At 43.4% G+C, this 275,957-nt stretch overlaps 33 protein-coding genes, 3 long non-coding RNA genes and 4 pseudogenes across 85 annotated transcripts; 16 read left to right on the top strand and 24 right to left on the bottom strand.

Annotated features, from left to right (window-relative positions):
• Window positions 9,092–13,716, bottom strand: LOC8074737 (zinc finger protein 346). 3 transcript variants are annotated; one of them, XR_002453941.1, is made up of 4 exons: window positions 13,567–13,716; window positions 13,116–13,447; window positions 9,492–11,206; window positions 9,092–9,400 (listed from the first exon to the last, which is right to left on the bottom strand). XR_002453941.1 is itself a non-coding variant. In XM_002447096.2 (3 exons), exons 1-3 carry the CDS (start codon window positions 13,655–13,657, stop codon window positions 9,971–9,973), a joined length of 1,659 nt encoding a protein of 552 aa, XP_002447141.2. In that variant the 5' UTR covers window positions 13,658–13,716; the 3' UTR covers window positions 9,424–9,970. The 3 variants fall into 3 exon arrangements, 1 of the variants encoding a protein (XP_002447141.2); XR_002453942.1 differs by having other exon boundaries at window positions 9,496–11,206; XM_002447096.2 differs by lacking the exon at window positions 9,092–9,400 and having other exon boundaries at window positions 9,424–11,206.
• On the top strand, window positions 15,230–16,590 carry LOC8074736 (annotated as a pseudogene).
• Window positions 16,723–19,286, top strand: LOC8074735 (putative disease resistance protein At1g50180). The gene is made up of 2 exons (XM_002448520.2): window positions 16,723–18,383; window positions 18,511–19,286. Exons 1-2 carry the CDS (start codon window positions 16,811–16,813, stop codon window positions 19,284–19,286), a joined length of 2,349 nt encoding a protein of 782 aa, XP_002448565.1. The 5' UTR covers window positions 16,723–16,810.
• LOC110436276 lies at window positions 19,513–24,464 on the bottom strand. 17 transcript variants are annotated; one of them, XR_002454108.1, is made up of 10 exons: window positions 24,083–24,438; window positions 23,861–23,969; window positions 23,308–23,389; window positions 22,877–22,970; window positions 22,410–22,506; window positions 21,272–21,396; window positions 20,644–20,691; window positions 20,458–20,551; window positions 20,210–20,294; window positions 19,513–20,133 (listed from the first exon to the last, which is right to left on the bottom strand). It is a non-coding gene; the product is annotated as an uncharacterized LOC110436276 (long non-coding RNA). The 17 variants fall into 17 exon arrangements; XR_002454109.1 differs by having other exon boundaries at window positions 21,272–21,386; window positions 24,083–24,436; XR_002454101.1 differs by having other exon boundaries at window positions 21,272–22,550; window positions 24,083–24,459.
• LOC8074734 (ABC transporter I family member 1) lies at window positions 29,511–30,688 on the top strand. Its single transcript, XM_002448519.2, has one exon. It carries the CDS (start codon window positions 29,690–29,692, stop codon window positions 30,365–30,367), a length of 678 nt encoding a protein of 225 aa, XP_002448564.1. The 5' UTR covers window positions 29,511–29,689; the 3' UTR covers window positions 30,368–30,688.
• On the top strand, window positions 31,240–37,444 carry LOC110436202. 8 transcript variants are annotated; one of them, XR_002453963.1, is made up of 4 exons: window positions 31,240–32,375; window positions 32,465–32,558; window positions 33,044–36,396; window positions 36,727–37,444. It is a non-coding gene; the product is annotated as an uncharacterized LOC110436202 (long non-coding RNA). The 8 variants fall into 8 exon arrangements; XR_002453965.1 differs by having other exon boundaries at window positions 31,240–32,558; window positions 33,044–33,149; window positions 36,049–36,396; XR_002453960.1 differs by having other exon boundaries at window positions 32,465–36,396.
• On the top strand, window positions 44,451–50,803 carry LOC8066825 (homeobox-leucine zipper protein ROC2). The gene is made up of 11 exons (XM_002448518.2): window positions 44,451–45,055; window positions 46,105–46,391; window positions 46,930–47,047; window positions 47,618–48,268; window positions 48,403–48,504; window positions 48,600–48,800; window positions 48,961–49,135; window positions 49,269–49,540; window positions 49,630–49,725; window positions 49,822–50,240; window positions 50,337–50,803. The coding sequence occupies exons 1-10, from the start codon at window positions 44,966–44,968 to the stop codon at window positions 50,197–50,199; spliced, it is 2,370 nt and encodes a 789-aa protein (XP_002448563.2). The 5' UTR covers window positions 44,451–44,965; the 3' UTR covers window positions 50,200–50,240; window positions 50,337–50,803.
• On the bottom strand, window positions 50,996–56,321 carry LOC8066824. Of its 3 annotated transcripts, none has more exons than XM_021463415.1 (16): window positions 55,987–56,308; window positions 55,720–55,869; window positions 55,292–55,383; window positions 55,096–55,192; window positions 54,663–54,706; window positions 54,500–54,588; window positions 53,915–54,006; window positions 53,673–53,819; window positions 53,442–53,589; window positions 53,280–53,356; window positions 52,715–52,786; window positions 52,491–52,538; window positions 52,220–52,347; window positions 51,981–52,140; window positions 51,676–51,880; window positions 50,996–51,400 (listed from the first exon to the last, which is right to left on the bottom strand). In XM_021463415.1, exons 1-16 carry the CDS (start codon window positions 56,110–56,112, stop codon window positions 51,351–51,353), a joined length of 1,725 nt encoding a protein of 574 aa, XP_021319090.1. In that variant the 5' UTR covers window positions 56,113–56,308; the 3' UTR covers window positions 50,996–51,350. The 3 variants fall into 3 exon arrangements, 2 of the variants coding, with proteins under 2 accessions (XP_021319090.1, XP_002447140.1); XR_002454285.1 differs by having other exon boundaries at window positions 51,029–51,400; window positions 51,986–52,140; window positions 55,987–56,321; XM_002447095.2 differs by having other exon boundaries at window positions 51,029–51,400; window positions 55,720–55,866; window positions 55,987–56,306.
• LOC110436388 lies at window positions 56,950–59,911 on the bottom strand. Of its 4 annotated transcripts, XR_002454288.1 has the most exons (7): window positions 59,673–59,911; window positions 59,431–59,556; window positions 58,618–58,957; window positions 57,896–57,976; window positions 57,717–57,801; window positions 57,338–57,628; window positions 56,950–57,219 (listed from the first exon to the last, which is right to left on the bottom strand). It is a non-coding gene; the product is annotated as an uncharacterized LOC110436388 (long non-coding RNA). The 4 variants fall into 4 exon arrangements; XR_002454289.1 differs by lacking the exon at window positions 59,431–59,556; XR_002454287.1 differs by lacking the exons at window positions 59,431–59,556; window positions 59,673–59,911 and having other exon boundaries at window positions 58,618–58,713; window positions 58,797–59,204.
• Window positions 60,147–67,867, bottom strand: LOC8066823 (annotated as a pseudogene).
• On the bottom strand, window positions 71,239–79,154 carry LOC8066821. Its single transcript, XM_021463753.1, has 6 exons — window positions 74,222–79,154; window positions 73,961–74,079; window positions 72,866–73,562; window positions 72,641–72,755; window positions 72,043–72,223; window positions 71,239–71,946 (listed from the first exon to the last, which is right to left on the bottom strand). The coding sequence occupies exon 1, from the start codon at window positions 79,152–79,154 to the stop codon at window positions 78,237–78,239; it is 918 nt and encodes a 305-aa protein (XP_021319428.1). The 3' UTR covers window positions 71,239–71,946; window positions 72,043–72,223; window positions 72,641–72,755; window positions 72,866–73,562; window positions 73,961–74,079; window positions 74,222–78,236.
• Window positions 86,590–94,607, bottom strand: LOC8066820 (putative disease resistance protein RGA1). Of its 6 annotated transcripts, none has more exons than XM_021463741.1 (10): window positions 94,491–94,607; window positions 94,118–94,261; window positions 93,324–93,947; window positions 89,045–93,243; window positions 88,815–88,913; window positions 88,619–88,689; window positions 88,202–88,499; window positions 87,535–87,638; window positions 87,105–87,425; window positions 86,590–86,988 (listed from the first exon to the last, which is right to left on the bottom strand). In XM_021463741.1, exons 3-4 carry the CDS (start codon window positions 93,919–93,921, stop codon window positions 89,066–89,068), a joined length of 4,776 nt encoding a protein of 1,591 aa, XP_021319416.1. In that variant the 5' UTR covers window positions 93,922–93,947; window positions 94,118–94,261; window positions 94,491–94,607; the 3' UTR covers window positions 86,590–86,988; window positions 87,105–87,425; window positions 87,535–87,638; window positions 88,202–88,499; window positions 88,619–88,689; window positions 88,815–88,913; window positions 89,045–89,065. The 6 variants fall into 6 exon arrangements, with proteins under 6 accessions (XP_021319416.1, XP_021319418.1, XP_021319419.1 ...); XM_021463743.1 differs by having other exon boundaries at window positions 88,202–88,328; window positions 88,404–88,499; window positions 94,118–94,501; XM_021463744.1 differs by having other exon boundaries at window positions 88,202–88,328; window positions 88,423–88,499; window positions 94,118–94,501.
• LOC110436533 (chloroplastic lipocalin) lies at window positions 94,624–97,251 on the top strand. 2 transcript variants are annotated; one of them, XM_021463751.1, is made up of 5 exons: window positions 94,624–94,931; window positions 95,322–95,463; window positions 95,818–96,063; window positions 96,267–96,557; window positions 96,881–97,251. In XM_021463751.1, the coding sequence occupies exons 1-5, from the start codon at window positions 94,867–94,869 to the stop codon at window positions 97,157–97,159; spliced, it is 1,023 nt and encodes a 340-aa protein (XP_021319426.1). In that variant the 5' UTR covers window positions 94,624–94,866; the 3' UTR covers window positions 97,160–97,251. The 2 variants fall into 2 exon arrangements, with proteins under 2 accessions (XP_021319426.1, XP_021319427.1); XM_021463752.1 differs by having other exon boundaries at window positions 94,690–94,931; window positions 95,328–95,463.
• LOC110436532 lies at window positions 98,394–101,863 on the top strand. 3 transcript variants are annotated; one of them, XM_021463748.1, is made up of 8 exons: window positions 98,394–98,554; window positions 99,100–100,056; window positions 100,213–100,269; window positions 100,393–100,446; window positions 100,521–100,574; window positions 100,663–100,722; window positions 100,797–100,877; window positions 101,375–101,863. In XM_021463748.1, the coding sequence occupies exons 2-8, from the start codon at window positions 99,180–99,182 to the stop codon at window positions 101,425–101,427; spliced, it is 1,236 nt and encodes a 411-aa protein (XP_021319423.1). In that variant the 5' UTR covers window positions 98,394–98,554; window positions 99,100–99,179; the 3' UTR covers window positions 101,428–101,863. The 3 variants fall into 3 exon arrangements, with proteins under 3 accessions (XP_021319423.1, XP_021319424.1, XP_021319425.1); XM_021463749.1 differs by having other exon boundaries at window positions 99,151–100,056; window positions 101,375–101,823; XM_021463750.1 differs by having other exon boundaries at window positions 99,131–100,056; window positions 101,375–101,823.
• LOC8066819 lies at window positions 102,400–106,758 on the bottom strand. Of its 2 annotated transcripts, none has more exons than XM_021463747.1 (10): window positions 106,436–106,758; window positions 105,667–105,788; window positions 105,455–105,591; window positions 105,249–105,313; window positions 104,956–105,170; window positions 104,564–104,749; window positions 103,782–103,883; window positions 103,644–103,694; window positions 103,132–103,222; window positions 102,400–102,991 (listed from the first exon to the last, which is right to left on the bottom strand). In XM_021463747.1, the coding sequence occupies exons 1-10, from the start codon at window positions 106,620–106,622 to the stop codon at window positions 102,837–102,839; spliced, it is 1,311 nt and encodes a 436-aa protein (XP_021319422.1). In that variant the 5' UTR covers window positions 106,623–106,758; the 3' UTR covers window positions 102,400–102,836. The 2 variants fall into 2 exon arrangements, with proteins under 2 accessions (XP_021319422.1, XP_002447135.1); XM_002447090.2 differs by having other exon boundaries at window positions 104,504–104,749; window positions 106,436–106,756.
• On the bottom strand, window positions 107,584–111,511 carry LOC8066818 (polyadenylate-binding protein RBP45). The gene is made up of 7 exons (XM_002447089.2): window positions 111,075–111,511; window positions 110,094–110,559; window positions 108,793–108,842; window positions 108,581–108,711; window positions 108,393–108,495; window positions 108,110–108,310; window positions 107,584–107,909 (listed from the first exon to the last, which is right to left on the bottom strand). The coding sequence occupies exons 1-7, from the start codon at window positions 111,423–111,425 to the stop codon at window positions 107,907–107,909; spliced, it is 1,305 nt and encodes a 434-aa protein (XP_002447134.2). The 5' UTR covers window positions 111,426–111,511; the 3' UTR covers window positions 107,584–107,906.
• LOC8066817 (BTB/POZ and MATH domain-containing protein 2) lies at window positions 115,622–124,260 on the bottom strand. Of its 6 annotated transcripts, none has more exons than XR_002454124.1 (7): window positions 122,791–124,260; window positions 118,848–119,073; window positions 118,308–118,402; window positions 117,160–117,451; window positions 116,897–117,047; window positions 116,659–116,803; window positions 115,622–116,174 (listed from the first exon to the last, which is right to left on the bottom strand). XR_002454124.1 is itself a non-coding variant. In XM_021462953.1 (2 exons), exons 1-2 carry the CDS (start codon window positions 123,911–123,913, stop codon window positions 119,070–119,072), a joined length of 1,131 nt encoding a protein of 376 aa, XP_021318628.1. In that variant the 5' UTR covers window positions 123,914–124,260; the 3' UTR covers window positions 118,943–119,069. The 6 variants fall into 6 exon arrangements, 3 of the variants coding, with proteins under 3 accessions (XP_021318628.1, XP_021318627.1, XP_002447132.2); XR_002454122.1 differs by having other exon boundaries at window positions 116,897–117,027; XR_002454123.1 differs by having other exon boundaries at window positions 116,897–117,027; window positions 117,160–117,381.
• LOC8074733 (BTB/POZ and MATH domain-containing protein 2) lies at window positions 126,033–127,178 on the bottom strand. Its single transcript, XM_002447086.1, has one exon. The coding sequence runs from the start codon at window positions 127,176–127,178 to the stop codon at window positions 126,033–126,035; it is 1,146 nt and encodes a 381-aa protein (XP_002447131.1).
• Window positions 129,498–134,818, top strand: LOC8066815 (quinone oxidoreductase-like protein 2 homolog). The gene is made up of 6 exons (XM_002448517.2): window positions 129,498–129,921; window positions 130,913–131,021; window positions 131,793–131,884; window positions 131,968–132,226; window positions 132,746–132,889; window positions 134,472–134,818. Exons 1-6 carry the CDS (start codon window positions 129,575–129,577, stop codon window positions 134,559–134,561), a joined length of 1,041 nt encoding a protein of 346 aa, XP_002448562.1. The 5' UTR covers window positions 129,498–129,574; the 3' UTR covers window positions 134,562–134,818.
• Window positions 134,813–136,600, bottom strand: LOC110436505 (BTB/POZ and MATH domain-containing protein 2-like). Its single transcript, XM_021463651.1, has 2 exons — window positions 136,292–136,600; window positions 134,813–134,977 (listed from the first exon to the last, which is right to left on the bottom strand). Exons 1-2 carry the CDS (start codon window positions 136,598–136,600, stop codon window positions 134,813–134,815), a joined length of 474 nt encoding a protein of 157 aa, XP_021319326.1.
• LOC8066814 (BTB/POZ and MATH domain-containing protein 2) lies at window positions 136,901–137,982 on the bottom strand. The gene has a single exon (XM_021464178.1). It carries the CDS (start codon window positions 137,980–137,982, stop codon window positions 136,921–136,923), a length of 1,062 nt encoding a protein of 353 aa, XP_021319853.1. The 3' UTR covers window positions 136,901–136,920.
• LOC8066813 lies at window positions 141,222–142,320 on the bottom strand (annotated as a pseudogene).
• On the bottom strand, window positions 146,566–154,787 carry LOC8066812. The gene is made up of 2 exons (XM_002447083.2): window positions 153,354–154,787; window positions 146,566–147,167 (listed from the first exon to the last, which is right to left on the bottom strand). The coding sequence occupies exon 1, from the start codon at window positions 154,569–154,571 to the stop codon at window positions 153,363–153,365; it is 1,209 nt and encodes a 402-aa protein (XP_002447128.1). The 5' UTR covers window positions 154,572–154,787; the 3' UTR covers window positions 146,566–147,167; window positions 153,354–153,362.
• Window positions 158,095–159,086, bottom strand: LOC8074732 (BTB/POZ and MATH domain-containing protein 2). The gene has a single exon (XM_002447082.2). It carries the CDS (start codon window positions 159,084–159,086, stop codon window positions 158,112–158,114), a length of 975 nt encoding a protein of 324 aa, XP_002447127.1. The 3' UTR covers window positions 158,095–158,111.
• Window positions 159,520–170,829, top strand: LOC8066811. Of its 2 annotated transcripts, none has more exons than XM_021462694.1 (14): window positions 159,520–159,697; window positions 159,788–161,063; window positions 161,139–161,952; window positions 162,103–162,598; window positions 163,124–163,275; window positions 163,358–166,714; window positions 166,835–167,047; window positions 167,509–167,712; window positions 167,813–168,016; window positions 168,125–168,280; window positions 169,027–169,380; window positions 169,508–169,919; window positions 170,104–170,194; window positions 170,299–170,829. In XM_021462694.1, exons 2-14 carry the CDS (start codon window positions 159,892–159,894, stop codon window positions 170,510–170,512), a joined length of 7,839 nt encoding a protein of 2,612 aa, XP_021318369.1. In that variant the 5' UTR covers window positions 159,520–159,697; window positions 159,788–159,891; the 3' UTR covers window positions 170,513–170,829. The 2 variants fall into 2 exon arrangements, with proteins under 2 accessions (XP_021318369.1, XP_021318370.1); XM_021462695.1 differs by having other exon boundaries at window positions 159,769–161,063.
• LOC8066810 (1-acyl-sn-glycerol-3-phosphate acyltransferase) lies at window positions 170,782–173,107 on the bottom strand. The gene is made up of 4 exons (XM_002447081.2): window positions 172,700–173,107; window positions 172,003–172,152; window positions 171,793–171,891; window positions 170,782–171,363 (listed from the first exon to the last, which is right to left on the bottom strand). The coding sequence occupies exons 1-4, from the start codon at window positions 172,964–172,966 to the stop codon at window positions 171,010–171,012; spliced, it is 870 nt and encodes a 289-aa protein (XP_002447126.1). The 5' UTR covers window positions 172,967–173,107; the 3' UTR covers window positions 170,782–171,009.
• On the bottom strand, window positions 177,176–183,759 carry LOC8074731. 2 transcript variants are annotated; one of them, XM_021462328.1, is made up of 5 exons: window positions 182,220–183,759; window positions 178,600–179,251; window positions 178,362–178,512; window positions 178,101–178,163; window positions 177,176–177,663 (listed from the first exon to the last, which is right to left on the bottom strand). In XM_021462328.1, exons 1-5 carry the CDS (start codon window positions 183,487–183,489, stop codon window positions 177,538–177,540), a joined length of 2,262 nt encoding a protein of 753 aa, XP_021318003.1. In that variant the 5' UTR covers window positions 183,490–183,759; the 3' UTR covers window positions 177,176–177,537. The 2 variants fall into 2 exon arrangements, with proteins under 2 accessions (XP_021318003.1, XP_002447125.1); XM_002447080.2 differs by having other exon boundaries at window positions 182,235–183,758.
• On the top strand, window positions 186,805–191,009 carry LOC8066809. The gene is made up of 3 exons (XM_002448513.2): window positions 186,805–187,406; window positions 188,873–188,998; window positions 189,083–191,009. Exons 1-3 carry the CDS (start codon window positions 187,044–187,046, stop codon window positions 190,670–190,672), a joined length of 2,079 nt encoding a protein of 692 aa, XP_002448558.1. The 5' UTR covers window positions 186,805–187,043; the 3' UTR covers window positions 190,673–191,009.
• LOC8066808 (60S ribosomal protein L27-3) lies at window positions 193,114–193,826 on the bottom strand. Its single transcript, XM_002447079.2, has one exon. The coding sequence runs from the start codon at window positions 193,744–193,746 to the stop codon at window positions 193,333–193,335; it is 414 nt and encodes a 137-aa protein (XP_002447124.1). The 5' UTR covers window positions 193,747–193,826; the 3' UTR covers window positions 193,114–193,332.
• LOC110436239 (vegetative cell wall protein gp1-like) lies at window positions 197,498–198,178 on the top strand. The gene has a single exon (XM_021462737.1). The coding sequence runs from the start codon at window positions 197,571–197,573 to the stop codon at window positions 197,961–197,963; it is 393 nt and encodes a 130-aa protein (XP_021318412.1). The 5' UTR covers window positions 197,498–197,570; the 3' UTR covers window positions 197,964–198,178.
• LOC8066807 (starch synthase 3, chloroplastic/amyloplastic) lies at window positions 202,526–210,557 on the top strand. Its single transcript, XM_021462791.1, has 16 exons — window positions 202,526–202,906; window positions 203,184–203,247; window positions 203,340–204,788; window positions 205,227–205,441; window positions 205,597–205,867; window positions 206,667–206,842; window positions 206,911–207,018; window positions 207,318–207,427; window positions 207,855–207,957; window positions 208,291–208,461; window positions 208,566–208,694; window positions 209,047–209,229; window positions 209,327–209,458; window positions 209,541–209,652; window positions 209,737–209,860; window positions 209,949–210,557. Exons 1-16 carry the CDS (start codon window positions 202,811–202,813, stop codon window positions 210,079–210,081), a joined length of 3,576 nt encoding a protein of 1,191 aa, XP_021318466.1. The 5' UTR covers window positions 202,526–202,810; the 3' UTR covers window positions 210,082–210,557.
• Window positions 214,415–217,635, bottom strand: LOC110436504 (annotated as a pseudogene).
• On the top strand, window positions 220,927–224,339 carry LOC110436610 (autophagy-related protein 8C-like). The gene is made up of 7 exons (XM_021464010.1): window positions 220,927–221,128; window positions 221,253–221,318; window positions 221,422–221,472; window positions 222,868–222,923; window positions 223,036–223,088; window positions 223,690–223,808; window positions 223,945–224,339. Exons 3-7 carry the CDS (start codon window positions 221,433–221,435, stop codon window positions 224,037–224,039), a joined length of 363 nt encoding a protein of 120 aa, XP_021319685.1. The 5' UTR covers window positions 220,927–221,128; window positions 221,253–221,318; window positions 221,422–221,432; the 3' UTR covers window positions 224,040–224,339.
• On the bottom strand, window positions 232,561–235,817 carry LOC8066805 (aminomethyltransferase, mitochondrial). Its single transcript, XM_002447076.2, has 3 exons — window positions 235,071–235,817; window positions 233,700–233,818; window positions 232,561–233,235 (listed from the first exon to the last, which is right to left on the bottom strand). The coding sequence occupies exons 1-3, from the start codon at window positions 235,626–235,628 to the stop codon at window positions 232,689–232,691; spliced, it is 1,224 nt and encodes a 407-aa protein (XP_002447121.1). The 5' UTR covers window positions 235,629–235,817; the 3' UTR covers window positions 232,561–232,688.
• LOC8066804 (signal recognition particle 14 kDa protein) lies at window positions 237,926–240,744 on the bottom strand. Its single transcript, XM_002447075.2, has 4 exons — window positions 240,523–240,744; window positions 240,236–240,329; window positions 240,026–240,135; window positions 237,926–238,408 (listed from the first exon to the last, which is right to left on the bottom strand). The coding sequence occupies exons 1-4, from the start codon at window positions 240,727–240,729 to the stop codon at window positions 238,217–238,219; spliced, it is 603 nt and encodes a 200-aa protein (XP_002447120.2). The 5' UTR covers window positions 240,730–240,744; the 3' UTR covers window positions 237,926–238,216.
• On the bottom strand, window positions 241,236–245,019 carry LOC8066803 (peroxisomal (S)-2-hydroxy-acid oxidase GLO2). Its single transcript, XM_021463298.1, has 12 exons — window positions 244,221–245,019; window positions 243,726–243,869; window positions 243,168–243,292; window positions 243,035–243,081; window positions 242,883–242,960; window positions 242,662–242,786; window positions 242,496–242,562; window positions 242,318–242,380; window positions 242,132–242,201; window positions 241,946–242,046; window positions 241,747–241,851; window positions 241,236–241,658 (listed from the first exon to the last, which is right to left on the bottom strand). Exons 2-12 carry the CDS (start codon window positions 243,863–243,865, stop codon window positions 241,476–241,478), a joined length of 1,104 nt encoding a protein of 367 aa, XP_021318973.1. The 5' UTR covers window positions 243,866–243,869; window positions 244,221–245,019; the 3' UTR covers window positions 241,236–241,475.
• LOC8074729 (peroxisomal (S)-2-hydroxy-acid oxidase GLO3) lies at window positions 245,714–250,070 on the bottom strand. Of its 3 annotated transcripts, none has more exons than XM_021463296.1 (12): window positions 249,913–250,044; window positions 249,159–249,360; window positions 248,113–248,237; window positions 247,987–248,033; window positions 247,814–247,891; window positions 247,363–247,487; window positions 247,193–247,259; window positions 247,042–247,104; window positions 246,798–246,867; window positions 246,616–246,716; window positions 246,334–246,438; window positions 245,714–246,251 (listed from the first exon to the last, which is right to left on the bottom strand). In XM_021463296.1, exons 2-12 carry the CDS (start codon window positions 249,296–249,298, stop codon window positions 246,069–246,071), a joined length of 1,104 nt encoding a protein of 367 aa, XP_021318971.1. In that variant the 5' UTR covers window positions 249,299–249,360; window positions 249,913–250,044; the 3' UTR covers window positions 245,714–246,068. The 3 variants fall into 3 exon arrangements, with proteins under 3 accessions (XP_021318971.1, XP_021318972.1, XP_002447118.2); XM_021463297.1 differs by having other exon boundaries at window positions 249,159–249,363; window positions 249,913–249,984; XM_002447073.2 differs by having other exon boundaries at window positions 245,863–246,251; window positions 249,159–249,302; window positions 249,913–250,070.
• LOC8074728 (exonuclease DPD1, chloroplastic/mitochondrial) lies at window positions 252,736–256,478 on the top strand. Its single transcript, XM_002448511.2, has 4 exons — window positions 252,736–252,909; window positions 253,851–254,373; window positions 255,421–255,626; window positions 255,973–256,478. The coding sequence occupies exons 2-4, from the start codon at window positions 253,925–253,927 to the stop codon at window positions 256,167–256,169; spliced, it is 852 nt and encodes a 283-aa protein (XP_002448556.1). The 5' UTR covers window positions 252,736–252,909; window positions 253,851–253,924; the 3' UTR covers window positions 256,170–256,478.
• On the top strand, window positions 265,337–270,731 carry LOC8074727 (probable polyamine oxidase 2). 2 transcript variants are annotated; one of them, XM_002448510.2, is made up of 11 exons: window positions 265,337–265,540; window positions 265,888–266,221; window positions 268,212–268,324; window positions 268,420–268,508; window positions 268,594–268,707; window positions 268,791–268,878; window positions 268,971–269,056; window positions 269,146–269,248; window positions 269,337–269,434; window positions 269,535–269,964; window positions 270,069–270,731. In XM_002448510.2, exons 2-11 carry the CDS (start codon window positions 266,209–266,211, stop codon window positions 270,384–270,386), a joined length of 1,452 nt encoding a protein of 483 aa, XP_002448555.1. In that variant the 5' UTR covers window positions 265,337–265,540; window positions 265,888–266,208; the 3' UTR covers window positions 270,387–270,731. The 2 variants fall into 2 exon arrangements, with proteins under 2 accessions (XP_002448555.1, XP_021318526.1); XM_021462851.1 differs by lacking the exons at window positions 265,337–265,540; window positions 265,888–266,221 and adding an exon at window positions 267,539–267,761.
• Window positions 272,640–274,753, top strand: LOC8066802 (transcription factor GTE7). Its single transcript, XM_002448509.2, has 3 exons — window positions 272,640–273,896; window positions 273,993–274,161; window positions 274,255–274,753. Exons 1-3 carry the CDS (start codon window positions 272,754–272,756, stop codon window positions 274,317–274,319), a joined length of 1,377 nt encoding a protein of 458 aa, XP_002448554.1. The 5' UTR covers window positions 272,640–272,753; the 3' UTR covers window positions 274,320–274,753.

The following is a 275,957-nucleotide window of genomic DNA, read 5'->3' as shown; positions in this document are numbered from 1 at the left end:
TGTAGCTCACAAAATTTTGCACAACTTTTGTTTTGGTGAAAATTTGGCTTTAGTTCAAACTTTGGCCGGTTTTTGCAAAGGGACAAAATGGGGAGGATATGGACGGTTAGAGTAACCGATATGCTTCTCGGCGCTCTGTCCAAGCGCGGCCACCGCCCGTGCAGCGCCGCCTGCGAGCGTGAGGGCACGCAGCTGCTTGGCTGCCAGAGTCGCCAGGCGACGTGGACGCCCTGGGCTCGCTCTCTTCTCCTTTTTGCGCACCGACGTGGACGCCGCCGTTTGTTTGCTGTCCATGACCGAAAGAAACCCGACGCCCTTCCCCTTCAAATTCATCGTGCTCGTTTCCTCTCACATCAAATTGAGTTATCCGCGATGTTCGCCACCTCTTTGCGAATCCAGAGCACCCCCAGGCTCACTCCATAACCTTCTCAATCGCCGGGACACCTCCATCCTCTCCAACTCCGGCCAGAACTGCCGCCGTGGGTCTTTTCCCGTGGCCACGGTATTCTAATCGGTATCATGCTTCTCCGGCAGCTGTTTCAAGTTCTACTTGTGTTCTAGTAGCTCATGCGCTCGCTCTTTCGCTTTGGGCACGAACAGAATCGCCGGAACGAGCTCACCGGAGCAGGAGCGCCCGCCCGACCGCACGGCCACCGTCGCCAGAGCTTTCTACTGCTTCTCCCGCCGTGGTGACGTGAGCATCGTGTTCCCTAAACCTCCTTGAACCTCCCTACACCTTTCGTTTGCTCTCTACCGGGCCCAAGTGGCCGGCCGACAGTCGGCCATGGCGGCCGTCCGCCAGTGATGTAGTTGAGATGGAGATGAGGCAGTAGAGCGTTAGCAGGTCGTAGCAATCGGTTCGCAAGGTTGAGGCGGAGCCGATGCGCGCGCGCAGGGGCCAAGAGCCTCGCTATCGGTCGCCGGAGTCGCGGCCGAGCCGCCGTGCCTGTGGGAGAGGAAGCTGACGGGTGGGGCTACCCCGTCAGCGGCTGTGTGAGAGAGAGAGGGCGCGGGCGCGCGCAGCGTGGATGCGGGCCGAGTTGGAATGGGCCGGCCTGCGGCCCAGTTTCCGGGTCGTCCACTGTGCAGTGCTGTTTTCTTTTTCTTTTATGCAATTTATGATGTATATGTTTGATTTTGTATAATAAATCTTTTGCTGGTCCAAAAATGATGAAAATTTTTGTGTAAGTTACATAAATATGTTAGAACACAGGAAAAATGTTAGACTTTATTTTATGATAGTTTGCATGTATGTAAATATTGTCTCTTTTAGTCAATAAATAAATCTTCCATGAATTTTAATAATTTATAGGTATATCCAAAAATCATGAAATTTAATATATAAACTTGTGTTACTGTTATTTATCTCCATGAATAATTTCAGCTCTTTTTGATAAAGTATGATCTGTTTAATAATAAAGCTATTTAAAATGCTTATAAAAGAAATAGAAATAATTAATTTCTTTAGGCTTTGTGTGATATTTTGGATTGATTGACAACCAGTGGTCACTTAGCATGATATGCTCCCTGGTTATGATTTATTTTATATATATGATCTTTATTGTTTGATAGATACCCAATATTGTTTAATAAAGATGATAAAATTGGTTTAGTAATAATCCATGCTTTGATAGCTAGATTAGTTTATTTCTTTACCATGAAGATAAATTGTACTCGAGTTAGTCATGTTTGTTGTTCTCATCCAAGAACATGTAACCTGTCTTTATCATGTCATGAGTATATCATAATCATGCATATGCACTTTTACGTATAGAATACGCTCCGGAAGAATCTGATCCTCAGTGGGTTGCTTCCGAGTTTGTGGATCCTTCGGGCTTTGCTGAGTTGTCGAACTTCCCTTCCGGTCAAGGCAAGCCCCGGACATTAAACCCTATCCTTGTATTTTCATAAAGTTATTTATATCACTTGAGTTAATATGATGCATTAGGTGAATAGGAGTTGAGTGAATCCTATTTGCTGCATTATCTACCTTGATGATTTCCATATTAACCTTGATACTTATTTTATGAAAATACTTAGTATGCTTAGCCTTGCTTATTAGATAGGTTTTCAAATGAGAAAGTTTGAAGGGTTGTTGTGGAATACTTTTATGGTTAATAATGTTTAAACTTGAGACCGGTCGGTGGACTTACTTTAAGAATGGAGTCTTAAAGTAGTGTCTCCAACTGTGTCGATTAAGGACCGTACCGTTGTTGGCCTGTTGTGATTGAGACCTTTGAGTACAGCCCACATGCGGTGGTAAGCCTTACCTATAGCTATTCCGATACTTGAGAACGGCTAACCGCGTACTGGGAGTGGAGAGATGGCGAGAGTAGCGTGTACCCTCCTTACGGATCTGAGATGACCGGGAAACATCTAGATTGGCTGTAGGATGGTGGTGTACTGTACTCTCGGGTGACGTTGGACCCGTTCTTGTATGGGAGGATCTATAGAAAAGGTTGACATATGCAAGATTAAGTTCTACATATGTCGTGTGGTACTGAATCCCCAGCTGGGTTTAATCGATTCGAATCGCCGTGTTTCCTCGGATATGGAGCCTCAATCCTCACCCCATCATCGTAGTAACAAGTGAATCTTTGGCATAAGAAAGATATGGTTTGCTTATGAAAGTTTGATAATAACTTGGTTAGTCATAAATGATAACCTTGAGTTAAAACTTGAAAGTAGGTTTTACTCTTAGTAAGCTTTTATGCGAAAGAAATGCTTTGATCTTGCTAAAGCTATACCTTGAATCCCTATAGCCTGCATACCTGAGTCTTCATCTCTTTTATAGTCGGTTAAGTCTTGTTGAGTACTTTTGTACTCAGGGTTTATTAACCCATGTTGCAGGTGAACCTTTTGATCAACCTTTTGATGGTCGTTGTTTCTTTACTCTCATGGAGGAGAGTGATGATGAGGAATCTGATGTGTGACCTTGGGCAAGTAAAACTAGTTGTGTGGCTTATGGTTTATGTAATAATAAGTTCCGAATCTTTTATGTACTAAATACTTATGGTTTGTAACCGTTGAACTTAAGTTTCAATCTATGTTATGTAACCTTTCCGCTTTTACTCTGATTTCTCTTATCTATGAAATGTTGTAATACTGTGACGCTTGATGAGGGAATTCCTGAAAAGAATGTAATGTGGATGATTCGGGTTTCCCGAGGACACCCGACAGACTTCTTGAGTCATTTGGAACTCGTACACGCCGATCGAAAGTCTTTGAGACAACGATGGGTGTATGTGGGCCACTTAATTCAGGAGGTTCTGCCACAACTAATTGCACAGTTTACCTGTAAATCGCGAGACGAATCTTTTGATCCTAGTTAGTCTATAATTGGACAATATTCTCCCTCTGCCCTAAAAAACTGCAACTTTTAGAGTTGTCCTAAATCAAACTTTTAAAACTTTGACCAAATTTATAGAAAAAACGCTAAGATTTATAGTACTAAATTAATACCATTAGATTTATTAGAATATATTTTCATAAAATACTTATTTTATATCATAGATATTGATGCTCTTTTGTATAAAGTTAGTCAAAGTTAAAAAAGGTTTGACTGACATGGATTCTAGAAGTTGAAGCTTTCAGGAACGGACGGAGTAATTGACAACTCCAAAAGGATAAGTTGCATTGGAATCGAGAAAGTTTTGTTCATAATTGCATAACTCTCCAGGTTGTATGTGACTGTTGAAACAAATAAAACAAGGAAAACTGAAGACCTAGCGATGCATACTCGTTGCACCTATAGACACACTGCACGACAGAATAATTAAGCAGCATACTGATGATGACCAACTAAAAGAGCAACAACAAATCAAAATGCATGCATTGACAGAAGAGAGAAAGCATGCACATTCTTGCTATCGAGGACTAGTAATCAATCCTCACTCGTCTTGTGCTAAAAAGTTTATTTTGCCTTTGAGGGTATGTGCCCTCACTTTCTTATCCATTGGATTTGCATTGTGAAGTATTCAAACACACATCTCAATGTGAATCCAATGGGTGAGAGAGTGAGGGCATATGCCCCTACAGGAAAAAAAAACTACCTTCAGTGAGGATGCAGCTCCGCCGGCCGCGTCTACTGGCTACATGCTGCTGATGTTGATGCTGCTGGGCCGTAGCCCTCCGCAGGTAGGACAGATTGTCCATGTGGCACACTGGCGTAGAAGGTGTGATGTACTGTTCATGCTGCTTCTGTAGGACAGATTGTCCATGTGGCACACTGGCGTAGAAGGTGTGATGTACTGTTCATGCTGCTTCTGTAGGCCAGCTTATTCCACACACAGGTTGTGCGACTCTCCCCACACCGGCCGGCGGGGGAGATGGAAGAGCCGCGATCACCCCACACCGGCTATGAGCCACTCTTAGCTTGATGGGTGTGCACAGGCTTGCCATCAAACTAATTAATAAGCAGTGTCAATATGTCTGCGGGTGTGGTAATAAGATGCGGCCGGTATGGTGGTGGGGTTTAGCTTGAGCGCGTGATGTACCATGCCGGAGGCTGCAGGTTACTACTCCTAGCGATCGAGAAGGGTGTGCGACTGTGCGGACCGCGAAGTAACCCGCACCAATAACAAGAAGAGGTGAGACTGTGAGAGAGAGCTAGCGATGCCGCCCAACACGCATGCATGTGCCAATCACACGGCGTGAATAACACACAGGCCGCTGGCCATATCATAAATGTTATTAGTCTATCATATTAATTTAGTCAAAATTAAGATGTTTTGACTACTTAAGATTCTTAAAATAACTTACAATTTGGGATGGAGGGAGTACCTCCTTTCCTCAGTTGAATGCATGTACTGTAGCATACGTCTTGTAGCTACAGAGAAGGATTTTCGAAATGTGTAAACAAAGTATTTTCGAAATGCCTTGTTGTGAAGAACTAGATAACAAGTGCTTCGTTAGTGTCACTATACGTGAGTATATATGTTTAGAGAAAACTGAATGCATGCATGGGCATGGCGCTGCTCTCTTTTCATTGGTATATCACGCTTGCATAGAGGAACATATATAGACTCGATCATATAGACATATATAGTCTGACACAACAAGTTGTAGACAGGTTGGAACACATTATTACATCCCCGATTAAGACCTTGTTTAGTAGATGTCAGAAGGGGTGCTCGGATACTAATTAAAAGACTAATTACATAACTCGCCTAGAAAACCGTGAGACGAATTTATTAAGTCTAATTTATCTATCATTATCACATTTGTGTTATTGTAGTAATTATGGGTAGTCATAACTAATTAGGTTTAAAAGATTCGTCTCGCGGTTTCTATAAAAATTGTGTAATTAGTTATTTTTCATCTACATTTAATGTTTCATGGTTGTGTTTCAAACATTCGATGGGACGAGATAAAAAGTTTTTAGGTGGGAATTAAACAGGGTCTAATGAAAAACAAATCAAACGTCATAGAGCATCTATAGTAATTATAAAAACAATACCATTATATATCCTTCACACGATGATTGGAATATATATCACACAGGACCATAAGAATTGAAGTTCACTTTCATAAAGAATAAGCATGGCTGGTCCAGATCCATCCTTCATGGTCAACCGTGGAATGAGAAATGTCGATGTGATCTATTCTAACAGGCACTTTCCTTCCTTTTGCCATCTCTTGTAGCTTCACTTCGATAGTGGTGGCGGATAATCTATGATAGGACGTAAAAGCAAGCTCGAAAGCTATGAAACCTATACCACTGCACGTGTACACGAAACCCTCTGCAAGTAAACACCTCCCACATAGCACGCCTTCGACTCTCTGCCACATGCCTGGCGGAGGCTTTACAACAAACCACTCCTTCCTCCTTAGGTCAAGTAAGAAGCATCCCGCCACGTCAGCATCCGACACCACAAGGATGTCGTCGTGGACAAGGTCCACAAATCCAGTAATGTTGACTTTCCGAGCCAAATCCACGGAGCCCGGAAACGACGATGTCACCGGCACTGGAAGCCACTTGAGCGCCGGTTCGTCGAGCACGTAGACATCCTGCAGAGTGTCACCCAGGGCGACAATGTGGTGACCAGCTCGAGAGACCACAGAGAAGCACGCGCCGCCATCGTGAGGGCGTTCCAGCTCGATAACGCTGCAAAGCATGGTGCTGACGTCGACCTCGTAGTGGTTTTGCGCTGGGTCAGATGGGATGACGTAGAGCTTGTTGTTGGGCCCTGCTTGCTGCTGCACGAAATGCCATGCCGGCGGATCGTCCACTGCACACTCTCCAGGTGTAACAGTTTCGAAAGACAAGAGTGGCTGCAGCATCTGTTTGTGGCACGTTGTTAACTTGCCTCTTGCAACACTTATGTGATACACGTGGGATGAGGGCGTGCCGCTGAGCGCAGCCGCAGGGCAGGTACACGTTCATCCAGACGGCGCACAGCATGCGGCCAGCAAGGTGGACGACCTTCCCGTACCCTTCGTAGTGGTACGGCCACAGAGCCTCAACCTCCACGGGCGGCGCGATGAACAGCTTCCCCTCCTCGTCCTCCGATAACCTGTACTCGAACAGCATGGTGCGCTGGATGAAGTAGACCACCATGTCGTCTCCGACTCCGGCGAGATGCACCGCCTTGCCGCAGATGGGGATGTACTTGGAGGAGGATTTGCCGCCGGCAGTCTTGACCGGGGTCAAGGTGCCGCCGCCGGTGGTGGCGCAGTCGAAGCAGAAGAAAGTGGAGTCGCTGAGGGACAGCAGGATGAACCTGTCGCCGATCACGGCGTAGCCCTCGAGATACGGACGGGGGTGCACTGGAGGCATGTCCACGCTGGCAGCCTCGCCCCAGCTGGCGTCATCATCGTCCAGCTCCAGCCGGTGCATGACGACGCGCACGCTGAGGCTTTGCTCGAAGCTGACGACCGATGGCGCCCAGAGCTTACCATGCGCCGAGACAGTTCCGTATGTCCCGTACAAGAAAGGGAGGGGAGGCGGCGGAGGGGACAGCAGGCTCTCGGTGTCCAGGTCCACGGCGAACGCTCTGTATGGAAGCTGCGGCTGGGCGTCGGCGGGCGGCAGGTCGGCGGCGCTGCGGATGATGGCCCCGTCGAATCCCGGCTCCTGCGTGTAGCATCCGTACAGCCGGCCGAGGCCGCCGGCGCCGGGGGCCAAGGCGACCGAGGCGCTGGCGATGAACGTCTTGCCGTCGTCGTCGTCGTCCCCGCCCGGAGACACCGCGAGCACGGGCTCCAGCGCGTCGTCGGTGCGGCCGATGACCCGGCCGGAGGCGGCGACGCGGAAGCGGTGGAGGCGAAGGTTGTGGAACGGCTCCTTGGCGGAGATGCAGCCGACGAGGACCGACCACGTGTGGTGGTCGTCGCCGGCGTCGGATGGGAGGTCCCTGCCGGCAGGTAAGCGCGGGACGTGGGGCCTGCAGTACTTGCCCCAGCAGCAGAAGCAGCGGAACAGGTTGCACTTCTTGTCCCCGTCCCCCTCCTCCTCTGCTTCCGCAACAATAGCTAGGTGATAATCTGATGCCACGAAGTCGTTCGTCGCCATGGATCCGGCGGGACGGCTGTCGATTGACACAGGCAGATGACCAAGTTTCCGCGCGCCGCGTCTCGTCTCGTCTCGTCGTGCAAACACGAGGCTCTCGTACGTCTCAGATTTGATTCCACGATGATCATCGCGACTTCTCTCTCTATATATAGTCAAGTGTACGGATACGAATCGACATCACAAAGGTAGGCAATCACCCTATACATGGAACAATGATTTATATTTTGGATTGGTGCAATCCTCACATGCAAATGCTCTTGTCATCTTTAGAACACCTATTCATTGTCAGTTCGCCCTTAAACATGGTCAGATCCCTGTCTCTTGGGAAGGACAGAGGAATACACTGTTAATCTAATATAGCTCCTCATGATATGACTGATAATAGGATTGTTCTAGATAAGGGCTACCTTTTGAACCTAGAAATACTAGATTTCCCATCTGAATATTGGCACAAGTGTTTCATTGAAGCTGCTTTAATTTCTATCCTTATGGAGCAGTAGTTTTAATAGAGCCAGTTAGTATTTCTGGTACTAATTTTCCAATATCTCACTAGTCCTTCACATCAGAAAGAATAGAATCCCTAGAAGAATCATGATCGATGATTCTGGCCTTATTGGCACGATCTTTGAAGTTAATCTCAAAGGTTTCATAGACCTGTCTGTCCCATCCCCACCCTCGTCCACTTAGACAAACAGCTTCCTAAATCCACAAAATGATCTGATCGCCGCTGATGGCAATAGCTCTGATCAATCCACATATCAGCCACCCACATAGGTTCCTCCTTCCTTGAGTGCATCTCATATCCTTCCTATCATGATGGCCACCTCTTCAGATGAAAACACCACAAATACCACAGATACAGCGAGTACCTATTTTGCAGCTTACACCACTGAGAGCTCTCCGATGGATTGGATGATAGCGTCATAGATAACTCTCTAGTTTCACCAGATTTCCTGCGTCTTGTTCCAAGGAAACTGGTGATCTCATCTCCACACTCGCCAGCTCAGGCATGCACATCATCTTCTCAGTTCATAAATAGTATCACGAACAAATCTAACTCTAATATTTCTTCTCAGACTACCCTGCCAGCACCAGGAAGCAATCTGTTCCATTTTCATGAGGATGAGATACAGCCACTGGACCTTGTTTAGTTGGTGAAAAATTTTGGGTTTGGCTGCTGTAGCACTTTCATTTGTATTTGATAATTATTGTCCAATTATAGACTAACTAGGCTCAAAAGATTCGTCTCGCAAATTACATGCATAGTATGTAATTAGTTAATTTTTTATCTATATTTAATACTCCATGCATGTGTCTAAAGATTCGATGTCCCAGATTTGAGAGTTCTCAAATATTTTTCAAGATTTTCCCAAATATATTTAGTTCCCAAAAGCACATGATAAAAAATATACTGTTATCCAACTTTCAAGCAAGATATATGATATACGAACAGCAGTCGTGCAATTAATAAAATCTGGGACATATGCAGAATGTTTGTATATGATATGTATATGGACATGAGGGAAGAAAAAAATTCTGAAAACATGCAGAAACTACTGACAGGAAGGACCAACAGCATGCATAATCCTGTAGCCGTGCTCATAGAAGTTGAGTTATTACAGATTACAAAGATGGCTTCTTTTGGATACTGACAACTTACTACAGACATGAATAACCACAGCTTTATCAACTGAGTGCAGCAATTAGTGATGTCTATCTATGTACCTGTAAATTGCAGGTAAGCAGTAACAACAAAGCAAGGGCTCAATCGCTGGAAGCTGAAGAAGTGGCAGTAGGTGCTAACCCAGATTCAACTTTGCCAAAACAATTCAATCACTCTGCAGTATGCAGGCCATCCCCAACCATGCCAATTCGCCAAACTATATCCTAACAATAATAGTGCCAGCATGTATCACAGAAAAGAAATGAACCATAGTCATATATCCTTATAAAAGAACATATATAGTCATGGGAGTACCTACAGACTCAAGAAGTAGTAATAGTCAATATGCTACATTCAAGCTATTTATGATCACACACCCCGACTGCCACTTCTCAGTCCACCAGAAGTCCAGAACCCTCGCTTGCCATGCTGAGTGTGTGCTAGTGTAGAGGTGCAGAATCATGCTTTCTTTGTCGCATCCATGTATGCCACACACCTCGCACGAGAGACTGCCACTCTCCTGCTGCGTCACGGTAAAAACCTTGCCCTCCACCTGGATCTTGATTGGCTTGCCAGGCACAGCAGTGGTGTCATTTGTTCTCACAGATTCCTTGGTTTGAGTCACAGAGCCATTGGAGCCGGCAGCTGCTTGCTCTCCTTCAACTTCCTCAGTAATCTCGCAATCCTCAGCTGGTTCAACAATGCAGGTATCAACTTGAGCTTCTGCTGGTTGATCTACTGCCATGAGTGCCATTGCAGCAGTTTTTGCCTGTGGCACTGATCCAGCCTCCATATTAATTGGCTTTCGTGGACTTTGAGCTGCTGTCTTGCACCTCATCAGCCTCGGTGGCAAGGACAGACAAGTCATTGTTTCCTTGTGCACCGAGTGTCATCTTGCGCTTGTGCTTTTTTCCAGCTAGGTGAGACTGCATGATGGTCTCAGTTGGTGCCTTTGCGTTGCAGCTCAGGCAGACGAGGAAGCCATCCACTCGGGAGAGAGGGTGCATCAGACCGTCTACTTCCATGGTCACCGAGTCAGAATTAGAGACATTATTAAGCTGAGCCCCAACAGAAGTTGCACTGTTTTTCATCATTTCCATTCCAGCGGTCTTAGCATTGTCCCCAGTGGGGGCGTCTTCTTTTGGTGGTGCCACGGTCATTTCTTGCACCTCACTGTCATCACTAAGCTTTGGTTGCAAGGACTTCTCCAATGGAGCTTCCACCTTTGCTGCCGTGTCAGAGATGACAGTCATGTCCGTGTCTACCGGCTGTGCTTTGGCTGCTTCCTCTTCACCTGTGGACACGTCGACAGAGGCATCAGAGCTGGCATTCTCCTTATTCTTGTGCTGCTTCCCTGACAAGTGTTGACGCATGCCATTCATCGATGGGGCCTTCACATCACACAGCTCGCAGAGCAGAAAGCCATCCAAGCGCCGCACCATGTGTGGCAGCGGCACACTGAAATCCTCTAGAACCAGCTTTTTAGGATCAGCACTGCCAATAGCTGAAGTGGCAGCACTAACTATACCCTTCGCCTTACTCAATGGCTTGCTGGAGGGTTGACGCTTCTTCTGGCCATTGGAGATGTGTTTGCTCCCTTGAAGGTGGCACATCATGGTAACACGGTCTGATGTCCGCACATTGCACAACTCACAGAGTAGGTACCCATCCATCTGTGTCACTTCGTTCTGCTCTCCTGCAGTCGTCGCCATCATGAACTTCGTCGGTTTGTAATCTCCCAATGACTCCATTGCCATTGCCTCTTTCTCCCCTGCCTCGAGCCCTCTCTCTTGCACTGTCTCTGGCACTAGCTTCTGCAGCTCCGGAAGTGCTACCACCTTCCTCTTGTGCACCTTCCCATTGAGGTGGTCTTGCATGGCCTTCTCGCTGTTTGCGGTGATGCCACACACCATGCAGGTTAATGCACTCTTCTGCTTCTTGCTGCTTGGAACCAACAATGCTCCAGTGGCACGATCAGGGCTCTTCCGTTTGGTTGGCGCGGTTGCTAGTGCGTTTGCTTTTGAGTGGGCCTGCACAACCAGCAAGAGAGTTTCTTCTAGATGAGCAAACAAAAGTAGCCGCAACTTCAAATAATAATGACAGAAACATCATAATTAACAACACACATCAAAACAGAACTCTTAAAAAATGTTCAAAACGCCAGTACATCATTAGATTTGTCTACTTCTTTTACTATAATGAACTACAACTTAGCTTTTTCAGGCAAAAACAACAGAATTGCATGGATATTGTGAGAGCAACTAGTCATGTTTTTTCTGTACTCCTTATCACATAGCTATTCATGTTTAGGGTATTTTTTTGGGTGATATTGCATATGACAATTTTGTTAGACGTCTTAAGGTTTTACAATTTTACATCCAACAGCGTCAAAACTGAAAAAAATCTGAAGCTTGTATTGCAAAGTCTGCAATCTGACAACAAAGCTTTGAATTTATTATCCAAAATTTGTGTTTAAATCATGGTGGCAGTTTGCAAATACTCCCGCAAGATAGAATGGCAGGTCTTCTAGATTGCACTTTGACCATACATTTGATTTATATTATATTATTTATGCTTATAAACTTATAATTAGTGGATAGTATAATCCTTACAAATCTAATCATATAAAATTTGTATTATAATAGTTAAAAAAATATTAGCCTAATTATTGGTCAAAGTTTTTAAAGTTTGAATTTTGATATAAATGTGCACCAGATAAAATGGACCGGAGGGAGTATTAGGGAAGAAAAAACACAATTTAAATATCAGAAAGAATTCCTTCAGCCCAAGGTGTTTGAGTAGAAATAAATTCTGAAGTATCAACAATGAGGGCACAAACTTCGTATACGATACACTATTTTCTTCAGTTTCTGATCATTCCATATAATAAAAAGCTGAAAAATAGTTCCACTATAGTGCAACACCACACCCTCGTGCTCAAAACTGTGCCTATGAGCAAAATGATTCAACATCGATCATTTTAGGCCATACCAAGAATGAAATGGCATCAATAATGCATATGATTTTCACCTACACGAATTTTCTTTTACTACATTTATGCTAATGTAGTTCCCCACAACGCATGCATATTTATCTTAACTTTTGAAGATGAACAAAGTAAAAAAAATCCCAATTAGGTCTGCTCTATCGATGACTCCGTGACATTCTAGCGACGAGAAACAAAAACTGTGGCATACTGTTGCAAGCAGTTATAAGCATCACTAACCAATAAACCACACCAAATATATCTATCCATGGCTCCATGACATACTCTAGCAAACAGAAATAAACATTATGGCATACTGTTGCAAGCGGTTATAAGCATCACTAACCAATAAACCACACCAAATATATCTATCCATGGCTCCATGACAATCTCTAGCAAACAGAAATAAACATTATGGCACCAGCGGTTATAATCATCGCTAACCAATAAACCACACCAAATGGAACAACAAAATTCTGCAGAACTTAACAAGAAAGGCACACTTTTGACAAACAGCTAAACATGACCATTGTTTATGATTATACTATTTACACTCGACACTTCTATGGAAAATTTTACCATTCAAATTAGTTTAAGAAACAACAAATTTTATATGTTATATAGAAGCTTCACTTAAGGTTTATGCTTTAAACATTCAAATGGCCTACCTAAGTGAATTTTAATATTTTAGGCATAAATATGTGCTTCAACCGGGAAGGACCATGTTTTAAGCAATTCAAATCAAAGCAACAAAAGACTGAATGATGCATCGAATTGTGCCCATCCCTCGGGGATGAAAAATCTATCGCATCAGTAACTATGGCTGAGATTTAATCTGACGTAGATTCCATTCGATCAGAAAGATACCATGATGCAACATAGAAAATATGAGGCAAGAAGCTAGGGAGAAACAAAAACTGTGATCAAACACAAAAGGCCAAAAGACAACAGACCTCAAGTGCAACAACAGGCAGTATTGAGTTGGCGGCGGCAACAGTTCCCATCGACAGAGCCGCCGGCATGTCAGATCCCTTCGCCGATCGCCCAAGCACAGGCCACGACAGACGCAGCATCTGCTCCCTTAACTCGCTGCGCACCTCCAGCTCGAGCTCCCAGTGCGCCGCTTCCTCCCTGAGGATCCGCTCCCTGATCCTCGCTTTCTCCGCTTGCCGCCGCAGCTCGTCGGCGTCGGCCGCCGCCGTCTCCGGTGGCGGCAGATCAGGCTGCCATAGCGTCACGGCTGAATTTCCCGCGCGCTCTGTTGGACCATCGCCGTGATGGCTGTCTGGTGGAATCGCACAGGATATGGATGCAAAAGCAGTAAGCAGGTGAGACAGGGAGATCGATCAATCGACTGAACATTAACTGAGAGAGCGATCGGGATAGGAGTCTAGGGTATCTCACCTGCCGATCCGGAGCCAGGAGTACTTGGCGCGGCTGGTGGCGGCGGGGATCGGCGGCCACGCTCGTCGATGGAGCGGTACAGGAACTCCATATCGGTTTTGTAGGTTTTGAGTTTTGGAGAGGTATATAGACGGATCCTAGAACGTGGAAAGCAGTGGGGTTTGGGTTTTTTTTTCGGCAATGCCACTTCAGGTGCCCTCAAACTGCCACAAGGACACGCTGCACAACCCACAGGCCACAGTTGGAATCCTAAACGACGACTCCTAAGTCATATTTAAATCTAAAATATAATAATCTATCTATCTATACATTAATTCATATTGTTTATTATTATTTGATTTGATTTTACTTTGTTTTCTTCTTTCTCTCTTTTTTTTAAGAGCCAACAATTTTTTATCGATTTTTACCCAAAGATCTCTACCCGCCGTAATAATCACCGTTGGATATGTTTGATGAACCGGAGATCTCACTTTGGTCTACAAAAAATCTCACCGACGCGTAAGAAAACCTCATCCCCGCGTAACACGGATCTATTTATAAAATTCCTACAGTGGATTAACGTTATAAACTCCGCCGACGCGTTTTTTTTCTCTCCGATGATTTCCTTAATTACCCACCACGCCCTTCCCCGTGCGCAAATTACTAGCCCAAAAAAAAAATCCCAAATCAGAAGGTATAAAGGGCGGTGGCGGCGGAGGCCTACCATCAGCCACACCGACTCGGCGTGGGTCCTCCTCGCTTATGTAGAATCGGCCGAGTGACGCCTTGGCGCGGCGTGTGCGCGGCCGCCGAGTGCCGCTCGAAGGAGCCGCGTGCAAAACCAAAGCCGCACGCGTGCTCCGGCTAAATCTTCCATAATTTATGGATATTTTACTCATTTCCTAAAGCTAAATCTAAAATTTGAAAGTTTCTAGTATTGTAATGATTTCTAAATAATTCTTTTGGTTTCTCATGTTCCATTCTATGTCTAAATCTTTTCTCAAAACTTTTATAAGCTTAAAGATATTTGTGGTTTAGAAACATTATTAAGTGTTTAGCAAAATTTTTAATCCATCCCAAGTAGGAAGGAAACTTAAATACTTTTTTTGAGAGATAATAGAGGTGGTTTTGTCTTGTGTTGAAGTTCGAGAAGGAATCCTAGAACATGGCCATAGTTTAGACCATATCCAAAAGTTTTCTAAAATAATTCACTAATTTAATTATTTGGCGAAAATACAAAAAATCCCCTTCAAAAAAATTAAATTTAAACATTTTAAATATAATCATTTGGTAAATCTCCTCAACTCATAAATATGTGCATGTGTTTCGCTTTTGCTATAGTCTAGGTGCCCCCTTTGCCATGGTTTTCCTACCCTTCTGCATGTTTTTTGAGTTTAAAGAAAGCTAACCATTGCAATCTATTGTATAAGTTAAAAATAGCTCCCTTTCATTTTGTTGGATTGGCATAATCATTATTATACCAAGTAATTTTTAAGTAGCTTTTGGTGATGCTCGCAGAGGGGGAAAAATGTTTTTTCCCAATGAATTTCCCCAGTCCAACTATCTCCCCTTCCCTCTCGGCCCAGGCCCAACTGCCTCACACCCTCTTGAGCCCAACCAACACCTCAGTAGTCCGTACGTCCCAACACCCGCCCTCCTCAGATCTTCTCCCCCACTTCGGCCTCTCCGCGCGCCGCACCCGCCGGCCGCCGCACTCCTCTAGCCATCGGTTATCGCCGCCGCATCCACCGACGAGCCCACCAAACGACCTCGCTCCGCCCACCCGTCCGCCTCCATCTGGCTCAGCGGCCCCCGAGCCACCGACCACACGGCAACATGCCGCCGCGGCTCCTGCTCAACAACGTCTCGTGCATGCGGAACGCGCAGACGGTGCTCCACGACATCAACCTCAGCGTCCACGACGGCACGGCCCTCGTCCTGGCCGGCGCCAACGGCTCCGGAAAGACCACCCTCCTCCGCATGCTGGCGGGCTTCTCGCGCCCCTCGGCGGGGCCGCGGGGGGATCCTCTGGAACGGCCACGACGTCACCTCCCCGGGCATCTTCCAGCAGTACAAGCTGCAGCTCACCTGGATGTCCCCGGTCGTCTTCCAGCAGTACAAGCTCACGGTTCTCGAGAACGTCCAGTGGTTCGAGCTCCTCGAGGGGAACGACGGCAGCTGGTCGGGCCTGGCCATCGAGCTCATTGGCCTCGGCAGGCTCATGAACGAGAAGGCCATGCTCTCCATGGGGCAGAGGAAGCGGCTGCAGCTCGCTAGGCTGCTCGCCATCGACCGACCCATCTGGCTGCTGGACGAGCCCTCCGTCGCGCTGGATGCAGAGGATACCGCACTGCTAGAATACATCATCGCCGAGCACCGGAAGAAGGGTGGCATCTTGTTCGTGGCCACACAACTGCCTATTCAGATTGACGATTCAGAGAGTTCAGAGTCCTCGCTTTAACGTCAGTCAGATCAGATGGGTCGGTCGATGGTATTTTCTGCTGAAGCTATTCACGGCGCCCCCTCTTCGCGCTGCTTCTCCTGTCCGGCGCTTTCAAGGCAGGCGTGAGCATCAACACCTCGTCTGACGGCGCAACCTACATGCGCAGCTCTGGTGCCAGCAGACCCGCCGCCGCGGCCAGGAGCTGGTCGCCGTCGTCGCAAAGCGTGTTCAGCCTCGACCGCTACGGCACCAGCGGCAATGGGAGGCACGACGACACCCAGTGACCCAGGCGCTAGAAAAGGCATGGAAGGCGGCGTGCGCCTCGGCCTGGCGTGCCGTCTTGCTCGTCCCAAACAAAGAGCAGGCGCTACCGAAGGACATACCTGCTCAGTGCTCACTCAACCGAAACTGAGTCTCAACCCATGGGTTAGTTTGGATTGGTTTAGGAGAGGAGAGAATCGGAGTGGAGGCCAAATGGAACATGCATTAATTAAATGGTGGGTACTGTGATGTGGGTAGTTCTCAGCCCATTGGCATACGGATGCAGACCTCTGTCATGGGACGCGCCGGCGAATCCTCCTTGCTTGAGCTTTTCCTTTGGCATCTCCTTGCCGTGATATCCATGGTTATTCAGGTACCCTTTTCTACTTTAGCATATGTGCTTTGGTTTTCTCTACCATCACGTCAAGAAGAACAATAAACTCCATAGAAGAAGTTTGCATTCAAAACAAAACCATTCCTGCCAGAACATCAACTGCATTCTATCCCCCCAGTTCCATTTACAACCAAACATTCAGACTCTGAGAACAGAGAGAAGGCGTAATGGTTGAGCCTGCTGTTTCCTCCGTGGTTGGGAGCATCACCAACCTAGCTGTCCAGGAAACCACATTGCTGTGTGGAGTCACACTTGAAGCCGGGTTCTTGAAAGATGAACTGCAGCGGCTGCAGGGCTTCCTCCAAGATGCTAACACCAGGCGGAGATCGGGGAATTCAAGTGCCAGTATATTGGTCAGCCAGATCAGGGATGCTGTGTATGAAGCTGAGAATGCCATCCAAGTTGTGGACTACATGGAGAAGAGAAACAGGCTCAAGAAGGGCTTCATGGGGGCAGTTTCAAGGTATGCTCACTTACCAACTGACCTGATTACTCTGCATAAAGCTGGTAATGAAATTCAACGCATAAGAAGGAAGGTTAGAGAGATATTTGAAAGTGCAAGGGGTTTGGGAATCAATTTGCGAAACACTGAGTTAGGGAAGAGTCATGTTGAGGATGAGTTTCCACAAGATTACGGTCTCGTGCCTCAACATGATGAGGATGTTACTGTTGTTGGTTTTGAGGATGAGAAAAAAGAAATAGTTGAGAAACTAGTTGAAAAGGATAATATGCTTAGTGTTGTCTCCATAGTTGGTATGGGTGGAGCAGGAAAAACTACACTTGCTAGAAAAATCATCACTTTAGATACAATCAAACAGCATTTCGACACAATTGCTTGGGTGACAGTGTCTCAAAAGTTTAAGGGTGTTGATTTATTGAAGGATATTATGAAACAAATCATGCGGGGTAGAGACGAAGGCAGAGAAACTGATCAAATGCAAGAGTATGATTTGGGAAAGAAAATACAAGAATTCCTTCGAGACAAAAGATATTTAGTTGTGCTTGATGATGTGTGGACAACAAGTACATGGAACCAAATAAATAGAATGGTCAAAGTATTTCCAGATGTAAATAATGGCAGTAGAGTAATGTTAACCACCCGAAAGATTGATGTTGCTAATCATATTGAAATGCCAACCTATGTTCACAAATTGAAGCTCTTGGATGCTGAGAAAAGTTGGGAACTTTTTAGTAGCAAAGCTTTGCCATCATATAAAAGGTCTTTGATACATAACATTCATGAGTTTGAAGAATTGGGGAGAAAGCTTGCAAGGAAATGTAATGGATTACCACTTGCACTTGCTGTTTTGGGGGGATATCTATCAAAGAATTTGACTGTAGGAGCATGGTCGGATTTATTAGGTGGTTGGGCATCAACTGAAAATGGACAGGTGATGAGAGATATACTAGCTCGAAGTTACAATGACCTACCAGATAGTAGTATAAAATCTTGCTTCCTCTATCTTGCGGTCTTCCCAGAGGATTTCTCCATATTTGCATCGGAGCTTATTGAGTTATGGATCGCTGAAGGCTTCATTCAGCGTACATCCAAGCACACAGAGGAAGAAATAGCACGCAAGTACATATATGAGCTGTCTCAAAGAAGCTTGGTACAAGTTGTTAGCGAAAGCAAGGCACATGGATGGATTGAAGTAATAAAGATTCATGATATTTTACATGACTGGTGCATAGAAGAAGCGAGATATGTTGGTTTCGTTGATGTCATTGACAACACTGCAGGTCAGGCTTCCTCTCTTCTTCTTTGTGTATATAGATAATATAGATAGTTCTTTCATTCTAAAAATGTACCTGAAAAATAACTTTTGGCTACTTACTGACCTGTTGTCATGTACTGGAAAAATTGCAGGCCATGTCGGTGAATCATCTTCGACGACCACCATGGTATCCTATCGTTCATCTTTTCAAAGCTACCATGATGGTAACATGTCCCCAGCAACACCTAACCTCCGAACTTTGGTTGGCTTTGAACTTTCATCATGCTCCCTACCTAAGTTGAGATTCCTAAGAGTTCTCCATGTAGAAAAATCGAACCTACTGAATTTCAGTAGGGCGATCAGTGGGTGCATTTACATAAGATATCTCAGGTTAAAAGATTGTAATGATGTCACGCTCCCTTCTTCAATTGGACAATTCCTTTACCTGCAAACTATAGACCTAACAAACATCAGATTCTCTACGGAACCAGCAGTGCCAGTACCAAACTCTATATGGGACATTCCTACTCTAAGGCATGTTTACCTCGAAAGGAGATTTCCTGCACCGAAGAACTGTCGTAAAAAGGAGCTCCATACCTTACATTATTATGGCCCACCTTTAGCTGATGAGGATATTGAATATTTTCAGAGCGAGCACATGGTGTCCTTTTTGGGTCAAATGTCCCAATTAAAAGCTCTCTACTTGTACATGGTACCCTTGCCCGCGGAGATGATGCATTTACTGGCAAACATGACTTTTCTGGTTGACGTTCACCTTGCTTGGTTCACAGTGCTAGATAAGTTGATCGAGAGCCATCTTTTCCCGCAAGGCCTACGAAAGCTTTATTTAAGGGCCGAAGCCATTAAAGAAGACCCGATGCCGATTCTGGAGAAGCTTCCCTGCCTGGTGGTGCTTAAATTACACTAGTGGGAAACGCGCGCCCCTGCGCGCGATCAGCAAGGTTCATTCTCACATTTGCTTGGACAAGATACATATGTTTTGGGTATGGATGGATATGTGAACTGATCGGACCAGATAACAGTGGATATATCATAGCATTTTTTGACGGTGCAGTAGCACGGTTGGAAACTCTAGTGAGGTAACACAACTATGTAGTTGTTGCAGATGAGGGCTCACATCTATGGAAGTCATATGGAGTGAATCGTATTGAAAGCAAGTACACTGATGTGGAGCTTCTTAAACCATACATAGGTGGCATGGTATTTACATAGAGTTTAAGATGCACAACTGGTGCATATGTACAGGCTGTATAACAACAGATAGGCAACACAGAGCGAAGGTGCTGTGTATAGTGCTCCAAAGTTCACAAAACTTTGAGGTAGTACTAAAGATATGGTGTTGTACTATGCATCTAAAATAGACCTCGATATATACAATTTGGTCTGAGTGTCTCTTGCGTGGACGCAGGAAGAATAAAGGCTAAATCAAAGTGTTCCGAAGAGAATGAACCTGGAATCTATCTTCTGGTTCCCTTGAGCTTTTTTTTTCCAGGGTGGTTTGACCATCTTCAGGTTCCTTGCTTTTTTTCAAGGTGGTTTGAGCAGTGCTTCCACTTTTAGCGATGACAGGTTGTCAATGCATTTCAGAAAACAAATACGATGAGTTCAGGCAACCAACTTGATTCAAAAATACGATACGACAGATCCCTGCTAATATGCATTCACTTTTGTAGCTGCATCTGGGGCAACAGATTTCATGTTCCCCCGCTATTCTGGGTCTTGTTGTGCCCGTCGTCTTCTACATCCTTCTCATCCTGCTTATGGTGTACAACAATTAGTTGGCATGGGTATACTGCTGAATCGGTAAATGATAGGAGAGTAGCTAGAAACCTGGCTCTCAGATGTTATGTTGCCGTATAAGCGCTTCCGAATACTATGGTGACTTAAAGTAGGACGTTCATCGGCTCCAGTGGATCTGTGTGATGTAAGGACAAAGGATAAATTAGCAAGAAAAAAATGAGGTGTTAGTAGTACATAGCTATCTTAAAAAATGCAACTACTAAAGTGAGGAAGGCTAGCTAGATACGGCATCTTAAAGGTACAAACACAACCATTGTGAAGGTGGACATGGATCTTACAGATTTGATGTTTCGCTTGGAGGTGTTTCCTAGGTGTTCAACTCTGGTGGAGGCGTCTGATAATAGAGCCACCTCATGTGTATGTAGCAAGTGTCTATGTAAATGGGAGCATAAATTTGGTAAATAAAAGTAAAAAACCTGGCATGCAGAAGCGGGAATAAAATGACTAATCTGTATGTCAAGTACCCGAAGATCATCCTGTTGTGCTCCTGGCTGAGAATGTTGTGTGGATACCTACAATTTAGGACGCCATAAGGTTTAGAGGGTTTGTTCATGGTTATCTGTGCAAATTTCATGGTCAAAGATAGACATCAAGTGACCTGTAAATAGGATATGACTTATAGCAGCATGACCATGTTTGCTAGAGCTAGGACGTTGGACCTGATAAGGGTAACACTGATGGTTCCTAACTTAAAAGAATATGATAGGATATGTTCGGACTCGATTTGATGTGGGACAGTTTTAAGATTTTTCAGACTGACTTATAGCAGCATGACCATGTTTGCTAGAGCTAGGACGTTGAACCTGATAATGGTAACATCGATGGTTCCAAACTTAAAAGAATATGACAGGATATGTTCGAACTCGATTTGAAGTGGGACAGTTTCAAGATTCTGCAATGCCTTATGTCTCTGAGGTAGCAAATGGTCACTAAATTTGCAAAAATAATAATTTCATCAGGCCTAGCATATAATAATATAGTCACTAAGTTTAAGAATGATGTGAGACTGAATTTTCTGAACCTAGGAATTTGTACATTATGCATCATAAAAAAAATCTTTACTACAAACGAGGCATGAAGGAAGTTACTAACCTGTAAACCAAGTACCTTGTGCTTCTTACTATTCACCTAATACATAGGAACAAAGGCATGGCGATGATATTCGGCATCACATAGGCTAATGTAAATGCTTCTCTTTGTCAGTTTCCTAGAGATGTCTGAATCTGGTCAGAATTAGACTTTGGTCCCAAAAAAGTCAACAATTGATCTTCTAGGAAAATAAAAAAGAACACCGATCAATTAGCCTTGGTGACTTATACGAAGACTATATGCATGGAACCGTCTAAAAAACCAAGGCATCGAATCCTGTACAGATCTTGTAGAGAAAACAAAGCAGGCAACCACATGTCGATTTAATCGAGGTAAAAACAATGCAATAAGAATATGCAGGTACATTCCCAAAAAAACCCACCATAAGCAACAAATCGCTATGATTGTTAGACAGCAAGAATCTGTTGTTATGACATATGAATCTGTAGACAATGCTTTTTCTTCTATTTATCTTTTTTTTACCAAAGATGAAGTCAGAATGATTGCCTCTTGTTTACCGATCATCACTTGATAACCAGTTTGAGATCTGCAGTGCAGCCATCTCCAACAAAAAGAAAGTAACATCCATAATGGATCCATATGAGTTGAAGGAGCTCAAATTGCAAGATAGCATCTAACCGATGTCAGGATTATTATGTAAGTATCAACAAAGCATTTGTAGGAAAAAATTGCAAGATAGCATGTAACCGAGTAGTTAGCATCAAGTAATAGGAAAACACGTATAAGGAAAATAACCTGATAAAGTATAGCAATACATTGAGGATTTCATACATATCATGCATAGATAATCTGGCACACTAACCTATGGCAGGGTTAGTATTTCTAAATTGCATCAATACAAAAGTTGTGTAGTACAATGTGTTGCAATCTCCACTATGGATATTCTTTAACCTTTGGGTTGGAGCATTAGTGAAGAGTAATATTAATCCCTACAATCTAGGAGCTATACCAGGTAGGTAGAACCAAACATATAACAGCTGACGAATCACACAACACAAATATGTGATTTTAGATACCTATGGCAATATTTGAAATTGTTAATTAGGAAATATATGACATGCAAATTTTGAGCCAATGGTTTTATGTCTTGTCAAAGATGAATGGTTGATTTTTTATTTACCTTCCATTGCTTGATGTGTGCAGCCAGCTGCACAATCTGAGATCTGTAGCCATTTGAGTATTGCAGAGTTCCTTATGAGTCTATCATCATGAGCATTCTGGTCGCAGACATGAAGAAATAAAAATAAGCATGCAAAACTTCCTGTACGAAATTTTAGTTAGACCATTGGACCATTGTGCCAAGGATGAATTAGTATTGAATATATCTTTTCAATTCAGATGAATCACATCTAGGAGAAAGTTTCTCATATTATCTCATAGCTTGCAGAACCAAAACAAAAGCAAATAGTTGAAATTAGCAGTTACCTAATGTGTCCAGAAGCAAAGAAAGGTAACTCTTAGTTCAAGATAGTTTGAACAACAGAAGCTGGTGGTAGCAAAAGCATATCTATATGTGCACTTAGAATGTAGAAATGGAACAGTAGCTAAAAGAACAGTGAACATATTGCTGGCCTAACAAAGAACAACCTTTTCAGTCAAGTTTAACCCAACCTATCAGAGGGACCTTGATTTCTTATGACTCCGCTAACTCCCAGTTTATATTATGGAGTCTAGAGTGTACCTGCATTTGAATCCAAAACTATCACACGATTAAAAAATATAATGAGATCCAACATTTAGGAAAATTGGATTGTGTAACCATAAAAAATGTATGTCTTAAAATATGATCACCAACAATTGGACCACCAAATTGAAACTATAGTTTTCGAACTATTTACCTAGCTATAACTTCGAAAAATGTTTTGCAGAGCTATGGATAAAATGACTGAAGAGGCAAAATACAAAGATAGACAAAGAAAGGAAGCATCTTGTATGTCACCTCTCCGGTAACGACTTGTGCATAAAGTACGACAATAATTAGATGGTGTATCCACAAACGTACGACATATAGAACCTACCTATAGAGTGTTCATCGGACCAATGTTTCTCATGCCTTAAGCCTTGTTATCCATCTATATAGGGCCGATGCAATACAAAGGCCTGCAAATCTAACGCAGAATTAAATATTGGAAAAGAAGTATATGTCCTAGCTCGTTAATATGGGACTATTTGGATAGTAAAAAAGAAAAGTACTTCTTATGCTGTCAAATTATTCATGCATCAGCCACCAAAATGCAACACAAATATATGTTGAAGACAGAACATGGGCTAATAGAAATTTCAATATTGAGTAAAAATATTTCAAAACATAGCAACAACACAGACACAATACTGAGTACAAATATTTCAAAACATAGGAACAACACAAACGCAATACTAAGTAAAAATATTTCAAAACATAGCAACAACACAAATCGACCATAATATGCAGTCATCAGCAGGCTCGAAGAGTAAATTTAATTGATATTTTGATTCAATACTTGCTGGGAGGTGGAAAATTTTTGTTAGCCCCAAATACATCAGACCCAGAACCTAAACAAAATGTAGAGGACAAAAAAAAATGGAGCATACCACATTTCATCTGTTCCTTCAAGAGGGGGCATCGATCGTCTTGCTCGATGGTCCGTGTGGTAGCCACGGCTGCCTGTTCCTCCTCCTCGTGCCATTGACCTTGTGGGCTCTGTAGGAGATAACTGAGCCAGCTAGGGTTTCATCGAGCACAGGCATACACTTCATCCGCATATGAATCGACGTTCAAAGGAAGCAAGAGATCCTAGAGATGAGGAGACGCACCAGCAGGGAATAGTGGTCGCCGGCCCATGGCTACGGCCAGGCGGAGGGGAGGAGGCCGCTGCTACACCGCTCGTCGGGGGAAGCGTTGCTTTGCCCCAGGGGTGCCATTGACCACCCAGGCGGAGGAGGGAGGAGGCCGCTGCTGCACCGCACCATCGCCTGACGCCCTGCCACTGCCGCAGGAGGAAGGGGAGGGAGGCGGAGGAGGGCCGCCGCCGCCATGGCTGTGCCGAGAGAGAGGGAAAGAACGTGAGGAGGAGAGAGGAGGGGAAAGGCCGTGTTTTTTTTCCCGATGGATGGGTTTGGGAGAAATCTAGAGAGCCACGGTACATGGATGGGAGGGTGAAACAACAGCCGTAAATACAGGATCAAACGGTTGAAATTTTTTTACTAACGTGGCCATCGTGAACGCTCGGCAACGCGTTGCGAATTAAAGAGGTGAATGGGTATGCAGGCCAGACCATGTTCTGCTCCGCCAAAGGGTTCCCTCGTCTTCAAGAGTTGACACTACGGCCTTGTTTAGTTGCCAAAAATTTTCAAGATTCCCCATCACATCGAATCTTGCGGTGAATGTATGGAGTATTAAATATACATGAAAACAAAAACTATTTGCACAGTTTATCTGTAAACCGCGAGATGAATCTTTTGAGCCTAGTTACTCTATAATTGGACAATGTTTATCAAATAAAAACGAAAGTGCTACAGTGCCTTTTTCACAAGTTTTTGCGAACTGAACAAGGCCTACATGGTTTTTCCATCGAGGAGTGGAGATTAGAGGGTGACGCAATGCCAAGGCTCTCACACCTGTACCTTTCTGAGTTCGAAAACATGAAGAAACTCCCGGAGTGGCTTCTGCACCTGCCGTGTCTCAGTGAGCTTGTTCTCGACTTCAGCAATGACGTCACTATTGAAAGGCTGAGGAGGAAAGGATGCAAGGTACGTGATTGATTTTACTTAGCTCGTGCCCTTAATTATCTTTGTCTTATTATAGAGTTCATTAAACAGCAATAATGGATACTGCCCTTAAACTTTATCTCTGTTTCTAGTGCACCAGTTTGGAATAAAGTACTAATAGCAGAATCAATTGACCGGGCAAATGTTTTTTTAAGGCTCGTAGCAAATTGTCCTTATTGGATTGATGAGTACGTAATAACTCGATAACTGGAAGATACTAATTCATAATTTATTGTTTGCATTTTGTAGGTGACACTCTGGTAGCCGGCGTGGCGGTTGACTTGAAAATGTTTGGCAAAAGTAAAAATTGTGAGCATAGTGTACCGAAATACACAGAAAAATAAATACAAAGAAAAAAATGTTCATTGGTTAATTGCTTTTTTTTTACAAGTTCAGTTTGTGTATTTGGGCACCGTATATAGCGTTTGTATAACATGAATACATGTTGTCTTCTTAGGCCATTCTTAATGGGAGTTTTATGACCTAGTTTTCAAAGTATTCATATTTTAAAAACAACGCAGAAGAGTTTTATCCCCATGAAACTCTCTCTAATCTCATAAAACTCTTATCACCTCTCTCTTCATTAATACAGTACCACATCAATAAATTTAATGCTTATGAAACTCTAATGAAATACCATTGAGACTGGCTTAAAGTTATTAACAAGTCTGTGGTTTTGTCCTAATCGCCTATTCTTGTGTTAGCGAGTTGTTGCGGACCTAGCTAATGTAGCGTGTATGTATGTTATTGTAAACAAAGTATTGTTGTTTGAATGGATCAGTACGTTCGGCTGCAATCACTTGCGCATACTTGAGATGTAATATAAGCCACACCAAGAACTCTACTTGGTTCATATAAATATTATTAATATACTCGTTCAGCCTTTCAACCTTACAAGGGAGGTGAGAGCGCTTTTCATGGTATCAACATCATCAAACTCCTAAAGCGTATCGTCTCCCCATCTTCCATCCCATATATGAGCCCTCCCACAACCAAAAATTTTAACTTCTTCTATTGATGTGAGTTTCTCCTAGTGTTTTAGCATTTAAAATCTAGTATAATTTTGTTTCTAGTAAATTTCTTCCAGTGAGAATTCTCTAGTGGTTACTAATTAAAAATATTAGGAGAACTCCACCAATTTAGTAATGTCGGTTTTCATGTTACCAGCAGAAAACTTGCCAATAACGACTACGCCTTGTGGATGGTGTGTGTTGTGGACACAGCTTGAGCCAACTCAAGACATCGACGTGAAGGGGCCAACAAAAGCAACGTAATCCTGACTTTCGGAGAATGCCCGCTGGGTAGTCTCGGATCATCAGGTCTATCAACGTTCCTCTCTCTTGACTCAAGGTGCAAAGTCAGGTGGCCATATGGTAAAGATGACGAAACAAGCTTGGACGGCACTAAAGGAGAGATTTTTGCTTCCCAAACCAAGGCACCCATAATTAACTGGTAACCGAGGACCAAAGCGAACTACCTTAACCAAACCTGAAAAATTCAGCCATGAGTATAGTTCAGTCTCACATTCTAAATAACTAAATTTATCTTCATTGGTTTGCTGAAATTTGGCTAATACTGGTTTTGTTGTGAGAGAGTGAACAAGATTCCTTGAAATTGCAGAAAATTGTTCAGACTTGGGAGAAGGTTGATCCCAGCCATCAGCCTAGTGGTAGAGTAGTGTCTCCGGTATCAAATCAATTTGGGAAAAGGTCATCTTTTTCCTCCTAAAATTATCGTTGTAGTTGAGATTTCCTCCTCATATTATAGAAACGGATAAACTATATGTCTCAACTCTTAAAAACATTTTATTTTAGAACAAATTCAAGAAAACACCTCATAATTTTTTTTAAACCGTGAAACATATCTCTAAGATCATAAATTTCAGGAAAAAATTCTAGAGATAGATTAAAATATGATAAACATGATCAAATATTTAGAGCTCTTGAAGATATATTAGAAGAATCAATAAATTATGTTTATCTCTAGGAAAATGGGAAAAGTATCCCAAAAATACATCAAAAATTTCCTAAATACTTTAAACAATTTTCTAAAGATGTTTACAAACTTTTCAATAAAATACGGGATGTAATCATCATAATATAACATACTATGTTGAATCCAGTCATGTTAAATGTCATGTAAGTTTGATAGCTACTTATCGCTTGCACCTTGGGATGAAGCAATGGAGAAGCTTCGCAGTTCAATAGGGAATGCAGAACCGAAGGTCCATTGCTAAACATTAAAGAAGCTGAAACACAAGTGGAAGTAAAGGAAATTACAATGCCATTACCTTGAATGACATTATATTACATGGTATTAAAAATATTTGGCATAACATTATTACAACCTATATATCATGTAAAGTCTCTGTTGGGAGTATTTATATTTATAAGAAGGTAATGTAGGGATAGAAAAACAATTACAAATTGTTCCTGCTCTACCTACCATATTGGTAGAATATTTATGGGTATTCAAGTGATATTCCCCAACGTGGACTAGAATTGTCAATCATATGATTGTCTTCTTGTGCTATAATTATCTCATCTCCTCCTTTTGACATGCTCGCGCTAGCCACCTTCGGATGGTTTTCGAGTGTGCATTCATGCTTAAAGTGTTTCTAATCCAACATCCGCTACCCTCAGATTGCTTAGAGCACCTCTACGCGTAACATACTTCTGGTCTAATCTCCGTCGTACTATCATCCACTTTTGGTGACAACATCTATTTCTTGCAAAACCGAAGAAGTAATGAACCTTCGACCAACTTAAATATTACCCTAAGTTTGGTGAGAATTGGTGTTCGGAGGGTCTCACCCCAACCAAATGCATCTTTCTTTTTTGTCGTGGAAAGTTTTTAAATAGTGTTTAGACAATGGTTGGAATATGTAAAAAATCTTCTATATCTTTTATTGATATTATGAGGATTCCCCGCGCGTTGCTGTCGTTATAAAGAAGGAATATAAATAGATCAAAGTGTTAATCCCTAAAAATCAGAGATGTATATGGTGTTAATAAATGATGTGGTTTGCTAATGTGAATAGCTTGAATAAAGACATAAGGCATGTGTGTAGTTTGATGTGTTAGCGGATGTTGATGTGGACACTTTGTATAGCGAGATAGTTCAATGTGCTATGTGCAAGTGGGATGTTCTAGTGATGCTAACATGAACACTTTGCATGACAAGAGAAATAGCTGATGTGGTTTATCTTTAGAAGAGATATAAATTTATCTTATTTCCCTAAAGCTAAATCTAATTTCTAAAAGTTTCTAGTATTTTTAATGATTTCTAGATATTTTATTTTAGTTTCTCATGTTTCAATCTATCTGTAATAGTTTGCCAAAACTTTTATAAGCTTAAAGATATTTTTTGGTTTAGAAATATTATTAATTGTTTAATGAATTTTTTAATTGAAAATAACAAAACCACTTCTATCTGATGCATAAACATGTTTTAAAAAAAATTACCCAATTCATAAACATGTTTTAAAATTTTTCACAATAAAAAATGTGATGCAATGAGCATGAATATAACATATGAATATAACATATGTTAATATTGAATGCATTTTTTAATATTAAATGTGCGGCAATGGAGAAGCTTAGTAGTCCAATAGAAAAGAGAGAATTGAAAGTCAGTTGCTAAACACTAAGGCCTTTATTAGATGTGATTTTTTTTTGGATTTCGCTACTGTAGCACTTTCGTTTGTTTATGGTAAATATTGTCCAATTATAGACTAATTTGAGTCAAAAGATTCGTCTCGATCTACAGTAAAACTATGTGATTAGTTTTTGTTTTCGTCTATTTAATGCTTTATGCATGTGCCGCAAGATTCGATATGACAGGGAATTTTGAAAACTTTTTGGATTTCGAGGTGAACTAAACAAGGCTGAGCACCTCCAAAGGCTTTGGCAAATTGACTTGGCATTTGTTGTTATTTGCAAACTCCCATAACAAAATGCAAAGGATAAAAATAGGTCATCTCCAAGGGAATTGGCATTTGGACTTGGCAAATGATAAAAATAGAAGGTCTCCAAACGCGCACGCTTTCCTCGTGCGTGACTTTGCTCGTGCGATTGGGTTTGCAAAGCCATCCACAATTTGGCATTTTTGTCAAGTTTGCTCCCTCATTTGCCAAGTCGCCCAAATTGCAAAATCCAAATGCAAAACCGTTAGATACCTCTTTTAGAGCTTTTTGACAAATTACTCAAATACAAACCTCAAATGCAAAACCTTTTCAAGATGCGTGGTGTAACTCGAGTACCGACTTTTCCTCCAGGTCTACGAGAGGAACCGCACCAAATGGTCTTGTGTGGAGGAGTCCTTGTAGCCGACAAAGCACGGAGACGGTGCCGTTTTCCAATGCATTTCCCACTCGGTCCAACAACTTCCCCTTCCCTCTCGGCCCATGCCCAACTGACTCACACCTTCTTGAGCCCAACCAACACCTCGGCAGTCTGCACGGCCCAACACCCGCCCTCCTCAGTCCGCCCACTTCGGCCTCCCCGCGCGCCGCACCCGCCCGCCGCCGCACTCCCCCTAGCCACCGGCCATCGCCGCCGCATCCACCCACGGGCCCACGCAACGACCTCGCTGTGCCCACCCGTCCGCCTCCGTCCAGCTCAGCGGCCCCCGAGCCACCGACCACTCGGCGACATGCCGCCGCTTCGGCCCCCGCCGCCGCGGCTCCTGCTCAACAGCGTCTCGTGCATGCGGAACGCGCAGACGGTGCTCCGCGACATCAACCTCAGCGTCCACGACGGCACGGCCCTCGTCCTGACCGGCGCCAACGGCTCCGGCAAGACCACCCTCCTCCGCATGCTGGCGGGATTCTCGCGCCCCTCGGCGGGGGAGATCCTCTGGAACGGCCACGACGTCACCTCGCCGGGCGTCTTCCAGCAGTACAAGCTGCAGCTCAACTGGATGTCGCTCAAGGACGCCGTCAAGGAGAAGCTCACGGTGCTCGAGAACGTCCAGTGGTTCGAGCTCCTCGAGGGGAAGGACGGCAGCAGGTCGGGCCCGGCCATCGAGCTCATGGGTCTCGGCAGGCTCATGAACGAGAAGGCCAGGATGCTATCCATGGGGCAGAGGAAGCGGCTGCAGCTCGCCAGGCTGCTCGCCATCGACCGACCCATCTGGCTGCTGGACGAGCCCTCTGTCGCGCTGGATGCAGAGGGTACCAGGCTGCTTGAATACATCATCGCGGAGCACCGGAAGAAGGGTGGTATCGTGTTCGTGGCCACACATCTGCCGATTCAGATTGAGGACTCTATGTCGCTTCGGCTTCCACAGAGGTTTCCCCGGAGGAAGACGCTGGTTGATCTTGTCCATTGATGTCAATGTGAGCACAGGAATTTAGCTGTATCTCTCAAATTCCTCTCCAGCTATCTATCTGAATGCTGTTGGAGCAATATTTTTATTGGTGCTGCATTTGTCATCCTATTTTTGACAACATGACAATACATTCTCTATGTTGATAATATGTGCGGTTGTTCTTTGTGATCACCGTTTTGATACATTGGCCCATGTATTTGGGAACAATATGAAACACTTTCTATGTCTGATATATGTACGGCTGTTCTTTGTAATCATGATTTTGATGCATTGATCCCCTTATATATGGTACTGCTGGTGGAAACTCTGTTGGCTGTTCAATGTCTAGCAGGTTTACTCATGATTTGCATGTCCATGTGAAGCTTCAAGTATTGTAGACTCACACACTTGACCAAATATGGGGAGACCTTTGGACAGGATCAGGTATAGATGTCTTGAGTAGAGTGTCTGTTTTCTCACATTCTTGTGCATTGACTAAGGTTGATTTCCTCCCTAACAATCTTGTTTTGGTCTGAATATGTTTGTAATTTTACAAATTACATATATTTTTTTTAGCTATTGCTGTTATCAGAATATATTCAGCAGAAGTGGCTGATTTTGCATTTCTAGCATGTGCTGTTGTGTTTAACTCATATATACAATGTTTATTGCTCAAAAAAATATATATATATACAATGTTTATTTTACTACATTCAATAACTACTAATAACTACTCCCTCCATTCCAAATTGTAAGTCATTCCAAGAATCTTGGAGAGTCAAAACATTTTTAAGTTTGACCAAAATTATATAGAGAAATACTAAGATTTGTAACATAAAGTGAGTATACTATGAAAATATAATTAAGGACGAATCTAATGCTACTTAGTTGGTATCATAATAATTATTATTTTATTATATAAATTTGGTCAAACTTAGGATAGTTTGACTCTCTAAGATTCTTGGAATGACTTATAATTTGGGATGGAGGAAGTACTATCAAATTGGTTTAGGCCATGTCGACAAAATTTGTAGCCCACTGGACAGAATCAGGTAACTGATTTCTGGTTTAGGAACATCTGTTTTCTCACATTCTTGTGCATAGGTTAAGATTGATTTGTGCCCCAAGAGTCATGTTTAGTCTGAATATCTTTTTAATTTTTACAACATATAAATCTTTGTGCAGCTATTGTTGTCATTGCAGTATATTCAGTAGAACTGGTGGATATAAATAATGTTTATCTATATTTAATAGCTATCCAAGACTGCCTCAGTTTACTTATCCTTTGAAGTCATCATGGGAATCCTCTGCACAATCAGAAAGTACTGTTACTTCTCAGAAATTTGGCAGATATTAAAATTTTGTCGTTATTGAATTTACGCTAATCACTAATCAGTTGAAAAGCACAAAGGAAACTCAATTGCTGATTGTTCCAAAGAAGAACTGGGAAAATAATTATTTTTTAAGTCAGTATAAGTCAGCATAGGCAGTACCTTGCAGGTTTATCTAAAGGTTATTGATCAGATATTTAAAAAGGTATCAAAATCAGCCAACTGGAATTTTGTTGTATTGAGAACTACATCTAGTACTTTGCAATGTGCATGTCAGAGCGGAATAAAGAATAGGTAGATATCGTCTCCATATCAATTTGGTCATGCAAACTATTTTTTCAGTGACTGACTCGCAGATTGTCATGCATATTTTGTGCACCTGTACAAAATGAAGCCACAATAGCATTGTTTCATTGGTGCAATGTCTACTTGGTTATTCCGTGCTCCCACTCATTCATGTCTGCTGGAAAAAGATTCTAATTTATTGTATTCATAAGTAGAGGCCACAGATGTTCTTGAGGAAGTAGCTTGCTTTGTCAAGTAGGCGAACAGTTCGGACCCCCCTCCCCACTACGTACCATGTATTGGCGTTAAATTTCCGTGTTTTGTACTATTTACTAAACTGTTTGTCTGTTTCAGGTGTCGATCTATAGCATGTTGTTCAGTACACTGCATTCATTTACATTTTTCTGCCAAAAGTATGTTTTCTGTTTCTTGAATATAATATTCTTACATATATGTATCTGTTTTTATTAAGCTAAACTTTTCACCAATAATTGAAATATAGTGACTCTGGATGGAAGCAAATGCTGATATAGAAGCAGGGTGAGTTATTCCTAGGAAGTTGGAATGAGAAAGCAAAGGCTGATATGGAGAGCAGAGTGAGTTATTCCTAGGAAGTTGGAATGAGAAATTGATGTTGCAAACAAGTGTCAACCATGGAGTTAGATCAGTATATGTATGCAAATCTGTGTTCATGCTATGGACTTAATATATGGTTTTACCTGCTTACTTCCAGCTGTTCCTACTTAAGCTGAACATTGTCTTTTATTATCATTCTGGACATATTATCCTTGTATAATATGTACAGCAGCTCGAGACAATGTGATTCCTTATTCTAATCATTTGCTTCTTTCTAAATATTAAGGAAAAATATCTGCTGAAATGTAGAGATACATTACACAAAAGAAAAGAAAGCCAAAGAACAAGATAAATCCTACAGAACATTGTATATTCATTGCTGACATGTTCCTGTGATTTCCATCTGAAATTCTTTCTTTTCGTGGTTACTGGTGATTGTAAGTCAAATGATTTGATGTATGCATTCGGTCTGTCCTGTGTTAACTTTCAGTACTACACTGTGCAGGCTGTAAGAAAAGAGCAGTGAATGCAGCAGAAATAAGTCTCTAGGGACCATTGGAGGTGCTCTCTGACCCCATTCTGGAGGTAGCTGGTCCACTATTCAAGACAAGGTATAAATCCACTTCCCAGGCCAGCATGGAGCCACCAATGCTACATAAATGCATGCGTTATTATGCTGTATTTTGTTTGGTTGTCACCGCTTCTCTATAGGCCCCAATCTAGAGTTTTCTAGGGTCGAATCTTTGTACAATCTTTGTACAATGCAGAAGTGTTTGAACAAATCATTACGTTGCAAATGATCAGGTTTTGCCTGGATCCTGGTTAGGTTGACTGTTGCTCATTCTATATTCAAAGTGAAGATGATCCTTTCGTGGATGAATTAGATAAGAATTTTGGTGCATCTGGCCCAGTTGGAAAGCTTCTGCATGTTTACTGACTTAATATTAGAGTGTTTTGTAGTGCCCCTACCTTGTTATTGTCTCTTCAGCGAACATTTTCTATTCTATCATCTTTTATTATTCTGTATCAGTGCAAGACACCAGAGTTAAGATGAGTGATGAAATTACTGAAGTTGAATTTAGACTGCCTTGGCATATGAAAAATCATTATTGTAGACATATTGTCACAATTAGTTATTACTTATTAGGGGTTTGTGGATGTGGAAAGAGTGTGATGTGAAAGGGTAGGATATAATCTCCAAAAGTAGAATGCTAGAATCACTTATAGCAATATGAAAGGGATACTTCAGAAGAGATGCCTTTCGTTTCTTGAAAAATTGCAGTGATTGTTTCTGTACTCTTGGAAGTCATGAATATAGTTTGGAGTAATCTTCATTCTAGTAAATCTTCTTTTAAATTTCCTTCATATCTTACGAGGTAGATTTATTTTAATTATGTTTTTTGTGGAATAAAGAGAAAGAGAACTCGTTTGAATGGAAAGGGAAATTCCAAGATCCAAGGATATACAAGTTTTAGATAGCAGGTTAGCACCTGAACAAGTGAACAAGTGAACATTGGTTTTCCTTTCCAGCCTAACTTCTGCAACCCCAAATGCTGATTGGTTTAGTTTCATATAAACTCAATATTTGTCTTTGCTATTGCTAATGCTGATAAACTTTTTGATTAATTGGCAAGGGTGTTGATTTGGATAGTTGAAACAGTGTTGGAGTTATGTGGTTGTTTAATTCACAATGGATTAGAAGGGAATACGACAATGATGCCTAGAGTATATTTATGGCACTAAACAAATGTTTTCTGGCATTCAAGTGTCATGTTGATTTTGCTTTAAAGGATGATGATCAAAAGGGGGGAAATTTCTGTTTGTGCTTGTGCTTAAGAAAACAAACATGGGCCCAACCCCTATAAATACTGTCAAGTGAAATTAATCATCATTCCAGCCTTTTGTTAGGACTCTCTTTAAGACTGCTGCCTTTGACTATTACATCAAACATTTAAGCACAGGCTTGGAATCCTATATCATTCCTTAAAGGGAGGCAAAGAGTGCGCGCCCAGAGAGGGCCTTATTAATACCTATACTAATGTGAAAAGGTGCAGTAAAGTGGTTGATCCCCCAAAACTCTTGGAGTGAGACACGGGGCATAAGTCATAATGTATTGCTGCTAGAACCTTCTCTCTAGGGCATACTGTAATAACTGCAAGGACTCTAATATCAATACCATTCTGTTTCTGGAAGAAATTATAATTGACATTTCTACTTCAGCCAGAACAATAATACAATCAAGTGAGTCCCACATGTCTACGTCAATGTGACATTATTGATAGCACACTGTTCAAGTTTAATTTTTGTTTGGCTTGGGAAGCAATGCTTGTACCCTTTTCATCTAATCAGATTGATCAGTCATGGTAAGATGATATCATGGAAAGGATGTTTCAATGCCACAAAACTTCTAAAAAATGTTTGTTCGATAAACCTATCTTAGCTTTACGCAATGGTGGTTTCTGAAGTGTACATCAACCGTTGTGTAGTATTTATTTATTTATTGTAATGGTGACACATAGCAGTAAATATAGTTTGCAAGCAAAGAGAGAATTGTTAAACTGGATTTAGGATTGACAATTCCTGGTTATGGGTCTCACAACAGTTCCTGCAGTAGTATGTATACATTTTCGTATTTCGATGAAGGAATGAAGAATACATGCGCGATAATTAGAAGTTACTTGTCATGCACTACATCCTTGGGTTAACCATGTGGGAAGGAAGAAGCCATGGTGTGCTGGTGGGATGGAGAAAGGTGCAAGTTTCACTTTCTATATTTATTGTTCTCCTTCATCATTGAATATTTCAATTCTTGATAGGAAATACTTATCGTTTGGAGCAAGTTGCGTTCATGAGCGGTAGGTATCACCATCATCATGGCGTAAAGCTAGGATTGGTTAGAGGTTTCTCTATCTGAGAGACTGGTGTGCCTAGCCTACCTCACACTTAGCGATCTCTCCTGGAAATTTCCATCACTGTTTGCAGAAATTGAAGAACCAGCTGCATGAGTTTTCATGCAATAAAAAGAGGGAAATATAGAGAAAAATAGTTGTATTGCAAATGCCTGCCTTTCTAGGATTATGCATAGTAGACATTTGTGATATTCATAAGTGGTATGATTTTCTTGTTGATGAGTGTTGCTTGTTGATTTACATACGTTCCATCGATGCGCCTCACATGATATCTAAAAAGTATCTGTTATCTACAGTTGTATGGTTGTATTATGCTTGCTAAGTGCGAATATCTTTCTGCATACACTAAAACTGTACATATACATAGATGCTACCGCATAGATTAGAGCCACAAGTGTAAATTGAATCATAACTTCATAAGATTGTATTATTGAGTTGTAAGTAATTGCATTATGTCAAGTTTATGAATATAAGTATTGTGATCAGCAAAGATGGCCAAGAAAGAATGTTGTGTGGGCTACACCGAATCAGTACCTGTAATGCTGCTTGTAATAAATCTTGGTCCATTTTATTCTAAACCATTGATGGGTTTCCCTTGTAGGAACTTTGTACTCAGGTCTATTGATTAGCCATCACTTTCCAATCAGGTGCTTTAAGTTTGTGTACCTCCCACATCAGTTTAATTCTGATGTTATCTGTACAATGGCAATCTGCGAGGCAGTCCTTTTAACTCTCGTAAGACGTTATGCAGTTAAGAAGTCCAATAAATTATGCAACTGATGTCAGCTATTATGGCTCGTGAAGGAGTTTTGTTTGTGTTTACAGGACTGGTAGAAAATATTTGCTCAGGGAGCTTGAATCCAAGGAAAGGCATGGGAAGCATGGCCCCTGCTGCACTGAACAAGAAACCAACAAGCTCTCATAACAACACTCCACCAGAAACCAACAAGTAAGCACTTGTGATTCTGTTCTTGACAAAATAAAATCCTCAGTTCCTTCCAAACGAAGCCTAAAGATGATATCATCAGTCAGATCATAGTCCCCTCTAGCTCTCCGGCGCTCATTTCTTTGTTTGACATCGAGTGCACACATTTGACCCTGATAGCGAAACCTTGGTTATCAGGCGGCAGTAGTGTATTAATTGTTGAAACTGAAACCCGATTGCTAGGTACAGTAAGCACCTAACCCAGCTTAGTTGAGAAGCTAGCAGTTGACTCTCATAAATGAGAGGAGATTGGAATGATCAACACTCATCCTTGCTCCCAATCTTCTTGTGCAGCAGAGAGAAGGAAGGAACCCTCGCACAAGCACTCTCTGGTCCGACTCCGACGGGTGCAGCTGGACGGGACCCTACATTGTAAATGTGCGCTTGTCTCGGTGCTCTCAGTATGGGTCCATGCACACTTGCCCGAAGATTGATGCAATGTTGACGGTGACCAGTGACAGTGAGCCCCCCAGCGCACGCAGGCAAGCAAAGCAAGCAAGCAGGGCAGGCGGGCGCGCAGCGTCCTTGAACTGAATTGAGACGGGGAGTTGAGGAGAAGCCGGGTGTCACTGGCACTGGGCATGCAGGCGATCCTGTGAGTGAAGCACGTTCGGGTGGGCTGATGAGGCTCTAGATGGCGCGTGTGCGTGTGCGTGTGTACTGGAGATCTGGAGAGGGGGGCGAGGGAAGCTACTGATGAACTGATGAATTTGCGGACAAATCTGGAGGCCGAAAGGCGTCATTGGGGGTCCCGATTGGTTGGAAGAAGGCAGCTTTCTGCAGATGCCCGGTGTGTTCCTTCTTGACCAGGGGTGTTTGTTGGTTGTTACAGGCGGCATGGTGCGTGACCGAGTCTGGTCTGATCTGGCGTGCAGGAGGGTGTGAGCCTGTGACGTGACCGTCCGGAATCTTTGTGGCGATCACTTGGAGTTTAAAAATGTTTGACTACTGAAAAAAATAAGAATTGTGTCTTTGGGAAAGAGGGCAGTGCAATGCTTCTTTTTTCCACTCATTTATGTGCTCGCTTGACACTACCAGAAGGCACTAGTCCAGGATAACCGGACTATGGGAGATCGATGGATCATCATCATGCTCATGCAGCCAATGATGATGCGAGGTCGTTTGACCCTTTCCGAGCTTATTCGGTTGAAGTCCATGGAAGTCTTTGCACAGATGACAGATGCGTCATGCATGGCACGAACGTTTCAAAGCTTTGGGGAACGTTTCAAAACACGCCATCCTCGAAATTTTGGGGAACCTCGTAAATCCTGACGAAGATTTTTGGCTTGTTCCTGTCATCCTGTGGTATGCATTGTTTGACGTTTACCATTGCAGCTAGTTTTGCAGCTTGCCAGGTCGGGTGGTACAGTGGTTGGCACGTTTCAGGTCGATCTATATATATATTGGCTCGTCTCAGGGACGAAGCCAGAAACAATCGTAGGAGGGGCTGAACAAAATTGCTACATCGATTTAACTTTACTATAACCTCTCACAATAAAAAAAATATATTAGCTTGAAGTAGTCTTATATTAATTCACAAAATATATTAAAAAATAAAGGTCTCAGCCTACCCTACCTTATAAATTTGTGTCTAAAATTAGAAGAAAAATACTAGGAGCTCCACTGAATGAGCAGCTGTAGGGGCTAGAGCCCCCTAGCCCCACCGCTAACTTCGTCCATGGCTCGTCTCGTATCGTATACAGGAGTACGACATCAGGACCTTGTGGCGATCACACGAGTGAATCTGTACCGACAAAATATGTTTCGCAAATTCCACATGCTTTCATAAAAGTCAGTCTTAAATCGCACACGTTTAGTTTTAATTTTCGAGTCGAAGTGGCCGTTCTCTTGATGCTACCAAAAGCCTAGGCGTAGCCAGCAATATAGCATGGCTCCCTCTCCCTGCGTACCCATAGGCGCATAGCCCGTACCGTAACCGTACGAACGCCGTCGGAGGTGGAGATGGAGAGGCCGCGGCGGCGATCCGTACTGGCACCGCCGGATCCCGTGGGCCGTGGCCAGACCGGTCCGGCGGTAGTGGGCGCGGGGCCGGGCTGCCGGCCGGCCGCGGTGGTGTGGTGGCGCCGTTGGGCGACGCGAGGGAGACATGAACGCAGTTAATGCTGGCCGGGCGGGCCGGGCCGCCTAGCCCTGGCAGCTAGGTTGGCAGCCCGCGCTCTCCTGTGCTCTGCGCTGCGCTGCGCTGCCATCGAGGGTCGTCCGGTGGGGTGGGTGCCCACTTTCACGCGGTGTTGCTCAGAGGCCATTCAATGTGGGCTGCGCCTGCGCTGTGGAGAGAGGCTCCAGCCTCCAGCTCACTTGGGGTACTCTAGGCCTTGTTTAGTTCGTAAATTTTTTTTTTTTTGGGCCTTGTTTAGTTCCCTGAAAATTTTATAAAATTTTTCACATTTTCCATCACATCAAATCTTTAGACGCATACATGGAGTATTAAATATAGACGAAAATAAAAACTAATTACACAGTTTACTCGGAATTGACGAGATGAATCTTTTGAATATAGTTAGTACATGATTGATAATATTTGTCAAATACAAACGAAAGTGCTACAGTGTCCATTTCCCAAAAATTTTCGGAACTAAACAAGGCCTTGGGTACTGTAGCATTTCGTTTTTATTTGACAAACATTGTCCAATCACGGAGTAACTAGACTTAAAAGATTCATCTCACAAATTACAGGTAAACTGTGCAGTTAGTTTTTATTTTCGTCTATATTTAATGCTCCATGCATAGGACCAAAGATTCGATGTGACGGAGAATCTTGAAAATTTTTACGAACTAAACAGAGTCTAGTTCCAAAAAAATTTGCAAAATAAAAATAGTGTCACTTTCGTTTGTATTTGACAAATATTATCTAATTATGTACTAACTAGACTCAAAAAATTCGTTTCGTCAATTCCGACCAAACTGTGCAATTAGTTTTTATTTTCGTCTATATTTAATACTTTATGCATGTGTCTAAAGATTTAATGTGACGAAAAATCTGAAAAATTTTGCAAAATTTTTTGGGAAGTAAACAAGGCCCTACTCTCCGGCTCACCCGCATCTACCCTTGGCTTCCACTCTCCACTGCCGCCCCGCCGTACCGTATTACCTTCCTTCTTTTTTTTTTTACAGAAATGCATACCTATCCATAAAAAAAATTCAAAATTTCTTGTCACATCGAATCTTACGGTGAAACATTAAATATAGATAAAAACTAAAACTAATTGTACAGTTTATCTATAAATCGTGAGATGAACCTTTTGAGCCTAGTTAGTCCATGGTTGAACAATATTTGCCAAATAAAAACAAAATACTACAGTACCCAAAACTTAAAAAAAAAATCAAATTTTGACGACAAAAGTCCATCTACATATTTTTCACCATAATATTGAACTATAATATTCTATCCATTTGAAATACAGTTTATTTTGACTTTATTTCGATTCAAACCTGGTTAGAGAAGAAGTGTAAGCACATATTTGTGTGGTCGTCTATGTATATGCTATACAATTTTAAAAACATTTGACAAAGTCTACAAAACACAGGTCAAAATTTACAAAATCTAATAAAATTCACCACGTTTCATGTTTCAGTAGCGTATTATTTGAGCTTGCACACGTCAATATACTCTCTTCTTTCCAAATTGTAAGATGTTTTTGGCTTTTTAAGATATATTACTTTTATTATGTATCTCAACAGAGAGTATATTTATGTGCATAACAAAAACTACGTATTTGGAAAAGTCAAAAAAATATTTTATAATCTAAAATGGAGGGAGTTGTTTTTGTAAAGAAAAGGTCCAAATTAATACCTCCAAAATTGACATATGTCTAGATAACCTCTAAACTAATGTTTGCTTCGATTTAGTCCCCCACCATTTTCAAATGGTTTAATTTGTTCTTTAAAAATAAATACTTTTTTCTCCATATTTAGATTGAGTTTTCATTTCAATTTTTGTGTGCTGATATAGGATATCATACTTTATGTTAAAAATACATCTTAAAATGTTTCTCGTTATTTTTATAGCTTAGGTGATTTAATAAGAAATTACATTATGGCTACAAATTTGAAGAAAACATAATGACATTGGGATTTGTTCACACACGGTTTGCAGGTTGCACGACAGTTCGTTGGAAAAAGACAAGCCAGTTGAGGGTGGGCCAGAGGAGGAAGGATGGATTGCTACTGGTGACAAAATGAAATTATTAGGCTACTTTTATTTGTATTCGATAATTACTGTCCAATCATGGACTAACTAAATTCAAAACATTCGTCTCATAAATTACAGACAAACTGTATAATTAATTATTTTTTATTCTATATGTAATGTTCTATACATGTGTCACAAGATTTTAATGTGACGAGAAATTTTATTTTTTCTTTTGAAATCTTGAAATTTTTTTAAATTAAACCAGGCCTTACTCCAAATGAACACATTGATGATGGACGTGCATGCCCACCGTACCTTTGTCAATTTGGTATAGGTTTGCTCCTGATTATACATGGTTAATTAGTTCTTCTGCACTTGAATGACGGTACGTGCTAATATAACAGACATCTCTGTGTGTCCTGGAGTGTACGTGTGGGTTCACTGAACAATAGAATTTGGTAAAAAAAGATATATATACTCCTACATATATATGGCACATTTTTTTCTTTTTTAAAAAAATTGGGTCTCTCGTGATGAGGCATTACGTGACAAAATATGTGTATTTGAGAAATTACTCCAGCTACACCGCCATTTATACTATTTGACTTTGCCAAGTGGTCATCATGTTGTTCATCCCAAATTATAAAGACGTTTGACTTTTTTGATCTTGATCACTTGTTTTATTCAAAAAAAATTGTGCAAACTGAGTCAAATTTAAGTTATTCTTGTAGAATTTTTATTAATAAATCAAGCCACGACAAAAAAGTGAAAATTGTGCACAAATTTTTGAATAAGACGAATGGTCAAACTTGGTTTTAAAAAGTCAAACGTCTTATAATTTGGGATGGATTGAGTAGGATATATGGAAATGCAAAATACATCTCTAAAGTTCATTTTTTATTTGCTTTTATTTTAGTTTTTTTTTTGGAACGTCAAGTTGCGCGGACATTGTCACATTGAACGCATGCAAGTTTATATCACATTGGTTTCAAAAAAGTCAAGTTTACATCACATTATCACAAAGAAGATTGCCGATTATTGCACTATAGATTTTGATTATCACTTCCTCCTTTTATTAAAAAAAATCACTTCCTCTACGTCATACATAGATGCTCACATTTCCTCTAGGCTTTGTTAGTTCACCAAAAAAACTAAAAAATTTTCAAGATTCTCCGTCACATCGAATCTTGCGGCACATGCATGGAGTATTAAATATAGACGAAAACAAAAACTAATTACACAATTTGCCTATAAATCATAAGATAAATCTTTTGAGCCTAATTAGTCCATAATTATACAATAATTATCAAATAAAAACGAAAATACTATAGTATCAAAAATCAAAAAAAATTTAAAACTAAACAAGACCTAGTAATCTTCTTTCACTACTTTATTATTTTCTGAGCAGGAAAAAGTTATGTTTCCTTTGCAAAAAATGGGACCCACACGCACGGCAAGAAGCCGTGCCGTGCCGTGCCGCGGCATGGAAACAGTACTACACTCCAGGACTGCATGCACTCCGTTGCAGTGAACCATGCATCGATCTCTTCGCCCGTTCCTCTGGAAACTCATAACTTTTTTTTTTAAAGAGAGAAACCCCTCAAACAAATTAAATTGGATCATTTGCACGGATTTCATCTTGCCGGTCGTCTGTTGTGTATACTGCAAATGAGAATTACGTATTTTGTGGAAGTCCTTCGTCTTGTTTTTTTATCCTTGGCCTTGTTTAGTTTCGAAAAATTTCGGATTTCGCTATTATAACACTTTAGTTTTTATTTGACAAATATTGTCTAATCATGAACTAACTATGATCAAAAGATTTATCTCGCGATTTACAAACAAATTGTGTAATTAGTTTTTATTTTTGTTTATATTTAATGATTTATGCATTTGCCGCAAGATTCGATGTGACGGAGAATCTTGAAAACTTTTTGGATCTCTGAGGGAACTAAACAACGCCCTTGTCTAACACATGTATCCCCAATTTCATCTTGACGGAGGGATATAACGATCGAGTCAAACCTCTGCATGGATGGGTGCACTATTGGCGTGTAGCAGTATATGGCGCCAGGAAAAAGTTAAAACTAAAGAAATGGATCTTTTAACAAGTACTCCCTCCGTCAGCAACATGCCGGAGCTGTGTTTAAAGTTAGTTTTAATGAAGTTTTATTAAAGTTTTATACATATTAAATATGCTGATGTAACATTGTATTGATGAAGAGAGATGATAAAAATTTTATGAGATAAAGTTTTATTCTAATAAAACTCTTCTGCACTATTTCTAAATATGACTGCGTTAAAAATTGAGTCATGAAATCCGCCGTCGAGGATGGCCTAAAGGGCACTCACAATGCAGACTCTATCATAGAGTCTAAGGTTATTTATTACCTCGAACAATGTGGACTTAGAGTCTAAATAAGACTTGGAGTCTTATTTTTTCTATCTTTTTCTTCAATAAATATAATGACATATCAACAAAATATCATAAATAATATGTAATTAATTGTCTTAGACTCTATGATAGAGTTTTGCATTGTGAGGCTAGTCTCAATGCATGTTTCATGAGAGTGTCATGCACATTAAATAGGGTGTCACATAAGCAAAATTGCTGACTTGGCAGGGTCATTAAATGAAGGAGTTTCATCAGATGAGAGAGAAGTTTCATCCTCATGAAACTCATATGGCTCGATTATCTAGTTTATAGTCTTGGTAACTGTACCATGAAACTATACATTGACACTGGCTGAGTGTCCTAGCATGGCTCTTATCCTTTGGCCAGAACTGAAGAGACGCTATGTATATCCATGGCTATCTGGAACTTTCCTCTCTCCATCACTCAGTAATTACGCCGGTTATCTAATCTGAAACATTTGTCAATGTACTGAGTATTCAGCAGAAAACGTACCACCTGCCGAAGTACTATATCGTAGCCGCGATTAATTGACTAATAAGACAATTGAAAAATAGACTGATATTACCCTCTTAGCCTATAAAAGAATGTAACTATGAAACCGGTCAAACTAATTTAAATTTAATTAGATTTATAGTAAATAATATTAGTATTTATATCTTTAAATAAATTTATAATAAAACTGTATTCTATAACAAACATATATTCTATAACTAATTTAATAATATTTATTTTATATAATAATAGATAACATTTTTTATATAAATTTAGTCAAAGTTTAAACGATCGATCTCGTTACTTAAAAAATAAGGAGTAGTTAGTATTTTTTTATTCGAGTTACAGTACTAAATGATATATAAGTCTATCTCTACATGGAAATGCATGATCATCGACTTGCCAGCCTTTATTTTCTCCTCTCCTTCATGATGACTATACATAGCTCGAAAATAAATTAATATATATGTCATGCAGATACATGAACGTTCATTTTCACATTCATTTGCCAAAAAAACTACATATGACGACGTCCAATAAATCCAAAACACATGACATATCGTGCATGTTTCTCCTTATATACAAGTACTATACCAGGCCTTGTTTAGTTCCAATTTTTTTTGCAAAATAGAAATAGTAGCACTTTCGTTTGTATTTGATAAATATTGTCTAATCATGAACTAACTAGTCTCAAAATATTCGTCTCGTCAATTTCGTCCAAACTGTGCAATTAGTTTTTATTTTCGTCTATATTTAATACTTCATGCATGCGTCTAAAGATTTGATGTGATGGAGAATCTGAAAAATTTTGCAAAATTTTTTGGGAACTAAACAAGGCCCCAATATACTTGTAGAAATAGAAATATATAATAATAAAAAATCATGCATCCGTCTCTCTCTCGCTCTGCTAGCAATTACGATACGGCCTCTCAATAAATGCGGATTGCACCACCTCAACACTCGTCCGCAATAACTCCTTCCTCCCTTCTCCACATTCTCTTCCACCTCCGTCCGTTCCCCTCCCCTTCCTCTTCCTCTCCTCCCCCTTCCATGGCCGCCGCTTAGCTTCGTTCTCAAGGCCTCCTCCCTCTCGCCACACACCTCCTGCTAGCTACCCTTCTGAGCTTGCAAAGTTTTGCCGCATCACATCGATCTTGAGAGCTGCAGCAGGCAGAGATCGATCAGAGTTCTATTTTTGCAGAGGCACACAAACATATATAGTTCCTGTATCTGCTAGATCTCACTGCCAGCCAGCTCGCAGTGAAGCTTCTCTGGGCTACCTTGTCGCTAGATCTGTTGCTGGTCGTGCTGTTACTTGGCAGGCAAGGTATACATCTCCATATAGGAATAGGATTGGCGCCGCCTGTTTTCTTGGGTTGTGAGGGAGATATACTACGCATGTGCCAGTGAATAAATGGGAAGCAGCTAGTGAGGAGGCAATAAGAATCAGGGTTTGAGAGGTCGCGAGAGGAGAAATGATGATCCCGGCGAGGCACATGCCGCCGATGATCGTCCGGAACAGCGCCGCCGCGTACGGCTCCTCGTCGGCACTCTCGCTCAGCCAGGTAATCTCAGTTTTCTGTCTTTCTTTGGGATTGCTGAGATCGAAAGGGTGTGCTTTTATTAGCTTCTTCGATTCTCTCTTTTTCTTTGGGAAAATTCGAAGTTTTCGAACTCGTTGTTCTCTTGTATTTTTTTGTGCTCTCTTTTTTTTTTCTCTGGGTAAATTTTTCTTCGTTTGATTTGAGGACTCAGTCTCATCAGTACTAGGATTAGAGGAGTACAATATGCATGTACTGATCCTGCAAGGATTACCTTTTTCCTTGGAAACTGAGAAGTCTCTCTGGAGAGAGAGAGAGAGAGAGAGAGAGAGAGAGAGAGAGAGAGAGAGAGAGAGAGAGAGAGGTGTATCTATGTCTAGTACTTAGTTGGCTGCTGTTGTTCACACATAGATTAGGTCATCAGAGTGCATGAGCCCCATTGCTCGATCCTCCTATATAAAGGGGCAGATGAATGGGCCATCAGCTTGGGCAAGAGTGAAGACTTGGATCCCCTGCTCATCACAATTCACACACACACACACACACACAAATCAACGGGTAGGTTGTTAGTAGTTGCGTTGCTAGCTTCTTCCAGCTCTTCACTTGTGGGCTGTGGCCCTTGGGACAAGAAACCTACCTTTTCTTCTTCTTCCTAGCTTTGCTTTCACACATCTCTTCCAGTCCTACATGTGTACCAAACGAACCCCCCAAAAAAATTGATTTCCTTCCCGATTTATACCTTGGAGAGGGACCCTTCCATTTCATCCCTAAATTACTATTGGATCCGTCAGTACATTCTCTTGAAAATTTTTCCTTTTGCTCTTGCACGAAATATTTTCGATTCTGCTGTCTTGTCGTCCCTTGAAAACTTTTCCCCCATGTCCTCCAGTCCAGCTACAAATTAATGGCGACGAGCGATGAAACGCACGGAACATATATGCCTCAACAGGCAAACGTCCCAGTCGCCGATCTCTGCCACTTAATTGCTTATATTAATTCCAACTCGTTTGTGCAAACGGTACAAAGAAAACAAGCTGATGTTGAGCTGTTTCCCCTTCCTTAATTGCTTGCAGCCGAACCTGCTGGACAGCCAGCAGCAGCTCCAGCTCCAGCAGGCGCTGCAGCAGCAGCACCTGCTGGACCAGATCCCGGCGACGACGGCAGAGAGCGGCGACAACATGGGCCGCAGCGGCGGCGGCCGGGGGTCCGATCCGTTGATGGGGGGCGACGAGTTTGAGAGCAAGTCCGGCAGTGAGAACGTGGACGGCGTCTCCGTTGACGACCAGGACCCCAACCAGCGACCCAGCAAGAAGAAACGCTACCACCGCCACACCCAGCACCAGATCCAGGAGATGGAAGCGTACGTAACGACACTGATCTACTTGCTTTTCTTCATTAATTTTGCATAGATTGTTCTCGGATATATATGTCTTGGTGATTAATTTTGCATTGACTTTTGCCTGTCAATGTTTAGTTAAAAAAAAGATACGCATAAAATGTTGTTGGTTTACTGAATTTAATAAGGAGAGAGAGAGGACAAGCTGGTCATCAAGTTCGGTTACTAGCATTCACTGAGCTGAGACTACTGATGTAAGCTTACGCACAAGTCAAATTGAGTTCTTGCTCGTCGATCCATATCCTTCTCCTTCACAAAAGTATTGTATTCGTTGACCCATGCAAACGGTTTTTGTTCTTTAGCTCTCCTTCTCGAAGCAAAACCAAAAAAAGAAACATATATAATAGCATTCGAGAAGAGAAGGCTTTGGCGTTCACACTGAACTTTCCATGCTCTTGCTCGTTTATTCCATATTTTCTAGAAACATGAATTAATTCGTCGTCACTCACAAAAATACTCATCTTTTATTACTTGGAAATTGATCGATTCAATGGATAACCAGTTTCTTCAAGGAATGCCCGCACCCGGACGACAAGCAGCGCAAGGAGCTGAGCCGGGAGCTGGGGCTGGAGCCCCTCCAGGTCAAGTTCTGGTTCCAGAACAAGCGCACGCAAATGAAGGTGATCATCTTGACTAATCTCTCTCTCTGATCCTTTCTCTGGATCAGTAATAAAGGGACTGCATTTTGATGGGGAAATTTTGGGGCTGTGCTCAACTGCAAGAGGTAGGCGCGCCGGCCGGCCGGCCGTGCGCGCGCGAGCGTCGTCACAACCACTTCATTTAAGCTTCTGACCTAGCGTCTGGCAAGCAGCATTCATGGCCTATTACTATAACTGGACAAAAGCTAGGCCACACACCCATGTCCTCTTCTGCATGCGCCCTGCCAAATGTGCTGCCGCAGCCCTGCCAGGCCGTGGCTGGCACCAGCCATGGTCAAACCCCACCCCATGCATCATGCATGTCTTCCTGGCTGCTGCTGCTGCTGCTGACTCCTACCTGGCAAGGCAGACGTTTACAGCACTGCTCACCTGACTCGATCAGCAAAAGCTGCCGATTACCAAGCATTATGAATGGTTTATATATTAGTTAGTGTAGTGGACAACAAACAGCTAATCCGTGCAGTAGTAGAGAGACGCTCCATCATGGATCGCAAGCTTACCGTGATCCATGGCGTGTGGATCGATTTGCAGAACCAGCACGAGCGGCATGAGAACTCGCAGCTGAGGGCGGAGAACGAGAAGCTGCGCGCCGAGAACATGAGGTACAAGGAGGCCCTCAGCAGCGCGTCCTGCCCCAACTGCGGCGGGCCGGCGGCGCTCGGCGAGATGTCCTTCGACGAGCACCACCTCCGCGTCGAGAACGCGCGGCTCCGGGAGGAGATCGACAGGATCTCCGCCATCGCCGCCAAGTACGTGGGCAAGCCCATGGTGTCCTTCCCCGTGCTGTCCAGCCCGCTCGCCGGGGCACGCCCGTCGCCGCTGGACATCGGTGGCGGCGTGGGGGGTGCCGCTGCGTATGGCGCTGTCGACATGTTCGGCGGCGGTGTCGCTGTGGACCTGCTGAGGGGTGCCGTGCCGCAGTCGGATGCCGACAAGCCTATGATCGTGGAGCTGGCCGTCACGGCCATGGAGGAGCTGGTCCGGATGGCGCAGCTGGACGAGCCGCTGTGGAACGCGCCGGGCCTTGATGGATCTGCTGAAACGCTGAACGAGGAGGAGTACGCGCACATGTTCCCCGGCGGGCTCGGCCCAAAGCAGTACGGGTTCAAGTCAGAGGCATCGCGCGACAGCTCCGTCGTCATCATGACCCATGCCAACCTCGTCGAGATCCTCATGGACGTGGTATGTACATGTGATCAATGTGCAATGAGTACAATTGTTTTGCTTGCACAGTTCTTTTCAATAAAACATCAGGATATTTGATCTGATTGCTGGCTCTAAACTTCTGAATTTTAATTCAATTTCTCTATGTGCAGAATCAGTATGCGACGGTGTTCTCGAGCATCGTGTCGAGAGCTGTGACGCTGGAGGTGCTGTCCACTGGCGTGGCGGGGAACTACAATGGTGCATTGCAAGTGGTGCGTGTTCTGAAATTTGGGATGCATAGCTAGTTTGATGTCATCTGTTGATTGCTGAAGCTAGACATGTCCCATGCATGTTGCGCATTTTGCAGATGTCAGTTGAGTTTCAGGTACCTTCCCCACTGGTGCCGACCAGGGAAAGCTATTTCGTGAGATACTGCAAGCAGAATGCTGATGGATCATGGGCCGTCGTCGACGTCTCGCTGGACAGCCTGCGCCCCAACTCAGTCCTCAAGTGCCGGCGCCGGCCTTCAGGATGTCTGATCCAGGAAATGCCTAATGGCTACTCAAAGGTTTGTAGTCTTTCTATGATTGAAATTTTCAGTTTTCACAATTCACACATTCTCAGTAGCTGATGGTTCAGAGGCTAATCGTGAGTGTGTACTGTATTACCTGAAAAACTGATACTTGTAGTACATTGTACTGTGTCCATAATTCCATATGTATGATCAGGTGACCTGGGTGGAGCACGTCGAGGTGGACGACAGGTCAGTGCACAACATCTACAAACTGCTGGTTAACTCAGGGCTTGCCTTTGGAGCACGCCGGTGGGTTGGAACGCTAGATCGCCAGTGCGAGCGCCTTGCCAGTGTCATGGCCAGCAACATTCCGACTAGTGATATTGGTGGTAAGCTCTTTGTAGTCTGTACAATGCATTGCAGTGTATCATATATACAAATACTGATCTATTTATCTAATTGAATCCCCCCCCCCCCCACAAAAAAAGTTTAGATCCTTATGAGAAAAATCATTTGCTGCAGTGATCACGAGCACGGAGGGGAGAAAGAGCATGCTGAAGCTGGCTGAGAGGATGGTGATGAGCTTCTGCGGTGGAGTGACGGCCTCAGCTGCACACCAGTGGACTACGCTCTCAGGCAGTGGTGCTGAGGACGTCCGTGTCATGACCAGGAAGAGCGTCGACGACCCTGGCAGGCCACCGGGCATAGTCCTCAACGCTGCCACCTCTTTCTGGCTCCCCGTCCCGCCCAAGCGTGTCTTCGACTTCCTTCGTGATGAAAGCTCTCGCAGCGAGGCACGCACACACCCATACCTAACAATCTCGTTCATCTTGAATACATTCCAGAACACTGTGTGAACCGCATTTCTTTTTCTTTTTTGCAGTGGGACATCCTCTCCAATGGCGGTGTTGTTCAAGAAATGGCTCACATCGCCAATGGCCGCGATCATGGCAACTGCGTCTCGCTTCTTCGTGTCAATGTAAGCATGATGAGTTTGGCCTTGTCATTCATCGATGCATGTGATAACGCTTGCCTTCTAACATGTTGACTGTTTGCTTCTGCGTTATCGTCACAGAGCACCAACTCGAACCAAAGCAACATGCTGATCCTGCAAGAGAGCTGCACTGACGCATCAGGCTCGTACGTCATCTATGCGCCAGTGGATGTGGTCGCGATGAACGTGGTCCTCAATGGCGGCGACCCTGACTATGTGGCACTCCTACCCTCTGGCTTTGCCATCCTTCCTGACGGTCCGGCAGGCAGCAACATGCAAGGCGATGGTGGTGTTGGCTCAGGTGGATCGCTCCTGACGGTGGCGTTCCAGATACTGGTCGACTCCGTCCCCACAGCCAAGCTCTCCCTGGGGTCGGTGGCGACAGTGAACAGCCTCATCGCCTGCACCGTGGAGCGCATCAAGGCGGCGGTCTCTGGCGAGAGCAATCCCCAGCAGTAACTTTGTTGAATCAAACAGTGTTCTTATCCTTTGCATTGAAGGTATGCACAAAACCAAATCACATTAAGGTCGTGCCAGATTTCATCTTATTGTTTAGTCTGAATACTGATGAAATCTGATCATCAATGCCTTTGCAGGAGCAGCAAATTTTAGAGCTTTCATCAGTGGGAAGTCAAGAACGCACCTCAGACTCTCCTTGCCATGTGGTGCTCATAGTTTGGGTTATTTTTCGCCTAGTTTTCCCAGAATTTCTGGGTATTATTCCATTTCAGTCACCGAAGAAAATGAGTCACCACTACGCAAGGGTAGTTGGTTCGGGTATTGACTTCCTCTTCATGTTGGCCTCTCGGATGCTGCTACCTCTGAATTTAGGCTTCTTTTTCTTCTCTTGTGGAGTACAAAACCGTTATTTAGCATGTAATTTGTGCTGTTGCTGCAGTTGTTCAGACTTTCAGTATCCTGGATTCCCCAAATAGAGATTTGTTTCCCTTAGGTTTTATACTTCTGCAGTGCTTCTTAATGTCTAGCCATCATTTCAGTACCAAACGTGTCTGTAACGTGGTTGCATGCATACTTGCGTTATTGTTGAATGTCTTCGATGCTATTTTGCAGCTTTAGGTTCTGAATTAATTTAGTGATATGGCCATGGAATGCCAGCTCTCAATATCATTCCTGCTTTCGGCCTTTTGTTCCTTGCCAGAGTTTTTCTGTCAGTCAGTTCTGTTTTTCTCTCACAATAGATCACCTACATTACTTGTAGCTATGATTTTTTAGACCAGCAAACAGGCTCTCCTCATGCCAGTTCAATGTCTGAGATTTCGTCACCAGGTATCACATCTTAGCATGTATTTCATGCAAAACAGCTCCTTAGAACGCACTTACAAAGTCAGAGATGTACATTTAAGACACTACTCCGATCATTCATTCCATGTACAAACTCGAGTGCATCTGAGAGTGCCTCTGAAACAGGCAACCATGTGAAGTACAAGACTCTTACAAGCATTCTGCTAGAGAAACAAAATTGGATGTTCAGACCAGCTCTTTTTCTTGAAAAGGACCTTGGATCTTCAGCATGCTATGATCACAAAATAAGGTCGCTATATATGGACAGAAATCATGCCTGAACTGATGCACTCGTGAAGATATTTTCTTCATTCTGTTGGGAGGAGGTCGGTAAATGAAAAATCATGAAACGGTGGACCTGCAATACATGTTGAAGTTCAGGTGTAACTTTGGCATTTTCTCTATAAGATAATATTACGAAAAGCATACCATGAAAATATTTACATAAGCAGACAGCAAGTTTGTTTACAGTGTCTTCCCTTGATGCTATGACACTTTAGTTTTAGTACCTCAGTTAAAATGCACAAGTTTCATATCGCTGTGCTCAGATTGTAAGCATGTATAGTTCTCTTAAAGAACATGAAAGGATGCTTATTCTACATTTAACTAAAGAAGTGCTTGCAGAATTTTTACCTTTTTGCTCAGCTAAAAGGTAAAAAGGAACGTGAGCCACCATCTTTGTTCCTCCTTCACTCCAATTCACAATACCAGGACCATTTCCTTGGGCAGTGGACGGTCCCAGTACAGATAAACAGATGGCTGGTTCATTCATGAGCCCTAAATAGTCACAGGCCCGTTGCCAGACTCTCCTGTCTAAAGTTTGGGAACGAGCGACGACCTGCAGGAAATGAAGCAATTAAGATGCTCTGTGAGAAGTAACATACTTAATGATGGACGCATTGATCATTTATCTTACACAGCAAGGATCAAGTCAGTACCTTACCCAATGACACACGTGCTCTCGGAAGCAACTCACTGTGGCATGTTGCTAGTTTTGCAATGGCAGTCACCACAAAGCAGAGAAGCCTGGCTTGAGATGATTTTCTAGATGATGCACCCATGGAATCAGATCCTGGCTCCTGGCTTAATGCCAAACGGCTTGACAACAAATATACGAAAGAAGTCAATTATGTGTAATGCCATGGAAATCCAGACAGAAGAATAATAGACGCCTCACCTAGTTGCCAGGTTTTCATACAATAATAACTCCAAATTTTCAAATAGTTCACGAGCTACATCTTTGCGATCTATCCCTCCAGCTCCATGCTCACCAATGGCCCAGCACAAGTGCAATGCTAACTCTGTCTGCACTGGCCACATTCCATCAGTAACTTTCAGTTGCAATGAGAAAGATAATTAGTCATTTAAGATAATCAGCAGAAGGATAAGAAGAGCAGGTGATGATATAGCAATTTCAGTGGCAATATGGACTTGAAAGATATACTTGCCTTTGCAGGATTATCATGAGCCTCACCAAGTCTGTCAGTTATAGGTTTCTGCAGAATGGTTCAAAATCATCACGCAGAACTATTTATAAAATCCTAATATAGAAAGAAAACATTCAAATAACGTTGTTATTGCCGCAAAGTGCTATATGACATGGGCTTTTAGCTCAGAGTTTTGACTTAAATGTCTAGTAAGAAATAAATCACTAAAAATTTACACATATTACCTTCAGTACTGCAATGATATCAGGAGACCGCTGGAATGCAGCCAAAATGAAGTCTGAAAGCCGTTTCCTCACCTGCAACAATGTATAATATAATGGAAACTATAATATGCCATTGGAAGCTGAACTTACACAGGATATGTTAGGCAAATAACCAAGTCTATAGCCAGACAAGCCATATGGCATACCGTCATTTGAGATAAAGATACTATGGTAAAAATTTAAGTTTCCACTTCTTTCATTATGTTCCATTCAATGTATTCTCTATTCTGAAATAAAGTAGTATTGCTGCTCCATCAGTTAGATATTCAAAGCATCGTCTAGGGTGGCTTTCAGAATTATTCAGCTTAGTAAAAACTATAGCTCCAATAGTTCAACATATATGGTTTGAATCCTTCAATTCAGCTTGAGAAGTTGTTTATCAATTGCTTATAAACTGTGGTACTATGCAATTAATCAGTTATGTCAGATTAAGCAAATAGAGATATAGTAATATATCCTTGGTTCCAAAACATTTAAAAGGATCAGTAGTAGACAAGGAAATTTAGAATAAACTAAGTTTGCCTACCTTGAAAGAGAAAACCTTGTCTGGGAACATCGCAGCATATCTTGACATAACTACTGGAATAAGAGCACACAACAGTGCTGAACCAACAAACATAGATCGTCAGATTAACAATATGTTGGTCACTTATCATCTGTAGCAAAAATAATAATAAATGCAACCTACAGTCATTAACATCCCGCAATGCTGTTGCAAAATACAAAGTAAGAAAGCGAGGTGCCATTTCCAGTGACTGTTTCAATCTATCCGACTGTGGGCTGTTAAATGCTGCTTGTAATGTTGAAGATATCGTGGGGGATATCCAATGTTTTGCCTGAAGGGGAAAACAGAAGAAGATATCACGAGAACTAAGAATTCGAAAGGGATATACACTATTGTATAAGAGAAACTACTTACAGCAATGCCATCATTCTCATCTTTTAGAAGGTCTAAGAACATTGGGTCAGCAAGGTCTAGGGCACCACTATCATCAGAGCCTGAATTACCACTAGGTTCTTCTATTGCAGAACCAGTATATGCCTCGTCCATCAGTGCAAGAAGCATCTGTACCATAGAAAAGGATAATGCTCTTAAGTCTTAACAGTTTTGGACTAGATAATTCACTCATAGCTTCTAGGCCAATTCATTCCGAAGATTACCTCAGGAGCAGCGCTCTTCTGGATTGTAGCTATACTACTGCCAATAAGAGTTCCAGAACTTCTTTCCACCTTTTCCAATGCCACCACCAACACTGGATAAAATTCAGAGTGATGAGGAACAAAGTTGTTGAAATCAATATATTATAGTTGAACAAAAAACCAATAATGCATGGTGAATGTTAAATACATTAAGACAAAACACAATTATCTAAATGAAGCGATAAAATCTGGTAGTCTCCAATTAACATCTATCACAACTGATTCATATTATGTGGCAGTATTGGAACTCAATTACCAAAGGAATCTGAATAGTGTGGCAACTGTCTACTCCATGTTCACAAATAAAAATTGAGTACAGGATATACGATCAAGGCCAACAGGGACTCCAACAGGGACTAGGTCATGTATGTATGCTATATATTACAGAAATCTCACATATGGTAAGGAATGCACATCAAATGAAAGCAGAAACAATAAGTTAATAATGCCATAGTGCACCTAACTCATCAGCTAATTAGCAGTCAAAATTGTTTGGGTTGTATAAAAATGAATTAAGTCCTGAAGGCAAAATATCAACAGGCTTACTTGGCAAATCCATAAGGGATAGGAAGAGAGGAAGAAAAGATCCTGCTGACATCATTAATGGAAGTACTTGCGAAAACTTACTCTCCAGTCTAGAATGTTAGCAAACAAATTAGGTAGTTCAACAGGATTCCTATGTGAAGTTCATGACAATAAGAGCACATACCTCTCACCATTTGATGCAACAAGCTTTAACAGCAAAGGATAGAACTGTATATAAACAAGAGTACATAAGCATTGGCATGTGCTAACATGATTAAGTTGAATTTGGAAAATAGGAAGAGACAAGATATTCTATAAAGGATCTTACAAAAGATTGGTTGAGTAGCTTATCATACAAATATGTTTTTTTCCTGTTTTTTCCTACCTTTTTGGCCTACAGCCTCCTGTATTGTCAATATTTCTTTTCTTATGTTAATGAAGAAATACATGTAGGCGCCTCCCCTGACGTTCTCATAAAAAATGATAAATAAGCTATAAAACAAACAAGGAAGTTCGATTTATATCTTTCAAAGCAATGATCTGCAACAAAATGAATAATAGGAGCTACATGTGGAATTTGCCAGTTCCAAGTAAGTAAATATTTGAAGTGTTGGCACCTGTGGAATCAAATTGGGGAAGGAGCTAAGGATCTTTGTCTTGTTTGTTACAAGGAATTCAACCGTGCACTCTGCAACAATAGGATCTGCAAACTCCCTATTTACAAGAAAAAAAGTCGAGTATCTTAGATGCTTGTGGTAGCAATCCAACAATGGTATACAGATCAAGAGACAAACATATAGAAAACAACATTACCTACTTAAGCAAGAGCGGAAGAAGGTTTTCAAGCTACCATCAGCATCGTGCAAGACCGCCTCCCCAAAATCCAAGAAGAATTGCAGAATGGTCTGGTAGTAAAAAAAATACAGAAACTAAGTTACTCGTGTTATAAGTTTGGCAAACTCTTTACAACAAATCAACAATAAGGAAAGAGTAAAAGTAATTTGCCACCAACAGCTATGCAAGTAATCCATTGTTCAGTTAATCAGGGAGTAAGGACATTATAATCATACAGGTAACACTAGATTACATAGTCGCGTCGAGTGAATTTTTTTGATAAAACTGAAAATGGAGAAGCACATTTGTACGCTGAAGGACACTATTTTCACATATCTGAGCCTTTATCCATCAAAATGTTAAGGCTAACATCTCTGCAGCGCGAGATTGAGAAAAAGTCGGCTTACTAGAAGCAGCACGCCGGTGGAGGCCACGGCCTGCGTCGGAGCGGCGGCGCATCGCTGAAATAGCTTGCCCATCACCGGGAACGCCCGCGCCACCATCTCGTCCTTCGCCTCCTTCGCCGTCCGGCACATCTCGCACACCCTCCTCACCTTCTCACGAACACAAAAAAAAAATGGTGCACACGAAACAGCACACCTAAGAATCCTCGTCGACATCCACGAAACCGGACATGGGGATTTGGAGAAGGGACCGAAGGGAGATGCGGTTACAGATTGGAGGAGGTTGGGGTCGGAGGCGGGGTCGAAGGCCGCAGCGGAGTCCCGTGAGGCCGCGGAGAGCGAGCGGAGGTGGAAGTCGTAGCTGCCGTCGCCGGCGGCGAGCTCCGGCGAAGCCATGGCCGTCGCCGTCGTGTCGCGTCTTCTCGCTGGGGTTAGAGAAGAAGGCCTCCTTTCTCTGTGGACGGCCTTATTAGCTGCGCCCGGCCCATGTACTAGACTTTTTTTTTCTTTTTAATTTAACAAAGCTTTTTCTTTTCTTTTTCCCATCTCGCACGCCCTCGCCTTCTAGAGCAATCCTAGGAATGCTCGTGTACAGCAGGAGATTTGTAGAGGGGATGGAAGGGAGATGCTGTTACGGATCTGAGGAGGTTGGGTTCGGCGGCTGCAGCAGAGTCCCGTGAGGCCGCAGAGAGCGAGCGGAGAAGGGAATCGAAGCTGCCATCGCCGGCGGCGAGGTCCTGCGAAGCCTGGGCCCACAAGACGACTTGACGGATTGGGTTTGAGAAGAAGAGGGCCTCCTTTCTCTAGGTATTCCTTCTTTTTTCCTTCACTATTTTTCTTTTTGTTATGTTATAAATCGTGGAGAGACCTTTTTTTTTTTCATTTGTATGCACGTAGTAAAGTTTCTAAAACAGTTGACAAAATATTTTGAAAATATTATAGTTTGAAATTTTAAACACCGTATCCAGCCTTATTAGCAAAGAGGTGGGGAAAAAAATGTCAAAATTTACCCAGCAATTTGATTGGATGATATGTTTCACCTGATGGTTAATTTTTAAAATGTACTGTAAGAAACAATATCGTTTAAACATTTTTTTTGTTTTCTTTTTGCCAAAATCATCACAAAGTACATAAACGGTGGTCTTTCCATTTTCAGAGCGATTGCCAAAATACTCTCGGCAACATATCAGTGCACAACCATAAGTATTACTGAAAACAATCCAGCTAATAACATTAGAGGTCTCAAACAGCAGTAGATCGTTAGACCCCCTTCCCTAATCTCTAAAGCATGCTCTGAGTTTTTGAGGATGTTGGATGTCCACAAGTACAATAATGCCCTGGTCGATTTTGCCAGAATCTTCAACTTAGCTTCGTCCTGCCATCCTTGCGTTGGCAAGAACCTGACGAATGCTGCAAACCTTGCTCAACATCAAACCAAATGATGTACAGTAGCGATTGATTCTGAAGATAACTGTAATCTTGGCAAGATTTGGGACATAATTCCTGCAAAAGAGATCAACAAGGAAAAAAAGCTTGATCAATATTTCTCCCCAGAAAAAAACACGGCATTTATAATGTCTACTGACATCACAAAAGGGCCTGAGAAAAGTGTATCTCTCACCTCATACGGAATGAGTGCTTGCGGGTGTGAGCACCATCGATTTCATGCAGCTATTCTGTTGAACTAGATGAGTGCATTGTGAAGGAGCACTTGGTTCACAGCTGCTTAAGACGGCACTGGCCGGACCTGCCAATCAACAGGTAGATCATAGAACGAGTAGGACCCAAGCAGGAATATCTGAAATTGCTCCGATGAATAGAGTAGTAGTTTCTTGTTGACTTCTTAAGTGCCAGAACCCCCGTTGATTCAACCAAACCTTCATGCCAATACTGCTGCCATGCAATGTTTGATCTAGAAACCAGAGGAACATTAGGAGACTTTTCACAGTAGCTGCCTTTTGTAAATGAATTCCGAAGATCGACAAAAGTGAAGCTCTTACACTGTTGTCAGCAATAGTTAGGCAAGCTTGCATTTCACACTTGAGCAGGATAGCTTGTGGTCCAGCAGAAAAAGAAGTTGTGCTCCTGAGCCATGGAAAGCATGACAAGTAAAAACATAATTCATGGTAAAAAGAAAAACATAACTATGATATCTAACTATCTGTAATGCTAACTAAACTGATTGAGAATGGCGCTTGTATTTTTTCAAAAAAGAATGGCACTTGTAGATCTTCTTATTTATCTTTTCCATCAATGTTTGCTGCATGAAGAAAGAAAAGAAGAAATCTGTGAAGAAAATTTCCATTACACTATAATAAATGAAACAAAGTATAAGGAAACAAGTTCTTATAGCATAATAATGAGAATTAAAATTACTTGTGCACTAGAGCTTGCCAATTAACAGAATAACAGTTTATTATCTGCAAAAACCATGTCAGATATGTACATCTCCTTTATAATCTAATAAATAAAAAAGAGTGTCCAAAGGTAGCATTTCATTTTTCACCAGGATAGCAAATTTACTAAAGGGAACAAGTTACACACAATTAGAAAATACTGAAGTGATGCATGCTATTATCATGGACATTTCATAGCGGCTCGGTAATTTACTAAGCAACAGCATGAATTGAATGATATCTGCATCATTTGGGATGGCCTCACATGAAAACATTTATAATTCGATTGTGTCTCAACATCTTGAACTGATTTAACATGTTTTCAGAATACCAAACACTGCACATTTCTGCCACTACCTTTCTCATTACATCTTGTGGCAAAAATATCAATAAAGATGTAATGTAAGTGTTCACCACTTCACCGAAGTAAACATTTCAGAATAGTCCATAACAAAAAGGAAAAAGAAGGAACTAAAGCATAATTTAGTATACTCGAGGGACTTACCAAATTCTATTTTTCATATGAAGGCCCCACGAGCTCAAGAAGCTGAACTTTGAGGTATTTTTAGTTTACCAGATCATCCATGTAAAAGGCCGTAGCCTGTAGGCAAGAGTCCAGAACATTAGGTCTGTTGACAGCAGGCTTAGGAAATAATATGCAACATGTAGTTGAAGACTTCATACTTGAGGACTTAGCAGATAAAGTTGCATGCACTTAACAATAATCATTTTGGCTGTTGCAGTAACAGAATATTGCCTTCATTACCATAACTTTTGCACACATATATGTTCCATGGCCGCATTTGGGGTTCAACCTTCAAAGGATATGCTCATGCTCTACAAAACTGATGTAAACAATAACTTCATGAAACAGCCAAGCACTTATAGTTATATCACAAGATACCCATATTTGCACGTGCAGTTGAGCAGCATAGATGTTACTTTCTGATCTTTAGTTGGCTGATCAGGACTATACAATGCATCCTAGTTAGCAATCTGCTACCAGGACATAGTGCATACGTATCCTTGTTATTGTTGCTGTGATTTGTAGAAATATGGACGATGATTTTCTTTAAAACGGATGGAAGAACATTCAGTTTTTCCTTTAGAAAAAAGCTCAGTTCAACATCTTCAGCTATTGCCCTCAAAATCATCCTCATCCTTTGAGAAGAAATATCTTGTTATGTTGCATCATTTATATAGTCTCAAACGTGGGCACACAACAATCTTCTGAACAGCCAAAATAGCACAAATAATTCCAACCTCACTATTTTTTGCCCACGGGTAACATTAAAACTAGCATGCATAGTATAATTACCTTTGGCAAAAGCATTTTCTAACAAACAGAACACACATTCAATTCCCTAGAGTGCAACAGTGTTTTCAGAAAGATCCAACAAGATTATACGATGTACAGCTCAAAGAATTGATGAACCCTTGTGCACTGCAGGTTAAAATAAGCAGGGTTCGTGTCAAGGAGCACTTGTAGAACATAGGCACATAGTATTTGTAAAAATGGCTTAATGCTCACGTGATTAGGAAACAACAAAGAGCAATTACCTTGCACTACTATAATCTGATCTCAGAGTTATATTATATCAGTTAGGAGGATCCGATGGAGATGATCTACAAAAGGTAGTGGCATTATGGTAGTATTCGAGGTTAGCCCCATTCACCACTATGTAATCAGAATAAGAATCCTGCATATACTGAGAAAGTGAGAATACATTTTGTTTTTGAAGGAATGGCAGGAGCTCTGCCTCTCAATTAAGGAAGGAGTGAGAAAGTGAGAATACATACAGACATTAAGTTCATCAAACCCCAACAGTTACACTAACTTGGAATACAACAAAGCAAATGGTAAATTATTTTGATGGTACAACAAATCAGCCCAGTATTGCGCAACGAAATTAGGACATCAGATTTCAGAAGTAATTACTGTTGTAGTTAACATAAGGATGCAAAAGGCAAGTAGTAAAACAAGGTTCGACAATCTAAGAAACTATTCTAGTGAACTGTCAAAACAAATAAATAGATCGAGAGTGAACAAATAAACTAACAGGTACTTATTTCTGTAGCAGTGACCCCAAGACAACTTGAAATTAGGTGTAGCATGTTTTGCAAGCTGTGAGGCATTCCAAAACAGCTAAACTAACACTTCAGTATGTTGTGTTTTCTCAACTCTAATACAAATGTTCCGAAGTTCGAACTACATGATGATTATAAACAAAAGGCAACCAAATAGCAAAAGCAACAGGCAGTAGATTAACAAAATATGGATTGAACTTGTAAATATTGTATGGGACTAACCAATTTTGCATATAGGATACTAACCAGTTTTCTGTACAGGGTGTTAGGTACTTCCTGAGATGATAATGCTTGACAACTCAGAATCATGTGTAGATAAAGTGAGAATCCTCAGGTTAGAAGAATGTACAATTTGAGAAAGAGCCCTGCTGTTAGAGTATATGAGTATTTGGCCCATGAGGCCCATGTATCCCTAACTATATGGCCACCCTGGTTAGGGTTAGCCCAATCAAGAAAATTATCTAACATGGTATCAGCTTAGAGTTTCTTCCTCCCCTGCTCCCCTGCCCACCCCAGCCGCCGCCACCTTTGGCCGGCCGGCCTGATCCTCCTCCTCCTCCTTTCTACTTCAACCACTTCCCTCCTCTCCCAACCTCTTCCTGGGCGCAAATCGCGCAGCAGATGCAGCTACCTCTCCACCAACCCGGTCCAACACCAGAGGACCAAGCATGTGGAGATCGATCTACACTTCGTCCGGGACCGGGTCGCTGTCGGCGATGTTCGGGTCCTCCACGTCCCGACCACCTCCCGGTTCGCCGACATCTTCACCAAGGGTCTCCCGTTCTCGACCTTCACCGAGTTCCGCACCAGCCTCAACATTACCAGTGGCTAGTTGTGTCTGTGGGGGGGGGGGGGGCTCGTGTGTTGTACCTCTTTTCTTTCGTGTCCAGTCTGCAAACTCCGCTGCGACGGTAGTTCAGACTGCGGGGGGATGTTAGAGTATATGAGTATTTGGCCCATGAGGCTAGGCCCATGAGGCTAGGCCTATGAGCCTATCCCTAACTATATGGCCACCCTGGTTAGGGTTAGCCCAATCAAGGAAATTAGACATTCTAACACCTGCACAGTAGGTGAAAACAAATGGGTTATTTGGAAGGAAACCATTATTGCAGTTCAAATAAACAAAAGGAGAACGACTTACTTTTATATGGGATTAAAGAATGCAAGCGAAATTGGTGGGCAGGAAGTTCCACCTCTTTGTTACCTTGGCTTAGTCAGGCGTAGACAACTGGAATGATTCCAATCAACTTGCGGCACTGCCTTCTTAGCTCCTCGCTTTTGCTACGTTGGACATTCAATTCTCGCAATGAACTTGGAAGGTCATTCACCTTGGGCAGTGATCGAATGTTTGGGCAGTCATCGATCTCCAATTTTTGCAGTGAAATTGGGAGGCCATCCTTGGGCAGAGACCGGATGGCTGGGCAGCTATGGATCTCTAATTTTTGCAGTGAAGTTGGGAGGCAGTCCTTAGGTAGAGACTGGATGGCTGGACAGTCGTCTATCACTAACACTTGCAGTGAACTTGGGAGGCCATCCTTGGGCAGCGATCGGATGGTTGGACAACTATATATGTTTAATTTCTTGAGGTTGGGGAGTCCATGAAGCCCAGCAGGGAGGCACTGGAGCTTGTCGCAGTCCCAAAATGTGATCTCGAGAGAGGTGAGGAGCTGAAGGGCGTCCTCTTGCTCCTTTGTGAAGCGCTCCACCTCTTTGTCGTCGTGAAATGTCAATTCGGTGAGCGAGGAAGAGAGCAAGGTACAGATGGGCGCAGCAAGGACGCCCGCCACGTCATCTGTCTCAAGCTTCTGCAGTTTGGAGGAAGAGGATGAGAACTCTTGTTCATGGGGCAGCGGGGGTTCGGGACCAGCCCAGAAATTGGGGGTTCCACGGACGGATAATATGGTGAGACGACCTTGGGCGAGGAGATGCCGCAGTCCCTCACCTCTTAAATCCCCACATTCCCATATGGTTAAATCTGTGAGAGAGGCGAGGTTTGAGAGAGGCAACGGGGTTGCTGTGCCCACCGCGCCCAAAAGACAGAGGCGTTCCAGGGAGGTTGGGAAGGGGAACCACGAAGAAGAGGAGGATGACGAATAGGAGCAGAGAAACCTGGGGCAATAGATTATCTGCAAGGATCGGAGGAAGCATAGACCTTGGAGCCCTTGTCCTCCACCAGGTCGTCCTGATTCTCTGTTGTGGTCGATTGAATTGGAGCAGAGGCTTAGCTTTCGGCAGTATAGGATCCGCAGTGTCTGTAGTTGGGAAGGCAAGAGCAGCAGCCCTTCCGCTGATGATGTGGCTATTTCCTCCTCCCCTCTTGTGCCATCCTGCTGCTGGTCGTCCACTTTATTATTATCTGAAGATTCTGGTGCGGGTGTTTCTGCTGTCCGCTTCTCCACTACAGCTAGCCCTGTAATCTGATCACATGACCGCATGTTCAGTTCAGATAGCTCAGGAAAATAAGTCAGTAGCTGCGTCAATTCCTTTGCACTAGCATTCCACCTGCCAATGGTTACGCATTCAACTGGGAATTCATATTCGGCATGGCTCACACCTTCGACCGACGGGAGGACAATACTTGAACCACCATATAGCTCGAGGGTCTTTAGGGACGATAGCACTTGGAGTGATGCAGTGGGAGAGGAGGGCATGTGTCCATCTCCAACCGTTTTAGTTCCATTAGATTATCAAAGGCTAACACGTTCCAGAATGTGCCATCATCTAAAGCAACAGTTGCTTTAATGTTCAAGCAATATCCCCACTTTTTGTTTGCTTTACAAACTAAATTCTCAAAACCCAAAGCAACTCCTTTTATCTTAGTAGAGCACAAAGTACTGGTCCAAGGAACAGGAGGAACGGACAACAGTTTTGGACAACTTTCAATGTCAAGCTCTTGTAGACCACGAGGAAACCAATTCATGTTGGCCTCTTCCTCTCTCTCTCGTTGACAGCAAGTAGAATGTGAAAATGAGATATCGGTTAGTTCAAAGCAATCCCTAATGATAAGCACTTCCAAGTGAGCAAACAAATGACAAGGTGCACTGACGACCCAGTTTTTCAACCTTGGTAGATTAACTAGCTCCAACCTCCTCAAATTGTGAAACTTTTCATGGTGGATATTACTTGAAATTTCTTGGTGAGGTCCATTAACTAGCCACAACTCTCCTATGGGTGGAAATGTATTCCAAGCTACGCCATCTAGATGAAGGGATTCCAGATTTTTGACAGAGAGGTCCTCACCTAGCCATTTTGGGCATTTGGTGCCTCCATGGCCTCTAATGCAAAGGTCTTTAAGATTGCTACATGGTGTAAGAATCTCCAGTATATTTTCTTCATGTGTAGTATTTTTTTCAGATCGATTGGCATCCCATTCTAGTGTTAGCTTGTGCAAATGTTTTATTTGTGTCAATCTGGCCTCATGTGCATCCTCTATCGCTCGTATCCTTTCAAGACTACAAATGGAAAGTGAGCCTCCAAGTTCTGACAATTTCCCAAGCTGACTTAGTTCAAAACCCTTAGTTTCTCTTCCAACTTCAAAGCTCCTTAACTCTTGCAATAGTTTTAGTTTCCCCACCTCAACTATGTTGGAATGAAGTTGAAGTTCATCTTGTGGCACCAGAAAGTGTCGCAACTTTGCAAGGTTGCTAATATGTCTTGTGAAACCATAGCGACCTTTGCATTTTTGCATATCTAGGATCTCTAAATGATAAAGTCTAGTTAGGGCACTAAGATCAAAGTCTATGTCTTCCGTGTCATCAGCCAATTTAATCCTTAGGTAGCAAAGATGAATATGCTTTGGGAACTCATGCAACATATCCTCCATAGTATATGACGATACTCCAGATAAATAAATAGCACGAAGGGCTCTAGGTTTCTCAAATAAATCACAAAACATCTTGGCAAAGCTTTCTTGGTGTCCTCCAAACACCATCAAGGTACGTAGGTTTTCAACATTTAATCTTTTATCAAGTGTACTCAAGTCATTTTTATAGTACTTGAAAGTCTTGATGTCCTCAACATCCTTGTCATCTATGATGATAGACAAGTGACGTATATCTTGGCGAATATGTATTGACTTCACGTTGGAGCTACATATGCTGAGACATTCAAATGACGAAATATTCACAGCCAAATTATGTAGTAGGTCATGGACAACATAATAATCACAACCATCATTTCCTAAAGATTTTTTGAAAAAACCATGATTAACCAAGTCATCTAAATATCTCTGTCCAGTTTCTTCAACTGTTTGGTTTACATCATCACATGGATGAACAATATCTAGTCCTATCCACAAGAGAACTAATTCTTTACTGTCAAATTCATAGTCTTCAGGAAACAAAGCACAATAGTAAAAGCATTGTTGCAGATGGAAAGGAAGATAATCATAGCTAAGTTTTAATGCAGGCATAATGTCATTATCATCATTGGTTTGGAATTCCCATTCTTTGCTATCTAGAACTTTAGTCTAGTGTTCGAAAGTAAGTTGGTTTCTTAGTAATCTTCCTACAGTTTTTGCTGCAAGAGGAAAGCCTTTCAATTTGCTCACTATATTTTCCCCAACCTCACGTAATAAGGCTGTGGGACCTTCCCATGGCTGCTGACCACCAAATATGCAAGCTTCAAAAAAGTGCATAAAATCTTCACCCTCTAAGCGCTCCATTTCTATTATTGGACAGTGAACTGTCTTAGTAACCATTTCTGCCACCTTAGGAATCCGAGTGGTCACTATTACCATACTACCTTTTCCTCCCCCTCTTCGAAATGGCGCTAACAATTTTTTCCATTCATCCTCATGGCATGCCCACATATCATCTAGTACAAGCAAAAACCGCTTAGCTTTCAATCTTTGTTCGATTAGCTCTTCCACACTGCTATTTTCCTTTTCATTGCCAACTTTAGGAATTTTTTTCACGGCTTCTTGCGCCAACCTACCAGCACTAAAATTGAGGGAGACACATACCCAAATTGTGACCTCAAAATTGCACTTCACTTCTTCATATACATGCTGTGTAAAAGTTGTCTTTCCAATGCCTCCAGGACCAAGAATCGGAAGCACAACTAGATCATTATCAGCAGAAGAGTTACCACGGTCAATAATGTCATATATTATTTTCTTTTGTTGTTCTCTCCCATATAATTGAGGTTCTGTAATTTCTGGGGTGGTTATAGGCCGTTTGTTAGCAAGGTCTTTTCTAGTGATACGACTAGTGCCCATGAACTCTAGGTTAAGAACGTTGGAGACCTTAGCACATACATACTTGAGGTGCTCTGTGATCTCCTCCATTTTTGCAGAGACCCCCACCCTATTAAACTTCAATTTTGGTGCTTGTTCAGTGTCTTTTCTCTGTTGTGCCTTGGACGCCGTCCAGGCACCACATAGAAACCGCTTCTCTTTTCCTAGCATGTCTGGATTGTCCGACATGCTGTTGTGAACATTTCCATCAACAGATTGAAAAGAGAAGCACGGAAGGCATTTACCGACAGACTTGGAAGTGTCACAAGCAGTAGGTGTGAGCTTCAGCAGGCATCCACACCCAGTCTTCTTCTCGCACTGGTTAGTGTTGGGTGATGCCGGCGACGAGCTCGTCATCTCCCGCTTGCCACACAGGCATCCCTTTACCTTTGAAGGCAAGGCAGCACAGGAGAAGAATCCTCGCCCATTTCCTGTTGTGTTGGAAACCACATATATGTCAGACTGTGCACACAATTATCAACATACATATATGGGGAGCCGGCACGGGAAGAACTAAAAGCACTTACCACCAGGACATGCAGCGGTGCTAGCATTGGAAGCCAACTTCTGCATGCATCCGCCATGGACCTTATTATTCTGCTCATCCTGGCTGGTGGGAGAGCTGCCACACGAGCAGCAGACGATGCTAGAAAGGCATCCCTGTTTTGGATCGTCAAGTTCGCGGATATCGTGTGACCGTGACGTGAACCGCAGGACGAAGGCTTGAGCATAGCAGCGACAGCTCCAGCGACATGGCGGGCGTTCAGGATGAGGTCGCGGAAGCAACCGCCGGCGTGCGCATCGGCGGCATGGTAGGTGCCGTCGAGCTCGTCCTGGATACGGAAGTACTCGATCTCGTCGAGCACGTCGTCGGCGCTATACGCCAGCTGCTGCAGCCTAAGCAGCAGCTCCTTGAGCGCGGGGCTGTGGATCTCCCTTCCCTGCGTGTTGTCCAGCATGGCCTGCGCGTACAGCAGCTCCACCTTGAGGGCATCGACGTTCGGGCCGAGCCCTTTGCTGGACGCCCATGCCTCCAGCAAGGTGCCCGTGACGGCGCCCAGCGCTTTTCCCACCACCGAACCTGCAGCCTTGACGGCAACAGTCTCCATCCTGACCAGGCGAGCGCGACACGAAGGTGCAGGTGGATCTCGGACGACGACTCTGAGGATGCTGCATGGAAGAAGAAGAGCAAGTCATACAATTGTTATTCACTAGTCAGTAGTCACACGGAACAAATGTTGCTGCCGATGCTACATTACAACCTGTACTTTCTCCTTTTTCTTTGTCATGCAAAATAGAAGAAAAGACAGAGCACATTATTATAGTTACTAGTGTAGTACTCCTTACGTCTCATGATATAATACTCACACATATTTTAAATTTCAACTTTAGTATCTTTGACTAACGATTAGCCAATAATATGAAACTTCTATGGTATAATACGGGTGACATTAGATTTGTGTTTACATATACATTCTAATGATCCTTTTGTCGTTACATTTTTTTTTTGGAAACGAGAGGAGCTTGCCCCTACTGGATATATATAAATTGATTATAAAACAAGAAATTCTAAAGAAAAAATAATAAATTATATATATTAAGAGAAATTATATATATTAGTTAGCTACATTTACTACTTGTACTTTCTCTTTCTTTTTCAGGCAAAAAAAGAAGTGTAGTACCCTCCTCCGTCTCAAAATATAAGACATGCACATATTTCAAAGTTTAAAACTTTGATATCTTGAATTAAGGACTTGCTAAAATTCAGATGTCTAAATTTTAGTTTCCTTTCAGGCAACGGTTATTGCACATATCTTATACTAAAATTACAGATTTCGTTAGAGCAATTTGTATAGACACAATCTACAATTTTTGATACCAAGAATAGAAAACCAGTTAGAAAAAACCACCAAGCTCAACAAAATCTGATTTGTGTTGGCACAAATACAATTAACAATTAACAATTATTTTTATAGAAAGACAAGGACGGAATTTTAATATGCTATACACAAAGACAAATAATAAATTACAAAAGCAACAATTTACGTGTGCAAGTTGGTGGCATATATAAAAGTGTTGCTTGAAATCATCTTAAAATTCAAGTACCTAAAATATAGGAGAATCTCTTTAACTAACAATTAGCCTAAATAACATAAAACACTTGTAGTACAATAGTGGTGACATATAGATATGTGTTTAGAAGTACTTTGTAATGTAATGATACTTTGTTACTTGTATAGATTTTTTAGGAAAACAGGAAGGGCTTGTGTCTACTGGATTTATATGAATAGATATAAAACGAGAAGAAGAAACAAGCAGTCTAAAAGAAAAACTAATAAATTGTATATAATTAGAAAAATTAATGGTCAATCTTGAAGATCATACCAAGTTAAATAACACAATCTATTTTAAGACAGAGAGAGTTATAATAATAAAGTTACATATAAAGACTAGATTAGGATGAGCTCCTACCGGAAATGGCACTGGCACGTAGTTGGAGAGCGCGGCACAGACTGGAGTCGAAATCAGAGGTGGACACAGTGAGAAGAATAAGGCGTCGAGATATGTGCAAGATCAGAGCGGATGAATGCAGAAGGGATGGGACGTTGTGCGCGGGGCGCGAGTGGAGACGGCAAAGAGCACAAGTCAACCCACAGCCTTGACGGCAACAATCTCCATCTTGAGGCGGTAGAGTCAAGGACTTGAGGTAGACCTAGCTACGTACTCAGAGGACGCTGCAGCATGGAAGAAGAGCAAGTCATATATACAATAACAATCGTAATTATTCATACTTTCTCCTTTTTACATGCAAAAAAATACAGAACATACTAGTATATATAGTGATACCAATAAAGAGCACAGGTGAGGAGGAGATGAGGCGCCGCATGGGAAAGTTATATATATAGGAGATATGTGAGCAGATCGTCAATGGCTCTCCACCAACGGATATATAGGAGGCACTAATTAATAATGAACTAATCAAGACTTTGAAACCCATTGCCTGTTCTATAATCTATACTACTCTCTCAAGATCCCAGCCCAACGGCCGGATCTGATCATCATACGACGAGCTAAACTAATCACTGCCAACGTAACGCAGCACATGCCGAGGGCGCCAGATTAAATATAAATAAAAGGATGCATGACATATTGACATGTATCCAGAGGTTCTTCCTCCTGACACGACTTGGGAAAAGTCTGCTTCGCATCAATAATACGTCAATTGTCTAGCGTCGAGGCGTATCTGGTCGATGGGGTATTGGTTATGCATTGCATGTGAAGGAGGCAGGAGTTGAACGATAGGATAGCTCCGTATCTGATGCGCGTGGGGCATTACACTCGTGGTCAGCGCTAGCGATCGACGGCAGACTGCGAGTTTACCGTTGGGAGAGAGCCGGGCTTTCCTCCATAACAATCAGGTTCCAATCCGAGAATCGGCATGCATGGCAGACGTGCGTGCAGACCTCGATCTCCTCCCATCGGATGGCGCAGCATGAGCCTTCCATGTCCATCTCCGAGGAGTTGCCAGCATAATGCCACACCACACACGACACACATATCTAGCTAGGACGCTGCCGGATGCCGGGAGGCCGGAGCTGCTTTATTCTATAACTACGTACTCTCGAGGTAGCAGACGACGACCGTTGTGAGTTGTGACAAGGCAGGCAGCAACTGGGGTTTACCGTTGGGAGATAGGCTCGAGAGCCTGGCTTTCTTTAATTTACGGGCTCCATAGCGTTAATTAGCAGGACTGCTTCCCCGCGGGCTCCGATCGACAACATGCTCGCCCCCCTCCGCTGTCGGTAATGCTTACGCGTCCGTCCATCCGGACGGATCCGTCCGCACTGCATGCTGTGTGTTGCTGTGTGTTGCTTGCAAGTGTTTGTTCTAAATGTTTCACATGTTTTAGATACATGTTTGGCTATACGCGTATCTTACAAGCGTTTGTTCCAAATATTTTTATCTGTTTTAGACGTATGTTACAAGTGTTTTATCTGAATATTACATATGTTGCAGTGACTATATGCGTATATTGTAATTATTTGTTCCAAATGTTTCACCTCTTCAGAGTATGTTGCAGTGGCTATGCATACTCTGGATGTTACATGCATCTAATTTTAATTTATTTCAGCATGTTGCAATAACAAGTACTACTCTCTCTAAGGCGTTCGCGAAAAATTGTGGGTTTCGCTACTATATCACTTTCGGCTTTATTTGACAATTATTATTCAATTATAGACTTACTAGGTTCAAAAGATTTATTTCATAAATTACAGGTAAACTATGTAATTAGTTACCTTTTTTTTATCTATATTTAATGGTTCATGCATGTGCCGTAAGATTTGTTGTGACGGGAAATCTTAAAAAATTAAGAACTAAACAAGGCCTAAATGCTATAACTCGCGGGCAAGCACAGGCTATAGCTAGTACTACCTATCTCTATCATGGGAGTCAGCTCCAACATACTTAGATATGCGTGCAAGGGACACAGAACCAAATGATGTCCTCTATCAGATCAATACATGGATATGCGCGCGACGCTTCTTTTTCTTTCACATGCAGTTGGTGCAGTGTCTCAGTTCTATGGCCCTATGAGGCAGCATCGTAAAGCACCCAGTGCTTCCTCCCTTTCTCTCGCATGCAGTTGAATGGGCCCTACGCATGTGCTAGTGCAGATGTAACCAGAGGAGTAGTAAGCGCATAGGTCAGTAAAGATGCGAGGCGGCGTCGTAGGCACAGTAGTAGACGAGCGTCCGGATGCGCGTATCAGTCCGGACGTCCGGGCGCTAGTATAACCGCTCCGCTGTTGTCGGATGGGCTACAGGACAGGCATCCAAACGATATTGGCGTTGAGCCGCGGCCAACAACACCAACCAGATGGATCGAAGGAAGCCCGTGCTCGTCGGCCCGCGGTCTAGAGTTTCCCGCGGCTTCAGGCCCAACTAGGTGAACAAGCAGGAGGTTACGTTGCGTGTCTGAGTTGGGGAAGCTAATTTCTTCATTCAGTGCATGAAGAAATTAGTTACGTTAAATTTAGTTACGTGACCTGAGTACGTACTTTGCTAATTTGATGCCATCCACCATCCTGGTTTATTTACAAAGTTCCACTTCCACATAACAATTCCGCGCCATATGGGCCGTGTTTACTTTCTCACCCATTTTGTAAAATGGCCAACATTCTCCGTCACATCGAATCTTACGACACATGAATGATATCAAATATAGATAAAAAATAACTAATTATATAGTTCGTATGTAATTTGCGAGACGAATCTTTTGAGTCTAGTTAATCTATAGTTGAACAATAATTGTCAAATACAAACGAAAATGCTGCAATAGCATTTTGTAAAAAAAAAATAAGCCATGATCTGGGCTTGGGCGACGCTGCATTTGAACCCACGTTGTTGTTGGCTTGTTTTGTTTGAGCTGCAACACGACAAATAATACCCGCGCGCGCTTCCTCGGCTTTGGCGAGTCAACAGCGTGGTGGAGTTGAATAGTCCAAGTGGAACCATACCGTCACCCTCAGTCCTAGATAAACAAACAGTACTCCCTCCATTCTAATTTATAAATCATTTTAAAAATCTTAGAGAGTCAAAATATCTCAAATTTAATTAATATTATAGAAAAAATTAGAAAAGTTTGTGATATCAAACAAATATTACTATAAAAATATAATTAAACCCAATGATACTTAGATGATATCATAAATTTATTATATAAATTTAGTAAAACTTAAGATACTTTGATTCTCTAAGATTTTTAGATTAACTTATAGTTTAGAATACGTTCGAGAATGTATATATTGGAGTAATTCCTTCCTTTCGCTCAGGCGATATCCATGGCCAATACATTCGGAAACATACCAGATGAAATCCACTCAACTATCGAATTTAACAGGACATGTCCTACTTAACATAACAAAAAAAATTATTGTGCTCTGAACTGGAGGGAAATTCGAATGACGTGATCACGATGCATCTCAAATAGTATACGACAGTACGTAGATCGTAACGTGCTGCCTTCGATTGGGTTCCATCCTGCCATTCAGCCAAGAACAACCTTGTTCGGTACTCCTTAATTTCTGGTGCTGAGGGGCTGACAAGCAAGGATGAAGGATGCATGCATGCATCACGGCCCGGAACCAGAATAGAGGTGATCCGAAAGCTTGGGCTCAGGGATAGCCTGCAGCGGCTCCCTGCGGCACACATCCTTGATCCATCCCATACTTCTCCTCCATGCTCAGGTCCTGTAGCTCCACGCCCCGGCAGAGCACATCCTGCGACCCGACCCAAAAAGGCAGCAGCTCTCGGTCTTGGCCCTTGACATCCACGTTGTTGCTCAACATCCCGTTGGCATTCACGATGAAGAAGCGCTCCGGCCTAAATTCGCCGGCGTCTCGTCCCCCCACACTGCCAGCATCCCGGCCGATGGCCCAGGCACTGACGAGAACGCGCATGCCTGCTGGGATGTTGTAGCCGGCCACGGATGTGTCCTCTCGAGATTCTCCTGCAGGTGTGGTGGTGTGGCAAGCAAGTTAGTACTGACGACGAGACGTCTCGTCGGACACAAGCCAAAAAGATGAAAAGAATCCCTCCGATGTACCTTACATCAGCAAAGTTCAAAAGATTCAATTTATCTCAAATTGCCCTTTGATGAACTAGTGCCACACTTGGCTAAATACCCGTGTCATCAGTTGAACTCTTACTGTCGCCAGTTGTCACTTGCAACTGTTAGAAAAAGCTCGTGCTAGCTTATTAACATTATATTAGAATAAACTGCAGTCCTGTGATATGGAGATTATAACAAGTAAAAACACAATTCACATTTAAAATTTTTTTAAAAAAAACATTATGATTTCAGAGTAATGCTACTTGAGTTTGGTAATGTATATAAAAGTCTTCTTATTTATTTTCCCCATCAGTGTTTACTGCATCAAATAAAGGCAATAACGAAATTGTAAAGGAAATTCCACAACACTATAAAAAAAACGAACACAAATTAAGTATCAGAGAACAAGTCTTATTAATAAGTCTTATAAAAAACTGCATTAAATATCTTCTTCTGCACATAATTACTAGAGCCTCAAAAGGTCGGCCTCAGCAACTATCGTTCTGAATGTCCAAAAAAGCATAAACAAATCTGACAACATTATTTTTTCTCACATGGAGAACATAAAAAATAACAAATATAGTAAACTTACCTTCGTTGAAGGATTTTGTAACAGCACTAATTCCCTAGTGCGCAAAAATTGTGTTTTCAGAAAAAGTCACCAGGACTAGGATATACAGCTCAAAGGCTTGACCTTCCCTTGTGCACTGAAGATTAAAATATGCAGTAAGTCAAGAAGAACTTAGTATAATCTGATCAATTACATCAAAATAGTAAAAATTACACACTTCATTACAAAAAATAAAAGATCAATTACCTTGCACTAGTATAGTATGATCACAGAGTTGTGCCATTATATTAGTAAGAAGGCTCCAATGGCAATGATTTACAGATAGAAGTGACAGAATGGAATTATTTGAGGTTAGCTCGTCTCTATGGATGCTGCAGATACTAAGAATACATATAGACATAAGGTTCATCAAAGTCCACTAGTTATGCTAACTTGAAATACAAATAAGCAGATGGCAAATTACCATGTTGGTAAAACAAATCAACCCACCATTGTGAAAACTAGGATAACAGAGTTCAGAACTAGTAAGTACTCTCAGAGATAAAAACATAAGGATGCAATATTTTCTGCAGCAACACATCAGGAAAAACGAAAGGCAAGTAGTTAAACAAGGTTCTACAATCTGAGGAGTAACGTTCTTGTAAACTAACAAAACCAATGTTCGACAGAACAAATAAATAAAACAAGATTTTATATAGTATTTCTTTAAACAAATGAATTAACATACTGTTGATGCATCTTATTTTTGTACCAGTGCACTATGACAACTGAAAGTAGTTGAAGCATGTTTTGCACTATATATAGGGTGACTCTGCATATAGGATACTAACCAGCAGTTTTATGTGCAAGGTGCTAGGCACATCCTGAGATATTCATACTTCAACACAGAATCATGTGTATATAAAGTCCGGAGGTTAGAAGAATGTAAATTTAAACAAGAGCCCTGCACAGTAGGTGAAAACAAAGTGCGTTATTCAAAGGGAAACCATAAATATCGTCAAATGAATGAATATTATAATATGATTTCAGAGTTCTTCCATTATAGTAATGCAAAGGCATCTGTAGAACCAATAAATAAATCCAGAAATTATATATCTAGATGCATCTTATTTCTGTAGAAGTGCTCCAAGACAACTTGAAAAAGTACATGAGCATATTTTGCAAGCTGCGAGGTTTCTAAAACAGCTGAACACATTATTCGGTGTTCCGTATGTGAGAAATTTCTCAGCTAATAGTTTCCAAATAACCAAAACAGCTGGCAGTGGATTAACAAAAATGTGGATCAAACCAGTAAACATTTTTTATGGGACTATGGTGTGATTTTGCATATAGGATACTAACCAGTTTTGCGTACAGGGTGTTAGTTAATCCTGAGATGTTCATGCTTGACAAACCAGAACCGTGTATAGATACAGTGAGAATCCAGAGGTTAGAAGAATGTACAATTTGAACACGAGACCCTGCACAGTAGGTGAAAACAAATGGGTTATTTGGAAGGAAACCATGATTGGAGAGAAATAAACAAAAGGAGAATGACTGACTTCTATGAGCTTAAAAAAAGCAAGCGAAGTTGGTGGGTAGGAAGTTCCACCTCTTTGTTACCTTGGCTTAGTCAGGCGTAGACAACTGGAATGATTCCAATCAACTTGCGGCACTGCCTTCTTAGCTCCTCGCTTTCGCTACCCCAGACACTCAATTCTCGCAGTGAACTTGGAAGGTCATTCACCTTGGGCAGTGATCGAATGGCTGGGCAGCTATGGATCTCTAATTTCTGCAGTGAAATAGGGAGGCAGTCCTTGGGCAGAGACTGGATGGCTGGACAGTAGTATATCTCCAACTCTTGCAGTGAACTTGGGAGGCCATCCTTGGGCAGTGACCGGATGGCTGGACAATTGTATATGCTTAATCTCTTGAGGTTGGGAAGTCCATTAAGCCCTGCAGGAAGGCACTGGAGCTTGTCGCGGTCCGAAAATGTGATGTCCTCGAGAGAGGTGAGGAGCTGAAGGGCGTCCTCTTGCTCCTTTGTGAAGCGCTCCACCTCTTCGTCCTTGTAAAAGCTCAATTCGGTGAGCGAGGAAGAGAGCAAGGTACAGATGGGCGCAGCAAGGACGCCCGCGACGTCATCTGTCTCAAGCTCCTGCAGTTTGGAGGAAGAGGATGAGAACTCTTGTTCGTGGGGCTGCGGGGGCTCGGGACCAGCGAAGAAATTGGGGGTTCCACGGACGGTTAATTTGGTGAGACGACCTTGGGCTCTTAAATCCTCACATCCCCATATGGTTAAATCTGTGAGAGAGGCGAGGTTTGAGAGAGGCAACGGGGTTGCTGTGCCCACCGCGCCGAAAAGATAGAGTCGTTCCAGAGAGGTTGGGAAGGGGGGACACGAAGAAGAGGAGGATAGCGAATATTAGGAGAGGAACCTAGGGCAATCATTTATCACCAACGATCGGAGGGAGCGCAGACCTTGGAGCCCCCCTCCTTGACTTCCAGTTTGTTCGTCATCTTTATCGTAGTTGAGTGAATTAGTGCAGAGGACCAGATTTGGACACTTCGAGATCTGCAAATTATGTAGTTGGGGTGGCAACAGCAGTAGTCCTTCTGATGATGATGATGCTCCTCCTGCTGCGATGTCCTCCTCTCCGCTTGTGTCATATTGCTGCTGCTCCAGCGGTACAATCTGTGCCTCCTTTTCTAATTCGATGACTGAAGATGTCACCAGCCGTTCTAGTGCTCCCGTCTTCTTCTGTTGGTTCACAGCTCTTAACCCTGTCAACATTTCACAACCTTCGATCTCCAGGTCATGGAGCTTTGGGAAGTAAGATAACAGACGGGTCAGTGCCTCTCCTGTAGTACCACTTTGGTTGATGCTGAGGCTTTCAACTGGAAATTGGTATCCGACTTGGCCATCACCTTCCGGCACCAGAAATGCATTACTCATATCACTTATCTTGATGGTCTTAAGAGATGATAGCATTTGGAGGTTATCCAGGGATAGAGGAGGGCATCTCGTGATCGTGACCTCCAACACTTTTAGTTTGGAAAGGTTATGAAAGGATAATACCCTCCAAAATGAATTATCCAAATCATCCTTCCCCTTGATTCGCAAACGATATTCAGACATATAGTTTCTCACTAAATTCAAACACTCCAAAGTTGAACCAACATGTTCAATCGTGACCAAGCACATGGCACTAGACCAAGGAATACAAGGCAATGATGACAGATTTGGACAACATGCAATCTCAATTAGCTCAAGTTTAGGAAACCAAGTCATGTGATCCTCATGCTCTGCCTCACATCCAGTATGATGTGTGAACGGCAACTCTGTGAGTTCAGGACAGTCTCTAATGATTAGCACTTTTAAGTGAGAGAACAACTCGCAAGGGCCATTTCCAATCCATTTTTTCAATTTTGGTATCTTAATTAGGTCAAGCCGCTTCAGGTTATTGAAGCTTTGGCTTGTTATACAACTCTGGTACTCTTTACCTTGTTCATCGGTCAGCCACATCTCTCCTAGAGGTGGAAGGGATTTCCAAGAAACATCATAAAGTTGGAAACTTTCCAAATTTGGAACTGAGAGGTTTGCGCCAAGCCATGAGGGGCAGGTCATGCCACACTGCCCACTAATACAAAGCTTTAAAATATTGCCACTTGGCTTAAGGCTTTCGAGAACATGTTCTTCTAGTGTAGGGTTCTTGTTGGAATGACCACTATCCCAATGTAATATTAACTCACGTAAGTGGGTTTTTTTAATTAATTTTGCATCATCTACTTCTTCCATTAGTTCAATCTTCTCAAGACCTCTAATTGCCAATAGTCCACAAAGCTCTGTCAAATGTCCTAGCTGTTTCAATTCAAAACCTTGACTTTCCTTTTTTACAACAAATGTTTTTAACTCTTGTAGTGATGTTAATTTTCCCACCTCACAAATACTAGAGTGCATTTTACTATCATCAACAAGAAAATGACGTAGCTTTACAAGGTTGCACATATCATTAGTTGAATAAGCTGCATGGAAGCATTGTCGTAGATCTAGGACCCTTAGGTGATAAAATCTTGAGATAATGTTGGGTAATATTATTGTTCCGAAAGGACTCTGGATTCGAAGGTAGCGAAGGTGGACATAATATGACAAGTTGTGCAATAAAACTTCTGAATGGTAACTTGCATTGGATAGGAAAATAACACGAAGTGCTTTTGCCTCCTTGAGAAAACCATCAACAGTATTCACAAAACTATCTTGACATTTACCAAATAGCATAAAAGACCGTAGGCTTCCAACTTTCAATCTTTTAATTAGTGTACTAAGATCCTTCTGACATGTATCAAAAGTTATTTTATCTTTAACACTTGTATCATCTATATTGATGGATAAGTAACGAATCGATGGTGGAATTTGTGTGGATCCCACATTAGCACTGTTTATGCTAAGGCATTCGTGTGATGAGATTTTTAGCACTAATTCATGTAGTAGATCATGAATAACATAACAAGTGATTTTACCATCACCGTCTTCTTCTTTTCTAAAAAATCCAGAATTAATCAATTCTATCAAATGGTTTAGCCCAATATCTTCAATCCTTCTATTTTCCCCATGTGAATGCAAAATATCAAGACCTATCCATAAGTGAATTAGCTCTTCTGCCTTAAATTTGTAATCCTCAGGAAACAAAGCACAATAGCTAAAACAATGTTGCAGATGGAAGGGGAGATAGTCATAGCTTAGCTTCAAGGCTGGCATAATGTCATTTTCACCAGTTTCTAATTCCCATTCCTTACTTTCAAGGACTCTGTTCCAGTGATCCAGATCAAGGTTTTTTTTCAATAGTCTTCCAACAGTTTTTGCTGCAAGAGGGGAGCCCTTTAGTTTTTCCACTATCTTAAAACCAACGTTAAGTAATCCACTATGATCATTACTTGAGTTTTTATCACCAAAGACATAGGCTAGGAATAAATCTTTAAATGCTTCACTATCTATAGATTTCAGATCTATCCATCTGTTAGTTGTTTTAACCATTTGTGCTACTACCGGAAACCGAGTTGTGACTAGAACTATGCTCCCTTTTGTTTGTCCTTTTCTGAAGGGCACTAAAAACCTTCTCCAGTCATCACCACTACAACTCCACATATCATCCAATACAAGCAAAAACTTCTTGGACTTCAACTTTTCTTCAATCAGCTTCTCTGGACTATCATTTTTTCCTAGATTCATATTATCCACAATCTCTTGTGTGAGTCTGTACACACTAAATGTGGTAGACACACATACCCAAACCTTTTCCTCAAAGTGGTGTTGAAGTTCTTTATATATGACTTGTATTAGAGTTGTCTTTCCAATGCCCCCTGGACCAACTATCGGAAGCACTGTGAGGTCCTTATCACAATAATCACCCTTAGTGATGTCATATATAATCTTATTTATCTCATCCTCTCTGCCATAAATTTTAGGCTCTATAAGCTCTGCTGTGGTCATGGGTCGACTTTTAGCAGCACTATGTGTGGGCACAGGTATCCGACCTTGCTTATTAGAAAGCATTGTGTCGAGGCTTGTAGCAATGCATTGGGCAATGCTGCGGTTGGAGTCCAATAACTCAAGATTAAGAATTGTGGATACCTTGGCTCACACAGGCTTTAACTGTTCTGTGATCTCTTTTATCTTTTTGGACATCTCAACCCTATCAAACTTGAGCTTTGGTGTTTTTATGGCGAGTTCTCTTTGTGGTGCCCTGTTATTAGGACGAACACAGCAGAGGAATCTCCGTCCATTTGATGCCATGTTGGAGTTGGGCGAAGAAACAGAGTTGCAAGGAAGGTGTTTACCGACGATGTTGACGGTGTTGCAAGCTCCAGAAGCAAGCTTTTGCAAGCATCCTTTTTGAACCTCCTCCTCCCGGTTGCCCTGGTTGGTCGACTGCAGCCGTGGCTGCGTGGGCTGCGGCCTTGAAGCCCTCCCACACGGCCAAGCTCTACATGTGACTCCTCGGCTTGCCTCGTCTTCTTGCTCGTCGTCGTCGTCAGGTGATCCATGGCCACGGCATGGCCAAGCTCCACAGGAGACACCTCTCGTGCCTTCACTTGGCTCGTCACGGTTGCCGCGGCCAGCAGAGCGTGGGGATGAGGACATCCTCCCAAGCATCTTAGCTATACCTTTGGCAGCATGGCGAGCATTGAGGGCGTGGTTGCGGAGGCAGCCCCCATCATGCTCGTCGGCGGCATGGTAGGTGCCGTCGAGCTCGTCCTGGATGCGGAAGTAGTCGACCTCGTCCAGCGCGTCGTCGGCGTTGTACGCTAGGCCCCGGAGCTCCTGCAGCAGCTCCTCCAGTCCCGGGTTGTGGAAGTCCTCCAGGCCGCAGCCGTGGCCGTGGCCATGGCCACGGGCATTGTTGAGCATGCCCTGCGCGTACAGCAGCTCCATCCTGAGGGCGCGGATGTTGGTGCCGAGCTCGGAGCTCGCCGCCCACGCCTCCAGCACCCCGCCGGCCGCAGAGCCCAGCGCCTTGCCGACCACCCAGCGCGCCGCCTCGATGCCGACCTCCATGGCTGGGGGAGCCTGGAGCGTCGTGCTTGCTGCTTAATTAGCGCTCGAATGAAAAAGGCTATTTCTTACTGGATTCCTGAAAAAAAACAAAAGTTTCAGTCTGGAAACAGAGAGATTAGGGCCTTGTTTAGTTTCTAAAAAATTTTGCAAAATTTTTCAGATTTCCCGTCACATCGAATCTTTAGACGCATGCATAGAGTATTAAATATAGATAAAAATAAAAACTAATTGTATAGTTTGGTCGGAATTGACGAGACGAATCTTTTGAGCCTAGTTAGTCTATGATTGGACAATATTTATCAAATACAAACGAAAGTGCTACAGTGCCTGTTTTGCAAAATTTTTTGGAACTTATTGAGGAAATTGGAGAAGGTTCTGGCTGGCTCATCCCAGCACAGTGTCATTCTATTCTTATCCTCTAAATATTACATAAAGGCCCTCTTACAAACTACTATTTACACCAACACTCCCCCTCAAAATGGGCTAAAGATATCTAACATGCCCATCTTGTTACAACTCAACTCATTCTCACTAGGTCCTAATCCTTTTGTGAAACAATCCGCTAACTGACTACGTGATTTTACATACCCTAGCTTTAGGATCCCACTATCCAGTTTCTCCTTAATGAAGAATCTATCAATCTCAATATGCTTAGTGCGATCAAACTGGACCGGATTATTTACAATATTGATTGCAGCAACATTGTCACAGTGAAGCATCATGGTCTCATTCCTCAACACCCGCAACTCTTTCAACAAGCCTTTTAACCATAACATCTCGCACAAGCTCAAAGCCATTGTCCTATATTCAGCCTCTGCAGTGGACCGAGCCACAACTGCTTGCTTCTTACTTCTCCATGAGACAAGATTGCCTCCCACAAATACACAATACCCAGAGGTAGACCTCCTATCATCTTTGCTACTTGCCCAATCTGCATTACAGTAGCCCTCCAAATCTAGGTGTCCATTCTTTCTAAACCATAATCCTCTCCCAGGGGTTCCCTTTAGATACCTCAAAATCCTGTAAACAACCTCCATATGTCATGTTCTTGGATCATGCATATACCTGCTCACCACACTCACTGCATAGGAAATGTCAGGTCTTGTATGACACAGGTATATCAGCCTTCCCACCAATCTTTGATATGTTTCTTTGTTCACAGAATCTCCACACTGGGCACTGATTTGATGATTTTTATCAATCGGGGTACTACATGGCCGACACCCAAGCATGCCAGTTTCAGTCAACAAATCAAGGACATATTTTCTTTGAGAGAGAACTATCCCCTTAGGTGACCTAGCAATCTCAATCCCAAGAAAATACCTTAGTGGTCCAAGATCTTTTACTTCGAAAAGCCTTTCCCAGATTCTCCTTCAAGCATCTGATTTCCTCTGCATCATCTCCTGTAATCAAAATATCATCCACATATACCGCCATAATGGTGATAAATGTCCCTCTATGCTTATAGAAGACAGTATGATCACCATTACATTGAGTGTAGCCCATACCACAAATTGCTCTCCTAAACCTGTCGAACCACGCCCGAGGTGATTGCTTTAGTCCATAGAGTGACTTTTTAAGTCTACACACCTTCCCAACCGTTTGACTATTTGCAAACCCCGGTGGGATCTCCATATAAACTTCTTCTTGCAGGTCACCATGAAGAAATGCATTCTTCACATCCATCTGATGTAGAGGCCAACCAAAGTTTACAGCACAGGAGATTAAGGTCCTCACAGTACCCATCTTAGCCACAGGAGCAAAGGTCTCATCATAGTCAATGCCATATGTTTGACTATATCCTTTTGCAACCAATCTTGCCTTGTACCTATCCACCTCTCCTTTGGGGTTTTGCTTCACAGTGAAGACCCACTTACACCCCACTGCTCTCTTCCCTTTTGGAAGTGGGACCAATTCCCATGTCTTGTTCTTTTGAAGAGCATGCATCTCTTCTTCCATTGCAGCCTTCCACTTAGGGTCCTGTTTTGCACACTTCCAGTCCCTTGGAATAGGCACTATTTGTAAAGATGCAATAAATGCTCTATATGCAGGTGAAAGACAAGAGTATGAGAGGAAATTAGCAATGTCATGATCTGTAGTAGGATGCTCAAATCCATAGCGAACGGGAGGTTTTCCAAAATTAGATCTAGTATCTCTACGTTGTGCCAGAGGTAACTCTACATGCTCAAGAGTAGGAGATACATTACCACTTGACCCAGATTGGGTCGAGGAGCTCAATGGAGAAAGGTCCGAGGAGAGATTTGGGACTGGTAAAACAGGCTGTTGTGGCTGTGGTGTACCAACTTGCTCCCCCTGACTCCTGAATCGCCTCCTTTGGTACACTATTGGCTCCTTCTCAATTGTTTGCTCCCCCTGACTCCTGAACCGCCTCCTTTGGTACACAATTGGCTTCTTTGAAATTGTTTCCCTATTCTCCACTAAACATGGGTCCGTCCCATCAATCATCTCTTCACCCCCTTCAACCATCACCTCCTCACTCTCACCATCAATCATCTCTCCATTCTCATGGCTACCACTCCTCATATCCACAACATTATCCTGATCCACCACCTCCTCTTGAACTTTAGACACATCCATTGGACATGGGATAGCACCACCAACAATTACTTTCTTTTGAGCAGCAGCTCCTTCATTCTCCCCCTCTCTACTGTCACTCTCAGTGACTGAAGAAAATTCTTCCAACAACGGATCAAGATCCCATGGTTTTGTGTAGTATGGCTCAAACTCACGAAATGTCACATCCATACTCACAAACAATTTCTTTCCAATAGGGTCCCAACACTTGTAACCCTTCTGTGTAGATGAATATCCAACAAAAACACACTTTACCGCCCGTGGATCTAACTTGCCAACTGAAGGTCTATGGTCCCTAACAAAGCAAACACAACCAAATATCTTGGGTGGTACCTTGAATTCTCTTTGTCCTAATAAAAGTTCAGCTGGAGATTTCATGCCAAGAATCCTAGATGGCATACGATTAATTAAATATGCTGCTGTCAGCACCGCCTCACTCCAGAGATACTTCGGCACATTCATTTGAAACATCAGTGACCTTGCTACCTCCAACAAATGTCTATTCTTCCTTTCAGCCACACCATTTTGTGATGGAGTATTAGGACACGTGGTTTGATGAATAATGCCATGACTCGATAGGTATGCCACAAAATCATTATTCATATACTCCTTTCCATTATCAGTGCGGATAATTCTAATCTTGGCATTAAATTGATTGACAACCAGGTTATGGAAGTCTTGGAAACATCGGAGAACTTCATGCTTACCCCTAAGCATGTAGATCCACGTCATATGAGTATGGCAGTCAATAAAAGTGACAAACCACTTAAACCCACTCAAAGATGTAACCGAGCAGGGACCCCAAACATCAGAGTGTATCATCATAAAAGGTTCACAACTACGAAGACCAATACTAGGATAGGTTGACCTTGTATGCTTCCCAAGTACACATGCATCACACACAAGTTTGTTTCTATCCACATCCTCAAACGCAGCAGGATATAATTTATTCAAGCTTTCAAAAGGCATGTGTCCTAACCGACAATGAAGCAAGTAGATATCCCTCTCCTGTGCTCCAACAGCTACCGCCAATGCTGATTCCTCCTGGTTGATAACCCACAACCCATTATGCCTAACTCCAGTCCCAATCACTCTCCCCGTCCTCTTCTCCTGAAAAATACAAAGGTTTTCGTCAAATATAACAATGCACTTGAATTGATCAACTAGTGAACTAACAGAGATGAGGTTGACTGGGAAGGAAGGAACACGCAAGACAGATGATAAGTAAAGGGATGGAGTACACTCTACAGATCCTACACCATGAATGGGTTGAGATGTACCATCACCAGTTTGAATAGTTTCAGAGTAGGAGTGTGGAGTATAAGTTTTAAAAGAACTAGATATGCCTGTGACATGCTTGGAAGCTCCTGAATCAATAACCCATTCTATGTTATGCCTATATGTGGATGCAAGTGCCTGTGCCTGAGTACCTTTGCCCAAGTGGGCATAGTTGGCAAAGTTACCAAAGTGACTGGTAGTGGCAATCATAGGACCATCTGAAGTAGTTTTGGAACATTCAGATCCTTTCATCTTCTGCCATTGTTCCCACTGCTTGACCTGCTCCCCGGTCAACGTGACAGATGGAACATCACCTGTGGTAATAGTAGTGACCTGAGAAGCACTCTCCGAGGTAGCGACATTGGCTTGAGGACCACCACGGCCCCTGCCACGACTCCCTGCACGACCTCCTCCACGGCCACCACGACCACCTCCTTGATCGCCACGTCCACCACTACGACCTCCACGAGTACCACTTCTTCCACCATAGTTTTTAGGAAGAGGACAATTATAACTCAAGTGCCCCTTTTCTCCACAGTTGAAGCACTCCCTCTCAGCCATTGTGGTGTAAGCCAACTTCACAGGATTGCTACTACTCATCATCCGAAGCCTACTCTCTTCGATAACCATGGCTGACACAGCCTCCTCCATGGTAGGTAGGCTATCCTGATGACAAAAAGCAGCCCTCCTGCTCTCAAACTCAGGATCCAAGTTTCTCAGGAAATGAGTCACCTTTCTGTCCTCTACCCACTTTTGAACGTCTTGGATATCCTGTGGATCCCTCATACTAAGTGGAGCATAGTGGTCCAACTCCCCCCATAAATACTGCAACTCACTGGCATATTGCTCCACTGATCGTCCTGCTTGTTTCACTGCATCCGCCTTATCTGAATCTCCATCATCACCATCACATTCCCTCGCCTAGAGTACATATTACTCAGCGTCTTCCATATCTGTGCTGCAGTGGGCATCGCTTCCACCATCTTACTCACAGATGGTGACATAGATGCCAATAGCCATGCCACTATGGTAGAGTTTGTTGTATGCCAAACTCTCCACTCAGAGCTAAGCTTGTTAGCCGGCTCAACACATTCCTCCGCCAAATAGTGCTCTACTCCTTTTCCACCTAGGAGCACTTGCACTCTTCTAGACCAGCTCAAATAATTCTTGCTTCCCTCTAATTTCACATCATTTGGCACTAGTTCCAGCTTCAACTCAGGTGGTCTGGAACCAATTATGCCCATCTCCAGAAGCTCCAGAATCATAGACCTCATCTCACTTTTCATCTCACCCTTAGTAATTAGGGGGTCACTTCCACTCTTGTCACCACTCTGAGCCTTATTCGCCTCATCCTCTGCTTTCTTCTTTGCTTCCCCATCTGGATCCATCTTCCTCACCTCAAGTGCAGCACTTCACCAAATTTCTACCCAATTACAACTCCAAATCAGTAGCCCGCACAGCTGGTACAAGGGAGTAACACAGCAGCAGCAGGAAGCAAATCAATTTCTTCTCCCTCACTCATGCACAGCAGCAGGGCGTCAGCACTACAGCAGCCGAGCAGCACACACACCACTGCAGCACACGCACCAGCACCTCCTTCCTCTGCTGAGCAGCACACGCACCAGCACCTCCTTCCTCTGCTGAGCAGCAGTACACGCACGCACCAGCACCTCCTTCCTCTGCTGAGCAGCACACGCACCAGCACCTAATTCCTCTCTCACCTCCTTCCTCTCTGCCCCTCCTTTCCCTCTCCTCACCAAGAGAAGCAGCACTCAGGCACGAGACCAGCAGGCAGCAAATCCACTTGGCTAGCAACACAGGCACGCAGCACGCCTGCTCCTCGAGCCACAGCACTCGCGCAACCACCCCTGGGCCCCCGCGAGCCAAACCCTGGACCAGCGCAGCCGCTCGCCTCATGCTCCGTCTGCCTGCACCAGCACTCGCGCGGAGTCGGGCCACCGCCCGTGCTTGCGCTCGCCGCACAGCCTCGCGCCCGCTGTGCCCACACACACGAGCCTTGCGCCTGCTCGCGCGTCTCTCCGCGACACCAGTGGCTCGCAGGCTCTCGCCTTTGCCGGTGCTCACCATGACGCGTCGCCGCCGCCGCCGCCGCCGAAGGTAACCCTAACCAAGGCTCTGGATACCATATTGAGGAAATTGGAGAAGGTTCTGACTGGCTCATCCCAGCACAGTGTCATTCTATTCTTATCCTCTAAATATTACATAAAGGCCCTCTTACAAACTACTATTTACACCAACAGAACTAAACAAGGCCTAGGCGATCGAATTTTACCTGAGGACGATCTCGACCGCGTGCACAAGGAGAACCTGACTGAGATGGTGCCGGTGCGTTGTGACTTAGCAGTGTGTGAGAGCGAAGAAGCCAAAGAGCAGATGTGTGGACGCCGGGCGAGCCGGAAGCTATTATATATAGAGCTTTGAGCAGCACTACACTTAGGTCGCTAATCTCGCGCCCCAAGTTCCCAACGGATCATCAAACCAAACCGATTAATCTAGACATTAATTTAGTGGTGCCGATCGAGGTCATGGAGCATCCCATCCAAACCGGCGCAAGTCCGTGCGGCAGCGGCCACTACAGCTAGATCGATGCACAGCAAGTGAACGTGTGACAGATGCCATGGCGCGAAATAACGGACGCCCCGCGTAGCATATGAGCGCCAACTTTAAAGCACCGGCCGCTTGCTTATTTTACAGGCAGCGTGCGCCTTTAATTTGGGATTGGAGCCAGTCAAGGTCAGCGATTGCAGAGGAGTGCACAGCACTCTGCAACGAGACAGGCAGCAAGCAGCGAGTTACCGTTGGGAAGGGAACGAGCCCGCAACGTGAACAACAAGCTTTCCTTCCTTCTCTGCTCTCCTGCATCGTGGCGCCCAGCTCTTTCTCTCCCAATTCCAGGAACAGAGGGCCAGCGTTACAACTGCCCTGACTCATTTCCTATCCGTGGCACAAATAAATTACCAGTGGATCTGAACCTATTCAAAGTTCATCAGTCTGTCCATGTCCTTCTGCACTTTATGTGTGTGTGTATGTGTTTTCTTTTTCTGTATTTCCTTTATCACAGGAAATCCATCTGCACAACATGAATAACGGATACTCCTACTCCTTAGTCCGGCCAGACGAAGTTTGGCGTAGCACTAGCACTGATGATGCCTTGGACTCTTGTCTGATGTTGCCCAGGATGAATGAACAAAGGCCTGACGAGTTGGTTCCAATTCTAATCTGTGAATGAGACACAAGCTTACTATTGGAAACTGAATCTAACATGTGCATTCTTTTCTCTTCTCTTCTGTTTTTTTTTAAATGAGGGAATAATTTACAAAAAATATAGTTCAAAAACCTCAAGCAGGTCGGGGAAAATTTGTATAAGTATAAAATTTGTCAAAAGTAACCACCGGTTTTCAAAGGTACCCAACATGTGCATTTGCTTTGGTTGATAAACCTTTGTCTGTGCTGATTAATATGTAAATCGCAAGAAATTGCATCGTTCAAACATATTTTAAGATAGATAAACAGTTTGAGAATATTAGATAGTTGTAGTTTCTTGCCTTCCTTTCGCCAAAATCAGCAACATCGAACATGAATAGTAGATATTATTATCTGAAGAATTCCAAAAATGCATTCAAAATATCAGCATGAAACCAATGAAATGTCAAGTTCTACTGAGAATCTTCATAGCTGATACTAGCGGATCTGATATCTGCGGTCTGACGGAAAAGTAGAGATGCAATTTATCTCAAACGACAGTAGATCAGGAGATGCCCCCTTCCGTAACTCTACATCATGCTCGAATTTTCGAGGATGAACAAAATTTAAATATTATCGTCTCCAAGTTTCCCTGGATACTCCAACATAGTTTCAGCCTGCCATCCAGCAAAGAAATTTCAGAAGCCATATCTGCTGAAGATGATTGTGGTCTTGACAAGACTTCTGGGCTTAATTCCTGTTATAATTTTTACCAACAAGAAAGAGCTTGATAAATATTTCTGCAAGGAAGAATGAAATTTACAGTGTACTACTGCATCACAAAAGAGGACTTGAGCAAAGCACAACATTCACCTCATAAGCAACCAGGATGAGTGTCTACAAGTGCCTGTGAGAGCATGCAGCTTCTCTCTTGAATTAGATGAGAGCAATTGAAGGAGCACTTGGTCGACTACTGCTTGATATGGCACTGACCGGACCAGCCAGTTAACAGGTAGATCATAGAGAGAGGACCCACTTTGGAGCATCTGAAGAAGTTGCTCCAGGCAATGTAGCAGCAGTTTAGTTTCATGTCGGCTACTGCAATGCTAGAAAATTCCATGAATAAAGAAAATCTTTGTGCCAAGTGGCAATATATCCTCTGTTGCTGCAATGCCATGATTCCAAGGAGATGATCTGGAGAACCAAGTGTTTATTAGCAGACTGCAGACTTCAACATTACCAGCCTTCAATATTTGTAACTGAATATGGAAGATTGACAAAATGACAATAGAGAAGCTCGTACTTTTGTTGCTTGTTGGTTGTCGCAAGCAACAGTTGGGCAAATCTTGCACTTGCGCAGTTTAGTAGCTTAGGGTTCATGATAGCTTATCCAAAAAGGAAATATTCCTGTGATATGGAAAACTTAACGAGTTAAAACAGTTACTCACTGTAAAAGTCAGAAAAAAAATACTTGGCATCAAGATTCACTGCACTGAAGAAGAAAATAACAAACTCATGAAGGGGGAACGCAAAATATATGGAAACAAGTATTATTATAGCTCAAAACCCAAAATCTAAATGACATATCTAGTGGAAGAACCAAACAGTTCAAAAATCATGTGGCAGCGCTGTTTGGGCTGCTGCTGAAACAAAGTCTTCTCATCTACAGTACTTGGAAAGAAGGAAGTAGCAGCAAGCAGCTGCAGCGGCTGCACAAATAGCATGGAGCACATGTATGTAGTACACATAAATTTAAGTATAGCTGCAATAATTCAGTTTGAAATTCATCCTAGATTTCAAGATTTCAAACTGAATTTTTGCGGCTACACTTAACTTTAAGTGTACTACATACATGATTTTTTGAAATATTGCACATTGATATTTTAGTTAAAGAGGGCGCCATATAATCTTCCTTTGGTTTATTGCAGATCTTGTGTGTAGAGAGCAGTTGGTGAGAGAGCAAGACATACTTGGTGGTAGGCAGATCCTGTGGTTGTTTGGTCACGCTATGTAAACTCAGTAGCGGTAGGTTGGCAGTTTGGTCGGTGGCTGTCTCTAGCTTGCCTCACCTGCTCCCTGGCGTTGCACCTATCAAGTCTGTCTTCGAACTTCTAACCCACTTAATGAAATACATGCTGTCAAGCATGTTTGCGAAAAAAGAGGAAAACATACTTCAAGAATAATTATATACTTGGGCACTTGGAATAGATGAAGTCGCATGTACTGAACAATACTTTACTTGGTGGGTGTTGCAATAACAGAATTATCCTGAATTACAACAATGTTTGTTAACATATATAATCTGGCCGCATGAAGCTTCAAACTAAAATAATCTACAATAAGTGAAGCAAATAATAACTTATGAGACAGCTGCCAGTAGTGTTTACCTGACATAAAGATAAAGAAGATAACTAACAGTGATAAAAGGACTTGCGAATCCACCACAACTACTGAATATCTGCAGATGTGCACTCATTTTTAGTAATCTGTTACCAAGACAGTGTATATGTAACCTTATTGTTTCTGTTAGTTTATAGAAGTACGAAATAAATATTTTAATGAAAACTGAAAGAGCAACCTTGCCTTTTTTGAGAAGGAAAGCACTTAAGTCAGCACTTAGAATCATGTATAGATACAGTGAGAATCCGGAGGTTAGAAGAATGTACAAATTGAGAAAGAACCCTGCACAATAGGTGAAAACAAGTGGGTTATTTTGAAGGAAACCATGATTTCAGTCAAATAAACAAAAGGAGAATGACTGAATTTTATGGGATTAACGAATGCAAGTGAAAGTGGTGGGTAGGAAGTTCCACCTCTTTGTTGCCTTGGCTTAGTCAGGCGTAGACAACTGGAATGATTCCAATCAACTTGCGGCACTGCCTTCTTAGCTCCTCGCTGTGGCTATAGCGGACATTCAATTCTCGCAGTGAACTTAGAAGGTCATTCACCTTGGGCAGTGATCGAATGGCTGGGCAGTTGCTTATCACTAATTTTTGCAGTGAACTTGGGAGGCAGTCCTTGGGCAGAGACCGGATGGCTGGGCATCTCTTCATCTCTAATTTTTGCAGTGAAGTTGGGAGGCAGTCCTTATGTAGAATCTGGATGGCTGGACAATCGTCTATCTCCAACTCTTGCAGTGAACTTGGGAGGCCATCCTTGGGCAGCGATCGGATGGCTGGACATTTGTATATGTTTAATCTCTTGAGGTTGGGGAGTCCATGAAGCCCAGCAGGGAGGCACTGCAGCTTGTCACAGTCCCAAAATCTGATTTCCTCGAGAGAGGTGAGGAGCTGAAGGGCGTCCTCTTGCTCTTTTGTGAAGCGCTCTACCTTTTTGTCTGACCAAAATCTCAAATCGGCGAGAGTGGAAGAGAGCAAGGTACAGACGGACGCAGCAAGGACGCCTGCGACGTCATCCGTCACAAGCTCCTGCAGTTTGGAGGAAGAGGATGGGAAGAACTCTTGTTCGTAGGGACCAGCCCAGAAATTGGGGGTTTCACGGACGATTAATTTGGTGAGACGACCTTGGGCGAGGAGATGCCGCAGTCCCTCGCCTCTTAAATCCCCACATCCCCATATGGTTAAATCTGTGAGAGAGGCGAGGTTTGAGAGAGGCAACAGCGTCGCCATGCCCCCCGCGCCGAAAAGAGAGAGGCGTTCCAGGGAGGTTGGGAATGGGGGACACGAAGAAGAAGAGGAGGGTGACGAATAGGAGGATAGGAACTTGGGGCAATAGCCTATCGACAACGATCGAAGGGATCGCAGAGATTGGAGCCCTTGTCCTCCACTAGTTGGTCCTGATTCTCTGTTGTGGTCGATTGAATTGGAGCAGAGGCTCAGCTCTTGGCAGTAGGTGATATCGAGCTGCTGTAGTTGGGAAGGCAAGAGCAGCAGCCCTTCTTCTGCTGATGATGCTCCTATTTCCTCCTCTCCTCCTGTGCCATTCTGCTGCTCGATTTCCACATTGCCGTCCACTCTGTTATCTGGAGAAGTTGGCGTGGGTGTTTCTATTGCCTGCTTCTCCACTACAGCTAGCCCTGTAATCTTCTTACATGACCACATCTTCAGTTTAGAGAGCTTGGGGAAACAAGTCAGTAGCTGTGTCAATTCCTTTCCACTAGCACCCCACCCTCTGACGGTTATGCATTCAACTGGAGATTGAGATTCGGTATGGCTCTCACCTTCGACCGACGGGAAGACAATTCTTGAACCACCAGATAGCTCGATGGTTTTTAGGGATGATAGCTTTCGGAAATGATGCAGTGGGAGAGGAGGGCATCTCTGCACCTTCAACTCTTTTAGTTCAGTTAGATTATCAAAGGCCAATAACTTCCATAACCGAGCATGCTTCATCTTAATTTTCAAGCTATATCCAGATCTGTAATTCTCTTCACAAACAAGTTCCTTAATGCCTGAACCAACATCTTTTATCTTAGCTGAGCATGGAGCCCTAGTCCAAGGAATAGGAGGAAAGGACAGCAGTTTTGGACAGTCTTCAATTTTGACCTCCCGTAGTCTAGGAAACCAATTTATCTTTGCCTCTTTCTGTCGCTGGCAACAAATAGAATGGGAAAATGACAACTCTGTGAGTTCAAAGCAACATGTGATGATGAGCACTTCCAGGTGAGAGAATAAATTACAAGGGTCACTTTCAGCCCATCTCTTCAGTCTTGGCAGCTTATTGAATTCTAGCCTTCTCAAATTTCTAAACCTATTGTGAGGTAAGCAACCCAAATGCTCCTCACCATGCCCATTGACCATGCCCAGTTCTCCAAGTGGTGGAAAATTTTCCCAAGATACATCATCCAGATGAAGAGATTCCAGATTTTTAACAGAGAGGTTTTCACCTAGCCATTTTGGGCAATTAGTGCCTCCATGCCCCTTAATGCATATGCCTTGAAGATTGACATGTGGTTTCATAACTTCCAGAATATTTGATTCATGTGTTGGATCCTTGCCGAGCCTGTTGACAGCCCATTCTAATGATAGCTTGCGTAAACGACTTTTGTGTATCAGTTTTGCCTCACTTCCTTCCTTCATTGTTTGTGTCCTTTCCAGATTACCAATGGCAAGTGAACCTCCAAGTTCTGATAGTTGCTCTAACTGACTCAGTTCAAAGCCCTTACCTTCTTTTCCAACTTCAAAGCTTCTTAGTTCCTGTAATAATTTTAGTTTCCCCACCTCAACTATGTTAGAGTGAAGCTGAACCTTGTCTTTTGGCACAAGAAAGTGACGCAATTTTACAAGGTTGTTTATATATCTTACGGAACCAGAGCAATGTTCCCACTCCTGCAGATCAATGACTTCTAAATGATAAAGTCTAGACAGAGCACTCAGCAAGCATATGTCCTCCATGTACTTGGACTTGATCCTTAGGTACCGAAGATGGACAAGTTTTGAAAAGTTATTCAGAACATCCTCCACAATATATGATGCTTCGGACAGATAAATAGCGCGAAGGGCATTAGCATTTCTAAATAAATGACCAAAAATCATGGCAAAGCTTCCATGGTGGCTCCCAAAAAGCATCAATGTACGTAGGTTTTCAGTATTCAGTCTTTTGTCCAGTTCCCTTAGTTCCTTTTTGAAGTTGTCAAAATTCTCTTTGTTCTCAACTTCTTTGTCATCTATGATGATGGACAAGTGGCGAACTGAAGTTAGGATTTGTATGGACCTGACTTTGGAGCTGGGTATTGTAATGCATTCATATGATGAAACTTTCACTGCTAAATCATGCAGTAGGTCATGTAGGACATAATAAGAAGTACCATCGTCTTTCTCATTCTTTATAAAAAATCCATTGTTAAGCAAGTCAATCAGATAGCTCAGCCCAACATCTTCAGTTCTCTTGTTCTGACTAGATGTGTGTAAAATATCTAGTCCCATCCACAAGTGAATTAGCTCATCACTACCAAATTCATAATCTTCAGGAAACAAAGAACAGTATGAAAAACATCGTTGCAGATGGAAAGGAAGATAATCATAGCTAAGTTTTAGAGCCGGCATAATGTCATTCTCATTGGTCTGTAGTTCCCATTCTTTGCTTTCTAGAACTCTTGTCCAATGGTCCAAAGTAAGTTGGTTTCTTAGTACTCTACCCACGGTTTTGGCTCCAAGAGGGAAACCCTTCAAATTGCTCATTATTTTCTCCCCAACATCATGCAATTCAGGATGATCTTCCCATGCCCCCTGTTGACCAAACACACATGCTTCAAAGAAATGCATAAAATCTGTGGCTTCTAGACGATCCATTTTTATTGGACAATCAATTGTCTTAACCATATCTGCCACTTCTGGAATTCGGGTTGTCACTATAACCATGTTACCATTTTGTCCCCCTCTTCCAAATGGTGCTAGCAGTTTTTTCCACTCATCTTCATGACATGTCCACATGTCATCTAGAACAAGTAAAAACCGTTTAGCTTTCAATCTTTGTTCAATTCGCTCTTGATCACTACCATTTTTGTTTTCACCATCAACTTCAGGAATTATTTTCACTGCTTCCTGTGCCAACCTACTAGCATTGAAATTGAGGGAGACACATAACCAAATTGTGACCTCGAAATAGTCCTTCACTTCTTTATATATGTGCTGTGTGAAAGTTGTCTTCCCAATACCCCCCGGACCAACAATTGGAAGCACCACTAGGCCATCTGAAAAATATTCTCCATGCTTAATGCCATCTATAATGATCTTTTTCTGATTATCCCTCCCATACAACTTAGGTTCTATAATGTCCGGAGTGGTCTTCGGACGGTCCATTGCACTGTTTTGGGTTGTGGTACGGTTGGAGCCTAATTGCTCGAGCTTAAGAATAGCAGAACCCAACAGCTCCATATCAAGAATGGTGGAGACCTTGGCAGATACAGGCCTTAGCTTCTCTACAATGTCTTTCATCTTACTGGATATCTCCACCCTGTCAAACTTCAACTTTGGTATCTGCACAACACGTTTTCCCTCCTGACTTTGAATCTTGGATGGACAAGCACAACAGAACCTTGCCCATCCATTTCCTGCTTGTTGGAGGCCTCCAGCATGTCAGAGTGAGCATTATAACGGACACATGGAAATCAGCAGCATGGGTGGAGTTTACCTATAGTATGCGCAGCCCGGCGAGCGCTCAAAGCCACCTTTGACATGCACCCGCCATTCTCGTCGCTCTGGATGTTGGGTGAATTTGGTGTGGAGCCGATGGCGGCATGCCTGCCACAGGAACAGATGACAGAGAAGCATCCTTGCTTTGCACCATCTTCATGCTCATCAGGGTCGGGATCGCCACGGCTTGCTTGACGCGAGCCCGAGGAGAGCTTCAGCTTCCTTGCAACAGCTCTGGCAGTGTGGCGAGTGTTTAGGACGAGGTCGCGCACGCAGCCCCCACCGTGGACGTCGGCAGCATGGTAGGTGCCGTCGAGCTCGTCCTGGATGCGAAAGTAGTCAAGCTCGTCGAGCACATCGTCGGCACCATACGCCAGCTGCTGCAGCTTAAGTAGCAGCTCCTTCAGCGCAGAGCTCCGGATCTCCCTTCCCTGTGCGTTGTCGAGCATCCCCTGCGCATAGAGGAGCTCCATCTTGAGGGCGTCCATGTTGGGACCAAGCCCGGCACTGGCCGCCCATGCCTCCAGCAAGCCATCCGTGATGGGGCCTAATGCCTTTCCCAGCACCCAACTTGCCGCGCTGACAGCGACCTCCATCCTCAGGGCTCAGGCGACGGGTGGATCTTTGTGGATGCGGCAAAACGAAGACCAATTAGTTTGCAAATACAACTAGGCAGTAGGCACTGCTGATGCTAGCTACGAATGCCATAAAAACATGCAGACGTGAATCATTGCTGCCCAACCAGGAAGATTAGTTCTACTTTTCAAGAAGAAGAAAGTAAGGTGCACATACAAACGGTCGGAGACTCGTCAGCACGCAGTCGGAGAGCGCAGAGCACACCCCAACGATGCAGAGGATCTGGGAGCTTGCTCAGGGAGAGAATGGAGATGGCAAAGAGCAGATGTGCGAAGGAGCTGATGCGCCAGAGCTGCAAGCCTGCAAGTCAATGGCACGCGCGGCACGCCAACGATCCGATGAGCTAAACAAATCGCTGCGAACGCAGCTGGCAGCACTACGTCATGACATTTGACTGTAATAGACGTGGAGAATTAAGTAGGACACCCGAGCTTGGAATCTCCACCAGCTTCTTATTCTACTCTAATACTCTCATGGACAGCGATGGCAGAGCCGCTGAGGAAGAAGAAGACAGCGACAAGTGGCTTACCATTGGTTCGAGTGGGAACAAGAACCAGGCTTTTCTCCGGGCTACATAACAATCCGGCCCACACTAGTGACCTTCGGCCCAGGCCCAATCAAGAACAGAGCTAGTATTAAAGAAACTCGTCCTCCGACTCCGAGACCTTCCAGGTTCCAATCCGAGAGTCGGCAAACGTGGAGGCCTCCCATTGGATGGCGCCGGATGTGCTTCTCTGTTCTCTCCCAGTCCCAGATTCATCGGCCTGCAGCAGAGCAACGCCCCTCCCTTCCATCTCCGAGCTGCCATGCCGCGCCATGGACAGCGAAACTCCACTGCGTAATCCACTACCGGGACCTTCTGAAGTGATCTCCTTGGCCTGAAACTTGGAGGCGAGCGAGGTGCCATGGTTCTCGTGGTGCTGGGCTGCTCTCCTGCATCGCCGCGCCCCGCCTGCACTCCCAATTCCAGGTACTGGACACAGTGCTGGTTATGACTCGTTTTCTTTGGTGCTGCTTGTCGACTGGGACAGGTTGGGTAGAGGGCTGCTGGTGCTGGGAATGGGGAGGGGGACGGACGGCAAGGTTATATGCTATTAGAATCTCAAGCATATTTGGGTGTTCCGGAATATTGATGCCAAATGAAAATCCCACTTTATTAATGATCCAATCCAACTATGCTGACTAGTACCTAACTCAACAAAGCCATCCTATGTGTGACCATCCTTGTCACTGCTAGCCTGGATAGATGCTGACGAGTTCGTCCACATTACAGAAAAGAGCATGGAACGTTGCAGTAAAACTTACTGGTTTTCTGGATGCCTTTTCACACTGTGTTTGTTTATTTGTCTCGGCTTGGTAGGAGAAGATGCAGCGCCACCAGACAGAAAATCATCAGATGCTCTCTGAATGAGGAAACACTACTGAGCAAACATGGAGTAGTATCCAGGCAGTTAATCTCATGCCTTGCTGCTTCGCTTGTGTTCGTCTCTCCACCTAGTCAGGTACCTATCTGGATGTTCCAGCATCTGGTTAGATCCACCTGTACCATATCAGATATAAACACACAAGCTCTTAGGAGATCACAAAGAGGATTCTCTTTGCATTATGTTTGTAGCTTCAAATATGTATGTACACATACTAAGAGTAAAGATCCATTCTTTTCTCAAAAAGAAACATAATGAAGAGCAAAGATGCACCAGAGTCCCCACTACAACAAGGAAATTGTTTTTTTTAAGAAAAACAAGGAAATTGTTAATTTCAGTACACACTACAATCTACATACAAGGAAATAGTTGGAGTAGAGTACTGATTAAAGTGATATGCCACGATGTCGATGAACTCTTCTTGTTGATCAGGCTATTCCTGCAGAAACTTTTGCCCATCCAGGCTTGTGCCAGATTGCAACAGTGGCAGCCATCGACAATGCTTCAGTTCCTCTGAAATTTGACAACCCTTCAGATGATGGCAGCGCAGGGATGATGATGAGGGGTATGACTGCAAAGAACTTTGATCCAGTTCGCTACTCTGGTAGATGGTTTGAGGTAGCCTCGCTGAAACGTGGATTTGCTGGTCAGGGACAAGAAGACTGTCATTGTACTCAGGTATTGTAATCCCTGAAACCTCAAACAGATTGGCACTGTAGCTCTTGTCCACATGATGCTGCAGTAATATATTATCATCAGTCATGCTGCAGTAATAACAGACTGCTTTAAGATAGGTTATCATATGGATGGTATTTCCAATTTTCCATACCCTTTGCATATAGTCAATAAATGGATGTTGCACCATTTTTCTGGAACCACAGGGAGTGTACTCGTTCGATGAGAAGTCACGCTCAATCCAGGTGGATACATTCTGTGTCCATGGTGGACCTGATGGATACATCACTGGTATTCGGGGGAGGGTGCAATGCCTGTCCGAAGAGGACATGTCAAGTGCTGAGACAGATCTTGAGAGGCAGGAGATGATCCGTGAGAAATGCTTTCTCCGGTTCCCCACGCTGCCATTCATACCCAAGGAGCCCTATGATGTCCTTGCAACTGACTATGACAATTATGCAGTTGTGTCTGGAGCTAAGGATACAAGCTTTATTCAGGTAAGGAACTGAACCATGAACTTCTGAAGGCTCTTTATTTTGCGGTTTTGCCTGTGTTCCTTGAAAAAAAAATAATCTTAACATCAAAATCTCCTAAGAAATGATTATATAGTCAACAGAACTAGGCTTAATTTATTTGTTTTATCTCAAAATAAACTCCATTGTTTTATGAACACTTGAATATTGAAAAGTGTGTGGTGTTGAATGATAATAATATTAAGCAAGTATAGAAAGTATACCTGTGTAATGGTAAACACATCTTATCTGATGCACTCGTAATTTGAAACACCATAAGCACTAAACATCTTTCTGCCATTGATCAGATATACTCAAGAACACCCAACCCCGGGCCAGAATTCATTGAGAAGTACAAGTCCTATGTTGCCAACTTCGGCTATGACCCAAGCAAGATCAAGGACACCCCTCAAGACTGCGAGTACATGTCCTCAGACCAGATTGCCTTGATGATGTCGATGCCCGGGATGAACGAAGCCCTGACGAATCAGTTCCCAGATCTCAAGTTAAAGGCACCAGTTGCACTTAACCCATTCACAAGTGTGTTTGATACCCTGAAGAAGCTGCTTGAACTGTACTTCAAGTAAAACAAGTGTAACATTGTTCAGTAACCAATTGTCCACTTCTCCACTTGGAGCTGCAATGGAATGAAGTTCAGTTTGTTCTGACCGTTTGCTAATCTGAATTCTGCTATATGCTTTATCAGAAGAACATCTAACATTCTCCCAAAAAACATGACGATACTGAACTATTTGAATATCCAGTAACCTTTGGTGGTGTGAGCTAGAAAATTAGAACTCACCATCAGGAAATCAACTTCTGCTGCTGGATCACTTGCATGTGCACCGACATTCAATGTCTCTTTGCCTTGGTAAGCAGAGGGTAGGTGCAGCGCTGTGACGTGAATATCATGAGCCTTCGCAGTGACTTGTTAGAATTCCAGTAAGAGTTGAGAGAATAATAGCTGAAACCAAAGGAGGAAAAGAAGGCGATGAATGTATAAGATTAAGATTTGTATCAGTTAGCTCTTTAAGTAGATTGTTTTTTTTTCTAGTACTATACAAGAGCGCAATATATAGGATTAAGATCTGTTCTTCAGCTACTGGGTTTGTTCTTTTCTGATGTTTTTGTACGCCATTGAAATTGTTTGTACCTGATATGGCATCGAGTTCTAAAACACTATTACTGTACTCTTTATTCTATTTACTCCCTTATTAGTTTTTTTTTTCCTGCCAAAGACCTTCAGTAGTTCATACAGAACAGAGAACACCATGGTTGGCTTCACATGTTCATGGCAGCGACAGAAGGGTTGGGAAACTCGTCTGAGCAACAGATCGCATGAGCAGGTCTAGAGGAATCTAACAATGGCGAATTTATAGCCGGAGAGGCCCTCGCAAGCCCGGCGACTGGCATGAGCACACCTTGCCCATTACCTGCTCGACGAAATGCCCATAAGGATGGGCACGCGCCATGCATCGGCTGCCACCCGCAGCCGGTGCTTGAAGCCAGCACCAGAACGCAGCCTCGTGCGCCCCTCGCCGTCAAACGGCTTGACGGCGCCGCTGCCTTCCCGCGTGCCGGCACGCTCGGTGTCCCGAGGGAGCAGCACATCTGCGCTCGATCGGCCGGCTGAACCACGCGTGCCCACGCTACTACTCCTGGTACTGGAGCCGGGTCGGCACCACCACACGGCACGCGCGCAGCCCGAGCCGGCCCTCCACCATCGGCACCATGGGCCTCCGGACGTGCGGCCCACAAGCGAAGAAAGCATGGGCCTCTACGCTGAAGGCGACGTTCCCTCGCGTTAATTGTGGCTTAGGTTCCGTTCCCCAATTTTCCTGGGGCTGTTGCGCCTGCGGCCGCGCTCCCTCCCTCTCTCTCGTCTTCTACCTCGCGGCGATCCAGATTCCGCAGCAACGGCCCCTCTCGTCTTCTCCCTCGCGGGCTCGATCCCTCCGGATTGGCGCGTAGCGGGTTCAGCGGTAAGGGAGCCATAGTTCGTTTGGATTCATTCGCCGTTTCCATTTATTTGGTGTGAGCGTTCAAATCGAAATTTCTGCCTTGATGGACGCTCCGATCATGGCGATTCACTTTGATGTGTGACGGAGTGGTGATGGCGGTTTATTTCCTATTTTGGTGGTGCACTGATCATGATGTCCCCGTGTTATGTTCGTATACGCATGCGCAGAGTACGAATTAAATATACGCATGCGCAGGGGATCAATCGGCTTGTATGTTGTTACCCTTAATTGATTACCTTTTACTCTCGCATTTTAGACCAGGAAATATATCTATCTCTTTCCTTCTAATCCTTTTGAATTATTTAGCAGCAGCCTCAAAATCTATGACATTTTTAATGCATTAATAGAACAGTGGATTTCAGCCTGTACTGCTGTTTTGCCAAGTCACGCTCTAAACATTGCACTGTTGGTTGTAAATTGTGCCATGTAGCTTCTCAAAATTCTACGCATGTTTTTTTTTTCATTCTGAGGGTGTTTGTTTCACTGCATCACTTCCCGGTTTACAGGAGAGAAACAAGTGCTGATTGACACCAACAGGGTATTCTTACCATTTTCAGATTCAGCTGGTTGAACAAAACTCGTAAAGATGGCATCAGAAGGGAACAAAGATGTACCTAATGAAACTTTGTCTGTGGACCAGTCATCGATTTCTGGTGTAAAGCGCAAGCGTGGCCGCCCAAGGAAATACGAGTATCCTGTATATGAACTACCACAGAAGGTACAGCCCCTCCAGAGCGCCCCACCTCTTCTTCACTGCACACAAGATGGCTCAAGTATGGCCAGCCATACATCAGGTGGCAGTGTTCATGGTAATTGGTCTGCTCAACCTAGAAATTCGGCTAATGTTTCTCTTCAAGGTAATTCTGGCAAGGATAACGTTCTTGGCAAGCATTTTGTTGGCAAGCTGACCAAGAAAGTTCCTGGGTTTTCCCTCATTACGGTAAAAGTGAAGGACAATCAGGTGCTCAAAGGTTGGGTTCCAGATGAAATTAATCTCCGTCCAATAACACCTAAGGATGACCTTGCCCCAGAGCTACCCATGCTTCGACCGAGTCAAGTTCGAAAGCGAGCATCAGCAATTCATATGCAACCTGCTCTTCCTGTGCCAATGCACCTGGAGGATGTTACGCTTGCAAAGCCTCTGCAGATGAGGAGACCTGTTGAGAAAACTATTGCTAAGCATGCTGTGCCTCTTGCTCCTAGGCCTTACATTGGTTCTGGTGTTGTTGCAGCAGTACCTATATCAGTTGCTCCCAGTAATCCTGAAATGAGAACTTTGGCCAGGCAGGATGCTGAACTTGTGATCCCACAATCATCAGTTGCTGCGGTGCCAATTAAATCTGTTTGTCCTGTCTCGGTACCATGCAAGCAACCGGCTAATCAAAAAGAGTTTACTGGAAAGAAGTCTGTTGATGAGGTTCAGAAAGATTCAGAACCTCCAAATGTGACCAAGGAATCACCAGGTATGCTTTGCTGGATTGGTGCCCTGTTGTGTTTCAGATCATTGACTTGAATTCTAGAAACTGTTTTGTCCCGCAGACTGCATTTCCCATCTGATTTTTCAATCCCATAAGTCTTATGGCTGCCATATTAATGCTTGTAAATTTGTTCTTTTGTAGTGAAAGCTGAGAAACCAAACATTGCTCTTGTGGATGTAGTGGTCAAGGATTCTCCAGGTCAAAACTAGTTTATGTGCTACCTTTTATATAAAGTAAACTGAAAATTGTCTCTGGGTTGAAAGAGACTTCAACTCTTCAACTAATTTGGCCTGATCTCCTTACCTTGATTGGTTCCTACAGGGGAAAGGCAACAGCTTAATGATCAAGTAACAGATGTGATTAGGGAATCTTCTGGTAAGATCTAGAATTCTATGCTTGAAGTATAACTCGCATAATGCATGTAGTCTAAGTGCTCTTTCTCCTGGCAGGTCAAACTCAGAATGTTGATGTGACAATGTCTGATGAGATCAAGATAGCATCAGGTACAATATAATTTTATACTCCTGATTTCCAATTCCATATTATTTTATTAAAACTTAAAAGTGACCACTAAGTGGGGGATTTCTTCAGGCGCCAGAGATCAGCCAAATTCTGCAAATAGTGAACAGCAGAGTTCTAAGGAAGCATCAGGTGATATATGATCCCAATATTTCACACGCTTAAAAAACTGGCCATGATCTTATACCGTGGGTATGAAAATTTAGACATCACAGAACAATCTGAGCAGCTGAAGACAGAGACCGATGTCAATAAAGGAGTCGATGCCTCAAAGTCAAATGCCTCAGGTAAAAACCAAAATGAGGCCTACACCTCTCCTTTTAATGTGTCTAGTGGCATCAGAATCTTGATTTTATGATAAAGTATTGCGATGGCTGAATTCTTTTGTGTTGATCAAATCAAAGGGAATGTAATGATTTGATTATACCCTTTTATCTGCACAAACTAAAAAGATGTACTAAATGTAGGAATTTGTAATTTTGTTGAACTGCGTTCAAGATGTCTAGTTCTCTTGTGTACTCTCCTCTCTTAATGAATATGATAGTGCAACTCTCATGCATTCGATAAAAAGAATATATAACTCTTTATCCTACACTCATGAATATGATCTGCCATGCATGACTAGACTGGGTGGCCGTTGGCTCATCCTAACCTACCTTGTGCCTATGGCTGAAGCTTTTAGTACAAGCAGCTTAGCATATAAATATGTCACCTCCTAGGGAGACTTCTTTTTTACTGCAAGAGCTAACAAACTACTGCGGTGCTTAAATTTGTATAATTCCAGATGACATTCAGCCTGCGCATGATGAACAAGAAATGAAGGTTGGCGGTAAATGAAAGTAGAGATCAAGATTCAATGAACACAACACAGATCCTGATGTTTAGTGAAAGTTTGCTGCCTGTAATGTTTCTGTCAGGCTTATTGGGATGTATAGCTCGAGTTTTTGTGAATGGACCAATGCTTTAGGTGCAGACTCCTACCTTTACATTTTAGTTTTATTCCCCTGCAAGTATAGGTGAGAGATTAAGTAGAGATACAGAAACCCCAAAAATATCACCTAGGACATCAGTTATAGCACCAGATAGAATTGTAAACCAGAAAAAAAAAGGGGAGAAAGAAACATTATTTGATGTACTTTCATTTTTAGGAAGATGACATGACTTAAAGTTATTTTGAACTCCTGGTCTTGTAATATGGCTTTTTGACATTTGATAAGCTCTGATTCACAGGCATATGGAAATTTGATGTTATACAGGAAAATTTGCATGATAATATGTTATGTCCCTCTTGTCTGTTGTTAATTTCCCCCCCAAAAAAAAGAAGTATCTTCAACAGATTTTGCCCCCGTATTTTGTAACTAAATTTACTATCCTTTTTAGCTGTGTCGTTGCCTTGCTGTTCCGGAAACGAAAACTCATATAAGATGATGGGCCATATGCCCATATGCCCATATCATGGTCCAAGGAAAGCCTTCCAACAGAAGAGGCACATCATGGCCGTTGAAACAATTGCAAAGCTAATTGGAAGGACAGTTGCACACCATTATATATTCTGGTCTCTTGCCCTACTACATTGGTCGAACAAATATACTTAAGTTTCAGTCTTCGATGCATGCATTTTGATAAAAAATTCTTCTAGGATATTCTTTATTCTTCTGAGATTCTGAAAGTATTTTCAATACAATTTTACACATGACTTGCATGTTGACAAAATAGTCAGTTTAGTTTTTAAGGCTTCACTATGTTGTCCTACAAAATCGATGCGAGCTCTAATAGAAAAAGAATATTGCTGACATTACAGAAATAACATTGTCGAACAAAACTTCATGTTTTTTTCTTAAACAAAACTTCAAAAGTTGTTACACTTGCAAGATGAATGTACATTAGCCCCATGAAAATAAGGCCTTCACTATCTTAATCTTTTAAAATGTCACATTGTACATAGTGCTCTTGGAAGAAGAAAAGGTGTTGCTAAGATAACAAAGAATTGCTGCAATTTCTCTCTATTTCATTTTACTGCCCCATGGAACCCCCCTAAAAAGAATATTTCGGAAACCCACACCAAGCATGAAGAATGGCAAGAAGTTGCAAAGCCCTTCCAACTAAAATACGGACACAGACCAGCAACTGACAAGTGAATCAACAGACTAGGCAAAATCGCGGAGTCCTTTCAGACGTATACCCCAAACCGAAGGGGTAAGCCAGGATTCTTCCAACAAGAGGATATTGTCATTGGTACGACAAGTTTACATGTATTTTCCTGGGGCCATGCTGCTTGCAGCAGGGACCATGATGGGATGAATGGCCTGGAACGGCTGCACAAGTGGTGCAGGGCTTGGTACCACCAATGGCAGGTTCCCAGTTGCCATGACTGGAGGGGCCAAATACACCGGGGTGTTGCCTAGAGAAGATTTTGCAGGTGCTTCAATGGTCAGTTGAGTCCGAAACAAGTATGTTTCATTCAAGAAAAAAGAAACTTAAGCTAAAACATTGCAATATCATTTCTACAGTAGCCAAAACCATGTTTTTGGTCTGTGGTACCTTGGAACTTCTGCATGCTAGGTTGATATGAATTCAACAGCACAGGGCGAGGCCATCCTTGAAAACCAAGGGGTGTTCCGTGCATTGCCTCCTTCAACGGGAACCAAGAATAGATGAGCCAAGAGTAAGGGGGAAAAAATCTGTGCTGACTTATACTATTTAGTCATATCATTTGTATGGAACATGGTTGGTTACTTGCCAGAGATAACAAGAAGATTAAACAGGTTAACAGATCATCCATTACAGAAAAAAAAACATTCCAAAAGAAAACAGTTCATTCCAGTTAACAAACTAACATAATATGTAAAGCAATCTGTGCAACATCAGGGTTGCCAGCATAAGGTAAATCACATGTGAAGAACACTGAAAGTTGCAGGAGTAAAGCTAAAATACTTTAAAGGCAAGGTCTAGGTTTTATAAATATAGAAGTGAACTATTCTCTGCATCGTCGTCTTATTCTTGATATTATGCACTTTAAATGTCAAGGCAACCAATAATTGTGAATCACTCACCTGAGGAACTGGTTGAACATAAACAACAGGACTGAACTTCCCAGTCATTACCTATCATGTCATCACATAAAGTAATTTTTTTATACAACACAAATTAACATAACTTAAAGTATATAAGGTCAGGCAATTTAGACTTACAGGCTGGGGACTAGGGGTAGTGTAGGTTGCGCCCACCTGCATTGGATGGTATGGTGTGCCAACTCTGGCTGGGTCTAGTCTGGATGCATTATGGCCCACAATCTATGACCCAAAAGGTCAAGCAGTATCAGAATTCAGAAGCATGATAATGTTAGAATTTTAGAATTAGACATTCACGATAGAGGCAGCAAGCAAGACCAAATTTTAGTGTATTGGGCTATTGGCAATATGCTTGCACAAAGTACAGTAACATTACATAAAGACAAGTGGTTAAAAAAAGCCTTCAATCAAACATAAAAATATAAAATACATTTACATGTGAGCTTTTTTCAGTTCGGAGTAAAAAGATGTGATTTTTCTTGCATCAGAATGAAATTAAAGTTGCTGTGCTAAGCTGTAAGTTGATGTGAACAATCGGTTTACAATTTCAATTTATTAATTTAGGCCAACAGAAAAGGTAAATTAGCCAGCTAACAAATAAGAATGGCTTGCATAGCCCAACTGCAAAGCACATAGGTGTAAGTGCAGGAGCTCAAACATAGAACAAATAATATGGAGTAACCCATGTGCAGCAAGTTATCAACTTGAACCATGGGAGGCATGTTACAAGTTGCTATACAATATTTCTTTTTTAATATCAAGGGAATACTATAGTATTATCCAATAAAGAGTGAAACAATTGAAACAATCAAAAGCACGTAAGAATACATCAAAGTACTTACTGACTGAACATATTGCGGTGAAATGGCATAGTTTGCAGGAGACAGGTTACTATAATGAACCTTGTTGGATAGAGGTGAAACGCCTGACACAGATCTTGACTCATATACAGGTACGCCCATTGGTACTTCAGGGGCAGAGTGTGAAATGTAGTATGTGTCAACAGGGGCCGTCGTAGCTGCAAGTACTTGCTTAGAACTTGCAAAAGATGGAGAGAAGACCTTTGCACAAGGATTGAGTTTAAATTCCTGAAATAATGTACAATTGCTCTATTAACATAGAAGAAAAAGAATTCATAAAACAACCAACATAATCAACAAATCTGTACAGCTAGCAGCCTAGCAACTACAGGTATGGTCAAAACTCAAAAACAGAAGATAAAATCTCCAAGCACTAATAGGTCAGAAGTCAGATCAATACAGAACTGTCGCAATCCAATATTAAATGAGCTCACCTTAGCAGCAGTTTTGCTTGACGTGACAATCTTGGTAACGGAATTATTGGCTGGCTGAGAGGATTTAACATCTGAAGCCACCACGGGTGCAGCTATAGCTGAGCTTGAAACATCAATTTTAGGCACCATAGTTGCAGACCCAGAAACCCCATTCACAGAGAAACATGGCCTCACATGTCCAGTTGAAGAGCTTAAACTTGTAGTGCAACCACTATCTGCGTAATTGAGCATATTTAATGCAACAGGGAAAAAAATACTATGTTGGTAATAGAAAAAACAAAAGGGGTTCATACTTTGACCATTTTTCTTAACAGAAGTATTTTTCTCCAGACCCACCGAGGCACAATTCTCAGGTTGCCTGCGACAAAATAGTATTAATTGTTCAACGATGGAAAGAAGTAAGAATTTAATGAAGTTAAATAGATTCCTTGATGTCTACGACTGCTTGAATCCACATGAGAAAAAAAAACAGTATGCACAGATGGAATTGAGAACATACGTAAGTGGAGATATATTTCCAGTTTTAGACATTTTTGGGTCATTTGCATGTGAAGTTTGAGGCTTCAAGGATCCACTGGCGGCCACCATGTTGGAATCAAGAGGTTTACAGACACCTTTAAGGGGGAGTGAAAGACCCTGCAGAAAAAGAATGGCTGTCATGACCACCGGTACAATACAATGCCTTGTAGCATGCTACTAAATTAAACCTACCTTTGCAATCACTTGAACAAGGTCATCTGGGTGAACAACAAGAGTGTCCACAAACGATCCCAGCGACAGATTCGCATCTCCCTTCCCGTTTGCAATCTTCTTTGCTTTCTTTAGCACGACACCTGCTCAACATGAAGTCATCAATGCAATTATTTTCCCAACAGAAAGACGATTTTTTTTCATCTTTAAATATTTGGCACTTCAACTCGCAGCTCGAAACGTATATAGGGCAGACCATTAATAAATGCCTATCAAAAAAATATCGCATACTCTATTTACATAGATTGTAGGGAACAAGGAGCCCAACCTATGATCTTGGAATCCCACAGTGCGTCATCCCCTAATCCATAACTTGGGCCCAATCATGCTGCGGTTGCCACGACACCGCAAAATCAACCACCTCAACCAAGACGAAACGACCGAGATCTTGACGGCTAACAAAAGGAAGCATGCATAGCTGTAACACAAGATGAACCAGACCCAGCGATCTCTACCACCCGCCTCCAAATCCATCCCGACGCACTCCAAAAACCAACATCCGGCGGGCTCCAAGCGACCACAATCACACGCCAAGCAAGCAGATCAATCGGATGCAAAGGAGAACGGGGGCACCAGCCAGAGCACCCACCGTCCAACTCCACCCACTGTTGGATCACGTCCCGGACCGCATTCCCGTGATCCCCAAACCCTGCGGGGGCAACCCAGCGATTGCGAGCTTTTACGAGAAGCGACGGAAGGGAGGAGAGTGAAGGAAGAGCGGAGCGCGCACCGTATCCGGCGTCGACGCAGGCGGTGTGGAGGACGCCGGCGTAGGCGGATCCGTCGCGGACCCGCACCTCCACGGGCAGGCCCACCATGCAGACCGTGGCGAGCAGCAGCGCCTCGGCGATGGACGGCGCCGCCGCCTTGGGCGGCGAGGGCGGCGGCGGCGGCTTCGCCTTCCTGGGGCGGGCCATGGGAGAGAGAGAGAGAGAGAGAAGGGGGGAGGGGAGGCGAGGTGCCGAGCCGAAAAAGGCAAGCGGGGAAAGGACCGAGGGGCGCGGCCGTGTGACTCGGACTCGCTTCGGATCGGAGGTGGTGGCACCGCGACGGACGCCAAGGCGAGTGCTCGCGCCTTTTGTGCTCCCTTCCTTTCCGGGCTGATGATCTCTTGCTCCGCACGAATCTTAAAGCCTGGCGGCGTGTTTTTTTTTATAAGGTGTTATCGTGTTACGGGATGTACGCGAAGCATGGGCATGTTTGGATTATTTATTAATTAATTTATTATTTGTACACCAAATTTGCACGCGTATATTAAGCTGTGAAATTTTGAAAACGGAGATAGGCGTTGCCAAGGGAAAATTCAAGTGCGAGCCGTGTTGAGATTCGAATAATACCTAGATCTGATCTGATCTGATCTGATCTCGTAAAAGACTTTTTTTAAATCGTAACAAGGCTTTGTTAAAAGTAAGCATCGGTAGTATGCGTAAAGCACCACGAATGTCTACTCAAAAGGTGGTTCCTGGTACAAGCTCGTTGTTTACACGATCCATCCAGCAAAAGCCAAGCGACCTCGCTTCCAGAAGCGAGTTACGCCATCATAAAGAAACGACCATGGTTGGAATTCCACGCAGAATACTGAAAAGGAATCATCATACTGTAATACCACTGTTTCAGATTTGGACGGCCACGAAAACGACGGTACCTCATGGCTTCACAACGGCAACAAAAAACACATTACCCTGAGGTGAAGGCGTCGAAACAGACAACACATTACCCTGAGGTAAATGCGTCGAAACAGATAAAAAATGAGGCCACGTTGCCATCGACACATTCTGGCATGATATCGTGCATGTCCATGTGCCCAAACAAAACACGGTTGTCCGTAGTGATAAAGAACGAATCCAACGCTATAATATAATAACCAGAAAAATGGCATAGGCGAGAAACGGCACAGTGCATATATAGGCATATAGCATCAGTAGATTTGCAATACACAGTAATACAGATAACAATAGATCCGAGAAGCATGGAAAGAAATTAAGCATGTCTCAACACAGCAATCACAGTAGAGCACCACTTGTTCATAGACATAACAGGGCATATGTGATATAAATAGATGAGACCGGGCCATGGGACCATCAAAATCAGGAGCCTTTCGAAACCACCTCTATTGACAAGAATGCAATATAAGAGTGCCTTGAAATAATATTAATTAATTCCATCTCGACAACCCAATGACCTACCGGAGCAAACACGCCTCACTGCAAGAAAGAAAACAAAATTAGTGTGTGATCAGTAAACAAGGTTATATAGACATCATGTAATGCCTATTGATCCTGGCATGTAAGCGTGGTTGAACAAGGCAATGTGAACGCTGGCATACATTTGTTAATTGTTATTAGTGGAGATGATTTTGTCACCATTTAAACTCAAAATGGCATTAATTAGCTAGGAGCTTCACCTGTTGTTGCTGTGGCTGCTGTGCAGCTTGTTGCTGTTGGTAATTGGGATAACCAGCATAAGCACCATAACCATACATGTTAGGATCCTGAGGTTGTGCATACCCACTGCCATAAGCCTCATAACCTTGTCCATAGCCACCATAGTAACCACCAGCGCCAGCAGCCGCTGCTGCACCCCATTGGTTGGATTCCTGCTGAGGCTGAGAATTTTTACATCAACATTAGCCACTTCATCTACACTATACAACATGGAAGGAAGAAAAATGGTATGCAAGAAATAACCTGAGCCTGCTTGTTCGACAGGCTTCTACCCCATGAAAGCCGAACATTCTGTGCACCAATCAAGGCCCCTTGCAGCATTAGCAGCGCTTGCTCAGCAGAAGGTCTGAAATGCATTGCCATAGTAACTAAGACAAAAAATTCTTTTACAAATACATGCCAACAGACCAAATAAGTAAATAAAGGTCAACCTGGTAACGAACTGAACAAAACCACATCTCTTCCCAACAGGTATCTTAACATGGACGACTTCGCCATAAGGAGAAAAAACTTGTTTTAGGGTATCTTCAGTGACATTGGGGTCAAGACCACCAACAAATATCTGAAGGCAATAACAGAATAAAGTTTACAAAAAACTGGGAGATGAATGACTGATATGCAGAAAAAAGAATTAAGAACGCACGGTGGTATTGTTAGGATCATTCTCAGACTGAGCTCCTTGAGAATTTGGTACTGTAAATAAAAGCAAAAAAGTGAAGGCAACATACATTGTAAGATTGATGAATAGTAATATCTAATAAATGAATGCTACCACGGAAAAGCCTACAGGTCACTAAAGTTATTAGGTTAACACATATTCAACAATAAGAACATTTACAAAAGGAAAATTGAGCATGCATATCGTGTTATATGTTCCTAGGAGAAAGAATGCATCAGAGCAATTATACAAAGTTAGCCCATCTAACACATACAATTATGAAGAATCATGGTATTGGTAAGAACATTAGTCAACTAGACAGGCCCAAAATTCAGGTAACATAGGATTCAAGCGGCCAAACTGCCAAAGAGAGAGCCAATAAGAAAGAATAGATTATGTAGAAAATTATTTATTGGTCCAAGGCCAAAAAAATGTTGTTTTGGTACACTGTGCATAAAGCATGAAACCAAGCTGAACCAATAGAACAAAATATGGAACACACTATGCAATTAAAATCTCAGCTGTGACCATTACTTTATATCTCAGATTAGCTAAGTAGGTACAAACCATGCACATTTGCAGTTGTGCACAGATATTGATAAATCCCAGTTGAAGGAAACAAAGTAAAACTGACAAATACATAGTCAATACTCGACCATCAACACCTAGAACAAATTGAAGAGAATAAAAAAACAAGCCTTGTAAGGTAGGAGCTGTCAAGTATTTCTAAGGAATCTAAATATAAGGGAAAGAGTTTCAATCCCTCAGCCTTAGTGGAAAGCATGCACTAATAAAAGATGTACAAAAAGAAATTGTGCACTAAGTGCATACACAGACGAAACAGAATCAGAGATAGCACGGGGATGTACAAAGAACCATAAACTTAAGGAAACCAACTTTGAATTTAGGACATAAATGATTTACACTGACCTAAATGAGGCCACGCATTAAACAAGAAATGCATTGCAGCTCAGGTCAGTTCCAAGGCTCCTATACGAATAGAGCCTGTTGGTATCCTGCTTCCAGATAACATGAGTTCCATGAGTCTACTATCGTTCTATGTATTAAATTATCCAAATTCACACTGGGAATGTTGTACTAGGAATAATGACTTCTGGAAGTGAAGAGGTCGACACCTATGCCTAACTTTGATTTGAACACAAGTACTAAAACAACACAAAGGACTAATATGAACAGAACAGGTTAAATGTATCCTCAGTTGCATCAATCAGCAAACATGTAGAAGCTGACAAGAATCACAGGGAAATGAGACTGGCCATGCTTACCTCTCTCTTGAACAACACCTCCTGTATTTTTCCTACTTGCTGCAGGACCAATACGCATAGGCCTGGAAGAACAAGGCATTCCATTCATTTCAGTCATTGCACGAGCTTGCTCTGTAGGATCACCAAATTTCACAAACCCATATCCCTTTGTGCGCATTGTCAATTTATCAGTCACAACTTTTGCACCCTTCACCGAGGGATAATGAACCCTGAATGTCTCTTGTAACAAGTAATCTGTAACATCTGCAGCCAAATCCCCAACGAAAATGGTATAGTCAGGAGTATCATCACGCTTTTCACCAGCACTGGCCCAGTTCAGCCGAAATGTCAACTCAACATTTGGCATCATCTGTCCATTGTATGTCTGAAGAACTCGCTCTGCAGCTGCACGGCTTGTAAATTCAACAAAACCATAGCCCTGAAGCTGTCCTGAATTCTTGTCACGGATGAGCTTCACATTTTGAACCTGCAAAATCATGTAAATATGAAGTAAAGGGTCATGAATGCATGGGCAGCATACAGCTGTAAACACAAATCAGAGAACTCAAACTGAAGCATATAAATTGTCTTGTGAAAAAAATTATATGGCTGCTAAACATTATAACCCTAGGGCAAAAGATAATAGGCCGCTTAAACAACAATTTTAAGTTATTTTATGATACACAACTATCGCTAGATCATGCTAACAAATTCATGAAACCAAATTGAAAATCTGTTTCAAGAATCACTGATATAGCCCAGAGACCAGAGCTTGATCATTACAATAAGTTCTAGAACACTACTAACTAACTATTAACCTGGAGCTTCAATCGTCAGCAGTCGTACGAAATTCACAACAAAACGAGTAAACAATCAAAAAATTTATAAACCTTAAAGCAAGAACTATTCGCGTCAGCAAAGGGCGCATCATATATTCCGTGAAGAGCAACAATCGAAATCACATGCATCCACCGCCAGCATCAATCAGATCGGGTCCCATACCTCCCCGGTGCTCAAGAAGCATCCCAAGACGTAGCTCTCGTCCATCCAGTACTGCAGGTCCCCGATCCAGAGCGTCCTGACCTCGTCCGCCGCAGCGGGGGCGGCCGGCGCCGGCGCGGGCGCAGGAGGCGCGGCGTAGTACGGCTGAGGAGGTGGCGCCTGCCCGTAGTGCGCCTGCGGCGGAGGCTGGCCCCACATCGCCGGAGGCTGCTGCGGAGGCGGTGCGCCGTACTGCTGCGTCATCGGCGGCGGGATCCCGCCCCACTGCGGTGGCTGCCCTCCACCGGCCTGAGTAGGAGGAGGCGGCGCCATGCCCGGCTGCGGCTGCGGCGGCGGGGGCTGCTGCATCATGGCGACTTGGCGAGACGACCCTAACCCTAGCCGCGACGGGAGGAAAGGAGGGACGGCGAGGAGGAGATGGGGGAAGAAGGAAATTTCGGTGTTGACGCGGTCTGTATACGAGGAGACTTTAACGTGGGCCGTAGGCCATGGTCCGTGGGCCGTGGGCCGGGCGGTGGTGCTGGTCCGATTTGGTAGTGCATTAGTGCTTGCTTTGTCACGTACGGCTGTAATGCCTGAAATTAGCCGGCACGATGGCCTACACTGAGAACTTGTTTAAAACCAAAAACTTTTCAAGATTTTCTGATCACATCAAATGTTACGACACATGTATAGAATATAAATTATAGATGAAAACAAAAACTAATTGCATAATTTATCTGTAAATCGCGAAACGAATCTTTTAAACCTAGTTACTCTATGATTGGACAATATTTATCAAATAAAAACGAAAATACTAAAATCAAAAAAAAATAGAACTAAACAAGACCTGATTATCTGAGAAGGTATATAAGAAACTACTACTTGACTTGTATAAAACAAGATGCATTCCCCTGCGGAATTTTTTTTTTTTTTTGAAGAGTGCCCTGCGGAAATTAGATGATGAAACTTAGGTGACTGTACATGAAAATAGAAACCTTGCTGAAAAGAATTGAAATATATCATGAATTGAAATGGCGTGCTATGACACAAGAAAGATATCATGAATTGAAATATCATAAAACTTAGATCCATAATATTTTCATACCGAAGAAAAATGGCGTGCTATGACACAGGAAAATGAAAATATATTATTTTGAATGGTCCCCAATTGTTCACCATATAATTTCTTGTGAAGACTGGAGTAGTATTCCTTATAAAAAAAGTTAGTTAAGACAGTCTGTATGGTGAGAATAATGATAATATTGCTTGATTACTTTTTTGTGAGTACATGTATAAAGAAAAGTACATAAATTTTTACTAACATTTATAATACCAAAGAAGTACCATTAGATTACAAAATATGTTTTCGTAATAAAATTAGTTCAAGACATAAATAAATATTAATATTGTTCACTGCAAACTTAGTCAAAGTTAAACCAATTTGACTCAGTATGAGCACCTGAACTGCGGCGAATTAATAACTCAATACATGTCATGTCAAACATTGTGACATCCTAGGTACTCATAGAAACAATCCCAGAAACCCTTGAACAAATGCAGCTGCCTTTTCAGTTTTGATGACGCATGAGCTTTCATGGCTATGCCTCACCTGTGTCGATTACTGTGATGCCAGTGAGGCATCGGTCATCAAGTATTACAAACTCGCGTACTGTTCAGTTAGCACATGATCTGGTTGGGAGAGCATTACTGCAAGAGCACATCTGAGGTCGATTGACGACTGAAACCCTGCGTATAGCTAGAGCTTAATCAAGGATGGAAATGACTAATGAGAATCATAAGAAACCATCAGGGAAGCTGAGCAACATCCAGGTAAGGAAAAAGTGGTGACACAAAGGGAGAACAGTATATATACTAGTGATTAGTGTGCGCCTTTGCGGGCGGGCTGGCACCGCAAATATCTTTATGAAAAAGCACGACGATATATACGAAACAAAAACAAGAAGCAAAGCTAAGATGTTTGAAGATTATTACAAACTTACCACAAGTTAATAACATTGATCTTAAGATAGCTGACATAAAGTTTCAAAGCAAAGCCAAGATGTTTGAGATTACAAACTTTGCACATTAATAACATAGATAGATCCTAAGATAGGTCCAAAGGTACGAACTTAACACACGCTGATAACATTGGTTCCTCAAATAGCTAACATAAAGGTCTCATGCAGGTGTAAGTGTAACACCATTTTCTTTATTTGCCATCGAACTGACATAAACAACATGATAACAGTTCATAAATGTCCACTGCATCAAGATGGCAGAGTAAGCTCGATCCAAGACCCAAGATAGCATCAAAAAGTGCATAAAGGTGATCATGGGCTTCACATCCTCTCTCGGTCAAAGAGACCGTTGCTCAAAGATTAGAGGCTCCGATTGTCAGGGCATCTGAGTAAAATGTGGAGTATCAAAAGTGTTGAAAATTGATGGTTTCAGTGGAATCTAGACAAGAGTCGTAGGTATTTAGAAGTCCTAATAACACTACTCTAATTTTGTTTTCTCCCCTCGGAAATAGATAAATAGCTCAGGGCCATACAACCAAGCTTGCCGTTTGCACCAGCCACCAGACATGTCCTCCAAATTCTAAAGCTTATGTGATCATCATGTATGCATGTACCTAATCAGAATTTTTAGCTCTTTGCTACAAACAAATCTGTGAAAAGTTAAGTGGATATTTCCTTTGGTATGAGATATGTACACCTAACCTAAACCTCCAGTGATCATCAACTTTCTTCGGCTTGACACATACCAAAGCTCTGTTGTTTCGATGTGCTCGATTGCTGAAGCTGGCGGAACAGACACGCCAACACATTAAGCATCATTATCTTAACAAAAACTAATTCTGAAATACAACATCTGTCAACCAATCCTTAGATTTCTCTAAATCTCTGCACTTTTTTTAGACACTAGCAAATATGCACGTGCGACACGCACGTGTTTATAAATATTATTTCATATATAAGTGCTTGTTCAATTTTATTGAGTTGTGTACAACAAAGTTCAAATCATTTGTTCGTTAGGATGACTCAGCTGCATATATTGCTGTACTTTAACTTACACATTTTATAAACGGCTCGTGATGTTGCCCCTATGTTACCGTATTTCCATGATTTTATTGATCCATCCTCGTATAGATGGAAAACCCAAATCTTTGTACGTGTACGGAGAACCCGACGTATTTTGAGTTTTGCTACTGAAGGTTTCAGGGAGATTGAAGATGAGAGCACTCATCTTGGAGCGAGCTTACTCATTATAGGGAGATTGAAGATGAGAGCACTCATCTTGGAGCGAGCTTACTAATCATATGTTTTTAGCAGTTATCTTTTCCATACTTAGCTACCTAACATTTACTATAGGCACATACAAACAATGAAGGGATTATTACTTTATTAATGATGCAATAAGATTGTACCTAAATGAATACATATAAAATAACACGATATAAACAAACAAGCACTTTTAGATTAAAATAATTATGACTTAAATAATGTAGTAATAATTTATTTAGCAAGTCCGTCTAAACATAACTTTATGTTATTTCTTTTTAGCCCTATAAATAAATAATGTTTTATGTTTTTTAATTCCATATATATATATATATATATATATATAGACTTAAAGGTTATGCAGTGCATGTAATTTATTTATTAGTTGCATTTGTATTGATGTGCCTTGAGGACTTAGAACATCTTTGTCACAACTCTAATAAATCCTAGAGGCCATATACATACATGTTGTTATGTAACAATGTTAATTAAGACTACATCGTCATATATGAGTTATATTTTTTTTGGTAATATGCTATTATATGACAATGCAAAACCATGCTTCCTACGTGATGGAAGCAGATTACTTCTATATGAAAATACTTTTAATGGCTCCCTGCCAAAATAATTGCACAATTAGCAAATACAACCTCCGTACCTAGCCATGGCGCCGTGCAGGGCGCTGTGCTCCAGAAGAGGATAGCCAGAGCCCGACGTTTGGAGCACCTTTGTTGCGAGAGAGGTGTCAGCAAAGCACATGCTCTTGGCGATGAGGTCCTGCCTGCGCCCTCGGCCACGACGATGACCATCTGGCCTTTGTTGTTGCAGAGGCTCTTCTCCACGAACTCGAGGAAGCCGTCCTTGCCCTCAAGGTCCCGGATGAGACAGAGTCAACGTCATCGCCGCTGGCCATGAGCTTGAAGACCCCGATGCCATTCTCAGTGCTCTTGACCTCGACATGCGCAATGTTGATGGCGCGCTGCAGATCGGAAGGGGATGGGAAACGAATTGGGACTCTGGGAGGGTCCCTTTTTATTACCGAGAGAATCTTGGTATAGGAGGAGTCTTACATCTATATAAGATAAGATCACGAATAATAAAGGGTTCATATAGCACGAGATTTAGATCGAACGGTTATTATGAAAGGAGAACCGTCTCAAAAAAAAAAAAACTCGCTCTTTTATAGTGTGATGATGATGATGATGATGATTTGTTCATTGAGGTAGCGGAATTTGGCAACACAAAAGACATGGTAAACCATGGCCAAGATATAAGAAATATATCTAAGATTCCAAGTCTCACAGCATACACTATTATTGAGAAAGTATTGCAAAATGATCAAGTTTTTACATGCAGGTCGGTAGTTCCATGCCTCTATTCCAGCTCAAAGAAATCAACACATACAGCTTCTGTCATTTGACACCCCTTTGGATATACAAGATGTTTATCTTCGAGACGTAAATTAACATTCACTATTTTTAAACAACCAGTTGGTATGCTCTCCGTATGAGTTTCACCTGCTACAGTCTTCTATAACTTCTGTTGCTTGTATGTATCATGGTTTGTTTCAATCAGACAGAGCACAAATAATTACTTTGTACAGGTACATATATGTGCATGGAAAAGAATCAATAATTGCTTTGTTTCAATCAGACAGAGTACATATATGTGCATGGAAAAGAATCAATAATTGCTTTGTGTAGGGTAAAAATCTTCAACAATATACAACAGAGAGGAAGTACAGGTCGAAGTAGTAAAAATGCCACATGTAGTTTCCCAGGATAATTACTTTTTGCATTCACTGAAGAGGTATAAAATATCTTTCAGTTCCATCTCCCTGTAACAGGATACAATAATGCAATACAGTCCGTAAAAATGAGATTGAACTATGAAGTTATTGGAGAGGCATCAAGTGGTCAACTATCACACTGTTCAAACTAAGGGCTTCCTAGCTCGATGCCAATAACCGTCCTAATTAAATGGCACTCTATGAATTGAATCAATATACATGTAGCTGATAGGGTCAGAGCAAATTTAGTATGGTTCACACAAAATTTGGAGGGATATGAATTTGGGTACAGTAAATCTTATACAATCATGCATAACCAAGGAAAGCTAGGCAATTCTGACTTTGTAAAGCTAGTAAACTATAAATATCAGGGAATGCAAATATAGGAGTAATTAAATCAGGGCCTTGCAAAAACAAAACGACAGTCGCAATCTGCTGGACTTGTCACCAAAAAAACTGACCAGACTATTTTATGAGCAACGCATGTACTTTCAGAAATGGAAGTTTTCAACAGGGAGATGAGCAGCGTTACCTGAAACCCATATCTGTCCGTGTCGAGCAGCTAGATGTAATTCCACGCCTGAAGAGGCCTCTTGTCAGCATACAGCTATTGAAAGCAAAGCCCAATGTATTCACATGAAACCTTTGTTGCCTCTTGCCCATCTCGTTCGTCTTGCCTATTGAAAGCAAAGCATGAATTAGCATCATCAGAAGTAGATGGAATGACCAAAGACGAACTGGAAGCAGAGTGCACTAGAACTAGAAGCAACCCAGTCCACTGTGCAGGACTCATGTTCCAGGCCGGCGATGGCACATATAGCACATGCCGCCGCCAAGAGAGATCCCCAAACAGCAGCACCCACAACACACTCCGATGCTCAAGTAAAGTTTCAACAGCTCCCTGCCATGAATACAAGCACTCTGAATACCAGTTCAGCAAACATGTGATCCAATGAAAATGAAATTTAGAGAAGGGGTACACTTGTACATGAAAAATCATTAAGCACATATGCAGGAAATAGGGGAATGATACCTTCACGAGTAGGGTATTGCTTCCTGAACTGGCTTTCACAATGACACCAATTGATTTCCTTGTGCGATCAAACTCGAGGGTAGCAATCCTTTTGGCAACATTCTTCCACCATTTGCAGCAGCCTTTCGCAAACAACATTGCAGTCCACTCGTGTGAGACTCCTTGGATGTACGTATTTATTAAGCACCACTTACCATGGTGCGAAGAGCATGTATTTGTTGCCTAATGTATCAGACAGATCCAAGGACAGACCATTATTTCCTCCAGGTAGACCCATTTTCTCAACCAAAACCTAGAAGTAATAAGAAACAAAAAAAAAGGAAGATAGCAAACACGATGCCAATGTTTCCCAACAACAATTGTCTCAATTGCTTGTCTTCTAAAGTAACTTGTCTCGGTTAATTTTCACTTTTGCTAATCACCAACAGAAACAACCAGGCTTTTCTGTTTACCATTATATTTTGTGAGCAACTGCTGTGAGTTGCATTTCAAGTCCAGGATTCAGAATCCTGGGCGGTGTTCTCCCTAGCTTTGCCATAGCCCCTATTTTGTTAAATTATGCTTTCTCTATCATTTTTTCTTAAGTAGACATCCTTTGATTTTGCTAAAAGAGTGAATTAAACTGAACTCAAAAGTAGCTGATGAGTTCTACATGCATTTGTTTCTGATCAAAGCAAATTCACTTTATGTCGCTGACCACCTTATGATTACAAACACAATGACTGGACAGAGCAGTTGTTTTTCCTTTTATTAAATGTCTAGATACTGTTTTCAATAGAATAAGAAATTGAGCCGCTGTTGGCTATTCCTTCAGTAGCTTAGTATTTGGGAGAAGTAGAAAATAGTTCACTATGGACAAATATTTGATGATGTGTTATTTGGGCCTTGTTTAGTTCCTGAACGAAAAAATTTCGTGGCACTGTAGCACTTTCGTTTGCTTGTGGTAATTATTGTTCAACTATGGACTAACTAGGCTCAAAAGATTCGTCTCGTCAATTCCGACCAAACTGTGCAATTAGTTTTTATTTTCATCTATATTTAATACTCCATGCATGTGTCTAAATATTCGATGTGACGGGGAATCTTGAAAAATTTTGCGTTTTTGGGTGGAAGTAAACAAGGCCTTGAAAGAGAACACTAAAATTAACCTGTCTTGTCTCTTGAGGAATTGGTTATATTGATTTGCTTCGCTGAGTCTTCTCAAAAGTTCACTTTGTTCCGAATCAGCCAAAAGAGCCTTTACCTGCAAAATTACAGAAAGAACAAGGGATGCAGGAAAATTAGGCTTCACGGTTTTCTAAGTAAAAAAATTAAATGCAACATCCTGGACTTATTCTTTAATCAACTGAAGATGCAAATCTCAAATCCAATAAACAAACAAATCAGTGCTGCAAGCAAACTTTTTTTCTTATCTTCCCAGTAATTTGGAAAGGACTGCATTAGTTAATAAAAATGTAAAGATATTAGCTTAATCTAGATGGTTCTTTATTGGATGAACACATGGGAGAAAACCACTTTCAGTTGTCAGTTATCATTGTACTATACATAATAGGCTGTTTGCAGAATGATGGTCAATTACATTTGAAACTGGTGAATTAGAGCTATACCATATATGCCTAACTAATAAGGATCTGGAGATAGTAACAATATAAGAATGTGAATAGCATTTAAGTTTTAGCAATCCTCACCTTTAAAGCTGCCTATGTCGCCATTCCAGTGGCAACATACTGATGCGAAGAATGTGACATTGGCATCAATGCTCCCAGCAGGGCAATCGTGAATTTCCCATCCCAGGGATCATACGTTGTACCGTCCACCTTGAAGAATCACCAGCAGCCATCTTCCTGGTCCCACGTGAGGCACGTAGTGATGATGGCGGGCAGGCCCTTGGGTATGTCGGCGATGGCCTTCTAGCTATCTATGCAAATAAAATACAGTTTAGCAAAAGGATAGTAAGCACTGGTCACATCTCACATGGGCATTATATCAAACACTTAGTATGCAACTCGCAAGACATAGTTTGGTCAGCAACCGATCAAGGAAATCTGCAACAAGAAGCCAATGTTTGAAACTAGTAATCTAACAAGCAAATGCAGACGTTACAAATCTAACCCAAAGTAAAAGAAATAAAATAAAAATAAAAATAAAGGCAACACTAAAAAGAGAAAGAGGGGCAACATCTCAAAAGGGAACCACGTCCTCCTGCCTCCACCAACTTAGCCACACACTAGGACCTTGAGCCGCAGAGGAGGAGGTCATTACCTGGCTTTGTGTCGCCGCCGCGCCACGCCATGCTGGGCCCCACTCGTGCCAGGGTCGTCGCGCCCAAGGGCCGCCCGAGCCCAGGCCCTCCCTGGCTAGGGCCGCTGCGCCAAGCCGGCCTAACCGAGGATGGGACGCGCATGACCGGGGGCCACCCTAGCCGCCGAGAGAGGGGAAGGGAGGAGCGGCGAAGGAACAAGAACATGTGTGCGTGGAGAGGGAGAGAGGCGCTCGCGCCGCTAGATATTTTGGGTGTGATAGTTCATCCATCGCGAATAGAGGCCGCATGATGTTGATCGGATGGGCCACATGAAAAACTGTCGCGTGGCCCAAGTCAGCATCCAGGAACAGGAGAGTGGTAGACACTGGCATGGCAATAGAACGTCAAAGCCTAGAAGTTCATGTCAAAAGACTGTCTACAAAGACCAAAGGATGCCATGGCATTATGGCTAATCAGTTACAGGAGCCAAAGGGCAAAGAGAATGCAAGGAGATGGAAGTTCCATGTATGGATTGTACGAAGACTCAATGGATGATGTTAGTGGTTAGTGGGTCCCTTGGTGTGACGTGGCTTCACGAAATTGCAGTAAAAATATGGTAGTGGGGTTTTGCTTTATAAGAGTACAAGATAAAATTATATATATGGTAACTCTTATTGCTCATAGATTAGGCGATCTCTCAAGCTCCCTAACACTGTTTGCGCTAATTCTGCCTAAAGAAAGTTGTGTTGTCTAGTAAGATGTTTAAGTGCCACATTGGTTATGAAATGGCAATTCTAATTCTAATACCATTGTCAAACGGCGTGTGAGGTTTCGGGTCTTGAGAGACCTCACCAGCGTGTCTTGCATATCATGCTCACGATGAGGCTCCTCCGACAATGTGTCTTGCGTATCATGCTCATTGCTAGAGGCACAAGGTCCAAAGTGCGGACATCCGCTAGGCGTCGATCGACGTCAAAGTAAGCTAGGCCCTACATCGAGCGATCTGCTCCTTATAGGTGTGGTGACCTAAGTGTCAATACATGGGCAACTCTATCTAATGATGGGGGCAACCTACATGCCCAGAGCTCAACATCTTTGCGACACCCCATGGCCATGAAGAGGCGAGTGTAACAAGGAGGCGGGGAACGGAACACAACATCATGACTACGCTTCCAGAGACGCCAACAACAAAGTAGAAGAAAGGCATTAGAGTGGGCTACAAGGATGGTGGATGGCCGCCTTCTAATTCCTTGTGCCAACGGCTCCCCTGATCCCGCCACTGCCTGCCACGGGCACGCTAGGGTTCCACCAGAGCTCTGTGGTGGCCACCTTCTTCCCCTCCCCCCTCGCCTCCATGGCCATTGTACCCTCACCCCGACCTGTCCCGGCCGCCTCCATCACTGCCAGGACCCTAAAGCCACCTTCATGTCATCCCCACCACTTGGCCAGCCTGCCTCCCCCGAGCCTTTTCTCTTCTAAGCCCGCCGGAGTTAGGGAAGAAGGGGGTGGGGCGGGCACGCGGGCATGGGTTGGCAGCTGGAGTTGAGGAAGAAGGGGTGGGGCGGGCATTGGGCGTCAGCCATGGAGTTGGGGAAGGACCAGGGTGGATCGAGCATCGAGCGCGGGCATGAGCATTGCGGGCGTCGGCCTGTGCAAACAAGAAAAAGCGGTCGGCCGTTTTTTTACCATAAAGATTACCATGATCGACAATGACAGTCACGTCGCTGGCTAGATTTGTCACATGGATATGATATGATGATGCTCCATAACGCCCAATGTTCTTGTATGTATTCATCATGGACCAAGTGAGTGATGAATTTAGATATCCGTCATCCCATCGATCGATCAGTTGCACCAATCAGAAGCATCTTGAGCATAGATATATATGGTGGCTACTAGGTGTCGATTGGACATGTACTCCCTCCATCCCTAAATAACTATCGCTTTTGGTTTCTGTGTCATAAGTTTGACTAGATTTTGGAGAGATGGCCGAGATGTGTGCACATCCTTCTCCCGCCAAACTTGTGGGTCAACACTTTATTTTGGAGAGGTAGATGGCTAGCCGCGAAGAGCATCCAGGACCTTGCACCAAAGGTGTATGCACTACTGACTAAAAGTATGTCTGGAAGACGCATTGTGATGGAGGCCCTCAATAATAAAAATAATAAATGGCTTGAGGAAGCTTTGGGATATAATTTCTGTTGTGGTACTTCAGGAAGGCGTACCTGACAGACATATTTGGAGGCTATCCACTACTGGTCTGTACACCACAAAATTTGCTTATGATGCTCTTTTTCAGGGTGCCATCCGCTTTGAACCCTATGAATGAATATGGAAGTCATGGGCTCCACCAAATGTCACTTCTTTATGTGGCTGATGGCACATAACTGATGTTGGACAGCAGATCGGCTGGCCAAGCGAGGGCTTCCCCACCATGATCGCTACCACCTGTGTGATCAGCATGAGGAAAGCATGGTTTTCCCTTCTTCAGCAGGTCGGCCTCTCCACCCTCGCTCTGCAGCCCAGTGATACATCTCTAGATGAATGGTGGTCCAGACTGGAAAGGGTGGTTACAGGTGATGTAAAGAAAGAGGCAAAGGGGCAAAGGGTCTAAATTCTATTATCATCCTTGGATCCTAGACTATTGTATGACTTATTCTTCTTCTATCAGTACAATGATCCGCAGCTTTCTTGTGTGTTCAAGAAGAAAAATCCAATCCCGACACCTAAAATTGTTCACCTGGAATTTTAGGTGCATAAGCTCTAGCATGCTTCAATCCAAACAAGTATATAGTAGGAGGGTGAAATGGCCAGGTTAACTTCAACCGAGTTAGGTTGAGAAGTTATGACATATCAAGAAGAAAAGCATATTGTCTATACCAGGTACCGATCATCACAAATCCGCAGTGGTTTTAGGTAGATCAAAGGAAAATACAGCAGATATATCTTGCATGAAACAATAGGATCTGAATATATGCATTGCCACAGATAAATTATAGACATCAGATGGGAAATGATTCAGGACCAATGCAACACAATGCATAGCATAACACAACTTTAATCGAAGGAAAAAAAAATATTCTGAAGCTCCACCACCCGCAGAACAGAACCAGAACCACACACGGCTTAAATACCACAATTTAACGACAAGGAGACAAAGGTGAATTGATACTTACATTTAGATAGAGTTTCATGGACAGCAACTGAATATATGCCCAAACCTAGAGAATCTTCAATTTTTTTGAGTCATTTGCCATGAAACTGATGTTACTGTTAAAACATCATGAACTCAACTCCCTAAACAATATGTCACAGTAATACACATGACTGTTGATAACTGAACACTGACTAAGAATCAGTATCACTCACTTATCAGTGGCACTACTTACCACTCCAGATGCAGGACACCTTGTCTAGAATTTCCTTCATAACCAACGGACAGCTTGCAATGAGATGATTGAATCCATCAGTTTCCATGATTGGGCCAAGCATGTTCGGCGAGGCCATGAACCCAATGCAGGCTCGTCGCAGCTGCGAGCAGTTGTGCTGCTCTGCTAAAGCTAGCGTTGTCGCCACTGTTTCCACATCAATGGCTTCGCTGAGCTTACTTTCACATAGCAACCTTAGCCTCTCCACTCCATACCGGTCCGCGGCAACCAGCAAGTGTGTGATCGCCGGATTCCGGCCATCACTACAGCTATCAGGCAGACGATCTGTGTAGATGAACTGAAGCAGAGCCTCGAAGATTGCTGGCTCCATGTCATCGATCCTAATGCGATTTTCAGCTTTTTCCTTCATTGGACCAAAGAGCTCCGCTCTAAACACCGGAGAGCGGAAAGCCAGGACACATCGGTGGGCACGGAACAACTGGCCGTCCACAGTGAATGTGACATCTGCCCCTTCGCCATCGCTAAGCATCTCCCCAAAGTCCTGGTGCAGGCTCGATGGCGGGACGGCGATAGAGTTCGTCTCGTTCGCCATGGTGCGGGACTCGATAACGACTGTCAGCACGCACCTGATCGTGAGGCAGTCCCTGTCGAGGTACGGCGAGCCCTGCTGCAGCCTGGACTTCTCCATGAACTTGGTGAAGCCCCAGTTGTCGCTGACCGGAGAGAAGGTGTGCTTCATGTAGGGGTTGGTGACCTGGGGCATCTTCCCGTCCCTCTCGAGCAGATTGAGGGTGAACCGGGTCCTGACGCCCGGCGCGTCCAGGTCCCGGCTGTAGTAGTACAGGAAGGCCGAGACGTCGCCGAGCAAGCCCGCCGTGGCGCCGTCCGGGTAGAACCGGACGGCCCAGTCGTGGCCACCGACGGAGAAGGTGCTGGAGGTGACGTACCTGCCGAACCCCATGCCCTCCAACAGCGAGTAGTCGCTCACCCTGAAGTCGTGCACCGCCGTGAAGGACTTGGTCAGGCTCGTCGACGAGGTCTTGGGCAGGCAGGAGCAACCGGCGGGGAGGGGCGCCGACGGGGTCGGCCGCTGTGGAGGCCCCGGGACCGATCTGGCGTCCATGAGGGCGTCGCAGGGCCGCGATTGCCTATCCGGCGGCGCTCGATGGACGGACGGACCGCGAATCGGCCCGTGGCGCGGCGGATCGGCGACGGAGCGCAGGGCGGCCGGCTGGGGCGCCGCTGACGGAAGCGGTGGCTGATGGAGCTTGTTGGGGATCGGGGGGAGATCGAGTAGCACAGACCTCGGAGGCTAGAACAGAGTCGAATCCGCCGGGGTCGGGAGGCGTTCGTATCAGCACGACACGATGCCTGCGGCGGCCGGGCGGCCGGAGTCAGGGGGAGAAGCTCGCGGATAAAAACCCCCTGCGCACGAGTCGAGTGCCCCACTGCCCCCTGCCCTGCGGCCCCGAGTGCACGACACCAAAAGCCCCGCGCCCCCGCGTGCCTGCTCTTGCGTGCGTGGCTGCGTCGGGCCGTCGGCTCGCGTGCGTCGTGCGTGCCTGTTGCCTTGGGCTAAAATTTCGTGGCGCAATGAGGCCTTGTTCAGTTGGCACAAATTTTTGGATTTTGATACAGTAGTATTTTTGTTTTTATTTAACAAATATTATCTAATTATAATAATTAGAATTAAAAGATTCGTCTCGTGATTTATAAATAAATTATACAATTATTTTTTATTTTTATGTATATTTAATGCATTATAGTAAGATTTGAAGTGACGATGAATCTTGAAAAAAAATTTAAACTGCTATGATAGCGGTGGAGGCCCTTTGGGGCTGTTTGGCTCTTGTTATGGCTAGCGGCTCTACTTATATATTATATATTATTAAAAAATGTAATTAATAAAATAATAAGTATAGAATAGCGGCTCAACTTATATATATTGAAAAAGCTGCAATCAATAAATAAAATAATATGTTTTCAATATAGCTTATTAGGATAGCACCTCAATTTATTATATTAAAAAAAGCTCCAATCAATAAAATAATAAGTATTAAAAAATCTGCAATCAATAAAATAGTAAGTAGTATTCCATAAAATAATCAATAATCAATATTCTCCCTACACCAAATTATAAGGTGTTTTGGCTTATACAAATTCATTGCTCTAACTATGCATCTGGATACGATGTATATCTAAATGCATCGGAGAGATGTGATAGTCAGATGAGGGATAAAGAAAATATATTGTTGGACAAATGATTATTATGTAAAAACTATACTCCCTCCGTCCTTTTTTAATTGCCGCTTGCACTTTTCAAAAAACAATTGTTGGCAATTATATATTAAAAAATATTAATATTTATAATACATGACTAGTATCATTAGAAAGATCTTTGAATCTAGTTTTTTAACAAAATTATTTGGAGATACAAATGTTGCACGTATTTTCTACAAATCGAGTCAAACTTGTGGCATGTACGTCAACGGCGGCAATTAAAAAGTGACAGAGAGAGTACATTACAAACATAGTTTCTATATATGTAGTGTCAACAAGTCTAAGTGTTGGTCTCACACTTCTCCGAAGACACCCTCTACTCCGACGTTCAAAGCTTTTTCTATTTTCTATCATATCTTACACCACATCAGCAGACGATTTTGCTATGGCATTGAAAGCGCCTTCAGAGCAAAGGTCAATATTAAAGCTTAATAGTGGTCTTTTATTTATTTATGACAATTTTTTTTATTGATATACTTTTATCTAGTATGTCTCACCTTCTCTTTCATCCTAATTCTCACATTCACTTCAAGTATGGGCCCACAACTACATATGTATCCGTTCTTGTCTACTCACTCTGTCCCTGAAAGCTTCAACTCCTAGAATCCGTGTCAGTCAAACTTTTATAACTTTGACCAACTTAATATAAAAGAGCATCAATATTTATGACATAAAATAAGTATTTTACAAAAATATATTCTATAATAAATCTAATGGTATTAATTTGGTACGATAAATCTTAGGGATTTTTTCTATAAATTTGGTCAAAGTTGTAAAAGTTTAACTTAAAATAACTCTATAAGTTGCAGCGTAGTTTGTTGTTTACATGGGAGCTCAACGCTCCTCTCTCTCTCTCTCCTCTCCTCTAGGATGAAATCACAGTTCAACCGACAACAGATTTTAAATAAGACTCATCAGCACACCTTCCAAAACGTGCACCAACGAACAAGCGAGGCTACTGATCAATGATCATCAACTCTTGCCGAGACGACCTTGTCCAAGATATCGCTGGCAACCGAAGGGTAGCTCGCAATGAGATGGCCGAACCCCTCCGTTTTCACGGCAGCGCGAAGCATGTCTGGCCAGGACAGGAACCTCAGGCAAGCTTCTCTGAGCTTGGCGCACTGGTGCCGCTCGGCCAACGCCAATGTGGTCGCCACCGACTGCACGTCGATCCAGCCGCACAGCCTCGCCTCGCACAGCACCCTCAGCCTGTCGAGCCCGTACCGGTCCGCGGCGACGAGCAGGTGCTGCGCCACCACGACCCTCCCCGCGGTGCAGTCGTCGGCGAGCGAGTCCGTGTAGATGTAGTGGAGGAGCCCCGCGAAGGCGGCGGGATCCATGTCGTCCACCTTGATGATGCACCGCGCGCCGTCGACCCCGCGCTGCTGCTGGGCCTCCTTCGTCATGGCGCCGAAGAGCTGCGCCTTGAACACCATGGAGCGGGCGGCCAGGACGTAGCGGTGCGCGCGGAAGAACCGGTTGCCGACGATGAACGTCACGTCGGCGCCGTCGCCGTCCCTGAGCATGCGCGCCAGGTCGTGGCGGAGGACCGACTCCGGGACCTCGATGACGACGTCGTCCTCCGTGCGCGTCCGGATCACGGCCACGGCGCACCGGATCGTGAAGCTGTCGTTGGAGTCCCGCAGCAGCTCCTCCAGCACGGATCTGTCGAAGAACCTGTTGGTGCCCCACATGGCACCGACATAGGGGTAGGTGGAGGTTGAGGTTCTCGTCAAGTCGGCGGCGGTCTCTTTTCCCTTCTTCCTCCTCCTCCTCTTCCCTGTCTTGGTCGACACTCGGCGACCTCTGTCGTCGAGGAGAGTGAATTTGTACCTGACCCTGGTACCGGCCGGTCCTGCCACAAGGCACAGGTAGACCGCCGTGAAAGAGGCTGCCTCTTCAGGAGTCTCGTTGTCGCCGTCGGGGAAGAACCTGATGCTCCAGTCGCAGCCGCCGGCGCTGAAGGTGCTCGAGGCAACGACCTGGCCGATGCCCACGAGCAGGGAGAAGTTGGTCACCTTGTAGTCGTGCGTCAGGCATCTCGACGACGTCGCGGGCAGCAGCGATGGGTTAGCTGAAGATGAGGAGTTGGTATCACCAGCCATGTCAATATGTCATGCGCGCGTGTGGGAGATTAATTGGCGGCGGCGAAATTAGCTAGCTCTAGGGCAACAGACGAGAGCCTTCAAGGAAACATGCTTGCGTACGTCGTCGCTCAGAAGTCAGATCCTGGCGGGCCTTCTCGTATTATATACGTAGGCAAATATATAGTGCGTAGTACGTCGTAAATCTTTGGAACTTACCAAAGGTGAATCGCGTGTACACTACAACCAAAACCCAGGTACGCGCAAGGGTCCAAGTCCAACTTGTGCATGCATATATGGGTTCGAGATTAAGACTCTTTTTTATTATTATTTTAAAAAAACACTCAAAAGAGTGTTCCCCATCTCACGGAGCGAGATTGGCACAATAATAATTAGATTTTGTTTGACAGAGCTCCAAAATTCGTAGAGCTACAAAATTCTAGATTGGGACTGTAGCATGTCAAATGCATTTGCAGGATTTAATGGGAAGAGAGCAGCATTAGGCAATTATGAGCCTGTTCGCTAGACTGAGAAGTTATAGCTGAAAATACTTACTGACAGAAAGATAGGCTCCAGGGCTGACGCATGGGCCCGGAAGCCCCTAATCCCATGGAGGTCATAGAGAAGCTTTTGTCTTCCTGTATCATGCGTCGTGTGTGACCCTATCGGGAAAACAATTGACATGACCACACATAGGGAGCGGCGAGGGAGCCTCCGAAGCCTTGATGGCTAGGGGGCGTGTCTTCTTGTGCGCGGGCCTTGGTTGACATCGTTAGCCAGGTGGGAGCCGAAGGCTAGGCTGGCTCGGCGTGTCGTAGATCAGAAGCTCGAGGCTCGGGCGAGCCCTCGAGACCTGAGCGAAGATTTTGGCCAAGTCAGACTTGGTCACGTCCCATTAATAGAGGGTACGCGCGAGTGTACCCTATGTGTATAGCCCGTGAGCCTCCAGGCGATTCTAAAGAGGCCGTAAAAGGTCTTCTTCGATCAGAAACCATTAGACCCGAGGCTTTAACATATAGATATGTTAAGATCTCGTCACAATCCATCCATTGCGGAGAGAGAGGTGATGTTGTTGTTCCATTAACACCTTTAGCACCAGCAGCTGGCCAAGCGCCACCGGTGTCCACACCCAGAGCTGTTCGACGATATGCTTCAAAGTGATGTCGTTTTAGTTTAAATCAATCTTATGACAATTTAGATAAGCTGTTGTGGCACTTCTCTATTTTGAATGGCTTATTTATTTTAGAGAGCCAATTTTCCATATCTAAATTTACCTATTCTCTTGAAGTTACTCTAAAATATCCATTTGAATCACAAGAGCATATTAGGTAGACCAATAGACATATATGTCTATAGAAATCAATGTTGGCCTTACGAGATCGTTAGCTATTCATGAAATTTGATCACTGGTGGAGCCGAGGTATATAGCGAGTCAGTTTTATAAAATATTATTTTATCCAAACCATATATATGCGCATTGTAATTGTCTCTAAGTGGTCTCTTATCAAACTCTTATCTCTTCATCTGAATATAATATATTCTATAGGGCGGCCGGGTGTTTCCTTCCTTATATAGTTGTGTCCACTCTTAAACATCATAGTGGGCACAATGATTTCTAGTTGCAAATTCTTCATATGAAAATTATGATTGATTTTGGCATCGAAATAGTTTTTTTAGGCATCTCCAACAATCATTTTAAACCCTTGTTCCAACAAAAAATTGTTCAATATATACTTTTTTATCATTCTAAAAAAACAACTTTATCTATATTATACCTAATATTAAAGAGCTAAAATTTATTGTCCACCTCTCCTTAACTACTCCGATAGTGGAGAGTTTTTGTCCCACTTTTTTGGCCTGAATTTATGACTCATACTTATACGAGTTAGAACAACTTGTGTCTAGCAATGATGGATGAATGGTCCGATTCCAATACATAGTATCTCCGACATCATGACCAACGTTCATATAAGTGAGAACAACTCGAATCTAGCAATCATACAGAGTCCAATCTGATTCCTATATGTATTGTCGTTGGAACACACAAGCATATTTGCTATTCCCTCTATCCTAAATTATATGCATTTAGATATAGTGTATATCTAAGTGCATACTAAAAATTATATAGCGTATATTTAAGTGTATATTAAAATTTATATATCTAGAACAACCAAGACATCAAATAATTTTTTGAGGGATTAGTAATTCTTTTAGGGAAATAAAGGGAGTAGTAATAATAAATCAAAAATGAGAATTTTGGAGTCAATTTGGAACGGTAAAAAACCTGTTTGTGCCACAGCCCAAAGCTAGACCGAGAAGGCCCATTAGCGTCATCGTCTATTGCGTCTTCCTCCACTCCAGACTCCAGAGTCAAACGCATCATCAATTCTCACCTGTTGAGAGTATCGACAAACCAAATGGAGGCGCTCGTTGTTCGGCGGCTGGGCGACCCGACGCTGGCCCCCGGCGGCGAAGCCTCCCCGTTCGCCGCGGTCTCTGGGGATCATCCTGTGCCGGAAATCTCGTCGCCAACGGCAGTTAGAGTGCGAGTCGCGGCGACCAGCCTCAACTTCGCCACGTTCCTCCAGGTGCAGGGCAAGTACCAGGAGCGGCCCCCGCTGCCGTTCGTGCCTGGATCCGACTACTCTGGCGTGGTCGACGCAGTCGGGCCCGGCGTGCGTGGGCTCCGGCCCGGCGATCGCGTCTGCTCCTTTACCGGCCTCGGGTCCTTCGCTGACTTCATCGTCGCCGAGGAGAAGCAGCTGTAAGTTCTTAATTGTGCTATAATTCCTTTTGGTTTTCTTTTTCTGTTTGATCGAGGTGACGTTAGGTGTAGATGGGGATCTCAGGAGCATAAATAATTGCTGTTTCTTGAAACCTGTAAATCTCTTGGTACTTTGTCACATGAAAAGAATCTTTTTTTTTTATGAAATACATGAAAATAATCTGTTGAGTTCATGATGCAAATATGGTCCTCTGTTTGATAGTAGTACTATTGTGTTAGCTTGTTAGTTGCGTTGCAAAACGTAAACCCGTTAGGATTTTCATTGATGTGTTCATGTTAACTGGACGATGTACAGATAAACGGATAATGCATTTCTTGGCCATACATGCTAATAACCAAAAAGAAAAAAAAATGCAGGCACCATACTCTGTTGGCAAGAGATAACAGCCATTCAGATTAGTGTTGATTTTCTGTATTGCTTTTTTTTTGTTGATTTATTCCTGTAAGAAAGGAAGTGAATGTTTATTTTCGAATGTAGACACAGTAGGGGTGCACCCCTCCTGTTTTCCTAAAAAAAAAATCGAATGTAGAGGAGGCAGCCATGTTAGTGCTGTTTGACATAAAATGCATGTGATTTGTCTATTAGCTGAATTTGTGTCGAATTTTCTGCCAGCCACTTTGGTCAAGCATTTACGTTCTTGTGGTTTGTCAAAAGTGGATGCTGCTAATCTTGTAGTGGATGTCTGCTATTCCATAGTTTTGTTGTCTTTCAGTTAAGGATTTCCATCAGCTGAACCATATCACAGGTAGGCTCCTTGTTAATCTACACATTCTCGTCAAGAATATATCTTCTATCTTAATAATGCATATATGCATAATGACTGTGCTTAGCATTAATAGTTCATTCTGAATTTTTGCCACGACATCTGTGTGATGTAAATGTATGTTTGGAATATAATAAATTGATGTGTTAGTTATGTAATGATTATTTTGTTCCTTTCTAAATCGATGTCATGTTTTTCTGAATCAGATTTTTAGTGCCTGATGGATGCGACCTGGTCACAGCTGGGGCTTTACCTGTTGCATTTGGTACATCACATCTGGCCCTTGTTCACCGAGCCCAATTGAAGGCTGGCCAGGTTTTCTTCTTCTATGTGATGTGTTTTCTACATTTTTCAGACCAAAGGCATCCGCCTTCTTTATTCGAAAGCTTAAACAGGAACAGGATACAAATGGTCTAGCTCTGGGATTGCCAGCTCAAAACAAAGTTGAGACCAAAAAGGAGGACAAATGACACTACCTCTCAACTACTGCTCCACTCTCAATTCTCCTCTCCACAAAACAAGTCCCAAACAGCTAGTCAAGAAAAAAAAAGTCTTTTGGGCATTTTTTATAATAACTCCTAGCAGGAAATATATCTCAGAATATTTACTAGGTCAAATTTGCTATCTACTGTCCATGCTATCATAAACCACATTTGGAACCAAGGGATTATAATTCTGTGCATTATGATTATTATTCTATCGACAACATAGTAACATCCTGGTCAGGGTGTATACTTGAAGTTTTGTAGTGTATACCTGAAGTTATCCATACAGTATGCATTTATAGCATTGATACAATGGCATTTGATTTCTATTAACATATAGCCTGATCGGAAGTGCTTGGTGCAGCAGCGCTGTAGGATTTGTATCCTTCTGTAGTTGAGGGAAGTAATGCCTTCCACATCACCTAATATTAATTGATTAGAATACCAAGGTTTGTTGTGATGCTTATTGTGTGTTACTTGTTTTAAACTCTTGTGAGACATTTATATACCCTTGATACATATAAACAATAGGAAATAAGAAACAACTTAACATTTGTGTCCCGGTACTTCATTCCTTCTCATTTGATTGTTGTAATTTCAGGTGCTACTTGTTCTTGGTGCTGCTGGTGGTGTCGGGGTATCTGCTGTGCAAATAGGAAAAGTTTGTGGTGCTGTTGTTATTGCAGTTGCTAGGTGATTAACACGATGAGATAACTATTTCACAATATGGTACTGTTTGGTGTCTACTGTCTACTATACCTTCTCTTTGACTTCAGGGGGGCTGAGAAATCGGAATATCTCAAGTCCATAGGAGCTGATCATGTAGTTGACTCAAGCAAGGATAATGTTGTCGAAAGTGCCAAGTCCTTCTTAAAGGCTAGAGGCTTGAAAGGCGTTGATGTTTTATATGACCCAGTCGGGGGGAAACTAACTCAGGATAGCCTGAAACTTCTCAGTTGGGGTGCACACATTCTTGTCATCGGATTTGCCAGTGGTGATGTTCCAGTTATTCGAGCAAATATTGCTCTTGTTAAGGTGCGCTTATGCATAAAATATTAAGAATGCGATTATTCAGGTTTTTCTATAGTATAATTTGGCTTTCAGCACTTGGGCTACGTGCCATGTTTATGTTGATTAAATTCTTAGAATTTGTGATTCTGACACACATCTCTAGAATTTGTACTGTCATTTTTCTTGCTAAATTGAATACTGGATTCTGAACTATGGGACTTACTACAAATTTACATGTGAGTAATTTGAAAACTAATCATGTAATCAATTAAAAGTAATGCTGGTTGCACCAGAATGATTGTTGGCGAGAAATAAGAAAATATGTAACCAGTTAGTTGAAGATGCATGTACGGAATTTGAAATTATAAGGGGAAACAGACACTGCTGAATAACATTGCTTAATATCTAAGCAGTGAAGGGAAACTTCTGAAACAAGGATGTACTGATGATATAGTTATTTGATTCACAAATTATGCGTATTGAAATCACTAACAAATTTCTCCAAAAGAAGAAACAATTGACCATGGTCTTTTGCTGTTTCAGAACTGGACAGTTCATGGTTTGTACTGGGGAAGCTACTTAATTCATCGGCCACGAGTGCTCATTGATTCCCTCAATGAACTCTTGTCGTGGCTTTCAAAGGGTCTGATAAAAGTTCAAATTTCACACTGCTACAGACTTGTTGAGGTAAGCAACATTTAGCAGCTATCATGTTTGAGATGGCATGGTCCAAAGGCAACTACTCATATTGACAGCAGCACTTAATGTATCCCATGAGCTTGTTTTGAACCAGTGTGGTCTAACTTGTTACTACATTTGTACATTTGCACTGTTATATTGCTGTATCTGTTGTTAGTTACTCCCTCCATTCCAAATTGTAAGTTGTTTTGGCTTTCTAGATTCATAGATTTTATTATGTATCTAGACATAATATACATCTAGATGCATATCAAAAGCCACCTACCTAGAAAAGCCAAAATGATTTACAATTTGGAATGCAGGGAGACTTTGGTATCGTGTTGTTTCCTAGAGTCAAAATTGCTCTTCATTATACTTGTAAAAGCATCTATTCACATGTTAGCGTTGTATTGCTATGCAACTGGAGTATACTATCTAAACAACAGCTGTTGTCCATTTGAATGAATAAGTATGGGCATTTTATTAAAGAGAAAAGTCCATTTTGACCGTTGAACTATTGCCCGAGTTTGATTTTGGCCATGCAACTCTAAAATCAGAAAAATCTTTGGCCACTGAACTATCAATACCGGATAAGTTTGGCCATGTAGCTAGTTTGGAAGTTGTGTATTTTCTGGAAATTACGACTGATTTATTTCTAAAAATTCATAACTAACACGTTTTAAGTCATAAAAATATGAAACCAGTGTCGGTTTTTTCTTTCTAAAAATATAATGTATGTACCGGTGCTAGATTTGGATTTATTTAGGTCTTATTTGCCTGTGTTTTATTGCTCTTGGTCATACTTGTTATTTATTTAAGTCATCTTTTTGTGCTATATTAAGCCTAGTGATTGACCAACAGAGTCAAGACACAAAATAGAGTATGAAATATGTTGGTTAAATTAATTAAATTACTTTTCGAGGGCTAGTGATGCCATACTTGTTACAATGTCTAAATGTGATCTATATCTGGAGCATGGCACCTGCGTGGTTGGTCTGTTGGAGATCTTCTATTTACTCCTAGTCTGCCATGGATTCTCTTTGGTCAATCTCGGGTATAATATAGTTGAAAAATGATGATTTTAAGTGAGCAACAAACATGACTACGAGTAATAATAAAGCAATAGGGCACCAATAGATAGATTATACTTTTAAAAATATTTTGTTATTGGTTTCATATTTTTCTTATTTAAAATGAATTAGTTATGTTTTTTTTAAAGAAATCCAGTCCTGTTATTTTCAGAAAATACAGAACTACCATTGTTACCAAATTTGTGTGGTATTGGTAGTTCGGTGGTCAAAGATTTCTGGTTCTAGAGTTGCATGTCCAAAAACAGACTCGGGCAATTGTTGGATGACCAAAAATGGACTTTTCCCTTTATTAAACTGCTTCAAACCAGATTTAACTGCATGTACACCAATCATCTCTGGTAAAAGAATATATGTGGTTAAGTCATTCTGCTTGAATATACTTGGCAAATGATTATGCATGTGTTCAATTCAACTGTTCATTATAAGGAATTGATTGCGGTCGAGCTTTGGCGTATATGTAATCTGTGTCAATTATATTTTGTGGGTGTAATTTTCCACAGGCCCATCTTGCGTTCTCTGCCCTGAGAGATAGGAAGGCGGTTGGCAAAGTGATGATTGTAATGGGCCCCTCAGCAGTATCAAGGCTCTGATATCATTCAGAAATCTACGAGATCATGAGGCTTCTACTGTGTATCTCTTGTATCCATTGTAGGACAAAGATTATCCGAGACTGAAGTAGTTTCCTTGTGAATAATGTTGTATATGATATCTACAAAAACAATCAGAGTAATAAGCAGTTTGTCTCGACACAATGCCAAGCAGCGTATACAGCTGATGCGAAACAGCTCTACGATGCCAATGCAGTGAGCAGTGGCAAGTAAAATGAACACAATCTGATTAATCAGCATTTAGATGTGTCAGCTGAACCAAGCTGCAAGCTGCAGTCATGTAGCGCGCGCCGCTGCACCGAAGTGCACGCGCGAGCTGTGTCTCCGGTCGCAGAGGCGAGCACCGGCACGATCGTGGGCGCCCCCGGCTCACACGTCGGCCTGATGTGGGAGAGCTCCTATTGTTGTCAAATTTTAACGTGCTTAAGCAGATATCAGTGTGATAGAAATGTGTCAGCATGGTCTCCTACATGACTGCTTGCCACGTCTGATCGTTCTCAGTTTTTAATACATATTGATGTCTATTAGTTATTCGTTTGGTTGATAAGTCATGACAGAAAGTACTGTTGACTGATTTATTGTTAGAGAAAAATACAGCTGAATAACTGGCTGATTTGACTGATAAGCTCAAACGAAGAATGCAGCACCACATGTTACTTGCAGCCGATCTCGGTATGTGCGAAGCAAAGCTGTGCCACGATATCGATGTGCAGACGGTGGCCACCACCAAAGCTTTAGCAGAGCAACACCACTGCACCCAGCTCAGAGGTGCCTGCATGCCGTCATGGAAACCGATGGGTTCAACATCTCATCACTAGCTGCCCTGCAATGCAATCATGAAGGAAATTTTGGGCAAGGTCGCTACCGTCTGGAGCATAAGTAAGTGTCACTGGAAATATATAGCCGAACAGCAAGCAGTACGTACTCTGCATTATATTATCAGCACTCGATCATTTTCCATCACATTATGCTCTGTGCCTGTGCGCCCATTGCAGCTCCTATTATATCGGAAGAAACTTATTATTGATCAAATATAACTTTTTTGGCAGCTTCTATTCTCCATGACTAATCAGGATCAAAGACATGTTTAGATCAGCTAGATGTTTTAGCAGCTTTTGATAAGCATTTCGTGTTCATTAAGAGTCAAACTTCATAATCTTTGCCTAACAATTTTATCAACAATTTTTAACTATAGTAATACAAACTTAGTAATATGAAATATACTATCCCATAATCATTAGTTTATAGTCACAAACAATATTATAACATAAAATAAATAAATGGTCAAAGTATAAAATATAAAACCGTGTCACATGTCAGACTACTCATAAACCAATCTGGTGGTTGCCCAGGCACGCATGGAACATGAAAAAAAAGAGAATTTAAATAAAGAAGGGTAATAATAAGAACTTGTTGAAAAAAACAATGGGAACATTTTTAGAACTTGTGCAGTGCAAAAAAAACATGGTCATGTATAAGAGTTCTGAATATGATGATGACACACACTGGCCATATATGATAGAAAATCGATAGAAAATGGTAGAAAAAAAGGCTGATAGAATGTAACAAATGCAGAATCCAATACTTTTCAGCTAAACTTTCAGCGTGCTCCTGCTCTTGCGTCTGCAATCTTGTCTAAGATCTCTTTCATGATGAAAGGGCAAATTGGTAAGGAGATGCTTGAATCCATCGGTCTCCATGATAGCACCAACCATATCTTGTGAGGCAATGAACTCGAGACAAGCATCCTTGAGCTGGATGCAGTGGTGTCGCTCTGCCAAAGCTAGAGTTGTGCCAACAGTTAGCAAGTCGATGCTGCGGCAAAGCCTCACTTCGCACGTAAGCCTTAGCATGTCGACCCCGTGCTGATCTGCTGCAGTCAACAAGTGCTGCGACGTCACATTATCCTCCTGATGAGCACCACCACCACAGTCGTCGTCATCGTCACCCGGCGGTGGAATAGAATCAGTGTAGAGAAACTGAAGAAGCGCCTCAAAGATGGCAGGCTCTATGCGCTGCATTCGCCTTCATTGGACCAAAGAGCAGTGCCTTGAAGACCGGGGACCGTGCGGAGAGTATCTATGGGCAGAGAACACAGCTTGCCGTCTACATCAAAGGTGACCTCAGCGCCTTCAACATGCGTGCAAGATCTTGGCTCAGGTTCGCCCGAGGGATCACAACTGTGCGTTTACATCGTCTTCAACTTCATCAGATCGACACTCTCCTATAACAGTCAGATTGCAACTGACCGTGAGGCTGTCGTGGTTGAGGCGGAGGGACTTTTGCAGCTTAGATTTCTTCATGAACTTTTCATGGCCCCAATCACCACCTATCGACTACCTTATTTAGCTCCGGCCATCTTGTCTAATATCTCCTTCAACACCAAAGGGCAGCTTGCGACGAGATGCTTAAACCCTTCTGTCTTCATAACAGCACCAAGCACGTCACGGGAAGCGATGATAAACCTGAGGCAGCCATCCTTGAGCTGCACGGACTGGTGCTGCTCCGCTAGGGTGATGGTGGTAGCAACCGTCTCCACATCAATGGCATGGCACAGCTTGTCCTCGCAGATCGCCTTCAGCCTATCCAGCCCATATCGATCTGCGGCGACCAGCAGGTGCTGCATCGCCACATTTTCACCAACGTTGCATCTATCTGTGTAGATGAAGTGAAGAAGCGCCTCAAAGATGGTAGGCTCCATGTCGTCGATCCTGATTGGCTGCGTAGCTTCTTCCTTCACTGGACCGAAGAGCTCGGCCTGGAACACCAGAGACCGTGCGGCCAGCACACATCGGTGGGCACGGAACAGTTCGCCGGCCACGCTGAACGTCACGTCTGTTCCTCTGCCGTCCTTCAGCATGTGCTCAAAATGCTGCTGCAAGTTCGGCTGTGGAACTACGATGGTGCTTGCAACAGCTTCCGTTCGAGGATCCTGGTTGACGGTCAAATCGCATCTGATTGTAAAGCAATCATTGTTGAGATCCAGCAGCGGTTGCAGCTTGCATTTGTCCATGTACTTGCTCCAACCCCGAAAGCCGTTGGTCCACTCGAAGGTGTGAATGTCGTCTCGTACCTTGGATACATGGCCATGTTTGTCCAGTGAACTCATACTGTACTTCACCCTCACACCAACTGCTCCTCTTTCGAGATTTAAGAAGACTGACACATAATCATCATCATCCTCCTTCCATCCATCGGGGTAGACCCTGATGTTCCAGTCATGGCCGCCGACGCTGAAAGTGCTGGAATCGACGTACTTGCCGATACCCATGCTGCCTTCGAGGAGCGAGAAATTGGTCAACTCGAAGGTGTGCGCTGCGGTGACAGTCCCTGTCACACACCTCGACCAAGTGTCGGATAGGCACTGGCCATGGTTAACTGGGGAGGTGGAATTGTTAGCCATGGCGAGTGAAATATTGGCGATAGGCGTTGCACCGTTGCTAGTCGGGATCCGCCCACCCCCACCGTTCCTCCTCGCCGGATCTGGCGCGAGCAAGACCCCCGCCGCGCCGCGATCCGCGGATCCGCCGAACGGGCTCGGCCCCAGCCCCCGCGCCGTGGCTGTTGGAGCCTCGCCGCTGCCGCCGCTGACCTAGTGTCGGGGTGTGTGAGAGAGAGAGAAGGGAGGCGCGGCGTCGGCGTGTGTGTGTGAGAGAGAGAGGAGCGGCGTCGGCGTGTGTGCGAGGGAGAGAGAGGAGGGAGGTACCAGGCGGGATTCTTCGGGTCCGAACGTTCGGACCCGAACCAGTAGCCGATATTTCCCGCGCGAGGTTGGCATGAGTTTCCCGCGCGATAGAGACGAGAGCGCGCCATGCTGCCATCAGACGGGAGCCGCGGTTTTTGCATGCCACATGTGAGGACGGGCAGGTTTCTGCATGCCGCATGCGAGGACGTGCGACGTGGAAAGCCCACCAACACGCATTTCGTATCGTAGACTCGTACTCACTGGTGTCCTATTTTCAGATTTTTTTTATTTTCCTTTCATGTTTACTTTCTTTTTCCTTTTTCATTTTTTTATATATTCTTGTTTCGTTTCTCTTCTTTTTTATTTATTTTTTGTTTCTATGTCTTTTTCATTTTTTCTTTTCTTTCTTTCCTTTTTATTTTATTTTCTTTGTTTTTCATATTATTCTCTTTTATTTCATTTCATTTTTCTTTTTCTTTTTTTCTTTTTATTTTCATTTCTTTTGTTTCTTCTCGTGCTTCATTTTTTTATTTTTGTTTATGTGTTTTTTTATTATTCTTTATTTTTAAAGTTCTATGTTTCTTTTATTTCTTTTCTCTTTTTTACTTTCATTTCCTTTTCTTATTATTTTTTATTTCTCTTCTCTAGTTTAATTTAGTTTTTTTGTTTCATGTGATTTTCATTATTCTTTGAATGTTTTTTAAGTTATACATTACGTATTTATAGTTTGTTAATCATGTTTTTTTATATATTTCTTCTTTGTCGTTTTACTCTAATAAAATGTTATATTTTTGTTATGTTACTCTAATAATTTTTTTTAACAATTTTTTTTACTTTTTTTTATTTTCTTTTATTTATATATATATATATATATGTATGTTCACGTAGTGTATATTTGATGTTTTATGTTGTGTTATGTTATGTTTATGTAGTACTCTTATAATGTTCTGTGATGTTTTTTATTATTCATCTAGTATATATGTGATGTTTATATAGTATACACGTGATGTTCTATGATGTTTTTTTTGCGATATTCACTTAGTATACATGGGATGTTCTATGACGTATTCAGTGATGTTCGCGTAATATATACATACATATGATGTTCTATAATGTTTTATGTGATGTTCGATGGTGTATTTAGTAATGTTCTATGGTGTATTTGGTAATGTTCTATGGTGTATTTAGTGATGTTCACTTAGTACACATGTGGTGTTCTATGATGTTTTTAGTGATGTTCACTCAGCACATATGTGATGTTCTATGATGTATTTAGTGTTCACGTAATATATATGTGATGTTCTATGATGTATTTAGTGTTCACGTAATATATATGTGATGTTCTATAATTTATTTAGTGATGTTCTATTGTGTATTTAGTAATGTTCACTTACTACACATGTGATGTTCTATAGTTTATTTTAGGATGTTTAAAAATTATTCATGTGATATTCTTTTAATTTTTCTCTATTTCGTTTTTTTTATGTTTTGATCTATATTTTATTATTTAAATTTAAGAATATTCAAGTTGTGTAGATGGGATGTTCATGTTGTATACATGTGATGTTCGTGTAGTATACCTATGATGTTATATGATATATTTTTAGATATTCAAGTATAATTTATTTTCTAATGTTACATGAGTTTTCCCTTTTTGTCTTTTGCTTTTTTTTTGATTTATTTTCCTGTTACTTGTTTTTTTAAATGTTTATTTAAATGTCTTGCGGTATTTTTAGTATAGGAACACTGTTCTTATTGATGGTTGGATTTTTTTGACATTAAATGGTACAACTATTTAATAACAGGACTATTATATCATTCGAACACAAACATATATAGTGCAGTGGTAGTGAGCTATACTACTTTGCACTTAGAAGTGGTAGATCTTGCGTTCGAATCCTGACCTTGTGACAATTTTTTGTTTTTATTCCCAAGGTTTGTAGCAGCGATGGGCCAGCCAGAGTTGGGCCGGAAGCGCAGGGTGAGAAACTGGGCCTAGAGAGGCGGATGTAAAGCTGGGCTACGGGCGAGAAGCCAAGTAGCCAAGTTGGACCGAAATCTCAGAAGCGCGTGGGTGGAAAGCTGGGCCTGCACGCGCGACGGCGGGAAAATTGGAAAGCTGGGCCTGCGGGCGTGACGGCGGGAAAATTGGAAAGCTGGGCCTGCGCGCGCGACGGCGGGAAAATTTGCCGGACCAAGGCTACGGTCCGAACGGCCGGACCTTAATCGCCCTCGGTGCCAGGGGCCGGCAAGGCTATTTTGTATATTTAGGGTTTGCTATAATTGGGCTTGGTTGGGCCGAATAGATTTGGTCCAATTAACAGAAACGGGCCTCTTATAACATGTCTACATCTGATGAAAATGGGCTGAAAAGTATTGGATTGCATCCTATCAGCTTTTGTTTCTACCATTTTCTATCGATTTTCTATCACATATATATGACCAGTGTATTTCATCATAACTCTTCATCATCATATCTATAACTCTTATTCAAGAACATGGTCATGGTTTTTATTTTTGCACTGCACAAGTTCTAAAAATGTTTTCATTATTTTTTCACAAAACAGTTCTTATTGGTCCTGTTCATTTCACGAAAAGCCAAGTTGTTGCGAGAGAAAAACATTATAATATAACTCCAGGCTAATAAGTTCATAGCACCAAGCACATGGGGAGAAGCGATAAACCTACAACATCGCACAAGATAGAGCTGAAGAATGTGATTAGTTTCAGTACAGATCCACAAACAATGCTAATCAAAATCTAATGGATTTTCTTCAAAATTTCATTGTAGCAGTGTATCACTGCAGCGCACATTCGTTCTTCCGATATAATAGGGAGCTGCAATAGATACACAAGCAATAATAGAATTAATGTGATGGACAGTGATCGAATATTGATGCTGCATGCAGCATTGTACGTATTGCTGCTTGCTGTTCAGCAATATTTCCAGAGTGACACTACTTATTGCTCCAGACGGCAGCGACCTTGTCCAAAATCTCGTTCATGATTGTAGGGCAGCTAGTGGCGAGATGTTCGAACCCATCGGTTTCCATGGCGGCACCAAGCACGTCACGCGAAGCTATGAACCCAATGCAGGCACCTCTCAGCTGGGTGCAGCGGTGTTGCTCTGCTAAAGCTAGGGTTGTGGCCACCGTCTGCACATCGATATCGCGGCACAGCTTTGCTTCGCACAGGAGCCTTAACCTGTCAAGCCCATATCGATCGGCTGCAACTAGCAGGTGCTGCATTGCCACATTGTTATTGTTATCTGCATCATCCGGCAAGGAATCTGTGTAGACGAAGTGCAGGAGTGCCTCGAATTAATACTGCAGGCTCCATGTCATCGATCACGATGCGCTGCGCATCCTTCTCCTTCATCGCGCCGAAGAGCTCCGCCCTGAACACCATGGACCGTGCGGCCAGGATGCACCTATGAGCAGGGAACAGCCGCTGGTCGCCCACGCTGAACGTCACGTCTGCACCTTCCCCGCTCTTGAGCATCTCCGCGAGGTCTCAGCGCAGCTTTGGCTGCGGAACTACGACGGCGCCGGCGTCCACATCTTCAGTGCGCGGAGCTTCTCTGACAGTCAGAACACACCTGACGGTGAAGCAACCATGGTTATTGAGGCGGCGCAGCGACTCCCGCAGGCTGGATTTCTCAATGAGCTTATTGAATCCCCAATCACCACCGGCAGACTCAAAGGTCCTCCTTGCAGACGTTTCCGTCACTTGTTCGCTACTGTTGCCCAATAATAAACTGAAACTCAGTGTGACACTGGCACCTCCTGTTCCTCTGACGAAATACAGGAAGACCGAGACATAAGCACCTTGGTTCGCTGCGTCGTTCCCGTCAGGGTAGAAATCGATCCTCCAGTCGCAGCCGCCGACGGTGAAGGTGCTAGAGCTGACGAACTTGCCGATGCCCATGCCGTCCAGCATCGGGAAGTTGGTCACCTCGAAGTTGTGCGAGGCGGTGACGGTCCCCGTCACGCACCTCGACGACGTCTGGGATAGGCACTGCCCATGCGCAGCCGCAGAGGTGGAGTCCGTAGCCATGGCGAGGGAGCAGAGGGCAATGAAACGGATCTGCTGCAGAGCTAGGGTACGGCCTTGTTTATAGGAAGTAATCTGTTGCGCATGGGATTATGGGAAGACATGATTAGTTTCCGGAAAAAAATTATATAATATTTCTTTTAAAGGGCCCATTAGAGCATCTCCAAGAGCTTTGCAAATCAACTTTGCATTGCCCAATTTGCAAAAAAGAGTAGAAAACATCTCTCCAATGGCTTTGCAAATGAGGTTTGCAATTTGGTAAGGTTTGCAAACAGAGGTGAAAACTTTGCATATATGCAAACCTCCTCAAGGCTTTGCATTTTGGATTCGTATAAGAGCATCTCCAAGGGACTTTGCAAATGAATTTTGCATTTGGTATTGTTTGCAAAGTCCCAAACTCATTTGCAAAGTCTAAAAATAGTCCAACTCTAAGGGACTTTGCATTTAGACTTGGCAAACCCAAAGTGTGGACTCCACCCCCGAATTTCGCGCGTTTTTTTCCTTCGCGTCATTTTGACGTACGTCGTGCGTGCAGCGTGCCAGTCGCCGCCCAGGCCAGGTTGCCGCCCAGCCCAGGTCTTCGCGCCAATCGCCGCCCAGCCCAGGCCGCGTTCGTCGTTCGTCGCCGTCGTCGTTCGCGTCAGTTCGGCTCTGTCCACCTCCGTCCTCCTCCGAGGGAAGGTCCCCGCGAGGGAAGGTCCACCTCCGTTTTCGCACCGTGGCCGCGTACGTCGTCGTTCGCGGTAGGGAGGGCGGGTGCGCGCGCGGCAGGGAGGGCGGACGGGCATAGAGAAATCGCGCGGGATGGGGAGGACGGGGGACGGAGTTCGACGTGGAAGGCCGAAATTGTAGATGCAAAGTGGTGGGAAGGTTTGCATATATGCAAAGCCTCAACCTCTATTTGCAAAGTTAACCAAATTGCAAACCTTATTTGCAAAACCATTGGAGGGGTATTTTCTACTCTTTTTTGCAAATAGAGCAATGCAAAGTTTGTTTGCAAAGCCCTTGGAGATGCTCTAAGGAATTCGGCCGCCACGTAGGCCGCTCGGTCCCCTCGCGCGAGTAGCGGACTGGGCGAGTCGGGCGATGATCGGTGGACTGGAGGCGATCGCCCGACTGGCCTGAGCGAGTTTGGGGATGGGCGAGGAACGATGGGCGACGGGGAGACGGGGGCGATGGGCACTGGAACGACGGACTGCGAGGAACGATGGGCACTGGAACGACGGACTGCGATCTACGATGGCGCGAACACGGACTGCGAACTGGCACTGCGCGCGAAATTTTTTGGCCGAATGGCGCGTGGGAAAAAATTTCGGGAAAGGACTTGATGAGAATGCAAAACGGTTGGAGATCTCCCCTTTGGGAACTTTGCAAACTCATTTGCAACTTTGCAAATCCCCTGAAATACAAAGCTGAGAATGGAAAGCCCTTGAAGATGCTCTTAGGCCAGTCTCAATGCATGTTTCATAAGAGTGTCATGCACATTAAATAGGGTGTCACATAAGCAAATTTGTTGACTTGACAGGGTCATTGAATAAATGAGTTTCATGAGATGAGAGATGAGTTTCATCACCATGAAACTCATGTGGCTTGGTTATCTCGTTTATAGTCTTGATAACTGTGTCATGAAACTATGTATTGAAATTGGCCCTTAAGCCGTACGAGCCAGCCCTCACCGGAGCCTTGTTGGCGTCTGGTCGGCTGATAGGGTCCTGTCGGCGCTCCAGAAGCCGATAGGGTCCTGACGGCAACAATTTCGCTGCGAGCAGTGCGTTGAGCGCAAGCAATCTGAAACTTCCCCTGGTTCTGTTACAGCTGAAACCTTTTTGTTTCTAGTCGATTCTGCAGTGCAGTTCAAATGGCAACTGCGATGCTTGGGCGGCGCGAGATCCTTCTGGGGTTCTCTCACCATACAAGTTCAACAGCAGCCAGCAGGTGTGGCTTGGCTTACCCCTCCTCGTTTGCTGAAAAGTTCAGCGTCATTTTTATCACTTGTCTGAAACTCTGAATACTGCTCTCTTCTTGCTATGCTAGAGTTGTATATTGTTTCCATGTCTTTACATGTCCATTATCATTATATGTGTTGGTTTTCAGTGTGTTTAGTGCCTATTTTTAAATGACCATATCAAGTCTGGAACAAGTAGTGCGGGTATCTCTGCTTGTGGTATGTCGAACTAAATAACTGAATCGTGAAATCGATGCTCACTACGCTTGTCTTTTGTGCAGCTAGCTTATTGGTTTCATTTTCATAGCGTCTTCTTATGGGAGGTACTATGTGTATGATAACTTTCAGAGCAGTGCAAAGCAGAGATGTTTCATTGAAGATCGTACAATTGTGAAGTCTGTTACACTGACATTATTTCGACACAAAATAAGCACAATAATTCAAATTATCCTTTGGTTCCTGGGTAAGCTTTTTATATCAATATTTACATTGAATCCCACGGAGTAAAAAAAAAAAAAGTTAGGGAGTCCTGCCCATTGGCTAAACTGGTGTTTGTACTGTATGTTTGTCAATGTTATTGATTTGCGCAGGCACTAGACAGCTGGACAGTTTCGAGAAGCTTCTCGAAAAGTGCAAAATATGAGGCAATTTAGTTTTGTACTTTTGTCTTAAGTCACACTTCTCGAATCTTGATCAAAATTATGACCATGGACAGTTGCTTATGCTGAAAATAAAGACGTGTTGCTAAATAATGTTTGTCCTGCTTAACCTGAAAACTCATCGTGACTATATGATCTCTTGCTTTTGCAGTCCCTGAAAAACTCTATGCACTTCATAGTTGACACTGCTTCTGGTGACCATCCATTTGATCCTGAAGCAGAATCATTTAGATTTAACCTAAACTTTTTTTTATCAGGTGGTCGACCCTGTCTGGTAGTATGGTTGGAGGTACTAAAGGCATACAAGAAATGGTTAACTTTTGTGCAGAGAACAAAATCTATCTAGAGATTGAGATCATCAAGATGGATTATATCAACGAGGCTCTCGCCAGGCCTGTCAATGGACATTGATTCAAGTAACATAAATGCTCTCGTCTTTTTGTCAATGTATGAGAGCAATCACGATCACGATATGAGTCATTCCAAATGAAGTGTAAACATCATAAATAACATGGGGGAATAAGTATATTTGTGATGATAGTCGCTCAATAAATAAGGCACTGCATCAATCTGTCCCACAATACACATCATAGTCCTAGTTTTGCTGCGTGCTCTGACAAATAATAGCAGAGTACTACTGTCTGAAATGCCTAAATCAGTTTGAGTCCAACTAGAACACATGTCGCACGTGTCTATCAAAAAATTGTTATTTGTATTCATTCATCCACATTATCTTTTTTTTTTCTTTTAAGAAAACATCTGGTAGAAAAATGAATGGAATGTTCCGAATTACTATATCTGCCTATAGACTCACCTTTTTTTTTAGAAAATGGAAGAAATTGCGCCCTGATTTCGATTTTTATGATCATTCTCCTTCAGAAAGTAAGCAATCTCATGCTGTTTTGACCTTAGTTCCACACTTCCGACCTGAAATATTAAATACAACAGATAGAATTCAGAATAGTATTGGTAGATTTTCTTTTCTAGTGAGGTAGCGAGGTCAACTACAAATGGTTGTTTAACAGCAATATGATCATCTACGCAGTGAACTTAGATTTGCCGACAACAATATTGGCCACCTCGAGGTCTCGTCCTCATCCATGCCTGGCTCTTCTGTCCACAACATGTCATATGAGTAGGGATGCGAAGTATGTGTCTAATGGATTTTTTTCAAATCCAAGACAACGACACAAATCTAAGCCCGAAATCAATTTGGTAGTTCTGAATCTAAGACAGCGGCACAAATCCAATACAGATAACCATTCGTCCATTCCAATCTGATTCTTGTCTCCAGTTTTGCTTTCGTAACCTCATCTTTGCATCCACCAGCTTTGGAAAGAATGCAGAAGTTTCCTCAGAGTCAAAGATGAATGGTTATTAAAAAAAAAATCTCTTCTTTCACTGTTTGGGCTTGCAATACTCAAATGTCGACATTTGCAATAGAGGCATGCTTACAAGAACAGAACGAACCATCAATGTTACACTACAAAACAAACTGGGCTGCTTAAACTTCATGGCCACAAACAAACATCGAGCAAAATGAGACAAGTTTTCGCTAACAATGACGTACATTACAGAATAGTGCACTTAAGGGTATCATGGCCAAATAAAATTCAATTGGCCGCACAGTAATGAACGGTGAAGGAGAGCTCCAACCGCTGGAGCAAAGCTATATCTTTAAATGCATTAAGCAATACTTGCTGAGTATAGCTCAAATCTAAATCGGCAACGACTTGACACTTCCACCAGTGTAGACTTAACCTACTAGAGTTCTAGACATGACTGTTGATTAGGATGATTCTAACATGAAATGATCAATGCTCATCAACATTCATAGTACTTGATAACACCTTTTCATGTAAAAGGCATTAAGACCTCATCCCACATTCCCACTGATATGGTCCAACAAGATCTTTCCCAAGTATGGGCAACAACAGTCCTTCGTTAAACTGGTCCACATGAGGTTTAGAAGATCAGTAGTATCCCTTCCAAACATGTCACATGCTGGGAAAAGATTTAAGTATTTAACAACACTGCAGGCTTACAGGCCTGCCAAATAGAACTAGCTAATGCGCTGAAAGAACTAAACACCTAACATAGCTGCAACCACCAGAAACTTCAGGAATCACTTCGTTCTACTAGTGCACACCACCCATCTACCGCCAATGCAGAATCCCTCAGTACCAGTGCTGCAGAATGTGCCTGTGCCTTCATGACATGTTCTTGGCCCAATCTGGCACCTCGCTCTGATAAGATTAAGTCCAAACATTAATAGGAACAAATCAGACAATACTGCTACATGAAGTAATTGACAAATAGATAATAGCAAGACAGTAAGGTTTGTCTACATAAAAAACAAGTGTAGAGATAGAGAAATGTCACAGGGGTGATCTTTAGTCATTTCTTGTTTTTACACATACTTAGCACGGGAAAAAAAGAATGAATGAAAAACACATAAAAAAAGAAGTAATGATCACTTGCATTCTTTTCCAGTTCCAGGTATGTTTAAGTGGCCATGTGAACAGTCCCGAACAAAAATTAAGAGTGGACAGAAGAATGCACTAGATGTCCTGCAAAACTAGTGTATCTTTACATAAAGATACATCAACTGTCAAGGGCGTAGCGATCTAGGGTAGGCGGCCCTCGACTACGAAGCTCGTAGTCTCCTGCCGTTGTCTTCCGATCCCGGAGGTTATGCCCCTCACGGCGGATTCGGGCTTGAGAACAAGGGGGAGAGATAGGGTTTAGGATATAATTCTTGATTGCCCTTTGATCATCCGAGTACAAACTTAAATAGCCAATCCGGCCAACAAATTAGGAAACCAACTTATCTAAAAATAAGGAAATAAACCAAAGCAATCTCTTATTTCTCTTTTTAGCCACTCGTGGTGGCTCCTTCCTGCGCCGATGCGGCCTGTGCCGCGTGCTCAGCCGCGCGCCAGACGTCCCGGGCGCGCCTGCGCCTGGTATACGTCGCGCCCCACATGACATCTCTCCGCCCCTCGAGACTCAGCTCGTCCTCGAGCTGAAATGCTGGGAATCGAGCACGGAACACCTCCAAGTCCTCCCAAGTCGCGGAGGCAGCCGACTGCCCCTTCCACTGCACCAAGACCTACTGAACGCCCCGAGCGAGCCGATACCGAACAGCCCGTTCTGGTTCAGGAGCCACGGCACCGTAGTGGATGGGAGGAAACGCGGGCGGAGCTGTCGGAGGTGCGCCATGGAACTTCTTGAGGATGCCAATGTGAAAGACATCGTGGAGACGAGCGTTCGGTGGAAGCGCCAGCCGAACCGCGACGTCGTTGATGAGTTCGATGACACGGTAGGGCCCGTAGTATTTCGGCCGCAGCTTGCCGGTGACTGGCTGGTTGAGCGAGGCCGGGGCTCGATGACGGAGGCGGAGGAGAGCCCAGTCACCCACCGTGTAGACCACCTCACGGTGATTCTTGTCGTAGTGGCGCTTGTGGAGCGCCTGAGCCTGCTCGAGGCGATATCTAACATCCGCCAGGAACGCCGCGCGCTCCTCCATGTTCTTGGCCACGGCCGCCACCCTTGTGTCGCCCGGCTCATAGGACCTGATGGAGGGGGGGTCGCGGCCGTAGACAATCTTGAAGGGGGTGTCACAGAGGGAAGTCTGGTAGGCGGTGTTGAAGACGAACTCCGCCCAAGGGAGCCAACGCAGCCAGTGCTTCGGCCGATCTCCGGTGAGGTACCTGAGGTACATAATGATCACCCTGTTCGCCGACTCGGACTGCCCATCCGTTTGAGGGTGGAAGGCAGTAGACATGTGTAGTTTGGTGCCCACCAGGCGCATCAACTCACGCCAGAACGTGGACGTGAACACTGGGTCGCGGTCCGAAACCATGGACTGCGGCACACCGTGCAAGCGGACGATGTCGGAGAAGAATGCCTGTGCAACGGACTCCGCCGAGTAGGGGTGCGCCAGAGGTATAAAGTGGCAGTATTTGCTGAACCTGTCCACCACAGTAAGAATGACGGACTTGCCCTTGACGCGAGGAAGGGCTTCCACGAAATCGAGGGCGATGTCCGTCCACACCCCTTGGGGCACGGGTAGAGGCAGCAGTAACCCGGCGGGATGAAGGTGCTCAGTCTTGTTCCTTTGGCAGGTGTCGCAGGCGCGCACGAAGTCCTGCACAACCCGTTTCATGTTAGGGATGTGGAAATCGCGCCGCAGACGGTGCAGGGTGCGAAGAACGCCCTCATGGCCTTCCTCGTGCACGGCCGCCACGATCTCGCTGGTCAGGGGTGACCCCGGTGGGATGTAGAGGCGGCCCCCGAACTGGACCATGCCGTCGGCCACTGTCCATGGTGCAGGACGTGCGCCAGCTTGCACCTCCTCTTGAAGCGCGACGAGGGCTGGATCCGTGCGTTGTGCTTGACGGAGACGCGTGATGAAGTCGAAGCGAGGGGCCGACAGAGCCAAGACCGAGCCGGTCTCCTCCGTGTCGCGGCGTGACAAGGCGTCGGCGACCGCGTTCGAGGCCCCGGGCTTGTATTCCACCGTGAAGTCGAAGCCTAAGAGCTTGCCCACCCAATGGTGTTGAGGGATCGTGGCCAGCCGCTGATCAAGTAGGAACTTGAGGCTGTAGTGGTCCGTTTTGACCACGAAGCGGCGTCCCCACAAGTACGGGCGCCAGTGGCGAACGGCGGAGACGAGTCCGATCAGTTCGCGCTCATAGGCAGCAAGAGCGCGATGTCGGGGCGCCACGGGCCGACTGAAGAACGCGATGGGGTGTCCGTCTTGGATCAGCACCGCGCCGAAGCCGTACGTGGAGGCGTCGCACTCGACGATGAACGACTTGGTGAAGTCGGGCATGGCGAGGATCGGCGCGGTGGTGACGGCGGTCTTGAGGGCGTCGAAAGCCGCGGTTGCCTCCGAGGTCCAAGAGAACCCGTCCTTCTTGAGCGGGGCGGCGACCGTGCCATAATTGTGCACGAACTTGCGGTAGTATCCCGCCAAGCCGAGGAAGCCCCGCACCGCGCGCGCCGACCGCGGTGTTGGCCAGTCGATGATGGCCTGTACCTTGGCCGGGTCCATGGCGACGCCTGCCTCCGAAATGATATGGCCGAGGTAGGAGACCGAGGTGGCACCGAAAGCGCACTTAGCGCGCTTGACGAAGAGCCGGTGACGACGGAGCTCGGCGAGGACTGCACGTATGTGTCGAAGATGGTCTGCCCAGGACGAGCTATAGATTAATGTCATCGAAAAATACAAGCACGAACCAACGGAGGAATGGACGGAGCACGTCGTTCATTAGCGCCTGGAAGGTTGCCGGGGCGTTGCACAAGCCGAACGGCATCACCAGGAACTCGTACAAGCCATCATGGGTGCGGAACGCGGTTTTGTGGATGTCCTCGCGCTGCATCCTCACTTGATGGTACCCAGACCGGAGATCCAGCTTGGTGAAGAAGCGTGCCCCGTGTAGCTCGTCCAGGAGTTCATCCACCACCGGGATGGGAAACGCGTCCTTAACGGTGAGAGCGTTGAGGGCTCTGTAGTCGACGCAGAAACGCCATGATCCATCCGCCTTCTTGACGAGGAGAACCGGCGAGGAGAAGGCAGAGTCGTTGCGCCGTACTATGCCCTGGGCAATCATGGCGGCACACTGCCGCTCCAATTCGTCTTTGTGCGCCGCGGGGTATCTGTAGGGGCGTACGACGACCGGGGCGGCATCCGGCTTGAGGACGATGGCGTGGTCCCGGGCACGCGGCGGAGGCAGCCCGGTCGGTTCGGCGAACACATCGTCGAAGGTAGCGAGCAGGTCGTCGAGGAGGGAGCCTGTCGAGGCCACGGTGTGGGCGCGCGCCCCGAACGGCGACTCGACGCCCTTCCAGCAGACCACGCGGCCCTGGAGCGTGAAGGACATGGTCCGTGCCGGCACGTTCCACGTGATGTCCCCCAGTGGTGCCATCCACTGCGTTCCAAGGACCATGTCATATCCGGCGAGGGGCATGACGTAGAGATCGGCGTGGAACTCCTGCCCCTCGATGAAGATGGATTGGCTGCGCAGCATGCCGAGGCAGGTGACTTTCTCGCCATTGGCCACCGTGGCAGTCAGCCGTGGCCGGGGCTGGATGAAGAGGCCCGTACGCCGTGCAGCCTCCTCGCCGATGAAGTTGTGCGTCGATCCCGTGTCAACGAGGGCTGTTAGGGAGGCACCGCCCACCACCACGCGTAACAGAAGCGCGGCGTGGGTTGGCACCCCCGCGACGGCGTGGAGGGAGAACGCGGGTGCGTCCACGGCGTGGCCCACCTCGCTGGCCTGGTCCTGGGTCACGGCAAGGATCGCGTGGATCGCCGCAGCGTCAACGTCGTCCTCTGTTGTGTCGTCGATCTCGACGCCGTCGAGGAAGAAGATCCTTTTGCAGAATCTGTTGTGACCGCGGGAGTAGCGCTCGTTGCAGTTGAAGCAGAGATTCTGGCGACGGCGCTCGGCCATCTCTTCGGGCGTCAGGCGCCGCTGGGGACCCTCGGCGCGTCCCGCTAACGAGGGCGCCGGTGGCGCGGGTAACGCCAGCAAGGGTGGAGGAGCCGGCAGGGCGGGACGCGGGGGAGGTGCTGCAGGAGCCCCGCGTGGTGGCGCTCTCGAGGGTGCCGGCGCTGGCCGTTCGGCCTCCATCAACTCCACTTGCCGCGCCAGGCTCATGGCCTCCGCAAGAGTCGTCGGATGATGCAGGCGGACTGCGTGGCTGAGTGGCGGCAGCAGTCCCCCTGTGAAGAGCTGGACACGCTGTGCCTCCTCCAAGCGGCCGGCGCGAGGGAGGAGAGCCTGGAACCGATTTGAGTACTCCTCCACGGACCCGGTGCGCCTACACTCAGCAAGCTCGAACATCGGCGCGGAACGGAGAGGTGGCCCGAACCGCACGTTCAGGAGCTCCTTGAAGTGCGCCCAGTTTGGCGTGCCGTCGTCCTCCTGGACCTGGGTGAACCAGAGTTCCGCCACCTCGTCCAGATGATACGAGGCAATGCGCACCTTCTCCTCCGTTGTAGTGTGGTGTTGCCGGAAGTAGGCGTCGCATTTGTTGAGGAAGAGCATAGGGTCCGTTGTGCCGTCGTAGCGGGGAAAGTCCCACTTCTTGGGCTTGGGGTGGAAGTCCGGACCGCGCGCGTCGTCGTGACGGCGTCCGAAACCGCCCCCGTTGGATGACTCGGTGTGGTCCTTCATGCCGGCCATGTCAGATTCCATCGTGTTGATCTTCGTGTTCATGGCTTTGAGCATCTCCACGACTTCGGCGAGGGTGGGCTCGGCGGCCATGCTGGGCGAGGGGTTTGTGGTGGACGCTGCGGCTGAAAGTGGAGAAGATGGCGGGCTAGGGTTTGCGGTTTGGGGGACTGGTGATGCGGCTGCAGTGGAGGATGAGGATCGAGTGGATCGTGATACCAGGTTGTCAAGGGCGTAGCGATCTAGGGTAGGCGGCCCTCGACTACGAAGCTCGTAGTCTCCTGCCGTTGTTTTCCGATCCCGGAGGTTATGCCCCTCACGGCGGATTCGGGCTTGAGAACAAGGGGGAGAGATAGGGTTTAGGATATAATTCTTGATTGCCCTTTGATCATCCGAGTACAAACTTAAATAGCCAATCCGGCCAACAAATTAGGAAACCAACTTATCTAAAAATAAGGAAATAAACCAAAGCAATCTCTTATTTCTCTTTTTAGCCACTCGTGGTGGCTCCTTCCTGCGCCGATGCGGCCTGTGCCGCGTGCTCAGCCGCGCGCCTGACGTCCCGGGCGCGCCTGCGCCTGGTATACGTCGCGCCCCACATGACATCAACTGACAACCATGATGTAAAACCATCAGCAGGCTTCCTAGAAAGTAATCTAAATCATTAGTGTAGTACTAAATGATTTTGTCAAATGCCAACAATCAGTCGAAGTTCTGCATTCAATTTAGGTTGTTATGTGATGAATGGTAAAAGGGACCGGTAGACGGTAGTTGAGGAACTCAGCTTTTCATCTGTTGCAATGATGACATAGGCTAAACTTCTCAAAAATCTTTGATTTACAATCTAACTTTGAAAGTGGTGAATCAAACTTTAAAATGGGAAGAAAAAAATGTTTCCCTAATATATAGAAATGGAAGTAGTAAACTATGGTAAAATAGTGGAAGATCAGCTTGACAAACAAAACGATTATCAATTATACCAGATGTAAGACCAATGGGGAAAGTGGTGTTATTATCTAGCCCCAATGTAGTGCTTATGATTAAAAAAATGGGTTCAGAACAAAACGTGAGTATCTCTTGATCTAAACTTGTAAACATATTTGACAATTGTCAACAATATCTTATTTAGATGGAGACAAATAATCGAGATGGAGACAAGTAATCTAAGTATCTAGATCTGTGCAAAAAAAATGGAAGTAGATGATAAACCCAGAACAAGAAAAGTGTTATAGTTCAATGGTAACAAACCTTGTGGGATCATTCATCATTATCATGCCCACCATTCAATGTAGGAAAGGTGGGAGGCCAAACCATCATGAAGGGATAGATCCCGAACAGGGATTCATGTTGCGCTAGCTCATACACTTTTTCCACTGTCCTGCTTGAAATATGCAAGTAGAAGACTTTCTTCTGTATCCTTAGGAACACAAAATCAGCATTATCCCCAACCGCAGCCACTCGAACATCAGCACCCTGAGAAGACCAAGTAGGATCTGCATTGGGCCCAAACACCTGACGCAAAGAAACTGTATCAATCAGCTCCCAATTGCCAGTGCTACTGGGGTCCATAGTGTAGCGCCAGGCAGAGATCTGAAACCTCCTCACATGAACGAGACAGAATCCAGAACCCTCTGCACGGGACAGAGCAATGTTTGCATCATACTCAAACTCCACTCCATTTGGAAGTTTGATAGAGAACATGCTCAGGGATTGGATATCTATCCCAAGAATGTACTGCGACATGCATATCAGGTAGATTTTGCCATGGGCCAGCAAAGCAGAGTGTTCACATCTCTTCCACCGTCCAGGTAACTGTATCAGGTCCGAATTTCGTGCTTGCCCCCAGTCTCCAGCTTGAAAATCTTGTAACTGGACCCTTGCTTGCCACAAATCGCGCATCACGGCTGCCGCAGAGATGGCCATGTCGTCACGGCCATCGTCATGGAACAGAAACTCATGAGAGAAGATGTCAACGCCGTCATGACCCACGGAAGGGATCTGGGGCAGTGGAAGGACTGTGGCTCCTCTCCCAGGGTGCAGCGGTCTGCACACCGTTGTTTTGCCGGGGCGGTCATCGATGTAGACGATGAGGCGGCCATTGTGGCAGTCGGACACGTGTCCAGCGCCTCTGCCGAAATCAAAATTTCCGCGGCGGATGACCGCGGCCAGCTCCGGGGGCTGTGGGAGCGGTATGAAGCGCAGCCAGGAGTTGCTGGTGTCGAGGTAGAACCCGAGGAGGCGGGGCGGGTGGAGGCGGCGGAAGCGGCGGAGGAATGCGGGGTCGGAGGCGTGCCTGAGCCAGCGCTTGGAGACGGCCGCGGCGCGGACGAGGCAGGTGGGGAAGTCGAGGCGGAGGAGGATCTCGCGGAGGATGTCGTCGTTGCCTGGCACCGCGGAGATCTGGGCCGCGGATGCCGCTTGCGGCGATAGCTGGGGAGGCTCCGTGGTCTTCCCCGTCGAATCCATTGCCACCGCGGTGTGGCACTCGCCACTCGGGCGAGAAGAGCGGAGGTTCGGGCGGGTTCTGGAGTGGAGTAGCACACGCCAAGCCTAGGGTTTGGATCGAGCGGAGGGAACAGGGAGGGGAGAGACGGAAATGGGAGCGAGCGAGCTAACACTAGCAGGTGGGAGTGGGGGTTCTGGGTTTTGGGAGGGCATTTTTTTGCAGACGAGCCCGAGTCCGTGATGCGTCTCCGTGATGTTATTTTTGCGAAAATCCCCGTCGCGAAGAGTAATTATAATTAATGAAGGTTGAGAGTGAGGTTGGCGTCTCGCGAGACGACGGCGACGGCGCGTGCTCCAGGCCGAGCCGTGGGGCGAAGCCGCGTTTTACGGGGCCGTCTTCTCCAAGCGTGGCACGAGGAATCGTCCGTGGCGCGAGCGGGAAGCCAAGATAGGTGCCAAATTCATCGCCCAATTATCCCTACGCGCAATCCTTTTGTTTCTCCGCCGTTCTCCATCCGTGTCCGTGTGCATCGGAGTCAAGATGGCAATGGGGACCCGAAATCCGATTCCCCGCGGGGAATTCCTCTATTGGGGATTGGGGATGGGAGAGATTTACTCTCCACGGGGAGACTAATGGGGAAAATTCTCTCCCCATCGGGTCTGGCGGGTTCGGGGATGTTCTCTATGTCCCCGTACCCGAAACCCGCATACTCGCCCCATTAATTAATAAATACAAATATATAGAATATGGATGTAGAGGGACTATGATTGAGAAACTAAGAATGTGACTAGTTGTATGCTATGGTTATGATGTATGTATGAACTTTAGATCACAATTGATAATCATGTCTTAGTCATGCTTATTGTTCTATTGCCTTTATCTTATTTAGTGTCGGGTACGGGGATCCCCATCGGGGACCAATTCCCCGCGGGGAACAGGGATGGGAGAAAAATGTTCCCAATGGCCTTTGCGGGGACGGGGACGGGGAAATTTTCCCCACGCGGGGACAGGGATGGTGGGTCAATCCCCGACGGGGAATTCCCCATTGCCATCTTGACATCGGAGTAGTGACAGGCGCTGTCGCCGGCTATGGTCTTTACTTCCTAAAAGTTTTACAAAAAATTTTAAGTTTTTGATGACATCGAATCTTACAACATATGCATAAAATATTAAATATAGATACAAAATTAACTAATTATACAGTTTATTTATAATTTGTGAAAAGAATCTTTGAAACCTAATTAGTATATAATTTAATATTTTTTATCAAAAACAAGTGAAAATACTACATTGTCAATTTTGCAATATATTTTGCAGCTAAACAAGACCTACGAAGAGGATGGATTAGACAAGGTAGAAGGCAAGGGCATCACAATGATAACCCAACGAAGCTAGGTTAGCATGGGAGAGGTAGTTTGTGTATAGTATACTACAACCGGCAAACACCTAGGGGGTGTTTAGTTCAAAAAAAATTTAAATTTTTTCAAGATTTTTCGTCGCATTGAATCCTGCGGTACATACGTAGAATATTAAATATAGATAAAAATAACTAATTATATAGTTTGCCTGTAATTTGCGAAACGAATTTTTTAAGACTAGTTAGTCCATGATTGGATAATAGTTGTCAAATACAAATGAAAGTACTGCAATAACTATTTTACTATATTTTACTATTTTTTCTGCAACTAAACAAAGCCCTAAATTAATTAAAAGTACAAAAAAATAAATTTTGCATGCGTTGGAAAAACACACGTAAATAAAAAGGGTAACTATAATGAGAACCTTTTGTTCTCTAAGAGCTAAAAGTTGTCACATTGATCCTATAAATCTACTGTAATGGTTTCTATCTATCAAAAGACATCGAAAGATAAATAAATGATCTAACTAACAATAACAATTATGTAAATAGTTTTCATTATAATAACATACTGTAAATTTTTTTGAACTTAAGCCTTGTTTAGATCCGAAAATTTTTTGAATTCTGATACTGTAGCACTTTCGTTTTTATTTGACAAACATTGTCCAATCATAGAGCAACTAGGCTTAAAAGATTTGTTTCGCAATTTACAAACAAACTGTGTAATTAGTTTTTATTTTCATCTATATTTAATGCTCCATGCATGTGCCGCAAGATTCGATGTGGTGAGAAATCTTAAAAAGTTTTTGATTTTTTGAGTGAACTAAACAAGACCTTAATGGCATGAGTTCTGCCTTTCAATTAAGAAAGGTAGAGAGGTTTATATATAGATCAATAGGGCCAAAACTCCCAAAAAATTACATGATGCCCCCCGCGATATTGGTCCCTCTTCAAGCTAAGCCCTTTTTCTTTGCTCGATATCTTCCTTTACCCTTAGCGCCACTTGCATTGCCGACTCCTGGATTTTGTTAAAAAATCTCCTATTCCTTTCTTTCCATATGTTCCATAGTGTGTAGATGACCAACCCATTGAAGCACATTTTTTTCTTCTTTCGCTATCTTGGTTGCGGCCTCTTGCCACCAAGACTTCAGGTGTGGTGGGTCTCAAGTGAGGCAGATCAACTATACATCGAAATGCTCCCATGAATGAACTTGGCTCCACACTGCCTTGATGAACGAGCAAAGGAGTGATAGGTGAAGGTATGATTCTAAAGGTCCGTTGCATAGGGCGCATTGGTCCCGGTGAGGCCAACCTATCTTTTGAAGATTATCCGTCGTTAAGACTTTTTCTCGCACCATGATCCAAGCAAACACCTTTCCTTTATTCTCATGCCGTGTTTAGTTCCCGAAGTAAAAAATTTCGCGACATTGTAGCACTTTCGTTTGTTTATGGTAATTATTGTTCAAACATAGACTAACTAGGCTCAAAAGATTCGTCTCGTCAATTTTGACCAAACTGTGCAATTAGTTTTTATTTTCGTCTATATTTAATACTTCATGCATGCGTCTAAAGATTCGATGTGACCGAAAATCTTGAAAATTTTTGGGTTTTTTGTGGAAGTAAACAAGGCCTCAGCATGTGCTCTCCAAATGAGTTTATTTCGGAACCCGCCATAGGAACCTTGGAATTGGATCCTGTACGCTGAACGAGTGGAGTAAGAAGCATCGGCTGTCCACCTTCAGATTATGGAGTCACGAACGCCCGATGTCAACTGGATGCTTTGGAGCCTTATCTAAAGGAGACAAACTTCTTGACTTGGACAACGGAGGTGATCCTACTCCTTAGCGAACGTATCCAACTATAGTTGTGAGCTCCTGTTGGACCGATTTAGTATATCATAACTCAATTAACATTTACAACGAGATGTTTCCATGTTAATCAAAAAGAAATAAGTCACAAGGAAAATTTATAAAGGGGCCGTTTGGAAGTTATAGAGGAGTTGAAATCTAATTAAAATTAAAAAGAAGTTACTACTATATTTTAGGTTTCTAAGTTTCGAGACAACAATCTTAGATAACCAACTAGTAAAATTAAAATGACAACTCATTTCTATTCAAGCGATAACAAGATTATATGCCTGAATAACAAAAAAAATTCAGGCACATTCAAGCTCAAGATGCTCGAGGTTTAAGGGACGAACGGGTCATTGTTCGAGAGACGACATGCACGCGACGCAAGCATCTCGAAGTCTGGGGCAGCTGTGACGCTCCGCCAGAGCAAGCATGCTGTCCACCGTCTCCGCGTCAACGCTAGCGTGCAGCTTCAACTCGCAGATCTGCTTGAGCCTGTCGAGCCCGTACCGATCCGCCGCCACCAGCAAGTGCTGCATCGTCGCCGCGTCGCAACCCTCGCCGTCACCGGGCAGCGCCTCCGTGTAGATGAACCGGAGAAGCAGCTCGAAGATCTCCGGCCTCATGTCGACGATCTTGATGCACGGCGTGTCCTTCTCCGTCATGTCGCCGAAGAACTCGGCGCTGAAGATCGGCGACCGGGCGGCGAGCATGATCCTGTGCGCCGGGAACGAACGGGCGCCCACCTGGAACGTGACGTCCGCGCCCATCCCGTTCCCGAGCAGGCGGGCGAGGTGCGCGGCGAGCTCCGGCGGCGGGACCGGGTCCCTGGTGCCGACGACGGTGAGGGTGCACCGGATCGTGAGCGCGTCGTTGTGGATGCACCGCCACGTGAGCATGCTCCCATGGACGAGCCTGTTGAAGCCGTGGCGCTGCCGCGGCGGGGCGCCGAAGATCTCCGTCCTGGTCCGGCTCGCCATGGGCGACACGCGGCCGTCCTGGTGCAGCACGCTGAGCGTGAACCTGACCATCAGCTCCGTGTCCTTGTCGGCGTCGCAGAGGTGCAGGCTCGCCCCCCCGGGGAAGAAAGGCGGGCAGTAATCGGCTATCCTGCCCTCCGCCTGCGCCAGCTTCGGGTAGAACATGACCTTCCAGTCGTGGCCGCCGGCGCGGAAGGCGTCGGAGCTGACGTGCTGGCCGACGCCCAGCATCTTGAGCTTCGAGTACTCGATCACCACGAAGTCGTGCGTCGCGGTCGCTCGCTCCGTCACGCGCCAGGAGGAGGTCTTGGAGGGCTCACCGCGGGCGTCGGCCGGGACACGCGCCATGCACGAGGGACGGGAATGGAAGGGCCGGCGGCGGAGCGGAGCGGCGCGGCGCTGCAGATTGATCTGAACTCTGAAGTTCTGTTGGTTGATGAAGCTTGAAAGGCATGCGCTTGCTGTTGATGGCCTTGCTTGTGGGCAAGCTTCTCATCGCATGGTCATATATACACACGCACCTACACGAGTCTGGCAATCCCTATCGGTGTCGGCCTCACGAACATGATCATCATCAGCAGCAGCAAGAAAAGAAACGGAAGCGAAAACTAGAGTCCGATCGGACTAGGCTCTGCGCTCTGGGCTAATACTGGGCCTAGATCGACCTGAAGTCGGGCCAGGTATGGGCCTTTGTTACAACTCCGGCCTGGCCTTGCAGGTAGAGCCACTTTCGGCCCAAATTATGGCCCGGCCTGCCACTAAAACCCCACAAAGGAAAGCGTCCCCCGCAACGCCGTCCGTCGTCTTCTTCCCCAGCGCGCGCCCGCGCCGCCGAAACCGCCGCCGGCCTCCTTGCAGGCTTCTGCTCCACTAGTCCACTGAAGCAAGCGGTCTGCACCGAAGCAACGCTTCGCTCCTCTTCATCTCGTTGTCTTTCGCCGCCCTACGCTCCCGTGCTGGTATGAGCTGGCGTGGAGTGGATTTCATCCGCACTTGAGCACTGATTTCTCTTGTTGCTGATGAACCCTAGGCCGCTGTTTTTTCCCCAGGTTCTTCTACTTATTCAACGCGCGCGACATACATTGGAGTTGCGATCCGAAGTGGTGGTGCAGTTTTATTTGGCACAAAGCTTTGCTGGTTCAGCGTAAACTCCATGAGCGACGACGGCATGGCCTCCCCTGCGATGGAGCCGCCCAAGCGGGAGCAAAATTTTCTAGTGAGGGTAGGGATGGATGCCTGGACGCAGCCGTTCGCGGTTGCCCACAAGGTCAGGTTGGTGCACATCCTCAAGAATCTCCACACCTCGGAGGTGAAAATCTACTCGGACGCGTCCAAGGAGTTCATAGGACTACTGGATGGTGAGTCCGGCGGGGAGGTGCTACAGGAGTACGTGCAGCAGTCACCGCAGCTGAGGGAGCTGATCGAGGCGTGGTGGCTCCACCGGGAGAAGCCAGGGATGGCGTACATATTTTCCCTCTTTGCGGCCATCCTGGGCCACCCTGATGGTAAGCTGCGGCGACATGGTTCGGTTAAGAAGAGCTTGGACAGTGTCGCTAGGATGATACTGGAGGATAAGGAGAAGATGGGGGATGTGTATCTGGAGCTGAACAGTGGCGAGTTCCGACGGCAGAATGCCGTGCTGGATTTGCTTGCTGCAATTGTTAGGCGTGGAGGGGGTTTGGCTTCAGAGGTAGCTGAGAGATTTGATTTTAAGATGGCTATTTTGCCGCAGCTCGCTGGGACAATGAAGAAGAAAGGGAGCAGGGATGGAGGGAATCGGCGGAAAGGTGCTGAATCTGGGTCCACAAGGCGGTCATTTATTGGGTTTGCCATGTCCTTTTTGGAGGTTGGGAATCCAAGGCTGCTAAGATGGATCCTTCAACAGAAGGAGGTATATTCAGGGGTGCTTCGTGGGATTGGAAATGATGATGCTGAGACCGTCATGTACGTCCTCTCAACTCTGCGAGACAATGTCCTGGTAGATGAGTCACTTGTCCCACCAGGGCTAAGGAGTGTCCTCTTTGGAAGTGTCACATTGGAGCAGCTGAGCTTGATCTCAGGGAATCTTGATGCAGGGGAAGCAGCTGACATTGCTCATGAGGTATTGGTCATGGTGTGCACTGATCCGAAAAATGGATTGATGCCAGGATCAAACCTGAGAGGTAATGAGAAACGCTTGCTAGATCTCATGAAAAAGTTGAAAGCTACGGAGGTTGCTCACCACAAAAAATTGTTGCTGGCAATTGTGAGTAATAGGCTGTCTCTTTGTTCGGCGTACATGAATGAGTTTCCTTACAATATTGAACCACGGTCGTCTCCTTCATGGTTAGTTCTTCTGAGCATTGATCTGTTTATTTTTGTAGTGCAATACGCTCATGCTGGTCAAATTATTATTTGCAGGTTTTCGGCCATCTCCCTTGCAGCTGATGTCATAGCTTCAGCAAAATGTGATAGCATTGTTCAAACTCTTTCATCCAATTCACATGGTCTTGTATCTGTAGATGATGAAGAAGTTCAGGTAGTCTTGAAGTGCATCGTGCCCAATGTATGCTCTCGAGCAATGATAAATAGGGGATTGCTGCATTCTGATGATCTTGTGAAGCATGGTTCTTTGAGGCTTGTTTATGAATCAGTTAACCTGCTTTGTTATATTATCGAAGCCATCAATTGCATGGTATCAAAAGGGAGACTGAAGTCAGAATTCATTGGCTCAGAGAAAGTAACAATGAAAATAGATGATTTCCCAGTATTAAGCTGTTCTGATACTGCAGATGCATCCTTAGTTGATGAGGTTCACCAGGGAGGTGAAATGCAGGTCAAGAGGTGGACATCTCTAAGAGAATACATCCAAGATGAAGTTCATGGAGCTATGCCTGATCCTCAAGTTCTTCTCAAGTTACTCTCTTCTACCAGCCAGAAACATCAAAATTACTCTCAGAGCATACAAAAGAAAAATGCTCAACTTTCTGAGCCTCCTCAAAAGAAACGGAGATGCAGTCCTTCCTGTGAGGTTGATGATATTATTATTGGTGGCTTTGATATTGAACAGGATAAGGATGCATCTGAAGAACAAGACCTGGACTTAAAAAATGACCACACATCCACCTTGTGTGAGATATGGAGCTTAGATAAACAAGATCCGAAGATGAAAGATGCAAATGTTGTAGAACATGTCTTCCACTCGAAGTTGCTGGATGTTCTCAGGCTTTATTTGGTAGGTACAGCTAAATTCAATGCTCTGTGTGCACTTGCTGGATGTTCCTAATTCTTATGACTTTGACCTGATTTTTCTGGGTGCATGTACCTAGTCTCTACTTCTATAATCGATGAGATTAATATTTTCAACATCTAATTTTTCTTTCAGGGGGTGATGCCCAGCTCTTTTGATGGATCATATGACTTCTTTAAGATTATACCACCTAACCCATTGGATCTGTCCATGGATGAGCAACAGTCTCTGTTATCTCTTTTACTTGAGTATTCAGGCCAATCTAGAGGATGTTTGGACCCAGAAAGAGCTCCAGAATCAATGTACAAGTATCTGCAACCCTTGGTTTATATCATGTTTCATTCACAGATGAAGAACATCCGTGATCAGGCATATATTTTAGTTAAAGCTGCTATGGCAAGTTCTGGTGCATTTGATCATAACTTCACAGAGATTGATGCATGGCTGGTTTTCTTGCCTGGTTATGAGGCCAAATGGTGTGTAAGAGAGAACCTAAGAGTTGGAGCACCTAATAAATTATCACACATTGTGATCCCTTTTCTGTGTGATGCTATTTCAGTAGTTGGTAACAACCTGTATAAATACCAAGAGCACACACGCAAGCTTATCTCTAAATCAGGCCAGTTGGAAGGTACTACTTTCTTTGTGAAATGTTAATAGTAGTCGCTCTTTCGTCAAATCATGTCAAGTATCTGCTCAAGCTAAGCTGTTTATCTTGTCCATGTTCCATCATATCAGCTGTATTGCCTCATGCTGTAGAACAGTAGTATGCCAAATGGAATGTCAAGAATAGGCAGTTGACTTAAAAAAAAACTTACCAAGATTTGAGAGGGTATAGCCTTCCATAGTAATAGTATCATCTGACCATGTTAGCAACTTATTTATTTAAATGCTCTGCCATGTTATCATTTGTTTAATTCCAGTCAGTTTTTTTTCCTATTGCATTTGAATTTATGTGCTTCATCCTAAAATCACTCCATAACACTTTTCTTATTATATAAACGCTGTACATGCTGCATTTGTTCTTTGACTATGAATCACTGACTCATCTTGTTGATGCTTCTCAGTTCTCACTCTTCTCACTTCTACTATTTAAATATTGCCTGATGAGATTCAACTTCATCTGTATCTCAACCTTTTCTGTTGTGGTTTGTAGGCTGTTCTCCAGCTTTCAGCCCTCTGATTATTTGTGTTCTTCAGAAATGCTTTAGGCTACTCGACACAGAGTCTGGAAGTACAAAGTTACACGAGAAGTCCACAATTTCATTGTATGTGTGCAACACGATCCACCTTATTCTTCAGTCTCAGGTATATTAGACATTCCCTATATTGTCTATAATATTTTTACCAGATTTGCATGAAGAATTGACTAGACTGCTGATTCTAACAGGTGGACGTGCATTTATTGCCTGATCTTATAGGTACTGTTCTAAATGAAAGATTTGATAAATTTTCATCCCAAGAACTGAACTCTAGGATTTATCTTGCTGAGTGGAGGCCATTGATAAATATGCTGCATTTCTTGAGGAGAATTTCTGACCAACAAAATTATAGCCTGTTCAACACGCCAGAACATTCTCCTGAGTTTGATGGTAACTCGTTGTGCTCTGTATCTAGACAGGTTGAAGAAATGTTGAATCAAGAACAAACTAATTCGCTGGATGATGTAGCAACTGCATTCTTATTTTCAATCATCTGTGCACCTACAAAAGATGTTATCAGTGCCTTCCCAGATCTTCTTGATGTTGTGAAAACACGTTTTCCATCTCATGTTGCTTTCTTGTCCTCAGTTCTTTTTCTGCAACATGATTATCTGGCTCAAGTTGCTAGTTGTTGGCCAGATATATTCTTCAGCAGCATCAGACTGTTAAAGGATGATATCAATGTTGACCATGTAAGCACAGTTGAGGATGAATGGCAGAACCTCTCTGTTTCAACAGAATCAGCTCCACTAAGTACATTTTTAAGTGTCAGTCCCTTCTGTGCGCTTTTACCTTCAGTATTGGGCCTTGCATTTTCTTTACCAGATGAAATCAGGGAAGCAGATAAGGATGCACTTCTAAGACTTCTTGAAGTTAAATTGTCTGATTGCACATTCAGTGAGCTTACCTTGTATCTGAGAGTCATCTTGTTCTGGACTCATCACCTACTGTCATCATATACTATTAAGGATTCAAATTCAAATAATCTTGAGCAATCATGTCATTTGTGCTTTGGTCTTCTTGATAGAGTATTCGAGCGTATTCAAGTTTTGACTGCTGACCTTTCACAGTCAAAATCTGCATACCCATCCTATCCAGTTCAATGTATCCAAGACATTGTTGATTCTGTTCTTCGGCATCCTGTTATTACCCTGTCTTTGTCATGCTCTCTATCCAATTGCCAAAATTTAGCAGATGGGAGTTTGGAACATCTGGAAGAAGCTTTGGCTATTTTTGCGAAGGAAAATCTGCACCTTATAGATTGTTTTGTTCTAAACCTTTTGGGTAAATTGTATGACCTTTTGCTAATATTTGGTAGCTATGGAGGTAACTATACAGATAACGACCCATCCCATGAGTCACTATTTGCTGCTCCAAATCTTCTGCTGGAGAACATAATATTGTTGTTCAAGGATAAGTTTGAGCTCTGCATGGACAAAGTAAACTTTGGATTGCTTTTGCCAAATTTCTACATGGTTCGCGCACTGTCAAAATTCTTTTCTCCTGTCAAACTCCTGAACCTTGCAAATTGGATGTTCTCAAAATTGGACGGTCACAGCTCCAGTTCACCTGCTTTTGTTCCTGTTGTTTTGATGTGCCTATATATTACTGATGTCGCCATGGAAATGCTGTGCTGTTATCTACAAAAAACTGGTCAGAGATCAGAATCCCATCTATTTGGGGACTTGGAGATTCATAATTCTGATATCAATGCCATGCAGCAAGCCTATCACATCATTCTTCATTTTGCTACTAAGTGGAATATTGAATTTGCTGATCATTGCTTGCTGAAGATGCTGTGTCGTATTCATCACACAGAAAGATATGCAGGATGGAACACTGACTATATTGCATTCCATATGATATTATCTACAATGGCCATCAATACTCCCATTGACACTCTTCATCACTGCATCTTTCGCACATCTAAGGTTAAAGCAAAAGCAATCCTGTTGCTTTTGGAAGCAAGTCCTATGCATCTGAACTTTTTTAGCCAGATATTCTTGGAAATTTTAAATAAAGACACTTCTCTTTTGCAAGTCAAGGATTCTGATTCTAACAATTTATGGGCTCAAGCAGATGGTGCTATTCTTCTGTTGCCTGCTGCTTTATCATGCTTGAAGTTTCACAGCGATGATGATGGGCAGTGTGCTGAATTCCTTGAACCAGTTCCAATCTTTTATTCTGAACTACTATTATGTGATAAAGGGTTTTCAAGTTGGAAAAGCTTTGTTACCCGGAGCATTTTTGAGGAAGATTTTAGGGACTTTACACCCACATCAGTTGAAGATATAATGGTTTATTTCAGTAGCACTCTCTTGGGGAAGTCAGTTACGATGTTGCACTATTACTTTGCATCGAAAGAAATTTCATGGAAACGGCGCTTGGAAATAGTTAGTTCAATTATTCCAGAGTCATCTGAGCTATTAGATTCTGATGTTAATGATATTAATCCCACTTCGTGCAATGGCATTATGAAGTTTACTAATGAATTGTTCGCGAAGGTATCACTAATTAGACTGTTATTATCTCCTAGAAAATCATTGTCCAATGAAGTAGCTTCAGAGAGGGAGTCCAAGAGAGTGCACAAAGCAAAGCTAAATTTCATTAGCATATTGGTCAGAACTATCGATAGAATACTCATGAATTTCCCATTGAGTGACAATATCTTCTCACACTCTACCAAGGAAAGAAAGGTCATCGGTTTTCTGGAATATGTAATTCTCAAGAATATCATTGAACTGTCTTCAGAGATTCAAAGCTATCTAAATCAGCTGAAATCAATACCTTTCCTTGCCCAATTCATCAGATCATCCCTCTTGCATAGATTCAATGATCCTGTCACAATAAAAGCAATTCGATGTATTCTTGTTGTGCTATCACATGGAAGGTTCTCAGCTGATGAAATTCTTGAACTTATACTGGGTCACTCCAATTTTGTATCGACAATAACATGCAATGAAGTTTCTGAGTATCCATCTGCTTGTAACACCACAGGGGGGATGCTACAGCCAGCTCCAAGTATTTTGAAATTAGTTGATTCTTCTTTCATGGAAGAAAATAAGGCAGAAATTTCTATTGCAGAAAAGAGAAGAGTTGAAACCATCAGATTACTAAGGGTACTGTATGATATTAAGAGCAGACAACAGAATAATAGCCAATTGAGTGAGTCAAGAGAATTAGTTTTCTTGCTTTTGTCTGTTTATGGCGCAACCCTTAGTGAAACAGATTTGGAGATACTTCACCTTATGAATGAGATAGAGTCACCCGAGTGCCGAACCATTACTGAAGTCGATCATCTGTGGGGAACTTCTGCTCTGAAATTCAGAGAAGAACTGAAACTTGATTTTTCAAAATCAGATACGCATAGCACAGAGAATGCTGAAATTACTGAAAGGAGAAGGACGCTCTTTCGGGAGAACATACCTGTTGATTCCAAGCTCTGTGCAAAGACATCTTTGCTATATTGCTATAAAAGATCTTCAAGGGCTTCTGTTTTCTCACTGGAACAGCTTCAAAGGGATAACTTTGCTGATAGTTTCGAGGTAATTTCTGGAATAATATTGTCAACTGAACTTTGGGTATTGTTCTAGGTTTTGTGCTTTCACGGTAATGTTATTTAAATCTACCTCGCTGATCTATCTTCATCTGATTCTGGTTGGCAGGTAACATCTCAAAGAATGGATATTGTTCAGATTTACGATCCTATTTTTATATTGCGATTCTCAATTCATACCCTTCACATGGGTTACATTGAGCCTGCTGAATTTGCCCGACTAGGGCTTCTTGCAATCACACTTGTTAGTATAGCGTCTCCTGATCACGAATTAAGGATGTTGGGCTATGAGTGCCTAGGAACATTCAAAAATTCCCTTGAGGTACCTGCTGTTTCATGAATCTCTAAATTTTACCTATTGTCTCAATTGGTTTATATACTTATCAACTACTCCTATCTGCTTATATTGGATTTTCTATGTTACAACTTATCTTTGCTTAGCAAACATATTGCTGATTAATATACATGCTTGTATCAGTATGTTCAATTCTAGCATTTGTTAGAATGTTTATATGCTTATTTAAGTATGTTGAAATTACTGTAGTATACATTTTTTTATTTGTTAATGTTATTCACATGTGATGACTTTTATGCTTATTTGACTTGAATCGCATAAAGATTATGCCCATTGACATTCTGGGAGCACTTTTATGACATAGATCTGAGTGCAAAAGGCACTTGTATGGTATTCTGTATTTGAGATCCTTTATCCTCCTGTGCAAAACGTGACTGTTATTTTCATGAAAAATCCAACCACTTAAAATGTACTTTTACATATTACAGTATGCTCAGAGAAGCAAGGAAACATGGCAGCTTCAGCTCCTTCTGACATACCTTCAGAATGGGATATCCGAACAGTGGCAGAAGATACCTTCCATTATTGCTGTTTTTGCCGCAGAAGCATCTTTGACGCTACTGGATGGCTCACATGCTCAATTTACTGTCATTAGAAATTTTTTAATGCATTCCACTTCTGTCAGCCTGCAGGTAACCATTCTTTCCTTTTTTATTTGCATATATGTAGCATCTCACAGTGTATATTCAGAGGTATTGAATTTTAGTAATATTATTATCCTTTTTGTTGCAGAGCATTCCGTTATTTCCAACCTTATTGCAGAGCAGTTCTGTGCATTTTAAAGCTGAACGTTTGTGGATGCTTCGGTTATTATCTGCTGGATCAAATCTACCTGATGATGCTAAAATATACAAGAGAGGAAGAGTCTTAGAGCTTGTTCTTGCCTTCTGTTCTTCATCTGTTTCAGATTTTGAATCAAAGGTTTTAGTCCTTAAGGTAAATTCTGTAGTTATCTTATTTAGTACAGTTGACTTCCTGGATCTGATAGTTGCTTGGAGATTTGAATATTTATTTATATTTGATATCCTTGCTTTTGCATTGTAGGTGCTGAAGAAGTGTGTCAAGCTGCCAGTTCTAGCTCATCATCTAGTAAAAGAGTCTGGCATTCTGTTGTGGTTATTGTCTGTTATTTCAGTCCGTAGTGAAGGGTCTGTTGGTTCTGAAAGCTCCTGTTCTAGAGTAACTGAGTTAGCGTTGGAGGTAAAACACTGATATACATTACTTTCTGCTATAGTGCACACCCCTTCAGAAGGAAAAAAAAAATAGAGCACGTGATTTTTCATGTTTTCTGCACTGATGAGTCTTGGCTGCAACTGGCAACTGATCAACTGTTTCATGAATGTTCTGTTGAACATGAGGACCATACTATCATTTTTTAAAGCATATAACTGGTTTGTGTACTGTTTGGTATATTATGTAGGACATATTGATCTGTTATTTTGATGTTTGATCTGCATTTAGTTAAACTCACTCTCATAAACAGTCTTGAGGAAGTTCATTATGTTAGAGATGGAGATGGAATTTTTGCAATCCTAGTCTAATTAATAATTGGTGCATCAGCTCCATATCTAGGTTAAAATCAACTATTCTATTAGTATAGTTCTGAGCAGTTTTGTCTAGCAAGCATTTCTGAAACCCACATTTGCTTAGATTATTTATAAAGGGATAGTTTTGGGTTTGGCACAAACGGCTATTGTTGTCAGTTGTAGCGTTGTTCATCTGAATGCTATAATTGATGAATAAATGATTGAATGACTAGTTCCTGTGTATATTTTTCCTTGGTGTGACATAAATCCTCCATCAGAGGTCAACTTTGACATCTTATTGTGGCCTGGCGACATTCTCAACTTTGACATCTATGGTAGCTAGCTATGGATGTATTTGCTCTGTAGCAATTTTGTGAAGCTGTTTTTTTGGTCAATCCTATACCTTTTTCCTTTCTTCAGGTAATCAATGGTTTGATATCATCAAGAATAATCACAGATTGGCTCCAAGAAACTGCCCTTGAGCAGCTCTCGTCAATATCATCATACCTTTCTGTCCTCCTAATTAACAATGCCAAATTATTGAAAGGAAATGCTCGTTTGTTGACTTCAGTGCTAAGTGTGATTGCATCGACAATGAGGTTGTCTATGAAAAGGAAGATATACCAACCGCATTTTACCTTGTCCCTCCATGGTGTATTTAATCTGTGCCAAGCTATTGGTGGTAGCTCAAGAAGTACAGAGCATAAGCTTGCAATGGAACTTGGTATCGATGCCATTCTGATGAATGGTCCTATACCAATTTTATCTGAAATGGTACTTTGTTCATGCACTGCCTTTACTTCACAAGCCACTAAAATCACATTCGTATACCATTGTCAATGTGTTGTCTGACCAAGTATTATATGAAATGTTATATGTAAATCTTTGTTTTGTTTCACAGGATAAGTCAAGAATATCAATGGTTGTTTCTTGGGCAACTTCAAGCATCTTCTGGCTGTACTCCAACCAAAGATCTCTGTTGGAAATATCCTGCAAAGAGCCACCGAGAAACGAGTCTCTACTTTCAAAGATTTTGCGCTTGTTAGCCGCTTCTGTAATACTTGGAAAGATATCTAGCATCTCTCATGGAAAGAGTGTAGATCTTACACGGAACACCAGCAGTCTTGAATCTCTTAGGTCTTTCTTGGGCGATGCATGCGAAAGGGTTGAAACGGCAACGAGTTGCAGTGCAAATGATACTCTAGCTGTCATTATACTGTACCTTCAAGACCATGTGGCAAAGAACAGTGATTCCTTGCCATCAGTTGTTACAGCCCTTTGCTTGTTGCTACTTGACAGATCCAGTAAGCAAGGTACACTGGACTTTGCTGCATTCTGATGCTGATCATGAAGAGCTTCAATGCACCTAAATTAATCTATCAATTTTAGGATAATTTCTTGTGTTACAGTTGCAAACATATAGTGCCTTTGTGCTCTTATCTCTCTACTGCAATAATGATGCATCTCACTCTCTTTTTTTTTACCTTGATGAAACAGTGAACAAACACCTGGCTGACAACCGTGGGAAAATCGAAATGCTTTGCTCAAAGATACGCTGCCCAACTGAATCTAATCCTGCATGGAGATGGTATGGGCTTAGAACATTTTAAGTTTTTATATGTTTCTCACATGATGACATAAGCACTGAATATCTGGTATATCATGGAATTAATCGTGTTTATTCAATCTCAGGCATTACTATCAACCCTGGAAGGATTCTGCTTTGCATCGCACCGAGATGGAGCGCCTGGAAGAAGAGCAGGCCTGCCGAAGCCTTCTGGTCCTATTTTCCAATGCCTTCAGTGCCTGCCTGTCAGAGTTCCCGGTGTTATCCCTAGATGATGTTGAGAAGTCTGGCGTTTTCCAGTGGGAAAGAGACTCCATGATTAAACAGTCTTCCACTTAGTTTGCTGAGGAACTAGGACGACCCACATTTGACCTGTGTATACATCATGCTCATACGATTGATCTTGTTTAGAACATAGAAGAAGAGAATATGCTTCGATCCTCAGTTGGATTGGATGAACCTACAATGGACAGAGCTGAACCGGCCCTGCGCCCCTGCCTAACATCAAACACTTCCACTACTGTTCTTCTCTTCCCAGTTGTATAACAGGACCTGCATTATTGCCGCATTGGCAAAAGATTCACCTACAGTGAAGCGTTTCCTGTGTATTTTTTTTTGTCACCTTACCAAATAACACACATGGATTTCAGCTGAAATGTTACATATTTTCCACAGAAGTTTCCTATGCTGTGCAAAAAACTTTTGCTTTGCGTCCCCCCAGGACAATTTGTGTGCAGAAAGAATATATACTCATCAACATATTTGTGTGCAGAAAGAATATATACTCATCAACATTCAACACTGCTTGCAAGAATCATCATCAGGGCGGTGACAAATCAGTCGCTCTTCCGGGCGGCCAGAGCGTCGAGCGGCTTCTGCGAGTCGGGGAGGTTGCAGGCGTACAGCGACCGCACGGCCTCCACGTGCTCGTCGACCCGCGCCTCCTCCCAGCCGCCGGTCCCGATCGGCGGCAGGACCTTGACGGTGAGCGGCGCCGGGCGCACCCGCACGCTGTTGTTCCTCCAGGCCAGGTGCGTGCCGGTGACCACGATGGGGACGACGGGCAGCCCCGTCTGCAGCGCGGCGTGCACGAACCCCTTCTTGAAGGGCAGCAGCCTGCCGTTCTTGGACCGTGTGCCCTCCGGGAACAGGATGAGGGACAGGTTGTTCTTTACCACTGCACGGGCGACCTGCAGGGGACAATGCAAGGCCACGGCTCAAGGACACAAGACACGAGAATGCTCCCACCTTAGAGTATTATAATACAGCCAGCTGCAGACTGTAAGATTTCTTTACAGCCTTCTTGCAGCCCACTCATATAATGGTTAGCTCATCACTATTAATACATGACCCACTTATCTATCTCCCAGATTTTTTTGGTTTCTGTGTCTGAGCCGGCTCTAAGCCTACAGCCCGCTTTTACTCTCTCTCATCTTCTCTCTCCTCCACCTCAGCATTTAGCCGGCTTACAGCCTGCTATAATACTTGCTCTTAGGAGTATACCTCTCTCGCGATTTACGTGCTCGATTTATAAAAATACGTGCAATATTTTTATCTTTAAATAAATTTATTAAAAAATGATTCAAATATCTATTCAATAATAGTAATTGTGTATCTACCTGTTTCATGGAGTGGATTGCAGCAGCAGGGTTGGAGCGGTCGATGCGCAGGTGGTTAGCCAGCACGTAGAGCTGACCGAACAACGGGTACCAGATGATCTGTGTGACAGAAAGCACAGAAGGCGGCAGCCAGGCCAAGTCATTCGACGAGGGACGACGCTAGCTGCATTGTGTGTGTGTATCAGTGTATGTCGTGTCCTGAGTGCTGACCTCCTTTTTGGCGATTCCGACGGTACCAGTGGGAGCGAGCCACATGACGAGGAAGATGTCCAGCGGCGACGCGTGGTTGCAGATGAAGATCCCCCTCGTCTTGAGGTGCTCGGCGCCTTCCACTTTGATTGGGTTCCCCAGAATCCACAGCTGCAAAAATGCTCAATGTCAAAACACGTGCTAGAAATTTTCTTTTTTTTAAAAAAAAACATGTGCTATAAAATATTTGTCCCAAATTTATAATTAATAGGCTTTTATTTTAATTTATTTAGAGTACCAAAAATCTGTTTTTATAATTCTTAAATTTTGAAATTTAAAATTTAAAATTTTTGGACGACCTCCGAAGTTGACGTGATGTATCCAAATTTTCACTCGAAATAGTTTAGAGTCTTAAATAATTATTTTATTTTCTCCATTTCGAAATTCAAAATTCAAAATTCAGAATTTTCAAATAACTTTGGTATAGTTGATGTGAACGTTCCAAAGTCGTTGGAAAAAGTGTATTTTGAATTTCGAAATCCGAGAGTTGGTGCACATTCATGAGCGTCTTGTTCCGTATTATGATTGAAGAAAAAAACTTATACTAGTAGTAGAAAACAAATGACAATAGTGAAACCGAAGAGAAGGATCGTCGATCGCCCTGCAGATTTTTCTTTGTAGGCGAAGCCAAGAATGAGTGCACGACGTAGGTACATACCAGCATGCGTCCGGTGACGTGGCCGTAGACGTTGCTCTGGCGGATGCGTTGGGAGGGCCACGGCAGGAGCAGCAGCATGATCACCGCCCACGCCGCCGTGGTGATCGCCATGGCCAGGAAGCACACGACGACGCGGACCGCGGACACCGCGGACGCCGCCCACCCGTCGTCGCCCCCGCCTGCCGCGGCCAGGTACGCGGCGGCCTGGCGCCTGGCCCACAGCAGCCATCGTCGCTGCGCCGAGGCGGCAGCGGCGGCGGTGTCCATGGCCGCAGGGGGTCGGAGGGGAGGTAGAAAGGTGAGGACGTGAGGTGGAGGAGCACAGCAGGCACCTGGGAATGAAGGCTCTGGAGCAGAGTAGCAGTGGCGCGTCGCCGTTGGGTGGGTTGGTGTTGATGAATGGCACGTCGTGGCTGGCACGTCTTTCTTTCTTGGACTTTATAAATTTCGCATGGGGCGAGGTGGCATAGGCCTCCCAAAAAAATTTTGTAAAATTTTTCAGATTCTTCGTCATATCAAATCTTTAGACGCATGTATGAAGTATTAAATATAGACGAAAATAAAAATTAATTACACAGTTTGGTCGGAATTGACGAGACGAATCTTTTAAGCCTAGTTAGTTTATGATTGGACAATATTTGTCAAATACAAACGAAAGTGCTATTATTTCTATTTTGCAAAAAAATTTGAAACTAAACAAGACCATAGTTGTTTGTTTTGCAGTGCTCCTACTACTATAGCCCTTTCGGTATTTCCGTTTTCTAAGATGGGGCCGACTTTACACGCCATAACGTGGCAAATCGATGACCTATGGTAGGCATAGGAGTTTGCTACGATACACCCCTTTACTCCCACAAAAAGTAATTTCTTAAACAAATCAGAGCTCTTGATTTAGATCCTTTGCTAGGGTATTGTGCACATGTTATATATGCTGAGATCGTGTGCCTTGTACGAACGTGCAAGAGATGCAATCAAGAAGATCACAGTTTTATTATTATTCAATATATTACTTTGTTTGAAAAAGTCACACGGAGGATCACAGTTTTGCATTTGACCACATTATAAAAAAGCTTTACATCGATGAAAGTTGTTCGTCATATATGATCACATCCCTACTAATCGATGCCATACAAACCTTGTGCTTAGAAAAAAAAAACATCACGTGCCTATGTATATCACGTTCAAAAAATCGGTATTACTATGTTATGCACCATACATGCATACAGACCTATCACGTTAAAAATATAATTGCTAATTCTCTATCATGTTAACAAAAAATAGATCTACCAACTTGTCAAAATGAAATAGTCCACATATTTGGAAATTTTCTTTTCTTCCAAAATTAAAACCAATTAAATATTTAATTCTATTATTACCTCCTATATGAAGTAATATGTGGTAAAAAACATCCAAATCAACGGTCCATGGTTATTTGGAGATACCACATGAAGGCTTGTCCATGGTAGTATGCATGCATTGGAGAGTATATGTCTGCATTGTTCTTGAGTAATTGATCCGTCCTCCCAAATTCAAAATCCTTCACCTTCAGGCTGGCTGCCACCAGGGGTAGATCCAGCCCCGGGCGCGATCCTTTTAGTAGTTTCTTTATCTAGCCTAAGATAATCTATAAGAATATAGATTTAGCTTTACCTGATGTGTCTAAAAATACCTTGCACTAATTTTAGTCCCTCCTTTGAGTCGTTTCTGGATCCATCATTGGCTGCCACAGACCCAGTAGTTCCAGCTGAGCTGTGATTCTTTTGATGATGAAGAAAGAAAACGATGCATAACCTTCTCTTCTCCGGTCCAAGCATGCCTTGTTTGCAATTTATTTATTATTCGCTTGCCAATTGGCAGGGCACCAGTCACTATTAGATAGCTAAATGTCGCCATTTTCTCCTAGAAGGGAGAGAATAGAGAGGGGCAAGAAGATGTCGCTGTTTGGGGTGTGGCCTCTCGCCCTCACCTCCTGAAAGGACACTTGCGGCCGTAGGTGAGCAGCATCAGGTGCCACGTGCATGCGGCCGTGTGCCACAAGCGCACCACCGCTGGGCCCTCTGCATTTGTGGTCAGCGCCGGAATCAGGAGGCGATCGTCGAGGATGTTGTCGGGATGGCTGAAAGCCTGAAACGGAAGGCCAATTGGAGTGCTCGATGGACGTTGCCTCCGATAAGGCCTATCTGAATCTGACCGACCACAACTTCCGAGGCCGGCGTCGCGCCAACTGTCACATGGTAGCTAGAGCCCCAGGGTGTTGCTGTTTCGATGAGGCAAATTAAACTGGCCAGCCAATATCGTAATACAATCTGCTCTTGTGGTGGGAGCAAGCGCTGAACACGTACAGCAAAGCCTTGATACACAGAAGATTCTAGTACAACAGAATGTGATCGGCTGAATACCTACGAGTCTACAACACCAGATCATCCTGTTGACTCATCGATTGACAATGTGATCGGCTGCGGAACTAGCGTTGAGGATACGATGCTCAAGGGATTTTGCGTGATTACTGAATTTTTTAGCGACAGGCACAGGACTCTGCCCATGGACACCTAACGCTGGTTTCCATCAGAGAACAGTGTCTCTTTTTTTAAAAAAAACCTTTTTCTATAATCTCGATTTAAAACTGAGGGCATCTGTTTTTGGTCTCGTGGCACGTGTATGCTTCATTTATTTGGCTTGAAGTTACAAGAAACACCCCTTATATCTCAACCCAGGCCTTGTTTAGTTCTGAAAACTGAAAAGTTTTCGGAACTGTAACACTTTCGTTTGTTTGTGGTAAATATTGTTAAATCATAGACTAACTAAGGTCAAAAGATTCGTCTCGTGATTTACAGTCAAACTGTGTGATTAGTTTTTATTTTCGTCTATATTTAATGCTTCATGCATGTGCCGTAAGATTCGATGTGACAGGGAATCTTGAAAACTTTTTGGATTTCGGGGTGAACTAAACAAGGCCCCACTTGCCATGTTAAATCTGATTGCTAGATATTTTTTTTGTGCTTCCTATTTCTCAAAAAAAAAAGTAGATTAGCATTTCTTCTATTACACTCTAAGTAGTAATATGTGATAATTTCTCTATAGATCGACGTTTACAGACATCTAAGAGCATCCCAAACAGTTTTGCATTTGGGTTTGCATTCTTGTAATTTGCCAAAATTATCGAAATGAGGTATCCAACCGTTTTGCATTTGTGTTTTGCAAATTGGGCAACTTGGCAATTGAGGGAGGGAATTTGGCATAGATGCAAAGCCGCGGGCCGCTTGGGAAACGCCAATCAGGCGCTACTCCTACGCGTGGGGGACTCTTCGCGCCGTATATAGTCCGTCTGCTACTTTGTTGCGACAGAAACTTCCTCCTCCGCGCCGCCGTTCTATGCTGCAAGGGTTCGCGCCGCCGTTCTGTGTCGCAAGGGTTCACACCGTCGTTCTTTGGCAAAGTCGATCGCGCCGCCCTTCTGTGCCGCAAGACATCGCAAGGTACTCCATATATGATCCTGGATGCTCGTGAACTAGTAGCGCGGCAATGAGAAAATGCCGCAAAGAAGAAACGTGCGTGACCAAAAACGTGGGACTAGATACGGCGCGGAAGAAAAGTCGCGGCAAATACAGTTGGGTCCACAATTTTGGTTTTTGTCAAGTCAATTATGCCAAACACTTGAAAATGATCTTTTTTTTCCCACTTGCCATATCGTTTTGAGAGTTGGCGAACTACAACAAATGACAAACAAAAAATGTCAAACTATTGGAGATGCTCTAAGAGTACCACAACAAATCCCATGGGACTAAGCTTAGTTTGGACCTCCTAAAAAGAATGAGATTGGGATAGAGAAATAAGAATGAGATCAAAACATTTGGATTTTTAGGAAGAGATTTGTATCTAATTATCTATCCAAACTCTGCTAAGCTCCTATGCAAAGACAATAATCCAGGATAACACCCTGCATTTTTTTTAGCTAGAATCATGATTTTACATTCATTATCTAGAATCAAGATTCTCACTATGAGATGAGATCTAAACATGGCCTTATACCAAAACATGATTGGCATAAATGGTATATCATGTTGTAGAAATATTGATATAGCTGCCAGAGTATATTTGGCAATCCTGGATATGGTTAATTTAATCAGTATTGATTGAAATCCCATGGTATCCTTCATTATCTCTAGGAGAGGCTTATTATCCTCCAAGTCATGTACTCATTTATGTCATGTAGCTAAAGCAAAAAAATATATCCACCCATATTAAACCAATTCTAGCGTCCTTCAAAAGCTTTAGAATTTAGCTCGGTTTTTAGTTCTCTCCACATATTTAAGTGGTCCACTTATGGTACTATATTTTCTGTTTGTATTCTTCTCTTCTTTTCTTCTTTAGTATCGCTGGTGCTGATGGTGCAATTAGCAGCTACTGTACTTGAGAACCAAGATGTACACCATGGAAGCTACCAAAGTCCAAATACAACATGAGACGAACTGACACTGACATGGTGTGCCCATTCATTGTCGGTGGGCAAACGTTCAGAATTATTAGCCGATGAATGCCACGAGCGTGCAATAATGGTTTATAGTACATCCAGTGGAGTATACCAGCCTTTTGCCTATGGATCCTTGGCACCAAAAAACAGAATACAGTAAGAGCCAAAAAAATATTTACGAACACACGATAGAACCATGTACTATTTATGCGTGTGCCTCCTGATATAAGGGAAAACCGAGAGCAATTGAGGCTTTATTATGCATTCATATGGTTCTATCAACAAATCGGCTATCAAGTGAAGCACGCGAGGTGGAGAGGGGGGGTACTAGCTACAGAATCCTGCCCAATGTGAAGCGGGCAGGCAGTCACCGCTTCCTTTTAGCCCTACTCGTGCCTCGTTTGGCCGCAGTTTCGGTCTTCACTTTAGCAGCACCTCGTTTGGTTCCAGATGAACCTTTCTTCTTGTACCTGCCGAATCCCCTGCCACTTTCCTGTAAGGCACATTGATGAGAAGGTGTTACCAGTAAGCAGTGAAAGAAACATCAGTTCTGTCAAAGACCATCAGTCCTGTCATCTATTTTTATACTCTCAGAGACCATCAGTTCTGTCATCGATTTTTATACTCTCAAAGACCATCAGTTTCTGTCATCATCAATTTTTAAAAGATCCTAAGAAAGTTTGGTTCAGGTAATGGTCATAGAGAAATAGCAATGCCAGCTACAAATGATGGATACAATCATGCCAAGTGCATTCTTAATAATTCAAATCCCTAATCGAACACATCATTGCAGGTAACATATACATAATTGTAAGCATGGGATATTCAAATTTCAGCAAGTCCATTACCTAGTACTGATGGTCTTGCAATTACCAGTTTGTCAACATGAATAAAAGCACAAATCACAGGAAAAGATAAGCATCACAATACCTTTTGATATTGTCGATAGGCATTGCGGCCAGTCAACTCTTGCCCATTTTTTGAGACATAAACCTGTAGCAAAAGTTCAACGAAGCAAAACTATGATTGAATACGTTTTCTTCAAGAAGGGGATAAACGAATAATCTTGAAAAGCTTTGAAATGCAAGCTAATATGCAACCATACTGAAGAAGCACAAAATGACCAAACAATTTTTATTATCTAAAAGTTTTAAAAACAAGTGAACTGAAACTTTGGAAGACTAGCCGTACCTTCCTCCCACTGTCATCAGTAAACCAATGGCCAGAGCCAGAATGGGATCCACTGGCACGCACCCTTCTTTTACTGGCATCAGTTGGAACTGAGATCCTCCCAGGAGTCACCCAGTCATCGTTAGCAGCTGCACTCGAGCTGAATTGCCTCCTGCATTAAGATAATGAAAGAAGTTAGAACCAATTAGAAAATGGCATTACTCGAATGATTAAAAAGCAATGACCATGATGTGTGCACCTGCCGCTGCTGAGACTTTCTGCTCTGTTTTGCCCATTTTCTCTGGTACTTCCTGCCCCAATGGGAACAAAATGTTGCAGCCTGTTCCTGAACAAATTACCCACCCTTGGGTCAGGGTGGAACAAATAATGCATAGCAGGAGGACCATCATATAGTTCAGCTCCACTTGAAGACGTTTGTTGCTGGAAATGCCCAGAGTTCTTAGGTTGAGAAACCCTGTAGTGAGTGTTGCCTTCTTTCTGCTGAGAAAACCCTGCATCTTTTGAAGATTTGAAGTATTCATTGCAGAACTCGTCCAAGGCAGGTGTTGCCCAATTGTCATTCATCATAGCTCCACTCTTCAGCACAGTACTGCTCCCTCGGGGCTTCGTGTTTTGCTGCTGGGTCTTTGCTTTATTTTGATTGTGGTCATCGTCTGCATCAGTGTCAGAATCAAGCAAATAGATTTTCCTCATCGGGCTTACTGTTATCTTAGGAAGTAGTTTCTTTGTGCAGCTTTCTTCCAAAGATATTGAAGCAGAAGTATTTGGTGTTTGTGAAATTTTTGATCTGTTTGCTTTGGTTGCTGACTGAGTCATAAGAACACCACGATTAAGCAGAGAGAATTTTGAGTTGCTGGAAGTGCTGCAACTACCAACAGATGGTGGCACATCTGCAAGTAAAGATGAAAATAAATGATGCTCTACACACAAAAATCAAAATATCCTTAAAGATTGTAACAAAACAACCAGCTACAGACTAAGTCCACAATAGACCAGCCATGGGAATTTTTTGCAGAAGACAAAATAATAGGTATACATAAAATTGGGATTTTGAAATTATCAAACATGGGCTTCGCTCGTTTGCCATCCCACAAAAGAGATTCACTACTTGCCATTATCAAACTTGGCACACCCGCTAGAATGCCCTGGGACTGAATTATTCCAAATTTTAATTATTCTTGTATTCTCTCCATACTTTCATTCCCGTTTTACCAACACATCAAGACTAGCTTCAACAATTGACTTGAAAGAGATTAGGCACGATTAGTGTAGATGTGGTGCTAATCTAACTATGCCACATTTTTTTCTCTACTAGGCTCGATGGAGAGGCTGAGATGGGTCTTTCTTTTAAATTCATTTGGAAAGCAAAAATCCCTGCAAAGATCAAAATCTTCTTATGGTTAGTAGCAAATAATGCTATTTTAACCAAGGATGATATGATTAAAAGACAATGGAAAGGTGATCCAAGCTGTTATTTCTGCAAATGCTCTGAATCTGTGCAACATCTCTTGTTCACTTGTCCTGTTGCCAAAATTATTTGGGCAACTGTTGCAACGTGCATTGGTGCTTCTAATATTCCGATCTCTTTTGAACAAAGCTGGAATTGGTGTGAAAGATGGATCCCTAATGGCAAGCAATTTCATGCAGTTGGAATTGCTGCTATTTGTTGGGCAATTTGGAAAATGAGAAACCGAGTATGCTTTGATGGCGCTAAGCTACATAATCCGCTTGCGATTGTGAGTCATGCATGTGCGCTTATGAAATTTTGGGCAGGTCTTCAAAAAGAGGTGGACAAAGAAGTGTTGATCAAGGGTGCGGATGATATGCTCAAGATTGCTGTGAAGATGTTAAACGAGAAGCGTCAAGGGACCAATCAGGTTTATAGGCTTCGTGATGTGGCTGAAGATGACGATACAGAGCAAGAGCCTGGTCATTGATGGGACTGGTGGAAGAACTAGCGGATGAGGAGTTCCAAGCAAAAATTCTCTGTTTTGTTGGATGTTCGTGGGTTGTGCTGTACTGCGAGAGTTTGAAACTCTTCGCCCCCCTTTTGCTGTTTCTGAATCTTTCTAGGCAGTCTAAACATTTCTAAAACTCTGATGTATTTCCGTTCACTTGCAATGGAAATGGGGGTGATCCCTAATTCGAAAAAAAAAGGCTTGATGGAGAGCCTGAGTTTAGCTTAGCAGTGGTAGAACCTCCTGCACAGCAGCTGCAGGCACCTCTTGTTGATTGGGATATACTGCGCATTGAAGAAAGTCAAGATAAAGAGAGAAGAATAGAGATTGTTGATGATGAGGTGATGTATGAATTGTTGTGGTTTAAGGCTGAGGATGAGGAGGCTGATAAGGCAAGGCCGCAACGGAGGCAGCCAAGAATGGTTGCGCTGAACAGAATGGCGATACTTGGGAAGTTGATACAACTGGGGCAGCCATTGTTGTTGATGACTATTTACCAGGGGAGAGGACTGGGTTCATGACCCAAATCACCCTAGTATGGATCTTGGCATAGTGTACCCTAACATGAAGGAGTTTAGATTGGCTGTGAGACAATCTGGTATAAATGAAGAGTTTGAACTGCACATTGTCAAAACAGACCCATCTAGATACATTGCTGATTGCAAAGCAGAAGATTGTCCTTGGCATCTTGTTGCCTTGTTGGGCATAGGCAGCCTGATGGGAGCACCATAATGGTACTAACTTGGATTTTGTGCTCCGTTATTTTTTCCTTCAATAACTTGAGCCTACCAATGTATTTTGTCCTTCGATATTGTTCGCATTCAGTAATTATTTTTTCTGCAGGTGACAAAGGTTATTGGTGATCACACATATACATCAAGTGCTAAGAGGAAGACTACCACACCAACCAGTGCCTGGGTTGTTACAAAGGCAATACATCACCTTAGAAAGAAAACAACTATGGGCACTAAGGAACTGCAAACCACTTTACAGGATGAGCAGAAGTGTCAAATTCATTATGACACTGTTTGGAAGGGTAGGCAAATTGCTTTGAGAGAATTGTATGGCATATGGGAAGAGAGACAGCTGCTATTCAATTGGAGGGCAGAGGTCCTCAAGAGGTCGCCAGGTAGTGTTATTGAGATTGGCATTAAGGAGGTAGAGGGCAAGTTTTTTTTCCATAGTTTTTTTTTTGGGTGCACTAAAACCTTGCATTGAAGGTTTCTTAGAAGGATGCAGGCTATACCTTAACATAGACTACTGCACTTAATGGTAGACGGAATGGTCATTTAGCTGCAGCTTGTGGTATAGATGGTCACAACTGGATGTACCCAGTTGCTTTTGGCTCCATAGATGGTGAAATAACAGATAACTGGACTTGGTTTATGACTCAGTTGCATAAGGCCATAGGAGATCTTCCTGTTTGAGCTGTTTCCTCAGATGCATGCAAAGGTCTGGACAATGCAGTTAAGAAAGTGTTTCCAATGGCTGAACATGAATAACTTCATTAAAAAGTTTGGTGGTGATGTGTTCTCTAAGATGTATCCTGCAGCTAGAGCTTATAGACAAGAAGTTTTCCAGTAACTTTTCAAGTCAATTGTTGAAGCTAGTCCTGATGTGTTGGAAAAATGGAATGGAAGTATGGAGAGAATAAAAGAATAATTAAAATTTAGAATAATTCCGTTCCAGGACATTCTAGCGGGTGTGCCAAGTTTGACAATGGTAAAGTAGTGAATCCCTTTTGCGGGATGCGGGATGCGGGATGGCAAACGAGCGAAGCCCACATTTGATTATGGCAAAATCCCAATTTTCTCCGTAGACAAACCGCATGACTGAATGCAGTATTATAAGCACAACAAGAGAAATGAATGCAAAATATTAAAAGTTGAAATAAGCATACCGCTCAGGCACTCACCTCGAACCGGTCGGTCCTCGTCTGTTGTCCAATCCTCGATCTCGTCTTCCCAACTCCCAACCGCCGCTCTTGCTGCATTGTCAATCACTACCGTGGGTTGTCCTGGCACCTTCAAAGGAGGCGGTGATGGCGCCAGATGTGGTGGTGCAGGGCCCTTCCGCAGCCGCTTGAGTTGAGTCACTTCAGGCTCAGGCAGTGTTGGCTCTGGCTGTTGGTCACCAGCGAGGAAGAAGTCGCCGTCCTCATCTTCGATACTGAGCGACGAGGGGACCCGAGGTGCGGCCTGTGGCTTCGATTGCTCGTGGTGCTGGCCGCCAGCTAGGGAGTCGTCGTCGTCGTTGATTATAAGGGAGGAATACGGCGCCTCACAGTGCAGCACCTGGGGTGTTGGCGCCGGATGGGCTGGCGCAGGGCCCTTCCGCAGCCGCTTGAACCGATTGGTCGAAGCCGGCGGCGGCAGGGGATCTGTGTCTATCGTGTCGCGATCCACCCGGACCGGCCGCTTGCCACCGGCGAGGACGAAGTCATCATCCTTATCATCGTCATCTCCAGTGCCGGTCGAAGAGGGTGCTCCGAGCGCCGCCTGCGGCAGCGCCTGCTCGCGGCGCTGGTCGGCAGCGAGGATGTCACCATGGCCGTCTTCGTCGTCGAAGCCCAATGAGAACGACGGCGGATCGGGCGCCGCGAACCGATTGGTCTGCAGCCGCGGCGGCGGCAGGGGATCTCGGTCTAGCCTGTGACGCTCCACTCGGACCGGCCGCCTGCCACCGGCGAGGACGAAGCCATCCTCCTTATCATCGTCATCTGCAGCGCCGGTCGAAGCGGGAGCTCCGGGCGCCACCGGGGGCCGCGCCCGCTCGCACCGCTGGTCGGCAGCGAGTATGTCACCATCGCCGTCTTCGTCGTCAAAGCCCAGGGGGAACGATGGCGGATCGGGCGCCGTGTACCCCCGAGCGTGCTCCTTCCGGCGGCCACCCGCCCGAATGCGGGGCTCCTCCACGACGTCATCGTCGAAGCCCAGCGAGAACGACGGTGGATCGGGCGCCGTGGACCACCGCTCGTGCCCCTTCTGGCGGTCAACCGCCGGGATGCGGGGCGCCTCCACGACGTCGTCGTCGTCGATCCCTAACGAGAACGACGGCGGGTCGGGGGCCTCGTACCCGCGCGGCTGCTCGTGCCGGTCGCTCCCGGCCGGGGGGTCGTCGTCGTCGTCCCAGTCGAAACCCAGCGAGAATGAGGGAGCCGAGAAGTCCATCCCGGCGGGCGGCGGCGGCGGGGGAGCTAGGTTTGGGTCGGCTGCGCTGGGCAACGGTGTCGCGGATTTGGGGAGAGAAATGGGATCGAAATGGTCTGGAGATTGGCGGGAGAGCTATGGTTTTGTAAATTTTGTGGAGGGAATCGGGAGGTTTCGAATGGATTTTGGCGGGGTTGGACTTGGGCCCGGGGCCGGTGAGGTGAGGTCGTGCGGTGCGGCGCCGCGGCTCCGGCGAGACGAAAGGGGATGCGATGCGGGTCGCGTGCTGGCTGGCGTGCGGCAGAAGACGGCGAGACGACCGGACGAGCGGCGCCTGCGCTCGGCCTCCTCATGAATGGGCTGAATTTGGCCCACTTTCTATCTCAATGCAAGTAGAGCCGAAACGAAGTTTTGGGCCGATATTTACCAAAATTTTAATAGTTATGGGCTGATTGGCTTAGTGAGTCCATTCCTTTTTCTTTTCTTGGATTGCTTTTTTTTTGTTTTTTTAGGATGTTATTTTCATATAGAAATGTATGAGCAGATAGAAACATACTGAAGGTTAGTTGCACTTAAACTGCTAACCAAACTGTTCAGATCTATAAAGTTCTGTTGTACTGTTCAGGCGGTCGTCTCATCATCTGGAGTTTTTTTCCCTGAAAAGGAGAGTTGTACTGTTAGAGTGTATGGTGTATGCTACACTGATATGGTCTTGTTTAGTTAAAAAAAAAATTCAAGATTCCCCGTCATATCAAATTTTACGGCACATGCATGGAGTATTAAATATAGACGAAAACAATAACTAATTATGCAGTTTACCTATAATCTACGAGACGAATCTTTTGAGCTTAGTTAGTCTATAATTAGATAAAGTGTTACAGTATCTAAAATCCAAAAAAAAATGTCAACTGAACAAGGCCTATATATGCATCCGTTCTTGTAATCTAACATTTAGGGCTGAGCTCAATTTTCTTATATTGTAATAACGACCAGTTTATGTAGGACTAAATTCAAGAACTATACTGTCAAGAACCGCACATGCACCTGGCGAGAATTTGTAGCCGAGACATTTCTAGGCCATGTGCGTGTCTACATCGATGTTGTGCGACCTGCGACGTACGCAAGCCGCATTGGATGCCGACCATGTTCATTATCCATTGTCGGATCCAAAGAAGGCGTAAACAACCGTACTAAATCATAATTGACGATACACTTATACATGCCGTGTGTGCCTAACCGTAGACTGTAGTACCCTACGCGTACGCGATCTAACCACCTTTATTAGCTAGCTCGACATCAGAAAACGATCGCCGATCCAACTGCTCCACGCAACAGGCAGAGGCAACACACGTACTAGTACAGTAGTAGTACGCTTTTGCATTGACCGATCCACGGCTATGATTACGGAGCAAAAACCCCGATTATCGCAAGCTAAATGATACCTGTCCCGGTACCGAGAGGCCAAAGAGATGTGGATGGTTCATGCACAGTAGACCGCACAGACCATCGAGCAGGTCGTCACATGGATCGCGAGAGAATCCACAGTAAAATACACAGCGTCCGACAAGCCTCACTTATCGAGCAAGATCGTATTCCCTCTTGGAGCGGTTGAGCAGGTCGCTCTAGCTAGCTGGATCCTCCCTCTTCTCTTAGATCATTATGTCCCTAACCTACTTAACATTATTTACAATTACGACGACCTGCCTTCATGCACTGCAGCATCAGGATTCAGGAGCGCGTACATGCATATATACGATCCCAGCGATTCAGTGAAAATTATTAATCTACTGCATGCCGGTGTCCTGAACAGCTCGTTACGGATAAGCACCGATTTTAACCTAGGGCACGGTGTTAAATTGTTTTCTAGATAATGATGGTGTGAAATTGTTAGCTTTGCGCCAGCCGGTTTAAAATTTGAACCGAGCGCACGGGCCCCGACTGTTCCATCGCAGGGATGACAGCGCCGGTGCCGGGCAGCAAAAATTTTACAGTGCCCCATGCGGCATCGTCCCCTGCGCACCGTCAGAGCCCCGCACGGCGGTGCCGGTGTCGTCGCCTTCCCGCCACCATTCTATATTCCCGCGGCCACCACGGCGGGTGCGGATGGCGACAGCACCAGGCCACTCGCGGTCACGTGGGTCCCCGCGCCCCGCCACCCAGGTCCCTCCTGCCAGCAGCTGAGTGCTGACAGGCGTGGGCCACGACAGTCCAACGTGGCGTACGTACGTCGCGCTTCCGCCTCGTGCTCCGCCCTCGGATGCCTTCCTCCCGCGCGCCGCCAGCGGCCAGCGGGTGCCCACGCCAAAACACCGGGCAGCGTGGCGCCCGTGCGGCGGGACGGCCACGTGCTGGTGCTGGTGCTGGAGAGTGGAGACGCCCCGCGCGCCCCGGCGTGGTGCGCGTTCGGATCTGGACAGGAGTGTCATGGGCTCATGGCGGGCTGGTTTGGATTGGATGGACGGATTCAACGGGACACGAGGGGGAGTAGGCACTAGCAGGCAGAGCGGCTGCTGTTCCGTTACTGCCCTCCGTTACTGTGGCTCGTGCCGGGATTTGTTGTTACTGGAAGCGTCATGAGATGGCGGGACCCACCGACCCGGGTGGCATGGTCGCTCCACAGTATACTGACGTGGTTAATTGTCTGACGTACCCCGATCCGTCGAATCATGAAATTTCCACCGACAGCGAGGCCTTGTTTAGATGTAAAAAGTTTTTGGATTTTGACACTATAGTATTTTCGTTTTTATTTGATAAACATTGTCTAATTATAGAGTAACTAACTTTAAAAGATTCGTCTTTATGATTTACAGATAAACTGTGCAATTAATTATTTTTTTTATCTATATTTACTATTTCATGCATATGCCATAAGATTCGATGTGACGGAAAATCTTATAAAATTTTGGGTTTTTAGGCGTATCTAAACAAGCCTGACGAGAAGTAATACCACGCCGATCAATGCAAAGAAACAGCACATTACGATCACAGATTCACAGTTGGTGGGTGGTACTTATTTTTTTTTTAATTTCCACTTTTTTTGGTTGTAATATAAACTGTAAATCGTCCCGGTGAATGATGGCAAATCTCCAGTAAACCAGGACCTTTTTTTTTCCATCGTGCAGTTGCAGATTGCAGCAGCGGTGCAGTGCAGAACTTGTGCGTCTAGAAAATCACGAGACCAAAATGCACGACCACATTGATCATATCACACAGTAACAGACAGAAGCCCGGGACGAAATCCCCAAATCGCCCCTAGGACAGGCCCAAATCCGTCCTCGGCATCGGCACGGACACGCCCCCACACAAAAACACCCACTTCTCCCCCACTTGGCTACTGCTAGCTTGCGCTCCCATTTCCCAACGCCACCCCACCCGGCCACCCCCAACGTCTCTCTACTCTCTCCCTCCCCTGTGCCCTCCACGCTGCCCTGCCTGCGCTTCCACACCACACCGCTCCGCGTGCGCCGGGCGTCGCCCGCACTCCGCGGCTCTGCGCGTCCGCCTGCTGTGCTCTGCTCCCCACCCGTCCACCCGATGCTGCCGCCGGCGCGGGCCGTCTCGACCCACAGCCGGAGATGAGCTCCAGGAACCGCTCCGCCGCCGCCGCCTCATGCGCTGCCCCGGCCGCGGCGCCGTCTCTCCGGACGCCGCGGCGCCTGAAACGGCGGCCGGTTAAGTCGCCGGCGGGCGCGCCCGGCGGCGGGCGGCGGAGCGGGCCCGCGACGCCGCTGCTGAAATGGGACGTGGGCGGCGGCGGGCGTGGTGAGGGGAGGAAGGGGGCTGGCGCCGCCGACGAAGCGGGGGACGCTGCGCGGGCGCGGGAGACCAAGGCGAGGGAGGTGTCGGTGCGGAGGCTCGCGGCCGGGGTTTGGCGGCTGCGCCCGCCGGAAGCCGTGGCCGGGGGCGGCGGCGAGAGCAGAGTCCGCGTGGGTGTCGAGGTATGTTATGCTGCGCTGCTTCAACACCTGCTTCCCAGCTACTACCTTGTTTTTTTTCGTTTTTTTTCGTCTTGTGTTGAGATGCGGCCAATAGGAGGCGCTGGGCGCGTGCTTTGTGTGCGAGCTCCTGTACATTAGCTTCTCCTATAGTGGCATTTTTATTGCTAGACTAGAATATCGTTTTGGTGTTTAGTGAATAAACATGGACGTCTAAAAGGCCTTTTTTTTTACTTGTTTTCTCCTACTGTTTATACGACATTTTCAGCACAAATGTTGAGATTTGTCGTCAAAACATGGTGCTCTAGGACATAGATCTCTCGCACTATTTTGGGCTGACACCACCAATTACCCTTTGCTTGTTCGCTGATTTGAGCTGCTTAATTCGCCTAAACTCGACTAGCGTAGTCAAATCTTGGTACGAACCAAGTCTCCTCATTGAATCCTGAGCACTAAACACACACTGCGCATTGCCATGTCGACGCATTTAAGTACTCTCCTGGACGTTAGATGCGTTGCCCTGAAGCATGGCCATTTATGAAGGCGGCCGTGCAGCAGGCACAGTACGGTGGCCGTGATCCTCTTCCCATGAAACCCGTCCATCCAACAGGCACAGGCGCAGCGTTTATCCTGTGCTCGGATCTCCTCATGTGATTCCTGAACATGTATGGGCCCCAATCATCGGATCCTCTCCGAAGCTCCATGCCCCTACCCGTGCAATCACAAATGCACTGCCCGTGCGTTTTAGCCTTTTGTGGGTGATTGGTTGGCCTGGCCTGGGCAATGGTGGGGTGTGCACCTTCAGTTTACCGAGTTGCTGCGTCCTGTGTAAAGAAGGCTGATGAAGAAGGGAGCTTGGAATTTGGATCGTGAAAGGTTTGTCAGGGTGTGAGCTTCTGAATCGGGCAAAATGGCTCTCAGCTCTTGTGCCGTGCAGCAACAAACACTGATACCGGGTTCAGGAGCATGTGGTCCTGTTTTGTTGCTTGTCTCATGCTATTGGAGGCCATCCTAGTGCCCTTCCAGGAAATGGTTTTCAATTCTGAAGTTTAGCCTTAGGTTGGGATGAAAATGCTAGCCAACAAATGCGACGATGTTACCGACGCTGTAGGTGTAGCCGTGTAGGTTCTCTGTATATGATTCGGTTTGATAGGTGTCTCCACGTGATGATTGTTTGGGCCCTTATAGATTCTCCTTGTTCTTTGTGAGTATGCCTACCGGAAATTCACTTTTTTTTTATAAACATATGTCTGTGATGTTCCTTTCAAATCACAGTACGAAATAGTAACATGAACATGTACAGATCTAGTGCTACTCTCTGGATAGATATGCTTAATCATCGAACAGAACAGTCGTGCAAGTAAATATTAATATAAAATATAAAATGTTATTAATTCCTTTTGTTTCTTATTTTTCTTAATTTTTTTTAAAAATTGTGTCTCTTATTCGGAACTGTGCCTATATGACAGCATATCCCAAGGCATCTGCAAGTCCAGCTTCTCAAGCAGAACACTTCAGGTCATCACCAGAGTTTGAAGAATGAGGTTTCAAGCCCCATATCTGTTTTGGAGCGGAAGAGCGGAGAGCTCCACAAGGTGAGGGAAAGAACCTACAAGACATTCATTTATTATTTTTCCTTGTATCAGCCTGTAAGATCATTGACATAACAAATTCTGCAGGTACAACTTCATGCTACTTCTGCTATGCTGCCTGTCACTACCATGGAAAAGGCAACAAAATGGGAGCCTGGGGACATAAAGGGAATGGAATCACATGATGCGTATCTGATAGCCAGCCAGCTAAATCTTCTTAATGAGCAGCAGGATACAGCATATGTTGCTAACCTCCAGATGGAACTCCAGCAAGCACGTGATAGGATAAGTGAGCTGGAAACTGAGCGGCGGTCAGCTAAGAAGAAGCTTGACCACTTGTTCAAGAAACTTGCAGAGGAGAAAGCGGCTTGGAGGAACAGAGAGCATGAAAAGGTGCGTGCTATTCTCGAAGATATGAAGGCAGACCTTGACCATGAGAAGAAAAACCGGAGGCGTCTGGAGATGATTAACTTGAAACTCGTCAATGAGTTGAAGGAGGCCAAGATGTCAGCAAAACAACTGTTACAAGAGTATGATACAGAGAGGAAGGCACGTGAGCTCACTGAGGAGGTGTGCAACGAGCTAGCAAGAGAGGTGGAGGAAGACAAAGCTGAAATTGAGGCCTTGAAACAGGACTCCCTGAGGCTGCGAGAGGAGGTAGACGAGGAGCGGAAGATGCTGCAAATGGCTGAGGTGTGGCGTGAAGAACGGGTGCAGATGAAGCTTGTTGATGCAAAACTTACTCTCGACGCAAAGTACACACAGCTGAGCAAACTGCAACAGGATGTTGAGGCGTTTATTGCTGCATGCAGTACTGCAAATGCAGACATAACAGCAGTAGAGGAAGCAGAGAACATAATACAGGCAATAAAGTCAGTCAGAGCCCAAGATGCTGAATTCAGATATGAGCCACCGGTCGCATCAGAAGACATATTTTCCATTTTTGAAGAGCTGCGTCCAAGTGAGGAGCCTGTCATCAAGGAGATTGAGCCATGCTACAAGAATAGCTCTGCCAAATGTGAATCAGAAATTCAAGAGGTTAGCCCAATGACTGATATATTCCTCGAGAAGAAAGCCAAGGTATACTCAAACAAAAGCCCTAAAGATGAAAGCGTCACTGAAGATGGTAGCAGCTGGGAGACAATAAGCCATGAAGATATGCAGGGTTCAAGTGGTTCACCTGATGGAAGCGAACCTTCAGTCAGCAACAAGATCTGTGATGGAAGCATTTCTTGGAAGAGCAGGAATGGTTTCGAGTATATGGAGAATGAGAAGCTGAAGGATGACTTAGCTGATGCCTACCTGACAAACATGAACCAACCTAAGAAGAAAGAATCAGCCATTTCAAAGCTCTGGAAGTCGTCCCGCCCGAAGAACAGCGAGATATGCAAGAAAGATGCAGTTGAAACCGTAAATGCAAGATCATCCAATGTACGGCTGTCAGTAGGGACTTATTCCACTGTTGAAAGTGGCATCCAAGAAATAGGACTCAGTCCACCGAGTGTCGAGCAGTGGAGCTCGCCAGACTCAATGAACATTCAATTCAACCGTGGCTTCAAGGGCTGTATAGAGTACCCGCGGACGTCCCAGAAGCACAGCTTGAAGGCAAAGCTCATGGAGGCACGGATGGAGAGCCAGAAGGTCCAGCTCCGCCAGGTGCTCAAGCAGAAGATCTAGAGCGACCAGAAACCAGAAGGTGAAACATTGTAAACCTAGAATTTAATCCATGGAATAATGTCAAGGAGTACCTAGATGCTTCGTTTTTTCCCCCTGTTTTAGAGTAACCTGTAATGCATGTACAACAAGGACTAGAAAGAAAAGGGACAGGGCTGGCCTTTGTGGGCTGTCTGGAGGCTTTGCTGCTTCTGTATCTTACTTTAGTTTTGGTGTTATGGTTCGATCTGATAGGCTATGGTGAGATCCATCATGATGTATAATATAGACACAAACAAGCAGCAACGTTGAGACAAATTGCATCCCTTTGTAAGCAGTTCCCCAGTGTTTTTCTTTGTCATTTCCTGTGTTTTCATTATTCTTGTGCAACTCTTATTAGGCATATTATGTCTATGGTTCCTTACTTTTCTCATGTTATTCATGTTTTATGCGAAAATCTGTTCCTATGTTATGGAAACTTAGAAAGCCGTGGAGTACGAAAGATACCATGCCTTATTTCTTTACATTTACTATTAAAGTCAAGAAGGCCTGCGACACCTGTGAATCAGCCTTGCAAGTAACAAAAGCGTGCTTCAGCAGCTCTGCTTCTGCAACCAGAGTCCAGAGGAGACGAGACTGACGAAAGCCATCCGCACCCGGAGCGTAGCGTGCAATGCTTTGGTGCACAGGAGATTAGTCACAGTACCCATGGCCTAGTCGATGGGTAGCTGTAGCTCCATGGTTGGTTGTGCGATTGGTTGATGCAAAGAAGTTGCTGGGGAGAAAGCTAGAGCCCCGACGCCCGCGAGAGCATCACATCAGAACTCGACGCAGATATAAATTTGAACAAGTGCAGGTCTTCAAGCAGGGGAAACTGCGGCCTGATACCCCAGAGATTCAGTAATGGAGTATTCCAACTGAGAAGTCGCAAATGCACTGGATAGAAGCATGGCAGGTCCTGATACCCCAGAGATTCAGTAATGGAGTATTCCAACTGAGAAGTCGCAAATGCACTGGATAGAAGCATGGCAGGTAACAATTGCAAGTTCATAACTGACAATACAGCACGAATCGAAGGATGCAAATAAGCAATAGACAGTTATGGTTATCCAGCAGAATTTTAGCATCCATAATATCCATAACAAGGGCAGGGGCAAGCTGTAAACCCAATCGCAAGGGGTCATGGCTAATTCAATATAAACTGCATCTTTAGTTGTCTCTATACAACCTGTTTGTTTGTATGAAAACTCATGGCTGTTGTTCGCTGATTTATTGTGAGAGAAAAAAACTGTATTCAACAGATAAGCACAAGCGCGCAAACTGTAATTGCCAATGTAAAGTAGTCTCACACCAACAAGATGCAAATATTTTATTGCTTTGAGTATTATTAAAAGCCTCATTTGAAACTCATTTGAAGAATCAAAGGAAACTCACATGGTCCGCCCCAAGCTCCATATTCGATCAAACAAATATTAAAGGCGAATACTCAGTGAAAATAATCTTCAGACACTACGAATAATGGTAGGAGTGTTTCAATTATGATTTGACCTAAATCGACAGTGTTACTGCAAATTAGTCAAGAAGTCATAAGGCTAGGCAGGAAACATACCATGGCCAGTACCAATTTCATGAATACATATATTTACAAACATAGACGCCCAATCTTTAGGTTTGCTTTGCCACTGGAGTAGCACAATGCACAACTGACAACACTAATTTGCTGTTGGCTTCTCACAGATTGGTAATGTTGTGAATTAATGGAATTGGAAGCTAAATAAGCACAACATAACAAAAAAATCTGATGGTATTAAGCTAATGGATGAAACTAAAGCAATGCAAATGACAAGACTTAGAACACAGGTTAAACACAACATGGCCATGTTCTGATGGTATTATGTTAAAGTGCAGAAACATTGTATATTTCGTGGATTGGGGATTGAATGGTGCACTATATGACTAATACATAGGTAAGTAGTGAGCTCCACACAACTTAGACCAAAGAGAGAATTATTAATCAAAGCAATTACCAATCTTCAATTCAGTGCCAACAATTCATATAAGTGCATAACTATATCTATATGATATGATTTGAATTGTCCTTTTATGAACACTCGGCAGGTACCAGCAGAGGCAGCAACAAACTCAAAGAGTAATCCAGGAAAACATAATCCTTTTGATGCATCAACATATTCTAAGTGTTAATTACTCAACGATTAAGAACCCCTCCAGCTAGAAAGATGCATTTCCATCTTCCATTATATTCATGAATAAATTCTAGCTGCATTTCCATCTTCCATTATAATCATGAATAAAGGGCTGTAAACCATCAGTTATCACTCACATGTCAACAAAGGAGCATTCAGTGATGGAGAACTATAAGATGCATCAACAAAATCTGAGACCCGGATGACTAAGAACGCAGAAGATTAACAGCACATCGCAAGCAGTGATTCTCAACAAGAAGATTAACAGCACATCACAAGCAGTGATTCTGAACAAAATTTCAACCAGATGTATCCTTTGGCATCATTTAACACATCATCGACATGTTTTTAACAAAATCTTCTCCGAGATCCATACCAAGCACGAAGCCTTCATGGCAATAGCAAAACAGAGATAGCTTAAGGAGTTCCCAATACAGTAAATTGACAACTAAAGCAGACACTATGCGGGACGCCCGGCATCTAGAAGCGGAGCTTGGTAAAGAACCACCTGTTCTTGCCGCTCTTGAACCTCTCCTCGAGACGGTACTTGGCGGTCTTGCAGGCCTCGACCTTCTTGTCGCGGGTGGAGAGCGCGTCGGGCCCGCCCGAGGCGACGTCCTTCAAGTCGACGTCGAGGGTGTAGCGGGTGGGCATGAGGTGGGTGAAGTTGACGAGCTTGATGAAGCACTTGACGCGGGACTTCTTGGCCGTCTTCTTGGCGGAGTCCTTGCGGATCACCTTCTTGGGGTACTTGGCGAGGCCGGCGACGAGGCAGTGACCGTAGGGGCGGTCGCGGGTGCCCTCCTCGAACACGCGCACGATCACCGCCTTCCGGCCGGCGAACCGGCCCTGGAGGAGGATCACGGCCTTGCCGGGCTTGAGGAACTTCACCATCTTCGGGCGGTGGTGGTGATGCTGCTGCGCCGCCGGTAGGGTTTGGGAGGCTGCGGAAATGGGAGCGCAGCGCGCGAGAGGAACGAGGATTATATAGGGTGGCGGCGCTAGGGCTTCGAGGATGGCGGGTTTCGTCTGTTGGATCTGGGATCGGACGGTTCTGCTGTGGTTGGGCTTCAGGGTGATGGGTCGGACTTGGGTCCGGTGCGACCGAACGAGGCGTGGTTGTGTCGGACCACAAATCTAATTTCGAAAACTTTTTTATTTTTAAATGATAGCAATTTCATTTTTATTTGACAAATATAGTCCAATCATAGAGTAACTAGGCTCTTAAAAGATTTATCTCACGATTTACAGGTAAAATTATGTAATTAGTTTTTATTTTCGTCTACATTTAGTGCTTCATGCATGTGCTGCAAGATTCATGTGACGGGGAATCTTAAAAAGTTTTTGGTTTTGGGGGTGAACTAAACAAGGCCTAACTTCTCCTTAAAAAGAAACAGCCTCTCACCCCAAAAATAAGTTATACTATATCCCTTAAATAAACTATTGAAAATTATCTAAATAACGCTCTGGGACTTTTTAAAGGTGGTTTCACAACATATTAAGTGCTGACTTCATAATCCCTCGATTATAAATACGATATTGTAACCCTTAAAATATACAATAAAGTTCAAATGACCCATCCAATGATCTCGTAGAGCCATTTTGACACCATATGTCGCTATACTAGCCTACCTATGCTTGCAAGCATGCCGATTTAATTTGTTGCCTCCACCCCCTACTATTTGTAGTCTGATCCACCGTTCAACAAGGAACACACGACATCTCGTATCCTTCTCCACATCACATTACTCGTCGATGCCATTGAGCTCAAGCACCATGCCTACATCGTCGTTATTCGGCTCCTCCCACATCCTCCGTCAAATTGTGTTTCAGTTTTTTTGGTAGCCCTAGGAGGAGAAAGCGAGAAGCGAGCGATGATGTGGGAGAAGAGAAAGCGAGAAGTGAGCGATTGATGTGGGAGGGGTTGAATGACAAGGACATAGCACGATACAAAGAGTTCAATGTCATCAAGGGGTGCCTTGACGTGGAGGAGGAGACAACATGGTGCACATCGAGTAGATGTGCAGGACTGAAAAAGGGTAGGAAGAGAGAGACAACCGACAACCCCATGTGCAAGCATGACTACTTATGCCTGTGGTGGAATACGATCTACAAACGGGCCTACAAAATCATTAGAGAGGGAGCATTTGTGTATTAGTTAATGTTTTAAGGGCTATAATACTATGTTTTATAATTAGGGGGTATATAGTCAATTGTTGTTATGTTATGGGATTATGTAAACTTTTTAATGTCATATTAGTGAAAAGACCTTCAAAATTGCTTTATTTAGATGCTTTTCAATAATCTAACAACCAAGATACCTAGTTTTATAGGTGATGCAGTCAAATAGACAACCATCAATATTTTATAGGTGATACAATCCAGTAGGAACCACAGAGACACATGTAGATTTTTTCGTTCATACAAAATATGAACGTGAAATTAGTATATATAGACACAAAAAAATCATACAACCATCAATATGTAGTTTTGTAGCATGTTTTTTTAGAATTGGAAGCACGTGTTAATGACTCTTTCTTCATATATTTCAATCTAGTCACTTTGGCTTAGTCTCAAGACATTTTTTAAAACTTTGACCAAGTTTTTTTTAAAAAAAATATCATTTAGATGTTCAAATATATACGTCAAAACACATTTCGTGGGGGCACTAATGTATAAAAAATGAATGGTGAAGATATCGGTGTATGTTTAATGAGGCTTGGCTTATGACAATCAAAGATAACAATAACTTGGCACGAAGAGAATGTCTACCTAAATTTGCATAGAAGACTTCTAAAATGTGAACATCGCGATGAAACTATAGAATATACACATTGGCAGTTAAATTTGGTTTGTTCGAGATTGTATATAAGCACAAAACGATCCAAGCGCAGGATGATGAGTTTTGGTTTCAAAATGGATGAGAAAAAACATACTAGTTGTGTATATGTTTGGTGCTTTAATCGTGCACGCTTTTATGGAGAAGGTAAAGTCACATTGGCATAATAGCGGATTATCTGATTGTAAGGAGGCAAACACTAAGGGTCTGTTCGGTTCTTCCTTGCTAAATTTTAGCTAGCCAAAATTATTTTAGTTACTATTGGTTGACTAATGAAACTAAACTATACCTCCTTTTAGTCAATGTCTTTAGAACTTTAGCTACTAAAGTAACTAAAATTTAGCTAGTTAAAACTTAGCACGGGAACCAAATAGGGCCTACTGAAAGAGAGTGAACACGAGGCATAGATGAAACTCTAGCACCCTATCGGATTAATCACCACAATGTCCAATGTAAATGATTTTTTATGGAGGACGACTGGACGAGCAAAATACCTATCGCAAACGTGCAACAATGAAATATCTAGCTCAATAAAAGTATTTTTTTTGAATTGCGCAAAGGCTACTCTATGTTGAGGACATTACTGAAGGTATTCTAGAAAAAATCTACATAACTTCTTTAACTATTCAGGTGGACTATTTCATCGTCTAAACTATAAAACCAGATTTTTTATCTCTTGAATTTTCTAAAACCAGTTTTGCACTGTGGTTTTGCTACAAGGACGACGGTTTTGTCATTTTCTTTTTTTTTTTATTTTCGTTGAATCTTTCAAAAATTAGAGAAAAATTATAAAATAAAAAATCTAATTTTGTTGGACTCCACATGAGTAGGTCTACACAATGAACATAATATGGTATGTTTTGTATAAAATTTCTAGTGTAGACTTAGAACTTCTATGGTCCAATTATGGTAATTTTTTTATGGTGAACTAATTATTATATGCTTAAACTATAGTAAAAAAATTATATTTACCGAATCATGTATAACTTAGTTATAAATAAATCATAGATTTAACTAGCATAAACAAAAATAAATCTATAACTAAGCAAATCAGTTTGTAGGCAACCGATAAGTACTAGTGGGCCTACATATCGGCTATCGGGAAGCCGATAGACATCCATTTATGCAATTTAGGTATTTTGCCATCTAATTTTGTATTTTTGGATAAACATAATATTATATTTTTAAAAAAGGACGAGAAGTAACTGCCCATGGCACATGAGTGTTGAAGACATTTTAACACGGGTTCATTTGGATATTTTGAAGAAATTTCGAGGGAAAACCAAAGAGGCACATAATTAAAGCAAGACTGACCCAAATCACATTTTGATTTTTGCTTGGCTAGGACCCATCCTCGGAGTCGGAAAGACTAAACATGCCATTTTTTTTAATTTTTGCGTCTTACGGGCATTTATCTTCAATCTAGTCTAGGGAGAAAAAAAAAGAAACAAAAAGAAAAAAAAGAGTCGCGAGCTCTGGATCTTGGACACACCCGGCCCATACAACCGTTGCGGCCTGTCGCTGATCGCCTGATCTGGCCGGCCACGCGCGCAAACGCGTCGGTCTCACGCGCCAGGCCGCCGCCGTTCCCTTTCGAACAGCGGGCGCCCGCTCCCTCACCAAACTCCCTCCAAAACTGTGAGCAGACAATCTCACCGCCATGTGGATCCCACGCAGTCCTGGACCCACTCGTCATTGGGCCAACGCGGCAAATAACCGCGTACTCCTAGCAGCGCAAAACTTTTCCCTTCCAAACGTCGCGCCTCCCGCTCGCCTAGCCCCCCTTCAAAACCCCACGCTCTCCCCGCCTCCACCGCAACACGCATCCAATCCATTCCGTCTGCCGCCGATTCATCCCTCGCCAACGTCCGGGGCCCACATGGCAGCCACCCGCAAGCTCCGCTCCCCGTCCGCCGCCGCCAGCGGCGACCACCTCCGCTTCCTCCGCCCCGGGGCCCTCGCCCGCCTCCGCGACGCCAGGCTCCGCCGCGGGAGTCGCGCCACCCGCCCGGCCCCGCCATCGCCACCGTCGCCAGCGCCGGCTTCCCCCACATCGCCTCCTTCAGCGGCTGGAGACGGCGAGGGCGCTGTGGCCCTGCCGTACTTCGCGCCCGCGTCGAGGATCCTCGCGCCCCGGTGCCCCCAGCGGAAGAAGCTCGCGGCGGCCAAGTCCGTGGTGCTCTTCGCTCCGCCGCCTCCCAGCCCCGATCTGCCCGTCGAGGCGGTTCTCGAGTTCCTCAGCGCTCCTGACATGGTGGTCGCCGCTCACTAGAGTGTCTCGCCGTACTGTTGTATTAGCCTTGTAGATCCGTTCGTCGCTTCTCTTGTTAGCTTAGTGTGCCGTAAAGTTTTCGTTGTTTCTTTGTACTGATCTGGATGTGAAAACAAAGACATATACAGAGAAGCATGCTTGCTATGTAGTAATACAAAATACAGTAAAGTGGGTAACGAAAATTCGCAGTATGATCTCTAATTCCTGTCATGATATGTTGGATATTTTGTGGATTTAGATTATTTAGCTTATGGTTCTTACATGTGCATATATTCATAGAACTAGGCTCTTTCAATTGCTTGTTACATGTGAATGCGATCATGTGATCTGATGCTGGCGGTCTTTGAATCTCTGTACTTTGAATTTAGTATGTTTTTTTGGATTGTACTTCAGAAATTATGGCGACCAATTGGCATTAGTGATTAGTCTGAGTTGCCTTTGGTTGGCCATTACTCATCTTCTCTTTTATATTTGACCACATGATTTATTGATATACCAATTCAACATCTCTTTTACATGAATGAACTCGTCAATTGACAGTTCTTTTACATCTTATTGCTACTTAAGGTGTTTCTTCTCCTACCTCAAGATGGTATTCTAGTGCTTGCCACCTGTTAGGCGATTGAAGTATGCTCAGCATTTTAGTTTCCTTTTTGTTCAAAGATAATTTCTGGTATAATTCTTGATATTACCATTTTTATAGCTTCATTATGATCTATTCCATGAAGTGTCAACTAGGCTTACTCATTCACTTCTATCTCAACTGCAATCACCATCCTCAGCTGAAGTTAATAAGGCCAGTTGCCCACTACCTGAAAGAAAAATTCACAATATTATGTTCAGTTCGTACTATAATATATTGGATGATCTACAGATTGAATTCATTTAGCTTATGGTTCTTACATGAGCATATATGGACATATAACTAGGCTCATTCAATTGCTGGTTACACGTGAATTTGATTTCATTGATCAGATGCTCACAGTTTTTTTGTTTCTTTCTCTACTATAAATTTAGTATGTCTACCAGATTGTCTTCAGAAATCACGTCAACAAGTGGCATTAGTTATAAGTCAGAGTTGGCTTTAGTTGAACATTGCTCATCTTCTCTTTCATATTTGACTGGTCCGCTTGTTGATATGCATGAACTCTTCAATTAGCAGTTCCTTCACATCTTATTGCTAGTGTTTGCCACCTGTCAGGTGATTTGACATATGCTCAGCATTTTAGTTTCCTTTTTTTATATGATCATTTCTGGTATAATTCTAGATATTACCGTTTCTTGTTTATTATGATCTTTTCAATGACGTGTCACCTAGGCTTACTCAGTTACTTCTACCTTATTCAGTTGCAACCATCATCCTCATCTGAAGCTAACATGTCCACTCCCTGAGTAGAGGTGAATGTATATCTCGTGCTATATTAGTGTTGAATTATGCCATTAATGGCTCATATCATTAGCATTCTTTCACCACAGTTTTAACTTCATACTATCTGCTTTCAGTTTCTGATGAACTGCGTAATGGCATCTTCTCAAAAGACGCCAACTGTGAGTGTTATTACTTTCCCTGTTATGTGCATCTTGTTTATTTTATAAAAACAATTGCATAGTGAACCAATGGGGTTTCAATATCCTACCACCACATATTGTTTGAAAAAACTGCTCACATATTACTCAAGAGTACTATCTTGAGTTATTTGTATGCTGTTCATTGCTGTACTTTCCATCTGAAAGTTCTCCAACTGAACGTAGTTGATACCCTACTAGACTACCATTGTGTTCAATCACTCAATTTGACAGCTTGTTTCTGACAGCCAAATAAATAGCTCAGTTTCTCTTCATGCCATAACAAAAAAATACTCACCGCTTTTGTTAGGCACAAAGTGTTGGGGTCATTTCGATGACTTTCATAGTAGTAACTGTTTCATACTTTCATGTCTATTACCTTTCTTTTTTGTCTCAACAGTTTATTCTCTCTGGTAGTCTAATTCATGATCTGTTCGGTGCATTTGCTATATTGCTGTCTTGGTTGCTTTAGGATCTGCTTGCTGAATTTGCCAAGCTGTTTTCTGATCAAAGAAGGATAGTTTTACTAAGTAAACATTTGCTGTTTTCATGGTTTTGGATTCTCTGACATTTGAAGCAGCCTCTCTGTAGATTTTGCGGGGGGAAAGGCTTGCCTTGGTTTATCCCTTTCCCAGACCCACTCATGTGGGAGCCTCTGGCACTGGGTCTGCCCCTGGTCTTGGATTCTCTGACATTTGACCTCAACCTGGTTAACTTGCACATAGGAAAAGTCATTTAGAGGCAGAGCAGCATGTCTTCTCCTCGATTATTTTTTCCAGGATTGTTTTTTCAGGATTCTGAATTTCTGCTAATTGTGAGTGAGACGAGTTTGTATCCTACTTTTATTTGATAATAAAAAAGGAGTTCGCCAAGCTGCATACAGCCATACATATAACATATCTCTTTCAGGCTTGTTCATGCCATCACACTCATTCTCTGAGTTCCATTGTCATGGTGTACATCTGACAGAATAAAATAGACAGGTTTTCAGTTTGCTTCGCCTTATGAATTTAATTGGGTTTGTTTGTCTTGCTATTAAATGTAGAAGCTGTCCTAATCCTTCTAAAGTATGTTTTCTTTTGGTTAACTACAACATGCATGGATAGCATCACTAACATTAGGCAATATGAGATCTAAGCAGCTTTGTACAGTACACAAATAAAGTGGTTTTCTTAAAAAAAGGATGACGCATGTCTAATTTTGTTCATCATGTGCTTGGATGCGCTCAACAACATTCTAGTATCACGTTGTTTTGGTAGAGGTCACGTAATTTTGCCTCTGCTTATATGGATTTCATTGGGTTTGTCTGTCTTGTTTAAATGCAGAATCTTTCCTGATCTTTTTAAAGTAGGCAACTGAAACATTTCTGAAAAGAGGACGCGTTTTTGAAAGAATGTCATTCTTCTTGTCAGTAGCCTCTGCGGTACAGTGGGCACACGAAGGAGAAGGGCCAGGATAAAGCCGCATTTAGTTTCTGATGGCAAAAAATTCGTGACACTATAACACTTTCGTTTGTTTGTGGTAATTATTGTCTAATCATAGACTAACTAGGCTTAAAAATTTGTCTCAAAAATTCCGACCAAATTGTGCAATTAGTTTTTATTTTCGTCTATATTTAATAATCCATGCATGTGTGTAAAGATTCGATGTGACGGGGAATCTTGAAAAATTTTGAGATTTAGGGTGAAAGTAAACAAGAACCACTTGCATACCTTTGTCATTTTTTCTGACAACCGGACCAAAAAGTTTTTAAGACTTCCTGTCACATTGAATTTTGTGGCACATGCATGAAGTATTAAATTTAGACGAAATCAAAAACTAATTGCACAGTTTATCTGTAAATCACGAGACGAATCTTTTGATACTAGTTATTCCATAATTGGATAATATTTACTACAAATCTAAACAAGGCCGTAGTGAGTGATGGGCAAGAAGCAGACAGTTCTCCAAGGTGAGCTTGAACAAACATTCTAGAGCGAGAGAAGGTGAGTTGACAGTCAGCATACGTCTTTTTTTTTGTTAATTGCAACTTGGATTTGGATAGCATTGCTAACATTAGCCAAGGTGAGATCTAATCAAGTTCTGCAATCTACAGTACACTGACTCTTCATCATTCATGCACACCGCACTGTCTTCTAGTACTGGTTAAATAAACCTGTTTTCTTAATACAGGATGCTACACTTCTAATTTTCTGCATCACGTGCTTGGATACGTCAAGAACACTCTGATCTCTCGCAACCCAGTAGGGGTCACATGCATGGTTCCTGATAACCCAAAACAGTGTCACCCTCCGGATAGGCAAGGTGTTATTGCGAAATTCATTTTTTTTTAAATTAAAACCAGTGAGATCTACTCCTACTCAGCAGAATGTTCCAGAATTGTGCAGGGAGATACCCAGCTGCCGAGCAGAGGCATCAGCAAGGCAGGCGAAAGCTACACGACTCGTCCTTGGCTCCTTGCACCTTGCTCCGTCGTCCGTCGATCCGGTGGGCCGGCGGTGGCCCCGTTCCCATCTCTTCCCCAACCAAGAGCAGCCGTCCGTCGCGCAACCCTGGCCCGCACATCAGTATTGTCACCTTGGCCTTGTTTAGTTTTAAAATATTTTTGGATTTCGACACTGTAGCATTTTCGTTTTTATTTGACAAATATTATCCAATCATAAACTAACTAGGCTTAAAAGATTCATCTCGTGATTTATAAGCAAACTGTGTATTTAGTTTTTATTTTCATCTATATCTAATGCTCCATGCATCTGCTTGATTTGATGTGTTTTTGGTTTTCGGGATGGAGTAAACAAGCCCTTGTATCGCGATCGCGAGGCAGCGATCTGGAGCCGCTTTTGGATCCATCTCTCTCTGCGCGTGGGGCCGCGCCAACGCGTCCCACTCCCATGGCGGCAGTCGTCCAACGCCGTCCACACATTCCCCCGCAAAAAAAATCCTTTCCCACCACAAAAGAAATGGAGGCAGGTTGGCGGCAGTCACACACACGCGCACGGGCACGGGAAAGGCACGAGCCTCCTTTTCCCTTTCGATCGAGCGGCCGAGGAGAGCCTCTGTGGCGACTAGCGAGTGGGCGAGTGGCGAGCGCTTCGTCTAGGCAGCCCAGCTGCGCATTCCGATGCAAATACGTGGAGGCTGGAGTAATAAAATACCGAGTGAGAGAGAGAGAGAGGAGGAGGAGGAGGAGGAGACGGTCTTTTCTTTTCTTGAACCAAGGACAAGGAGGGGGGATCAGGGAGAGTGAGTGAGGGCTGAGGGGGGAGGTTTTGCCGCCGGCAATGGAGATGAATCTCCGGGCGCAGAGCCCGCTCTGCTCCCGGGGCAGGCCCGCCCTCGTCGTGCGCCCGGCCGCTGCCGCCACTGGCCTCACGCTGGTGAGTTACGGTTTTTCCTGTTGTTTCCTTCCCCTTTTCGCTTTCTGGTCCGTGTTGTTCGTTGCTGGATGTTCTGATTGGTGAGTGGGCGTCCGGGAAAAGCCGTTGTTGCTCTGTCTGTGGGAATGGGGAGCGAAGTGGGCTGGGTTTTAGCAGGCTGCGTGGAAACAAGAAGAGGAGGATTTGGTTACAGAGTAACAGAACTTGTTGTGATACCCAAAGATTAGTCGTGGAGCTCGTAACGCTGACACTTTTGTACCTTTGTCTGCTGTTACAGTCTGTCATGAGGTGCAGCAGATTCACGAGAGGCGAGCTCGTTCGATGCATGGTATCAAGTTCAGGTTTGAGGAACGATTTTCGTTACAGCAATCTCACTGCTCCTACTGCTTAGCTCATGTTTCTTGTTTTCTTCTTCTGACATTGCGTTACTCAGATTATCCTAAGAGGAATCCGAGGAGGACGTCGACTTCTAAGAGCAAGGGCGTCGCGTCGGGAGGGTATGCTTCAAGACCTACTGCTGAATCCAGCACAAAGAAGATAGAACAGAGCAGCAACGATGAAGGTGATTTTAGCAGAGCCAATGGGTCACTGTATGGTGAGGCAACAGAGAAGGCAAGTACTGCAGAAGAATCGTCTCAGGTTTACTTTCCAGAAGACAATTCAAGCAGTGCTGAAAGGGACGAAGCTGGGACTGAAGAGGAGGCTGACCAAAATCAATCTTCAGTGCTGTCTTCTGCTTCCATGGATGATGACTCAATTGACAGGAAACTTGATGAGTACCGTGGTAAAATAAGTGCATTAGTGAGTTCGAAACCTGAACCGTCATGGCCTGCAAGTGTTGCTGGACAAAGCGAATCAGTTGGCGGTGTTCACGGACAAGACGGACCAATAATTGGTTCCGAGGATCATGACAGTTCAACTGTTGATGCACCCATAAAAGGCAGGCCATTTGCTGAGGCCGTTGTGGGATATAAGGATTTTACTGAATCAGCAGCAGGAAAGGCAACCATTGAGAATGAGAAAGAACAAACTGTCTCGTTAGAAGATGTGGTCGGGATAAATACAGATGCAGAGGAAGAGCTTTCAGTATCTGAAGATGACCCAGAAGTGCTACTGAGGAGGTTTCAAGAGCTTGCTGATGAGAATGATTCGATTGGGAACAACTGTTTTGTTTTCCCTGAAGTAGTGAAGGCTGATTCAGTGATTGATCTTTACTTAAACCGCAGCATGTCAGCCTTAGCTAGTGAGTCCAATGTTTTTGTAAAAGGAGCATTCAATGGTTGGAGATGGAACGCTTTCACTGAAACATTGCATAAAAGCGAATTAAGAGGGGATTGGTGGTGCTGCAAGCTCTACATTCCCAAGCAGGCATACAGATTAGACTTTGTATTCTTTAATGGTGACAGTGTCTATGAAAACAACAATCACAATGATTTTTTCCTGGAAATAGAAAGTGACATAGATGAACACTCATTTGATGATTTCTTGGTTGAAGAAAAGCAAAAGGAACTTGAGAGGCTTGATGCAGAAGAAGCTGAAAGGAAAAGACAAGCTGAGGAGGAGCGCAGGAGAGCGGAAGAAAGGGCCGCAATGGAGGCTGACAGAGCACAGGCAAAGTCTGAGGTTGAGAAGAAAAAAGAGAAATTGCGCCAGATGTTGAGTTCGGCCAGCAGATATGCTGATAACTTATGGTACATAGAACCTAACACCTACAGAGGAGGGGACAGGGTTCGATTGTACTATAACAGAAGCTCGAGACCACTAATGCATAACACTGAGATTTGGATGCATGGAGGTTACAACAACTGGATTGATGGACTTTCAATAGCTGAAAAACTTGTCAAATCTCATGAAAAGGAAGGTGATTGGTGGTATGCAGAAGGTATGTACATTTACTCTTTTCATCCCTTAGGATTTATGCACCTTTCTGTTCAATTTCAGATGATGTTATTGTTTTTGCCTTTCATGATCCCTAACCTCTGAGTCTGAGATGCTACTTTGACATCACTACATGTTATTTTAGTAGATATTGATAAAGTATGTACTAAAAAGCCCTTAGAAAAATCTATTAGAAACTTCTTCTAACAAAAAACATGCTAGTGATACAGCTTTCAGGTGACCAATCTATATGGCTATAAAATATTTAGAAAGTTTGACAAAAAAAGGTTGTAAAATTTAATGGAAATCAAACCATTATATCATGGCATAGGTTGTAGTGCGACAAGTTAAAATTGTTCTAAGCATAAAAGAGGTATGATAGCCTGAAATCCTTCTGTTATGCATAAATCATACTTTTGACTTTATTCCATGTATTTTATAGTTACATTACCTGAAAGGGCATTGGTGTTGAATTGGGTTTTTGCTGATGGACCACCTGGCAATGCAAGGAATTATGATAACAATGGAAGGCAGGATTTCCATGCTATTGTTCCGAATAACATATCAGATGATATCTTTTGGGTGGACGAAGAACATAGGATCTTTACAAGGCTTCAGCAAGAGAGAAGAGAAAGGGAGGGTGCTGAAAGAATAAAGGTTAGTTCAGAATAGACTTTGCATATAGTAGGAGCAATGCTTACTTGTACCTAGTAACCTAGATACTTATCAAACAAGAAGCAATTGTTTTGATACTCTTTCAACTACATAATTGACAAAAGATGATTTGATTGTTGCTTTCTTTCCCCAAATAGGCTGAGATCTCTGCAAAAATGAAGGCTGAGATGAAGGAAAAGACTATGAGAGCATTTCTGCTCTCACAAAAACATATTGTGTATACTGAGCCACTTGAAGTACGTGCAGGAACCACTGTAGACGTTCTTTATAATCCTTCTAACACAGTGCTGAATGGAAAGCCAGAGGTTTGGTTTAGAGGTTCCTTTAACCGTTGGACCCATCCAAGTGGTCCCTTACCACCACAGAAAATGGTAAAGACTGAGAACGGTTCACACTTACGAACAACAGGTGTGCAAACAAACAGTATATTGCATCTTTTTCTTGGACAGATTTTTGTATTAGTTTTACTACCAAGTACTCCTAGTCTTCTAGATGGCCTTCAAAAGTATTTTTACTCTAAGCTACTTGTGTAATCTGTCTTGTATGGTGAACTAGTTGGTATATTAAAATCTAGGGTTTTAAAACTCTGCAGCACTCCAAACTCCTCACTGTTAACAGTAGCCCTAAGGGCCAAATATATTTTATTGTAATAAACCTAAGGGCCAAATATACAAGCGATCTATGTATACACTTGTGCCTGGAAACCTCTGCAGTCCTGAACTATGAAGAAATACAAACAAGTACTCCGTCTGTCCACAATGCGATTCTCGCTTTTCGAGAAGTCAAATGATTTAAAGTTTGACTAAAATTATATAAAGATGTACTAACATTTATGATACAAAATAAGTATCATTGAACTGATTATGAAATATATTTTCATAGTAAACCTAGTTGGAGACATAAATGTTAAAACTATGCACTATAAACTGGGTCAAAGGTAAACTAGTTTGACTTGTATGTATCTTATAGTTGCAATTTTTTTTGTGGATGGAGGGAGTACATATACAATCTAATGCTCACATTTTCCCTGGTTATCAGAAGGGTAAGCATGTTAATACGTTATCCAGCTAAAAAAACACTTATTTTTCTCAAACCTATCGAATCTATGTTCATCACGTTGTTGAATCATCGTTTCGAATATTGATCAATGTTTACTGAATTCCTTCTCTTGAGTTCTCTCTAACTTATCTGTTTGTTTTTTTCCCAGTCAGGGTTCCCCTGGATGCATATATGATGGACTTTGTTTTCTCTGAGTCGGAAGAAGGTGGAATATATGACAATAGGAATGGGATAGACTATCATATTCCTGTTTCTGATTCAGTTGCAAGGGAACCTCCAATGCATATTGTGCACATTGCAGTGGAAATGGCTCCTATCGCAAAGGTAGGTTTTCATTGCATATTTTGTGACACAAATGATGATGCACTTGACAACTACCAATATCTACACAGGTTGGAGGCCTTGGTGATGTTGTTACAAGCCTTTCACGAGCTGTTCAAGATTTAGGCCATAAAGTTGAGGTTATACTGCCGAAGTATGATTGTTTAAACCTAAGCAGTGTAAGTTTGTCTACTGGTGTAAAATGTCCTGCATCTCCCTTTCTTTCCCTTTTTATCTATCTACTCTCCTTTCTTTCTTTTCTGATTTTGCAGTGTCCTTTTCACTTTAATGAAGTTAAGTTCGTTTAATTTAAAAGCACATATATCTAATAGATGGAGAATGTTCTCAATGTGTGCTCCTTCATATCAATCTGCAGTGCCTTTTTATATTATTTATAGAGAGTTTCATGCGTATGGATGACCGATGATAGTTGATGGATATCAATTTCCTTCATTATGTTGGCTTCCTTCGGTTGCAGGTGAAGGATTTACATTACCAACAAAGTTTTACTTGGGGTGGCACAGAGATAAAAGTATGGTTTGGAAAGGTTGAAGATCTCCCTGTTTACTTCTTGGAACCACAAAATGGGTATGCAGTACTTCACTCTCTATTTTACAGGACTACTTGATTTTTCAGTTGTAAACTTGTAATTGGCTGCATTACTTTTTTTTTATATAAAAATGGTCTTTTACTTTGTTTTAACTACTTTATATATTTTTTATTTATCATTACTGGTTCCTTGTCTTGTGTTTCAGTATGTATTTAGATTAGCTGTCACATTGTTAGACCAGTACAAGGTGTTGATGGTGGCATTAGTAAGTCTGAATATTGCCGTCTTATACTTTGCCAAAAATGAAATCTGCTACATTGTACTATTACTTTCTGTAAGATCTAAATTTTCTGTTCTAAATAGGTTCTTTGGATTGTTTTTTTTAATCTTTTGTTGCCATGCAACAAAATTTTGGGGTGGTGTAGCAATTTAACAATAGGCTGTATTTGATATTTCTTTCTGCAGGATGTTTTGGGTTGGATGTGTCTATGGGAAGAATGATGAGAGTAGATTTGGTTTCTTCTGTCATTCTGCTCTGGAGTTTCTGCTCCAAAAAGGATCTTCTCCTGTGAGTACATGATTGTTCAGCAAATTTCATTCTAAGTATTGAGGCTTACTATTTCCATCACATTTGCTATTTTTTCGTGGTGCTGGTGCATAATGACAGTTTATTATGTGATTTGATGTTATGCTAATAACTGAGCAGTTTCTCTTTTAGTTGTACTTGCCAAATTGTTTCTAATAGCAGCTCTCTTTCTCCAAGATGTGTTACAACATGTGTTGCATACTTTTACTGTTACCTTGTTGACTGCTCTTCTCCCCCTCCCCCCCCCCCCCCCCCCCCAAAAAAAAAAAAAGAAAAACAACTTATCATGGGGGTGATGTGTTCTTATTCTTGCAGGATATCATACATTGTCATGATTGGTCAAGTGCTCCAGTTGCTTGGCTATACAAGGAACAGTATGCTCTTAATGGGCTCGGAAATGGTCGGATTGTATTTACCATCCACAATCTTGAGTTCGGAGCACATCACATTGGCAAGGCAATGACACATTGTGACAAAGCTACAACTGTGCGTACCTTGTTTTCTTATTGTTGTACAAATCCTTCAAATTTCTTCATTGTGCTCCTGTTTGTTTGATTAAAATTTTATACTGTTTCGGCCATCCATTCCAGGTCTCTGATACATACTCAAAGGAAGTGGCTGGACATGGAGCTATTGCACCTCACTACTATAAATTCCATGGAATTCGAAATGGAATTGATCCTGACATTTGGGATCCATATACTGACAAATATATTCCGGTATGCTAATGATCATGGACTGTTCTCATAAATATTTTTGTTGATTGATTTGCATTTTTTACTACCTCATTGGACCTTGTAAGCTTGCGTCAAGAGTTCAGCTCCAGTTGATACCTTCTATTTTATCCTGTGGAACAGCTTACATGTTTGCTAATTTTCCTGGGAATTTTCAAACTTCCTGGGCTATGCGAGGCTAGAGAATTTTATGCAATTAGTTTGAGTTAGATGTTTATTGTTCCACTACCACTGCCATACTTCATTTGCATACGATGTAGATCAATGCTGCAACTTTTGTTTCCATGCCATTGTGAACAATTTCTAGCTCAACCTTTTTCTTTTGTTTTCCTTTCAGGTCCATTATACATCAGAGAATGTCATCGAGGGCAAGAGTGCTGCAAAAAAGGCATTGCAGCAGATGCTTGGATTACAGCAAACTGATACCCCTGTTGTTGGAATCATCACTCGTCTAACAGTCCAGAAGGGAATCCACCTTATCAAACATGCAATTTATCGAGCTCTTGAACGCAATGGACAGGTCTTACCTTTTTCTTGCTCTGGATTTGCAAGTTTGTTATGTTTCATTTACACTATGTTCAGATTTCTCAGAACTGATGCCAGCGTTTCTATAATAGGTGGTTTTGCTCGGTTCTGCACCAGATCCTCGCATACAAGGTGACTTTACAAATTTAGCCAGTAGGCTACATAATGAATATCATGGCCGGGTGAAGCTATGTTTAACCTACGACGAGCCACTGTCGCATTTGGTTAGTTTCAGATATCCTGCCAATATCCCTGTGTATTAGAATTTGAAAATTGTCGGATGCTGAATTTATGATCCTATTGTAGATATATGCCGGCGCGGACTTCATTCTTGTTCCTTCCATCTTCGAACCTTGTGGTCTAACACAGCTTATTGCTATGCGCTATGGATCCATCCCGATTGTTCGGAAAACTGGAGGTTTGTATATGCATGTAATAATGATATTCCCTTGACAATTGAGTTTCAATTTGGCATTACAAGGTTTTTCCATGCATGCTGCAGGCCTGTATGACACTGTCTTTGACGTCGACAATGATAAGGATCGGGCTCAAGCACAAGGCCTCGAGCCAAATGGATTCAGTTTCGAAGGAGCTGATAGCAGTGGTGTGGATTATGCTCTCGATAGGCAAGTATAAACCCGTCTGAACTTGCGTAACCTACAATGCTGTAACACTCTAACAATACTTATTCCACCTGTCGTCATTTTATTTCAGAGCTATAACCACATTTTATGATGCCCGCGACTGGTTCAATTCCCTCTGCAAGCGGGTAATGGAGCAAGATTGGTCATGGAACAGACCTGCTCTAGATTACATGGAATTGTACCATTCTGCTCGCAAAAACTGATATACCTTTTATCAAAAGGGAAAACACCCTCGGTTTGCCCAGGTTAGGAGCATCTAAATGTTGTCCTGAGTTTCTGATGAAGACTCGACTTCGGAGTTCGGACCAGTTCTGGGAAAGCAAAGCGAAAAGCCTTGCGTCAAAAAAGTGCCAAGTTTGAGCCTCTGCTTACGCTTTTCTTTATAGCTCTGGATGGGCAGATTTGACATGGGGGCGCGGCAGTGAGGAGATGGCCGCGCGAGTGATGGACGCCCGATGCTACACAGCGCGCATATATGGTTTAGAGAATGTTACTTCGTACGTTACATGCATGTATATACGCATGGTAGTGGCAGCTAGCTAGTAGCTTGCAAAACAACAGTACGTCAGTAATGTATCCCGGAAACCCTGCCTGAGGTATATAGGCTATATAGTGTATCGATATGCGAAGTATGTATACACATCTTAATTGTTTTACTAGTAGTTTTCTTCTCCAGAAACGGCTTCACCTGTAAGTTGCCATACCTCCAGAAGATCTGCATTATTGTAGGCGAATAAGACCGTAGTAAGAGCAGATAATCAACAGGCTTTTCAATTCCAAAAGGTAAAAAAGAGCAGCTATAAATTGGCGTCCATGACCGGTGTGTTGTCAAAAAAAAAAAAAAAAACCATGCGGGTGGAACTATAACCATGAGGGTGTGTTGTAAATAAAAATAAAAAAAATCAGCCTGCTCCCTTCTGCTTCTTCTGCAGGCTATGAGATAGAAACTTAGAAGGATCCATACAGGCACAATGGAGTCGGTGGTGCATATGATTGTGGTGTTTACATGTGACCCATGTATTCATCTAAAAGAAGCTTGCTCAGTGGCAACATTTCTTTTTTTCACCAAGATAGCTAGATCTTGTCTAGCAATAAATATTGAGAAATGGAGGAGCATATTACCTCGTGAGATGATCCAGCGAAGATTAGTGAGGAGTACCGACTCTATGATACCTTAGAAATACATCACCGTGTTACTAACTTTTCTCTTTACTTGCAATTATTTTTCTAGAATTCCCATGTTAGACTAGTGTTGGAACTAGGGTGCAAATTGCAAAACTTTGTGAGGTAGACTAGAAATACTTGACTAGTCACTCGAAACATCTTCTGTAGGGAGCGACTACAATCCCTCATCTCTTAAATCCCTACATCTACATATGTATAAACAACGATATAGGTTAGATGTGAGCAGTGGCGAAGCTAGAGGACAAATATAGAGGGGTCCGACAAGAAAATATATATGGTTTAGGGAGTGTCAGGGTGGTCATTATAAAACTTCATTAGCAAAATATACATATATCTATGGTATCCCATGTAAAAATGGAAAAATGTGGGGGGGGGGCATGGCCCCACTATGGACCAATGAAGGTTCGCTTATGGGTGTGATAGAGACAAAAGTGTCTCTACACCCACTATGCCTTCAAGAGACATAATCCAAAGATGCTGGAAAGAGGAAACAAGAAGAGGACAATGAATAAGAGGAGAGTAACTTGGGGCAACCACTTATCTCCAATGTTTGGATGAAACGACTTTGGAGGGCCCCTCATATATCTACAGTTTGCTCTTAGTGTTTGCCTCTATCGAGCGGAATAGAAGAGATTTCAAATTCTGTAGTTGGGGAGGTAATAGCAGTAGACCTTCTTATACTTTGACTACTGTTTCCACAACAAATTTCTCATACCTGCACATACTGAATTTGTGGAGCTTTGGAAATAAGGCAATAGACACATTAGCTGCTCTTCATTAGCACCACATTCTGTAATGGTTAAGTATTCAACGGGACATTGACATCTGACATGATCACCACCTTTGGTCAAAACAAACAAGTGACAAAGGAGCGCTTGTGACACTTCTAATTAGATAGATTATCAAAGTTCAACGCTCTCCAAAAAACACTATCTAATGCATCCTTGCCCTTAATGTCCAAGATAATTTGAGAACTAGAACATTTTCTTAATTATGGTTGCCCAATCCATACAATGCAAGTGCGTAGCACAAGACCAAGGAATACAAAGAGGTAGCAGGAGCAGGTTGAGAGGGGGCAAGTGCCCCCAAGTTCGTACAATTTCCACTAAAACTATTAAATTTAACCAAATTTCAATCTCTTATAATTTAGGAAAACCAAGTAAAGGTTAGCCTCATCATCTGGTCATATCCACCAAAATGTCGGAAAGAGACAGTTCTAGGCAATCTTTGATGTGTAATTACTTTTGAGTAAAAAAATAACTCACTAGGACCATTTCCAACCTATTTTATCAATTTTGCTATCTTAACTATCCTAGACTCTTCAAATTTGTGAAGCCTTGTCCTACTATGCGGCTTTTATACTCTGCAATTGTTCATCAGCTAGGCACACCTCTCCTAGAGATAGAAAATCTACCAAAGGTGCATCATTTAATTGAAGAGATTCCAGTTCTTACCGAGAGGTTCACGCAAGACCATGAAGGATGATTTCACTTCCATTCACCTTAATACAGAGCTTGTAAAGACTGCTATTTGGTTAGAAACTTTTAGGTACATTGTCTTCTCGCATGACATCCATATCACAACGATCACTATCCCAGTCTAATGTGAGCTCTTGCAAATAGTGTTTTTGTCTTAGCCACATCACATGCTTATTCCCTTAATTTCTCACTTTTCAAGGTAGTAAATGCCTACCATTTAAAGCCCCAATAGTCGCGCTAGTTCTTTTAAATCTGAATCATAGTATTTTTTTCTTGAGTTTGAACCTTTTTAATAGTCCTAGAAGTTTCATTTTCCTCACCTTGAAAATGTCCAAGTGATAACTATTATTAGGGACAATAAAATGTTGCATGTTTATAAGGTCACATAAATATCTTAACAAAATATAGCATAAGGTTGTTGATTCCATTACTCACAGTAAATATTCTACCAATGAAATGACTCTGCTTCCAATTGTTGGCTCTAGCGGTATTGGAAAGGCAACCTTTACCCATAATATAGAATGACTCTCATTTTGGGACAGAGTGAGTACATAAGGTTGATGCACGAATTCCAACAAAGTCCATCATTATATTTTTGCCTTGCAAGCTATACTTGCTCAGCTTGTGCAATGTGCAGTGCTTTCACTGCATTTTTGCTTCGCTTGCTATAGTTGCTCAGCTCTCATGGAGCGCACTCACCTCTTTGCATCCACCAGACAATCGAGTTCTCGTCGACTAAGTGTCATTCCTTTCATGAACTTGTTGATTGGAGCAACATCATGAATCTAATGGCACACAATGTGTAGTAGGGGCACATGCACCTAGGGTAGATTTAACTTACTCAACATTCACTGGCCAGACCTGCCAATCAACAAGCAGATCAGTAGATCACAGAGCGAGTAGGACCCATGTAGGAATATCTAAAGTTACTCCAACGAATATAGTAGTAGTTTGATGTTGACTACTGAAGTGCGAGAAACCTCCTTGAATTAACCAAATCTTTTTCCAACACTGTTGCCATGCATCCCAAGCTTGATCTAGAAAAGTAGAGGAACATTAGAAGACTTCACATAGTTGCCTATATTATTTGTAAGTGAATATCAAATATTGTCAATAGTAAAGCTCTTATTGTGTTAGGCACTTGGCAACAGTTAGAAAAGCTTGCACTTGCGCAGTTGAGCAGCTTACAACTTACTATATAGTGAGGGGGTTAAATATATCTAGTTTTTATATAGACTTTTTCTGTTCTAGTCAAACATAGATGAAAATAACAAAAAGTTTTTTTTTGGCTAGGCGTACATGTCATACGCTATCTAGCATTGAGAAGGCGATAGATGGCGACGTCAAGCTCAGAGCCCGACGATCCTGACGATTTTGATCTATTGATTGTGTTTTTTGCAACGTGTGCATGCCGCACACAGATGTACCGCAACATCTTCTTAGGAAGCGGGTGTGCTTACTAGAGGAGCACGCCTATCTCCAGGCTTGGACCCTAATGAAGCGGAACCCGCGTGATAAGAATTACGATGTGGTACTAAAGTATAGATTATTAATTCTCTACCATATATGGAACAAACGTACTAGCTTCTTCCCCACGTGCCAGTCCGTTCTGTTCCGGCCCACGTCCACTTCGGATCCGCTCAGCCCATCAACGATCAGATTAACTCCCAAGGTAGAGGGCGCGGGGTGGCAAGTGCTTTTGGTAATTCATTCACTCTATAAATTTCTCACAAGGATACTAGTCAACTTTTTAGTTACGAGGCCACCCATTATTTAAGCACTTGTATACGTAGGCGGAGCGCACGGATCATCTCCCGTAAATACAATCTCTACCACGTACACGCGTGGCACACAGCCACACACTACATTTCACTTAACGTACGTACGTGACACTGACGCCGCCCACGGTGACCACGTCGCCAGCGCACCTCGGCACGAGCGACACCACGATCGTCTTGTCCTCGACAGCTCCGATCTCGTCCAGCAAGTCGATCGGTGATGCCAAACCTCGCCGCCGTCTTGACCGGCGAGCCTCCCTCCTCCTTCTCCTTCTTCCGCTGCTGCATCACGTGCGGCGTGATGAGCACGAAGCTCCCCGCGCACTCGGCTGCCGCCGTGCCGCGCGCTGCCGTCCCCGGCGGCGCACTGGTTCACGAACACGTCGAACTTGACGTACCTCAGATGATCCACGACCTGCACCCCGTCGACGACCAGCACCTCCTCCTCCTCCTCCTCCTCCTCCTTCTCCTCCCGGCTCCTGGAAACCCTGGGCCTCGTCACGGCCACCCTCACGATCCTATCCAGCTTCGCCGGGAACACCACGCAGCCCGTGGGCGGGCGCCGGCGTCCCGCCAGTCTAGACGTCCTGGTACGCGTACCGCAGCTGCGCGGCCGGGTCAAGGCAGTCGCGGACGCGCGCGGCCGCGCACGAGCCTCCCTTGTCGTAGAAGTGGAAGCTGGCGTCCAGCCAGTCGCCGTCGGCGAAGTCGGTGTTGCGCGGGCTCAGACCGCGCCACGCCACACGTGCCACAGGCGCCGGTCGATGTTGCCGTGGTGCGCGAAGAACACCGGGCCCCGCGCCGCCGAGTAGAAGTTGCCCATGTCCTCGCCGTTGGGCCGAACCTCAGAATTTGGTAAAAAAGATAATCCAGAAAAAAATGTTGAATGGTACGTGTTTGGAGAATGACAGAAGCAACCGTTCCACTATCATCTAACAAAGTTGTTCTTAGCTAAAATCATACTTTTTTAAGATACCACAAAAATATTTTTATTTTTGTAGAAACTTTAATTATCAAATATCTTGTGACAACGACTCCATAAAATCTGTATTAGTCTTGAGGCAAGGACGAGTGGAAGCATTAGGAAGAACAAAGGAGACAGACAGATGAGACCGTAAAGTATCTAGTCAGGCTTTTGTAAGTTCTGAGAAAAAAAATGTATATACCAGCTTGGTGAGAGCATCTTAATCTCTTCTAGTAATGATTAGGCGCCTTTAGATAACAGTATTGAAATAACATAAAAATGTTTTTCAAATATTTTTTTCCTAAAGGTGGACAAGAGATTTGCCGAATTTATATTATTAGAAGAAAATTAAACAAAAACATAGCAGACTCCTTCCGAGTTCCGAGAGCAGCCACATGACCATACTCAACTCACTGCTTACATGAAAATACGTTGTAGGGGAATAACCCCGTTGACTAGAGGAACCAAAACGAACATTGGTGGGTCAACTAATTAAGCCTTCTAGAACTAAAAATGACACTTGACGCTCAGGGCCGTCTCCAAGAATTTGTAAGCTAGGGCCCTCATGTTTATTAGGATGTAATGCTGGCAGAACTACTAAATGAGAGTGCAGCAGCATGGCCGATGGGCAAATGGAGATACGAAGTCACGAAGTGATTGCGAGAATGCAACTCCACAACGGTATAGGGACGCATTCGCTACAGTCGACAGCTAAACACGATTATGTCACAAGTTGTGGGCTACAAACGAGAAACTAACATAGAAACGCTGGACGCCTAGGCTAAATACTCAAAATCTGGACTGCTATGGGGGTTGAGCGGTCGCTCTCGCTCGTGGCCTTAAAAGGCCTTGTTGACACTGCATATCTGCCCGGAGTAAACCGTGACAACATTCTTCCCAATGGCCAAAGGTGGAGCCAAAAATATGAATTTCCCTTTTTAGGAGAGGGGGACAGCAGTACTTCCCCCGCACCCCACCCCCCAAAAAAAATCTGGCTAATTAAAAAAAACAGTAAAACTATACAGACTTAGGCCTTGTTTAGATGCATCTAAAAACCCAAAACTTTACAAGATTTCTTATCACATCGAATCTTGCGGCACATGCATGGAGTATTAAATATAGATAAAAATAAAAACTAATTACACAGTTTGTCTGTAAATCACGAGACGAATCTTTTAAGCCTAGTTACTCTATGATTAGACAATGTTTGTCAAATAAAAACGAAAGTGCTACAGTATCAAAATCTAAAAAGTTTTTGGATATAAACAAGCGCTTAGGAGAGTCTTGATTTGAGATGTACACATCTATATTTTCTATATAGTAGAAGCAAACCACCGTGTGGGTGGACAAATCAGACTCAACACTACACAATGCTCGACAGGGATAGGCTAAAATCAGCGTAGCTTGACACATATTTTTGCTGTCGATAGGCACCTTGAACTTTCTACAAGATCAAATACGGAAAATAGTCAAGAGGATCAAATGAAGTGATCGACACTTTCAAGATAGCTAGCATGCATAGAGGCGATGACCAAATAGGTGGCTCATGCAGTGCCAACATATATATGCGAGATGAGTTGCTTTCGGCTTCCACCATATTTGATACGGTGGCTCAAGAAATATACGGTGCTTCTGTCAAAAAAAGAAATATACGGTGCTTTCCAGCCAGACAGTGTTGGAGAATGCTCCAGTGTAGCAAAGGAATCCTTACACATGTGTGAAGAAATAAACAGAATAATGGGTAGTCCCTTTCAGTACAAAAACAACCAGTGTATTTTGGATACTTTTGCTTTTTTATTTTATTATATGACCCTTGTTCCGGAAAAGAGAAAAATATTTTTTTCGATTACATAGTATAACTCAAACACTCACAAATACATGCACACTCATATCTATAAATACACGCACATAAATTATATCCCTATGAGCATTTTCGAAGACTGGGCCGGCAAAGTCTCGAGATTGATTGAAGTCGTCGCAGACCAATGTTTTTCTAAACGCTAAACAGTAAATATTCGGTCGCCTATCGTTTGGTCATTATTCGAGCTAAACAGTCCATTAAACAGGCTAAATGGTCAATTAAACGGGCTAAACAGATGATTAAACAGAAACAGTGTGTCACTATGTAGCGTTTACACGATGTTTAAACGGTCTAAATGGCCGTTTAGACGAACAATGCCGCAGACGCCTCGTTGCCAATGGGAACATCACCTACGAGTGAAATCATAACGCCGTTAAATCTTGAACATGAGATGCTACTAAGGCTCTTTAAGGATAATTAAGTAATTATGTTGTCACCTCCTGGATTGGAAGTACCCTCTCCCTCGTCGTCGAGGAAGAGGGGGCCGTCATCGTCGCGATATAGGAAGGAGCTAGGGGTGGGTGCCAAACCGAGCAAACCGTCACAGGTGACGATGAGGAGTTGGATGACGGGTGGGTATCACCTATCAGTGAGAGAAGAGGCACCACTTACAAGTAAGGCCCACTTGTTAATCGTTCACGTTACCATCAAAATCCACTTGAGCGTGCCAGCATAGCAAATCCGATATGCAGAACCACTGGGGGTTATTTAAATGGTTATAGAAAGGTGAGGGGGTTAAAAATATCTGGTTTTTATGTAAACCTTTTTTTGTTCTAGTCAAACATAGATAAAAATAACAAAAAGTTTTTTGGCTAGGCGTACATGTCATACGCTAGCACCATCTATCTAGCATTGAGAATTATTTAAATGGTTATAGAAACGTGAGAGGGTTAAAAATATCTTATTTTTATGTTCTAGTCAAACATAGATAAAAATAACAAAAAGTTTTTTTGGCTAGGCGTACATGTCATACGCTAGCACCATCTATCTAGCATTGAGAAGATGGCGACGCTAAGCTCACAGGCTTAACGATTTTTTGACCAAGATTGTGTTTTTTGCAAAGTGTGCATGCCGCACACAGTATCGCAACATCTTGTGTTGCTGGTGTGCTTAGTAGAGGAGCACGCCTCCCTACAGGCTTGGACCTAATGAAGCGGAACCCGCGTGATAAGAATTACGATGTGGTACTAAAGTATAGATTATTAATTCTCTACCATATATGGAACAAACGTACTAGCTTCTTCCCCACGTGCCAGCCCGTTCTATTCCGGCCCGCGTCCATTTCCGATCCTCTCAGCCCATCAACGATCAGATTGACCCCCAACTCAAATATGTCGACAAATTTGAAGCTCGCGTTGACAGTACGAAGGGACCATATCAAAGAAGCTATTGGTACTCAAACCGGACTAACGGAGGCAGGCGCTGACTTCGAATAAAACAAGGACATCATGTTTGAAGTGAGTGAGAGGACTAAAAAAAGGGCTAATAATAAATTTATTCAGAATTTGCATGGCGGCAGCGCGCCGGGCAGGAGTGCAGGAACACAGTGAGATCGGAACAAGGATGACTGCGAAGGATTACTGGTTATTTTGGTTTTGTGTAAAGATTAAGGATTACTGGTTATTTTGGTTTTGCGTAAAGATTAGGTAGCATTTATCCGTACGTTGCTATGGTACAATCTCCAAAGTTTATGGGAAATTAGGGGGTGTTTAGTTCATTTTTTATTTAAAAAAAAATCAGATTTTGATCTATTATTTTGCATAATGAACGCAAATACCATGTAAAATTTTTAGTAAAAAAGTGGCTATTCTCCATTTTAGATTTTGGCTTCAAGAGACCAAAAAATTCCAAAAAAAGCCTTAAAAGACCCTAATGAGGACAATAAATTCTACATTTTGGATGGAACTAAACATGACCGTAAAAATTTTGGCATTTTGCAAGAATATCAAATTATAAGTAATTTCAAGAATCTTTGAGAGTAAATCATTTCAAGTTTGACCAAATTATATGATAAGATAAAAAAACATTTATGGTGCAAACTAAGTATTATTATATTCTTTATTAATTATATTTTATAGTAATACCTATTTGATGTTACAAAACTTTATAATTTTTTCTAAAATTTTGGTCAAACTTAAGACGCTTTTATTCTCCATGTTTCTTGGAATAACTTATAATTTAAAATGGAGGGAGTATTTATTTGCTTATATGATTAGCAATGTTAACAGTAATTAGGATTAAAATTTATATTGCGAACATTCCATTCAAAATATGAGTTTACAGTACAACACATATTGAAATTTGAATTATTATGATATTACTTTTTTAGTAGCAACACACGAATCTTTGGGCGCATGCATAGAGTATTAAATATAGATTAAAAAATAACTAATTGTACAGTTTGCCTAAATTTATGAGATGAATCTTTTAAACCTAATTAATTGATGATTGGACACTAATAGCTAATAAAATAAAAATACTACAATAGTTAAATGCAAAAAAGACAAAAAAAAACACCGCTTTCCATGTGCTAATACCACTCCTTCACATGCAATGCACATGAACATTAATAGTGTCGGCTCGTTCTTCAAGGTCAGTAGCACAAGCAACACTTCAACAATAGTGGAGTGGACACAACACCACTTTCTATATGCTCATACCACTCTTTCATATGCACTGCACATGAACATTAATAGTGTTGGCTCGTTTTCCAAAGTTTGTAGCACAAGCAGCACTTCAACAACATTGAAGTGGACACTAGGCAACATGTAGAGCACGTGGGTAGCTAGAACTAGACGACATGCATGCAGCTTCAAAAGTAGGTTGGAGGTCAGCGCCATGTTTCATAGCGTCGAGCTATATTATATTAGCGCCATATCACTAAGGCTTGACGCCATGACCTATGGTGCCGAGACGGTTTATCTCGGTGCCATAAGTCACGACGCCGAGAAAAAGATTCAAAGTTAAATTTTTGATGTATAGAGAACTAAACATGGATTTGTTACAGAAAAGGATTAAATTATAAAAAAATTAGGACACATGGATGGGGTTAAATTATAAAAAAAATTAGGACACATGGATGACCTCGGATGACAGCCTCGGATAGAGAAGCATATGTGATGAAAACACAATGAAACTAATGCCTTGTTTAGTTTTCAAAAAATTTTGGTTCGAGGCACTGTAGCAATTTCGTTCGTTCGTGATAAATATTGTCTGATTATAGACTAACTAGGCTTAAAAGATTCATCTCGTGATTTATATGCAAACTGTGTAATTAATTTTTATTTTTAACTATATTTAATGCTTAACGTATGTGTCGCAAGATTCGATGTGATGGAGAATATTAAAAAGTTTTTAATTTTTGGGGTGAGCTAAACAAGGCCTAATTTGGTATTGTAGATGTTGATAAAATATTTCTGATAAACTTTATCAAAAATAGAGAATTTTGACTTGGAAACAAAGCTAAAGTGCGAGCTGAGAGATCAGAAGACTATGCTAGTTTTCGTAAAAAGAAAAAGGATAATTGTGACTATATTTATATTTATTATAAATTAGATAAATAATAATGTGAAGGAATTCATAATTGAGGATCCCATTCTCAGAAAAAAAAACCGTGGCAGTTATGGATTTGTACGTAATATGTGAAGATTCTCGGTCATATCTGGAGCAGTTAAGATTTTATACGTAATTTTTTGAAGGAATCTATCACCGAGGATACCATTGCCTATCTTCTTTGATCGAGTAGTATTATACGCTGCCTTGCATTATTGGATCGTCATGACTTGGGTTTTCTTACGCGAAAGCAGCCGTGCCTGATCAGGTTTCCTGGGCGTTACGTTTCGTGCGCGTGTGGGCCTTTACATAAGCAACCCCGATCCCCCCACCCTTTCCCCTACCCTCCTTTTACCCACCGCTCCGTCTCTCCGCCGCTTGCTTGGAAGACGAAGAAACCCTCCCCCCACCAACCCAATCCAGCCAAATCCGGTGAGTCCCGTGCGTTTCTCCCCTGTTCTTCCATCAATATTCGCAGTTTTCCGCCGATCGGGGGCCTTCTTCTCATCGATCTGGTGTCTGTTTTGTGGTTTTGGTGTGGGTGGGTGAACTCCAGGGCCCGGAGCAGTTCGCCGCCTTCGTTCGATTCGTTCGCATCCCCCAACGCGGTTCGATCCCACCGGTAAGGTTTTACTCGATTGGTTCTTAGTTTTTGCTGCTCGATCGGCTCGATTGATGTGCGGTTTTCTCGGTGATTTGATTTTGAGATTGGTTGGTGTATGCAGGAAGGAGCGTGATGGCCAAGACGAGCTCGTTCAAGCTGGAGCACCCCCTCGGTTCGTATGATGTTTCCCATGCTCCCTTTAGGTTTTGCGGTTATGTAGAAAACCGTTGATATCTGCTGCTTGCTTGTTGGGGTTGGACGATTGACTAGGAGGGTAATTTTGCGGATTGGTAGTACTCTTGAGGAACTGAACAGCTATCCATATAGTTTGAATAAATTTGTGAGCAATCGTGATCGGTGCAGTTTCCTTATGTGATTTGCTTTGGCTTGTAGGCAAGTTCGCCTCTCTTCAAAAGCTAGCAACTGCAGATTAAATTATACATATCTCGTGCCAAAATTTTTGAGCAGCCAATGATTATTGTGGGATTATGTTGCTGGTGTTGATTGGGTATAACTGATATGTGACTACAATTATGTACTTAGTGTTCTGCCATTCAAGTTTGTGTTAGACAGTGATATTTTGCAATTGTACATGATAAAAGTGGCTAGTCAATCTAAAGTGATCGTCTGGTTTGTCGTTTGAGATTTTTCTGAAGTGGTTCCTTATCTGGAGGATCATATATTTGAGATTTATTTTCTAATTTCTATGAATCAGATAATACATTTGGCTCAGAAGAAGTTTGTACCTTCACCAGACTTTAGGCAGCTGTAAAATGCTCTTTAGCAGGAAGCTGCCGTGTTCTTTTATAACTGTATTAGGTATTGTAAGGTTGCTCATGGTTAGAGCATCCCCAACCGTTTTGCAAATAAGCTTTGGATTCATGTATTTGCAAAAAAGTCTTAAAAACACTTATCCAACGGTTTGGCATTTAGACTTTGCAATTTTGTTAACTTGGCAAAAAGAGAGGAAGGATTGGCATATATGCCAAATCTGTTCACACTTTGCATTGGAAAATTGGCGCGAAGTGATTAATGCCAAACCATTGGAGATTGCCTCTTTTCACCTTTGCCATATTTTTTTGAGACTTGGCAAACTCCCTCATTTGCCAAACCAATTATGCAAAACGGTTGGAGATGCTCTTAGCAATGTGGTCATGCCCTTGATAAGTTACAGGGCAATCTGATTTTATTGTGCTTTTGTCCTAAGTTGTTATTATTGCCTTTTTAGTTTAACAAAAAAAAAACTATCATATATTATTTTATTGACATGAGTTAGTTGAGCTGGTTTCTATCAATTGATTGACATGTATGCCCTACTTGACCTGGATAATAATAGTTTTTTCTGCATTTCCTTAAGAAACAGATAATATAAAATCTGTAGTACTTGATAACATTTGATGACTCTGTATACTTTGAACAAAGACAATTCTATGTCCCAGCTAGCTATGATTTCCAACATGTTCTGAGTCGCTATGGCCTTGTTCCATCATTTCCCAGCAAGACAATTTAGCCTTTTGTATTTATTAGGTTAAACTGAACCCATGATCTCTCATGCTTTGTGTTACAGAGAAGAGGCAGTCTGAGGCTAACCGGATCAGGGAGAAGTACCCTGACAGAATTCCAGTAAGCTTCTACCCTTAATCTCACTAGAATTACAGAGAAGAGGCAGCCTGTATGCACTGTTTTGTTCTTCATGATTGCTTTGATCCAATTTATGACAATTTGTATAATGCAGGTGATTGTTGAGAAGGCTGAGAGGAGTGACATTCCTGACATCGACAAGAAAAAGTCAGTTCTCAACTTTTCTAAGTTAATCATAACTGCTATACAGATATGTTCATCTTTAAATGTTTAACTGCTATACAGATATGTTCATCTTTAAATGTTTATGAGTTAATGCTAGTGAGATTTTTACCGTTTTCCTGATAACTGATGGTAGTTGGTGCCATCCATTTCGCATTATATTGGGATGCCCTAATATAAATGTGCAACAGCATTGCATTGTGGTCGTTTATGCACATATATTATTTCAGTTGTCCCAATTACTATATCATGATCTATGGTTCAATAGAATTGTTTGATAATTGCAATAATTATCTATGGTGCAGTAGAATTGTTTGATAATTGCAATAATTTGACTCTATTCCTAATAAACAAACTTGTTGAGTTGAATATTTACTATGGTTTCCATTCTTTTGTGGTCCTGAAAATGTTGGTGGTTTTAGTTTTCTTTTTGTGATTGAAAAAGGGGCTCCTGTTGGTGGTGGCATTATTCACTTGTCCCAATTACTATATCACTGAAGCACTATTGTACTCAACGTGTTATGTGCCATGTCATCCATTGTAAGCAGTAAGCTGTTCTGTTTTTCTGATGGCCATCACTTTGCAGGTACCTCGTCCCTGCTGATCTTACAGTTGGACAATTCGTGTATGTCGTTAGGAAGAGAATCAAGCTCAGTGCTGAGAAGGCTATCTTCATCTTTGTGAAGAACACCCTTCCACCAACAGGTCTGGAAAATAAATACAGAAACAGCATATTTCTGACTCTGATTTTGCTTCCTATGAGAACTCATATGACGTTGAGCATTTGGGGACATGATAGCCATTCTCACTTGATTCTACTTACTTCTCTGTACTTGTGCAGCTGCTCTGATGTCTTCAATCTATGAAGAGAATAAGGACGAGGATGGGTTCCTCTACATGACTTACAGTGGTGAGAACACCTTCGGTCTGCTCTAGATGGATGGCGCAACACCACAGCTCACCGCAATCGGGTCGCCTTGCCCTTGCTTCCCTACCAATGCCCTGCCCATGCGGCCATGCCTCCTGTAAATAAGGCCTGCCAAGCAACTGTGTATATTCTGGTTTCCTCGTTGCAAGTGACTGCACTCTACTGCTAAAACCTACCTATCAGATTGTCATCGATGTAATGGACATCCTTTAAACCAAATTGATTGGACCTGAATCTTGGGTCGATGTGTGATATCTTTTATGTCAGTTTACGGTTACTGGTCCGTGTAAGGGCTGTAACAAGGTCAATCTGGGTCGCAGTATGCCATTGAATCCGATTGCTGTTGCTGTTTTATTGCTTGGCTGCTGGATGCTACCGACAGCAGCAGCTGATGGAAAAGCTCACCGGCAGGCACGAGGGCCTTGTGTCGCCGGTGCCATTACTGCGTTGAGGCTCTGTTGCTGATGGCGGCAGAGCCTGGATGGTGGTGGGCGTGGGTGTCAGGATGAATGCTGGGGCCTTGTTTAGTTCTAAAAATTTTGACAAAATGAGCACTGTAGCAATTACGTTTGTATTTGACAAATATTGTCCAATTATAGACTAACTAGGTTCAAAAGATTCGTCTCGTCAATTCCGACCAAACTGTGCAATTAATTTTTATTTTTATCTATATTTAATACTCTATGCATACGTCTAAAGATTCGATGTGACGGGAAATCTAAAAAATTTTGCAAAATTTTTGGGAACTAAGGCCTTGTTTAGTTCCCAAAAAATTTTGCAAAATTTTTCAGATTCCCCATCACATCGAATCTTTAGACACATGCATGAAGTATTAAATATAGACAAAAATAAAAACTAATTACACAGTTTGGTCGAAATTGACGAGACGAATCTTTTGAGCCTAGTTAGTCCATGATTGGACAATATTTGTCAAATACAAACGAAAAAGCTACAGTGTCGATTTTGCAAAATATTTTGGAACTAAACTAGTTCCTAGAAAATTTTGCAAAATTTTTCACATTCCCCGTCACATCGAATCTTTAGACGCATGCATGAAGTATTAAATATAAACGAAAATAAAAACTAATTGCACAGTTTGGTCGAAATTGATGAGACGAATCTTTTGAGCCTAGTTAGACCATAATTAGACAATATTTATCAAATACAAACGAAAGTGTTACAGTGTCTATTTTCCAAAATTTTTCGGAACTAAACAAGGCCTAAACAAGGCCTGGGAATCTGGTTCTTGGCGTTATAGCGTCGCCATTGCCTCTGCTGTGGACGTTGGGGCCGGTCTGTTGCTGCTACTAGCATTTATTCTTAGCTGTTGGTACGGCGTGGGTTCTGCTCTTCTGGAATTTTGATCTTGGCCGTATGTTTTGTTGGCTGAGGCCTTGTTTAGATACACCTAAAACTTTACAAGATTTCCCATCACATCGAATCTTGCGACACATGCATGGAGTATTAAATATAAATAAAAATAAAAACTAATTACACAGTTTCACCCAAAACTTTACAAGATTTTCCATCACATCGAATCTTGCGACACATGCATGGAGTATTAAATATAAATAAAAATAAAAACTAATTATACAGTTTGTCTGTAAATCGCGAGACGAATCTTTTAAGCCTAGTTACTTTATGATTGGACAATGTTTGTCAAATAAAAACTAAAGTGCTACAGTGTCAAAATCTAAAAAATTTTTGCATCTAAACAAGCCCTGATTGCTAAGGATTGCCAGTGGTTTAGTGAATGAAGGCGTACACATTTGGGCCTTGTTTTAGTTCTCAACCCAAAAACTTTACACCCAATCTTTCACCATATGCATGGAATATTAAATGTAGAGGAAAAAAATGAATTGCACGGTTTAGTTGTAAATTGCGAGATGAATATTTTAAACCTAATTAGACTATGATTAGACATAGTTGCTACAATAATCAACATGTGCTAATGATGGATTAATTAGATTTAATAAATTCGTCTCGTAGTTTCTAGACGAGCTATGTTAAAAACTTAGTTAATATAATACTTTAAATGTGTATCGGCATATCCTGATGTGATATTTAAAATTTTTCTTTTCACGAACAAAACAAGACCTTGAAATTGAAACCTATTTCTCGTCTCATCCGGTTGGACAGTCGTGTCCCTACGACAGCTGCTGATGGGAAGTTTGAACCTCTCAATGACCTTAAGCTAAAATTGCAGCAACAGTTCATAGAAACTAATTGACACCTAGGCACAGAAGTAGGCATTTGACCTATGGCTTGGTAAGCTAGAGTGGATGATGCACCAAGACTGAACGCTTGGATTGACCCTTTTGCAGGCCGAGAAAAGGACAATCCAACGTTTATGCATTCCCTCATCGATGTATGCCTGTATAGACGTGGGTGACACTGTTGGCCGCCAGTAGGCAGGACAGTGCCTGTAGGAGCAAGTAAAGTATTTATAGGAGTAATGTATGATATGATGTAGTAGGCTACGTTGAGTAGTTGGAGAGAAAAATAGTGTAAATCTAATTATATAGGGAAAGTTAGGTATTCCCTCGTTTCAAATTAAATTACAAGATGTTTTATCTTTTTATTTGATTTAGATTAGATACATTGACTTTATTATTAGTATATCTAGACACAATATATATCTAATTATATAATAAAAGTTATATATCTAGAAAAATCAAAATATCTTATAGCCAAGGGGTAACATGTACTTACTCACCCGCCGCCGTGTGTTCAGTTAGTTAAGACTTGCAACTAAGAAGTTTACTCGTCCGATTATTAGGAGGTAGGAGCAAACAGATGGATATCATCGTCCGTCCATCATCGATCGGCGGTACGCAGTGAGCAGTGACGGATCCATCCTCCTCTGATTCCTAAGCTAGCGCGATAGAGCTGCATGCATGCAGAGATCAAGGCTTCTAGCCAGTAGCTACAGGTAGCGTACTACCGTACCTGCTTTCTCTCGTGTCGTCGTTGTGCTTGTGCACGGCTGCACCTGCACGGGGTGCATCCGTGCATGCATGCATGGCCAGCGTCGTAGTGTACTACGCAGTAATTGTACGGGTATCTCCGTCTCCTGACTTTGCAATGTGTTGTCAGAATGTCAACTACGAAACGAAACACGTAGGCTCCACATGTGATGTGCGTGCGCGCGCGGCTACTACTACTAGTCTAGCTACTAGCACGCAAATCGTTTAATTTGTTCATCGGTAGGAGTATAGTATTTGTATATATTTTGTAGGAGACGCAATAATCACGCAACTGAATGGAAGCACATTCCGGTCGTCCAAGCACAAGCAACATATTTTTTTTTCTCACGGCATTGTACGCCTCGTCCGTGAGCCGTGATGTTGCGTGACGCTAGCCAGCTCTCAATCAAAAGACATACAGTATTATATGATCCATATTATAATGCAAATGCCCGGCCTGGATGACTGGATGGAGTCGAGTCGGCACTCGGCACTCGGCTACACGTACGTCCAATCGACCAAAGACATGCATCGTGTTACTGCTGCTGCTACGGGATGGAGCCGGGCCGGGGCCACCTGCGATGCGACACGGTTGCCGCATGCGGCAGCCGGCGATCGAGCCACTGTACGTCGTCAGCAACGTCCAGGCCAAACTGGTTGCTTGGAAGCATGGCTTTACCGCATCCGATCCGCCGGCGTCGCGGCACCGGCCGGTCTTGTGTTGTCATCACTAGTTTCCGTCAAGGCAACGCACACGCTTGTCCGATCCGTCGCCGCATCCACACAGCCAAATTAACAACATGCATGACGGAGATCGATGACCATATGCATGCATGGCGCACAACCAACGTACTCCTACGTAGAGGCAGACCGCAGAGAGAGAGAGAGAGAGGAGGACACGACGACGCGACGGCCAAAGCAGAGGCAAACATCCCATCCCATGCCATGCCATGCCGCAGCAACGTGCGTGCGTGATGGCAAGTGTTCCTGCAGCGCATTCACCGCGCGCGGCCTTCGTCTGTGCCGCTGCCGGCTATGGGAATCCATCTTGAATGCCTCCCGGCCGGCTCCATGCATGCACCAGTACGTCCATCTCCGTCTCCATCTCTCTCTCGCTCCAGGCATCTCGTCTCGCCCTGCCTGCTGATGATCGATCGGCCCCGGCCCCGCGCGTCGTCTGTTCAATTCAATGTGCCACTTCAATTCTCCAACCTCCTCTTTGTTGGGTTGTTGGCGCATTCACTCGCGGCGCCTCCGCGGGCTCGCTCGTCCATCGCCGCTACCACCACGCACCCACACACCTACGTAGGCCGGCTAGCTAGCGCTGCAGGTCTGCTCCTCTATGTAAGGCACTGTGGCTGCTTCAATTCTTCGGCGTTGCTGTCCCTCCATGCATCCGTGATGCATCCAATGTACCCATGAACGTCAGTCACACGCGTACCACACCGTGCCTTGCATGCTCCCCGGCCGGCCATCTCCTCGGATCGATCTCCTAAGAAAAATAAGAACGAGATGGAAACTTTACAACTCTAGAATGAGTTTATAGAATCCAACTAGTATGTGCCAAAACCTACTATTTGAAGATTTTCACTATGCAAACATAATAATCACTATGGAAATGAGGGTCTATTTCAAATGCAGGAAATTTCTTGTTCCTGCATTTTTCATGTGAAATTGAACTTCCTGTGATTCCTACGAAATTCTTGCGTTCCAAACAGACCCACACTATCTAGAATTCATAATCTAGATTCTACATTTTGCTATCTAGAATTCAAAGTCTCACTATAGGAAAAAGATCCAAATAGAGCCTATTTTATTTTTGAAAACATGGGAAAAGGAGGAGGTGATAGCTAGCTTATCTAAGTTAGATGGGAGGTGTAGTTTGATGCATGCATTGGTCTTGAGTCCTCATAAATTCGAGTTTAGATATTTTTTTCTTCTTAATCAAAAGCCATGCATCTTTGGATGTTAATCACATCCTTCAAAACATACAAGCACCAAACTACCACTTACACATGTTAACATGCATTGCCCCGGAGTCGAAAACTCAAACTTAATTAAATACTAGACAAGTTCCATTATAATGTCAGTCTCAGTGAATGTTTCATGTTCTAGTTTCCAACACTCATATACACGTTGAAGATGTGTAGAACTGTATATTAGTTTCATCGTCATAAAACTCATTCCACCTCGTAAAACTTTTGTTATCTCTCTCCATTTATTATATGATGTCGTGTCAACATATTTTTTTTGCTAAGTTGGTTGTTTATTTATTTAATGAGAATTAAACTCTATTCAAACTTTTTATTGAGACCTGCCCCCTCAGCCCCGGCCCCGCTCGCTCCCACATTCGCTCTCCTTTGCATCGCCCTCCAACAAGGCCTATTAAAGAAGCCCGTGCCTTCCCTTCGTCCTGCGCTCCTTCTTCTTTCACCTTCCTCCGCATGAAACAAAAGGGAGTGTGCCTTCACGTACTACTGTTGTTCCTCAGCTGTCTTCATTGAGCAAGTTAATTAGCCGTCGTCTTATTAGTGTTCTTCGATTCTCTTTCGAAATGATGGCTTGATCATATTGCGGTTTCTTCCTCTCGCTCCTTCAATTCGGCTGTGCTGCCATATCTGCTGATCTCTCCAACGTACGTACGCGGTAAGAATGCTATCATCTGTGCTTATTTACCGATCGATCCATCGATCCTCTAGTAAACCTACGGGATATTGGCGCGGTTCAATCAGAAAGCTTGCGCTCCAAAGCCCAGGGGCTCCACTCTTTGATTGAGCCGTGCCAATATCACGTCCTCGCTTTAATTTGCCCATATATATCCTCATTCTTAAATTTTGTCAATTACGTGCCCTGAATCATCACATCCTCTCGTGATTTTTGGGGGTGTGTTTGTGGGGTTGTTCTTAACAACTTCATGCTGGAGTTTGTGGAAAATCTCGCAAAGCACACTCATTTCTCCTGCACGTGCGTTTCTGTTAATGATATATACTAACCCATTCTGATGCTTTGTGTAATGCCCATCCTTCGCTTCTATCTGTGTTAATGTCATTAATTCTTCATCATTTCATGCTTGCACACGTTGCATCATCGATCCTCGTATCTGCAAGTTTTCTGCTGTTGGAACTTCGTCGTGTGACGGAGTTCTTTGCGTTATTTTATAATGGATAATCATAGCAAATTATATCTGTGAAATATGATGATTTACATAGCATTCCTCAGGCGAAGACACTGTATATTTAGCATGATTCTTTGTAAAGCTGCGTCGACACTTTTGCACCTTTTCTCACCCTTAATCCTTATTATATATCATCTTTATGGTGCATCATTTTTGTAGTTAGCATTATAGGCGGCTGCTGGGAGTCAAGAGTATTCCTGACTAGATTCTAAAGCTGAAGATAGGACGATGACAGTTTCACAACTTAATATTTACTACGTACGTGTAGAATTAGCTCTGATAAAGTTTCCCTCTCTTTCATGAGATTTAGCCCTACATCATAATTTCTCCAATCTCCATATACTTTTCCCTTGCTTTTCTTTGCATACATATAGCTAAAGTGCGCAGAAAAAAAACGCTAGATATAGCTTGTACTACATCAACGACAGTTCATGCTCAATGTAGCATGCTGTTTTCAAAGAGCAGCACAGAGATACTCCGTATACATTATGTGTAGAGAGACAAAAGGATGCATGCATATTGCCATCGTTTGTTGCTAGCTACTACAGCATATGGGCAGTTTCTGCAAAACCGAAAGCTGATCATGAACATGCACAAGGGAGACGCCGGCGACGACCGATCTATACTGCTGCTACACTGCCAGTCATAAAGATTAAAGAGCGTAGCTTGAAAGGGTGCTTGCAGTCTGCGGAGTGCAGAAAGAGCATCTCGAATGGACAGTTGGAGCAAGCTTTCATATTTCTGCAATCTGCTTTCCTGACCTTTTTCATTATCGATCGGCAGAAAGACACTCTTGTTTCGATCCCCAGTAGTGTAACAAGAAACCATGGACCTCTTGTTTATCTATCTCTGCATTATTGTTTGTTTTTTTGGAGAGGAAGTCTGCAAGTGATAAAATTTCGTATGTCCTAGTGTACTTCCACATTGCATTGTGTGAGTGACGTGCCTCAGCTAGCTCTGCTGTTTTGGGGACCGAGGAAGATGTGTCTTCATGAGTGCCTGGTCACCTAAGAAGAGGTACTGGTCCTTCACGGACGTAGATCGGCTTGCAACGCAGATTCTGATTGCGTATTGGCATTGCAATAATCTCTTTGAAAAGCACATTAATAAGTTTGTTAACACCTGCATGGTACTATATGATTTTTGAACGAATAGGCAGGTACGAGACTACTGCCAATGTATATTATTACAAATGAAATGAGCATTATATTGTGCTATATATAAATAGGTAGGTGCAGGTAGAATATAATGCCGTAGTACTGTGCTACAAATATTCGATACTCTTAATTTCTCCGAGAATAGCCAGGACCCAGGAGGACAACGCCTATCTTTATGTAAGAAGAGACACGGATACGTACATACTTGAAGAAGAGCGAGACATATGAGCTGCCCCTGGCCCTAACTTGTGAAATCACAGTAGGTGTGGTGGGGTTCATATATACTCCTACTTGAAATCACAGTAGGTGGTGACATTTGAGACGTTTCAGTCCTGGCAGAAGATGATGCTGGTGGTAAGGTCGTTGAACGGCAGTAGCGAACAATTATTGGCCGCGGGAAACTGCCGCGCTATACATAGAGGCTATTCGTTTGGATGAAAAGTCATGACTAAAAGTACTATTCGCTGATTTGTTATGAGAAAAACAATATTGAATGACCGACAGATTTGGCAAACAAGCTCAAGCGAGCACTGTTGAAAGTGTTGTTCGCTGATTTCTTTTTCACCCAGCCATATGCGTCACAACCTAGTTTCAGGTTCAATGTCAATATAGGTTATCAGGCTTTTTTTTTTTAAAAAAAAGGTTTGTTCGGTTAGTATATCCAATACAAGAAGATCGAAGGTAATCATGCTCCTTTGGCTGGCATGCATGAGGCAACGAGCTCAGAGATCAGGGGTTTAGGAGTGAGTGGTATGAGATCGAGGATCCAAAGCTGCATCCTGCAAGTACACATGCATGTGGCAGCGCTGCAAGATAGAATATGTTCACATTCAGATAAAACTGCATGCGGCGTTTGGAAATTAGAATTCAAGATGCAGACGAGGTGCCAGACAGGCAGACACAAAGCATAAGTTGGCAGGGAAGCGAGGATCGGATCAGGGCCTCAGTAAAACTGGTTCAAGGCTAGCTCTACTCTACAGGACCGGACATAATAATTGAAATTTTCGTCTGGCGGAAAATTAGAATTCAAGATATATATATATATACAGGCAAGGAACATGTGGGTGGCGTGGTTCAGGGTGAGCAGAGAGCTTGTAGTGGCAACTTCCACTTGGGTCCTAATATTGTGGCCCAACTGGACTTTCCAGCCCGTGATCCGATCAACAACTATGATCGGAGGATGCAACACCCACTCACCCAGCAAGATTCAATTCTTCACACAGGCACATGCTTTGTTTTTGGGAAACAAGGCATTATTAGGCAGGCATAGATAAAATGTCAAGTTACAGTTGCAGGCTTAAACAACCTGTCAAGGACAAGCCGCAACAAGAGAAATGCAAAGCGTCCCATTTGTACAATCTACGAGGGCCTGTAGTACTTGGTGGGCACGAACGGCATCTTGGTGACCACAGCGTCGTAGGATTTCCCACGAACAACCACCTTGAATTCTGTCCCAGCCTTGTGCATTCCTGATTTCACGTAGCCCATAGCGATGTTCTTCTTCAGGCACGGGCTGAACCCTCCGCTGGTCACCTCGCCGATGCTCTCCCCGGAGCTGCTCACAAGCTCGCTGTGGCTCCGTGCAGGCGGCCCTTGCGTGATCATGCCGACACGCCTGATCTTTGGGCCTTCCTGAAGCTGCTTTAGGATCACATCTGCACCCAGGAAACCGCCTTCCGATTTCCTCCTCTTTCCAATTGCCCATGAGAGGCCGGCTTCAACTGGCGTGATGTGCTGCTCCATGTCGTTGCCGTACAGGCAGAGGCCTGCCTCTAGGCGGAGACTGTCACGGGCACCCAAGCCAGTCAACCGCACCTTGCCTTCGGATTTCTCTAGGATGGCCTTTGCAAGATCAACTGCATTCTCTGATGGAACAGAGATTTCAAAACCATCTTCGCCGGTGTAACTGAAATAAGAAATAAGGCAATCCTTACAATACTGAAACTACGTTCAATTCTTCTGAAACAAATATAGGAATGTTTACATCAACTCGTCACCATCCAAAAGATATAAACTACTGATGTTGGAAAGATGAAAAAGAACAGCTATGCTAATAAATGTGGAATTCACATAGTAGTGGATGTAAAATCCTACACTGAACAATATTAAAAAAAAATTAATATAAGATAGTATTGTATTCGATCTACTGCCCTACAGGTGGTTGCGAAATTGCTACCAAAGTACGTCAATTTGGCATGCTGGAACAAATAGAAATGATACAGATTTATTTAGGTATTATGGAAAAGCGATGGGAAATCTATGCGAGGAAGATAGTAATTAGGTTGTTAAGGGTTTTGTCTAGTTGAAAGGATAAGAATCATATGAGGTGTGGGTTTTTTAAATAATGGAAGTAAAGCATCAAAGTAATACCCAGTTCTCGTGAGGAAGCATGAATATCCATTGATGTCAATCAGCTTGAAGTCACTGAAGTACATTTTGCTCAAATCTTCTTTCGTCAGCAACTGGAGAGTTGGTGCAGCAAGAGGACCCTGCTTATGTCAAGGAACAAGCTATAACTCTGACTTTTTATGAACTTGGAAAATGGTACACAACGGAACTCGAGAAATGAACTTTCTACTTGCCGTTAGAGTGAAAGTTGAACGCTTCTGTGAGATGATATTAATTACGCTTATGGAGAGTACATATTTGGAAGACTGCTTTGGTGCTTCCAAAGCAATTAAACATGAAAAACATATACACATCACGCAGATCAATTCTTTCCATGATTAGCAGTGTTTACAATTAGCTACCTACCCCATGAAGATTTTTGAACCATGAATCAGGTTGAAAAAACGGTTCACCAGGAACCAGGTTCCATGTGTTGCATTAACAATTTCATAGGACACTGGAATTGAATGTTTTGACAATCAACACCAAGCATTTCTTAACCACAAAAGCAAGACCATGGAGGAAGCTTTACTTCCACCCACCAAGAAAAGGAAATTCAGACCTGCTCAACTGCTATCTAAGATAAACCAATCCATTGAAGCCCAGATGGCACTCTAAAGTAATCAAGATTTGATTTAGCTACTATTGCTTGATACCTAAATCAACTAGTGGATACAACTAAATGGCATTGATGTCTCTCTTATGATTCATCAACCTGAAAATCATCGTTAACAATTGTAAAGAAACCCACCAGATACATAACATCACAAAAATTAATGTTTTACTATCAATATACATCAAGATCAAACTTCTGGTCTTTGTACTGAACTACTGCCATGCCACCAAACACAATCGTTTTTCTAAAAGTAGTCATCACACAAAGTTTTGACACAAATTTCAAACACAACAGGCTATCACAGAATTCCCTGACAAACTGCAAACACTATGCACTATCCTAGCACTCATAGTGCATAGAATCACTGGGTACATACTGAAAAATTCCTAAAAACTGAAAAAAAAAAAACCATCTTTCGGGGAACAATCTACATTCAGTCAGAAATTCCAATTGCAGTCACTGATATACTAGAACTAAACTGCAATGAATCAAATAAGCCTCTCCATCTATCTAGTGATCCTGCTGCACATTTGAAATCTTCTTTTTTTTTCCCCTTCAAACGACAAGAATCACTTGGCCTGTCGTCATTCTATCGTGAGCATATCTCCATATCCTAAAACCTCCATTCCCCAATATAATCCTAAAAACCAGTACATATACCCGTCGCGTCATCAACTGAATCAGAGCATGAACGGGCGCAGGTGCAGGCCAAGAGGGGGGAAAGAAACGGCAGTGACCTGCAATGCGAGCAGCGACCGCTCGTCGTGGATGTGCCACTTGACGTCTCCGCCCTTCTTATTGAACGCCTCCATGTGCTCCTCGATGTGGGCGAGGTCCTTGTCCCTGCACCCGGCGTTGACGACGAGGTAGATGTGGTGGTCGGTGACCTTGGTGACGACGGAGTCGTCGATGGCGCCGCCCTTGTCGTTGGTGAAGACGGTGAGCGTGCCGGTGCCGTCCCTGAGCGCGGCGACGTCGGCGATGACGAGGGACTCGAGGAACGGGATGGCGTCGCGGCCCCTGAGGCTGAGGCCGCACATGTGGGCCACGTCGAAGAGCCCGCCGTTGGCGCGGCAGTTGACGGTGGAGTCCATGATGGAGTCCCTGTACTGGATGGGCATGCTCCAGCCGGCGAACGGCACCATCTTGCCGCCGTGCGCGACGTGGAAGTCGTACAGCGCCGTCTTCTTGAGCTCGGCCTCCGCCGCCTCCGCCGCGCCCGCCAGGTGGCGGACGCGCGCGGGCGCGGTGGCGCGGCGGGCGAGGGTACTGGCGCACGCGAGGAGGCCCCTCATCGTGGCGAGCGGCGAGCCCCGGCACGGCAGGCAGGTGGCGGGGGGGTTCGGTGAGATCGGGATCGGTCGGGTGTGGTGGGTGGTGGACTGGTGGTGCGCGCGCTCGTAGCAAAAGGCAGCAGCAGGTTTAGTGGTGATGACGGATCAGTGAGTGATCAGTGCAGAAGTCCGGTTTGGTGGTGGATCGTGACAGCTCCTCGACTCACCAAACCTCACCCACTCGCTGCAGAACTGCAGGGTTTTGTTTCCATCCACGCTTTGGGGTTCGGATCGGGATAAAAAGATTGCTGCGATTCAGACATTCAGTCGAGTTGTGGTCCTGTAAATAAAACAAATGAAAGATTCTTCAGCACAGCATTGCTGATTTGGCAGCACATAAGAATGTTTAATGGCTGACAAATTGTGATATCGTCGCATTCGGGCGATTCTAACCAAATCCATTGAAAGATGTTTCTTACTGCGCTGAGAAAACTCTATTAAAAAATACAATGCATGTGGTATACACCAAAGTTTTCGTTGCTATGCATTTCTTGTAGAGAACTTGAGAGTTCAGACACTTTGAGATATGGTGGGCTGGTGACAGAACGACTGAGGCTTTGTTTAGTTGACCCAAAAACCAAAAACCTTTTAAGATTTCTCATCACATCGAATCTTGCGGCATATGTATAGAGCACTAAATATAGTAAAAAACAAAGCCTAATTATACAATTTGCCTGTAAATCACGAGATGAATCTTTTAAGCCTAGTTAGTTTATAATTGAACAATATTTATCACAAACAAACGAAAGTGCTACAGTGGCTAAAAATTTTTCATTTCACCAACTACAGTGCCTGAAAGAGACCAGGAAAGGAAGCCACAGGCTCATATGTTTGCCATAGGGATAAACGGATGTCAGCGTCCGGCCTCGGGTCCTCGTGAGTTTATGCACCGATCGACGCATCCTGAAACTATGGCGTTTACCCCAAAAACTAAAAAAATTTCAAGATTTTCACTCATATCGAATCTTTCGGTACATACATAAAGCATTAAATATAGACAAAAATAAAAACTAATTGCACAGTTTACCTGTAAATCACGAGACGAATCTTTCGATCCTAGTTAGTTTATAATTGGACAATATTTGCCATAAACAAACAAAAGTGCTACAGTAGCGAAATCCAAAAAAAATTCGCATCTAAACAAGGCCTATATAGAAATTATATTCTGACGACCACTACCATATGGGATTGTGGGAATCTCAATCGCGACATAACCCTTTCGCAGACAGTTAAGTGTAAGCAGAAAAGCAATAGATAAGCATAGCCTTATACACCATTTGTTCTAAATTACAAGGCGTTTTGGTTGTTTTGTACCAGATTCGGCAGCGCTACACTAACTGCAAACTCGAAATAATACCCCCATACCGAATTGCCAGTACCAATGAGGGCCTTGTTTAGTTCTAAAAAGAATTTGTAGAATTTTTCAGATTTTTCGTCACATTGAATCTTTGCGGCACATCCATAGAATATTAAATATAGATAAAAGAATAACTAATTGCACAGTGTACTTATAATTTACGAGACGAATCTTCTTAACCTATTTAGTCTATGATTAGACAATATTTGTCAAATACAAACGAAAGTGCTACAGTATCTATTTTGTAATTTTTTTTAGAACTAAACAAGACCCAGCATTCGATACGGATCTAAAAGTACAAAACTCATGTCTATTTTGTTGATGCTAGTCAAGAAAACACACCGGCTCACCTTCACCTGGAAACTCTGCTTAAAAAATATTACTCCCTCCGTTCCAAATTGTACGTATTTAGATATATTATTTTATAATAAAAAAGATAAAGCAACTTACAATTTATTTGGAACGAAGAGAGTATTACCGGCGCACGGCTCTATATAAGTATATTCACAGACTTAAAAATTATAAGGTCCATACCTTATTCTATCAGTAGTTCAGTACCAATGAGCCTTGCAAATTGCACCAGATTTCGACGATAAGGTCTTTAGATGTCATTTGATTCAAGCTTTTTTTTTGACGTTATCCAATCACAGTGAATTAATGGTGAAGCATATATCATTTTCTGTTTGCTTCACCATCAATGGGATTTGCTTAACTATCGATAGGATCCGACATGCATAGGATAATCAATCCCATCATCCCATGCTTCAGTAAGTAGATTACGCCCGATCTGAGCAGCAACCGATTGTGCATTTGCACTCGCATCCACCCTGTTACCAAGGGTGAACCAAACACAACATGCAATCATTGATTCCCTTCCCATTCAACCGACGAAGATATTCTCTACCAAACAGCACTAAAAGTTCAGAAGGCCTTTACCTTTATATGCAACCAAACAGCACCTAAAAGTTCAAAACTTATGTATCTTCGTTAATGTCAATCAGGACACCACAGCGCCTCACATTCACCTCAAAACTCTGGTTCAAAAATGCTAGTATCGATGGCACGGCTCTATATAGGTGTATTCACAGGCTTTCATCTCCCAGACACGAATTTGGATAAAAACCAGATACGAAAAACTTCACGACACTCTGATTAGTCTAGCAGTAGACACACAGTGAGTTCTGCGAGCGTCTTATGACTTGGACCCCGAAGATTTCTTTGAAGATGCTTTCTTCTGCTGCTTCTTGGGTGCGGTCTCAACTGCCTTCTCAGCATCTGCAGCCTTCTTCTTGTCTTTCCTCTCCCTTTTCTTCAGAGCATGCATATGGGCCTTAAGGACTGTTGCGTATGAAGCTTGGAACTTTGCGTACTCCTTTAGAGAGACCTGGAGGATATCAGAAGTTGAATTACAGTAAGTTTTGTGAATTCATTCCATGAACCATGCAAAAGACCTGAGAGTAAACATAGAGTTCCAACAAGCTGGAATACTGTTTACGGAGCAGTGAATTTCTCATGAATCATAACAACAACAAAAGAAATTGCAAATGAGTGCTCACCTTGGAAGACATTGAATGAAAAATACCAATGTCAACATCTAAGTAAATATAACACTAGCAGGCTTATCAATCTCTAGTGAAGCATTTGGTCAAGAAGATGAATAATTTGGCTATGCACAAATTTGAGACAAGTAATGTGCACAATATTTGAAAACTAATCACATACTTAATCTGTGTTACCAGAATACAATTTGCCTTGCAGTCACAGTTCCATGATGAAGAAAATGCAAAGTTACTAATATTGCTTGTGAGTTTTTATGTGGACATGGAGTTCACAAATATCCTCCAATATTTTTATGCAAAGTACCAATATTTTTATCCTTAGATATGGAATAGTTTATATCATCACATCGTTAAATACAAGTTCAAGGAAATTACTTATTTAGAAGAGGAATAGGAACTCTAAACATGTCATGCCTGTCTGTAACTGGAAAGGTGTCCAAACTGACTGTTTAGGAATATTATTATACACACATAAAAAAAGTTGCATTCCTCACTGTTTTTGAGGTGAAAAGTTAACATATAACCTTGATAAAGGATTTCACCAACAGCTAAAATGTAGAAACCAATGAGCGTCATCACTGTTAAATGCAATTACAAATTAAACAGAGCAAGTAAATGACTCTCATTCTTTACACATTTGATGCTTATAAGTGAGATATCTCAAGTTCTCCACAATTGATGAAAGAAAGACTTGGTGAGGGCATGAAAAGATGCAATACTTGAAAGGGATTCACAAACCTAGGAACTACAACAGATACAATTGCTAAGCATATGTGGTAACCATAAACATTTCTTTTAGATTAACAAACTAGCTGAATGTTAAGCATATTGCTTGCTCGTGTCATGCACCAAAGTTTGCAAGAATTACAACAATAGAAACCAAATTATGTTTATGCTATTCCGTTGTTAATAAATTACAACTCAAAAAACACTAATGTATAAATAATATATATTATTAGCAATGATATCCTATGGATTCCAGTACAAGACGATTTCTATAGTTTCTCTCTACTTACCATCATGCTAGAATGCTGAAGCTCCACATACTGCTGAAGCTATATGCTCTACCCCATGTGGCCATGGCCCTGACTCACTCCACTAGTCTCACATGATTTCTAGATATTGAGGACACTGTTTCGATTTACTAAGCTTCTAGGGTTTCCATCTACTTTTTCTACATCCATATACATTCCCTATGAGAGAACACAGAATGGCACACCCTACCACTGCGAGTCCATAATCAGTGACCATGATGTTTTAGCATACAGCAAATACATAAGGAAATGTCTGATCCTAAATTCATACTCATAGCAACCGAATGCACATAATCAGCAATGAATATTCTAGCAAACTGCTGACCAATCACCACTACAAAGTATGCACAACACCAGCAATCTTATCCAAAACTAATCCCAGCAGCAGCACAAGGATAGTCACAGTACCGAGGTAGAGATGCTCTTCTTGCCATCAGAGGCGCGGACGAGGCACCTGTGCTCAACCTCCTGCCCCTTCTTCTCCATCTTCTGCAACTGTGCCTTGCTCTTCAGAGTCGCTGCCCCCCAAAAAAATAACAACAACGCCGCATCAGGTCAGACCTCAACTTCTCAGCCGCTCCAATCAGCAAATCAACACGCAGTAGAGAGATCACTCACATCGCTTCATGGTGACCCACACGGATCCCTTCTCCGTGCTCCGCTCGTACATGCTCGTCAGATCGCTCAGGAACCGATCTGGTTGCAGGACCACCTGAACAAAGCCACACAGATCAGGGGGCGGACCCAACAAAGGATAACTGTTTCGCAAAACAATCGAAGTTAGTAGGCATAGCATAATTCATGTATGCGCTTGCGATTAGATCAGGTCCGATTACAAATTGAAAAATAGCTTAGGTTAGGCTTTGGGTGCTGCTCGGTTTCGCGAAGAGAAGGGGCGGGCATACCATCTTCGGGTGCTCGTTGCCGGAGAAGAGACCGACGAAGATCTGGGCCGTAGGGCGGCGACGGCGGCGTCGGCTGTAGCGAGGTAGTCGTCGCGCTGAGAGAGGAGACGAACGGAGCACGCCGGGAGAACGGATATAGCCCAGTCGGAGGGCTGTTCGGCCGAGGCCAGCGGAAACGAACGGGCCTAGAAATATGGGCCCGTTCATTGTTTCAAACAAATTCTTTACAGCTTTATCTTATTTTTCTTTCTTGTTTCTTAAGGTGGAACCTTTTTCTCATGAACCGTGAAACATTTTTCTATTGGATCTAAGCCTAGAATTTTTTTTCTTAAATATTGGAACGGGTGTTCCATAAAGCTGTAAACCAAGGACATTGTTTGACTCAATAAAAATTTTGCTTCATTACAAAATATTATCTAAGAAAATATAATCCAAAATGCATCAAACCAGGGATGTTGTTTTTAATATTTTATCATAAGAAACACAATGGTGCAATCATAATTTCATTTGAATGCATTATTCAGAAACTATGACTTTTTATGTCTCAAATGTTTTTGTCGACGGTGAACAAGGTTTCTCCGCTCAACCAAATTAATACCATTCCTGCGCCCTATATCAGTCATTTGGCCGGTGTCAAAACTCGACCTGTTTGATATGCAATTTTATGACTTGTTGAAGCATATATTATCAAGCACAGCTGAGCAAAATTAGGCTGAAAATGATGAAGTCATAGAGTGACCGGCATGTCTTCATTTGGGTCAGCCTTTGAAATTGTAAGCCCTCAAGGCTTGATGGGTCAATAGTCTGAATGGTAGATGCAGAGAAGTGAGAAAAAGCCCAAATGAACCTAGTAGCGCATGGGCCAAGAGGTAAAAACCAATCCGATGGGCCAAGACAGTCATGCCAGGGCAACAGACTTTCAGTGCTGCACAACAGCAAACGAATCAAAGCCTCTACATCCGAGAGCGACGGATCATGTCGCTCTCAGTGATAACATGATCGCGGGTGATATCTTTCAGCGACGTGCAACCGCTCAGCGCCATGGTGATCTCGAGCTCATCCCTCAGCATTTGCAGTGCATTCCTCACCCCTGCCTTGCCGTCTACAGCAAGGGCGAACAGTACAGGCCTTCCAATCTGACAGAGGACAAACACGAACGCATGATGCAGTACATGTCAACAAATGTTCATGCGTTCAGTCAGAGTAATCCAGCAGCAGACTTACAAATACTCCTGAGGCTCCCAGTGCCAAGGCCTTGAACACGTCAGTGCCACGGCGGATGCCGCTGTCAAGGAACACAGGCACACGACCCTTTGCTTCTCTTACAACCTGAAATTTTCCTTGCCAAGGAAAGTTAGCATCAAGACATGACCAGAGATATCCTTGGCAGCTGTGCAAACGTGCCTGTGATTGATTTGCATACCTCTTCCAGGCAGCTGATGGTTGCAGGAAGATAGTCTAGCTGGCGGCCCCCGTGGTTAGACATAATAATGCCGGCAACACCGCATTCAATAGCAAGTCGAGCTGCAAATTTGCAAATGTTTTATGGGATCATAGATCTGGTTGAGTGGTGTAGCATTAAAAAAATAACTGAAAACCAAATACTTACCATCTTCTGCTGTTATGACTCCTTTCACTAAGATAGGCAACCGGGTAATCGTCTGTAGCCACTTGATATCCTGCACTGCCATGTTGATAGTTCATTTTCACTGAGGTATATACATGAGATATGTCACTGTCCTCGGATGGTTGAAGTCATTCATAGCAATTAACATTAGCATGTTGCAAATCCTACCTTCCAAGAAAGAGAGCTGTCAATCTGGCTAGTGACATATGCAGCAAGGCCTAAAGCATTAGTCTGAAAAATCAAATATCACAAAACAGTTGTTGTGAAAATAAAATAAAAATGAAATCAACTATATACATCTCAATTTCAACACCATGTAACTGGACGATCTCAGTTTTCAGTCAACCTTGTCGATCTTGCTGAGATCCAGTCCTTCAAAGCACTTCAATACCACATTTTCAGGCAGTGTGAATCTATAACACATAGAGCAATACATAATTAGCTGTAAAGTATTTATTGCTCAGATACAGAACTCCTGCTTAAACTACATTGTATATATTCAAGATGCAGACCTGTTCCTAACATCAGCTTCCCTGCGACCAAGCCGTGGAGCATCGACTGTGACAGCAATTGCCTTATAGCCAGCATTTTCAGCCCTTCTGACAAGTTGTTGCACAATATCCCTGTCCTTGAATACCTAAATATGGCAATGACAGTAAACAGAGGAAAGATCAAATCAAGCAGGGAAAAAGGTAAGAATGTAAATATGTAATGATGAGCGTGAACTTCATACTGAAAGTTGGAAGAAACGGAGTCCTGGTGCACTTGAGTTAACTTCCTCAATGCTGCAAGATGACCATGAAGACAATGTCTGAAAATGTAACCAGTAAAGGAATTAATATGTGAGTCATCACTTAGCCAATAAAAAGGTGCAATCTTGCAAACCATTATAGTTCCTGCAGCAGCTGTTGCCTGGGCAGAAGCAACCTCTCCTGCATTTCAGATGAACCTCCGTAAAAGAACTTTCCTTTTAATGTTGCCAAAAGAGGAAGAAAGGTGAATTATAACAAGATAGAACCTTCTCGGTGGGCCAGTTTGTGCAAAGCAGTGGGAGCCACCATAATAGGCATGGAAATTTTGTAACCCAGTATACTCGTAGACATGTCAATACGAGACACATCAATCAGCACCCGTGGTCGAAACCTAATACCGTTCATTAGATGGACACAATGAGGTTCTCAATATCTCCTTTCTTTTCTTGATTCTAATTTGGATCAAACACAAAAGAGCAAAACTTGAACAATTTAATTGGATTGTACTGAATAAAGAAGATAAACAAATGTAAGCGACATTTCATGACTCATATATTTTCTGCAAAAGAAATAAGAATAGGAGAACATGTTTGTATTCACTAAAGATAAACTTGCATGCTTGCGGTTCTTCAAACTAGGCAAAAATGTTTGTCAGTTTCTTTGCATTTTACGCTACAGTTCAGATCTCAAATGTTAAGGCTACAAAACGTCTTTTGAAAACCTAAAACAAAATCCAAAAAGTTCACAAGTGGATGAAGTGATGTAGGTCAATCAGTTGAGCTTATAAACACAGCTAAGACCTAATAATCTGGAAGATAGCTTACAAAATCTTGGAGAATGCCTCCTTATTCTCCTTGAGCGTCCACTGGTCTTCTGCACCCCCGGCATAGAAGTCATAAACCATCTTAGGCAGCTTCTGCCTCGCAAGCTCCTCATAGTCAGAGAGATTCGTGATCAACGCCATCTCCCTGCCCAAATTTGGGGGAAATTCAGAAGGTCAGAAAAAAAATTGTTTCGTGGTTGACATATATCTGTCAAGAAGGGGGCAAAAACAACACGAGCAAAGGATGAAGGCAATTCATGAACTGCACTGAAGCAAACTGAGGAAACATGTGAGACGATCGAAACAATATATAAGATAAGACGAAATATCAGTGCTAAGCTACAAATCAAAACAAACTCCACAGTATGATGAACTGAAATGGAAGTCAAACATCATGCATCTTTTCAATAAATCGACACAGATCCAATCAAATTAAGATGGGGAGAAACAGCACTAACAACAAAGCCTTGCAGGAGGGACCAACAAGAGGACTTACTAGACTGCGGAGAGCAGGTTCAGCGTTTGTGCCTGTGTGAGGGAATGGATTATCCTTTGGCTGGTGACGGTCTGTTCCTACCGCTGGGACTGGAAACTGTTTGATTTGGTAATCAATTTCGTCCTTTGCGTGCATATGCTGGAAAGTGTTGGTAACTGGTAACCAATTCGCCCTTTGCATGTATAATATGCTGGAAAGTGTTTGGTTTTTGGTAACCAATTTCGCCCTCTGGGTGCATATGCAAAGAGAAGATAATGTGATTGGTATCTGAATATCCGATCTATCAGCAGTGACCGACAGTGACAGTGCAAGTGGGTTTTCTAAAATATCTCCTGCGAATAATGCGTTCCGATTCGAGTATCAGACAGGAGCACTTCTGCTCGAAGTAAATTCGTGGCTAAACTGTTCGCACCTGCTGTTCGGATCGGCTATGGAATTCGACGTTCTGTAGCTGTAGGCTGTAGCTATCGGGGACGAGTTCGCCATCCCTTCCCCCGGCAGTAGCCAGTGCCCAGTAGGCGATGAAGCTGTTGGTTGTGATAGCGATGGACTGAGAACTACTAGGCGCCTAGTTGGATGAGACGCTTCGGCATGACGCGGACCGGCTCCGGGCATCTGGCGAGGAAAATCGATGCGATGCCGGCCGTGAGTTCAGTTGGGAGATGTTTGTAAAAGAAGAAAAAAGAAAAAAGACTACACTTATCCTAAACAGACATCACACCACCCATTCTCTCTTCTCGTCTCTCTCCATCCCAAGGCACCGGCGACGCTAGGTCAAGCGGGCGGCCGCCGACACCGAGCAGGCGAGCACGCCGTCACGAGACGCGGGGGGCGAGCACCGGCGCAGGAGGCAGGGGCCGCACGCGCCGCCACGGGCGCCGTCGCTGTTGGTGGGCGGCCGCGCACACCGTCGCGGGAGGCAGGGGCCGCACGCGCCGTCACAGCAGGCGAGCATGCCATCGCGGGAGGTGGGGGCCGCACGCTCCTTCGCGCGAGGCGGGGGCCGCACGCGCCGTCGCTGGAGGCGGGCGGCCGCGCACGCCGTCGCTGGAGGCGGGGGCCACACGCGCCGTCACAGCAGGCGGGCGGCCACGCGCACCGTCGGGCCGGCCTATCCGCGCACGGTGGACACGGCTCGCCAAGAGTGACAGCTGCGAGGACGTCGAGGGCATTTTAGTCCTTTCAGACAGGGACAACTAGAACTTTCGGTTTAAAAAAAACAGAAGCAAACGAGCAAAGTTTAAAAAATAGGAGCAAACGAGCAATTGGACTTCAGAATAGGGGCAGTTGCATAATTGACCCTTTTTTATTTGAATCTATAAGTAGATTGTTTTCGAGGTGACTCTAGAATGATATTGATTTTTGGCTTTGACAAATGGCAACATATTATAACATAAATTAAGAGTTAGAAAATTTTAATACTAATTTTTTCTATTGAAAATATGATTATCATTCCAATGGAGGGAGTCATAACTCATAACATCCGATACTTATGACTTCTAAGATTTTTTCGACCAATTTATGACTCTTATAAGATTATAACTTTATACGAGATTGATGGGTTAGTATACTAAACCGACCCAAAATCTCATAAACTCCTTTCCATGTGTCGAGAACCCAAACCAACCAGCAACGCCAATCAAGTGATCAACACTGGCAACTACGACTGCGGTGCAATTGTGCAAACAAACGTCATCAACAGGCACACACACATTGACACATATGCAGCTTCCTTATTTGCCTAACGTAAAATGAGAGCACAACAGCTACAAATAGCGGTATCTTGAATCAGGACAGTGGATAGTTCAGTCGAGACCAACATGCCGAGCTGAACTGTGCATTCTACAGCTACAGCCGCGAGCGGCCGATCCTGTCGCTGTCGGTGATGACGTGGGCGCGGGTGATCTCCCTCAGCGACGTGCAGCCGCTGAGCGCCATGGTGAGCTCCAGCTCGTCCCTCAGCATCTGCAGCACCTTCCGCACGCCGGCCTCGCCGTCCACTGCCAGCGAGAACAACACCGGCCGGCCGATCTGCAGCACCAAGCAACAGTGTCAGGTGTCTTCGAGCTTGAACGAAATAACAGGTTAGCAGGCAGTCGCGTGTCGTCCTTACGAATACTCCTGAAGCTCCCAACGCAAGGGCCTTAAACACGTCCGTGCCACGGCGAACGCCGCCGTCGAGGAACACCGGCAGCCGGCCTTTCGCTTCCCTGACGACCTGAATTCACATGACACTTCGCGTAAAAACCTCAGCAGACATGGAAGATGGAAAGCCAGGAAGCACAAGCAAGCTTCTTCTGAAGACTCGGCTATTCATAATGAAGCTGTCTGTTCTTTTCTGGAAAACGTAACCACTGAAGCTCTGAATCTGAATACAGAAGGATGGTTAGCGTACCTCTTCCAGGCAGCTGATAGTTGCAGGAACATAATCTAGCTGGCGTGCGCCGTGGTTGGACACAATGATCCCAGCAGCGCCATATTCAATTGCAAGTCTAGCTGCATTGCGTATATGTGTTAATGTTGATGCGAAACTGAAGCTGCACCTCAAAGTCTGAAAGTCTGAAACTGAACACTTACTGTCTTCTGCTGTCACGACTCCTTTCACTAGGATTGGCAGTGAGGTAATTGTCTGCAGCCACTTGATGTCCTGTTTGTTGCATTGCTACTTATCAGCATTTTATTGCCACATACTATAACACTTGAATGCAAGTAGAAGTGAGACACTATTGCATTTGTGTTTTTGTGAGTGCATCTTCCATTTATGTCAAACTTCAGATTAGCTGTTATCTGAAACTAGGAAGCTAGGGTGTGCAGGTAATACCTTCCAGGAAAGAGTGCGATCAACTTGACCAGCAACATAGGAAGCAAGTCCAGAGTCGTTTGTCTGACACATCAAGAGATATTTGGTAAGAAAACCTGAAGAAATAGATGCATTTTTTATAGCCCTAAGTCAAGCTCAGTTTTCAGGTAACCTTGTCCATCGTGCCGAGATCCAGCGCTTCAAAGTTTTTCAACGTCAGATGTGGAGGTAAGGTGAATCTGCACGGTTTCAGAGTGCATATGCAGCGTGTATTGGACTCCTAATAGAAACAATGAACATTCATCCTGTACAGAACACTGGGTTCAGTAGTTAGATTCGCACCTGTTTTTTATATCAGCTTCCCTGCGGCCAAGTATTGGAGTATCTACAGTGAGTGCAATAGCCTTAAAGCCAGCCATTTCAGCCCTTTTCACGAGTTGCCGTACTATATTCCTGTCCTTGTAGACCTGATGGAGACAGATGGTTCATGGTAAGATCAGGCCTTGTTTAGTTCCCAAAATTTTGCAAAATTTTTCAGATTCTCCGTCACATCGAATCTTTAGACGCATGTATGGAGTATTAAATATAGATGAAAATAAAAACTAATTGCACAGTTTGGTCGAAATTGACGAGACGAATCTTTTGAGCCTACTTAGTCCATGATTGGACAATTTTTATCAAATAGAAACGAAAGTGCTACAGTGTCAACTTTACAAATTTTTTTGAACTAAACGGCCTGAGTATGATGAACAGAGCACAAGCATTCTTGCAAGTTCATGCAGATAATGCATACATAGAGCTGGAAGAAACGTATCCCTGGCCCAACTGAGTTGACCTCGTCAACGCTGGAAGTAGACCATGAGGACAGTGTCTGAAAAAAAAACATAAGACCAGACATAGGATAAGCACAATGGATTAGTGTTCAGTTCATGACTGAGGTGCCACAAGCAGTGTGATCTTTCAAACCATTATTGTTCCTGCAGAGGCTGCTGCTCTTGCCGTAGCAAGCTCTCCTGCATTCCACATAATTTCTCCATGAGAACTTTACTTTGAAAAATGAGTAGAAAATCGTAATTGAGCATTCGTCTGAACCATCAGGATGAGCCATTTTCTGCATGGCTGAAGGAGCGATCATGATAGGCATGGAAATGTTGAAGCCCAGGACGTTTGTGGCCATGTCGATACGGGAGACGTCAATCAGTACCCGTGGTCGAAACCTGTAACCATTTCCACAAGGAAGCACAAAATGAGGTTCTCAGAGAACAAAGGAGGCCAAGAGGAACTGGTACATTTCGTTCCTGATTATCATATGCACTGTCTCCTTTTTCTAAAACTTGAGTTGATGTCAGTGTTTGTGTTGTGGATGAATTAATTCTTACTCTTGTTACACATGGGAATGGTTACAGAGTTAATGAGCAAAAAGTCTTGTAGATAACTATTTAAGGTCTACTACCAACATGCCAAATGCCATACACTCAACGCCATCTGTATGAAAATTCAGAGTTGAGATGCATGACCGAGGAGCTGAAACCTATGAGGAAAGTAATTCTGCACATGTCCATGCATTTCTAATGTCATGTGTCGTATCTGAGAGTTTCTAATGAAGTTGCCATCTTCTTTTGACCATGCAGGCCACAAGTCACAAGACACATCTGATCTCTTGTCCTCTACTCCATGTGATTGGTCCACTTTGCTACCATTTACTTTTATTAATCAAAGGTGATTTTATCCGCTTAGACTAAACAATTGGACAGAGTGACCTCAGACTAATTGTTATCATGAAGCTATTACATTTTTCCACAAGGATTGGAGAGGCACCTCATGCATTATCCTATACACTCTCGAAAACTGAAAATGATAGCAATATGGTTTTTCTTGATACATGACAGTTTCTATCAGATATCAAAAAGATGTATTTTTTTGACAGAGATAAACCCTGCTTTTATAGAAAGCAAAACATGATATCAAAAAATATATGTCATCCTTGTATATTTGTTCTGAACGTTTTCCATAAAGTTCCTGACTTTCATTGAATTATTAGCTGCTGACGTAAGTAAAAACAAGAACAGTTGAATCAGCGGTGTGCTACCAATCGAATACGGCTAAAACCTACTGTTTTGGAAGGTAGCTTGGCTTACAGAATTCTGGAGAAGGCCTCCCTGTTCTCCTTGAGCGTCCACTGATCTTCTGCGCCGGAGGCATAGTAGTCGTACACCATCTTGGGCAGCTTCTCCTTGGCGAGCTTCTCATACTCGGTGACATTTGTGATCAGCTCCATGTCTCTGGCCAAACAATCTCACAGTTAGCTCCAGTTCGTCGGCAGTTCAAACAACTTCTGATCTGCTAATAGCACATGTTCCACTTTCCATCATCAGAATTCAGAACGATATAATAGTGTTCTCTTGAGAGTAGAGACTGATGATGAGAAATAACAAGAACATGTGGGGATTGCCGTATAATTCTACACAGAGAAATCAATAAAGATTAAGAAAAAAAATGAAAACATGGACTATGCTTTCAATATAAGCAGAGATTTCCTCTTGTCTGAAAACAAATCAAAACATGGCAAAGCAACAAGACCTCAACATCAGAATGATTCGTGCATGCAGAGTTTCAGGCATTCTCTCATAGCCTAGCGGGCATCACATAAATCAGCACTACAAAAGACGCGAATCGATCCAATTGATTCCAGCTACCGAGACGAACGATTACCCCGATCCTTGCTCAGAATCACACGGCAGAAGATTTGCAGGGGAGAGGATCAGTAGAGAACTCACTGAACACGAATTGATTACAAGAAGAACCAGCCGGACCGGGGGAACGAATTACGGATTAAACATTCAGATGCGATGCGAAGATTTTCAGGGGAGGATGGATCAGTAGAGAACTCACCGAACGCACAGGGGGAGCGGAGTCGGGCGAGGCTGAGACGGCTGCCCGTGTGACTTGGAGTGGAGTGGTGGATTGGAGCAGGGGTCTCGTGGTGTGCCCGTGTGGGTATTTAAACACTCAGTCAGATCAGATGGTGTCATTGTGTTGTTGTGCGCCCGTGAGGCTTAGTGCCTGTTTGATTCTCTTTCTAAACTTTAGTCAGCTAAAATTATTTTAGCTATTCTTAGGTGACTAATGTGATTAAACTATTTTAGCTTTTTTTTCTATTTTAGCTTCTTTTTAGTCAGTGTGTTTGAAAGTTTAGCTACTAAAGTGATTAAAGTTATTTAGCAAGGGAACCCTTCCAGACTTCCTGAGCATCTGATGTGGCAGCATATTTGCATGTGGGCATGCCATGTATGCATGGAGGAATGAGGAATGAACAACTAGATCAGCGATTTCAGTGAAATGTTTCAGAGCAGTGCATGATGGCATGATACTGCTGCTGCATGCAGTTTTGTAGCCGTGCAGGCTCTCCTGACTGCACGGTGCACGCACATGGACGCTGAAGACAGGATAGAGCAGACGCCAACTTGGGTTTGGAGTTCCGCGCTTGTATTGTCTGTGACAAACATTTTCAGATTCCTGTCATCCTGTCATTTTGCAGTGTCGTTTCTGTTAATTGGCACGAACAATTCATTTTTGTCCAGTCCAGAGCTCGTGCCTGGAAGGCTGGAATCTTATGTCCAGTCCAAACGATGACATAAAAAGTACCTCATCTTCTTGTACGCAAGTTATGGCGTCTCAACTAGACAGGCTGATACATTTAGATGGATTTCAAGAATCAGAAACTACACCGGATCATGAGAGATATAACACGTACAATGATGCATCATGGGCAAAGATCCTGTCAGCTATTCTTTTCACATTGCAATTTGGAGACTGTCAGATGTCGGATTGGATTGGATAATGTTAAAGTATTAACTTAGGATTAACCATTTTCTCTACACAACGACTCAACGAGGCCCTGTGTAAAATTGATGGAGCTATGAACTCGTCTGAATGCACGCGTTAAATAGGGATATGGGAGAAGCCTACATTTCTATACCATGTCCAGCCCAAGTGATAATAACACCACTAAAATATACATCTCAGCTGTTGTATACAAGTAGTTCTGTGTTGTGTCTCAGCTAGAGATCCTGATTAATCTAGTTTGATCTCGTTGAATTGTGAGAAACTGAGAACTAGAAACAGTGAATTTCGCTGCGTGTCGTTAATGTTTTACATCAGCCAAGTAGGCAACATCATGTAGCATACTTGACTATATATGTATATGTGTGTGCGCGCGCGCGTGTGTATATATAGAGCGTGTTTCAGACTTGTTCATTGTCAGAGGGTCAGAACACATATAGAGTTTTGCTACCTGAGCGGTTTCCGGTTCTGTTTTCACAACAAAACTAATGGAAGCTGACGAGTGAGACCTTCAAATTGCAATACATGCAAGCACCAGCCTCGTCTTCCAGCTTGGGCGCGTACAATCTGCAATAGATCAGGGCATGCTGTCCAGATGGGCTGTGAAGCCAAAATGAATCAACTATACATTATTCTAACAGGAAGCAAAACTAGTGCCTTCTTTACTTCAAAATTTTTTTACAAAATTTGAATAGTAATACTTTCGTTTGTATTTGATAAATATTGTCCAATCATGGACTAACTAGGCTCAAAAAATTTATCTCGCAAATTACAAGTAAATTGTGTAATTAGTTATTTTTTTATCTATATTTAGTATTTCATGCATGTGCCGCAAGATTCAATATGATGAGGAATCTGAGAAATTTTACAAAATATTTTAGGAACTAAACAAAGAGATTCTGCACTGAACTTTGCGGACACGATACAGTGTGATGCAATAGTGGCCGGCATCCGGCAAAGATTCTCTACCAAATATCCCTTTCACATCTAGGAGGTGTCGGATTGGATGATGCTAGTATTACTTTAAACTCTTGTCATGTCGTTTATTTAACAAGGCCCGTGTCAAATTACTGCAGTGATCAGTGAGGAGCCGGTCGTCAGAAAGACGGATTATCCTAGTAGGTTACATGCATGATGCGTGGGATCCCAATGGCAATCCCCGACGGCAGGTACGACATGGCCAGGGCCACCTGTGGACGTAGACAAGTAGCCTTGTGTTGTGCGCAAAAACGCAGCGAACACGACACCTCGTGAGTCGCCATGGTTTGCTGCATCACGCATTCACGTAGGATAGGAAGAAAAAAGAGACGAGTTGGAAGAAATGTTCAGCTTTGCGGGTTGCGGCTAACTGAAGAAATTGCGCAATACTACGCGGCGCCTGTCAGCTTTGGACTGAATTTGCTCTCTGGACTTCTATAATACCAGACGCTGACTTGAATTCAGGCAAGCAACGGGACTGAGTTATTTATTTATTTATGGAACGGGATCAGATGTTAATCTCGCGATAATAAAACATCAGAGTTTGAGGGAGTACTAATAAAGCAGTTGCAATCATAAAAAAAAATAAAGCAGTTGCAGTGGATATAAAAAATTTAGATTGGATCCGAAGAGGAGAAGTTGTAATTTTACTATTTCAGTTTCCCTCTCCACTTTGCACTCAGCAGCGACACCAACCTCCCACAGACCCATTGTCAAAAGAAAAGAAAAACCCTCCCACAGGCCACGTCGCCACTCCCCACGAACTGCTTGCGATTTTTAACCGCAGCAACGCACCACGTCGCTGAACCAGGGACCCACCACGTAGCGCGGTAAAGTGAAAAATGTGGCCCACTCACGGCACTTAAAATGACTAGCCTACCCTTGACCTGACCCCTCTCCCTCCCATTCGATCGATCCCCCTCGCCGTCGCGGCATCGCGCGTTGCCCGCGTACGGTTGCCAGTTGCCACTGCACCGCCTGGCTTTAAAACCCTCGTCCATCCAAACCCGTCGGCGGTGGCGGCGACGAGAAAGGGGCGCGGGCTTTGCGATGGGCATCTCGTACCTGGTAAGCGCATCCTCCGCCTCCCCCTCCCCGTCCGTCTCTCTCTGGGTGGTGGGCATAACTTCGTTTTTTTTTTGTTTGAGTCGCGCACTCACGCGCGTGCTAGTGTTCGTACTCGCCCCAAGCGCCCTCTTTCCATGTGCTACTGCGCGTGTGGTGCCCTGCGTGGTGAATTGGGTATGGGGGCATTTCAGTACAAGAGCCAGCCAGCGAGCGAGCGAGCTATGGCCGGATGATTTGGGGGGAAAGTTCTGAGCTTTTCGAGGGGGGATTTGGAGGATTCTGCAAGAGGTGCTTTGCATTTTGGGCGCAAGCTTTTGCATTTCCAGGAGAAAGGATCGTGAATGGTGGGGCTGTGGGTGCTCAATGGTAACTGAGAGACGATGTTGGGGGTGTTATTGCTGAACCTTATGCCCAACCTTGTAAGAGATGAACGCTGAAAATAGACGATGCAGGATTCTATGTGGGAGTTGCATTTTCTGTGTAATTTTGCAGTGGTATAGAGTAATCTAGGTTTGGTGGTCTGAGTTTTTTTTTTCTCTTTGTCTGACTTATGATGAGGTAAAGCAATGTCATTGTTATGCGTTCAATCATGTGTTTCTCGATGTTTGGAAATACTTCTCATTTGATCATCAAAAAAGTGAATTTCTGAATTGTGTTATTGATATCTTGATGTTAGCACTCCTATATTTCCGTTTTGATGAATGACAATGGGGCAATGTCCTCGCGGGGAGAAAAAAGAAATATCTTGATGTTACCAATTGATTCAATCTAAACCTATAACCTCAGATCATCAGAGATTCAGAGTTTAATGCTACTTTTACTGTCACTGCAAAAAATATGTGGATGAATTTTAAACCGTCTGTAATCATTTTCCCTACTCTAATTTATATGATTGTTTCACTACGATCAATGGATTCGTATACTTGTATATATATGTACAGGTGTGAGACGTGGTTCACCTAAGTCAAAGAATAATTGTTCTGTGTCTTGATTCCAAGCACACATCTTGCACAAAATGTCGTCACTAGTTCTTCGCTTCAATCTGCTGAGGAACAAAATACGGACCAGCTGTCCAGTTAGGTTTCTCAAGCAACATGCTGGATTTTCATCTGGGAAATTGCTTCAACCTAAAAGCTACGAGAAACGAAATTTCGCTACGAATCTTACAGGGGCAGTTAGTTGGCACAAAACTGACCCAGGCTATTGTGTTCCTTCAATTCCGCCACTGTGGCTTCGGAAAACTTCTGGACATGACCAACCTGGAACTTTTCTTGTCTTTGATCTTGAGACTACTGGTTTTTTCCATGTGGATAATAGAATTGTTGAGTTTGCACTTCGTGACCTTTCTGGAGGAAAGGATTGCACATTTCAGACTCTCATTAATCCTGAACGGGATGTTCCCATATACGCTTCCGAGCTTAATAACATTACCACTGAATTGGTCTGCAGGCCTGATGTCCCAAGGTGTGTTTCTCTTCTGTACATGAATGCTATTCTTCATCTCGCGGTCACATGAATTCACATTAGTTTATAAATGTGTCTATAAATACTGTGGTACTGAAAATAAAACGTAAAATGCCTAGTGAACATTAATACAGTGTTATTCTCCAGAACTGTAATACCCACTCAGGTCATTGTGAAATGGCAAAGGGCTGTTGCCATTGCGGTTCATTTTGGAAACTAGTTAACTAGCAAGAAATTTATCAACTATTAACTTTCTTTCAGTGAGATTTATGCAATTTTTGTGTGCTTGAGTTTGTAGGATGTATTATCCTTTCAGCATTATTATTAGGTAAAATTCACCATGCTCTACTTCGACTTGATAGCATAACTACCCAGCACCTTGGATGCATGATAACTTGAAATAAATTAAGTACTAAATAAAATGTATCCTGTTGTTTGTAACTAACGCAAATTGTTCTAATCACCTAGAGACAGTTTTCAATTGTTGATTTACTATGCCGCTTGCGTCCTTGGTAGCCCCTTCATGTGCACGGCTGGGATTCATGTTTTAGATTTTAGATTTGTTGCAAATGCATGGTTGTTTTTTTGTAAAGAATTCATCCTCTCACTGGTTTCCCTTGAGATTTTGTTGTTAAACCTTTTTTGTTCCGAAATCTAAGTGGCATTTAGTTAGCTCATAAGAATCCATGCTACTAAAGGTCTTGTGCACCGAATACAACTGTTATGACATCACCACACATTAGCCTTGTGGGATATACTCAGTCCCAAATTCTTCATTCCTGAACATGACTTTGTCAACACAGACCATAATATGTAATGTAATCATTTATGTGAGAAATTGGAATTTGATCATTCAATTTTTTCCCCTTTGGCAAATATCCATGCTACTAAAGGTTTTATTATAAGCAAGTATTTGCTAACTTTCTGTGCAAGAGAAGGTTTTAAGCCTTTGTAACGAAAAATTTATTGATTGTGTGTTCTTTTTTGTTAACACTTAGCTCAACATTCCACTTACCCATATATGCTATCTTAATCTGGTTACCATAGGTTCAGTGATGTTCTTCCAATACTACTAGCATATGTTCGAAGTCGCCAAGCTCCTGGCAAGCCAGTTCTGTGGATTGCTCATAATGCAAAAGGTTTTGATGTCCCTTTCCTTAACCAAGAGTTTGACCGTTGTTCAGCCCAGGTTCCTTCAGATTGGCTATTTGTCGACAGTCTTCGTTTGGCGAGAAAGTTGAAGAAAATAGATGGTATGCCATCGTACATCTGGGTTCCTCTCATCATATAACGTTTGCTTGCACCTTGCTAAGACAATCCTAACAGCTCTTTCTGGGGCGCTGTCTGGGACTTTTTAAGACCGCAATCTCTTTCTATTCATGCATAGTAGTAGACAGAAAGTGTTTCTGTTGCGATGTGTATGAATTCAGTATAACAATTCAATTAATCATATTTGTGCTAGTATTTGAATGGTTCTTGTGGTATATATATCATTTTGCAGTTCTCAGTTTAATTGCAGATTTTGTGCTGTTTGCCTATTATGGTATATCTGAAGCACAAGTAGATCTAGTTCTAAGTGGATTTTCTGTTCTATTGCAGGAAAGAAAAATCTTGTGAACTTGGTGGCACTGGGAGAACGCTATGGTCTCAGTTCGGAAGGCCCATCTCATAGAGCAATGCCAGATGTGGAAGCATTATGCAACATTCTCCCAAAAATCACTCTGGATTTAAAATTGACATGTGACGATCTAATGAATGAGGCCATGAGATTTAGTGATGTCAGAAAGGCTTCTTGAATATGGTTTCCGATGTCCTGGTTGTTTTAGTTATAAACATATTTGACATATCATTTAGCTGATTGTTGTTGCAAATGGTGTAGTTTATAAAATTCTCAATGACCATAGCGTTCTTGTTTTGAAAGGCTTATGGTGATTTCATAGATTATCTAATTCTCAATGTTTATGGTGTAGTATGTCAAATTCTCAGTGCCTATGGGGATTTCTTAGTTATCCTACTTGTACTTGCTTTACTCATGAGTTGATGTGAAAAACGCTTGGTGCTGTTACATCCTTAAAACATAGCAAGAAAAAATTACGCTTCGCTTATGTTTTCTTGAGTGCTCTATTCAGTCCGCTGAACAATGTATTCAACTGGTAACTGCGGTCCTCCAGTCCAGTGGTTTGGTGTCTCTACCCATCTTCTTGCATCATAGTATTATATACTGATTCCACTCGCTTATTGGAAATGATGGAATGTAGCACTTGGAGCTGGATTTAATTTATCACTTGATTGGACCATCTAATTAAGTGCACGGTTGGCATGTTAGTGTTTCAGCCCAAAAGTAGGGAAGTAAGGCATCAATATGTACACTTGTCACAATATTGTTGAAAAGAGTATTTACCTTTTTTTGCAGGATGTAATTGATGTAGACATACGGGTTTGTTGTATTTTTAGGTTTTATGAAAAATGTGGTCACGGCTTTATTGGTATGGTTTCGAATATGTCTGGCTCTGCAATAAATCGAAAAGGCTATTTTCTTTTTCTCTCGGTGCCAATTTGTCTGCAAATATTATGTATCATATACCATCTAGATTCCTTTGTTTGGTACAGGCTAGTGTGGTGGCTTTTTTAACTTGGACGCGGATCGTGCAACCTGTTTTGAGCTCTTCATTATGGTATACTTTGAATTAGGTGCTCTGTTCTCTGTTGTACCGTGCAGTGCAACTTTTTTGTTCCACTCACTTGTTGCGCTGGACTGAAGATGGCACTACAAGAGTTTATAATTGGTTCGTCTCTTGTAGTATAGTTGTATTAACTAGTCCCCCTTATTGCCACGTGTTTATCATTGTTTCCTAAAGTTATCTACGACTGTCAGTTGGGCATATGTGGTCTTTTCTTGTAGCCATTTGTGGATCACCAGTCCCGCATTATGATGTGTTTGTGCCTTGCTATCTATGTGGACCAATTTTCTTGCAGAAGCCTAGGTGCAAAAGGGAAAGTGAAACAAATTGAGTCTCTTTTGGTATTTCCCAATGTTAAGCTATCTTATCTATGTTGCCGTCCATTTCATGCAAGTTGTAAATAAAAAATGTTTCTTTGTTTTGAACCCTAGGTTGGAGACATGCATTGTGCAGTGATGACAGATGACAACTAAGCAACCACTTGTTGCCTGTAGTAGTTGCTTTGGGTGGGATCCATGCACATGAGCAATATCAACATAATCTTGTTAGGTTACAGGGCTTGCGCCTTGAGTGCCACTTAAAACTTTTTTGTCTTTACCTGAAAGTGTATACATTTTATAGCCGCTGATGCACACTAGACTAGTTTACTTTTCCTCAAAACTTCAACTAGTTAGATTTTGCGAAGGTCAGCTGTTTAGGTCTGGTCAGTATGACTTGCATTTGTGCGATCGCATGACTTGGACCCCTGACGAGTGAACTACAGTTGTAGTTGTAGGTGACCTCATGGGCAACCTGGGTGTTTGGGTGATTCAGGACGAATAAGGTAGGTAACTCGGTTTCTGGTCATTTGCATGGTTACTACGACTCAGGAATGAGGATCAAATAGGTAACCACAGCTGAGATGTATCAATCGGTAGTCCTGTTTTCGTTCAGTTGGGACTTGGGAAATAAAAATAACCAAATCTTCTTGGTCACGATCTTTAGCGTGTGATTAGTCAGACCTGACCAATAGATGTTTCCAGAGATGATGTACCTTTTTCCCCCCGTTCCGAAGGCAAGCTTTGTGCTCGAGCCATGTGTCTCGTAAGCCAGGTGCTCGTTTCCTTGCAAGTACACATTACAGCCACGTTTTTTTTTTCTTGAACCTTGATCTTTGTCAAACACTTGTAATACAAAACACCTGCGCTCTCAAGAAATCTGCAGTAGTTGAGGGTAGGGTGATTAATTAGCTGACGCAAACGGCTCGTGAGGCGGCACATGCATCATGCATACGTGGCTCGATCTCCAGCCTCTTCTTGGAGGTGAGGTACTGATGACCTGGGCTCCACTTGCATGTCTCTATGTCGGGCTTTGGACGTGTTGGGGCGTGCTCTATGTCGGGCTGGTTTGGTAGAGCTCAATTTTAATAGTAAAATTATTTTTTAGAAAAATAGTTTTATAAACAGCTTTCTAGATGAAGCTGTTTTTTTAAAAAAATGTTTGGTAAATAGCTTCAACAACTACTTCATGTATAAATGAGAAAGAAAAAATGAGAGAGAGCTACAATAATCTATTTTTTTTAGTTTTATCTCAATTCATATCTTTGTGGGAGGAGAAGAAAAACAATTTCAACCATAAAGCTATTTTAGAAATAAGTGTTTGGCAAAAAAAAACAGCTCAAGCCAGTCTATAAATCTGTTGTGAACCCTTCTACGGCCATGCATGACGCAGATGTCGCGCCGAACACGATCACGACCGGCCGGTGTAGTGTAGTGTAGTGTAGTGTAGCGCGGTCCCTGATTCAGAATTCGGCACGCATGCAGATAACGATCCTTGGGGATCTCTGAAAATTTTAAATTCGTCACGTACGCGTGCAGTCGCATTTTGTCGCGCCGTGCAATAATATTTTTTACCAACAAACAAAAAAGTGTTGCGATCGGAGGGGATATGTGGTGGTGCTCGTACGCGCGATGGTGACGGTATCCACATCCACCAGTCTGCTCTGCCACGGCCACGCGACGTACACCAAGTGCTTTGAGATTCGTGTATTTATACTCTCTCACTACTACTTCATACTTCTTCACTGCTGCTTCACATTACTGATTTAGATTGCACACATCTCAATGCAATGTTGAACGATGAGGATAGCAGATGTTAAACCACTGCTACTTCATACTTCTCCACTGCTGCTTCACATTACTGATTTAGATTGCACACATTTCAATGCAATGTTGAACGGTGAGGATAGCAGATGTTGACTATGTATGAAAAAAAAAACTGCGTTCTCGTTGTTGCCGTGCCGGGAGCCGCGGAGTGGAATGCAGAGCGCAGGCTAAGCAGCAGGTGTGTGTGGTACAGGGCATCGTCCGGTCCGGCCGGGGCTCCAGCCTCCTGCAGGACAGCAAGCAATGTGTTCCGCGTGTATGTACGACGGCACGACGAGGCACCACCAAACCAACGTGTGATTCGCCGCCGGGGAGCCGGCCATTCGTACGCGCACCGAGATCGATCACGCCGGTCTGGTGGCAGGCAGCACCGCCGGCCACGCGTTTCGACGGGACGGGCGCGGTACCGCGCACTGTCTCCGAGTGATTCGGATCGTGAGGCGGGCGAGTCACGAGACGAGACCAGGGTTTTGGTTGCCGCGGGGCAGTACTACAGCACCACGAGCTAGAGTTTGTTGGTGACCGCCGCGTGCGCCGTGGGCGTGGGGGCGCTCGCGCACTTTACTCGGCGGTTTCGGGGCAGCCACCGCCACCGGCCGGCTGCCGCGGCGGCATTGGCCCGGTGTCCGGCATTTGTACGAGCCACGAGCACGAGGTCTCGCTGCGGGCCGGCCGGCACGGGTAGCCGGCTACCCTACTCACGTGAGGCAAACAGTGGTGCGCAGTGCACTGCTGGCGCGCGCAGCTGCGGCTGCACATGAGCGAACAACGAGGTTGGCCGGACGTCTTGTTCCCGTAGTACGACGTCGGTTGCCGCGACGGACAAACACGTCTGTACCAGCCAGCCAGCCAGCCCACCGTGGCAACCGACGTACTACAGGAACACGCGAGCAGCGCCGGGGCAACACACGAGCAGCGCCGGGGCTGGCCCCCGCCGGCACCTACGGGCCGGGCGCCTGCGTGCAGCAGTGCCACGTTCGTACTGCCGCCATTATAAACAATTTGCATCTAAACAAGGCATAGTAACGCTACAAATTAAGGCACTGTTTAGATTGGAGATAAAAAAATTTTGAGTGTCACGTCAGATGTGTCGGAAGAATGTCGGAAGGGGTTAAACTAATAAAAAAACAAATTACATAACAAATCTATTAACCATAATTAATCTGTTATTAGCACATGTGGATTACTTTAGCACTTAAGGCTAATCATGGACTAACTAGACTTAAAAGATTCGTCTCGTGATTTTCAACCAAACTGTGTAATTAGTTTATTTTTTATTTACATTTAATGTTCCATACATGTGTCCAAAGATTCGATGAGATGGATGGAAATTTTTTGGGTTGGTAACTAAATAGGGCAATAAGATTTTGTTTAGTTCACTCTAAAATCCAAAAACTTTTTAAGATTCTTTATCACATCGAATCTTACCATACATGTATGAAACATTAAATGTAAATAAAAATAATTAATTACACAGTTTATCTGTAAATCACGAAACGAATCTTTTGAGCCTAGTTAGTTTATGATTGGACATTAATTGTCAAATACAAACGAAAGTGCTATAGTAGTGAAATCTAAAGAAAATTAAATCTAAACAAGGCCTAAGTATCTCCTCACGTTCTCCACGTGCAATGCAGAAGCGAGGAGGAGGCATATATTTGCGCACATTCGAAAATGGGATCCGATCCGAGTATATATTTGCTCACATTTGAACATGGCACTTTAGGCTCCCCGCTTTGCGAAATTAAGCTGGAAGAAGGACCTGATCGAGTACGTACGTGCCACCTCGCAACAAACGCGTAACCAGTAGTAAAGCACGAGCTTCACATATCCACCATGCATCATCATCATCATGTCGCGAAATGCAATTATGCATTGCTAGCACCTCTCTCTCTCTCTCTCTCTCTCTCTTTTGTTTGCAGTAGTTGGCACTCACCTTTTTGTCCTGGAGAGAGACGTGACCCCACCCTTGTTATCTCACACGTGCAAGTCAAGTCCTAACACTCAGGCCTTGTTTAGTTCCGAAATTTTTTAAATTTTGGTACTGTATTGTTTTCGTTTTTATTTGATAAACATTGTCTAATTATAAACTAACTAAACTCAAAAGATTTATCTCGTGATTTACAGGTAAACTGTGCATTCAATTTTTGTTTTTATCTATATTTAATACTCAATACATATGCCGCAAGATTCGATGTGATATGAAATCTTAAAAAGTTTTTGGTTTTCAGAATAAAGTAAACAAAACCCCAGAATCAATTCCGTCCTGTTAAAAAAAATCACGCGCACGCTCATAATATTAATTAATTAAATAAATATTTGTGATACGGGTGCGATTACGACATGATGATATGTCTGTCCGACTGCTAGTTTTTGCGCTTGATCCTATCCGTTTTGATTTTCCACCGTTTTTGTTGTGTTCTCATTGGCCTGGAAAGAAAGGCACTCCTTATATTGTCTCCAACAACTACGACCTAAAACACAAGACTTATTTATCCTTTAACCAATACTACAGGCAAAAGGTTTAATATCTATTTTTAGTCTTCTCTAACAAGATTTAAAAGACAACTCTTTTTGCAAATGGATTTTCAGGATAGAGGATATTCAGATTTAAATTATGCCTATTGTGACACCTAAAATGAGTCTTCAATATAGGTACTTGGAAACTATAAATATTGTGTTGGAGACATATTTTAATCAATTTGGGTACCACAATGGATCTGATAGTCTTATGTAGTGTATATATGTCATGTAGCCTACTCCTACCGACTGGCGTGGCGTGTAGCTCCCGGGAATGAAGTAGCCGAGTACACACGTTCTTTTCAACTGTGTCTCGCTGTTGTTACTGATTGGCACGTTTTACCTGCCGCCTCTAAAGCGCCAACACGTCAACAATGTGGCACGTCCCTCGGTCCCCTGTGGTAGGAAGGAGACGAATATATAAGGGCTGAGATTAATTGACCCCGGGAAATGACGGGAATCGATTCGCTAATTAATTAATAGTAAGATATTCCTTTGTCATAAAAGCTTCAATTATTTGAATCTGTGTCATTCAAAGTTTAACTAACTTTATAGAAAAGAGTATCAATAGCTATACATAAAATGAATATTTTATAAAATATTTTATATGATAAATCTAATGTTACTAATTTGGTATAAATCTTAGCGTTTTTTTCTAGAAATTTGGTCAAAGTTTAAAACGTTTAACTTAAAACAACTTTAGGAATTGAAACTTTTTTAAGTTCAAACTCATGAATTGTTTAATCAGTGCATAGTGCACATACATAGTACATGGATAATTAATTTGGATACAGTGTTATCTACTCATACGTACATATTCGACTATGAGACACGGTTAAAAATTAGCACGTACTATATTTGATGTTAATTAGGACTAATTAAACTTGAATTAATTTTAAACTAATTACATAAGCAGTGACTTATTGGTGATTTAGTGAGACAAATCTATTAATTCTCATTAGAGACCTTGAGTAGTATAGGTTTACCGTACGTAACATCATATAAGCTAATAATCATGAGCTAATTAGGATTGATAGATTCATATTGCTAATTAGTCATCGCTTATGTAATTAGTTTTAAAATTAATTCATGTTTGATCCTTCTTATTATAGCATCTAAACATAGTAGTGCTAATTTTTAGTCCTATTATCCAAACGGGTCCAAGAATACGTGCAACAACCCTATGTACAAATAGGCCCACACGCACATACCACATACTCTTATGGTGTACTTCCTCCGTCCCAAAATAAGTGTCGTTTTCGCTTTCCAAGAAATAATTTTAACTAAATATATAGTAAAAAATATTAGTATTTATAACATAATTAGTATCATTGGAAAGATCTTTAAGTCTAGTTTTTTAATAAATTTATTTAGAGATATAAATATTATATATATTTTCTACAAATCGAGTCAAATTGTGGCATATGCATGAAGTTTTCAAAAAGTTTTCAAGATTCCTCATCACATCGAATCTTTCGGCATATGCATTAAGTATTAAATATAGACGAAAATAAAAATTAATTGCACAGTTTACCTGTAAATCGTGAGACGATTCTTTTGATCCTAATTAGCCTATAATTAGACAATATTTACCACAAACAAACGAAATTGCTACATTAGCGAAATCCAAAATCTTTTCGCATCTAAACAAGGCCTATATATTGTTATACGATACGATCGATCCGTGCATACATGGCTCGTCGGAAAACGATATGAATGAATGAAGAAAAAAAAGATCTTTAGTAGCACAACTCCCTCGTGCTAGCTCCTGCCGATGGACCCCTACTCCGAGAGCGATGAACAGTAGCGTCCAGGTCGCCGAGAGACGTACGATATATACCACACGGGCACACGGCCGGCGGGTTTCTTTCGCCGTCGTGTTGTTCGTGGTGTTAATTAATCCCCCGCGCTCCCCTCGTCGTCGCGCGCCGGCCGGCAGGCCGGGCAGCAGCAGTAATAACGATCCACTAGCGAGCACGACGTGAGTGGACGAAACGTGTTCACTCGCTCGCGCGCCCACACCGTGTAGCTGCAAGGAATCAAACGTGCAAGGAATGCCATCGCCTTCGCTAATCGCTATGATAGGACCCTGAAAACGACTCCTTTTCACTGCAGGGCGCGCGCATGGCTCAACGGAGCGTTATGTTTTTTTATTGAAACAATATAGGAAATAATATATATGTATATTGATAAAAGAATAAGTCTAACTTAGACTACGAAAGACGGCACAAGTGGCACCAAGAACACCACAGGATCTCTAAAACCACGTTCTTCTAATAAATGCATAATTAAACACCTTGAGGAGGTTCGATAGCAGCAGCTCCTTTCGGTAGATACCGTAGATAGTGATTTATCATGTCACCAGCTCATTTCCTATGTTTATTTGCATTGCACTCCTAGGAGATTATTTCGCCTAACCTACAATTGAGCTCAAATCAGTGATTAGCTAGCCTTGTGTCCACATCATAAGCAACCATGTTCCCGTCCCGGTTTCCGGAACGGGAACAAGAACTTGGATATCATTTTATAACGTAGAAACATGAACATTCACGTTTTTAGAACGTAGACGTTCTTGGAACGTGTGACATGGAAACAGAAACGTAGGTCTTGTTTCCGTTCCGATCTGCTTTAGGTCCACATCCCTCTTGGATGCATTTCCTAGCTAGTAGACACTTCTGCCTTGGTGCCTCCTCAAGCACCATCACAAATACAACATACAAGCATATACACTTACCTCATATCAAAACTCTTTTTTTCTTTCAAATAGTTTTTTAGATAATGGAACAAAGTTCTAGCTTCTACCATCTTTTTCTCAAATACCTCTACCATCTTTTTTTTCAAAATCTAGTACTCATATTCATAAACTCCCCAAGTGTTAAGTTTAGGCTGAAGAATTTTTATAGGGCTTTCTAAAGCCTTGTCCGACCCAATCTCAATCTTAAAACATACTCTTAGGACCTATATGTTAGAGCTCTACTCTTCGATTCTTCGATTTAGCTTGCTAATTCTTTGATGGTGTGCTCTAGTTGGGGGTGGGTGGGTTAGAATGTGGAGCGAGTAAGGAAGTGATTCCGGTAAAAATAGTGAGGAGTCAATTTTTTTAGCCCCTAGCTCAATCCAGTGTTAATAAAGAAGTTATTTGTGTCTTGTCCTTACCATAGTCTGGGTTAATTTTTCTACTTAACTGAGCAAGAATAATCACCACGAAGAAGCTGCTCTAAGGATGTTGCAAATTGCCCCTGAGCTCTTTATATACATTGTCAACATTAATAATCAAATGATTATAAATCATCCATGAGAAAATAATGTACTTACGAATTATGCATCCTTCTAGAAACTAGTACTATGCATCTTAAACTTTTTATACACATATACTCCTTTTGGCATCGCTGGAAAGAAAAAGAAGAAAAAAGAAATATCGCCACACCCCTGACATGTGGTCAGCAACGCTCGTCCAGCTACATCGCGCATCAGCGCCGTCCAAACGCGATCAAACGCTCACGAAACCACGCGTTTGGTGGGGTCGGCGCGGCTCTGACACCCCGGGTGGCGGGTAAGGTGACCTGGTGGTGCACGGTACCCTCCTCGCCGTCCAACGAAGCTATAAATTCCACCCAATCGCCGCACCACACCGCCCCTCACCATCATCACCATTCACCAACGCAACGCCCAAAGCTCCCCCAAACGGTAGGAGACAGACAGCAGCAGGCCGCAGGACTCCTCCTCCTCCTCCTCCTCCCTCTACGCACCCACCGAGATCCTTCCCGGCTTCCTGTGCAAAGGAGAATCTCCAGTTCTTCGGCCCCGGCCTAAGTTTTTGAGGTGGGTTTCATGTTTTTTTTTTCTTCTCCGCATGAATGAATTCGCGTGATTTCAGCCTGGTTTGCGGGGAGACCTGAAAGGACGGACTCTTTTTTGACCCTGCTGCCTCCCTGGATTGCTTGGCTTGCGGGGTGAGATTCCGTGTCGGTTTCCCCCGGGTTGCCTGGCGATTTTTGGAATTATTATTGTTATCTCTGGCCAGATTGCGTCAGAGGAGCGAACTTGTTGTGGCTATTCCCCCCTCCCGTAGTGCCGCAAATCATCCGATTTCTGTTGCAGTAGAGACGGAAATATCAATTTTTCTGTGACGGATTAATTATAATTGTTTGATTTCCCTGATTCTGCAGTGTTGCTTGCCCTGCCGCCGGAGTTTTCCTCTACCCCGAAGTCGAATCGGCTAAGAAGTTGATGGGATCGGGGGAACACTTGGGGAAGGTTGTGTGAGATCGCCAAGGGGACCGTGTGAATTCCTGAGAGGGCTGCGGCGATTCGGCTGCACGGCTGTATGAACTGTTTCGTGAACCTGGGACTCAACTCGAACTCGAACCACTACGTCGCCTGCCTCCTCATCTTCCTGCTGCATTTCTCCCCCCAGTTGTTAAATCCATCCAATTCTAATTCAAATTCAAGTAGTAATTGTGAAGGAGAAGAAGAACAGAGCTTCACAGATGGCGAACAACAGTAAGTCCTGCTTCTTCTCCGGGAGCTCTTTCAGTTTCGGGCTTATAGTTGGTAGATCGGATTTTGTTCCAATTTGAAAATATATCTTAAATCGATGTGAATTATTAAAGCTACTCAGGTGGGTGAAGAAGAGTCGATTGGATGACTTGGGATCATCTAGTATTTGTTTTCTGACATGATACGTTATTGGGTTTTTTGATTAGGTATTTATTTGGTAGATCTGACACCACTTAGTGGCAAAATTGATTTTTTCCAACTTAAAACTTTGGTTTCGTATGGTTGTTGGGAGGCACGCATGGGCCATGAACCATGAAGTCCCATATTCATTTGTCGGTGGAAGGAAGGAAAAAAAAACTAGACTTTATACAACTCACGCAAGAGGGGACCGACCACTTGGAAGCTTCTCGAATTTGACCCCATGTGGACTTGTGGACTCCTGTGCCTCATATATAGTGCCGGCGACCAGTGGCGGAGCCAGCGGTTTTAAAGAGCCTGGGCAAACCAATTATCCTCTATGCAATATACACATGCTGACTTGCTAACCACACTTTACTCCCTGAGTTAGCTCCTTGGTTTACCGTATTTGCGGCAGGGGAGCCCGGCCAACAGCCCAGGCTAGCCGGGCCTTGGCTCCGCCCATGCCGGCGACCTTCACTTATATTCTCACAAGCCCACCACGGTAGCACGATAAGGAAAAATTAACATATACTGATTTCTACGAAACCTGATGCTGTTCGTGTTAAGTGCTTCATTCCATGCATGTGCGATCCACATCGTTGTCATGCTCACGAACACGGGTAGATAAATGTATCATAATATTGGCTAGTGGATGTACCTGCCTACTTGTTTACTTATACCAATGCTGCAATTTGCATGCATTTGTACGTTCTCGGTATATACTGCTTTTGCTTGTCATTGTCATACATTCATGGGTATTACTTTTAGCCCTTAGTGTGTCTCATTGTGCCTGCTATCACTTGGTGATAGATGCTTGGTGAGCAATGAAGTTGTGCTGCCTTTTTATTTTCAAGCATATCTGATAGAGGGGTTTGCTAAATATGTGTCTTCCACAATCCCACTGAGTACCTAGTGTTACCAAGGCGATCATTAGCCAATAGCCACAAGACATGGCATGCTTATTCCTTATAGTTTGGTGCCCATATTGTCCAAACATGATCGAGAAGAGTGTACCAATCATTTATGACCTTGTGTCATGTCCATGCTCTGGCAAAGATAAATAAAAAGTTGTTCTCACCATTGCAATCTTCTGAAACCCCCTAATTTATATGCTATAAAAATGTTGCAGTCAAGAGTGATCTGTCTTGTGCCAAAGCACCCGCGGTTAATACAGACCAAGAACACTACACAGGCCCAAATTTAGTTGTCGAGAGGACAGTGAAAATCTTAAAATGTCCTGTCTTACCTCGCCATCATTGTTCTGAGACAGGGGAACATGCCTCACTACTAACCCTCCATGGTGGAGGGGGTAGAGGAGGGTTGATGTGAGAAGAACAGGCGATATCGGCAATTTCACAACTTGGTAGGCTTCTTTGTGTTACTTCTGTATGAACTGGTCTTTTATCATTTGGAGGCACTCTGCTCGTTGGAGCGAAATATCAGTCTTATGATAAACCCCACCAGATTAGCAACCACCAATTGCATCAAAATTTGCAGAGCATTAAACTTGAACAGGTTTATGTCATCCAAACACTAAAGCAGTAACAGACATGAGAATGTTTCAGGAAGTTTCTTTTATGGATATAATTAAAAGAAGCAGGAACCATCCACCTTTATTTCCTTCTTTTCTCTGAGTCAAAATTGTGATACTGCTAGAATAATAAATTTGATTAGAAATGTCTTTGAACCTTACCTTTCCTTCTCAATATGATCAATAGAACTAAACTTGTACTTCTGAACACGTTTTGTACTTAAACATTTTATTTCCTGTGTTACCTTTACTGAGATAAAACATATTTTGTATTCATGTCAGGTTCATTTGGTGAAAATGCTAGGAGAAAGCCACACACACCAACCGCTATTGTTATTGGTGGTGGGTTTGCAGGTCTTGCTGCTGCAGATGCGCTCAGAAATGCCTCCTTCCAGGTATTTTTCAGTGTGCTGGTGCAATTTTATGACCCATATTTCTTAGACGAAAATGAGAATTTGTGATGCATTTCAATTGTCGTGACACATTCCAGGTTATTCTTCTGGAATCCCGTGATAGGATTGGTGGCAGAGTTCACACTGACTACTCGTTTGGGTTTCCAGTCGATCTGGGAGCATCTTGGTGAGTTCCATTCTTTTTCTTTTTAACTTTCACCATGTGCCCAAAAGTTTATCTTGAACTGTGATATCATCATTTTATTCATCAGGCTTCATGGCGTCTGTGAAGAAAATCCCTTAGCACCAATAATTGGAAGGCTTGGGCTTCCACTGTACCGCACAAGTGGAGATGATTCTGTGCTGTTTGATCATGATCTGGAGAGGTAAAACTTTGCATTAGGATGAATTGTACTTTGAGAGACGATGGAGCAAATGATGGGTGCTAACTTGTTCTATTTCCTTTCAGTTATGCACTCTATGACACTAATGGACGTCAAGTACCACAAGAGTTGGTAGAAAAGATTGGGAAGGTGTTTGAGACCATACTGGAAGAGGTATTCCCTCCTTTCAATTAGTGGTGTGTCGGTGCCTGTTGATTTTAGGTAGTTTCTATTATTTGATTTACTCATTAACACTTCTGGCACAGACTGGCAAATTGAGGGAAGGAACCAATGAAGATATGTCTATTGCAAAAGCCATTGCAATTGTTATGGATAGAAATCCACACTTCAGGTTTATACTAATCTAATTTCTGCCTATGTGCGCTGGTCTGCGCAAACATTCCGGTCATTTTAATTGGGTTTTCCATATGTTCACTGCAGGCAAGAAGGGATTGCTCATGAGGTCCTTCAGTGGTATTTGTGCCGTATGGAGGGTTGGTTTGCCACCGACGCTGATTCAATTTCACTACAGGGTTGGGATCAGGTATGTTTATTTGCTTAGTAGCTGGCCAATGTACTTGCAAATTATGAAATTACTGTGCCTTATTCATTATAATGTTGATGGGATGCAGGAGGTGCTGCTGCCAGGTGGTCATGGCCTCATGGTTCGTGGATATCGTCCGGTTATAAATACTCTTGCGAAAGGCTTAGATATACGCCTCAACCATAAGTATGCGTCTCTATCCTTTTCTTATTAATTTGGTAAATAGTTGCAGTTTCACTTTCATCAGCCATTCCTTCAGTATTGATCCTTGTTCTTTGTTCTTCAGGGTTGTGGAAATTGTTCGCCACAGGAACAGGGTAGAGGTTACTGTAAGCAGTGGCAAAACATTTGTTGCGGATGCTGCAGTGGTCGCTGTTCCGTTGGGTGTCCTGAAAGCACAAACCATTAAATTTGAGCCGAGGCTGCCAGACTGGAAAGAAGAAGCAATTAGAGAACTTACAGTTGGAATTGAAAACAAAATTGTTCTTCACTTCGGCCAGGTTTTCTGGCCTAACGTGGAGTTCCTCGGCGTCGTTTCCTCTAGCACGTATGGTTGCAGCTATTTCCTCAACCTTCACAAGGCAACAGGCCACCCTGTCCTTGTTTACATGCCTGCTGGCCGCCTTGCTCGTGACATCGAGAAAATGTCAGATGAGGCTGCTGCCCAGTTTGCCTTTTCTCAGTTGAAGAAGATCCTTCCCAATGCAGCTGAGCCGGTTAGTTTGTTGACGATACCTTCGACTACTACAGTAATAAAAGAATCCTGCTATAGAGCATTTCTTTTCTTACAGCCTATGCTGACCAAAATTTGTTATTGCAGATAAATTACCTGGTGTCACACTGGGGCTCAGACGAGAACTCACTTGGTTCCTACACGTTCGATGGGGTGAACAAACCCCGGGACCTGTACGAGAAGCTGCGCATCCCCGTGGACAACCTGTTCTTCGCGGGTGAGGCGACGAGTCTCAAGTACACGGGCACGGTGCACGGCGCCTTCTCCACTGGTGTCATGGCGGCCGAGGAGTGCAAGATGCGGGTTCTGGAGCGGTTCAGGGAGCTGGACATGCTGGAGATGTGCCACCCTGCCATGGGCGAAGACAGCCCCGTCTCTGTCCCGCTGCTCATCTCCCGGCTGTAAGCGGATGAGCAGTTGTCGTTGTCTATTGGATCGGCACCTGAGAGTAGGCTGGACGTCCCACTGATTGCCGGAGGGAAGCAGGCAGTTCATGGAGAAAGAGACTCCCCCTTGCCTCTCCTCGGCATGAGGCATGTGCTAGCGTTACTTGTGGCGTGCCATATATTATTGAACTTGTGTGTGTGTGGGAACCCTTATGTATATTGTGGGTCTGTGAGACTGTTCATGTAACACGAGTTATCATGCCCGTCTTCGTAGGAAAAGATACCGTATGTATGATGAACACTTGTAATAATAATATAATATACATAATATATGGAACTCAACTATTTGGAGTATTGAGGGCTTGTTTGGCACAACTCAACTTCACTAGTAAAGCTGTTTTTTTAGAAAATAGCTTCATGAGTGACTTTCTAGATGAAGCTGAGCTGTTTTAGAGAAAGTGTTTGGCAAAATAGCTTCACCAACTACTTCATGCATAGTTGAGAGAGAGAAATGAGAGAGAAGCTGCAATAAGCTACTTTTTTTCAGCTTCATCCAACTTATGTCTTTGTGAGAGGGGAAAAAAACAGCTTCACCCATGAAGCTGTTTTGGAAATAAGTGTTTGGCAAAAAAACAGCTCACAACAGCTTCACAAACAGGCCCCGAGTGATTAACACCTCAGCTTGTTTACGGGTCATCCGAGCGCCCAACGGCGAAACACAGATTCCTACTCAGATTCAGTTTCGAAGATTCCTTCTCGGATTCAGTTGCCGGTATTATAAAATCCTCAGGACGTAGCGGCGGCCGGTGCACCCGTGGAGACAGGCAGACCGCAGAACAGCATTGATCACAGACAATCGATCCATCAACCCGATTTCGCTACTAGATCCGATCCGAGGAGACAGACAGAGAGGCCGGCCATGCAGTGCCTGGCGCGGGCGGTTGCGCGAAGTGCTCGCGCAGCGGCGGCGGCGGAGGCGGAGGGTTACGGCGGCCGGAGGTTTGCTTCCACTGGCAGCCTTGGCGCCAGCGCCGGCGCCGCCAAGGCCTACAACTATAACATCAGACAGAGGCGCCGCCTCCTACAGGAGCGCATGAGATTGGCACACGAACGGCGCCAGCTGCGGAGGATATTGGCCAAGCTGGAGGCGGTGGAGGGGAACTTGGATAAGCGGCGGGAGGCGCCGCTGGGAGCGGGATTCGTGAGATTCGTGTTACGGACCCGTTTTTGTGCCGCCATATGTGTCGGCCTGGTAGCTCGGCAGCTCTTCTTTGGTACTACTACTCCCTCTGTCCAAGACAAAGAATAAGTCTCACCAAATAATAATACTGAGTTTGATTAGATTTAGTATTTTTTTATATATTTGAATATTCGGATTGTGCATGCAGTTCTTGATGAGAAATAATAACAGTGCTAATATAAGAAGTTGATTGTGTATTTCTTTTCTTTGGTAATATAAAGATGGTGGCCGTCCGTCCTTTGTGTGCATCGATCTTTGCAGCGCATTTCACGATCTCGGGCTCTCACGGCCTGGGCTAGACCGACGCGGCGACGCGTTTTTTTTGGAGAGCAGGGCCACATGTGGCTGTGTGGGCTGTGGCTCCCTCCACACATACCGACACCGAACTACCAATGCCTTTGCTCATATTCGAAAGCAACAGAGATGGCCGATGCCGGTGGCATATACAGCGCTCACACGCATGGATCGTGTACCGGCGACGGCATATCAACTGACGTTTTTTTATCTGCCAAATTTATCAATTATTTAATAATATTTTTCTTTAAAATAAATTAATAAACAATACTTTTAGTTATGTCTTATCATACAAGTGAACAAGCCGTTAACATGTGAGTCCATGGACGCCAAAAGCCTATTAGCAGCACTCTTTTTTTTTTGGCTACTGGTTTTACTGTCTTCTTGCACGAGTGCACGACGCCAGGAAGAAGGCGCGAAGCGAACCGAGCAAGATCATGTTCCCGCGAAAACACAACTCCCAGTTCCCAAATCCACAAGTTCTACTGCTCGTCTGCCCGTCTCCCCTCAACCGCTGTACTCACTGAGACGACGGCCCCACCGCACACTGGCCCCACATGGCAGTTACCCGTGCCCCAACGACCAGTCAAACCCAAAGCGTCCACGGCCACGCAACGACGCTCGCACACGAAAGTCTCGAGCCATCCCATCCGTCTACTCACCACACCAACGGCGCGGATCCCCTCCTCTCCCGACGCCGGCCAGATCCGCCCGCCCCCACTGCGAAAAAAAAATCCCGTCGTCTCCACTCCACCCACTCCCCCCTCCCCCTCGCTCTCGTGCTCTCCCTCTCTCCCGGATCCGAATTGCCAGCGCACCAATCGAGCTCGCGGGACCTCGCCGGCGCCGGCGATGGCCTCCGCCCTGCTGGCCGGACGGGGCGGGGCGCACCACCACAGCTCCTGGGAGACGCGCGCCCCGCTCGCGCCCATCCCGCCCAACCCTAGCCCCAGCCAGCCCCACCCGCGCGCCGACGGGTCCAAGTCCAAGTCCAAGCCGCGGGCGGCGGCGGCGGTCGGCTACGTGACGTTCCGCCCGTCCTCCCTCGGCCAGCGCGAGGCCCGCGCGCTCCGGGACCGCCTCGCGGGGGAGCTGGGCCAGGTCCGCGCCCTCCTCTCCCGCATCGACACCTGGCAGCAGCAGGGCCCGCCACCGCTGCCTCCGCCGCCCGCGAAGCAGCAGCTCCGCGGGACGATGCGGAAGCGGTGCGGCCAGATCCTCACCAGGCTGCGCAAGGACAAGCGGAGCGTGTGGTTCAACGCGCCCGTCGAGGTGGAGCGCCTCGGCCTCCACGACTACCACACCGTCATCAAGCGCCCCATGGATCTCGGCACCGTCAAGGAGGGCCTCGCCGCCGGGAGGTACGCCTCGCACGACGACTTCGCGGCCGACGTCCGCCTCACCTTCACCAACGCGCTGCGGTACAACCCCGTCGGCCACGAGGTCCACACGTTCGCTGGCGCCCTCCTCGCCTACTTCGAGAGGATGTACAAGGAGGCGCTCGCTAATTTCGAGGAAGAGTGCAGAAGCCTTGAGCCCCCGCCAAGGCCAGTGGCGGTGGAGTTGCCACCTCCACCGGCAGCTGAGCCTGTTGAGGCGAAGGTTAAGCCGAGAGCTGGGAATGTGAGGATGCGGAAGCCCAAGGCGAGGGAGCCGAACAAGAGGGAGATGAGCCTGGAGGAGAAGAACATGCTCAGGATTGGGCTGGAGAGTTTGCCTGAAGAGAAGATGCATAATGTGCTTCAGATTGTGAGGAAGAGGAACAACAACCCGGAGATGCTTGGGGATGAGATCGAGCTTGATATTGATGAGATGGATGTTGAGACACAGTGGGAGCTTGATCGTTTCGTAACTAACTTCAACAAGGCGCTCAAGAAGTCTCAGCGTGCTGCGATGATGAATGGTGGCGCTGCTGATGTAACCAGTGCTGCTGTGGCTGAGGATGACACTGCACCTGTGGGCGATGTGCCTGCATTGGTTGACAATGATGATGCGGTAACGACAATAGGAGCAACACATTCCTTTTTGGTTGCAGCCAGTGGATGTGTAAATTGGGTCTCATGCTAGTTTGTTTGTTTATTATTTTTACAGGAGAGTGAGAAACCTGTGAAGAGCACTGCTATGGCTGAGCAGGTGGATGAATATGTTGATATTGGGGATGAGATGCCTACAGCCACTTACCAATCCATGGAGATCGAGAAGGATGCTGAAGGTGTGACTGGCTCTGGTGGTTCTGGCAGTGGCTCTTCATCCTCCAGTGGTATGATGAAGCTGGCATTGTGTATTCCTTCAACAATTCCAAAATTTCTTCAGGGAGCAGACCTTTTACATTTACTGTTACCTTCTTTTGCAGGTTCTGAGTCGAGGAGCTCAGGGGACAGTGCCTCAGGAGCTGGCAATGCTCATTCTTTGGCTTAGGGAAGGTTGTTAACAATAGGATTTGAAAATTTGGATGATCTGAGTTCGTGTTCTGGGGTGATTTGCGTAGAGCTAGAGGTAATTGTAAGTATGTAGCTGTTTCTGAGATGTGGGTGTCTGCGTAGGCTTCATTACACAGTTAGTAGTAGATAACAAACTGGCTTTGTGGGTGTCTGGTAGCACCATGTGTATGTAAGCTGGAGGTGGAAGGTACTGGGGTGTTAAAAGTAGTCGATCGACCTTCTGGTATGAAGGGGGCCAGGGCTAGTGTCTGTGTTCTTTTGTAGTACAGTTGTTCTGGTGTAGATCTCTTATCCCTTATGTAATTGATTGATGCCTTGTGCATGACATTAAAGTATGGTTTTATAAGTAACAATGCAGTATCTTTTGTTCGGTGGTGACTTTTGATGTAAGGGTTATTTCAGCATTTCGGATAGGCCTACGCAAGATAAATTTCAATGACCATGCATGTGTGTGTTGAGTTTGTTCTGGTGGTGTTGCTTGATATATCAAAATTATCATCCTCTGACAGGCCTGTGCTTCTTTATCGTATATAATAACACCACAAGACCAGGGGGTTGATGTGTGTTTATTTGGTAATTTGGAATTTTAGGGGTTCTTGTTCGAGATTCAGGTCACTGGGTTTTTCAAGATGTGCATAAATGGAAATATGCCAGTAAAGGTGTATCTGACTATATCAGTGCAACATGTGAGTTCATTGTTTCACTGATAGATAGGGCTCCAACCTTTAAGAAAGGAAGGATGATGCATCATGTTTTGTTGCTACAAATAGGAATAGAGACGTTTGGTGGTCCTTTTTAACGACTCCTTGTGTTCAATCAGACAACTCGTCTTAGGCCTTGTTTAGATACACCCAAAATTTATAAGATTCCTCATCACATCGAATCTTGCGGCATATGCATGAAACATTAAATATAAATAAAAAAGAAAACTAATCGCACAGTTTACCTGTAAATCACGAGACGAATCTTTTAAGCCTAGTTGCTCTAAAATTGGATAACATTTGTCAAATAAAAACGAAAGTGCTACAGTGTCAAAATCCAAAAAGTTTTTGAATCTAAACAAGGCCTTACACTTCCTTGCATGGTTGACAATTTTGTTTCCCCGGCACTCCCTTACAGTTCTTTCAAAAGGTAGGCACCTCAAGTCTGAAGTAACTTGATTACTGAGTGTGCTGATAACTGCCGCTTCCATTCTGAACTCATATACGGCACACGTCCAAAAAAAAAAAAAAAGGAATCTGAAGATTCAAACACGATCTGACAGCATACATTGACAGGGCACAACTGTGGCATCTCGTTATATGTAAGCAGCTGCTACTTCGGGGCGGCAGAAGAAAAACCTCCGAGACCGGCAACGATTATCAGTGGCAGGATAGAAAACCCCATGACGACCTTTCCGACGACTCGCCGGCCAGCAGGGTCTCCTGAGTCCTGACACCCAGAAGCCTACAGCCGCCTCTGCGAGCCCAAACACCACAATGGCGATCAGAGCAGCATAGTACACGTAGCTGAACGCCTTCTCACCATGGTGGACGAACGCTGCCCTCGGCACCCTGAAGAAGACGAGGGAGAGTACCGCCGCGGCTTCGAGGACGCCGCACAGAATCAGTGCCGC

Source organism: Sorghum bicolor, chromosome 6 (assembly GCF_000003195.3).
Source record: "Sorghum bicolor cultivar BTx623 chromosome 6, Sorghum_bicolor_NCBIv3, whole genome shotgun sequence".
In the NCBI taxonomy this organism is placed as follows: domain Eukaryota; kingdom Viridiplantae; phylum Streptophyta; class Magnoliopsida; order Poales; family Poaceae; genus Sorghum; species Sorghum bicolor.
Note: the sequence above shows the minus strand (reverse complement) of the source record. Positions and strands in the feature narration are given on the sequence as shown.

Excerpts from the sequence above, each read along its gene's own strand:
- LOC8074737 (XM_002447096.2), bottom strand. The coding sequence starts at position 13,657 with ATGGAGTTCCTGTACCGCTCCATCGACGAGCGTGGCCGCCGATCCCCG. Across the intron at positions 13,448-13,566 it reads TCCTGGCTCCGGATCGGCAG|ACAGCCATCACGGCGATGGT; the intron begins GTGAGATACCCT and ends CGATTCCACCAG. Across the intron at positions 11,207-13,115 it reads TGCCTGTTGTTGCACTTGAG|GCCCACTCAAAAGCAAACGC; the intron begins GTCTGTTGTCTT and ends CTGGTTGTGCAG.
- LOC8074735 (XM_002448520.2), top strand. The coding sequence starts at position 16,811 with ATGGTTGAGCCTGCTGTTTCCTCCGTGGTTGGGAGCATCACCAACCTA. Across the intron at positions 18,384-18,510 it reads TGTCATTGACAACACTGCAG|GCCATGTCGGTGAATCATCT; the intron begins GTCAGGCTTCCT and ends GAAAAATTGCAG.
- LOC8074734 (XM_002448519.2), top strand. The coding sequence starts at position 29,690 with ATGCCGCCGCTTCGGCCCCCGCCGCCGCGGCTCCTGCTCAACAGCGTC.
- LOC8066825 (XM_002448518.2), top strand. The coding sequence starts at position 44,966 with ATGATGATCCCGGCGAGGCACATGCCGCCGATGATCGTCCGGAACAGC. Across the intron at positions 45,056-46,104 it reads CGGCACTCTCGCTCAGCCAG|CCGAACCTGCTGGACAGCCA; the intron begins GTAATCTCAGTT and ends AATTGCTTGCAG. Across the intron at positions 48,505-48,599 it reads ACAATGGTGCATTGCAAGTG|ATGTCAGTTGAGTTTCAGGT; the intron begins GTGCGTGTTCTG and ends CGCATTTTGCAG.
- LOC8066824 (XM_021463415.1), bottom strand. The coding sequence starts at position 56,112 with ATGGCTTCGCCGGAGCTCGCCGCCGGCGACGGCAGCTACGACTTCCAC. Across the intron at positions 54,589-54,662 it reads GTTGCATCAAATGGTGAGAG|ACTGGAGAGTAAGTTTTCGC; the intron begins GTATGTGCTCTT and ends CTAACATTCTAG. Across the intron at positions 52,141-52,219 it reads TATGAAAACCTGGCAACTAG|CCGTTTGGCATTAAGCCAGG; the intron begins GTGAGGCGTCTA and ends TTTGTTGTCAAG.
- LOC8066821 (XM_021463753.1), bottom strand. The coding sequence starts at position 79,154 with ATGGAGGTCGGCATCGAGGCGGCGCGCTGGGTGGTCGGCAAGGCGCTG.
- LOC8066820 (XM_021463741.1), bottom strand. The coding sequence starts at position 93,921 with ATGGAGGTCGCTGTCAGCGCGGCAAGTTGGGTGCTGGGAAAGGCATTA. Across the intron at positions 93,244-93,323 it reads CCGGGCTGCGCATACTATAG|GAAATGGATGGGCAAGGTTC; the intron begins GTAAACTCCACC and ends TCCAACAAGCAG.
- LOC110436533 (XM_021463751.1), top strand. The coding sequence starts at position 94,867 with ATGGTTCTCGTGGTGCTGGGCTGCTCTCCTGCATCGCCGCGCCCCGCC. Across the intron at positions 95,464-95,817 it reads TCGTCTCTCCACCTAGTCAG|GCTATTCCTGCAGAAACTTT; the intron begins GTACCTATCTGG and ends CTTGTTGATCAG. Across the intron at positions 96,064-96,266 it reads AAGACTGTCATTGTACTCAG|GGAGTGTACTCGTTCGATGA; the intron begins GTATTGTAATCC and ends CTGGAACCACAG.
- LOC110436532 (XM_021463748.1), top strand. The coding sequence starts at position 99,180 with ATGGCATCAGAAGGGAACAAAGATGTACCTAATGAAACTTTGTCTGTG. Across the intron at positions 100,447-100,520 it reads TGTGATTAGGGAATCTTCTG|GTCAAACTCAGAATGTTGAT; the intron begins GTAAGATCTAGA and ends TTCTCCTGGCAG. Across the intron at positions 100,723-100,796 it reads GAGTTCTAAGGAAGCATCAG|ACATCACAGAACAATCTGAG; the intron begins GTGATATATGAT and ends ATGAAAATTTAG.
- LOC8066819 (XM_002447090.2), bottom strand. The coding sequence starts at position 106,622 with ATGGCCCGCCCCAGGAAGGCGAAGCCGCCGCCGCCGCCCTCGCCGCCC. Across the intron at positions 105,592-105,666 it reads TTGTTCAAGTGATTGCAAAG|GGTCTTTCACTCCCCCTTAA; the intron begins GTAGGTTTAATT and ends CTTTTTCTGCAG. Across the intron at positions 103,884-104,503 it reads CACCGCAATATGTTCAGTCA|ATTGTGGGCCATAATGCATC; the intron begins GTAAGTACTTTG and ends TTTGGGTCATAG.
- LOC8066818 (XM_002447089.2), bottom strand. The coding sequence starts at position 111,425 with ATGATGCAGCAGCCCCCGCCGCCGCAGCCGCAGCCGGGCATGGCGCCG. Across the intron at positions 108,843-110,093 it reads AGGTGTTGTTCAAGAGAGAG|TACCAAATTCTCAAGGAGCT; the intron begins GTAAGCATGGCC and ends TTTTATTTACAG. Across the intron at positions 108,496-108,580 it reads TTTGTTCAGTTCGTTACCAG|ACCTTCTGCTGAGCAAGCGC; the intron begins GTTGACCTTTAT and ends AATGCATTTCAG.
- LOC8066817 (XM_002447087.2), bottom strand. The coding sequence starts at position 123,913 with ATGGACGCCAGATCGGTCCCGGGGCCTCCACAGCGGCCGACCCCGTCG. Across the intron at positions 122,672-122,790 it reads GGTGTCCTGCATCTGGAGTG|TAACATCAGTTTCATGGCAA; the intron begins GTAAGTAGTGCC and ends ATGTTTTAACAG.
- LOC8074733 (XM_002447086.1), bottom strand. The coding sequence starts at position 127,178 with ATGGCTGGTGATACCAACTCCTCATCTTCAGCTAACCCATCGCTGCTG.
- LOC8066815 (XM_002448517.2), top strand. The coding sequence starts at position 129,575 with ATGGAGGCGCTCGTTGTTCGGCGGCTGGGCGACCCGACGCTGGCCCCC. Across the intron at positions 131,022-131,792 it reads CCCAATTGAAGGCTGGCCAG|GTGCTACTTGTTCTTGGTGC; the intron begins GTTTTCTTCTTC and ends TTGTAATTTCAG. Across the intron at positions 132,890-134,471 it reads ACTGCTACAGACTTGTTGAG|GCCCATCTTGCGTTCTCTGC; the intron begins GTAAGCAACATT and ends AATTTTCCACAG.
- LOC110436505 (XM_021463651.1), bottom strand. The coding sequence starts at position 136,600 with ATGCAGCGCATAGAGCCTGCCATCTTTGAGGCGCTTCTTCAGTTTCTC. Across the intron at positions 134,978-136,291 it reads TCATTGCCTCACAAGATATG|GAGCTCTCCCACATCAGGCC; the intron begins GTTGGTGCTATC and ends TGACAACAATAG.
- LOC8066814 (XM_021464178.1), bottom strand. The coding sequence starts at position 137,982 with ATGGCTAACAATTCCACCTCCCCAGTTAACCATGGCCAGTGCCTATCC.
- LOC8066812 (XM_002447083.2), bottom strand. The coding sequence starts at position 154,571 with ATGGATTCGACGGGGAAGACCACGGAGCCTCCCCAGCTATCGCCGCAA.
- LOC8074732 (XM_002447082.2), bottom strand. The coding sequence starts at position 159,086 with ATGGCGCGTGTCCCGGCCGACGCCCGCGGTGAGCCCTCCAAGACCTCC.
- LOC8066811 (XM_021462694.1), top strand. The coding sequence starts at position 159,892 with ATGAGCGACGACGGCATGGCCTCCCCTGCGATGGAGCCGCCCAAGCGG. Across the intron at positions 167,713-167,812 it reads CCACTTCTGTCAGCCTGCAG|AGCATTCCGTTATTTCCAAC; the intron begins GTAACCATTCTT and ends TTTTTGTTGCAG. Across the intron at positions 168,017-168,124 it reads CAAAGGTTTTAGTCCTTAAG|GTGCTGAAGAAGTGTGTCAA; the intron begins GTAAATTCTGTA and ends TTTGCATTGTAG.
- LOC8066810 (XM_002447081.2), bottom strand. The coding sequence starts at position 172,966 with ATGGACACCGCCGCCGCTGCCGCCTCGGCGCAGCGACGATGGCTGCTG. Across the intron at positions 172,153-172,699 it reads ACGTCACCGGACGCATGCTG|CTGTGGATTCTGGGGAACCC; the intron begins GTATGTACCTAC and ends GCATTTTTGCAG. Across the intron at positions 171,892-172,002 it reads TCGGAATCGCCAAAAAGGAG|ATCATCTGGTACCCGTTGTT; the intron begins GTCAGCACTCAG and ends TCTGTCACACAG.
- LOC8074731 (XM_021462328.1), bottom strand. The coding sequence starts at position 183,489 with ATGGACTTCTCGGCTCCCTCATTCTCGCTGGGTTTCGACTGGGACGAC. Across the intron at positions 178,513-178,599 it reads GAAAGTCTCAGCAGCGGCAG|GAGGCAATTCAGCTCGAGTG; the intron begins GTGCACACATCA and ends ATCTTAATGCAG. Across the intron at positions 178,164-178,361 it reads CTGATGACAGTGGGAGGAAG|GTTTATGTCTCAAAAAATGG; the intron begins GTACGGCTAGTC and ends CTTTTGCTACAG.
- LOC8066809 (XM_002448513.2), top strand. The coding sequence starts at position 187,044 with ATGAGCTCCAGGAACCGCTCCGCCGCCGCCGCCTCATGCGCTGCCCCG. Across the intron at positions 187,407-188,872 it reads GAGTCCGCGTGGGTGTCGAG|CATATCCCAAGGCATCTGCA; the intron begins GTATGTTATGCT and ends CCTATATGACAG. Across the intron at positions 188,999-189,082 it reads AGAGCGGAGAGCTCCACAAG|GTACAACTTCATGCTACTTC; the intron begins GTGAGGGAAAGA and ends CAAATTCTGCAG.
- LOC8066808 (XM_002447079.2), bottom strand. The coding sequence starts at position 193,746 with ATGGTGAAGTTCCTCAAGCCCGGCAAGGCCGTGATCCTCCTCCAGGGC.
- LOC110436239 (XM_021462737.1), top strand. The coding sequence starts at position 197,571 with ATGGCAGCCACCCGCAAGCTCCGCTCCCCGTCCGCCGCCGCCAGCGGC.
- LOC8066807 (XM_021462791.1), top strand. The coding sequence starts at position 202,811 with ATGGAGATGAATCTCCGGGCGCAGAGCCCGCTCTGCTCCCGGGGCAGG. Across the intron at positions 207,019-207,317 it reads ATTGTTTAAACCTAAGCAGT|GTGAAGGATTTACATTACCA; the intron begins GTAAGTTTGTCT and ends CTTCGGTTGCAG. Across the intron at positions 208,462-208,565 it reads ATTGTGACAAAGCTACAACT|GTCTCTGATACATACTCAAA; the intron begins GTGCGTACCTTG and ends CATCCATTCCAG.
- LOC110436610 (XM_021464010.1), top strand. The coding sequence starts at position 221,433 with ATGGCCAAGACGAGCTCGTTCAAGCTGGAGCACCCCCTCG. Across the intron at positions 221,473-222,867 it reads CAAGCTGGAGCACCCCCTCG|AGAAGAGGCAGTCTGAGGCT; the intron begins GTTCGTATGATG and ends TTTGTGTTACAG. Across the intron at positions 223,809-223,944 it reads GAACACCCTTCCACCAACAG|CTGCTCTGATGTCTTCAATC; the intron begins GTCTGGAAAATA and ends GTACTTGTGCAG.
- LOC8066805 (XM_002447076.2), bottom strand. The coding sequence starts at position 235,628 with ATGAGGGGCCTCCTCGCGTGCGCCAGTACCCTCGCCCGCCGCGCCACC. Across the intron at positions 233,819-235,070 it reads GGTCGCTGCTCGCATTGCAG|GGTCCTCTTGCTGCACCAAC; the intron begins GTCACTGCCGTT and ends TGACATAAGCAG. Across the intron at positions 233,236-233,699 it reads TGCTTCCTCACGAGAACTGG|TTACACCGGCGAAGATGGTT; the intron begins GTATTACTTTGA and ends TTCTTATTTCAG.
- LOC8066804 (XM_002447075.2), bottom strand. The coding sequence starts at position 240,729 with ATGAACGGGCCCATATTTCTAGGCCCGTTCGTTTCCGCTGGCCTCGGC. Across the intron at positions 240,330-240,522 it reads GCAACGAGCACCCGAAGATG|GTGGTCCTGCAACCAGATCG; the intron begins GTATGCCCGCCC and ends GGCTTTGTTCAG. Across the intron at positions 238,409-240,025 it reads AGAAGAGCATCTCTACCTCG|GTCTCTCTAAAGGAGTACGC; the intron begins GTACTGTGACTA and ends GATATCCTCCAG.
- LOC8066803 (XM_021463298.1), bottom strand. The coding sequence starts at position 243,865 with ATGGCGTTGATCACGAATCTCTCTGACTATGAGGAGCTTGCGAGGCAG. Across the intron at positions 242,047-242,131 it reads AGTCATAACAGCAGAAGATG|CTCGACTTGCTATTGAATGC; the intron begins GTAAGTATTTGG and ends GCAAATTTGCAG. Across the intron at positions 241,659-241,746 it reads TGGGAGCCTCAGGAGTATTT|ATTGGAAGGCCTGTACTGTT; the intron begins GTAAGTCTGCTG and ends GTCCTCTGTCAG.
- LOC8074729 (XM_002447073.2), bottom strand. The coding sequence starts at position 250,052 with ATGACACCATCTGATCTGACTGAGTGTTTAAATACCCACACGGGCACA. Across the intron at positions 248,238-249,158 it reads GAGGCCTTCTCCAGAATTCT|GTTTCGACCACGGGTACTGA; the intron begins GTAAGCCAAGCT and ends AAATGGTTACAG. Across the intron at positions 247,488-247,813 it reads TACGTTTCTTCCAGCTCTAT|GTCTACAAGGACAGGAATAT; the intron begins GTATGCATTATC and ends TGTCTCCATCAG.
- LOC8074728 (XM_002448511.2), top strand. The coding sequence starts at position 253,925 with ATGTCGTCACTAGTTCTTCGCTTCAATCTGCTGAGGAACAAAATACGG. Across the intron at positions 254,374-255,420 it reads TGCAGGCCTGATGTCCCAAG|GTTCAGTGATGTTCTTCCAA; the intron begins GTGTGTTTCTCT and ends TGGTTACCATAG. Across the intron at positions 255,627-255,972 it reads AAAGTTGAAGAAAATAGATG|GAAAGAAAAATCTTGTGAAC; the intron begins GTATGCCATCGT and ends GTTCTATTGCAG.
- LOC8074727 (XM_002448510.2), top strand. Across the intron at positions 268,708-268,790 it reads TTTGATCATGATCTGGAGAG|TTATGCACTCTATGACACTA; the intron begins GTAAAACTTTGC and ends ATTTCCTTTCAG. Across the intron at positions 268,879-268,970 it reads TTGAGACCATACTGGAAGAG|ACTGGCAAATTGAGGGAAGG; the intron begins GTATTCCCTCCT and ends CTTCTGGCACAG.
- LOC8066802 (XM_002448509.2), top strand. The coding sequence starts at position 272,754 with ATGGCCTCCGCCCTGCTGGCCGGACGGGGCGGGGCGCACCACCACAGC. Across the intron at positions 273,897-273,992 it reads TGGTTGACAATGATGATGCG|GAGAGTGAGAAACCTGTGAA; the intron begins GTAACGACAATA and ends TTATTTTTACAG. Across the intron at positions 274,162-274,254 it reads TGGCTCTTCATCCTCCAGTG|GTTCTGAGTCGAGGAGCTCA; the intron begins GTATGATGAAGC and ends CTTCTTTTGCAG.